Source organism: Colossoma macropomum, unplaced genomic scaffold (assembly GCF_904425465.1).
Source record: "Colossoma macropomum unplaced genomic scaffold, Colossoma_macropomum, whole genome shotgun sequence".
Classification (NCBI taxonomy): Eukaryota; Metazoa; Chordata; class Actinopteri; order Characiformes; family Serrasalmidae; genus Colossoma; species Colossoma macropomum.
The window spans coordinates 71,147-359,504 of NW_023496051.1; the positions used below are offsets into that span (position 1 = coordinate 71,147).

The 288,358-nt window shown below is 38.9% G+C and overlaps 11 protein-coding genes and 3 long non-coding RNA genes across 17 annotated transcripts in view; 3 read left to right on the top strand and 11 right to left on the bottom strand.

Annotated features, from left to right (window-relative positions):
• The first annotated feature begins 9,014 nt into the window (after window positions 1-9,014).
• Window positions 9,015-101,343, top strand: LOC118804556 (sialic acid-binding Ig-like lectin 12). The gene is made up of 9 exons (XM_036565055.1): window positions 9,015-9,194; window positions 92,109-92,444; window positions 93,909-94,133; window positions 96,089-96,439; window positions 96,532-96,756; window positions 96,899-97,168; window positions 99,284-99,371; window positions 100,233-100,296; window positions 101,107-101,343. Exons 1-9 carry the CDS (start codon window positions 9,140-9,142, stop codon window positions 101,341-101,343), a joined length of 1,851 nt encoding a protein of 616 aa, XP_036420948.1. The 5' UTR covers window positions 9,015-9,139.
• LOC118804638 lies at window positions 16,532-17,487 on the top strand. Its single transcript, XR_005007003.1, has 4 exons — window positions 16,532-16,717; window positions 16,814-16,885; window positions 17,092-17,169; window positions 17,270-17,487. It is a non-coding gene; the product is annotated as an uncharacterized LOC118804638 (long non-coding RNA).
• On the bottom strand, window positions 50,045-57,451 carry LOC118804636 (sialoadhesin-like). Of its 2 annotated transcripts, none has more exons than XM_036565195.1 (9): window positions 57,178-57,451; window positions 53,624-53,959; window positions 53,297-53,533; window positions 51,763-52,101; window positions 51,453-51,671; window positions 51,131-51,227; window positions 50,461-50,497; window positions 50,290-50,364; window positions 50,045-50,181 (listed from the first exon to the last, which is right to left on the bottom strand). In XM_036565195.1, the coding sequence occupies exons 1-9, from the start codon at window positions 57,233-57,235 to the stop codon at window positions 50,068-50,070; spliced, it is 1,512 nt and encodes a 503-aa protein (XP_036421088.1). In that variant the 5' UTR covers window positions 57,236-57,451; the 3' UTR covers window positions 50,045-50,067. The 2 variants fall into 2 exon arrangements, with proteins under 2 accessions (XP_036421088.1, XP_036421087.1); XM_036565194.1 differs by having other exon boundaries at window positions 50,281-50,364.
• A 10,577-nt stretch (window positions 101,344-111,920) lies between the features above and the next one.
• Window positions 111,921-120,641, bottom strand: LOC118804557. The gene is made up of 7 exons (XM_036565056.1): window positions 120,578-120,641; window positions 120,156-120,500; window positions 119,832-120,077; window positions 119,639-119,735; window positions 117,305-117,350; window positions 116,985-117,211; window positions 111,921-111,996 (listed from the first exon to the last, which is right to left on the bottom strand). Exons 1-7 carry the CDS (start codon window positions 120,639-120,641, stop codon window positions 111,921-111,923), a joined length of 1,101 nt encoding a protein of 366 aa, XP_036420949.1.
• Window positions 120,642-123,642: 3,001 nt separating this feature from the next.
• LOC118804580 lies at window positions 123,643-129,750 on the bottom strand. The gene is made up of 3 exons (XR_005006994.1): window positions 129,650-129,750; window positions 123,795-123,840; window positions 123,643-123,673 (listed from the first exon to the last, which is right to left on the bottom strand). It is a non-coding gene; the product is annotated as an uncharacterized LOC118804580 (long non-coding RNA).
• Window positions 129,751-139,593: 9,843 nt separating this feature from the next.
• LOC118804558 lies at window positions 139,594-147,012 on the bottom strand. Its single transcript, XM_036565057.1, has 10 exons — window positions 146,979-147,012; window positions 145,445-145,509; window positions 144,014-144,358; window positions 143,678-143,893; window positions 143,258-143,602; window positions 142,932-143,177; window positions 141,060-141,199; window positions 140,889-140,963; window positions 140,703-140,780; window positions 139,594-139,686 (listed from the first exon to the last, which is right to left on the bottom strand). Exons 1-10 carry the CDS (start codon window positions 146,981-146,983, stop codon window positions 139,594-139,596), a joined length of 1,608 nt encoding a protein of 535 aa, XP_036420950.1. The 5' UTR covers window positions 146,984-147,012.
• Window positions 147,013-173,478: 26,466 nt separating this feature from the next.
• Window positions 173,479-180,298, bottom strand: LOC118804559. The gene is made up of 8 exons (XM_036565058.1): window positions 180,202-180,298; window positions 179,877-180,119; window positions 178,592-178,933; window positions 178,188-178,436; window positions 174,382-174,496; window positions 174,235-174,289; window positions 173,661-173,878; window positions 173,479-173,554 (listed from the first exon to the last, which is right to left on the bottom strand). The coding sequence occupies exons 1-8, from the start codon at window positions 180,263-180,265 to the stop codon at window positions 173,479-173,481; spliced, it is 1,362 nt and encodes a 453-aa protein (XP_036420951.1). The 5' UTR covers window positions 180,266-180,298.
• A 112-nt stretch (window positions 180,299-180,410) lies between these two features.
• Window positions 180,411-185,156, bottom strand: LOC118804616. The gene is made up of 3 exons (XR_005007002.1): window positions 185,118-185,156; window positions 180,727-180,792; window positions 180,411-180,546 (listed from the first exon to the last, which is right to left on the bottom strand). It is a non-coding gene; the product is annotated as an uncharacterized LOC118804616 (long non-coding RNA).
• An 11,531-nt stretch (window positions 185,157-196,687) lies between these two features.
• LOC118804615 lies at window positions 196,688-205,712 on the bottom strand. Its single transcript, XM_036565169.1, has 9 exons — window positions 205,633-205,712; window positions 202,898-202,955; window positions 201,307-201,651; window positions 201,009-201,227; window positions 199,621-199,965; window positions 199,273-199,521; window positions 198,087-198,195; window positions 197,939-197,993; window positions 196,688-197,854 (listed from the first exon to the last, which is right to left on the bottom strand). The coding sequence occupies exons 1-9, from the start codon at window positions 205,654-205,656 to the stop codon at window positions 197,732-197,734; spliced, it is 1,527 nt and encodes a 508-aa protein (XP_036421062.1). The 5' UTR covers window positions 205,657-205,712; the 3' UTR covers window positions 196,688-197,731.
• A 4,360-nt stretch (window positions 205,713-210,072) lies between these two features.
• fam20cl (family with sequence similarity 20 member C, like) lies at window positions 210,073-226,359 on the bottom strand. The gene is made up of 10 exons (XM_036565059.1): window positions 226,016-226,359; window positions 223,477-223,652; window positions 222,444-222,522; window positions 218,876-218,968; window positions 216,345-216,460; window positions 212,836-213,016; window positions 211,157-211,266; window positions 210,965-211,046; window positions 210,807-210,866; window positions 210,073-210,319 (listed from the first exon to the last, which is right to left on the bottom strand). The coding sequence occupies exons 1-10, from the start codon at window positions 226,357-226,359 to the stop codon at window positions 210,073-210,075; spliced, it is 1,488 nt and encodes a 495-aa protein (XP_036420952.1).
• Window positions 226,360-233,273: 6,914 nt separating this feature from the next.
• dnal4b (dynein, axonemal, light chain 4b) lies at window positions 233,274-242,674 on the bottom strand. 3 transcript variants are annotated; one of them, XM_036565231.1, is made up of 5 exons: window positions 242,620-242,674; window positions 240,583-240,664; window positions 236,371-236,454; window positions 235,053-235,151; window positions 233,274-233,535 (listed from the first exon to the last, which is right to left on the bottom strand). In XM_036565231.1, exons 2-5 carry the CDS (start codon window positions 240,652-240,654, stop codon window positions 233,455-233,457), a joined length of 336 nt encoding a protein of 111 aa, XP_036421124.1. In that variant the 5' UTR covers window positions 240,655-240,664; window positions 242,620-242,674; the 3' UTR covers window positions 233,274-233,454. The 3 variants fall into 3 exon arrangements, with proteins under 3 accessions (XP_036421124.1, XP_036421125.1, XP_036421126.1); XM_036565232.1 differs by lacking the exon at window positions 242,620-242,674 and adding an exon at window positions 241,043-241,182; XM_036565233.1 differs by having other exon boundaries at window positions 233,274-235,151.
• Window positions 242,675-260,876: 18,202 nt separating this feature from the next.
• nptxrb (neuronal pentraxin receptor b) lies at window positions 260,877-272,177 on the bottom strand. Its single transcript, XM_036565165.1, has 5 exons — window positions 271,168-272,177; window positions 264,352-264,571; window positions 263,626-263,867; window positions 262,192-262,371; window positions 260,877-261,110 (listed from the first exon to the last, which is right to left on the bottom strand). The coding sequence occupies exons 1-5, from the start codon at window positions 271,936-271,938 to the stop codon at window positions 260,877-260,879; spliced, it is 1,647 nt and encodes a 548-aa protein (XP_036421058.1). The 5' UTR covers window positions 271,939-272,177.
• A 5,598-nt stretch (window positions 272,178-277,775) lies between these two features.
• polr3f (polymerase (RNA) III (DNA directed) polypeptide F) lies at window positions 277,776-286,191 on the bottom strand. Its single transcript, XM_036565221.1, has 9 exons — window positions 286,027-286,191; window positions 284,349-284,466; window positions 282,778-282,845; window positions 282,605-282,672; window positions 281,861-281,973; window positions 281,601-281,744; window positions 281,294-281,401; window positions 280,535-280,726; window positions 277,776-278,828 (listed from the first exon to the last, which is right to left on the bottom strand). The coding sequence occupies exons 1-9, from the start codon at window positions 286,080-286,082 to the stop codon at window positions 278,751-278,753; spliced, it is 945 nt and encodes a 314-aa protein (XP_036421114.1). The 5' UTR covers window positions 286,083-286,191; the 3' UTR covers window positions 277,776-278,750.
• Window positions 286,192-286,387: 196 nt separating this feature from the next.
• Window positions 286,388-288,358, top strand: part of dzank1 (double zinc ribbon and ankyrin repeat domains 1) — a 20,632-nt gene continuing 18,661 nt past the window's right edge. Inside the window, exons 1-3 of the mRNA XM_036565060.1 lie at window positions 286,388-286,989; window positions 287,295-287,519; window positions 288,355-288,358. The exon at window positions 288,355-288,358 is cut by the window's right edge and continues 147 nt beyond it. Coding sequence (XP_036420953.1) covers window positions 287,411-287,519; window positions 288,355-288,358 — 113 coding nt within the window. The 5' untranslated portion in view covers window positions 286,388-286,989; window positions 287,295-287,410. The remainder of the gene's footprint in view (window positions 286,990-287,294; window positions 287,520-288,354) is intronic.

Consider the following 288,358-nt stretch of genomic DNA (forward strand, 5'->3'; position numbering starts at 1 on the left):
TGAGTGAGAAGATCATCATAACACAATTTATATCTCTCAGTTCCTCAACCTGTAGATGGAAATTAAGAGGCAGCAGCTCCGTCAAAGGCGAGTCAGATGAGAAGATTTTTACCAGTGAAAACAAAAAAATGTAATTGATTGTTCTTTATTTCTTTGAGTTCTTCTAACTATGAATTTAATAAAATTAATGTATTATTAAACACAGGAAGAGAGAGAGAGAGAAAGTAGCTGAAGGAGACTGACCGGCCTGAAGGAGCAGATCTGATCGAGGTTAGTGATCCAGAAGAAGTTTAATTTTTGGGGTAAAATTAATACTTAATTTATTTAAATTTAACTGAAAAAAATATAATCTTTGTCATCATGACTGTGAAATTCTGTCACCTAGCTTATTAAACATTCCAACAGAGAAAAATCACTCTTTCTGATTGTACCAACTGAGACTGAACTGATAATCTGGGTGTTTAAATAATATATTTAGATCCTTGCAGTTTATCTAAGTGAGAAAGAGCACTGCTGGACCTCAGTACCTTTGCTTGATCTGTGTCTGTTAAGAGTAGATGGACATAGTGTTTGTTATACTGGCTCTGCGCTTAATACAAACAGATCAAATTTGCTGTGTGCAAATTTGACCAAATGACCAAATAACCATTCTTTGATATACTTAATACAGTTGATGTACTTGAGGTTTTCTGGCTGTTGCTTCTCTAAATATGCATTAAAATATTTTAGGACCATTAAAAAATGATCTTTGGGGCCATGCCCCCAGACCCTGCTAGTACAGACTTAGCCCACCGATCCATGAACCTCTATTGATGCCCCTGCGGATATTTATTCCCTTTAAATGTGGCTTATTTTTAAAGCAGCTAATATTATTAAGCAGCTGCATCTGTGTTAAATATAATCTAACTGCACTTTTATAATATAAAAGTGCAGTTTGTGAAGGTTGTGGTTGTAGTTTATTGTCTTCCTTCATTTCACCACCAAACTGCAGCTGCACTGATGAATCTATGGCCGTTTGCTGATTCAGAAGCTCCGCTGTGAAGAGAAGCTACAGTTTCCTCATAACACCCTCAAATCAGAATCAGACCTAATGAGCATCTCTGTCCATAATCACACCAATGTAACACATCAGAACCCATCAGACAGTTTCAGGGAGCTGTTAGCTACTTGTGCACAGGACCAATAAAATGACCTGTATCTGCTACATTTACTTTGTTTGCGCAATAAAAAAGATAATGTGCGCACAATTAAAAGAAAATGAGAAAACAAACTGTTAATCATAGGGAACGAATTAAGACCAATCACCAAATGTACCAACAAATTAAAGTGCACACGATTAAATTCATTGTTAATTGTGGAAACAAATTAAGAAATCATGGCCAGAATAAAAGAAAACATGCGAAAAAACTGCGAATCGTTCCCTCAAAATAATTTTTTATCTTTACCACCGTATAAATCATCTTTAATATGGGTAGAGACTCAAACTAACAAAGTAAAAAACGTCAGTTTTGATTCAAGGTTGACTTTAAGCTCAGAGCTCAGACACTTCAGATTAACAGCTTTTACAGTTTGACAGTGTTGATAACTTTGAGTGTTGATTTAGTTTCTCAGTCTGAAGTGAAGTTCATGTCTTGTTCTGCAGTAAAACTGTTCTAACAGACCCTCAGTGGAAGTTCTCTGTAGTTTTTTTTTACTGAGTGGCTCATTTTGACACTTTAACTAACTTTAGCAAACTTCAGTCAATTTTTAGCATTTAGTGTTTATTGATGTAAACCTGACTTCATCAGAGTAGTAAATTACTAGTAAGCTTTTATGCAATTTTGTCAGAAAACACAGAGTAAAGTATTATAAATGTAACAATTGTGATAACCAACAGATAATACAGTTTTGTACTCCTTCCAATAGATTTTCATTTTCAGATTTTAAATTATAACCATATTAATTAAATAAAAGAGCAAACATTTAATTAACCCTTATCAGCTGACACAAGAAAAGCCCAGTTGGATCATGCTCTGTATGTAATACATCCCCAGAAAATGTATTTCTCAAATTAGTAACACAAGCAGAGCTCTCTACTCTCTACTCTACTCTCTACACCATGTAAGAACCAGATATCATAACGCCACTGTGCCTTTCAGAAATTGACGTCATTGCAGCTGAATGTATCTCTTAAAAAAATAAAAAAATAAAAAATTCGCTCTTTTGCTGATTAGCAGGTAAAAATAAAGCTTTGTGTTTCAGAGTTAACATTAAGTGTAACTACAGACAAAGACAAAACAAATAGCCTAGCAGGTTTCAAAGATGGACTGAAAAAATCCGCTGTACAAACCAGCTAATCCAGATGGTCAATGATAAAGAACTGCAGGTGTTTTATCCGATCCAGTTCCCTCTCAAATTCACGTTCCCTTTGACAAATCAGGTCCTCGGGCGTGTGCATTCAATGAACAATGCCAAGCAACACTCAAACTGTGGAAAGAGAAAAAGTTCAAAAACAGATTGAATAGCTGCGTTTTCACCCAATCACCAATATAAATTACCCAAGATAACACGGCATAATTAAAATTTCGTGATAAATATTATTTTCAATTTGAGTAATCAGTAAACAGTCGTAAATACTTTTTGTACTGTTCGTCACCGATTGGGTGAATACAGCTGCCGTACAAACTTGCTTGCCGTTGTTATCTGTTCAGTGAATGCGTGCGTCGAGGACCTGATTAGTCAAAGTGAACCTGAATTTGAGGAGGAACTGAATCGGATACAACACTGGCTAACATGAAAATCTCACGTGAATTAACATTTGGGTAAAAAAAGTTTACTAACGTGATTTTAGACCTAAACAAACACGGCGGATGACAGCGAGGCTATTGCTGTGCTTTCTGCACAGGGAAAGCCAAGCGGAAGGAAAAATGTGGATGAAGCCATGGCTAAAAATAAGGGGTCAACAGGGCTCATACACACTGCAACGCGAACTTGACGTGAATACAGACATACATACATATATACATGCACACATAAGGTGAATACATACGTATATGTACACACAAGGTGAATACATACTTACATACATATACACTTACACACTTTGCCTTGAGGTGATTAGTTCTCATTTAGCTGATACGCTTACAACTTCTTCCGTACACACTGACAGGTTAATCTCTGCTCTCATTGGTTGATGGTCTTTCAAGCATGACGCTAACACCGCGTTTCACACCATAGAATCAATGTCCACCCACACTACAGGATACTGAGTCGTAAATATTGTATGTTTAATATTTACGATTTACAATCAGGGCGGCCCAGACTGCACTGGGAGTAGATTGGAGGAGTGAAGATTGGACTACGGACACCCCACACCACAGGATAGTCTGGAAATATCTTCATTTAAGATCACCCTGATAACGTTAGACCTTTTGCAAATGTCAGGAGGAGCAAATCACATCGGCCTTATTTTCCTGTAATGTGGGCCAGGCATAACACAAACATGTAAACAAACTGAAATTAAAGTGATTATTTTACAGCCGGTACAAAAACTGAAAGTGAGAGGGCTGGGAGTGAAGGTGATGACTGATTGGTCAATGTGGTGGGAGGGGGAGAGAAAACATGCTAAAATATTACAGGTAAGTATAATTTTTCCTGTCTGCTGGAACATGATGATGTAAACAAACATCAGATGGTGTTTAGAAGCGTCAAAAATCACTACACTTCAAAGATCACAGAGAAACAAGTGTTTTATCTTTTGAATCAACAGTAAGAAACAATCAGTTTCCTATTAGGACTGAAATATCATGCTGAGTCAAAGTGTCTCCTCAGCTTCTCCTGCTTGATCTGGATGCTGTGTTGACTGTTGCTCCACAGATGTAGAACAGAACGTCCATCTCCCTCAGCTTTTCTCCAGGATCCAGAGCTCCTGCATCTTCAGCTCTGAAAGTCCAGTCCACTGAGCTCATGGTGAGTGTTGTGTTGTTTATGTTGGGGGTTTATGGTTGTGGATCTGGCTGTAGGTCTGAGATGATCATCAGCTGCTTAAGCTGTCAGAGGTCTGTGGATCATGAAGAGAGGATCTAGTGACTATAGTTTTCAATTAGGCAAATGTAAAACAATAAAGTTTTTAAAATGATTGTAGGTGTAATAACATCATTTACTCACTGGATGGCAGCAGTGTTTGTGCTGAAGCTCACAGAAGCTCACTGAACACACACTGAGCTCTCATAGTTCAGTGATTTTATTACCTGTTGACATATTTCTCTCCTTTTATTTTTTCTTTCAAATTAGCTATCAAATATCACAATATCTAGGGGCTTTTAGTGATTTCCAACCCTCATATTTATAGACCTAATTTGTCTTGACCAAAATAAAGAAAAACATATGCTAAATTATGGATGATTACTGACAGACCTAAGTTTGTGGTAATAAAACAATTTTTTTCGTGTTAAAATTTTTTTAAGAGTGTGAACACTGAAGAAGGAGGTAAAAAGATGTTGCAAGGCACATCAAAATAAAAAAGCATTTTATTGCAACCTTATTAAAGTGACAGAAATTATAATTTCCACTGAAAAAATGATCTATTCAGCAACTACTGAATGGATTGTGCTGTGTGATAAACATTGTTTGTAACAGTTCAATGTAGATTACAGTTAGCTTAATCATTTATGTGAAGAAGTAAGTACACCCTGTGAAAAGTTATTTGGACAAACAGATATCTGGTCTTCATTTAAACAGTGTTAATAGGCAGTGATATAATTTAACAAGTGACATTTAAAATGAATGGTTTTGTCATCCTTTATATAACTGAAATTAACAGAAATGCAATTTCTTTATGTGTAAGAAGTAAGTGCACCCAAGAAACCCAAGGATATCTGGTCTGGTTCGATCTTTGTTACTGGAGTGTGTCATATCAAAAGAGCTCTTTGAGGCCTTCAGAAGGAAGGCTGTAGATACCTATGAGTCTAGAAGGGGTTTGAGAAGTGTTTCCAAAATATTAGAAGTCAATCTTCCACCGTCCGGAAGATCATCTACATGTTGAGAAAATTTAAAATGACTGCCTACATGTCCCGGCCAGGCTGGACCTGAGAGCAGACCGTAAGATGTGAAACCCTAAAATTTCATCACAGGATCTGCAAGCAGCTCTTGCCACTGTGGATGTAAAAGTGCATGGATTTACCATTAGAAAAAAACTGCACAGATTAGATCTACATGGAAGGTACGCAAGGAGAAAACCTTTGCTGTTTAAAAAGAACAAAAGGGCAAGACTAAAGATTGCTAATCAATATCTAGGCAAGGACCAGGACTTCTGGAACAATGTGCTTTGGACAGGCAAGTCAAAGAGAGTGTTGTTTGGCCACAGTACCAGACGCCATGTTTGAGAACCTCATACCAACTATAAAATTACAGTTATAGGATACCTACATACCTACATAACCTACATAAAGTTGTTTCTGCCAAAGGGGGGACACCAGTTACTGAAGCCAGGAGTGTATTTGCATTTTCAACAGAAAAATGACATCGCAGTTAATTTATGTTTAAAGAAATTGTTGCAATTTCCTTTTTTATTATGTAACGCTTATGTATACATACTGTTCAGCTGATGATCAAACACTGATATGCCCACATATGTTAAAAGAAAAAAGAAACATTTCATGGGGTGTACTTACTTTTTTAATGTCATATAGATACTGACACAAATGTACACCCATGACTCGGAGAAAGGTCTCCTAAATCAGAGCTAAAATCATGGCTAAAAGGTCTTAATCTTTTTAAGTGTGTGAGATGTTTGTGGCAGCTTTCTAATGAAAGTATGAAGCCAGCTTTGTTGAAAAGACATTTGGAAACTAAGTACGGAAATCTGACCACAAAACCATTTTATTTATGAATTGCTATGTTTAACTTTAGCTTTCTTAATTTCTCAAACGTTACTCAATGCAGAAACTTATTTGTTTTAGATTTACCACTATTTTACTATTTTCAGCATTAGGGCTGCAACAAACGACTAATTTGATAGTCGAATAATTGATCGATTACTGAAACGAATAATCAGTTATTCGGATTATGAATTACTACACTACCAAATAACTTTTAAAGTTTAAAGCTTTTAAATTTAGCTTGAGGTTGTTTTATGGATTTGCTAACGATAAAGACCATATAGATCAAGACCATTTAAGAATTCACTGTTTTAATGAACTTTCCTGCTAATACAAAAGATTAAAAAATTAAATTCCAATATATATTTCCGGTCAAAATTTATAACCAAGGATGTGCAAAGTAGCAGCAATAAAATATAACAAAACTAAATCAGTTTTCCTTTAATCGAATAAATAAAAAAATCAATGTGAACTTAAATGTTAAATTTAACCAGTGCGGTCTGTGCTCTGTGTATTCTGCTGTCTGTCTACACTTTGCTGCAACTTAACTCTACAATCACAGGTCTTTATTGAAACGGAGGAAAGTCAGCGTCTCTCTGTCCTCCTGCGAGAGTCTCGCTCTCCTCTGAGAGCAGACATTCACCGCTGCAGAGGAGACGCGCTCTGATGGAGCGGATGGGAAAGTGGCGAATGTTTGCGGCAAACTTCTCTATGAACAGTTAAATTTGAACAGTTTTGTGTAAAGTTTCATTTCAGTGGTAACCCTTTGTCCAGCTACCCTGTCTGTTTACAGAGAACTACCTCCTTAAACTGTTAGCAAGTGGAGCCAAACATTTGCGGAAAACAGAGAACTTTGCAATCGCTCTCCTGTGTTCGCCGAATCTGAGCTCACCGGCGGCCTCGGCATTAAGACGACAATGCAGTGTTTAAAAGTGTAAACGTTATCTGAAAAGTGAACAGGGTCGCTGTGAATAATTTGCTCCTCTGTTCCAACTCCGTTAACAATTCCAGAGAACCTACATTTCGAAATAGAAAAATGTTCCAGCTCAGCTCAGAACATGAAGTGGGACGGGATTTAACATTAACATCAGCTAACTAGCTCGCTAGCACAACTATCGCCACGTCCCAAACCACACACTTCTGCACTTCACACACTACACTAATGAGTGCACTTCTAATTGTATATGCGCTATTTTTACACAGTATTTAGTGAGCTAGTATGCGGTTTGGGACGCGGCGTATCTTACTGAGATGAATCTTTATTTGGTGAGTGGATGTGTTTCCTCTTCAGATGCTCCTGTATGGAGGATGTGCTCCCACGCCAGCTAAGGTCGGCTTTACAAACAGCACAACTGACCACCTTTTTTTGAGTTTAGCTCCTGCACTTTTTAGGATTTTGCTCTTGAGGCTGCCATCGCGCTGTTGTTAACTCTTCAGTCAGCGGTAATGTCAAAACGTTCCTAGCGAGTGCGTAATGACGTCACCAACTAATCGACTACTAGTTAGTCGCCAACTAATTTGGTCGTCGATTTTAGTCGACTAAGTCGAATAATCATTGCACCCCTGATCAGCATTATGTATAACAACTCGAAAACATGTAGGTGTTCACATCACAAAAACTGAATTAAATGTAAAAAAATAAGAAATTTTTTTTTTACATAAATTATACCACACTTACTCATCAAAGGTCAGTGAGGTCACATCAAGGTTTTCTATGAAAAAAAAAAATAAGCAAAAACTTCTAATGAATTCATGCAAATTGCTGCTGCAGTACCACTAAAATGACCATTTACAGAAATGTGCAGTGGGGTGATATTGTAATACATACAAATGAACAGAATCCTGTAGAATCCTATATCATGAGAGAATTTTAATTGCATGAATACAGTATTTTATTAGGAACACAATATTGAGTTTTTGCATTTATAATTGTCCTTGGATTTATAATTGTATTGTAATTGTACTGATCTACTGAAACACTGGCTATGAAATAGGAAGTGCTTCACTGGGGAACATGGCGCCAGGGGCCCAATCTTTACTCATCATATAGATACTGACACAAATGTGGACCTGTGACTCAGAGAAAGGATTTCTTAACAACATACCTCAGCATTTAGCTTCCATCAACACTACACAGACAGCCCTAACATCTGTTTATCTCCCTCTCATTCATAATGATAACCTTTTCCCACATGATATATTCATTATATCTCATCTTAAATAGGTAATGTAAACATTTAGATTAATGCTAGTGGGCAAAGTGGTGTGCCTTGAGAACATTAGCTTGTTTGAGACGATAGTATGTAAACAAATTGCCATTTTTTATTAATTAAAAGGCAGCTGGGATGGGCTCCAGCACCCCACCGCGACCCAGAGGGATGGGCGGTTTAGATGATGTATGTAGATGACGTATTAATTAAAAGTCATTTTTTATGTGGGGCCCATTACATTTTTACATTAAGGCCCATAAGGTTGTAGTTGCACCACTGCTATCAGTAGCAGACATCAACGCATAGTTTCCCACAGCAGAATATGAAGCCTTTGCTTAAGACCCCCATGTATGTGACTAAGGGATAATGTTACCCATGAAGCAATGAAACAGCAGAGTGTCTACAATGAAGATGCTGCTAAAAAGAACCCCAGTGATATTATACAGAGCCACCCCTTTACTCACAGCTTCACACTCTGAGGGAGAAAACTGAAAGATAATGTTCATGACTAAAGTTTACTTTCACAGTTTCTAATTCAGATTCTCAAGCAACTAAAACACTACAAGTTCATTAGTCTAGTCAGTCTGACCAACAGCATCTGGTATAATAGATGACGCATGACACTAGAGAGGCCAGGCCTGACCCACAGAATCTCAAACTTCTAAGTCTAAGTTAAACTATATATGTTAAAAGAGGATAAAAGAAACAAGAGTGGTGCTACAGTCATCTGTGGCAAGACAGCATGTTTGGCCTCGCTGTCTCTTTGTGGACAGGATGGCCCTCCATCTTGTGGTCTTGAATAAAGACCCAGGAAGGAAGTGGCTGAAAGATAAAAGGGAGAAATAAAGACAGAGTGCGAATGCACAAACACACCTGCCCTGTCTCTGTTTGCTCAATCATAGTAAAGTGTAGGGCAAGTAGAGAGCAGAGGAGTGATCAACTCACTTATTATTTATAAGACTGACTCTTTATTTTAGTCAGAATTCATTCATTGAGACAATCTTAATCTCGCCTGAATCTGTTATTTTCTAGTCCTTTAAGAATCAGCGGTGTTTGAAGGGTGAAACTGTCATGTCTACCAGATCAGGAAATATCACAGCAGCAGTGATCCTCATATTACTGACAGGTAAACTTTTACAATTTTATATTCATTTGTGCAAACTTAAAAGTGTGTAAGCTAGAAATGGCTTTCAACATGTCCTGTAGTTTTAATTATGGTCTTTTTGTTTCAGAGCTATCGAAGCCCTAAAGGGCCTGGATTTGAATGTTTTTTTGTGCTCCATTTTTCCATGATAATGAGTTATTTTCATTTGTTTTCTTGAGATCTCAAATTCATATCCTCACAACATAACAAATGTTCTTTTCTCAAGATCTCGATATATTTATGCCATTATCATGACATAACGAATGTCATGTTGGTACAGCCATGTTTGTTATGTATTGTAATGATATAAATATTTTGAGATCTTGAGAAAACAAAAATCACTGTTATCACAGAAAAAAATAGCACAAAAAAGGACATGTCCTTTTAAGGCTTCCATACAGAACATTTTACAAACTTCAAATGAATCAGGCTCCAGCTATATCAGCAATGTTCCACTCCAGACATTTTTGTGCTCAAACACATTTTTGTGCTCAAACACACCTGGTTCAGCTCAGTAGTTACCTGTTAACGCCCAGGTTTATTAGGTGTGGAGCAGGGAAGCTGGACACTGTGAAAGCTTTTAATATTTGACTTGGAAATCTTCTCTATCATTTTAAACTGTACAAATCTCCATTTACAGTAATTTAAACTAGGGATGCATTGATATTTTTTTTTTCAGAAAGTATAAGTAAATTTTTTAGTACTTGCTGATACCGATACTATAACGAGTAACCTACTTGGAATGAAACAGTTATAAGTGTAAATGTGTTCAATGTACCTTAAGAGTTAAATTTTCAAAGTCTAGCTGATTTTAAATGAAGTGCTGGTAGCTATGTAACGTTACTTACCATGAATCGAGTAATGTGGGTTTTGTTTCACGTCAGAGAGTGGGTTTTGTTCCATGTCAGAGAGTGGGTTTTGTTTCATGTCCGTGAGGGGGTTTTGTTCCACATCAGAGAGTGGGTTTTGTTCCATGTAAAAGCATTTCTGCCTCTTTCAACAACAGTCTCTGTAGCCCAGTTACAGCTGAAATCACATTCCAGGCTAATGCCTCTGAAGAGCTCACTTCACTGGGGTTTTACAGCTTGTTACGAGTATTTTTGGCTGGTTGATCTGTAGTTTAATGTCCTCTAATATCAAATATTTTACAGTTTTAAATCAGTTCCTCTGTGGTTTTTAAAACCACCAGCCAAATTCACACTTCTTGAGTAGCTCACAGCAACAGCAGCAATAGTTCACACTGTGGTCACACTGTCAGTGGGAGTGTGACAGTTGCCCCTTCACACCTGAACATGTGCTCCTGTTGTGTGTGTGTGTGTGTGTGTTCCAGAATTTCAGGCTCAGCACAGTGTAACTCTCTCCTCTCAGAGTCTCTGTGTTGTTACTGGATCTGCAGTAAAAATCTCCTGTAAATATACAACAGCTGATTCCTCCAGAGTCAGAGAGAGAGAGTGGTATCAGCTCCAGAGCTCTGATGGAGAAGAACGAGTCCTGAGTAAAGATCCTCAATACTCAGCACGAGTTTCTGTAAGAACAGAGCAGAAAGACTGTGAGTTAATACTGTGGGATGTGAGAGTGAGAGACTCTGGAGTTTATAACTTCAGATTTAGAACATCAAGCAGTGACTGGATATCAGCTTCATCTGGAGTTAATCTGACTGTTACAGGTAAATAAACACACAAAAAGTTTCAGTCTTTTTCAGCCTTTTTAAATAAGATGTATGTCATATATGATGTGATGTGTGTCTAGAGTTGCAGGTGAAGGTGGATCGTATGTCTCCAGGACACAGAGAGATTAAACTGACCTGTAGCTCCACCTGCAGACCCAGTGCAAAACATTCCTACTATTGGTACAGGAATGGACAATACAAGATGGATACAGCTGATTCCACCATTCTCCTAGACACCACTCGTTCATCTGATGAGGGCAGCTACTCCTGTGAGGTGTCCGACAGCTGGCAGTTATCTCCTCCAGTGTGTAAGTGGCACTCAGCCTAAACCTCAACTACCCCAACTTTATTCCAGCATTCTTTATTCCAGGAAAACTGCAAGTCTGTAAGTTTCATAGAAAATTATTTGTAATTGCCTGAGGAATGAGAGCAATCCTCAGTAATGCTCAAAAATGCATATGTCTCTCCCATTGGCTTTTAAAAGGGGTAAGTACAACCCCAATTCCAAAAAGGTTGGGACACTGTGTAAAATGTAAATAAACCCATTTTTTGTAAATAGACCCATATTTTTTTCATAATAGAACATAGAACACATATCAGATGTTGGAAGTGAGACATTCTACCATTTAATGAAAAACATTAACTCATTTAGAACTTAATGGCAGCAACACATCTCAAAAAAGTTGGGACAGGAGCAACAAAAGGCTGGAAAAGTAAGTGGTAATAATATAAAACAGCTGGAGGAGCAATTTGCAACTAACTCACATAACTGGATATAAAAAAAGCATTTTAGAGAGGCAGAGTCTCTCAGAAGCAAAGATGGGCAGAGGTTCACCAGTCTGCAAAAAACTGCATCTAAAAATTGTGAAACAATTTCAGAAAAATGTTCCTCAACGTAAAATAGCCAATACTTTGGATATCCCATCATCTGCAGTACATAATATCATCAAAAGATTCAGAGAATCCCTGTGCACAAGGGACAAGGCCGACGGTCAGTATTGGATGCTTGTGATCTTCAGGCCCTCAGGCGGCACTGCCTTGAAAACACGCATGATGCTGTACTGGAAATCACTGCATGGGCTCAGGAGCACTTGCAGAAATAACTGTCTGTGAATACAGTTCATCATGCAGTCCACAAATGCAAGTTAAAGCTGTATCATGCGAAGAAGAAGCAATATGTCAACACAATCCACAAACGCCGTTGTCTTCTCTGGGCCAAAGCTCATTTCAAATGGACAGAGGCAAAATGGAAAACTGTTCTGTGGTCAGATAAATCAAAATTTGAATTTTTTTTTGGAAATCACAGATTCCGTGTCCTTGTTATCAGCACACAGTTCAAAAGCCTGCACGTCTGATGGTATGGGGTTGCATTAGTGCCTATAGTGTGGGCAGCTCCCATGCTGACAATGTTGCTCTCAGGGAAGGACTTGTGTATTTCAGCAAGACAATGCTAAATTATATACTGCATCCATGATTGACTTTGCCTTTACTTAGTCTAAATTTTTGTTGGATATCACACCTTTGGTTGTGTAAGTTTGATTGTTGGTTACACTTAAACTCAGTTTTTGGTGATCTTTTTGTATATTTGCAGTTTTTCAATTGTATGTTGTCATGCACATGATTAAATGCACTGTCTTGTTCACACTATCGGTTGGGCTTGTTTGGTGTGTCAGGTGGAGATTCACAAACATTCTGACAATCGCGCTTTGAAAGTTGCTAAAAAGTAGTGCGCTACTTTTCAAAAAGTAGCCAAAATATAGCCACTACTTTTTCTGGAAAAGTAGCTAAATTATAGCTAGCTACAAATTTTGGGAAAGTAGCTACAAAGTAGCTAACTACTAATTTTACAGTAGCTATTCCAACCCTGACTATTGTCAAGTATGGATGTGGATGAATCCTAAATGACAATTTTTTCCGGTATATTTTGCATTGTTGGGGTGCAAGATCCAGTATTTAAACTTCTATGTAGTGCACTATGTAGGGAGCAGGGAGCCATTTGAGTTTCAGCTCCAGCGTGAGAAAAGGGGCGCTGCTGGATTGGTGCTAAATTCAACTTTGTGGTAATTCGGTGACAAAAAAGAACTTATAAAGTGAAGGTTTTTGCATTAAACAGTCCTGTGTTATCATATGTTCATTGTTATATGACAAAAAGTTAAAAAGTTCATGAAATGACCGCAATATAAAGCAATGGCCGACCGAATATTCTTCTCATAATTCAGCGGTCCATGGTTGCTTGGAAACGATACCATACTCTAAAAGAACTACACTTCTTGGTGGAATACTTCTTTATGTCGATTATTATAAATAAGTAAAATAATAATAGAATGATCTAAAAAATAATACCTTTATTTCTTTTCTGGAAAAAAAATTACTGAAGTAGTTTATTAAAGGAATAAGCCACTTGAGGCCATGTAAAAAAATTGCAGTAACATGTGGCCTCTGGTGGCTTAATGCTTTAATAAACTACAGAAATAATCATGACTACTCGGCTCTGATTGGTCAGCCTACTGATTAATGCATCCACGAATCACAAATCTAACAAGCTTCATTTAAAACTTTCCAGCGTCTCAGACAGCCAGCTTCTGATTTCTTGTAAAAGACAGTGTTAATATGCATGTGAATGTTCTCAAATGCTGACCTGTGTTTTTTCCGTCTGTAAAAATCAGACTGCGTGAAAAGGCCTTAACTCACCACAAATTTTTTACACTCATGCAAACGTACCTATACATATTCATCATGTGGCACAAACATGCAGAACATTCTGTCACAAAGCATAATATAAGAGTCACTGCACTAAATTTTTTTACATGAAACTTATGAACACAAAGTCTTCTGTTTTTGTCTGTACTCACTCCCCTCCAGCAGCAGCTTTGCGCTCCCTGTGTCTGAGCAGAAAAACAGATCACACACGGTGTGTCTTGTGATTTCACTCAACTGATAAGACTTGCGTAAAGGAATAATAGATTTTTTTTCTCAATATACTTGTCCTTGTCAATTAGTCCAAAGTATCCGATGCTTTTTTTAAAACTGCTTTTCATCTTAAACTGGTGTTTTTCAGTCAGCGGTTTGTGATCGCCTGTCACTAGTTCAATTCAGGAAATGTGCAATATACTAATATCTGTTGTTCCTACTTGCACACTGCGTTCCACTTATTGGATTGATTGCCGTCTCCCCTAACTTACAATGCCCTTTTTGTGTTTCAGGTGTTTCTACTGATTCAAATCAGAACATCTGCTGGAGTTTGACTTACTCCCCCACAACTATCTGTGCTCTGATTGGCTCATCAGTGGTCATCCACAGTTACTACACCTTCCCTGATAATCAGAAGGTCACTAAATCAGTGTGGTTCATTAAAGAGCAGGCTGATGCTGAGCCTGTAGATGTGAGAGAGGATGAGGAGTATCAGGGACGAGTGTGGTATACACAGAGCTCCCTGAATAACTGTGTTATGATCTTCACTCAGCTGAGAGAGAGTGACGCTCAAACATACAGATTCAGATTCTACACTGATGGGGGTGAATATACTGGAGAACCTGGAGTCACTCTGTCTGTCACAGGTAGAGCTGCATAACATGAAATAACTTAGGTAACTATAGGAAAATTGTATTAATGAAAATAACCAAACTTTGTTTAAAATCTCCTGCAGATCTGAAGGTTACAGTGTCAGACACACACAGTGGAGGAAAGAAACTAAACTGTAGCAGCACCTGCACTCTGCCCAACTCCCACACTTACATCTGGTACAAGAATGGACAGCCTGTATCTGTACAGTACAGAAACAGTACAGGACAGTATCTGTATGTCAGTACTGTGAATGCAGGCAGCTACTCCTGTGCTGTAAAAGGACATGAGCTCCGCTCTCTTGCTGTCTGTAAGAACTTCACTTTAAACTTCACTCACTCTGTGATCAGTTGGCATTTTGTTGCTTTAGATTTTTCAAACTTGTTGGCCAAAAAGAGATGCCAACTGTCTGTGTATAAAAATGTGTTTTTCTTTATAGACTCTCCTAGAAATACCAGTGCAGTGATCATTCCCTCTGGAGAGAGAGTGGAGGGACTTTTAGTGACTCTGAGCTGCAGCAGTGATGCAAACCCTCCTGTTCTCATCTACTCCTGGTTTAAGCAGAGAGCAGCTGCAGACGCACCACTGACAACAGGCCAGAATTACACCATCACCAACATCAGCTCCCAGCACAGTGGACTCTACTACTGCACCGCTCACAACCAACTAGGACAGCAGAGCTCAACACCCACCCATCTGGATGTGTTACGTAAGAACATCACAGTTTCAGTTTTACATGTTGTTGTCCTACATACAGTAATCAGTAATATTTTTGAACTCACTGTGCAGCATAGAACGTGTTTTTTTCACTGGGTTCAACTACCGTCACAAAGGGTTCTGTTTAGTGTAGCAAATTAAATTGCTAGCTGAGTCTCTGTTTTGTTCAGACCCTCCCAGACCCCCGTCTGTATCTGAGCATGTGTTTGGCAGCTCGGTTACGCTGGTGTGTGTCAGTGACTCCAACCCTGCCAGCTCTTATACTTGGTATAATAAAACAGGAAGTGATGTCATATTGATTGGAAATGGCACCAGTTTAACTTTACCAGCTGGAGAATTTGGACTTTTCTTCTGCAAAGCAGAGAATCGATTTGGATCATCCAACTCATCAGAATGGTCTTTTACAGCAGGTGTGTTCTGCTTTGAATTAATTACCTGATTGCGACGGCTTACTTGCTTGCTTACTTACTAACTTACTTACTTACCCAGTAGTTAACTTCAGTTTTAGTTCAGTTTAATGAGCAGCGTCTCTTGTTGCTTCCACCCTCCTCTTTTCCTTTAGCAGTTCTTCTTATTCTGTTATTTTTCACTCATTTTGTTTAACATGTTGATGTCTCCACACTGATACAGATAACACAGCAGTGAAATATGCAGCTTCTTCAGTCACTGTGATTCTGTTTCTATTGTTTGCTGCTTTTCTGTGGATGAGGTGAGAACCTGAAACCACTTGTACAATATTACAAATTCTCTCAATTCTGTATGTGTAAGGAAAATTGCCAACCACACCACCTCTCATATCCTCCAGATTCCCAGATTCACACACATTCCTCAGTCTTCCAAAAGGGGTCTTATATTTTAGCATAATGTAGAAGCTGCTCAGAACTCAGCCAGATACACAGCCAATTCTTTCCTTTTTTACAGTCATACAGATGTATGCAATGTATTCACCTACCCACTCTGAGGCTGCTATCTATAACAGTTTACACCTGGTTGTTTAATGAAACTGGTAACTGGATTGTAACATGATTTTATCCACCACACCTACATCTGGTACACTTGGTAATCAAATGTGTCTCTGGTTTGTTAGAGTGAAATCTGACTGCTGTATGGCTAGTAATATGCCAATCAGCTCACATACAACAACCAATAGCCTGCATTGTTTCCTGTTTACTCTTGTATTCAGAAGATGATTGCACACTGAACACACAAGGTGGCAATCATATAACACAGTATTAAATTGGCTTTATACCAAAGTTTACAAATAGACTTAAAAATATTAATATCAATTTAAAATATTTTTTTTGTGTATTTGTCATAGTGTAAGTATCAGGTATAAATGGGGTCTAAACATTCTGACCTTTGCAGGGTTGAGTATGACTGTGTATGTGTACTATGTGCTAAATCGTGTTATGTATAGGTTAATTATAATCTCAACTTCAGCCTCAAATAAGAACTCAATTCTGTAAACGTTAAGAACCTAAAATAGAGTTAACAATCATTTACTGGATTTTGTGTGATCAGGAGGAAGAGAAGAGCAGAGAGATGCACAGATATTCAGGTACTGAGAGAGGATTTCACTCTTTCTCTGTCTACATACTCCTAAAAAGCTGCTACTGAATAAAGACTGAAGTTGTTTTCCTCGTCTCTCTAAAAGACTCCAGATCCTGCAGACCACACACACACAGCACTGAAGCCCACCACCATGACCTCAGATTATGACACGCAAGTAAGTCTACAGTCTTTATTTCTGTGTGTGTGTGTGTGTGTGTGTGTGTGTGTGTCTGTGTGTGTGTGTGTGTCTGTGTGTGTGTGTGTGTGTGTGTGTATGTGTGTGTGTGTGTGTGTGTGTCTGTGTGTGTGTGTGTGTGTGTGTGTGTGTGTGTTGCCCTGCAGAGTGTGTTTGGTTGTGTAAGTTTTCATTTTTGTCTTCAGCATCTTACAGACTCTCCCAGTGACACGTACTCAACCTTAAACCCTGAAACCATGAGCTCTGATTACAACACTCTGACAGTAAGTCTGCAGTGGGAGAGTTTCTTTCTCATGTGTGTGAGTTTGTGTGTTTATTCACTAGTTCAATATATAATAGTTTCTGTGATGTGATTTTTTTCAGGCTGTACATCCTCACAGAGAGATGAGAAGAGCTCCAGAAATGAAGAATGAGAGGAGTTTTGTGATTAAATAGCTTTATGGGGGTCATAACAAACCACATACTGTCTTACAGTAGAATTTTTCAACTGAGTTATTTTTATTTCTGAAATATCTTTTTCAGGTGTTGTGCATATTTACATAAAAATAAGCCAGAATCAAGCAGTTCTACCAATTCCGTCAATAGACGTTAGAGGTTTTGAACCATGTATGTACAACCCCATTTCCAAAAAAGTTGGGATGCTGTGCAAAATGTAAATAAAAACAAAGTGCGATGATAGAAAGATTAAGACAGCTGGAACGAGGCCAGTAAAAAAGCTCAGAAAAGCATCAGAGGAAGGGTCACAAAGGCAACCCAGCTGAGTGACTAACCACAAGTGTGAACCAGCAGCACATCTGAGATTAAAGCTGTTTTCTTAGACAGACAGTATATCTGAGCTATATAGACAGACAGGGAATCTGAGCTGTATAGACAGACAGGGTATCTGAGCTGTACAGACAGACAGGGAATCTGAGCTGTATAGACAAACAGGGTATCTGAGCTGTACAGACAGACAGGGTCACTGATCAGATGAAGTTTCTCAGGAAAATTGTTAAAATGTCTGTAGCGTCACTTCATCAATAAAAGATTAAAACAGTGTCTGTAAGTGACCACACTTCAGTAACAATGTGAAAATGACCTGCAATGACCTCACTTTCTCATTAGAAATGCTGAAATGTTTGTAGCTCTAAGAAGTTTGTAAACATTAGGAAAAAAATAAAAACAAAGTGGGCTGTTTAACATTCAATCAGGGCATCTCTACTCACCTGCCAACCAATCAGGACAAGCAGGCGTATCTACATGTCTGTCAGTCATGTTGTGCATCCACAGCAGACAGCGGGGAGCTGTACCTTAGTTATCTATCTACAAACTTGAGTTCTGATAAGATATGAGTTTTTCAAAGTAACAGCGAAGAAAATAAACCCAAAAATTGCTCATTTCCTCTACCACCACAGCCACTACCTACGGTAAATACCTTTTTTAATTTTATATATGTTCAGTTTTCACAGCTAATATTTCTATATGCTTCTCGATTTTTCCCAATAATGCATCATAGACACACTGTCTTAGCTCAACACCTTTGAGGTAAAATGAAAGCTTTTTACTCCGTTGTTTACACATTTGTAAAAAAAGTATATACTTGCCATTAACATAGTAATTCATCAGAAGCAGAATAATCCTACCTGAAACACACAGCAGGATGATGAGTTATAACATCCCACATTCAGAGCTCATGATTCCACTTTTACTGTAAAATAGAGAATAATATGTTTGTGTAGTTCAACACATGAATGTAACAATCTAACAATCAAATGCTTCATAGTTATTTTACAGAGAAAACTATAGTCCTTTTTTTGAAAAAGAAAAAAAAAAAACTTGTATATATTTATTGACAGAAAATTATGTAGAAAACAGTGAAGATGAAAATCTTTACTACTTACATTCTTCTGTAAAGTCTCTCACAGCTGTGGAACTGAGTGGACAGAGCAGAGTGTGAGCAGAGTGAATGAACAGTGTGTGGGTGAGGGGGGTGTTTGTGGTGGTGGAGTAAGTGTTCAGTGTTTCAGGCAGTGGTTTTTAGTGACTCTTTCCTTCCCTTTTATAAGAGCTCATAGTTAAAAACAGAAGGCACTTTAAGTGGACTGTCATTTATTTACTGTTGTCTGTTGACTGTTAAACACTTCAGGCTGATTAATAAGAATAAAACTACACAGATTGAACATGCAGACAGATATACAGACTAAACACACTAATGAAGAAGTGATACAGAACCTCTGTGTAGATTCATTTCTGGCCAAAACTACATGATCCACAATGCTTTGCTGAAACAGGAAGATGAGGTTCACAGTAGAGGGAGGATCTCCAGCAAGATGGCTAAACGTAATTCCAGCTAATCATTGCTGTAGCTAGAATGTAACAGTAATGCTGGCTAGTCAGTGAAACTCTAGTGGACATCTTTGTGTTTTTATAATGAAAATTTAACTAAACGATGTATGTGTGTTAACATGCTGAAGGGGGGCCTTTTGCCCCATGTCTGCTGGGACCCCCTGGTCTAGCTTTACACTTACATTTCAAAAGAAATAAATTCTCTAACCCAAATGCATCGCTCTCTCCTCAACTCCTGCCTCACAATCACTGACTTTTAACAAATTTACTTGTACCATTTTGTATAAATGCACAGAGCACTATTATACAATGTCACAAAAGTTCTGGGGTAATAAATATCAGGAATGCAGTGACCCAGAATAAATGCAGAATAAATTTAAAATAAACTATAAGCAATCAGTAAATGTGTCAAAATTAGATTTGACCCCATAATTTCATCAGGAAAAAAGGTGGAGTAGAATATTATTTTGGGTTCTTCTACCCCAAGTTACACTATTTCTATGTCATGGTATCAAAAAGGTATGTATTAAGATGCAAAATTCTATTGATACATTGATGTGGATATTTTCACACATACTGGCCCTGCTGGATTTCAATAGAGAGAGACCACAGTTTCTGTTTCAGCAGGTTTACAGGAAAAACAAAGAACAATAAAGAAAAACATTTAGAGCTGTAATGTCTTTGATTAAGAGTGTAATGATGAGACTAAAACTGATGTAAGCTACTTCTGTTTCTGACAAATTCACATCTTCCTGTTTCACAACCACTGCTGTGTTACGCAACACACTCTCTCTCTCTCTCTCTCTCTCTCTCTCTCTCTCTCTCTCTCTCTCTCTCTCTCTCTCTCTCTCTCTCTCTCTCTCTCTCTCTCTTTGTGGAAAGGGCAGTGTGGTGTTTATCGGCATGGTTCATCCTACACTGTTAGCCCCCAAAACCCCCTCTGACTCTGAGTGTGCCTCACTTTCACATCAGCTCTGTGCACACACACTGCTGCCCTCCAGTGACTAAATGATGTTATTACACCTACAACCATTTTTAAGACTTTAATGTTCTACATTTAGATAGATAGATTGATAGATTTGGCTGACTGGAAAAACAATCACTAGATCTTCTCTTCATGATCCACAGACCTCTGACAGCTTAAGCAGCTGATGATCATCTCAGACCAGATAAACAACACAACACTCACCATGAAACTTATTTAAACCTGCATGTAGAAAAGGTGGTAATTTTTGGCTAGATAACTCTATTTAGGGAAATCTTTCCACAATTATTTGGTCTTTTGTTCTTCTAAATGTGCTTTATGTGAATAATAAATAGCTTTACAACTTAAATAAAGAGCTCAGTGTAGATTTAGTATCTGATAAAGTCTGTTAAGCTCTGCTTACAACATCAACAAACGAAAAACGACTAATAGTGACTGAACCTGGTACCGTTAGCTGGCAGCTATAGCTAAGTATCAAAATAAGCCATTTACTGAAAAACTACAGAGAACTTCCACTGAGGGTCTGTTAGAACAGTTTTACTGCAGAACAAGACATGAACTTCACTTCAGACTGAGAAACTAAATCAACACTCAAAGTTATCAACGCTGTCAAACTGTAAAAGCTGTTAATCTGAAGTGTCTGAGCTCTGAGCTTAAAGTCAACCTCAAATCAAAACTGATGTTTTTACCTTGTTAGTTTGAGTCTCTGATCATATTAATGATGATTCATAATTAGAAACACAGTTTTTATTTTCTGTCATCTTCCATCAAAATGTAATAACTTGCCTTTAAAAGGTCTTCTGAGTTTTGATGATGTCATCAGTGGGCAGAAAAAATAATATTAACCAATAATATCATGTTTCACCTCCCCCTCCCACCACGCCCACCTATCATCCAGTGAGTCTCAGCTGGTTCAGAGACCCTCCCTGATACCGAGTTTCACTCAGAAATATGTTACAGTACTGAAGGAAATGCGTTATGATTTCTGATTGACTTTAAAGTAACAGGGACTGTCTGTGTTCACACTGTCAATCACCTCAACAGCCCTTTAAAATCATTACTTCATTCATTTATAGAACAGAATAATGTAACTGATCAATACATAATAAACAACATTCACATTCAAACGTTTCTTCTTCTCTGTGATTCGTGTTCAGTTCTAGTTTATTATAATGAAGTGAATCATCAGATTAAACTGATCATAGTTTTCATGAACTGACAGATTCTCACTGTAGTCTTTAGAATCAGTGCATCAGTGAGAGCTGATCTGTTGTTCCTCTTCTAATATTTCACATTTATTTAAGCTCTTTAACACATTTTACTGTTTTTCAGCTTTAATTATTCAGCATCATAACTGCACTCAGTAGAAGTAGATCTGACTAAAAGTGATAATTAAAAATGACTACTTCACTGTTCACAAGACCTTTTTAAAACTAATCAAGGGTTTTTGTGAGACACATAGTTTAAACAACAAAACATTAATGTTGGTCTTTCAATGTATCATTAGCTCATGTTAATTTATGATTTGTTAAAATGCTCATCAAATATCAAACGAAAGATTTACTGAAACCAGCAAGAACACAAAAGATTTTACCAGCGGCCAATGTGGACTTTATCCTAATAACAGCTCTGGAATTTTTGTGGATAGTCCCTTTTGGTTCCATGCCAACCTAACTATGACCTGCCCAGTCTCAAAGGACTTCCATAAATCTACCTAGAGTGCATTATCTAAAATATAAAGAATTAGATCCTCTACTATTATTTACAGAAACAGGTATCCTCAGAGAAGGCGGGAGGCAGCACAGCACACTGTGTTTGTTTTGATCAGCAGCGTTAAAGGGGAATTCCACTGATTTTTAAAAATATCTGTATAATTAAATCGTTAAGACAAGTCCTTTAGTAGAACAGTAGAGTCGAAATGCTCCTGTCAAGAGAAACTTGCCAACTCAGAATTAAACATTTTCATTACAGTGTTGGATTTGGATAGTAAAAATAGCTATATTTGTGTTTTGGACCCCTGATTCCTATTACTGCCATTATAAAGACGTTTTTTCTACATTGAACCATTTCACATCTAAATGTTTGAGTTCTACTGAATTTTTGAAAATTTGGTGAAATTCCCCTTTAATTGGAAGAGACTCCTGCTGCATCACTAATGTATGCCTCATAGCAAGCCATAGAGAGACAGAAGTAAAGGCAAGAGCTGTAAATTTCAGTGTCTCAGTAATTTGAGCGTTTGACTGGGATTCTGTTGTATTTTTCTAAATATGCAACATTGAGGTTCATCTTTTCTGTTAAACCAGTGTTTCCCAGCTCCAGTTCTCTGGTCCGTCTGCACTGCACAGTTTCTTGTTTTCTCATCCTCAGTCACATCATCAGCTAATCATGACTTCCTTCTGGAGCTGAATCAGGAGGGTAAGAGCAGGAAAACACCACACTGTGCGGTGCAGCTGGGCTACAGGACTGGAGGAGGGAAACACTGTTACAGAGCATCCTTTCCTGTTCCCTCCTTAAATAAGTAGAAAGTCTCCCTCTGTGCACCTCCAAGATCAGCGACTTGGAAATAAATGATTAAGGTTCAGGTCTTTGACTGTGCTTTCATACCTTGTTTGCTCCAGACCTATCAGAACTTCTTCTTTAGTTCAATTTGTTTTGACAGGTGTGAACACTCCACCTGTACTCCCAAATAAACTCTGGTTCAGTTTGCTGCTTGTGGGAATGCATTTTTGTGATGGTCCTCATCAACTGAGGGGAACGTCAGAGCACTCTTTTCTGCTCCTTCTAGCAGAGAGCTGTCCACAGTCCAGCCCAAAGACCAAATACAGTCTGTGGACACATTTTAATCGGCCCTTGGCCTCTGTTTTAGAGCGTGTTATGAATGGCCTGTCTGTCAGTACGCTGCAGTTTTTCCTCTCACCTGATGGTGGCAGCAGTGCTGTAAAATTACAGTGTAATGCACCACACTGTAGTAACAAAGTTAGCTAAAGTTTAAGGGCTTTTGTTCTCTGAGAGCTGCAACATAATTTACTAAATGACACTTTAGTCAAGACTTCAGCCATAAGACACAAAGTAACACTGAGAACCAGCAATTTTGGCAAGACTGAAATTTGAATACTTTTTCATTGAGAGCCACAGCAAATGTGTGTCCCTCATATTTCATAAGACTAATGAATTTAATATCAGCAGACATGAAACACAGCATAGACGTTACAATAAATATTCAGGAGAGGACAGAGAAACTGAAGCAGCTGTATATATTAACCCTTTAAGTTTAAACAAAAGCTTATGCTGTTAAATCTCATTTAATAAAGTCATTTCTGAATGTTCTCGCTGCATTTATTTGGTATGTAAAGAACATTAACAAAATGAAAAATTATAGATTTTAGTTTATCTTCTAAATTACATATTTTCAACTAGTAAACACTTGAATACGAATATAATTAAACATGTTTTATTGTTACTCTTAAACAGTTGAATTATTTGTTGTAAGCGCTTACTGATCTAAATTGCTCCGAACAATCCACCAATAAAAGAAGCCTTGTGCATCTTTAACACAGTGATAGGAAACACAGTAACACACACAAAGCTCTGATTCTGTGCTGACATATTGAAACTTTAATTCATTTGTAAATAACATTTTGGCTCTCAGGTTTTATGATACAGTCCAACTTACACCTCTTTGAAAACATTTTAGACCTCCCTGTTCTAGTAGCACATCAACACTGAGCTGTCTGCACAATCTGTGGTTTAACATCTGACTCTGCACTGATGCTCATATCATTCCTGCAGCACGAGCTGCTGATAATAACAGCACAGCAATAAAATAACAGAAGCAAAGCATTTAATTTTGGCACATCGTATAAACTCCTACTGCAGATATATTTTTCTTAACTACACTTTCCATTCTAAGCCTGTACAGCTGTATGCAAAAGTCTGGGTGCCTCCAGTCAAATTACATGTTGTGTTAATTTTCTAAGTGAAAAGAAAGAACACTACAGAGACACACTTCTGCACACTTCACAGCTGCTACTTATTTGTTAAATCTAAAATATTGGCAAAAATGTTGCATATACCAAGCTTACAGCACATTTAATGTGTTTTTTGAATTTTCCAATAAGTTAAATTCAACAAATAAATAGAAAGTGTGCTCTAAAATGTATTTAAGTATTTAAGTTTGTTAGCTGTCAAGCAGGGGTTTTGTCCTCAACCTTTTTTGTCAGCTGAACCTTTCTGCCCTGAACTATTTGCCTTAGAGCCCCTTAAGTTTTTGCGCAGGCTGATGTTAAATGTAACCATACTGTAAATGAAACACTTAAAAAAGTGCCACAAAAAGGTTCTTCTAGCAGAGTCACAGAAATATTGTAGTTTCCTAAAGAAAAATGTTTGTAAATGTGTGATAATTATAGCTAATCATAGGTAGATCATTTATTCTCTTCATTTACCTGCATTTTATTTTACTATTTCTTCATATTGTTTGAGTTAAGTGAAGAACCCCATGTTCAAAAAAATGATAAAATCATGAAACCATCACAGCACATGTGTTTGTTTTTATATGTTAAAGAGACATAACTGGAAATAAGCTTAGTCACTTATATATAATAAAAAGGCTTTTAAACTTCTAACTGTGTAGCTTCAGCTTAGCTACTGCAGACAAAATGTAAAACCTGGTGTCACAGAAATGTAGGAATATTACATATAATCTAAAATGTGTAAAATGATTTTAAAAACTAAATGATTACATTTAAAAGAGAAAAGATTATTTAACCCATTTACAAAAAGTACATTAGCATGAAATATTTTTATTTATCTATTGGTGTTTTAATACCTGGTTAATATTTCAGCTCAGTTAAATCTTTATTTAAATATTTAAGAAGTGATTTAGAACCTAATGGTGCAAACTAAAGCTAAACCAACTAAACAAACTTTAAATAAACTTACTAAATTGAAACTGAGTTAAATAAAGGTTTGATTTTTTCAGGCTCCAGATAAGTTGGCATTAAATGAACCTAAAATGCAACACTGCTTTGATTTATAAAATGAAATAATAATAAATGTCATTTTCATTAAATACTGTAATTCATTAAATATTTATTAAATGATTATTTTCAATATTTTATTAGTTTATCTGAAGAATTTCTACCTTTATTAAACAGTTGTTTGCAAAAAATTTAAACACTTATTTTGTTGATTTCCTAAGTAAAAATAACACATTCTTCACAGAACAAACTTAAATACAGCATTTTTCTGCAAATTTTTAGAGCACGATTTCTATTTATTTTGACTAGAATAACACTACATGGCTGTAATAATCAACCAGGGGTGGCCAAACTTTTACATACTGTAGAACTGACATACTGAACAACTGTAGAAAGAACATTTATTCTTAAGATTATTTATTTTATGTCATGTTTATATGTTTAATGTTAGCATTGAATGTTTTTTATGAAATATTGTGTTTACAACAAATGGTCAGATTAGCACTGGACTTAATACAGCTCCTCACAAGAGTGAAGTACCACACAAGAAAAAAGTGCTTAAGTTCAAAGTTTTAATGGAGGAGAACTGAGACGCCTCTGTTTCGCACAAAACGTAACTTGGTAAATAAGTCTGAAGTCTGAATGATGATGTGGTCAATTTCAGTATAAACTCTTCATTCAGCTTAACTCAACTCTGAATATGACAGGGTGATATAGGTGGATTCCAAATGTTCACAGGTTCAGTGTCTCCGTCTGTGAAACAGTAAGAAAAAGTAAGTAACATTTCTTGATTAGGGAACAGACGCCTGCCTTCACATATCAAACATACACACACTGTTCAAGTAAAAGTCTTTCATAGAAACAGCTTACCTCGTCTCTAATGTTGACCGTAGAAAAAGACCCTCTATTTACTGATCATGGGAAGATTCCTTTACTTCGGAGGCTGAGAAAAGAGTGATGTGAAGAAACTGAATTCAGAACTGGCCATCAAAGTGTGCAGAGTTGCTTATGACCATATAAACAACCAACATGCAGAGGTTCAGGCAATTACAGCAAATCAGAAAGAGACATACTGTTCTGTTGTTACCTCATCACTCGAGGCTGCTGTCAAGGTTTCCTGTTGCCTGGCTCAACATGAACAGCGAGGTTGAGGCTCCACCATGCGGACATAAACAGAGAGAGGAAAGAGAAACTGAGGGATCAGACAGGCTCTGTGTGTCATTCTACACATCCACATCTACACATGGAATAGTAAAAAGTAGCCGAACATGAGAAGTCTGACTGACTGGATCATTTACTTACAGTAGGTTGTGGTGGAGGCCAGTCAGTCCAGCAGAGTCGATGCACTACTGGACTGACTGGCATTTGCTAAAAAAGTAGTGCGATACAGATGGAAATGGTTTCCTAATATGAGAAAGAGAAAAGTCATCAAACTAGATGTATAGATATTTATTGTTTATAAAGTCTTGAGGGAGATGGCTTTAGGTGAGAGTTCTGTTAAAGATGAGTTTTACTGATGTTTCAAAATTTCTTCTTAATTCGATCACTGAGATGTACAGATATGAAGTCATTCAGAGTGGTTTGATGTGAAACGGCACACTGTACAGAAACTTACTCAGACTTCATGTCATGATGTGTACTAATCAAACATAGCCACTTCAGTTACAACTCAAAATGACCAGTGAATGTGAAAGTGAATGTTAATAATGGTAAAATAGTTGTAAATCATTGGGTACTATTTTGCTCACGACACCCTCAATGTAACTTTCTTCCATGAATGGATTTTAAAAAAACATTTCATGCAACTATCACACAATGTCTCAGGCTTCAGACAGTGTATTTGTAAGCATTCAATGTAAGAACTTTCTTAAAGGAGCTTTAAGAGGCATTAAATGCTTCAGACGTCAGTTTCCTATCACCACCATGTTGATCTTGGTGAGCTTCCCTAGAACAGTACATTTCACATCAAACCACTGTCAATGAGTTTATTCAAATCTTGACAATTAAATTTTAAATGGATCAAATCTAGAGAATTCTTATTTAACCTGGGCAAATAAAAAATATCATTGTCCATATTGAGAGCACAGTGTAAACAGATCCATGATTCAAAAACCAGGTAAACAGGCAGGCTAAAGACGAAAACACAAAGAAAACACAATCACTGAAAAAGACATGAAACATGATTAAGAATGACAAAGTTCAGAACACAGTCAAAAAAAAACAAACCAAAAGGCCGATGTAAACAGATGATACAGGTGAAAGTAATGACTAAGCAGGGCTACACAGATGTAGACAGTAACAAATAAATTGAGGAGGGGGCATTTATACATCTTCATCAAAGAACCTTTTATCCTGCCAATCTTCAGAATATCATCCTGCCTGACTGTCTGAGGCAGCAGCTGTGTTGGAGTTCAGAAATGTATAAGAGCGAAACAGAATCTGATGGTTAAATAAGAACTAATACTAATTTTAAAAAAAGGTTTTTAAATTGCAGTACAGCACTTACAGCATGTCTACCATCATGCAGGGAGACGAGAGGAACTGGCAGGAACCCTGCAAAAAACAGCAAAAAGAGAGGAGAGACACTGCATACAGAGATATATTTAAAATATACACAGTATAATATCCGGTATCAGCATCGTCCCACAATTCCCATATCAGTGCATCCCTAATTACAACTGCACAAAGAACATTAAAGCAATACTAACTGTACCATTAGTAACACATAACTTACCACTGATGACATTTCTTAAAACAATATTACATATGTCACATTTAAAAAATACATTATATACATCTACATATAAAGGATATGAAAAAGTCCTGGCTTGTTAGATGCCCTCAAGACTGTCCATTAGCTGCTTAATGTGGTGATGGATTTCCACACAGCTGTGTCCAGTGACCCAGGATCCACATACACACTCTCCTCCAAACTGAAGATGTCTTGCAGGAGGAGCATCATCCCTATCTGAGAGAAAGAGGTGGAGACAGTTTTTAAATGATGCAAAGGCATCATTTCTGCTACGAATGACTGGATGTTTATTTGATGGAAACTGATTGTTACCTTGAGAGTGAGTAGGTATTTTTCAGCCTGATGACAGATAATAATACACTATTTTCAAAAGTGTCATTTAATGTGAGTTGCTGAATAACTACCTCAGCCTGGTCTACGTCGAGGTGTCCGATGTAGATTCTCAAGGTGTCTGATGTAGATTCCGGCAGCATGCAGAGCTCTGGGCTCAACCAGATGAGGCGCAGCCTGGAGTCCAAGAACCGGGTCTGAAAAACCGGCCAAGACATCCCAGAAAGTAACAGTTTAAATTCTGTAATGTTGAGTACAGACTAACATGAGTTACAGTCTACTGAATGCCTAATTTTCTGTGGCACGACCTTAAAAAGTATGAAGATAACTGCTCTAATAGGTATGATGACAGCTACTTCAACAGGAATGATAACTATTCTAATTGCAGCTGTAGCTGCAGATGTGCATAGTAACTCAGGCTGAATCACAAATGGCTCCCTTCAAACTATATAGTGCACTGTAAAAGTCAAGAAATTATGGCTTTTACACCCAAATAGTGCACTAAATGTTAAATAGGGAGTCGTGCGGCTTATGGCTGAATATAAATAGCTTTCTACTAGACATACAATGAAACGTGTGGGCATAGATTTGTTATTCTACGGCCCACATAGTGAACTTCATGGGGAACATAGAGCCGTTTGGGGTTCAGCCTAAATTACTTCTACTCCATTTCATGGACTTAAGTGAACTTTTGATGGATTTGTATTTTCATTAGTGTTTTCAAATAATATTTTTACACATACTTTATTGGTGAGAAATGTAATCTGCCCTTTTTTCATTTCTATTTCAGATTTGTTCATTAATGTCTTTTTAGGTTTAATTTCGTACTTTCTTAATAGTGACAGCACCTGCTGTTGCTCCTTTATCTCACATTTGAACTGTATCATTTGATTTTATTACAAAATTATTCCAAAAAGAGAAAAGAACAGCACTTAACAAACTTCATGTCCTGTGCTGGTTGATGCTGGATGTATAGGAACTTTCACTGCAGGTATTTAGAGAATTCAGTATTTAATGTTGTTATTATTTAAATTGTACTATTAGCTCAAGCTAGTTTTAGGCGGTTCTTGCTCTCCTACCTAAGTCATTATTTTACTGAAGTAACAAGACTTTTACTGGAGGACGGTTTTTAAGCTAGCTAGCTAACTAACTGCTACTCCAACCTCCTCTTGGTAACTTTAGCTGTAGTTTAACCAACTTTATCTAAATTCCTTCATAGTTTGTGCTCGTTAGCCGAGCTAGGTTAGCTAACGCTAACTATCGTAGCTAGCTAGCTACATCTTCATCTTCATCCACATAGACAACATCCAGACAGGCTAACTCAGCTGGCGGCTAATGTATTCAGATAACCTAAATGCTAACGAGCATTTTTAAACTGTTCAGCCTCTCAGCTTGTTGTATCTTTTGTTACCTTCTGCTGCGATCCGGACATCAGCGTCGACCGTCCTCCTCCTCCGCTGGCGATCTCCGAACCTGGAAGAAAACAAATAATAGGCTCCGGTGGCCGCAACTGCGGCCCCGGCCACGAACAGCAGGGGTCGCAGGGACCTGAACTCCGCCACCCGAGATAGGAGAGTGGGTACGCCGGAGACGGGGGTCTGCATATCCAAAGAAAGGTGAGTTTTCAGAGCACAGAAAAGCACAGCTTGTCGCCAGAGGTGTCAGTAAATGACTGAAGCTCAACGTTCCTTTCTCAGCGCTTTAGACCGCATTGGGCTCCATTTCGATGGAGTCATAATGAGGTTTAAATTAGAAACGTAAACTTGTTTACAGATGCTGGGTTACCGCGCCGTCTGTGGCAGCATTAAAGGGGAATTTCACGATTTTCTGCCTGTATAGTTAAATGTCAAGATGTAAACAAAGTTTTTAGAGTGGTTTGATATGAAAAACTCCTTTCTAGTGAAACTTGCCCACTCAGAGTTTTTGAGCTAAGTTAAGTACCTTTTTTAACCGAGACTAAAATAAAACAGGACTAAAATAAAATGAATAAAATCAATTCAGACACCATTCTTTATATTGTTTCTTTAAAGCAGGGGCGTCAAACTCAACCACTAAAAGGGCCATTTTAAAAAATCTCAACAAACCTGTGGGCCAGAGAACGGCTTTGTTTTTATTTCATTTTTAATTAATGTTGTGCTGTAAACCGAACTGACCAGTGTTTATTCAGAATACGCAAAAAATAGCAGTAAAATAGGCACTTGTAGCAGACCTTGAAATATTACATGAATACTTGAAATATTCTAAATGTAAACGTCCCCAGCAGCTCAGTCTTTTAAACCTACACATTTGCTTGAACTACATCTGACATCTTTGCTGCAAGTTCATTTAGACTTGGGCTCAGTTTCTGAGCCGCTGAGCTGATGTTAGATGTTTATACTGGTTGAAATGCAGCTGGTGTGTTTGGTGATATGACTGGTGTGGAACTGTGTAGAACTGAGGTGGAACCAGAGAACTTGTAGAGAGGAGAATTTCCACTCTGCAATGTCTTCTGGGTTTCTCAAACGCTAGAGGGCGCTCCCGAGTGAGTCCAAAATGAATGGGTTAAGATGGAGTATTTGAGCAAAATCATAGTTTATAAATGCTAACAAATACATTTTTAATGTAAAATAATGAAATCACTTCCTGAACACATTTTAACACTGCTGTTATATTTTTAAGAGCTTTTAAACTCGAGCTATAGGAGTTGAAAAGGGCACCTCATGTATGTCCATAACATCTGTGAGTGCGAACAGCCAATCAGCTGCTCCGCTCGCCAACCAAACAGCACTCAATACCCGCTGCTGCCCAAAAACCTGTTTTCTTTGTTTTTTAGTGAAATACATGCTTCTACTTTCTAAAATTAAAGAAACGTTCTGGGCGAGTGATTAGAAACTATTTTAACTTTTCATTTTTATCCGTTGAGCGCCATTTACTCCCATTCATTGAGGACTTCCTCGTGGGCCCTCCGTCTGCTGTTTGGCATTCCTGTTTTTAATATAACGGGGGGAATAGGAATTTGCCAGGTTCCTCATTAACCGGCTCTGGTGTAACCGCTGTCCCATAGACTGCTGTTGGGTGTGGAGAGTTGGAGCACACATTACATTGCAATGCATGCTGGGGACTGTAGTGCAGCGCATTGTGAAACAGGCTAATATTAATAGAAAATTAAAATACTTTTGCAGGCTGGATAAGATTGTAATCTGGCCTAATCTGTGTTCAATCTTGTGTTTGACACATGAGCTTTAAAATGTGCTGCAATATTGCTCATGTTACTGAAAACCCGCTTTAACGTTATGTGACTAAACTATTAATATAAACATGATTTCCAGAATACAAATTTTGTTCAATTTATTTCATTAAAACTGAAGGCTTCTGACAAAACATGGCACGGATGAACACTGAAACATTTTTAGTTACCTAAGTGGCTAATTTAGATACTTCAGTCATTATTTGGTATTTGTCCTCTGGTAATGTTACATAACAGAACTTAACCTGACTTTGTCAGATTACTTAATTACCCATAAGCTTTTTGGTCTGTTAAAAAAAGCTCTATATATTTTAAATTTAAAACACATTTAGGAAAAATAAATAAACGATTCAGTAGAAAAGACATTGAAACATCAAGCTGTATCAAAGTGTCTCCTCAGCTTCTCCTGTTTGATTTGGATGCTGTGTTGTTGCTCCACAGATGTAGAACAGAACGTCCATCTCTCTCAGCTTTTCTCCAGGATCCAGAGCTCCTGCATCTTCAGCTCTGAAAGTCCAGTCCACTGAGCTCATGGTGAGTGTTGTGTTGTTTATGTTGGGGGTTTATGGTTTTGGATCTGGCTGTAGGTCTGATATGCCATTGTAGGTGTAATAGCATCATTTAGTCACTGGATGGCAGCAGTGAGCAAATGCTGTTATTCCAGAACATCAGTATGTTGTCAGAACTGTGAGAGACACGAGGAGCTCAACTCAAACACTCGAACACTCAGTGCGAGTGATAAAGAGCATAAATGAATCACACTTTTCTGTAATTTATAATGCAGTTTATTTGTGAAGGAGCTGAAGTTTAATTTTTACGTCACGTTTTCTGTTGTATTGGCTGGTTGCAAAGCAGAAATCCAATTACTATCTGACTCATGTAGACCAGGAGTTTCCCATTATCTGATTACTCAAGTGTATGTAAACGTGTTGATCTGATTTTCTGCATTTATTGGAATATTATGTGCACTCAATTTGTGAATCTCTTCTAATCTTACAGTAAGAAGGATGAAGCTAAATTTGGCTTCCTATTCGCCAGCTTGTTGTTTGGGTTTTCCTGTTTCACCTTAAATGGTGCAGCGGTCACTTTCTGGTGCCTGAAGTTGCACCATTTAAGGTGGAATGGGAAAATTCAAACAAGAAGCTGGCAAATAAGAAGCTAACTTCAGGTCCGAAGGTGCTAACGTTAATGTATTATGAATATCTACACGGTTTAAAGAATTCTATTATGTTAATTCCTATTGACAAGAGAGACACTGACTTATTCAGTTATTGTCTTTATTTTTTTTTATTTTGCTGTTTTGTTGGAATACGCCACCTTTCGTCCAGTGTGAGGTCATTTCTGGAGTCTCTGGAGATTTTTATCTGTACAGTTAAAAGGAGACACAATCTCATTAATAACAGTTTAACTTCATATAAACATCATAGACAGTTCTGCTCATTTATTTATGGGTCACTTCCTTGTTCTTGTTCTTACCTGCTCTTTGTGATGATGTCTTTAATAGATGTTTTGTCTCTTGGTGGCACAAATTTCTCCACCATCTTCATAAAGTCTTTATGGCTGCCCAGAAATCTCAGAGCATTACGTGCATGGAGTCTGTGGAGGAAGAATGATAAAAATGGTTTTCAGTGCTGGTGGATAATGAAACATGTTCATGGGGGACAGTACTGACCCAGGGGGCCGTAAAAAGCAGGAGAGCTGACATACCTCACTTCCTGTGCAGAGTCCAGGGCCAGTTTGCTGATGGCGGTCAGGAACCTGCAGGTGAAGTCCTTTTTGCCGTTCAGCAGGCGTGAAGCCCCCAGCAAACACGCAAGCTTCTCCAGATGCTGCGCAGTGCATCTTCTCACAGCGGCGTTTCGGTGGCTGGAGAGTGAAGAGTGAACACACAGTGAGAGACACAGCCAGAGTTTACATACAGGAGAAATCTAGACTCACATTTTATGAAGATGTTGCCCAACAATTAATGAAAATCAGAGTATGAATAGTCTCAGTGATGCATCAGTGCAGCTGAGAAACCAGTTTTAGTGGTGCTTTGGAAAAACTTTAGGTAACACAAATTTAATCTACTATATAATAATAAACAAACTAATGAAAATAGTAGTTTAGTTCCCATTTGTACTGAAAACTGTCTGCTGTAATATTTACACTGACTGCATGTCATTTTTACTAAAGTTGTCTTTGACAGTTCTGTTTATTTTTGTTTACAGTTTAATCCTAATAATAAATGTGTAATGTGATGTTTACCTGAATCCACCAGTCAGCAGAGCGTGCAGGACCCGGCCAGGTGAGCAGTTCTGCACCATCATGCTGAGGGCCACCTCCACATCCTCTCTGATGAACTGGCTGGACTCCCCGGCCTTGTGCAGCAGGACACAGGCAGTGCTCTCCACCTCCTGGTCCATTTTCCTCTGCAGGTGGGCATACAGGTGGGCCAGAGTGGTCATGGCAGCACGAGACACCATGGAGCGCAGGTTCTTCACCTGAGACAGTGAACACAAAAGAAGCACAGTGAGTCTCTGTCTGTAGTTCAGTCACTGACTTTGGTCTTAGAACATGAGTGACTATGACTGTGTGTAATGAAATGAAAACTCTATGAAGAAAGAAATCTTTCTCAGGATTTTAGTTACAAACTGAATCTTTTCAGTACAGATGGAAAATGTAAAGCTGCTGTTTGGAGTCTTTTTACAGAGCACTCAGTTATCACTACAGAAGCTTTTGTACAGAGTGTGTATGAAGTGTGTGTCTCACCTCCTGGATGACGGTCAGGCAGATATCGTGGAGCTCAGGTAGCAGGACTTCAGCGTGGTGCTCTGCCAGAGCACGCACCAGTTTCAGCCCCTCTATCTTCCTCTCCCTGTTTCAAAAGAGACATTAGAATGAGATGAACATCACAGTAAACATGATAAAGACTGATTCAGCCAGTATGTTAAACATTTAACACAGGAGCAGCACTAGCTGTGGATAATGGACATTTTCAGTGGAAACATTTGAAGATTCTGATTATTAGGAGAATCAGTCAATAATTGTTGTGTGTATATTCCACAGTATTTAAACTGTATAATCTCTGGTATCCTCAGCTATTATAACTCTAGTCTGAACACTGTCCTAAAACACATCACTGCTCCATTAGAATCTGATCTTCATTCTGTCTGCACACTGTAAGTTTGGTGTTTCTACTCTGGTTCACTAAAGTCATACCATTCCTCATCCTGCAGCAGTTTAAATGCCTGTCTGACAGCAAGTTCAGCAGCCTTTGGAGCAGCTCTTTTGACTTCAGGCTCCACCTGGGCTTCAGTTTCCCTCCTCTGATGAAACAGAGCCACTTTTGGCGCAGTGCTGTTGTCTGCAGGCTCCACTTCAGCTTCCTCTGATCTCCTCCTCTGTCTAACTAGGCCTCTCCATCTGGGTATCTTGCTCCCTACAATTATTTGTACATCATTTATTAACATTTGTATATCATCTGTTTGTTAACAGGCACAGTACTTAAAGTCAGTCCTGTTCATAAAAATCATGAAAACAGGATTTTTAGTTTAGTTTAGTTACGTTTCTTATTAAATATTTTATTTTTGCTTCAGGTAGAAATGTTAGCTGAGGTAGCACTAGCTGTTGGGTGAACGATTTAATCTTTCCTTTCTACATATATAATCCATTCTATATATATGAGGTTAACAGGACTTTGCTGGATGCTGCATATGAGCCATGTGTTCCCTCCTGCTCTAAATACTAACTACTTCTAAGTACTTTCTACTAAACTAAGACAAATTCTTTAAATATTTGAACTTACCAGGTGCAAAGTAGGCCTTGTTCCCTTTCTTGGCCAGCATGTGCAGATTCCTCGGTCTGGGCAACCTGCTGGGTTTCGCAACAGCTGGAGGTTCAGGTGTGCAGAGCTCTGGGGAGGGGTCTTCTGGCCTGAAGGGGGAGCAATCCTGCTCAACAGCCATCTTCAAGCCCCGAACCCTGCGGTGGGGCCTTTCCCTTTTCCGGGGCTCATCCGAAGGTGGAAAAGGCTCCATATACGGTGGGTCCACATCAGAGCCAGACAGGCTCTCCACGCTGCTGCACGCTTTTTTCTCTCTTAAGGGTTTCAGCAGAATGTGGCCCAAACCACCTCTTTTCATCTGGGGCTCCAGACAGATGTCATTTGACCTGTGGAACCTCCTGGTGGACTGGTGGTGCAGTGCATTATGGGTTGAGGGGTGATCACGATCCTGGATTGAGCTGCGGATCCGTCTGAGGATGACCTCCTGGGTCTGCTCATATTTGCTGTTCATTTCCCTCAACATACGACCACGACCCTCCAGATACTCCTGCCTCTCTCGCTCCATTCTATCCAGACAGGCGAGATCAGGGATAATGGGGCTCTTCCGAATGGAATCCTGGACAAAAGAACAGGGAACACATGTTCCACTGGTTAGTCTACACACCAGGGTAAGTTAGGATATGTGATGTGATGTGTTATCATGATACTTTAAGACAGTTTCTCGATACACAATATGCACAAAAATTAATACGTTTGAGCAAGTAAACAAGAATCAGTAGAGCCACATTTAATACATATTACTATCACATATAGCAATATACACACTATTCTTGTTCTCTGTTTCTCTGCAGTGCACTGAATCCAGTTAAACTGGACTGATTTTGCTCTCTTTGTAATGAAATATGTAGTTGTTCAGTGTCTATAAGCACTGATGATCCACAATATTCAATAATATAGAGAACCATATTGTAATTTGTCATAATAAAGATATATACTGCCAACCTCTACTGTATAGATTTCATTTTAATTTTATTAAATAATAAGAATAAATGCTTTTATATTTGTTTATAAATGTTTTCTTTATACTTTAATCTCTATGTGGAACCCAGTTTACAGCATTTACTGTAACTTATTTAGAGATGAACAGTTTTTAATTGTACCACATTCATTTGTCACAGATCTGTAGGGCATATAGACCTGAGATCTGATCAGAATATCAATAAAGAACATGCTTTAGATTTAAGAGTAGATTAATAAGTGTGAGTTCTTTTAAATACCGCTGTCGTCCAGCTGTTCTTCTTCTGTGAATCTTCTCTCCTCATCTCTGCAGTCAGTTCTTACAGTTCATAATAATCATCTGAGATAATCGTTCCTCCACAGTCTCATCACATCGAATGATTAGAATGTTAAAAGACGGTCTTTATGTCGGGCAATGTGACGTCATCAATGGGCGTGTCTCTATTATGACATCATTGCCCGGAGAGAGGTCTCTACCAAAACTACTGTCTCTACACTACAACCATGATGACGTCATACATGTATGTGAAGGACTGAGAATCTATTAAAGAGTAAAATGTGTTAAAGAGCTTAAATTAATGTGAAATATTAGAAGAGGAACAACAGGTCAGCTCTCACTGATGCACTGATTCTAAAGACTACAGTGAGAATCTGTCAGTTCATGAAAACTATGATCAGTTTAATCTGATGATTCACTTCATTATAATAAACTAGAACCGAACACGAATCACAGAGAAGAAGAAACATTTGAATGTGAATGTTGTTTATTATGTATTGATCAGTTACATTATTCTGTTCTATAAATGAATGAAGTAATGATTTTAAAGGGCTGTTGAGGTGATTGACAGTGTGAACACAGACAGTTCCTGTTACTTTAAAGTCAATCAGAAATCATAACGCATTTCCTTCAGTACTGTAACATATTTCTGAGTGAAACTCGGGATCAGGGAGGGTCTCTGAACCAGCTGAGACTCACTGGACGATAGGTGGGCGTGGTGGAAGGGGGAGGTGTAACAAGATATGATTGGTTAATATTATTTTCTCCGCCCACTGATGACATCATCAAAACTTGGAAGACGTTACATTTTGATGGAAGATGACAGAAAATAAGAAGTGTGTGTTTCTAATTATGAATCATCATTAATATGATCAGAGACTCAAACTAACAAGGTAAAAACATCAGTTTTGATTTGAGGTTGACTTTAAGCTCAGAGCTCAGACACTTCAGATTAACAGCTTTTACAGTTTGACAGTGTTGATAACTTTGAGTGTTGATTTAGTTTCTCAGTCTGAAGTGAAGTTCATGTCTTGTTCTGCAGTAAAACTGTTCTAACAGACCCTCAGTGGAAGTTCTCTGTAGTTTTTCAGTAAATGGCTTATTTTGATACTTAGCTATAGCTGCCAGCTAACGGTACCAGGTTCAGTCACTATTTGTCGTTTTTCGTTTGTTGATATTGTAAACAGAGCTTAACAGACTTTATCAGATACTAAATCTACACTGAGCTCTTTATTTAAGCTGTGTGAAGTTGAATGGGGTGAGATCTGATCTGATTCCTTCGTTTCTATCAATATTGTTGTTCTAGTTATTTGTATGGGATCATCCTGTCATATACAACACATTTAAACTAACAGCGTTAACAGACTGAAAACATTGATGGGTTTATTTTACTGAAATGAGCTGTAGTTTCTTTGTTCAGGCGTTTTTCTGATCATGTTTGAGACTCTAAATCACAGAAAAGCATTTGGTTCTTTGTTTCAGCAGCAATAAACACCAAAGAGTGACAGCGCCATCTAGCGACCAATGAAATACTGATCTATTTACAAAATCATCCCTTATTGGGATGCCCCAAGAGGGCAGCACAGCTCAGCATAAAACACCCCAGTTTAACAGAAAATACGGTCATAAACAACTTAATACACGTTCTGATATAGGAATACGATGCAGGTCAAAGTATCAGACTTTCACTGCGCTGTTCTTTTAGTCACGATCTGCAGCAACGTATTACTTGAAGTCTTGAACTTCACATGCTCATTTGCGGTCTCCAGAGTATGTTCTGCTGTGGATTAGTAGCTCAGAGATTTCAGAATTGATCTGTGTTTCCGTTTCTACTTCTGTCAATATCAGACGTGACGGCGTGAGATAAATGTAAGAACGTATCCGATACACATTTTAAAATGTAAGGAAAATGTAAAAGAAGTCAAAGGTATAAGGCTGTGTACATGAACGCCTTATTAGGACTACACAGTTTGGTCAAGGACTACAAAGTCCACAGTGCACCATGTTTGGCTCAGACAGGAACCTACAGAGCCAATTTTACTTTTTTTTACACATTTTAGAAGTATATGTTTTTGTAACAGTAGAATCTCTCCTCTTCGTTAAAGGCAGTAAGGGGTCTCAGCCCCGGGGGAGACTGGGTCCAGTTTAGTCCACTATCAACGGTCTCGATGCCGCTCTGTTCCCCAGGTAAGATAACGTTAGACACTTTTAAAAGAACACGGAGTTTAGCTGTAATAATTTGCAAAATGTGCTTAAATTGACACGCAATGGTGGATATTTTGTTTATTTGTATCTCAATATTTCTGTTCAGTGGTTAATTGGTTAGCTAACCTAATAAAGCTAAGCTGAAACTTCAGTAGACCGATTTGCGTTAAGACAGTTTCCGCGTCCCAAACTACACACTTCTGCACTTCACCTACTACACTAATGAGTGCACTTCTAATGAGATATGCGCTATTTTTAAACCCCTATTATTTTTACTCTAAAATACTGCGTACACTGGTGCATTTTGCCCTAACAACGACTTTGGTTTCAGACAAACATACCTAAGCTAACTCCTATGAATAACTATCACACTCTCATTACTACAGGACTGTTACACTACGTAACCTATTAAACCGAACTGAATCATCAAATTGGGAATTAAAGCTCCAGCGCTGCTCTAAAAACAACCACATCACAGACTGTCGGTTTAATCAGGTTTAATCTCGTCATGCTCAGTAAATAAAAATGAGGACATGCTCCGTGAACAACTCAGAAAATATGTAGAAAAAATGTAGAAATCCAGTTTACCTCAATAAATGTAGCTTTAATCAGGAAATACCTTAAACTTTCGCTTGGAAATGTTTAATGAGCAGCACAGCAAAGATATAATCAGACAGTGGAGCTGCTGGACTGTTGAATCTCTCACTGTCTGATCTAACGCTGTTCTATCAGACCCTCAGTGGAAGTTCTCTATAGTTTTTTACTAAGTGGCTCATTTTGATACTTTAGCTGCTCGCTAACGTTAACAGACTAGATTCAGTCATTATTTGGTGTTTGTCGTTCATTTATGTTAAGTAAACAGAACTTAACCTGACTTTATTAGCTAGAATACTTATACTTACTGATATATCAGACTACAGAACAGTTACTAATAAAGTCTTCATTCAGTTAGTAAAGCTATTTATTATTTACATGAAGCACATTTAGAAGAACAAATGAACAAATGATTGTGTGGAAGAGATTTTGCTAAATAAATAGTTAACAATGCTGCTTTTTCTTCATGCAGGTTTAAATAAGTTCAGAGTGTTATTTATCTATAATAAATCTACATTGAGAAACAGTCAGTTCTCTATAAGGACTGAAATAACGTGCTGTATCAAAGTGTCTCCTCAGCTTCTCATGCTTGATTTGGATGCTGTGTTGTTGCTCCACAGATGTAGAACAGAACGTCCATCTCTCTCAGCTTTTCTCCAGGATCCAGAGCTCCTGCATCTTCAGCTCTGAAAGTCCAGTCCACTGAGCTCATGGTGAGTGTTGTGTTGTTTATGTTGGGGGTTTATGGTTTTGGATCTGGCTGTAGGTCTGAGATGATCATCAGCTGCTTAAGCTGTCAGAGGTCTGTGGATCATGAAGAGACAATCTAATGACTGTTTTTTTCCAGTTAGACAATTATAAAATATTGTCATTAAAATGTTTGTAGGTGTAATAACATGATTTAGTCACTGGATGGCAGCAGTGAGTGTGCTTAAGCTCACAGAAGCTCATTGAAAACACTGAGCTCTCATAGTTCAGTTATTTTATAACAGAGATTTCTCTCCTTTTTCTTTTTTCTTTCTCCTCCATTTTTAATTCTTTATTAGCTGGTAAATAAAACACTACACTATATTGCATCCTCACAAAAGTGACAGAAAATTAATTCATTTAATAACTACTGAGTGAATTATGTGATAAACGTTGTAACCATGTGAGTTTAATGTAGATTACAGTTGATAATTAGCTGGCTAAATTATTCTTCATGACTAAAAGGTCTTAATTGTCTTAAACATGTAATATGTAGCTTTATAATCAGCGTATTAAGCCAGCTTTCTTGAGAGACATTTGAAAACTAAATATGCAAATCTGGTGGTACAGTGATGCCAGAACAGCCCCCCTGTAGATCAGTGTTGAACACTAACTTCCATCATTCTCTTTTATCATGAGAGAATTAGAATTGCTTGAATATTGTAGTTTATTAGAAATTAAGTATTTTGTGTTTCTTTGGATTTATAGTAATGTACTGAAACTCAAAGATCCACAATGCATTGCTGAAATGAATCAGGAGCATTAGATACACAGTAGTGGGAGGAGCTTATCTTCCTTCATCGTGTTAATGATTAACTTTTATCTGTTTACAGAAATGTCTTGAAAAGCCTGTTCACTTTTAAGGGTCTCAGTGAAGCTGCTTTAAACTCCCCACACTTATACTAGAGTGAGTAAAGCTGAATCACAGACGAGGTTGATTTCAGTACCATGTGTAGAAGAAGAGACAGATTAAGTTTCTGGACGGTGTGAATCTGTTTCATGTCATGTCGGCTCTACAGGAGAAGAAAAAACAGCAACTGTGCTATAAAAATCTCTGGATGTTCATGATCGCCTGCAGCTAAATGGTCACTGCAGGCACTCCGTGTTTGGACCTGAGGTTGAGAGTGTGAAGTGGGGTAAATGCCATGATTCTAAATCTGTACTGACTGAAGGTGCCTTTATAGTTCTTGTTTCATGACCAGTTACACACAGATACAGTTCTACATCACTCCTGCATTAGTGTATAGCTAATCTTTCAGAGGTCACAGAGTACTGGACAAAATCTTTATTTTTATTTTCCTGTGGCTAAATATTTACATTTTATGGGTAGATTTGTTTCACCCACTGGACATGATGGCTGGTCAACTAACAGAATCTATATAAAATCAGCTTAGTCTGAGTGTTGTTGTCAAGAGAAACAGTACAAATGAAAACTTCACACAGCATGAGTGCTGCACTCTGAGTGAGCATGGCTGTAAATCTTAGCAATTATTCTAATTTAGACTGATAGCTAAATCTGCCTTTGTCGATTCATTCTTGAGATATTCCATATTTCAGTGTGTTACCAATCAAAGGGAGAGATGCCCTGGAAGTGTAAGTATTGTCCTTTTAACTGTGAAAAGGGAGCACAACTATTTAAGCATTATAGATTAAAGCATGCAAGAACAGAACCATTTCCTTGTTTATATGAGGAATGTGTTTGTACTTTCAAATCAATTAATGCGCTAAAAGTACACCTATCCCGCCTTCACTCCAAAACTTTGGATAACCAGCCACGTGTAGATGAATCAGTCACGTTTTGCTGTCTGTCATGTGGGTTCACTGAGTCCTGTTCTGAAACTGATTACTTTACTCACCTGCATACTGTAAAGTAAACCATAAAGTCAGGTTCCCTTTTAAAGACTGTGACTTTGAGACCAGTGCGTACTCTACTTTTAAAGCGCACAAAAATAAAGTACACAAAGGGCATAGCTGGAAGAAGTTTAAGTCAGAAATTATTGGCTGTGTAAGCCATGACAGTGATGCGGTTCAGGTGGAAATGTCACATCTTGAAGATACAGAGAATTTAGAAAAGGTGAGCGAAGAAGCCAGTGAGCAGGATCTTTGTGACTTAGGAAGACAGCTTGAGCACAACATAGCATCTCTTCTGTTAAAGATGCAAGCAGTTTTGCACATGCCAGAGTTCTGTGCAGGAAGTAGTACAACAGCTTTATCAAATACATACAATGTCACAACCACTTCTGCATAACAGAGTGAGAGAAGTAGTGCAGAAATATTATACTGATGTGAATGAAACCGTAGTGAAAGACGTTACCAGCGCTGTGTCAGAAACTAACATGTCATTTTGTGACAAACATGGACCCTTAGGAACTTCTAAAAGGAGAGCAGCCTATGTACGGAGAGAGTTTCCTCTGGTTAGCCCCATAGAATATACTGTGGAAAAGCGTCAGAAACCACTTGCGTATGTCCCCATTCTTCACATGCTCCAGAAGTTGCTTAACAAAACTGATATACTGGACAAAGCCATGTCAGAAAAAAATCATTTCCCACAGGAATACAGGTCGTATGTAGATGGACTGTACTTTAATGAAAACACTTTTTTTTGCTAAGGATGAGTTCTCAATTGCTCTTGGCCTCTACATAGACGACTTTGAAGTTGCTAATCCTCTCGGAACGTCAAAGCTGAAACATAAAATGTGTGCAGTATATTGGGTCATTGCCATCATGCCTGCAAAATACAGGTCAACCCTCAACTCAGTCCAGCTTGCTCTGCTGTGTAATACCTCCACTGTCAAAGAGTGTGGTTATGAAAAAGTGCTTCAGCCACTTATCTATGACCTAAACTTGTTGGAACAAAATGGTGTTTATCTGGAGCAACTAGGTGCATGTGTAAAAGGCACAGTCCTGTATGTTGCTGCTGATAATCTTGGTGCCCACTCTCTTGTAGGATTCTTGGAGAGCTTCACAGTTGACAAATTCTGCAGATTCTGCTTGGTAAGCAAGAGTGACATTCAACAGCACGAGGTACGTTCTGGTTTCTTTAAACTCCGAGACAGAGACTCTCATGAGCAGCAAGTGCAGGAGGTGATAAAGGACCCAGAACTGAGTCAGTCAAAATGGTTTTCCAATAAAAGGACAATTGGAGGAAATGCTAATGAGAATTGGTGCCTCATAAGGCTCCTTCTATTTCTTATTGGCCACTGTGTCCTCGAAGGTGACTGCACATGGGAAATTCTCATGCTTCTTAAAGACGTTATTGAACTGGCTGTGGCACCAAGGCATACTGAAGAGACACTGCATTTCCTGGACTGTAAGATAGCAGAACACAGAGAGCTGCTGCAGTCAACATTTCCAGATTTTAATTTGAAGCCAAAGCATCACTATTTAGAACATTACCCTCAGCTTGTAAGGAGGTTTGGTCCCCTGTCTGAGGTATGGACAATGCGCTTTGAAGGAAAGCATACGTTTTTTAAGAAGGCAATTCGTGATGCTCAAAATTTCAAAAATGTTGCCATGACACTTGCTACCAAACACCAGAAAGCACTCAGTTAATATCTTGACTGTAGCTCATTTTTTAGGCCATCAGTTGAGATTACAAAGGCTACCCCAGCTTTGCTCACTGCTTTCCCTTTGAATGTTCAGCAGGTAATCGCTCAAAACTTTCCAAAGCAAGGGTCAGTTCTTGTTGCATCCTCTGTCTGTGTAGATGGAATCAAGTATCATCCAGGTATGATACTTTCTACTGGCTCATCCTCAGGTCTCAGGATTTGCCCAGATTGAAAAGATTCTTGCGGCAAACTCAGAAATTCAGTTTGTCTGCCACAGAATGACAACATGGTACTGTGAGCACTTGAGATCTTACCAACGTCTCTATAGTGACACCCCCTCCATGTATGTGGTCAAACTGTCAGAGTTGAATGATGTCTTTCCATTATCAGCATACAGGGTACAAGGAGAACTTACGACTTGATGTCTCCATCAATGCTGGTCAGCGTGGAAAGCACACTACAAATGGAGACCCTCCTAACAAAAAAACATCAAGGAGCCAAGGAAGGGGCACGGTACAGATCACCTAGGGTTAGCACACCATAACTTATTACTTAAACAGTGTCTGCTTCAGTATTAGTATAGTCTGTTTTATGGCCAAAGATTAACATTTTTACATACTAAATCTTCTTATTGATCTGTCATTTGTTCATAGACAGATCATAAACGGAAGTTCTGTTACATTTTTAAATGAGCAAAAAAAAAAATTAACAAAATAGTAATAATATTGTATTCTCACTTTACCTCTGTGTGAGATGAGGGTGTAAAAAAGTGTGGCTTTTTGCTGTGGCAGTACAAATGAAAAGAAACAGAATTACTCACTTTTTAAAGAAATAGTCAACTTAAAAATCAAATTTACGTGTTTTTTCTACTTCCTTTTGTACACTATTATTTGACACAGTTACATAGTTTTCAGATAGTACAAAGCAATTCTGAGACTGGGGCTGTTGAGAAAAGTTTGTAAAGTAAAAAAAAAAAAGTAGTGATGTAAGGCAGGTTTGTCCGTAAGTAAAGTAAGTTTCTTTCTTTCCTTCTTTCTTTGTTAGGATGTAACTGACGAGGACTCCTACGGTCAGATTCCTGTGGGACTCCTCTGTGTTGATCAGGAGCATCTTCAGCACAACCCATCCAAAGTGGGGAACATCTTGGAAGGGAGTGTGGTGATGGATGACCTAACCAGCCTGCCTCAGGCCTTCTGCCTGCTTTTCGGCCTGATCTATGCCCTCCCCTTAGACTACCCAAAGGGCATGAAAAACACATTTTACTTTATTCAGCAGGTAATGCTCAACCTGGGTAGTCGTGAGCTGGCACCCAAAATTCAAACCTTAAAAAATCAGCTTGCTGTGTGAAACTGGGTTCAGGACAGTTGCTGTAACATGGACCGAGTGCTTTGTTTATGCTGTTACTCTGTTGCACTGTTTGGCAATGTATGCCTTAAATTTAAAAGTGTAAAAGCTTTTTACTGTTACACTGTTCAAATTAACATTAGAAAAAATACTGAATTCGCTTCAGTCTTTGAGATGGGGGAGTAGAGAAATGTGGCTTTTATTTGTTAACATTGTTACTAATACCTGTTTGTGTTTAATATAATACTCTGAGTTTGTGATTGGTCACACCTCTTATTTAATTGTTTGTTTATTTATTTATTTTTTGGAATGTAGTTTGATTTACTCAGGCGTTGTGATTGGTCATACTTCTGACATTTGAGGTTTAGTTTAGTGTTTTGAGTAAATCAGGACAATGATGTTCCCTTGACCATTATTCTATGTTGTACTCTCATGTTAATACATCTGAACTGCAATAAAACACAAAAACAATTTTATTCTTGTTAATTAATATGTCTAATTTGATATTTTAGTTAAATGAACTTAAACAAAGAAATCATGATAAATCGAAATGGTATTACCTTGGACTTAAGATACTAAGTGGAATTATTGGGCAGTGTAATTGGTTTAACAAAAAGAAAATTACTAAATCAACTTGCCATTTAGGCATTACAGCTTGAAGTTAAGTTGAATTAACTCAAGTTTTCGTAAGACATTACTTAACTTTTTTAAGGCAACCGGTTTCCTCAAATTGTTTAAGTAAATTCAACTTATCTGGGCTTACAGTGCAGGTAGTTTGTTTACAGTTTGAACATCTGTAGATAATCTATTGGGGGCTTTTCAAATAAACTGGAACCTGCTAAGTTAAGTTGTACGCTTTATTTAAATAGCCCACTGTAGATGTTTTGTAGATGCTTGCTTTGCACTTACATTCAACTAAATTGTTTAAAATTACTAACTCTAAACCTAACTGACACTAATTCACTAACTAAACCTGGTCTTAATCCTAACTCTAACTTTATAAACTCAAAACCTTAACCAAACTCTGATCTTGGTCTTAAACCTAACCATGGTCCAACCCTCAGACACTGTTGAGAAGTTTCAGGTAGTTTGTTAACTGTTTGAACATCTGTAGATAATCTATTGGGGCTGTTCACATAAAGTGGAACAGGTTTAGTGTATTTGTGCATTTATTTGTCATGAGGTGAGGAAAGTTAAGGTTAATTTTAATTTGCTTTCTATTTCTGGGTTGTATTTTTTGTAAAAGGAGATCTGGATATTTGTAAAGTGTATTTTGTAGATATTTCCATTTGCAGTGTCTCATCACTCTTTCTGTGTTTTTGCAGGTCTTCCACTGGATCTGTAGTCTCCTTGCTGCTCTTCATAAGAGTGCTGTTAATGCTTATACTATTTATTTAGCTGTAAAAATAGATTTTAGACTCTAAAATGGTGAGAAAGCTGTAGACAACCAAGAATTATTTTAAAAATGAGCCCTTAAAATCTGTGACGCAGTAATCAAATCTTGAGATCCGGTATCGACCAGAGGAGGATGGGTTCCCCTTTTGAGTCTTGGTTCCTCTCAAGGTTTGTTCCTCTTGCTCTGAGGGACTTTTTCTTGCTCATCTGGCGCTCAGACATGGATTTTCTGTGAAGTTGCTTTGTGACAGCACCTGGAATAAATAAATCTTGAATTCAATTAAATTGAAGATTTAAACAAATTCATTCAGGTTGATTTAATGTGAAATGTTCAGTAAAACAGAACAGTGATTAAATTTACAGACTCACTAGATACACGATCCAAAGTTCCTTCTACAGAAATTTCTAAAGCTTCATAAAAATAAACAAATAAGTGAAAACATCAACAAAACAAATGTGATTAGAAGAATCTTGGACGCCTAAAAATACAGTAATTAGTCGACTAGTCCAGGAAACAGGCTGAGCTGGAATACAGAAAATGCTGTAAAAATGTACAGGGTGTCCCAAAAAAATTGACATTATTTGCGATGTGAATATCTGAGTGACATGACCTGGCAAATGAAGTTAAATAAGCTTCATGTTGAACAATACAAGATTTATTTATCAAAATTTGAACAAGAAATTCAGAGGGATGTAGATTTTATAACCGATTTCACAAAGTATGTGCACCGCCTGTGACACGACACGTCAAGTCAGTAGTCCAGCTCCTGCCAAACACGCTGCATGTCTTGCGTGACCGTCTCCAGTTGGTGCATTTTTATTGTATATTTTATTGTATGTATTATTTCTCGAAAATGCACGCTGCATACTCTTGTTTGACTGTGTTTGAGCATATTCTAACACACAACATGCCTTTTCATTTCTAGTGAAATTAAACTTGGTTCGTTTTTACACATTTTGTTAAAATTTGAGATCATTTGAGGGAGAATTGGCTACGTAATTAGACTACAAAATTATGTCAGTTTTTTTGGGACACAAAGCTGTATTTTTATCCCTGTTCACATGTTTATTTACTTCTTAAAAGAGTGTTTCTGGTGTTCATAAGCTTATTAATTATAAAAATGATTTGTTTTCAATAATGGTCATTTGTACACTTAGAGCTGTTTGTCTTTTTTACACAAATTATTATTGTACACAGTTTGTTTACTTGTGTTGTTTATTAGTGGTGTTGTTCTTCACAGTGTGGACTAAAGAGTAAAGAGGGAGATAAACAACTGAACAGCTAATGTAGTTTATCTGTATAGAAATGAAACAGAACATGATAAAGTAACAACATGTCAAATCACTTTAACAGCACAATATTCTCTCATAGTCACTGCACTAAAACTGATGCAGTGAGATCAGCTTTAGCTAATAATGCTAATAAAGCTAACCAGTCCGTGTGGACGGTCATCAAAGTGCCCGTCCGCAGGTCTCACTGTTAACTGCAGTGCTGCTCCATCACACAGACGAATGCAGGTAGAAAGAGAAGGATAAAGAGAGAAATCTGTGCTGAGAGGGTCTGTTAGTGCTTTTTAGACATACAGACAGATTGATTTACCCATCATACTGTTTTATTAGCAGATAGTCATTAGATATTAGTTTAATTAGCAGATAATTAGCTAAATTCCAGTCTCTAAGTTAGCTCTGTCAGTCATCTAACATTCTTTAACAGATATTTTTCTTTATTTTGGTCAATTATGTCTATAATTATTAGGGGTTGGAATAACCAGAAGCCCCTGATTATGATACTGTCATGACATTTATAAGCTAATAAGGAATAAAAATAGAGGAGAAAGAAAAGAGAAAGTTAAAAATCTCTCAACAAGTAACAATATAACTGAACTCTGAGAGCTCAGTGTGTTCAGTGAGATTTTGTGAGCTTCAGCACACTCACTGCTGCCCTCCAGTGACTAAATGATGTTATTAAATTTAATTAAAGGCTAAATTTCCTTCAGGATCAATTAAGTATCTATCTATCTATCTATCTATCTATTACACCTACAATCATTTTAATTACAGCTTAAGACAAAACTCTGTATTAATAAATCATAATTAAACACAAGTGTAATGATCTGTTTTTGGAATAATCTAATGTTTCTGAAACCAACATTCTGTTCTTGAAACATTAATTTTAAATATATTTTCACCTCTGAATATTGTTTAATCACTCCACCTATAAAGTCCCTTAAAGGAGCGTCTGCTGATTTGTTGGGGATCAATGTTAAAGTCAGTGAGTCTCAACTCTGGATCATTATGAGTGTTGATTTATTGGTTATTGATCAGAGCTGTTCACTGAGCTTAAGGATGATGAAATTATCTCAGACTCCAACAGAGTCGCCTTCCTGGAGCTGCTGAACTCCATAACTGACCATAACTGGTCATTTTATTCTTTTGTTCTTTATTTATTTATACATTCTGAAAAATGTGACTTTTTGGAAATGTGAGCTATTTTAATGCAGCACAAACAGTAATAATGAACTAAACAGCTAAACAGAGGATCATCCAGGATCTTCTGAGACAGTGAAACTCATCTCTGCAGGTGTTGGTCAGATGTCAGTCATGGTCTCCAGCAGGTCCAGAATCTCTTCAGAGCAGAAAAGATCCTCTTCAGATGAAACTATGGCATCATAGTGGAGTCAGTTCAAGGTCGATTATGTGGAGGTTCTACTGTGGCCTCTTTATCAGAGGTGGAGTGACCTTCATCAGAAAAGCCCCTCTTCATCTTCCTCTTCCTCTTCTCTCGCTTCTGCAGCTGCTATAGCAGAAACATTTCAACGCGGCTGTTACAACTTCATTTAACTCTAGTTTTAGAACGCTGGACGTCTTATGTACGTTCATGACGTCAGTGAGTGCGAACCGCTTCACTCCTCAATAAGGTAATCGGCTCAGCAACCAGTCATCACTTACTACCAGTAACGCCAACCAATCAGTACTCACTACCAGTAACGTCAACCAATCAGCACTCAGTAGCACTCAGTAACGCTAGCCCTACTGCCCAAAACCTGTTCGCAGCAAAAAAACAAAAATATATGGATGAGTTTTATTTACATTTTTTTTTATTGATACATTCTTCTACTTTGCAACATTAAAGGAATAAATGTTTTCTACATTTAGGACATCAAGTCTGAAAACAGAAAGTGAAAAACAAACCTGAGCCTGACAGAATTATTGTCCAGAGTTTATGGGGAACCTGTATAAACTAGATTTTCTGTAGGTCTGAAATGGTCATTGAAGGTGTATTAACATTATTTGGTCACTGGATGGCAGCAGCGAGATGATGTCAGGTTTTGAGAAGGACTGATAATGTCTTAAGAGAAACTGCAGCTCTGAGGAGAGTGGACATTTATTCTCATGCAGTTATTTATCTCTCTCAGTGTTCAGTACACTGCTGTGAACACACACTGCTGCCCCCCAGTGAGCAAATGAAGACAAATCATCTGTACTGATTCTAAAGTGTGCTAGTTTATATTCTGGTTGATTATTGTTTAAATTAATTTTACATAACATATAAATCATTATTGTAGGTTCAGCTTATCTATTCATGTTTTATGCCACTTGCTAGAATGACCGTCTCAGTATACACACACATGGGAAAATATACTTCAGAAATAAAAGAAATCAGTTGATAAATATTACTGTAAGACAGTATCTGGTTTATTATGACATTCATAAAACTGTTTAATCACAAAACTCCTCTCATTCTTCATTTCTGGAGCTCTTCTCTTCTCTCTGTGAGGATGAACAGCCTGAAAAAATTACATCACAGAATCTATCATACACAAACTCAAGTGTACGTGTCACTGGGACAAAAATGAAAACTTACACAAGTAAACACACTTACTTACAAGACTTACTTGTAGAGTGTCATAATCTGAGGTCATGGTGGCGGGATTCAGAGCTGCGTATGTGTGGTCTGCAGGATCTGGAGTCTTTTAGAGAGATGAGGAGAACAACTTAAGTCTTTATTCAGTAGCAGCTTTATAGGAGTATGTAGACAGAGAAAGAGTGAAATCCTCTCTCAGTACCTGAATATCTGTGTCTCTCTCTGCTCTTCTCTTCCTCCTGATCACACAAATTACATTTAAAACATGGTTGTTAATCCTTATTTTGATTTATACAAAATGAGGACATCCAGGGTAGGCTTGGGCAATGTAATCAGATACTGACAATGATGGATAAGTAACCTGATGGCAGTGTGTAAAAGGTGATAATTGTCGTTTTGGGAAAAGAACTGAGAGAGAATTTATTGTTAACAGCTCAGCTTGTAAATATGTTGGGAAATTGGGGTCCACTTTTAAGACGTGTGTCGGCAATAGTTTTTTTTGTTTATGAGAGAGAGAGAGAGAGAGAGAAGTTTCTTAACGAGCGGCCTGTTAGCTCTCTGGTATGCGCTAATGCTAGCTTTATCGCACGGCTCTTCCCTTCTACTTGCTTTGGAACTTCGGCTTGTGTGACTCGCTGCAGTAAAAAAAAGCTAAAGAAACCAAAGAGATATAATTGATAATCACATTTTTTAAACAGAAAGTATTGTGCATCTTTTTAAGTATTTTTAAATATTATTTTTTTTTAGATATCGCCCAGGCTTAATCCAGCATAAGAGCTTCCATTTGAATGTAAATTTGATGATGTTTTAATATGATGTTTAATAAAAGGTTCAGATATTCAGAGTAAAATCTAAAGAATACAGTCACTCACTTAATGCACAGAATGGCAGTAAGAAGAAAGAGAGCCAGAACAGGAACGACTCCAACAGCTCCCCAAACAGCATGCAGCTTCCACAACTCAGCTGAGCCTTTAAAACACCACACACACACACACACACACACACACACACACACAGTGCAGCACTTAACAATGACTGAAATGTTAAGTGGGTGTGGAGCTGCGCTGTCCAAGCTGGTTATGAGCAGTTAATTAAAAATGCCCAGCAATTTACCCTGTAATTTGAAAATCACCCTATATGATAAAGTACTACAGATAACTGTGTAGATTGGTGCACAGAAAGCTGCCTACTTACACAATGGAGGAGAGATGAGGCTCACATGACCTTCAACGGCACAGCTGTAGCTGACTGTACCACTGACCACAGCCACAGAGCAGAAGGCAGACTTGCAGTGAATCACAGGTTGTCCGTTCTTGTACCAGATGTAAGTGAGGTTGTTAGGCAGAGTGCAGGTGCTGCTACAGTTCAGTTTCTTTCCTCCACTGTCTGTGTCTGACACTGAAACCTTCAGATCTGCAGGAGATTTCAAACATGTTTGCTGTTAATTTCATCAATAGAATATTCTTGCAGTTAATGAAACCTGTTTTACTTTAAGCAGCTCTACCTGTGACAGACAGAGTGACTCCAGGTTGTCCAGTGTATTCACCTCCATCAGTGTAGAATCTGAATCTGTATGTTTGAGCATCACTCTCTCTCAGGTGAGTGATTCTCATACTACAGTCATTCTGGAAGCTCTGTCTGTACTGCACTCGTCCCTGATAATCCTCATCCTCTCTCACATCCACAGGCTCAGCACCAGCCTGCTCTTTAATGAACCACACTGATTTGGTCACTGTGTGTCCTCCAGGGTTATAAGAGCAGGAGAGATCAACTGATGATCCTTTCAGAGCACACACACGTTCAGGAGTGTAAGTCACACCCCAACACTCTTTACCCAAAACACCTGAAACACACACACACACACACACACACACATAAACACATACACACACACACACACACACTTACAGTCAGCAAAAAATTAAAGATAAAGCAGATAAATGCAGGGTACAGGTAGATTCTTTTCATCAAATCCTATGCAAATTTTTAAAGGAAACTATATTCAGAAGTACAGGTTTTTGTTTTCCTATTAGTTTGTTTTAGTTTTAGTTGTATTTAATAGGACGTTGCTCAAGGTAGTCCCACAGATTTTTTATTTTAATCTGGGGATTTTGCGGGCCAGTCCAGATACATGAATGCTCCAGAATGTTCATCATGCCAATCAGTCACATTTGCAGCCCTGTGAACATGAGAATTGTCATCTTGGAATACAGGGATAGGAATGTTATCTTCTTTGGTAAGATGATAAGCAAAACCTGGTTGTCCAGCAGCTCAATGTAGGCACTGTATTTAAATTTACTGTGACTTCAACCAAAGGACCCATTTCCAGGTAATTAAAACACCTCCAGAACATCACAGAACTCCTCCAGCCAGAACCACACCTTGGAGGCTTCCTGAGTTCTACAATAAGCATGATGCCTGGCATCATTTACATTCAGGCAGAAACGAAACTCATCTGACCAGGTAACACATTTCCATTCATGAACAATCCAATTTTTGTGTCTCTTCATCCACTGTAACCAGGCAACTTTGTGAGCAAAAGTGAACAAAGGCCTTTTGCGTGCCACTCTGCTCCAGATGTTCATGGTATGCTGTTCTGTGTGGAGTGTTCTTTCAGAAGTTGGTTGTGAAGAACTTGCTATGACTTCTAGAAGCAATTCTTGCACCTACAATACACCTGCAAAATCAGCTACTTCCTTCACACTATGGCCTTTGGTACACCCAAATGCAACCACTCCTTTTTGACAATCAGTAACATCTGCTTTGCGACCCATGAATCCCGTCGCACACCCCACAGGTATTTATCAGCCGAATATCCCAGTGCATCCGCCATCTGCAGGAACCTGAAGTTACTGCCACCTTAAACATACAAGGTGACAAATTTTTTTCTGTAGCAGGTTTCAACTTTGCACTTGTTACATTAGTAACTATAAAACATCAACTACTGATAGTGCGAGTGGACATTTGCAGACACAGTAGCTAAAGGCACACCAGCATATGGAGTCTGAGTGATCTGAGGTTTAGTGACTGACACTTACACACTGAAGGAGAGCGGTGCCGTTTACCGCTGCTGTCTTCTACCTGACAGGAGTAGCTGCCCTCATCAGATGACCTGGTGGAGTCCAGCACAATAAATGTATCATCTGTATATGCCTTGTATACTTCATTTCTGTACCAGTCATAGTGAGGATTTGCACCAAGGCTGCAGGTGGAGCTACAGATCACTTTCACCTTTCTCTGTCCTGCAGTCTTATGATCCACCTTCACCTGCAACTCTACACACACATCACATCATATACATGAATTCAGTAAATCACATTTTATATGACAGCACAGAGACTGTGTGAGAGAGCATGCTTGATTACCTGTAACAGTCAGATTAACTCCAGATGAAGCTGATATCCAGTCACTGCTTGATGGTCTAAATCTGAAGTTATAAACTCCAGAGTCTCTCAGTCTCACATCCCTCACTGTCAGATCACAGTCGTTCTGCTCTGTTCTTACAGAAACTCGTGCTGAGAATTGAGGATCTTTACTCAGGACTCGTTCTTCTCCATCAGAGCTCTGGAGCTGATACCACTCTGTCTCTCTGACTCTGGAGGAATCAGCTGTTGTATATTTACAGGAGATTTTTACTGAAGATCCAGTAAGAGCACAGAGACTCTGAGAGGAGAGAGTTACACTGTGTTGAGCCTGAACTCCTGAAACACACACACACGCACACACACACACACAAACACACACACCCCAGAAGCATAAGTAAGTTGAGAGAGAGAAACTCTTGTGCTCTACCTGACAGAGTGACCACAGTGTGAACTACTGCTGCTGTTGCCATGAGCAACGCAAAGACGTGTGAAGTTGGCTGGTGGTGTGAAAAACGCAGACAAAGTGGCCTCCGGTTGTTTTTTGGCAACAAAAGGATTTGATGTAGTATGAAAACACTGTTCAAGTTTCAAAACGTAACATTTGCTTAGATGCAAAAATATTTATAATGTTTTTGTCACTATTCAGCCAACAACAGTTTAACCCCCCGCCCTATTTACACTGCAGTTATAAGGAGTGTTTTAGCCCAGACTGCTTTTTAAATCATGAACAATACAGGCCAATCAGAACAGAGGTCATTTACATAAGCAGTTTTAAAAGCACAGTAGCAAAAACATCCTGTTTAATACTAAGAGAAAGAAAGCTTAGATCATGGTCATTTAAAAATTAACTACCATTGTTTAGGTACATAAAATCACACAAACACCATAAATGGACCCCAGGGGAGGAAATAAAATACAAGTAAATGTAACATATGTGTCCTTTAAAACAGTGAAGAATTGTTCAGTTTAAAATACATGGACTCTGATAATGAGTATCTCTACTTTATATATCGTCGCTGTCCAAAGAAAACCATGTATCTTCATTGTTCTACATCATGTCGACACACAAGCTGTCCTTTACATTGTGCTAAAATTTCATGATAAAAGGACCGATAGGAAAGGTCTAAAATCACTTGGAATAAAATCTCTCTACATTAACTTATTCAAAGGTATGAGTGTTTTTGCCTTTTCCTGTAAAGTTACTATTTAAGAGATACTTGTTTTTCTTTGGACAGCGACAAACCGTTAAAGAAACCAACCTCAACCTCAGATTTACACAGTTTAGAAAGCTGATAGAGCAGATCTCTAAACACATAAAATGGTGCAATTATTACCTGCTACTGTAACTGTTGTACATTTTATTCTAACACTTATTTGCAATTAGTCTCATCCAGATGTGTTCAGTTCTGGAAGCTTCCTGGTTAAAACACACCTTAAACCAGGCAGTTAACAGTAAACTGTAGAGCTGAACCAGGTGTGCTTGAGCAGGAAAAACCTCTAGAAAATTCAATATCGCTGATTTAACTGGTGCCTGATTTATTAGGAGTTTATAAAATGTACTAACACCATTGCGATGGGTGGGATGTGTCCTACCTAATTTCGGAAACAGCTGCATTTGTCCCACATAAAAATTATATTGTGGGGAAGAAAAATAAATTCTGAAAGTGCGACACTGAGGGCAGCACGTTTTGGAGGAAATCACACAACCCTCCTATTTCAAGCTATGTTTTGTGTTGGTTGGCGCTGGACGTTCTTTTAGCCTTTGTTAAGGTTTGTGTTCAAAAACAGCTTTTGTTTAAAATAACATGCTATGTTTGAATATCCACCAATCACCAGCTTCACTGACTTTCGCCTCGTCGGAGCGTCGGGCTGATAGTGAGGTTAGCTTTCACCAGCTTTGAGCTTGAGGTCAGAAATGATGGCACAACAAAAAGCAACGACGGCTAACTGTAGCTATGAAAACAGCTTGTTACAAGGTGGGTTTGGGTAGCTAACAATGTCAGAACACATTGTGAAACGCCACGTAACCTTAGTTTCTGGCCGCGTCCCAAACTGCATACTGCTTGTTTAGGACGCAGCCTCACTTGCAGCCTCACTTGCAGCCTCACTTACATGCACTTAATAATTCAATAACTGCAGAAATTCAGATTTTATCAGTAATCTGATGAAGGCATTTACATGTTACTTGAGTAATCAGATAATGGGAAAACTCCTGGTCTACATGAGTTAGGCAGTAATCGGATTTCTGCTTTGCAACCAGCCAATAAACTCAGAAAAGGCCATGGCATAGACGCATTCGTTATGCTGCTTTTAAAACATTGAGTGACTTTACCTCAAAATATGAACATACATGTAAAAGATAAAGAATATTTAAATCCTTCATTTTGTCAAGCATGTAGATGACTTCAGCTTCGCTCCAAAAGTGTTTTGCTGCCATCTCACGGGTGCTGTGTCAAACGCTGCTTACTTATTTCTGGTAAGAAAGTGCCGAGAAATCTGATACCTGAGCTAATATCCAGCTCTCTGTATCAGATTTCTTAATCAGATTTCAAGAACCTACTTCAACCTAAGAAATTGGACTATGCTGTTTACATGACCATTTAAATAATTATATAACTGCAGAAATCTCATTATGATCAGAACGTGAAATGCATGAAGTGCTTTCTCAGTGCTTACCTTAATGTAAATTGTTTTGTCAGTTCATTTCAGTATAATGCCACCAAAAAAGGTCAATAAAACCATCATAGGACACAGTACCGAGTTTTTTTTTTTAAAAAGTAGCCTTAAGCTCTATTCAGATGGGATTAATTGGTCATGGTTAGGTGGGGTAATGCCAGTTTACCTCAGGACATCTGTAATGTTTAAAATGTTTAATTTATTAATTTATTTATTTCCTTTACCATAGCCATTTACCTTTCTGTCTTAAGTGAATGCAGTGTGTCATTAGCCTAACTATAGCTTGGAAATTCACAGCAAACAGTCAACTTCACTGCATAAAATCAAACTGTAATTTTTACATGTTCTGAGTTGTACATGTGAGACACCACAGTAATATTACATATTGGCCTGATTTCAGCCTCAGAGAACAATGAGGCTTCCTATTCGCCATCTTCTTCCATTCCACCTTAAATAGTGCAGCAGTTCCATTCTGGTGCTTATAACTGCCACACCATTTAAGGTAGAACAGGAAAATTCAATCAATCTGGTGAATAAGAAGCTGAATTCAGCTTAATCAGAGAACACTTCTTAGAGTGTCTCCATACTGCTCAATGCTATTTTCTCATATCAATAAACCGAAATTATATTATATGCTTAGTGTCTCATGAGCCTCTTGAGTCCCTTCAGAATTGTTTTCTAGCAGCTATTCAGCTCTCTGACTTCAGTGGCAGATTCATAATAGCAAATAATGTGTCCCCCTCAAAGTCAAACTCACCTCTACGCCCTTGACTAAAACTAAAAAGACTCTCATTAAAACTGCAGGAAATGCTGAAGGGCTTTTCTAACTTGTACACTTTCCAGTTTACACAGATGCATATAAATATGTAAAAGTTTACCTGTCAGTAATATGAGGATCACTGCTGCTGTGATGTTTCCTGATGTTCTGGAAAACATGACAGCTTCACCCTTCAAACACTGCTGATTCTTGAAGGTCTAGAAAATAACAAATAACATCATTTGACTGATGAAGTATCAAAGAATTTAATCTGATCAGGTCACTCGTATAGGTGGTGAGTGAACTGATCACTCTGCTCACTCATACTTGCCCTACACTTTATTACGATTGAGCAAGCAGAGAAAAGGAAAGAGCATTCGTGAATTTTGCACTCTTTCATCTCTCCTCCCCCCTTTAGCTACAGCCACTTCCTTCCTGGGTCTTTATTCACGACCACAAGAAGGGGGCTGTCCTGTCCACCCATAGAGAGTGATGCCAAATATACTGTCTCACCACAGCTGGCTGTAGCATCACTGATCTTCCTTTTATCTTCTTTCTAACAGTTTAACTAGTTTATCTTAGAGTTAGAAGTTTAAGATGCCCTGGGTCAGGCTTGACCTCTCCTGCGTGCTGCATGATCTTTTACACCATTATCATATTATATTATATTATATTATATTATACAGTGTGTTTGTATTTCGGGTCTCTGTCCATCAAGTTAAAGGCCTTGAGCTCTGGTCAGTCGGGTATGAGGTTGGTCAAACTGACTGGTAATGGACTTCTAGTGTTTTACTTCCCTAAGAGTCTGAGCTGGAAATTTAAGGTAATCTTTGCTCATAATGGTTTCCCAGAGCCTTTAGTCATAAACATCACCCCACAGTTTTCTCCCTCAGTGTGAAGCTGTGATTAAGGGTAAAGACTCTGTGTGCAACCAGTGGGATCAGGATCTTCACTGCTCTCACTGTGCACTCTGCTCCTATGGGTTTATGTCTGCTACTGATGGCCTTGATGTAACTATGACCTTATGGGCCAAAAATGTAATAGGCTCCACATTCACAGGTTACCTTTAATTAATCAAAGCGACAAAATTATGAGTTGTTTACTTGCTGTTGTAATGTCTCAAACATGTTGACGCTTTACAGGCACAGAACTCCACCCGCTAGCATCTAACATAAAAATATGATACTTAATATTTTAAAATGATAAATAGGATTTAATTGAAAAGAGTTATAATGGATGAGCTGCAATATGAATAAGAAGGAGATCACATCAAGCATCAGGGCTGTCTGTGCAGTGCTGATGGAGTAACTGGTGCAGTATGGTTTTTATATGGGTGTATAATTGTATCTGTATTTATATGATGAGTTTGGGCCTCCAGCACTAAGGACTCTAGCGAAGCTGTTCCTGCCTCATAACCAGTGATTCAGCGGATCAGTGTAATATTATAAATACAAAGACACACATACATAATAAACAACTCTATTGATGCAATTTAATTCTTTCATAATGAGAACATAATGGGAGTTAGTATTTTACATAGATCTTCAAGGGTCTGTTTGTGTTCATCACAGTACAACCTCACTTCACATCCTCTTGATTCTGTAAATGGTTGACTTAGTGGCTGTAGCAGCATGAACTAGATTGTTTTTGCTTGATTTTTTTCATGGAAATCCCTGATGTGACCTGATAGGCTGTAGATGAGTTAGTGTGGTATGACCTAAAAATAAACTTAAAGGGTAATTCTACAATATTGTTAATATTTTTGTGATGTAAACAAAGTCATTTAGAGCGCTTTGATGTAAAATGGCATGCTGAAGAAAAACCTACCTCTTTACAGTGGTGGTGATGGGAACCAGGAGTTCTTATGTCTACAACTACTGAAAAAAACTAAAAAATTAAGTAACCCCTTTTTAGTAGGTCAACTTTAAATGAAGCAATTTGTAAATGAAATGGTTTTGTGGACAGTTTTGCATGTTTAGTTTACAAATGCCTTTGATTAGAAAGCTGCTACAAACATCTCACATCCTTAAGACTTGTGATGCATCATCAATCTTGTTTAGTTTACTTATCAAAATTTCAATGTCAGTAATTTTTCATTCTTTACCAGACACTTTTCTTCATTTTGATCAAGATTAATTATGTCTATACACTGACTGTCTACTTCAATCAGTGTATAGACATAATTAGTACACATCATTTTCCATTTTATCAGCTCCACCAGCTAGTTCCTCTCTGTAGTTCTACAATTACAGTCTGTAGTCCATCTGTTGCTCTACATACTTTGTTAGCCGACTTTTACCCTGTTCTTCAATGGTTAGGACCACCACAGGACCCACAATAGAGCAGGTTTTATTTGGGGGGGGATCATTCTCAGCACTGCAGTGAACCTGACATGGTGGTGGTGTGTTTGTGTGTGTTGTGATGGTTCGAGTGGATCAGAGACAGCAGTGCTGTGTTTTTAGACACTTTGCCACTCACAGTCCACTCTATTACACCTACCTAGTTGATCCACCTCGTCATCTGTAACTGCACAGTTTGTGTTGGTCATCCTCTGGTCCTGCATCAGCGGTCACAGGACACTGTTGGTGGACTATTCTCAGTTTACACACTGTGTAGATAAAAGGAGGTGTACTTAATAAGGTCAGTGTATATAAAGAAAGGAAAGAAAAGAAAAGAAAATCTCACTGCAGAAAAAGGAGAGTAACATCCCAACAAGTAATAAAGTAACTAAACTATGAGAGCTCAGTGTGTTCAGTTTCTGTGAGCTTAAGCACACACACTGCTGCCATCCAGTGTCCAAATGATGTCATTACACCTACAATCATTCTAATGACATTGATGTTTTATATTTGTCTAACTGGAAAAAACAGTCATTAGATTCTCTCTTCATGATCCACAGACCTCTGACATCTTAAGCAGCTGATGATTATCTCAGACCTACAGCCACATCCAAAACCATAAACCCCCAACATAAACAACACAACACTCACCATGAGTTCAGTGGACTGGACTTTCAGAGCTGAAGATGCAGGAGCTCTGGATCCTGGAGAAAAGCTGAGAGAGATGGACGTTCTGTTCTACATCTGTGGAGCAACAACAGAGCATTTAAATCAAGCAGGAGAAGCTGAGGAGACACTTTAATACAGCATGTTATTTCAGTCCTGATAGAGAACTGACTGTTTCTCAATGTTGATTTATTATAGATAAATAACACTCTGAACTTATTTAAACCTGCATGAAGAAAAAGCAGCTTTGTTAACTATTTATTTAGCAAAATCTCTTCCACACAATCATTTGTTCATTTGTTCTTCTAAATGTGCTTCATGTAAATAATAAATAGCTTTACTAACTGAATGAAGACTTTATTAGTAACTGTTCTGTATTCTGATATATCAGTAAGTATAAGTATTCTAATAAAGTCAGGTTAAGTTCTGTTTACTTAACATAAATGAACGACAAACACAGAATAATGACTGAATCTAGTTTGCTAACGTTAGCGAACAGCTAAAGTATCAAAATATTAATGAAACACTCCAGAGAACTTCCACTGAGGGTCTGATAGAACCGTTTACTGCAGAACAAGACATGAACTCCACTTCAGAACTGCTAATCAACATTTAGAGTTATTAACAGTGTCAGTCTTTGGAGAAGCTCACTGTGGAGTAATAAAACCTTCCTGCACAAACAGGCTGTCAATCACCTCATCAGCAATGCCTTATAATAATAACAATAATAATAACAATAAAACGGATCTGCATAATATTAATAACATTCTAACTCAACATATAATAAATAAACAACATTTATATTTAAAATATATCTTTTTTACTGTAAGGTCTGCTGTCAGTGTCTAATTTGATTTCAGTGTTAATTAACAGGATATGTAGACGTTGTGATTCAGAGTAAAAACATAATTTGTGATCAATGGTTGAATTATGAATTATACATTCTGTATGTTTTGGCTACATAAAGCCAAATAAAAACATTCTGTAACCCACGTTTACATTAATCTTTAAAGCAGCAGGTTTTCATGCCTAATTAGGAGGTTTTAGCGACTGAAGCTCCAGCTGAGCTAATGCTAAAGCTAATGCTGGAGCTAGTCAGAGCACTGTTGGATGCTGAGGAGAACTCGGCGTCTTTTACACATTACATTAATATTGATGTTTATACAGAATATTTTAATCACAAATGTGAGGCTGTACAGTCCTGTTTAATCTGACTGACCTGTCAAACTGTCAGCAGCCAAATTAAGAAAAGCTAACTAGCTTAGCTAACTGATCTCAACCTTTGTACATCTGTAATGTTCTTTATCATTGGTCAATATATCAAATGATTTTTATCAAGTACAGTTACTTGATAAACTAGTCTGTTACTAGTTCTGACACTGAGCTGTGAGTTTGCTCTTCCACAGAGTTTAATCCAGAACTTTTTCAGTTTTAGGAATGAAATAAAAACAGCAGCAGCTCCAGATGATCAGGACAACGTGTGTCAGACATTATAGGTGTCGTGTACTAAGAACAAAACTAATAAAAGAAAAAGGGGTTTGTTGTGAAGAAAATATAACCAGTAGACTCTGTAAAAGCTCTTAACCTTTATTTCCAGATCAGAAATCTGATTTGTTCAGCTCTCTCATTCTCTCTCTCAGCCTCTTTATCTTTCTACCGCCAGAAAGAACAAATAGACCCTCCTTTACCGACACAATAGCGCCCCCTTCTGATTTTTCTTACAACGACTCCTTCAGGTCAAATTCACTTCTTCTTAATATTTAACTATAATACACCACTGAACGATTCTCAGTCACTCATTTACACCATTTCTTAGGTTAATAATTCAGATTTTTTCCTGAGGAGTTCTTCCTTCACCTGAGGAAGGAAAGTTTAGAGATGACTGTGATTGGCTGAAAGGCGTCAATCATGACTTGGTAAAGTCAACTGGGAAAAGACGCTGCACTGTATATGCAGCTCATGTTCCACAGACAATGTAGATAAAACATTTAATTTTTGTTAAAGTAGTATAACATTTTTTTCTCATTTAAATTCTCAGTCACTTCTTTACATCCATGTATGACATCATCATGGTTATTTTCATAGTGTTAAGGTGACGTCACGCAGTCGTGCTGCCACCATTTTGTAAAAGCATGTGTTCTGTCCCCTGACTCCCCTGTCACACTGTTTTATATTTATGCAGTATATATACTGACATTACTGTAAATAAATAAAGGCAACTTCAAGCTCATTCGTCAGCATAGTGGCAGTTTGTTATGAGATAATAAAGCCATAACTGACCCTATTAGGCAGCTGGGATTACTGAGTTTAAAGCTTTTAAAGCTTCTGCTGCGTCCCAAACTGCACACAAGCTCACTAAATAGTGTGTAAAAACAGTGCAGCCCCTTTAAAAGTGCACTCATTAGTGTAGTAGGTGAAGTTCAGCAGTGTGTTTGAGATGCAGCGTTAGATCAGATAATGAGAGATTCAACAGTCCAGCAGCTCCAGTGTCTGATTATATCTTTGCTGCTCATTAAACATTTCCAAGCTAAAGTTTAAGGTATTTCCTGATTAAAGCTACATTTATTAAGGTAAACTGGATTTTTACATTTTTTCTGAGTTGTTCACGGAGCATGTCCTCATTTTTTACTGAGTATTACAAGATTAAACCCGATTAAACTGACAGTCTGTGATAATGTGGTTGTTTTTAGAGCAGCGCTGGAGCTTTAATTCCCAATTTGATGATTTGGTTTGGTTTTAACAGCCTATGTAGTATAACAGCCCAAAATGCACCAGTGTACACAGTATTTAAAGGTAAAAAATAAAGAATATTTATTTTATAAAGGCTGGAAAACAAGTGGCTAACCGTTCAGTTACGACTGGGGGAGTCCAAAGGCTGGTCGACATTAACGCTAGCTAGCCGGCTAACTTTGAATCGGCTATGCTGGCTAAATAATCAGTTGCCCGTCCCAAACCTATTTATTTATTTAGCTAGCGCACTAAATAGTGTGCAAAATTGGCACATATATCATTTGAAGTGCACTCATTAGTGTAGTAGGTGAAGTGTAGAAGTGTTCTTTCATTCATCTCACGCCGTCAGGTCTGATATTGATAGAAGTGGAAACGGAAGCACACAGATCAATTCTGGCATCTCTGAGCTGCTAATCCACAGCAAAACATGCTCCTCAGACATTGGGAGGCGCTAATGTGTTCAAGTACTGCGTTTCTGCAGCGCAGTCAAAGTCTGATACTTTGACATGCGTCTTATTCCTATAACAGAACGCTGATCTGCAACGTTTATCAGGTGCTGCAGCTGCGCTGTTTTATGCTGAGCTGTGCTGCCCTCTTGTGGCCGTTCTGAGCTAAATGTCTGAGGTGGACAGAGCTGGTGTGGTCAATTCTCCAGCTCTTCTGCAGCGGATCAATCATGATCTTTTGTCATTTTAATCAATAATTTAACCAGAATTTCCTTCATTACCTCACAGCAGTTTTCATTAGCAGTGCGCTATCGTTTCTGTGGACATATTTTAAACTCCATCCATATTCAGCTCGTCAATCTTCAGATCTTCATCATCCTAAATTTCTCACTTGTAGAGATTTAGGGGCACTAAAATATGGAATAGACTTTTCCATTTGGCAAAGAAAAATCGTTTTTCTATTGTATTATTAGCTTCATTTATTGTGGTGTTTATTAGTACTACTGCTCAGGAGTTAATATGGTATAAAAATCTTTATCATTTCATAAACCTATATATTTATATCTCATATATGCATGGATGCTCTTGTGCACATACACAACACACATATATGCTTACACATTTAAATGTTTTATTTAATGCGTTATGTCAAAGGTAATATTTAACTTAACCGAGGTTTGTTTTATGTCATTATTATGTTGTATATTATTTTGTATTTTTATTATATTGTGTAATTATATTGTTATTTAGGTAGAGGCTTCATTTAAGCCTATTAGGTTCTTAAGCCTCTCCCTGCACTGCATGTTATCTTAGTCTATTTGTGTGTATTTTAACATTTTAAAAATATACTAAACTAAACTAAACTTGAAGCTCAGGATACAGAAAAGATGTCGCTGTAAAAGTGAAACAAACACACATTTAAGAAATATCAGTTAATAAAAGTTGCATTTTTTACTAAAAACCTCAACAGACTGTCAAAATTATAAAGCAAACGTCCACATAAAGGTGTCCATCAAAGGTATTTACAGACAAAAAGACGTAATAAAAAATCTGCTTGGAAAAAATTCATAATTAAAATAAATGCAAACAATTATTAATAAATGCAGTAAAAAATAACAAGAGGTTCATATCTGGAATATAATTATTATAGTAGTAAAAAGTCTGGACTGCAGTTTTTACCCTGTGTTCTGTGGGGGGAGAGGCAGTGAACCCGCCTGTGAAGAAGGAATCTGTCCTGAATAAACACTTTATTTTAAGCCGGTTTGGGTTCCTGTGGTTTTATTAAATAAACACTGTTTTACTGACCTTCATTTTGCAGACAGAAATGGACTAATCAGTCTTACCTGCTTCATTATCTCGCGTTCAGCCAATAAGGGATGGTTTTGTAAATAGATCAGTATTTCATTGGTCGCTAGATGGCGCTGTCACTCTTTTGTGTTTATTGCTGCTGGAACAAAGAACCAAATGCTTTTCTGTGATTTAGAGTCTCAAACATGATCAGAAAAACAAATAGTGACTGAACCTGGTACCGTTAGCTGGCAGCTATAGCTAAGTATCAAAATAAGCCATTTACTGAAAAACTACAGAGAACTTCCACTGAGGGTCTGTTAGAACAGTTTTACTGCCGAACAAGACATGAACTTCACTTCAGACTGAGAAACTAAATCAACACTCAAAGTTATCAACACTGTCAAACTGTAAAAGCTGTTAATCTGAAGTGTCTGAGCTCTGAACTTAAAGTCAACCTCAAATCAAAACTGATGTTTTTACCTTGTTAGTTTGAGTCTCTGATCTTATTAATGATGATTCATAATTAGAAACACACAGTTCTTATTTTCTGTCATCTTCCACCAAAATATAATAACTTGCCTCTGAAATGTCTTCTGAGTTTTGATGATGTCATCAGTGGGCGGGGAAAATAATATTAACCAATCATATCGTGTTTCAGCTCCCCCTCCCACCACGCCCACCTATCATCCAGTGAGTCTCAGCTGGTTCAGAGACCCTCCCTGATCCCGAGTTTCACTCAGAAATATGTTACAGTACTGAAGGAAATGCGTTATGATTTCTGATTGACTTTAAAGTAACAGGAACTGTCTGTGTTCACACTGTCAATCACCTCAACAGCCCTTTAAAATCATTACTTCATTCATTTATAGAACAGAATAATGTAACTGATCAATAAATAATAAACAACATTCACATTCAAATGTTTCTTCTTCTCTGTGATTCGTGTTCAGTTCTAGTTTATTATAATGAAGTGAATCATCAGATTAAACTGATCATAGTTTTCATGAACTGACAGATTCTCACTGTAGTCTTTAGAATCAGTGCATCAGTGAGAGCTGATCTGTTGTTCCTCTTCTAATATTTCACATTAATTTAAGCTCTTTAACACATTTTACTCTTTAATAGATTCTCAGTCTTCACATCCATGTATGACGTCATCATGGTTGTAGTGTAGAGACAGTAGTTTTGGTAGAGGACCTCTCTCCGGGCGATGATGCAATAATAGAGACACGCCCACTGGTGACGTCACATTGCCCAACATAAAGACCGTCTTTTAACATTCTAATCATTCGATGTGATGAGATTGTGGAGGAACGATTATCTCAGATGATTATTATGAACTGTAAGAACTGACTGCAGAGATGAGGAGAGAAGATTCACAGAAGAAGAACAGCTGGACGACAGCGGTATTTAAAAGAACTTACACTTATTAATCTACTCTTAAATCTAAAGCATGTTCTTTATTGATATTCTGATCAGATCTCAGGTCTATATGACTACAGATCTGTGACGAATGAATCTCTAGATAAGTTACAGTAAGTGCTGTAAACTAGGTTCTACACAGAGAGCAAAACATTGAGAAACAAATTTAAAAAACATTTATTCTGATTATTTAATAACATTAAAATGAAGTCTATACAGTAGAGGTTGGCAGTATATATATATATATGGTTATTATGATAAATTACAATATGGGTCTCTGAGAACATTGTGGATCATCAATGCTTATAGACACTAAACAACTGCATATTTCATTACAAAGAGAGCAAAATCAGTCCATCTTAACTGGATTTAGTGCAGTGCAGTGAAACAGAGTACAAAAATAATTGTGTTTATAGTTTTTATACACTGTTAGAAATAAAGATACTATGCAGGTACATGATTCATTCATACCAAGAATGTAAGGAGACCCTCAAAGGTACAACAGCGGTTGTAAGTCCAATTGTGTGCCTTAAATAAGTTTTTCCCCGGGGAAAATTAGATATTAGTATCTTTTTATAAACAAATGTTTTAAAACAGAGCCATTAAATAAAAAGCCTGGAGACGAGACGGGGTGTGTGGAGTCAATACAAGTTAGAAAATATAATTTCAATGGATTATGGTACAATTATCTTCCCTGACTAAAGGTACTGAGATGTACCCCTGAGGTTACCACCACAGTGACAAGAGGGGAACTGCCCCAGTGACAGTGTCATACCTTTTTTCTGAGAGTGTAGTATGTTTTAAATGTGGCTCTACTGGTTCTTGTCTGCCTTTTCAGACATATTAAACCAAACAATTTTATCATATTGTGTATCGAGAGAATGTTTTAAAGTATCATATCATATTTTTGCCATATTGTCCACCCTTACTTTGTAGATCCTAATTTACCCTGGTGTGTAGCCTAATCAGTAGAACATGTACTCTCGGTTCTGTTTTCCAGGATTCCATGAGGAAAAGCCCCATTATCCCTGACCTCACCCATTTGGAGAGAATGGAGCGAGAGAGGCAGGAGTATCTGGAGGGTCGTGGTCGTATGTTGAGGGAAATGAACAGCAAATATGAGCAGACCCAGGAGGTCATCCTCAGACGGATCCGCAGCTCAATCCAGGATCATGATCACCCCAAAACCCATAATGCACTGCACCACCAGTCCACCAGGAGGCTCCACAGACCAAATGACAATAACTGCATGGAGCCCCGAAGGAAAATGGATGGTTTGAGCAACAGTCTTTTGAAACCCTCGAGAGTCAAAAAGGCGTGCAGCAGCATGAACAGCCTGTCTGGCTCTGATGTGAACCCACTCTACATGGAGCCTTTTCCACCATCGGATGAACCCTGGAAAAGGCAGAGGCCACGCCACAGGACTGTGGGCTTGAAGATGGCTGTTGAGCAGGAGTGCTCCCCCTTCAGGCCAGAAGACCCCTCTTCAGAGCTCTACGCAGACGCAGAAGACATGCAGGACCACCTGCGTAACCAGGCTGAGCTTACAGCTGGGATTGCAAGGTCAATGGGCCGCATTGTGCGCTCCACTGAGGTGGAGAACCACACACCCATGGAAGTGTATCCACCTGTTGACTCCTGCACACCTGAAGAGCTCCGTGCACTTCCCTTTCTCCACACACCTGTCCCTCCACCTGCTGCTGCCAAACCCAGCAGACTGTCCAGACTGAAGAGCCTGCTCATGGGGGCCAAGGATGGGAACAAGGCCAACTACACACCAGGTGAGTTCCAGTATTGAAAGAATTAGTTTTGGAGTATTTAGAGCAGAACTGAACACCACAGAGTTCATATGCAGCATCAAAACAAACAAACTTTCTCTTATAGAATAACTTTCTATTTGCAAATTCATGTATTAATTAAGCTTAATCACTGTTAAGGATCCTTATTCCTTTTTAAGGAAAACTAAACTTAGGCCTAATCCTAAATCCGCCGTCAACTATCACCAGATAGTTTGTTAACAATTAAAGCATCTTTAAATCATCTATAGGGGACTTTCAGAGTGACCAAATTCTGTTTTTACACTTTTTGTGAAGAGGAAAGAGAATATTTTAGTTACTGTAACCACAAATATAAACTGTGTACTTGTAGGCAGCAAAATACTCAGATTGAGAGGCCTAGTTAGGCAGAGGAGGAGTCCAGGAGAAGGTCATGTGGAGCCTGTAGAGAGCAGGAATGTCCCAGAAGTGGCTGGATTTAACCAGGAGAGGAGAACAGAAGCCCAGTTGGGTCCTACTGGCAAAAAACCTGCTGCAATTCGACAGAATGGGAGAGGAGATTCACACCTCAAGCCTGTAGAAAGCAGAGCTGCTCCAAAGGCTGTTGAAGTTAGTCAGGAAAGAGCAGAGACACTGGAGACTCCAGCCCTGAACAGTGAACAGCCTCTGAAAAGTCCTGAACTGGCTCTCAGACAGACGTTTAAACTGCTGCAGGATGAGGAATGGTATGACTTTAGTGAACAAGAGTAGAAACACCAAACTTACAGTGTGCAGACAGAATGAAGATCAGATTCTAATGGAGCAGTGATGTGTTTTAGGATAGTGTTCAGACTAGAGTTATAATAACTGATGATACCAGAGATTATACAGTTTAAATACTGTAGATTATACACACAAAATTAACCATCTCTACTGAAAATGTCCATTATCCACAGCTAGTGCTGCTCCTGTGTTAAATGTTTAACATACTGGCTGAATCAGTCTTTATCATGTTTACTGTGATGTTCATCTCATTCTAATATCTCTCTTTTGAAACAGGGAGAGGAAGATAGAGGGGCTGAAACTGGTGCGTGCTCTGGCAGAGCACCACGCTGAAGTCCTGCTGCCTGAGCTCCACGATATCTGCCTGACCGTCATCCAGGAGGTGAGACACACACTTCATACACACTCTGTACAAAACCTTCTGTAGTGATAACTGAGTGCTCTGTAAAAAGACTCCAAACAGCAGCTTTACATTTTCCATCTGTACTGAAAAGATTCAGTTTGTAAACAAAATCCTGAGAAAGATTTCTTTCTTCATAGAGTTTTCATTTCATTACACACAGTCATAGTCACTCATGTTCTAAGACAAAAGTCAGTGACTGAACTACAGACAGAGACTCACTGTGCTTCTTTTGTGTTCACTGTCTCAGGTGAAGAACCTGCGCTCCATGGTGTCTCGCGCTGCCATGACCACTCTGGCCCACCTGTATGTCCACCTGCAGAGGAAAATGGACCAGGAGGTGGAAGGCACTGCCTGTGTCCTGCTGCACAAGGCCGGGGAGTCCAGCCAGTTCATCAGAGAGGATGTGGAGGTGGCCCTCAGCATGATGGTGCAGAACTGCTCACCTGGCCGGGTCCTGCACGCTCTACTGACTGGTGGATTCAGGTAAACATCACATTACACATTTATTATTAGGATTAAACTGTAAACAAAAATAAACAGAACTGTCAAAGACAACTTTAGTAAAAGACATGCAGTCAGTGTAAATATTACAGCAGACAGTTGTCAGGTAGCTGTACAAATGGGAACCAAACTACTAGCGTTGCATTTACTATTATATAGTACATTAAATTTGTGTTACCTAAAGTTTTTCCAAAGCACCACTAAAACTGTTTTCTCAGCTGCACTGATGCATCACTGAGACTATTCATACTCTGATTTTCATTAATTGTTGGTCAACATCTTCATAAAATGTGAGTCTAGATTTCTCCTGTATGTAAACTCTGGCTGTGTCTCTCACTGTGTGTTCACTCTTCACTCTCCAGCCACCGAAACGCCGCTGTGAGAAGATGCACTGCGCAGCATCTGGAGAAGCTTGCGTGTTTGCTGGGAGCTTCACGTCTGCTGAACGGCAAAAAGGACTTCACCTGCAAGTTCCTGACCGCCATCAGCAAACTGGCCCTGGACTCTGCACAGGAAGTGAGGTATGCAGCTCTCCTGCTTTTTACGGCCCCCGGGTCAGTACTGTCCCCCATGAACATGTTTCATTATCCACCAGCACTGAAAACCATTTTTATCATTCTTCCTCCACAGACTCCATGCACGTAATGCTCTGAGATTTCTGGGCAGCCATAAAGACTGTATGAAGATGGTGGAGAAATTTGTGGCACCAAGAGACAAAACATCTATTAAAGACATCATCACAAAGAGCAGGTAAGAACAAGAACAAGGAAGTGACCCATAAATAAATGAGCAGAACAGTCTATGATATTAATATGAAGTTATATTGTTATTAATGAGATTGTGTCTCCTTTTAACTGTACAGATAAAAATCTCCAGAGACTCCAGAAATGACCTCACACTGGAAGAAAGGCGGCGTATTCCAGCAAAACAGCAAAATAAAAATAATAAAGAAAATAACTGAATAAGTCAGTGTCTCTCTTGTAAGTAGAAATTAGTAGAAAGTAGTGCTGGCTGAGCAATGATAGCTTTACAGTTCACTCCTCATAAACAGAAACTGTTCTCTGTCTGGTTTGGAAATCAGGTCTAAGAAGTTCCAACCTACATATTAAACAGTTCAGTGAAAAATGTACACAGTTTTTCTTCAGAGGTGTTGAAGTAAAGCAGTTCTCTCTCCTCTCTCTTAGAAAAGCTGCAGGTCTCAAATACACAGACTGTAGGTTTGCTCAGTCTCGAGCAGAGAGAGTGTGATTTTGCTCTGTAGCTGCTTCTTTCTCTCTCTCTTCTTGTCTGTGTTTAGCAACATTTAGCAACTCAGATTTACAGGAAATTGAGGCTCAATGAGAAACAGTTAAGTTTTTATTTGAACTGCCAAAATCTTCTCACCTGAATGACCATCAGTTGTGACCCCTTCTCGTCCCGAACTCTTCATATGTTGAAGCTGGAGCAGAACCCCTCAGCATTAGAATACAGACAACTGATTTCTTTTAAAGTGAAGCTGAAAGGTTTTAACTTTTTAAGGAGTTTAATTTTTCAATAAAGAACTTTATTTATTGATTTCCTTCATTTTCATGTCAGAGTTTTAGTCTATAGTTCATAGGCGGAGACTTATTTTAGCCACACCCCTGCATTTTAGAGCAGGAAGTGAGACTGCATCCCTGTCCCTTCATGGCCACATGAGCAATTAGATCCCATTGTTTTGAATTAAATGTTTCACAAATCTGAAAATCTGTTTGTAACCATAAGAACTGCCATTACTGAAACACAGTTCTGCAATTAAGAAAACGTTTTTGTGTTTCAGTGAAAAATATTGTGATTTTATGTGCATAACTGTTCAAAGCTATGTTTGCTGGTCATGTAATGGCTGGTGTTTTTGAGTTTTGCTCAGAATCAGCTAAAACTGTCACCACCAAAACAGTTCGTGCAGAAACGTTTGGTCTGAATTCCAGGTCAGTTAAAAGTCAGAAATATGTTTTCAATTCTGACATTGAACCAGTTCAGTAGAATAAACCATATAGACTCCAATTTAAAGATGGTTGAACCCAAATAAACAAACAGAAAACATTTCATTTAGTGTTCAAAGCTTCAGCACTTAAAACACAATTTAATACATTTATACACTCTGAATAAATTTCACAGAGTCTGAATAAATGAATCTGTTTCTGGGTCTCACTGTGGAGACTCTAATGGAGACTCTAGTGGCAGAGAAGTTTACATCACTACCAAAGAAGAAACCTAAATCAGTGTTTTTAAACATAGATATGTTGTTAATAATACTTACAAATGAATATTATTTTATTTAAATGTTTTGAGTTTTATATTAAAGTTCATTAACTCAGTTGTCTAATCAGAATGGTCTAACTGACCACATTGAGCTCTATTACAATTAGTCTCCTTTAGTTATTTATATTGAAAGACGCTTTTTTGTTTATTTATGTGTTTGTTTGTTTTATAAGTTTTAGATGTTGAAGCAGTGCCTGTGGCAGACACGCCACTGTCCCACTCTGAGAGAGGAGGAGCAGCCTGATGGACAGCTCGGCGTCACTGAGGGCTTCAGCTCACCGACGCTGAGAAGCTTCGCTCCTCTCATTGAAGTGGACATCAGTGAAGAGTCCGTCCATAAACATCCTCAGAGGTCACGACAGTGAAGAGCGTGGAATATTTTACTATTTATCATCATTGCTCTTATTGTTATGATCAGGGATGGCGGAGTAACTAAGTAGCGCTACTTTTTGTACAAATTTTTGTAGCTAGTAGCTGTAGCCGCTACAGTCTTATGAAATGTAGCTAATAGCTGTAGCACCTACAATTTTTTCTGTAGCGAAATTTGAGTAAACGGTCACGCACTGATCACCCCTTACTAGTAGGCTCAGCTCAGGGGTCACAACTGAAATGTTAAGAAGAGCCATTTTGCCCTTTCAACAAAAATGAAACCACCTTGGGAGCCACAACATTTTATATCCGTTTTCCTGTCTTGTCTGTAAATGTATCTCAGTATGTGCTGATAGTTCAGGCTAAAAATTAAATAAACACAAACTCAGATTTACTCTGCTCTGCTTTAAGCTTTAGCTCAGCTGTAGCTGCTTTTCTCGCATCTCAGGAAACTTCTCCTCGAGTTTCTTGTAAAATCTCTCTCAATTTTCAACTTTTTTACGAGGCTGAAGTCGCTTCTCATTCTCCTGCTTCTTGTTCAAATTGTCCCGTCCCACTTGTACTGCTGCCTCATTTAAGGTGGAACTGGAGAATTCGAATGAGAAGCAGGAGAATGAGAAGCGACTTCAGCTTCACTAGTTGTTGCAGATTAAACGTATCAGGAAACCAGCTGGAGTGATTAGAACTGCAAATAAGTCCATTCATCTCCAAATTATCGATGTTCATCTTAAATCTTACTCTTTGCCTTTTCGTTGTCTGCGTTGCTGTGGTGTCCAGCAGTCTGTGCGTCAGTCTTCAGCGTTAAAGGGTGAATTAGCAGTTATGCGTTAACTCCAGCGTTTAAGACCATTTATTGTGAAAACTGTTAGAACTGTGTGTTATAATGATTTTACAGTAAAGGAGGATCATGTTATGTTATTTTAGCTAAATATCTAGTTCTGCTGTGGAGCCACAGTAGCTCTGCAGCAGTGGAGAGATAATTCAGGCCTGATTCTCACCCCAAACAGAGTCAGTCACTGATGATTTTGAGGCTGAAGTGTTGCTGAAGTTTAATAAAGGACTCTGAATGTCGTGTCTGTACAGATCCTGCTGAAATGTTTAAATTAGAGCAGTTTTATTTCAACAGTTGACAATGTTTTGCACAAACTTAGGATGAATATTATACAATATGGGAACAGAGACCGAGAGAGCCTCCAGTATATAAACTGCAAGATGTCGATGGTGAAAATATAGAGGGGACGTTTTATGAACCAGAGCTGTAAAAATTATAGTCAGAAAAGACAAAACCTTTAAAATAGAGAAAATCTTGGATGAAAAGATACAAAACACTGCCAAAGACATCATTGTCATTGTGAAAGTTTAAAAAGGATTGATAGGAACAAAATGAAAATTATAAACACCACAACATGGAAGAGAGTGGATTCTTTGTGACTCTCCCGAAGAGCTCCTCCAAAAGCATTTATTCCCATAATAAGATTGTTACACTACAAAATTAGCGAAACCCATTGAGTTGATGGGTGACTGGGAGGTTAACTCAGAAGTGCAATATCCCCATACTTGGTACTCGTTGACGGAGTGGGAAAGCCTGTTTTTCGCTCATTACAGCAATGGAAAAAAAAGAATTTTACACCTGTCAAATCAGTCAAGGGTATTACGACAGTGCAGAACAACTCGTTCAGGAAATGAATAAAGTTGTAACAAATTTAGCTACTCAAATAAAAATTGGTTATAATATTAAGATCAACAAAATCTGTATGGAAACCGACAAACCTTATTCACTGGGTCCTCAGGGAAATTTATCATGTATGCTCTGTCTGGAACAAAACAAAGAACTCACACGTCATGAACCTGAGGCTCCCTATCCAACTGACATTCATGCAGGATTTTACACCATGTTTGTGTACACGGATATCATTCATTATCAAAGCATTGGGGACAGTTTTGTGCCTTTGTTGAGATGCGTACATATAACTGGTGAGAATAACAAAATCGTCACATTAACCTACGGCAAGCTGCACTACGTACCTGTGAGTAAGAGTCTTATTAGCGATACAGTCATCGAAGTCTAATCCGACCAGGATAAGCATATTCCTTTTCTCTATGGAACATTTGTCATCAAACTTCACTTTAGACCCGCAAAACATTCTTTTCATGTTTAAAAAATGATTGGGGCAAGGTACACTGACCCTCAGCTCTATGTAGACTACTATAAAGGCCGGCAATGGACCATGTATGGAGCGGGATTCGGTAGATTCTTCAAATCACTTTTTAGGATGGCGGTTCCTATTATTAAAAGAGGTATATCTATCATAAAACCTCATTTAAAAACAGCGGCAAAAGGTCTCGTAAGTGATGTGGTGAGTAACACCAAGACTCAAATGCGGAGCAGCATGGGTCGGCACTCGCGGCGATTGCCTACAAGAACACTAGGTGGCCTCCTGGGAGGCGGATTGTATTTTCAAATAAAAATGTAAGATCACCAAAGGTCAGAGTAAAAAAGAACAAACGAAGAGACAAACATTCTTCTTCTTCCACCCCCTCTAACAAACAAAGAAGGCTGAACATTTTATAACGCCATGGCCTGTCTGCACAGTCTGACAGTGGTCCATTGGAGTTTTATGTGGCCAGCAACGGTGAAGATTACCTAGACTTGAACAACACCTTTTTACATGCAAGGTGTAAAATCACAAACCCTGACAGACCCAACAAAGCTAATGATGCTAATGACGCTAAGGTCGCTAAACTATCCTATAGCATCTCTGTTTTCACAAGTAGATGTTACACTCGGAAAACATCTCAGTCAGAAATCTTTAGAAACGCAATTTTCAGCCTGATTGCTTTACAAAGACCCGGCTGGTCACATGGATACGACAGATCCTCAAGGCCGTAACAGCGGATTCAAGTCCAGGGCCCTTTTCAGCACAGACAGCAAAACCCTTGACTTGATGGGGCACATTCACGCAGATATTTTTTTTAGGATAAACTTTTACTGAAGGGAGTTGATTTGAAAATTAAAATGGTTTGAAGTAAAGATGAGTTTTGTCTAATAAAAGAAGGAGCCAGGGATTACATTCCTTAATTACTCACAGCATCTCTGTTCATGAAAAAAGTAACCGTGTCTCCGGCTGTAAAGTTGGGTCATGCCCAGGCGCTACTCAATGCCACCGCTAAATACAAGATCTAAAGAGTACGTATGAAGACCTTCAGTCTACTGGCGGGCAACCATATATACACCCAAGAGAACCCGTTCCTCGGCCCACTTCCTAAAACACTAATTTTTGGAATGGTCGATGACGCTTTCAGCAGAGTGTACAATAAAAACCCTTTTCATTTTAAACATCGTCAGTCACCCCGGTCACCGTCTTATTTTCAGATTCAACAGACAGGGATAGGTTGGAGCTGTTTTCTCATCTCCTTGTTTGACTATGTTTAAAAATCTTTGCAGGGCTGATGCATAAAGTTTGCCTTTTCATAAGGAATCAAGACAGATCTGGTCAAAATATGGCACATCATTTCATCTAAATCATTTTCCACCATCTTTCTAAAGTTTTCTTTACCACTCATCATGGTTTAAGCTTATCGAGTTGGTGCTGCTGAAGGGAACCGCTACACTCAGTAAAGGCAGAAGAAATCCTCCAGTCTGATTAATGGTTTTTCTTTTAGACTCTACAGTCGTTCTTTTATTGACAAAAGGTTGAATTATTTTCCCTCTTTTCAATTGACAATATTGTTGCGCCGTTAAGGGAATGTTTCCTCTCAGTAGATTTAGGGCTATTTCACAGATGGCTAGTATGAGATCGGTGGGAGCTTTACATAACCATTTTGTCTCCCGGTGAAGCCTGACAGAGCTCAAAGCCTGAAGCCTGTAGTTGAACAGACATTGTCTTTTTCAGTATTTTAAAGCTTTTTTCTTTGGCACATACTCCGCAGGATTCTCCCAGGAAAACAGTCCTGACCCGAGATTAAATTCTTCTGGCGTCGTTGCTTTCAAGTCTACAAATAAATATCCAAACAGTCTAGCGGTAGCTTGTTGCCTGGGTACATTTGATGTGTCAGTATGCTGATCTGTAATTTTTCTCTCGGATTTTTAAACAGTACCATGTAGTTGGTGTTTAAATTGATGGTTCTGCTACTTCTCCCTTGGAAAAACAGATGTTGAACCAAATAGATGACTCAGGTTTCGATGTTGAGTATATTTTGTAAAGACTTTTTCCACTTCCTCATTCTTGCTGGCGGTTTCCATCAAATCATCAATCACCAATAAGTTTGTTTTGTGGGGAGGAAAAAGTTCATCACAGAGTCGGGTATTCCTTGAACAAAGGGGATGTTTCTTTTGTTCAACAGCTCATCGTAGAGAGGCTGCCAGCACCTATAACACCATACAATTTGTTCTGGGATTTTTGACATGGAACACACACAATTTTCCAATAACAATCTGATAAGATTTCCACTATTGCTAGGTCCACAGACAATACAAGAAAATGGCATTTGAAGCCTCATATCAAACCCTTTAGGCACAACCATTTTAAAAATGAATCACTAACCGTAAGGTAAGTTTGTAAAATCTGGTAATAGAACACGTTTATTGTACACAACTCTGAATCTTCATCTGTGCTTTGTTTTTCAAGTGAAAGCCTCTTATCTCTGACAATTTGATTGTGGGCGGTCATTATTTCTCTAGTCTGATTAGGGTTTCACACATTCGTCAACCAGGTCTGTCAAGGATTTCAAGTTCAAAATTTCAGCGTTAGTGTAGTTTAAAGTAATACCCTTGACTTTCATCGCAGTCTTACCTTCAAGAGTGTGATAACCGTAGGTTTTTGGACCTCCGCTGACAAATTCTACTATTTGATCATCCGTGTCCAGTTCGCTTGTAAGGCCGCCTAAATAATCACCCAGTGGCATCGTCACCTTTCACTTTTGAAAACGACGCTGTCAGTATCTGTGTACAAGCACTGCTGTTACAGTCCAGCTATCAGGTTGTACAGTTCAAGTCTAGCATAGGCTGTAGTGAAGATGCTGATAAAAACCATTAGCTTTACCTGGTTTGAGACACCTATCGTCCGTGTACCGCCACTGCACCATCACCACCTCATCTTTCAGAAAAGAGAAATGATTTACATCATACATATCTGAGAACATGGACTGTAAAAACTCGCTAGGGTCGGACCTGTCAGGTCTGACACATCTTACCCCACAAAGAATTCAAAGCTAGTTTAGCCACAGATCTCTTGGCAGGTTTAACAACTATGCGAGATTCATCCAGCTTGATCCCCTCATTCTCCTCATACTTTTGAACATACTATTTTTTACTAGACTCAAAAGCTACCCAGGAGGGGAACCCTGCGCTCTCCTGTTTTGTCTTCAGAAACATTTTGATGTAATCTGCAAACAACTCATCTGACTGGTTAGGAAGGTGCCAGATTTCAAACACCATCACTCTGCAGCCCTTCAAGGGCTTTCATCATCCCCACGCTACAACAGCTACCCGTCAGAGCCCTCTCCTCATCCCTGTGGTTACAACTTTGCAGTTGCAGTTCAGCACATGTTCAGTTGCCTTGCAATTTGTTCTACTTGAAAAATGTTTATCAAATGTTTCATCTTTTTCTGAACAAATTCAGAGTTGAAGATGTGTCATAGCTTTAGCTGTCCTCCCCCTTGCAGGGCGCACAATTCAAATCCCTAGTTGCAAAGTTTCATCTGAAAGTACTTGAAAATTTCAAATAACATTTTTAAGCAACGACAAAAGAACTAAACCTGATTATCCCACTGTCTACCTAAACACGCGATGAAATATTAAGTGAATCACCTTGAATTTCAACATGTACATCACTCGGTCCTACTTCATCATCAGCCACATCCAACATTTGGTCTGAAGAACATAATTGTAAAATTCAGCAAAACTATCAACATTACCTAGTGAGGAAAAGTTTACCCGCCTTCTAACTTCTGTGGTGTTGAACCTGTCCAGACTATGATATTTGGATCTATACTATTTCCCATTTGCTCATTTCCACTGTCACAAAGGAGGAGAAAGTCATTCCGTTCAGCCTTTTTCAACGTTAGATAATTGAGGAGAAAAGTCATTCAGTTTAGCCTCTTTCAGCATTAGGTGCTGGGGGATTACTGGTTTCATTATCAGCCTTAACAGAGTTATGCTCATCATGAACAGGACTGGTTGATGAGTCCTGACTTAAATTTACCAGATTATCGTTTAATCTCAAAAGACTTTGGTTTAGTTCAAAGAAAAAATCCTGAGATGGCACATTTTCTAGGCTGTGAGGCGTTGGTACAGACTCAAAATTAGAGTTGTGTTCGTCGTTTATCAAGTTGGTTCACCGCATCTATTAGAAAAGGGTTCAACTGAATAGATGGTCCTTGTTCACCTTGGTAACCTTGACAGACTTTGGTTTAGCTGATAGAGCATCATGCAGAGTTTCTGGTGTGATTTCTAAGGTATTATTAGGAGATGCTACAGATTCAAAGTCTGAGCTGTGTTCATGAGTTAGACAAACTTTCATTAAGTTGATTCACTGCATCTAATGAAACTGGATTCACAGTTGTGTACGTATTGTGTTTGATGAGTATTTTGTAATCTTGACGATTTATGATCCAGTACAGACACTAACTGATTTGGGGTGCTTGAAAAAGGAGTGATGTTAGGCTTCTTAGTATCATCGTTAAAAAGATCACTGCCAGGGCGTTTCTGACTATTACAATGATTAATAAACAGATTTACGCGCTCTTTAAACATGAACAAAGCAGAACAAGCGTCTTGCCTTGATCTGTGTGCCGTCACGTGTTTCAATTTTCGTAGTGACACATCGACGCCCGTGACAGATACAGGAAATCATAGACATTGACTTCTTCCTGCCAAAATGGTTCCTGGTGGGAGGCGTGACTGAAATCTGAAGATGAACAAAACAGAATTAGGATGGTGGGGGGGGGGAATAAAAGTACAATATAAAAACACTTAATTTACTTACTCAAAGGTCTTTTTCTTGGATCAGTGTAGAAATTTGCACCATCGTCTTGATCCATTTCAGTCCTAATAAATTAATAAATATAAATAAACTAAAAATAAAGTAACAATAATTATCTTGAATTAAAGACACTTACGTGGAGAAGTTGGTTGATAAAGCTGAAACATACAATTAGGACTTTGTAGACAGATGTAGAAAAGTATAAAAAACATTTAAATTTTACTTACTCAAAGGACTTGTTACAGGATTGAAGTTAACCTGAAGTTGATTCTCATCTTCACTGTCCAGTACTAAAATCTCTTCCACATGTTTTTCCACAACAATTGTGTCGCCATCGATCGGTTCATGTCCTAACAAAAAAAAAAAATTAATAAATAAAAATTCACGTCAGTTGTGGGATTTCCGGCAAATACAAGTTTGATTGGTCGAAGGTGCAGGACTTACGGCAAATGCATGCTTCTGACTTGTTCTGGGGCAGTGTTTATTGCGCGCATGGGGCGTGGTTTGAGGACTTGGCATGTTCTGAAGCCACAGCCTTCGACCTGTTCAACCCTGTTTCCAAAGAAGTTGGGTCGCTGTGCAAGATGTAAATAAAAACAGAACTGAATGATGTGCATATTATTTAAACCCTATATTTAATTGAAAATAGACAACAGTGTTGATATTCAGAAATTGTTTTTGAAGTTTTGAATTTGATGCCAGCAACATATTTCACAAAAGTTTGGACAGGGGCATGTTTACCACTGGGTTGCATCACCTCTTAACACTCAGAGTTTGGTAATTGAGGAGACCAATTCATGTAGTTTTTAAAGTGGAATGTTTTCCCATTCTTACTAAGTATAAGAATTCAGCTCCAACATTTTGGGGTGTCTGTTGTTATATATTTCATAATGCACCACATGTTTAACAGGTGACAGTCCAGGACTGCAGACAGGCCTGGACTGTCACCTGTTAGCACTGGGACCTTTACTATAAGGCCATGCTGTTATAACATGAGAAGCAGGTGGTTTGGCACCGTCTTGCTGAAATAAGGAAGGTCTTCTCTGAAAGAGATGTCATCTGGATGGCAGCATATGTTGCTCCAAAAACCAGTACATATTGTTCAGCATTAAAGGTGCCTTCACGGATGTGAACAGACAAGGGTTTTTTGGAAGATTTCCTGAGCCTTTTTTGAAACATGTTTCTGAAACATGTTGCCAGCAGCAAATTCAAAATAGGCTTTCAATTTTCAAACAAAAGTTCTCAATCTAAACACTTCAATTCTTACTTCAATTTTGCAGTGTCACAAATTTTACTGAAAACAGGGTTGTATATAGAGTTCGGTGTAGAGAGGACAAAACTGAACTACCTTGTAAACTCCAACCTCATATCGTTCAGGTTCTTCTGAAGCCAATCCATGATGCAGACAGAAAGAGAAATTGTAACCACATTGTAAAAATTGTGGTCCATGTCAAACTCAAGTGGAACAACAGACCGCTGCACTGAAACCGTGAGGACATCAAGGCATTGATCTTCAATGAGACATGACTCAAAAGGACTACAGAGAGCCAAATTTGCCATATAAGAGGAAACCACCGTCCTGATACGATCCAAGGAGAGGTTTGGCATGTGCATACTGAATAGACTTAAGAAAGGATTTAAAGTTTATAGTTCAGGTAAACACTCCATATATTCTAGCAAATAATATGCAGCTAAACCAACTACAAGGTGTAAATAGGTATAGTGTAGTGGGATAATTGTCAGGTATTACATTTGGCACCCATTTGTATACTAGGAGGACACAAACTAGAAACATAACTGCAGTTAAATTTACAGGAAAAACAAAAAAGAAAAACCTCAGAACAGACAGAGACAGACAATCTCAAAGACAGCAGAAGCCAGAGGAAAATATGGGATCCTACCAAGCTAGTTCACCTCTCTGAACACTGACTTGCACTTCATCCTCTGGTCAGCCCAGCCAGGCACAGATGTCAGCAAGACCAGGCCAGGAAGAACCTAGCTCTCACCCACTTTCACACCCCAGGGTTTGAGGTTTTTTTTGGGACATACTGCTGGATGGACAGGTGGCCCTCGAAGATTTTAAAGAAATCCCTGAGGCAGATGGAGTTTCACCTTCTGTCAGCAATTTTGAGTTACCACATGGCTTGTTGCACTTGCAATTATTGGCCAATACAGAGTTTGTTGGTAACAACCCATTAAATGGCTTTCATGCATCAATACCAGTAAAATCTACTCACAGAAGATAATGACTTGAATAGCCTAAATAGTTTAATATCCAGAACTCAAAGCAACCAACAATTAACACCCCCCTGCCCCAAACCCATTTCCAAAAAGGTTGGGATGCTTTGCAAGATGCAAATCAAAACAGAATTTAATGATGTGCAGATTATTTAAACCCTATATTTAACTGAAAACAGCACAGAGACATACTGAATGTTAAAAGTGAAAAATTGTATTGTTTTCATAAAAAATACATGCCCATGTTGATTTTATGCCAGCAACACATTTAAGTTGGGACAGGGGCATGTTTACCACTGCGTTGCATCACCTCTTTCAAGAACATTAAGCAATCAGGAACAAATTCCTGTAGGTTTGAAAGTTAAATGTTCTCATTCTTGATATAGGAATTCAACAGTTTTAAACAGTAATCAAACTCAAACCTATGCACAAGTTAATGGCAACGATTTCATGTCAATAATTTTCCTACCAACATCTGTCCATTCACACAAACTGTAGTACATTAAGACCCATGAAATCAGTGGAATTTACTACTCAAGAACGTTATTTCAGAGAGAACACCTCATTGAAATGAGGACAAAGAGGGAGTTTTATTCTAGATTAAAGAGAGTATTAAACACCATTTACAATAACAGCCTTGTAGAATGTAAGACTGATGATGACTACGACCGAGTCACCATCACCAGACAAGTTCTGCAAGGCTACACCTCCTCATAGGAAAAGAGAACTGACAACTGACTTGAGATGACGATGTATGACGAGAGGACGTGATTATTCGTTAAATGTCTCCGTGAAGAGTGTACATATCGGAGCGGGCGGCATAAACTTACACTTTTAAAACGCGTGAAATGACAAAACTCAAACATCTAACTTGGTACACAAAGAAACCTAAGAAGGAAAACAAAAGAGGACGATAAAAAAAAAAAACAAAAACGTATACTTACCTTCAGACCCCGGGGGAAGAAATTCAAAAGGACACGCGCGCGCTGAGCACCGTCCTATGAGGGGGGAGTAGAAACCACCCGTTTTCCGCCAGGGGGGAGCGGTTTGGTTTTCCGCAGCTCTCAATACGAACTGGCAAACGAGTAAGGAGATTATCACCGCTGGGTGGAACAGTCCGATCACGTTTGGCGGGAAGAAGAATGCATAAAAGCGACAGAGCTTAACTTAGCAGGGGGAGGGCTTGCTCGAAGCTGAAAAGAGGTGGACTGAGCGAACCAAGTCCTCCTTAAGTGTCCTACAGACAGACAAACAACAACAACAGCAGCTGTTGTGAGAGGACAAAATCTATAGACTAAAGCCAGAAGTTATTGCCGTCAAGCCCTAAGTCGTGGGGATAAATAACTTGTATTAAGGCTGCATTGAGCCTCATTTATTGTGTAAATATATTTCAGTTTTTTGTTTGCTTTTTTTTCTCTTTCGTTTTACTCTCATCACTTGTAAATAGTGCACGTATTTGGTGGGTTCAGAGAACTAATAAAAGGCGTGGCCGTTAAACTGGAACTCCTAGTGTCCTGGCTTCCCTAGCACCTCCCCTTGGGCGCTATGACCACACGCTAAAAGTACCACAAAGACATGTATCTGCCTGTCAGACAGTGAATTACCATGAAAGCAGATTTTCTGATCTCCGTTAATAGTCAGTATTACTTGCCTGTTTACAACAACAAGTGTAACATAACATTTAAAAAGATAAAGTGAGCTCAATGTGTAAAGGAAATGTACCCATGTGTTAAACTGGGTTTGAAGGAAGAGATCAGAAATCAATAGATTTAAACTTTTAAACAAATAACTTAAATTTTAAATAAAACTAGTTTTTAAAAGTGTTTTTCGTATAAAGGATTTATATCCAAGTCTGCGCTGGTTTAACTTCATTAGGACAATCAATGGGTTTGATAGATTTTTGCTGATTAAAGTGAACAAAAACATTTAAAATATTAGTAAAATAAGTATTATACACAAAATCACTATATTCAAAAATAAAGCCTGTAAAATATCAGCAACTTGTATTAATTTGTTTCAAAGTTTGGTAAAATGAAGTCATGGTGAGATTCACTATTAACATTTATTGTAAGAATATGAAATTATTTACAAAAAAGTCCTTTTACAGAAGCATTTATCTTATTTCTAAACTGACTTGATGTGAGAACAGTTCAGGAAGTTTAACAGCTTCGTTTGGCAATGAATTCAATCTAAAATGAATTAATCTTTGAAATAAACGTGAAAATACATTGAAAAGCATCAATAAAGGTGTTAAATATTAGTTTCTGTTCAGTTTATTAATTATTACGCCCACCAGCTGTATTAAATCAATAAATCTAAATCTAAGATTTCTAAATCTAAAATAAATAACTTTATAAAGTGTAAATCTGTCATTATTTTACAGGAACTGATCAGTAGTAAACTGTTACTCTCAAACACAGATATAAAACTGTGGGGAAAAAATAGAACATTACAGAAATTATAATAAAATTCAGGGTCATTTTTCAGGGAATGTGGTTCTCCAGAGCTGCTCTGATGGGTAAAGTAAACATCTGTATTCCCGCCAAAACACTTCACTCTTCTTACGAGGCTTTAATTCGTATTTGAATTTTATGTTCCGCCTTAAATGACCTGCAGTTACAGCCTGGCTTCCGTTCCACCTTAAATGGCGCCTGAGGCACCAGAATGTGACTGCTGCAGCATTTAAGGTGGAACGGAAAACTGGAATAAGAGGCTGGAGAATCAGAAGCAGCTTCAGCTCGGCGCTTTTTCTTCTCGTCATTTTGGGGCGGTTTGTAAAGCTGAAGAGAAACGCGGGAAAATTAGGGTGACGGCGCGCGCTCTAAAGGGCTTAATCTGTGCGCGCGCTCTCCTGAGTGTGATTCAGTGACGGTTTAATTTCCCACAGAATCAGAGATGAAGCTCCGTTTGGAGAAGCGCTGAGGAGGAGCGGAGAATAAGGAGACTCACAGCAGTTTAACTCTCTCCTTCACTGAGCTGAGAAACGGACCTCTCAGAGAACCATCCTCACTGTTCTGCTGAAGAACACAGCTCGGTTCTGCACTCACACTGTTCAGAGAACCGTCCTTACTGTTCTGCTGAAGAACACAGCTCGGTTCTGCACTCACACTGTTCAGAGAACCGTCCTCACTGTTCTGCTGAAGAACACAGCTCGGTTCTGCACCCACACTGTTCAGAGAACCATCCTCACTGTTCTGCTGAAGAACACAGCTCGGTTCTGCACTCATACTGTTCAGAGAACCATCCTCACTGTTCTGCTGAAGAACACAGCTCGGTTCTGCACTCATACTGTTCAGAGAACCCACACAGACCTAAAGTGAAGGTCAGTTAGTCACAGAGAGCAGCAGCGCAGATCTTACCTGACGAAATATCAGCCTAAATAAGTGAATCTCCGTATATATACACCTGTATATATACTGTTACAGCCTCCCATGATGCACTGCTGCTGCACCACGTGTTCAGAATGCACTTTTAGAAACGTAATTTTTCTTATGTATTTATTTTACTGTGGATTATTTTTATAGCGAACAGTTTTGCTGCTCAAAAAACAGAACAGAAATCACATAATAATTTTTTTCAGACACTAAATTTATTTATGTAAATTATAAATAAATAAATAAATAAATAAAAAATCCAATAGTTTAGGTTAGTTTAGTTTTTTACGGAGCCCCTAAAATGCCTTTGCAAACGAAATTAGAGTCATACATATGTATCAAATACTGGTGTCATTCTTTCCAAATACTGAAGACAGATCTAAAAACAAAGACTATAAAGGCTGTTAATAACATTATTTCTCTCTCTTGTTCGTTCACTCTGTATGAAGTGAGGTTAAACTAGTCGGCTTGTCAGCTGGTTAGCTAACGTAGCTACCCCTAACATCGGCCGTCTCCCAATATCGGCCACTTGCGCGCATTGCGCAATTCCTCTCTCTCTCTCCGGCAATTGCTCAGGCGAAATTCAAAACACATAAGCTTGCACCTTACAAGAGCATCTAAACTTTATTCTAGCAAAAAATCATATCTGAAAACAATATTTAAGTATCACTAATGACGTTGTAATTCTGCGTATACAAAACCGCATGGAACACACAACTCATTTCCATTCCGCGATGGATATTGGTCTGTGTAGAAAGTTAGCTTATCGGTTAGCTTTCTCTTCTCTGAGGTAAAAAAAAAATCCATCGTGGTGTTATGTATATGTATTATATTTTACAAGAAACTGATCTACGTTTGAGGAAGTTTCTTGCCGGAGATGTGAGGAAAGCAGCTATAGCTGACCTAAAGCTTAAAGCAGAGCGAAGTAAGTCTGCATTTTCGCTTATATTTTTTACCCTGTACTAGGACATTAGCACATACTGAGACATATATACAGCCAAGGTGGTTAAAAAGACATAAAATGTTGTGGCACAACAAAATGGCTCTTCATAACATTTGGGTTGTCGACTGACCTAACCTAGCTTTTAATGTAGAGGGTGCCAGTCGGATTTCTTGCTCATCCAGTTGTGTTTTTGTTATGTGCATGTCACAGAGTGTCCGGACGCTACACTTCCACACCTCCAAGTTCTGCCTTTTGTGTTCCGCCAACATTACATTATCAATTAAAATTTAGAAAATCGATTTTTGACATTTGTGAATCGATTCAGAATCATCCACGTCCGCATCACGATCCATCTAAGAATTGATCCCCCCCACCCCTATTATACATACTGCAATGCTAAATTGACATGAATTCATACATAAATACATAAATACGGACATGCATATATACATATACACATGAGTTGAATACATGCTTGCATATGTACATACACACATATATACTTACACACATGAGGTGAATAGTTTTCATTTAGCTACTATGCTTATAACTTCTTCCGTACACACTGACAAATTCAGTTCAGCTCATCTCTCATTGGTTGATGGTCTTTCAGGCATGACGTTAACACGGCGTTTCACACCAGAGAATCAGTGTCCACCCCACACTACAGGATACTGAGTCGTCAATATTGAACGTTTAATATTTACGATTCACAATCAGGGCAGCCCAGACTGCACTGGGAGCAAACCGGAAGAATAAAGATGGGATTATAGACACACCATACCACAGGATAATCTGGGAAGATTATCGTTTAAAATCACCCTGATATCAGGAGACCCTTTGCAGTTGTCGGGTAGACCAAATCAAATCGTACCTATTATCCTGTATTGTGTAGTGAATCTTTTACAAAGGGTCTAAAAACTGAAAGTGAGAGAGCTGGGAGTGGAGCTGATGACTGATTGGTCAGTGTGGTGGGAGGGGAAAACATGCTAAGATGTAATTGGTAAGTATAATTAGTACTGCCTCCAGAACACGATGATGCAGCCAAGCAACAGACAGCATGTAGAGGTGAGAAGAGATCACTACACTTAGATCAAAGATTACGGAGATACAGAAATTTTGTCTTTTGATGTGACACAATGGGTTGTGTTTAAAATGACCAAGGACACGAATTACCTAGATTAAAAATGTATTTCCATTTCTGGTTGACTTTAATAAATCAACAGTGAGAAACAGTCAGCTTTCTATCAGGACTGAAATAACATGCTGTATCAAAGTGTCTCCTCAGCTTTTCCTGCTTGATGTGGATGCTGTGTTGACTGCTGCTCCACAGATGTAGAACAGAACGTCCATCTCTCTCAGCTTTTCTCCAGGATCCAGAGCTCCTGCATCTTCTTCTCTGCAAGTCCAGTCCACTGAGCTCATGGTGAGTGTTGAGTTGTTTATATTGGGGGTTTATGGTTTTGGATCTGGCTGTAGGTCTGAGATGATCATCAGCTGCTTAAGCTGTCAGAGGTCTGTGGAACATGAAGAGAGAATCTAGTAACTGTAGAACCTTAAAGTCTTTAAAATGATTGTAGGTGTAATAACATCATCAGCAGTGTGTGTGCTGAAGCTCACAGAAGCTCCCTGAACACACTTTTGGTGATTCTCACCCCCGATATTATAGCATTTTTAGTGTGCAGAGACTATGAGAGAATATTGAGTTATAAGTGATGTGACATTGTTAGTTTGTGCTCTTTTTCATTTAAATGGAGATGTGAGAGTGTTTGTTAGTTGGATAAATTCCCTGTATTATCGGTTATACATATTTTTGCTTTAGAGTCATTGTCTCATCCAGTTGTGAATCCATTTGTATATCTGAATATCACTAACAGTTCCATTTCCCTCCCTCTTTTTCTGAATCCACACTCTGAAGGATGACTGCACTGAAAAAGTCAAGTAAACAAATAGTGTGAAATAATGATGTAATGTGTTAAAAATGGTGTGTGTGTGTGTGTATATATATATATATATATATATATATATATATATATATATATATATATATATATATATATATATATATATATAATTTTTCAGAGTGTGGTTTTGGGTAAAGAGGGTGGTAAAAGTGTTGTAAAGCAAATCATAATATAACACTTATCACAACCTCACCAAAGTGACAGAAGGTAAAATTTATATTCAGTAATGATTCATTCAGTAATTACTGAATTTATGATGTCATTTGTCATTCAAGCATTCAGCTACTCAGAACAAGTGTGTGTTCACTGGTCTTTATGATGTTAAATAGAATAGCTGCGTTTGTGTTGTAGACATTGTAACACTTGCTTCCTGTCAACACAACTGTGAAGAAATCCGAGTTGGTAAGTTCCTGTACAAGAAACCATTTCACATCAATCCACACTGACTCTGTTTATATCTCAATGTCTGAACTAAGCTGAAAATCTGAAAAATTTCCCTATAAGTATACATTTGGGTCATACCACATTAACTCATCTAGGGCCTATCAGGTCACATCATGGATTTTCATGAAAAAAATTCAAGAAGAACAATTTAATTTATGCGAATCACAGCTGCAGCACTGCTAAAGAAATGTGAAGTGAGGTTGTATTGTGATAAACACAAATGAACAGAGTCCTGTAGACCAGAGTAAAACACCAACTTCAATCATGGTCTTATATCACAAGAGAATTTTAATTGCATGATTGCAGTAATTTGTTAGGAATGAAGCATTTATGTGAATAACCCGCACTCATCTGTGGGTCTTTTTTTTCCATCCATACACCATGGCAACTGCCTAGCACCAATTTAGCAGCCGCATGGGATATCATAGCAACCGCCTAGCAACACCTTAGCAACTGCCTGGGATACCATAACAACCACCTAGCAGTCCCCTAGCAACCACCTGGGATACCATAGCAACCGCCTAGCAACACCATAGCAACCACTTAGATACCACGGCAAACACCTAGTAACACCTTAGCGACTACCTGTGATACCATAGCAATCACCTAGCAAACACCTGCGAAACAATACTAAACCCCTAGCAACCAGGGGTGTAAAGGGTACTGAAAATCCCTACTCAAGTACAAGTACTGTTACTGTAGTGATAATTTACTCAAGCACAAGTAAAAGTATTAGTAAATAAAATTTGTCAAGTAAGAGTAAACGAGTAGTTAATTAAAATACTACTTAAGTACCGAGTTACTCGCCGAGTCGCTTCACAACCTGAACATATTTCTGAGCTGACTCGGCTACGTCACTGGAAATAATCTGTACAGAAAAACACTGAAGCTAAAGTTCTGAGAGCTGAGACTGATCACAGTTCGCTCTGCTAGAGCACATCTACACACCTTTCTGTGAGCTGTAGAAGGAACAAGGTTTACATTATAACTGCATGCATTTCATGAATAGATGATTATATAAGACTTCCTAGTTTGTCTGTTCCCAATAATGTATTTTAGAATTCCTGAAAGGCTGTGCAGAGAATATTACTGTTTAATTAACTTTATTTAAGAAAAAAACTGAGTGAGAAAATTATGGGTAGATTGCTTAATTAATAATGGAATTTTAGTGAGAGTCCAGCTGCCCATAAGCCCCCTGGACTCTAGCCTGGGTTAATAGGTGTGAACCTCTACAGACAGTAAACACATTCACAGCCTTCAAACTGTATATTTTCACTGATATCTGTTCAGAACATTTCTACCATTAAAATCAGCAGCAACGTCAGCAACTTTCCCAGCTTTGATTTTTCTGTAATATATTTCACTAATCATGCTGTTCACTTCATATAGAATCAGACATTATTACTGCATTAATCAGTTAAAGACAAACACCAAGGTGTGAGAGAGGGAGAGAGGAAGAAAGACAGAGAGAGAAGAGAGAGAGAGAGAGAGAGAGAGAGAGAGGAAGAAAGAGACAGAGAGAGAGACAGAGAGAGAAAGAAAGACAGAGACAGAGGAAGAACGAGACAGCGAGAAGAGAGAGAGAGGGAAAAGAAGAAGAGGAAGAGAGAGAGAGAGAGAGACACAGACGGAGAGAAAGAGGAAGAGAGAGAGAGAGAGAGAGAGAGAGGAACAGAAAGAGGAAGAGAGAGGGAGGGGAGGTGGGGAGGGATCAGATCAGACCAGAATCACTGTGCAGAGTTGATGAAGATCCTGTATTTTACTAGATTTCTTGTCTCACAGCCGTTCATGACCGTTTATCTCCAAAACAGCAGCTAAACTAGGCTGTATAAACGGGTGAACTGTAGTCTGTGGGCGACACCTGTTAACTAAAGCAGCTGACAGACACTGTAATAAAATATATGCAACAGATTTCAAGTTTAATAAACAGAATCATTATAAAAGACAGAAGAAACTCGTAAACACGATACCTATTTAGCTCAGATCAGCTAGCTCAGCTAATGCTGCCTCAGACTGGAGTCGAGTTGTGAGAGCGGATCTCAGCAGGTTTTGTGTTTGGTCACTGATAATAACACTGTTTTCTTTTGTTCATATTAAATGAATACAGATGACCGTTTGGACGAGGTCTGTTCCTCGTGTGTGCTGGTTTAGTTCTCCTCTGTCCTTCTCCACTAAACTGGACATCTCTGTAGTGTTTTTCCTGCCGGAGCTGCTGTTTTTTGATTGGTGAATATTTGAAATTTAACCACGCTTTGTTTGTATTGGTTTCCTAGCAGATATGATCATCATTTATTTTTACTCTGTAACGTTATGAAAATTGCAAATTGAAAGTAGCAAAGTAGAACCATTTCATTAAAAGTTAACTCAAGTAAGAGTAAAAGTACTATGATTTAATTCTACTCAAAAAAGTACCGTTACAGGGAAAACTGTACTCAATTACAGTAACGAGAGTAAATGTAATTTGTTACTTACAGCTCTGCTAGCAACACCATAGCATCCACCTGTGCTACCTTAGCAACCAACTAGCAACGCCTTGTATACCATATCAACAACCTAGCAGGAAGTGGGAACTATTTAAGCTGCGCAGCCATTCACGTTTCTAGTTCATAATGCAGCTCATCCATGATAATCATGATAACATATAGCAAGTTATATTGTTCTGTTGACTATTTACTGTGAACACAATAAATGCAAATTTTGCATTCCCTGTGGGCGTCTGTTAAGTAACATGAGGTAAAGTTCTCCTCCAAATACACTGAGCAGTGACATTGGTTATCGTAGTGGCAGTTTCAAAAAAGCTTCACATAACTTAGAGGAAACAAGTTCTAAACTTTGCTCTCTCAGCTTGGCATGATGGGGGAGACTTAAATAGTGGGTGGAACTGGTCATGACCAACTTGGGCAGAAACTTGGGTAAAAATAATAAAAGTAATAAAAGAAATTTTAATCACACTTGAAAGTGTTTTGTGGTCTTGAATAAGAAAATAAAAAGGAAGAGACTGTGAACTGAAAGGGGAAGTGTGATGCCGCAAAGTGCACAAACACGTCTTCCGGCTCTCTGCTGGCTTGATCACAACTGAGGCTCTAAGTGTGGGGCGAGTAAGAGTGAGCAGAGTCACGATCAACTTCTCATAGATGAAAGAGTGACTCTGTCTGGTCGTTTATTTTAGTTAGGATTAATTCTTTGATACTTCATCAGTTAAATTTTGCCTAAATCTGTTATTTTCTAGACCTTCAAGAACCAGCAGTGTTTGAAGGGTGATGCTGTCATGACTCCCAGAACATCAGGGAATATCACAGCAGCAGTGATCCTCATATTACTGATAGGTAAACTTTTACATTTTATATTCATTTTGTAAACTTGAAAGTGTCTAAGATAGAAAAGCCCTTTAGTGTATCCTGTCATTTTAATTACAGTCTTTTTTTATTTAGAACATTTTAGAAACTTCAAATAGATCAAATGAATCAGTTTCCTGCTCCAGCACACCTGGTTCAGCTCGGTAGTTAACTGATAACTGCCAGGTTTATTAGGTGTGTTTGAGCAAGAAGGCTGGACACTGACCCTCCAGGACCAGAACTGAATACATCTGGACTGGACTGCTTGCAAACTAGCTTTAGAAAAAGAAAAAAACATGTCTTTAGTAGGAAGCTCTAGAACCAAGTAATAACTGCACCATTTTATCATTTGTTTAAGCGTTTTATATGTAAATTAGATCTTCTCTCTTATCAGCTTCTAAACTGTACAAAATTCCAACTAAATGACCTAAAACTGTAAAACTGTTTTTAACTGAGATGTTTTTTCTTTAAAATTTTGTAAATTTAAACTAGAAATGCTCATTGTCAGTGTCTAGCTATTGTACAAACTGTGCAGTTTTTAAGTTTTTTAAGATTAGGTCACTTCCTTTGTTGTTTTTAACACCACCAGCCAACTTCACACGTTGTGTTGATCATAGCGACAGCAGCAGTTCTCACTGTGGTCACTCTGTCAGTTGGAGCACAAGAGTTTCCCCCTCACTTCTGAACTTGTGTACGTGTGTGTGTGTGTGTATATGTGTGTGTGTGTGTGTGTGTGTGTGTGTGTGTGTACGTGTACGTGTACATGTACGTGTGTGTGTGTGTTTCAGGAGTTCAGGCTCAGCACAGTGTAACTCTCTCCTCTCAGAGTCTCTGTGCTGTTACTGGATCTGCAGTAAAAATCTCCTGTAAATATACAACAGCTAATTCCTCCAGAGTCAGAGAGAGAGAGTGGTATCAGCTCCAGAGCTCTGATGGAGAAGAACGAGTCCTGAGTAAAGATCCTCAATACTCAGCACGAGTTTCTGTAAGAACAGAGCAGAATGACTGTGATCTGACAGTGTGGGATGTGAGACTGAGAGACTCTGGAGTTTATAACTTCAGATTCAGAACATCAAGCAGTGACTGGATATCAGCTTCATCTGGAGTTAATCTGACTGTTACAGGTAAATAAACACACACTGATGCAGAGTTTCTGTCTTTTCAAATGAAGCCGGGTTTATACTACATGACTTTTACCCGGATTTTACCCCTGGTTCTCAGTCTGGCTCTGTCTTTGGCTGTAGTTTGCGTATTTTTGGATTTGTCAGTTCAGAGAAAAAAATCGAGCAGTGTGTGAGCAGTACAGACTCAGATCAGTACAGATTTTTTGCCTCCCAATTGAGTTTCAGACCAGTCACAGTATATCAGTTTTTTGACCTGACTCTGGATATAATCTAATAATGTACACTGGTCAGCAACTCAATCTGAAAGGATTCCTCCAACAGCCAATAAAAACTGAGGGAGTGAAAGAAGTAAACACAGCAAATAAATAAAGGAAAATGGTGAACAGACACTCACATGTGCAGTGAAGCTTTTTAAACAGGAATTCCACAAATTGTCCAAAATTTCTGAATAGTTCAGTTATTTGCCTGTAAAGAAAGTTATTCAGAGTGGTTTAATGTTGAATGTAGCATTGTGTAGCATGCATGGCTTTAAAAAATATGTTTTAGGACAAAACCTTATCTCGAAACTATCGTAAAACAGTGTTTCAGGCATCAGGCCATGTATGCGTAACCATTTTATGTAGTAGCTTTCTGAGAGGGAGCTTTTAGTTCCTTTTGTTCCTGGGCTCCCGAGTGGCGCAACCGTCTAAGCGTTAGCCCTATCATCAGGAGATCGTGAGTTCGATCCCTGGTGATGCTACAGCCATCCGTAGCTGGGAGTCCAAGAGAGCATAATTGGCCTTGCTCTCTCTGGGTGATGCTCAGCGCGATGCTAGTCTGTTAGCTGACGTAACAGATCTGGCGGTTGAGCAGCAGTTCGAAAAGATGTGGTGGCTGGTTTCACAGGTCTGGGAGGAAGCCTGTGTTAGCCTTCACCCTCCTAGCGTTGGTAGCATTGTGTGTGACTTGGGGAGTCCTAACTAGCGGGTGGAATTGGAAACGACTAAATTGGGGAGAAAATTGGGTTCAAAAAAAATTTTGTTCCTGTCACCACCAATGTGAACAATTGTGACTTGGTAAGTTTCTTCACAGCATTTCACATCAAACCACTCTGATGGACTTTATTTACATCTTAATGATTTACTGTGTGGAATCATGAAAAATTGGTGGAGTTTAAGATGCAAGCACGAGTGCATGTATATCAAAAACTACCACACTGGTCACATCTTTACATCCAGGACCCTCACCTAAAAATGTATTACCTGTTGCTTCTTTACTGTATCAGTGCAAACAGCAGTGAAAAACAGGAGAACACGTGTATTCAGTTCTGTTCAGCAAATGTTCAGCTGTGTAGTGCATGATCCCAGGTTGTTTAGTGTGTAATCTCCTATATTTCAGTTATCCACACTGTTAGGACTTTAAAAGTCATTTAGTGTATCCAAAACTTAAGATAATTTACAGAATTCTGGTATGTGTGATGTGTAGAGTTGCAGGTGGATGTGGATCGTGAAACTGCAGGACAGAGAAAGGTGAAACTGACCTGTAGTTCCACCTGCAGCTTCGGCAACAATCTGTTCTACTACTGGTTCAGAAATGGACAATACACAGCATCACATGAAGCCTCTGTTGTGCTAGACTCCACTCATTCATCTGATGAGGGCAGCTACTCCTGTAGGGTGTCTGACAGCTGGCACCGCTCTCCTGCAGTGTGTAAGTGAAGCCCAGCATCCTTAAAGAATTGCAAATCAGCAAGTTAATTTCAGGGTTTGTACGGGTCCTGGAAAACCTGGAAAGTCATGCAAAATAAATGAGCCAAAATCCAGTATCTAATTATTAGATCAATAAATGTACTTGAAAGTCATGGAAAATATTATCAAGAGTTTCTGTAATTATTTTTATTTCATGAAATACATTAATGCACATTAGTAAGTGATGTTAAATATTACCATTCTCTGACAGGATGGTAACCTTATGTTACCTTATGGTGTAGTCTAAATGCTTTTACACCCTGAACACAATGTATTTGTGTAATTTATTTGTGTGATTTATTCAAATGACTATAAATTCATTTGAGCACATGTATAACGGTGATATCTTGCACAACAAATGCGATTTTTGGACGGTGAAATTTTATTTGCCATCTGTTTGATGCGAACTGCCGATGATGTGACCAACCATGGTCGTTTCTGCTGTTGGCATGACGACAACCAAGATGATGAATTGTCTGCATACCAGCAACTGGTACATTTTCACAAATGAAAATTATGATCCAAGAATCTCCAACGTCAGAAAGACACCAAAAATGTAATTTGACATGACTGCACTGTAATTCAAGTATTAACTAAAGAATTAAATAATAAATAATCATTAAAAAAATAAATAAAACAAAATTACACTCTACAAGCACTCTGTTTCCTAAAGCAGCCTGTTGCTGTTGTTCAGAGAAACTTCTAATAGCCTATACAGAGCAATTGTTTGCTAAATTATTTTGTTACACATGTGGCCAATGAGGTGGTCTCCTTTCACTTTCCAAAATGGAAACCGCATGACAAAGCAACAATATATATATATATATATATATATATATATATATATATATATATATATATATATAAAAAAAACAAAACACGTGACACATCTGGTGTGTATAGTTTTAATGTGGAAAAAAACTGTGTTGTATTTTCATGACACTTTTTCATGCCTTTACATTAATGGCACATACTTCTGTCTTTCTATCTTTGTAAGCCGTTACTAATTTAAAATCATCAACATATTACACTTTAATTCAGGTTCATATCATTTTGCTGTGGATATTCAGTACTGGAGTACTTAACCTTTGGTCCTGGATTTTTGGGTTTTTTTTTTGTACTGGATAAGTCATTAAGAGTCCTTGAATTTGAAAATGGCTAAAGTTTATGAGCACTGTAATTTTGACAGTGGTTGCTCTCATAGAAAATGACTTGAAATTGCTTGAGTAATGCAAGCGATCCTCCATAATGCTCAAAAATCTCACTTAAATCTTTCACATTGGCTTTCAAAGGGGGAAAATATTTTACTTTAATTCAATGAGACCTGAAAGGTGTCAGTGCAGGTTGCTAAAGAATTTGCTAAACATTTACAAGATTGCAAAAGAAAATGAAAATGAGCAGCACCCGTAACCTGCACCAGATGAAGGAGGAGGGATTAAATCTACGTTTAAAAAATGCAGCTTAAAACATATTCTGTACTACAATATATTATTTTTCATGTAGTAAAGAAATTCAAAATATTGAAACATATTACATTTTTTAAATATCTCCTTGTGTCTAGATTAATATATCAATACACTGTATAAATTTACTAATATAACAATTTTTAATGACAAGTAATCCTAATCTTAAACTTTTGATCACTAGTAAATACAGCAGAACTATCTACGTCCACTTAACAGCAGTTGGTTCAGTTGAGATTCTGTTCTCCCTGCACGTTCCATGTTTTAGACCAATGATTCCTGTCTTCCCCTGTGTGAGGTTATCTAACTCATACCAGCTTTGTCCGAGGTGTAAAGGTCTGAATTTAGAAAGTAGCCCACCCAGTTTTCATGTTCTGGTATCACAGACTGTGGTTTTAGTTTAATTTTTTTAGTTTATTACATAGTTTTCAATGATCCAGTTTGTGTGTTTCAGGTATTTCTGCTAATTCAAATCAGAAGAGCTGCTGGAGTGTGACTTACTCCCCTAAAGCTATCTGTGCTCTGATTGGCTCATCAGTGGACATCCGCAGTTACTACACCTTCCCTGATAATCAGGTCACTAAATCAGTGTGGTTCATTAAAGAGCAGGCTGGTGCTGAGCCTGTGGATGTGAGAGAGGATGAGGAGTATCAGGGACGAGTGCAGTACGGACAGAGCTTCCAGAATGACTGTAGCATGAGAATCACTCACCTGAGAGAGAGAGACGCTCAAACATACAGATTCAGATTCTACACTGATGGAGGTGAATACACTGGAGAACCTGGAGTCACTCTGTCTGTCACAGGTAGAGCTGCATATCATCAAAAAAGGTTAATTTAGTGCGACAACATACTATAGATAAAAATAACAGTAAACATGTTTTAAAACTTCCTGCAGATCTGAAGGTTACAGTGTCAGACACAGACAGTGGAGGAAAGAAACTGAGCTGTAACAGCACCTGCACTCTGCCTAACTACCACACTTACATCTGGTACAAGAATGGGCAGCCTGTGTCTGACCAGTCCCTAAACAGTACAGGACTGTATCTGTATGTCAGTGCTGTGGGTGCAGACCGCTACTCCTGTGCTGTAGCATATGAGAAGCTCCGCTCTCCTGCTGTCTGTAAGAACTTCACTTTAAACTTCACTCAATCTGTCATCTATCAGTGTTTTCACTGCTTCAGATTTTTCAGGCTGTGTGGCTCAAACAAGATACCAAACAACTTAAAAAGCACTTGTATGTAAGAATGTGCTTTTCTTTATAGACTCTCCTAGAAACACTAGTGTGGTGATCATTCCCTCTGGAGAGAAAGTGGAGGGAGATTCAGTGACTCTGAGCTGCATCAGTGATGCAAACCCTCCTGTTCTCATCTACTCCTGGTTTAATCAGAGAGCAGCTGCAGACGCACCACTGACAACAGGCCAGAATTACACCATCACCAACATCAGCTCCCAGCACAGTGGACTCTACTACTGCACCGCTCACAACCAGCTAGGACAGCAGAGCTCAACACCCACCCGTCTGAATGTGTTACGTAAGTACCACATAGTTTCAGTCCCACATGTTTTTTTGTTTAACTGAGAACAGTAATATTTCTGTATGCTACATTTTTCTTACATTTTATTTTTTCACTTGTGGTCCACTTATAACATTTGTGTGATTTACTGTACCAAAAACCTGGGCCATTAAGGCAGGATGCACATGCAGAGTAGCTTTATTTGGGGCAAACAAACACAAGCAGGAGCTCAGTGCACAGGCAAGCAGCACACAACAGTCCAAGTAAAGTCTCCCCAGAGTGGGGACACTGTGACATCTCTTTTAAGACCTGCCAACCTTGGGAAAATATTTTGAGTAGCACAAGTGTACTGCTTAGTTCACTTTCCTTTGTACCACTTCACTTAGCACACATTTCCCCACTCATTACCATATAATTTAGTTATTCAGCATGTGAATTCGATATGAAGAAAACAATACAATTATATATTCTTGAGAAGAACTCATTTAATAAAAGTCATATTTACATTTAGGAATAGACAGCTGTTTGTGGGCATGTGTAAAATCTGATGTCAGTTTAGAGGAAGTTGAATCCCTAGTTTTTGACTTGCAGGGAGCATTTTTACATACGTTCACTTCAAATTTTGGAACTTTGACCATGTCTTCTGCTCTCTCTCTCTCTCTCTCTCTCTCTCTCTCTCTCTCTCTCTCTGTCTCTCTCTCTCTCTCTCTCTCAGTGTCCTCCTCATCTGACATGTTTCTAGGTAACTTTCTAGGTAATGTTATTTCTGCAGCATGTGCCCTCGCTTTTTTCATTCTGACATCTGCTCCTCTTATTGCAATTACAGGTTTGGCTGCAATAATAATTGTGAATACAGCACTATGAGTCATGTTTAGCACTCTGTGACACACGGGCAGTGTAATTTTGCCAACTAAAATGCCTGTTAAACAAGCAAAAGCTTGCAAATTACGTAACGTTAGGCTAATCTTATTAACGTTAAATATTTTCCCAAGGTTGGCTGGTCTGTATTAACATTAATTCACAGTTTCAACTTTCTACATCCACCCCCGGCCCATTTACCTTTCTAAAAAAAACTTAAAAGCACCATCCACCCTTGTAAAACCAGCCAGACAGAGCGAGGAGAGGGGAATGAATGGGCTGTAGCCTATTTTCTAATGCATTATTAGATCGTTTATTTAAGGTGGAAAAAGTCAGGAGAATGCTCTGCACTCTTTTATTGGTTTATAACACTGGGTTTGTCTGATACATTAACGAGATGTTCGGCTTCCAACAAAATCAACATTTGGTTTATTCCACCACAGCGGTCGACAGCAGAATTTGGGAAAATTGAACGTATGATGGAGCATTCCGCTCATCACTGTGGTTTGTGGTGGCAGAATATTCCCTTGCAGCTCCGTTGAAAATAATGGAACGTCCTGTTTGCTGTCGTCTGTCTACCACAAACATGTGAACACAGTATTAGATTTACTACCGCACGTGCAATTGAACGCACAGGCATTACCGGCTTTTTGCTGAGCTTAAATGCATACCTGCTATACAACATGCATACAGGTTGGCAGGTCTGAGCAAGGCTTTAATACACACTCAGTTCACTCATTTCCAGACATTAGCATATTACATTTTGCTGAATTTTTTAAAGGGGGTATGAACATTATAATTCTACATGCTTTGTGTTTTTGGACAGTTCAGTGACTTGTTGAGTCTATTTTGTTCAGACCCTCCCAGATCAACAAATGTATCTGGAGACTCGGACACGTTGGTGTGTGTCAGTGACTCAAACCCTGCCAGCTCTTACACCTGGTTCAAGAAGACAGGAAGTGATGTCATACTGATTGGAAACTCCAGCAGATTAACTTTACCAGCTGGAGAAGTGGGACTTTTCTTCTGTAAAGCAGAGAACAGATTTGGATCATACAACTCATCAGAATGGCCAGTTACAGCATGTATGTTATTTGCTGAATTCTTTAGATTTTTGCAGTTTGCAATGAACAAAAACAAATATTACTGATAATAATGCCAGTTTTGGATCAGTTTTATGCAGCATCTCTTCTTGCTTCCACATTCCTCTGTATATCGACTGCAATACTTCAGTGACATTCCCCCCACCTTTGTGACATGTTGATGTTTCTGCAGTTGCAGATTACACAGCCGTGAAATATGCAGCTTTTGGGGTCACTGTGGTTCTGCTTCTGATATTCATCACTATCTGTCTGTGCATGAGGTAAGATGCTGAAACCACATTTAAGATATTACACAGTCTGATTTAGGGCTGGGCGATAAAACGATAATGATAATTATAGCGATATAACTTTTCCTGAATAGAGTGATACAACATGTTCGGTAAATTTTCGATATAATACACCATTCTCACACTTGCACGTTCTAGCGACAGCCCTGGTGGTGAGAGGCATTGGAGAGCGAGAAAACGCTATCTTCCCAGACTAGCTGTTTTTAACAGCTGGCTAACTTGAAGCAGCGCTCCGTCACTCACATAGCACGGCGAACTGATGATACTGTAGATCAAACACAAAAGCACCGCTTTCAGTTTAAACGTACCTGAAAGGAGGACTCCATTTGATTGGTGTTGATATATTGCGGTTCACTCCTCAAACTACTATGATATTATAGAGAAACCCAGTCGTCGCTAGCTGGTGTTTGAATACTGTGATATGCTCTGACATGGATGTGGTAGGAGTGATGGCAGTAAGGCGGTGTGATCCATCACTGACGTGCCGAATCAGCTAATATTTGCTGTTCGTACTAACGTTGACGTTGTTGAGAAACTAAACAGTTTAGCACTGTTTTTGGCCACTTGTTTAGCATTTGTAATGGGAAAGCCGAGTGCTCGTCACAAGACAGCTAAAAATAATCTGTTTTCTTTCTTAAATTATGACTATTAAAAAAACTGCAGCCATGCTTTTCCAGCTGATAAAAACAGCGAATCAGACACTTTCTCCCACTGTCCAATGACAGATTTGTGAAGTGTTCCACTGTTTGGTGAGTGTTTGTCATGTTCTGACATGAATGACTATGAATTTTGCTTATCGTGATAACATTTTTGTATCTGTATATATTCCAACAGGAGACGAGCAGCAGCTTCCAGCAGCAGGAGTGAAGAGGACAGCAGAAATGTGACTTTTACTGAGGTACGTCTAATCAAGCATGTGCACAGACAGACCCCAGAATGTCTGTCTGTCCCAGACTGCACCAGTGCCCTTTTGTATATTGTATTACTTCCACCATTGTTTGAGATGTCTTTTGGTTGGGCCCAATTGACTCAGCCTCGCCATGAGCACAGAGCTTGTAGGTCGGTCAGATTCTATGGGCTTCATCCTCTTGCATGCTGTGCAGTGTTGAGCACCTATGAAAATTTCAAAATTAGTCAGCTCCAACTTGCTACAGATGCCCGCATCCACATCTGTTGAAATTGTAAGCACAGATAATCTCTTAATAAGAAAACAACATATTTCATAATATGGCTATTTTGAACAACAACTAAAAATAATGTGACTGTATGGGGCAGTAATAACTTCCTAAACTTTTTTTTTAAATCAGTAGTGTAGTGGATAACACCACAACCCTGAATCCTGGAAATTAGGGTTCAGTTCCCCACCCAGGCAGAAGTGCAAAAATTAAACATTGCTTTTGGGCTCCCACAGTTGATGGTATACTTCAAACAAAAAAGACAACTTGACACAAAACATGCTTCATGTGACTGGTTGACATGTCACACATTTGGCCATGTCCCCACACGGAGTGGGCCTATAGCAGTGTGGAGTGTCAAACACTTACACCAAGTTCTTTTTAAAAATACTTACAACAGCAGATTTGGCTGTAGTTTGATTTCATGTAGTTCGTTTGTCATTTGAAGTGAACTGCCAGCTTAACCAAATTTTTTTGGTTACAGTATCTCATTATGTGTGTATCTCTCTTTCTCTCTCTCTCTTTTTTCTCAGTATGCCTCTGTTCCTGTGTATGATCAAGTCTCAGACCTGGCCATGACCTCTGACCCCACAAAGACAGCAGCCTCAGATGATCGGGATGAAGTTCAGTACTCCAGCATTCAGTTCACACGCTCTCACGCACAGGAAGTGCCTCTCTACTCTACTGTCCATCGGTCAGGCGCTCTTAAACAAGAAGAGGAAGTAGAGTACAGCACAGTGAAACTCTCCAAACCAAGAGCTGTTCAGTAGGTGAGGAAGCAAATGGATCAGTTATGCATGCCTTGAACACACACACACACACACACACACACACACACACACACACACACACAAAGAATGACACCTCAATTCTAGCAAATCCAGTTATTTCTACCTTCTTTCAAGAAAAGAATTCTTGAGAGTATAAGTCTGTACAAGGTGAGGTCACCCACAGGTCCCACGTAGTCTGCTAAATAATTAGTGGGTGGGATTCATTTTGAGACACCGTGGGTGAGGGTCATAGTCGGTAAACAGCCAACATGTTGCAGGCTTGTGCATATGGGTATGGTGGCAGGCTGAGTGGGGTGGACTGTTGTTGCCTCTTTGTCTAAATGGACATGTAGGCAAGAAATAAATTGCAAATTTGCCACAGAGACAAATACATTATTATGAATATTGAACCTCTAAATCCTCTAAAGAACTTGTACACAAATTCTAATGAGCCTGTTTTGGTTTTCTATTTGGTTAAATTTTAAGATTTCCTTAGCTGTATAGTTTTAAATTTCATATGAAACATGAGAAATATGTTTAATAAAAAAGTTGTTGAAATGTTGAATATGTATTTCCCCAATGTATGTAGGATAGTCACAAAACGATTCTGGGTTTGCGGAGGTTTTCTCTCTTTCCTGCTCATAGAAGCTAATAGCGCACCCTTACTGAGAAACTTTGGCTTGCTAAATATGAGTAGGAAGTGAGGTAGGTGTTTCTGATAAAAATGAGGGGCTCCCGAGTGGCGCAACCGTCTAAGTGTTGGCCCTATCATCAGGAGATTGTAGAGTTCGACCCTGGTGATTCTATAGCCATCCGTAGCCGGGAGTCCAAGAGAGCACAATTGGCCCGATCTCTGGGTGGGAAAGATGGCCCCCCCATCACTCAACACAATGCTAGTCAGCGCAGGCGTCTGTTAGCTGACGTATCAGAACTGACGGTTGGCGCTTTCCTCCGAGCGCGTTCAGCTGTCCAATGACGTTGCGTGAGCGGCAGTTCGAAAAGAAGCGGTAGCTGGCTTCACAGGTCTCGGAGGAAGCCTGTGTTAGCCTTCACCCTCCTAGCGTTGATAGTATCGTGTGATTGGGGGAGTCCTAACTTGTGGAATTGGAGATGACTAAATTGGGGAGAAAATTCAGTAAAAATAAAAAAAAACAAAATGGCCAATTAATGTAGATTCAAACTAAAGAGGTTTTGGGTCTTACTACGTCTTCAGTGCCTTTAGATATGGAACATTATTGTACAGTATTCCATTACAATTTACATTAACTCCCTATTGCTCCATACTAACTTTAGGCTTTTATTTTATTTTTCTATTTTAAAATGTTAAGTAGTTGAAAAATACAGATGTGGCTTTTCCCCAGGGAATGTGAATGTAGTGTACTTTAAAACTCATTTGAGGTACACAGTGGGACCATTTTTGTACTTTTGAGGGTTCATTTGCATTGTTTCTAACTTCATGAACAAAAATGTGCCTCTACAGTAAATTTTTGTTCTGACAGTGTGAAGTGCATAAACCAGTTAAAGCATTTTTATTTCAGCATATCAAAAAAAAAACAAATAAACAAATAAAACAAATACACATTTCTCAACACTTTCTCTAAGAACATTGGTGATATGTTCTCAACATTTATATTTTCGCAGGAATAGTGAGACTTCAATTTATAGCACAGTACAAACATGAGAAGAGGAAACTACACCAACCATCAAGCTCCATCCTCTCCAACACAGCAACCATATTATAATGAGCAAAGTTTGACTGCTCTTCTGTCCTCATCAGTCTTTTATTTGGCATTTTGAAGTATTATGTTGATAAATAAGTGTTAAAACTTAAATGATTCAGATTATCTTGGGGAATCTCTTGTACGTCACCTTATATGTAAATCTTGTTGTGTAACCTTGTGTTATTGATTTAGATTATTTTAGATACCTTTTCTTACCTTCGTTTGTTCTTTATTAAACGCACATTTTTCATTTAGTGTAATGCTTTGGGGGCCACCAGAATAAATGTTAGTGAATGTTTAGTCTATTCTGTACTGTGTGTGAGATTGTGAGTACTCTTTTTTTCATAACTGTAAATATTGTAAACCTACAGTATACATTTCATCTGCTTTCACCTTTTACAGAAAACATATCACCGTAAGTAATTTTATGCTTCATTTGTCAACAGATTGATTCTGTAAGTAGTTTATATAAAAAAAAAAACAATAAAACATCTGTAGCAACTACAAACATTTTCATATCTTTGCGTCTCACCTGCTGTTGATCTGCTGTTTATCTTTCATTCAGTCTTTAATCAATGACTGCTAAAAGCTGACTCCAATAATTTAGCATGATAGAAATTATGAGTTTGCACCAATATATTACTGGACAACAAAGGTATTGTTGTAATCCCGGTCATTTTTAATGTTTTTTTCAGATTGTTTATTAATTTTTTGGAAGGAGGCAGTTGCTGAAAGCAGAAATTGCATTCATTAAGACACATTATAGGTCTTGGAACTTCTAACAATTGCAATAACTTGTTAGAAGTGCAGCACTAGGCAAAGACAGGCAGCCACCTAGTGCTCCCATGAGCCAAGGGCCCTATGAAAATACAAATTAGGGGGCAGATTTACTAACATTTTCATGTTTAAAAATGGCCCCTGCGATTTATTAAAAAATACCCTGTAATAAGTTGAAAGAGGTGGAGCTGCTTTTTTGTACATTTGCTTCACTGCATATGCATTTATAGGGTGTTCCTCTCTTACAGAGATTCTGTAACATACTGGAAAGAGATTATTATAATGATGAAAAGTTTCAAACCTCTATGTTGGCTGGACCCTAATATCTTTTGAAGATTCTAAAGAAAAAATTGGCTTTTGAAAGTAACTTTTTCGGAGATGTTGAAGTTCATAGTTTTAGAAACTATGACCACTATTGAACAAATGGCTATAAATAACCCCTTCACAAAAAAAATCTAATAACTCATCTATATTAAAAATGTGCAAATGTATAAAGAATCCTCAGGTTATAAAAGACTGCCATGGTGCCAAGGATCTCCAGGTCGAAGTTACAGAACAGGAGTACAGTTCTGTTTGCACTCAGGCACAAATCTTACCTGCATAAAATGTCATATGTTCACTATATTGCCAAAAGTATTCAGTCACCCATCCAAATCATTGAATACAGCTGTTCTAATCACTTCTATGGCCACAGGTTTATAAAACCAAGCACCTAGGCATGCAGACTGCTTCTACAAACATTAGTGAAAGAATGAGTTGCTCTCAGGAGCTCAGTGAATTCCAGTGTGGTACAGTGATAGGATGCCACCATTCTAAGTCCAGTCGTGAAATTTCCTTGCTACTAAATATTCCACAGTCAACTGTCAGTGGTATTAGAACAAAGTGGAAGCGATTGGGAACGACAGCAACTCAGCCACGAAGTGTTTGGCCACGTAAAATGACACAGCGGGGTCAGCAGATGCTGAGACGCATAGTGTGCAGAGGTCGCCAACTTTCTGCAGAGACAATCACTACAGACCTCCAAACTTCATGTGGCCTTCAGATTAGCTCAAGAACAGTGTAGAGAGCTTAATGGAATGGGTTTCCATGGCTGAGCAGCTGCATCTAAGCCATTGCGCTTACATCACCAAGCGCAATGCAAAGCGTCGAATACAGTGGTGTAAAGTGCCGCCACTGGACTCTAGAGCAGTGGAGACGTGTTCTCTGGAGTGACGAATCACACTTCTCCATCTGGCAATCCGATGGACGAGTCTGGGTCTGGAGGGGGGATTATGGTGTGGGGTTGTTTTTCAGGAGTTGGGCTCGGCCCCTTAGTTCCAGTGAAAGGATGCTTTTTTAATGCTTCAGTGGACCAAGAGATTTTGGACAATTTCATGCCCCCAACTTTGTGGGAACAGTTTGCGGACGGCCTCTTCCTGTTCCAACATGACTGTGCACCAGTGCACAAAGCAAGGTCCATAAAGACATGGATGAGCGAGTTTGGTGTGGAAGAAATTGACTGGCCTGCACAGAGTCCTGACCTCAACCCAATAGAACACGTTTGGGATGAATTAGAGCGGAGACTGTGAGCCAGGCCTTCTCATCCAACATCAGTGTCTGACCTCACAAATGCGCTTCTGGAGGAATGGTCAAAAATTCCCATAAACACTCCTAAACTTTGTGGAAAGCCTTCCCAGAAGAGTTGAAGCTGTTATAGCTGCAAAGGGTGGGCCGACATCATATTAAACCCTATGGATTAAGAATGGGATGTCACTCAAGTTCATATGCGTGTGAAGGCAGACGAGCGAATACTTTTGGCAATATAATGTATAAGGGGACCCTGTTGCATTGTATTTGGGAGTGTGTTTTTGCAAAATTTTTGAACGAAGTAAGTAGCACAATCTCCAAACTTATTGGTAATGAAATTCGAGTATGCCTTAATATATTTTGGGTCTTATCCCATTAACATTGTCATGAATAAACTACATATCCATAAATACTGACTTATCAAGACTACTGGATTGGATTGTTGGATTTTAGAAGGAACTTCCTTGTAACACCCACATGCGGCCAACTGAAGGGGAGGAATGTGTTCATGTGCATCAACGCACCAGAGCAATATAAATGCAGTGTTACTCAGCCTGATTTTAACACAAAACACAGAAAATAGGGCAGGATTTGATTATATAATTCACGCAGCATCGCAGTTCCGTATGTCTTGATGTGTGTTCTTTTCATCTGTGAAAATCAGAGTGTGAGTAGGCCTTAAGTCCTATAGGCAAAAGTCAGAAGGTCTGTATTTCCATCTAGCATTTGAACGGGGAACTGCAGGGTCCCATGATCAAGGGGCCTCACACAGGGCTGCAGCAGCCCTTAACTCACAAAATATGGCTCATATGTTTTACATCACTGATCAGCTCTCAGGACCGGCTACTGATCACCAATCGCATATTTGGGCTGAACATTGACCCATACCGATACATAGACGATCAATCCTTCCATCTCTTCTCTCTCTCTCTTTTTGTCATTGTGTGTCATAGCTGTTCTGTTTAATTTTAACTGTCAAAAGAAGTGAAAGTACATTTCTAATTGTGTATGAAATAATTAGTATGTTTAGCAAAGGAATACATAACAGTAAAGACAACTGCTGTTATTGCTGACGATTTTATTGATAGAAATGTTGTATACAGGTATCAGTGAATTTGCAGGCTGTGAATGTAATGCTTACTGTTTATAGAAGTTGACACCTAAACTAACTTTCAGGTAGCTAAAGGCAATAGGGCTGTCACCAAAAAAAAATAATAATAATATTAATAAAATAAAAAATTGAGTGATCTGCTCAAAACTTTGACTCTTAATCAAGTATTTTTTTTTTTAAATACAGATATAAACAGTAAGACTTTATTGAAAACAGATAAACTAGGAAGCTTCATATAATCATCTAACCATGAAATGCATGTAATTTAATGTAAACCTTGTTCTTTACACAGCACACAGAAAGATGTTTTATTTTAGTTTTGTTTGTACAGTTTATTTCCAATAATGTAGCCCAATCAATTCCAATTAACTACTTATTTACTCTTACTTGAGTAATTTTCTTAACTAATACTTTTACTTGTATTGAGGCAAATTATCACTAAGTCACATTACTTTTACTTAAGTGGGGATTTTCAGTATTCTTTCCACCCCTAAATCTCAGTGACAAGATAAATTTACAGTCCAGTTCAGTTCAGAGTACTTTATTAATCCCAAAAAAACATTGTGTGTAAATTTCATGTTGAAAAGTAATGATCCCAAAATGACTTGGAAAAAAGTCTGGTTCCATTGGCTTACACTAAAGGTAAACCAGGTATTTTCCTTCTCCTGTAAAGTTACCATTTTGGAGATATGAGCTTTTCTTCTGACAACAGCGATATATATATATATATATATAATTCCTTTTGCTTTCTTAGCTACTTGTTGTTTCAGCCCAGATCTCTCTACTGGACTCCAATTATCTTTGAACAGATTTTTACAATACCATTCATATTCTTGTCCCTCACCGACAGCCCATTAAACCAACAAATAAACGAGAAAGTTAAAACGCTTTCAATAAATAACTGATAAAAATTGCACAACACCATATTACAAACATGAAAAGAGTACAGCTTACGCAGTAAATGAGTTCTTTGTTGACGCTTCTTAACAGCCAGCACTGTGTTTGCATCAAATTTAAGTTGGGAGTCAAATACTGTTCCTAAGTACTTACACAATTTGTACCTCTTTTCCATATATGATACTTGCTTTTAGTTCCTTTTTATTTTGCCTGAAATCAATGATTAATTCCTTAGTTTTTGACACATTAAGGTCAAGAAAGTTCTCATCACACTATGTAACAAAAGCAGGTAGGGCACAACTATTATCTGACTCTGAACCCTTAAGAAGAGACAATAATACGGTATTGTCTGTGTCGATAGATCCCCGACATACAAAACACACAAAGAAAACACATCAAAACACATAAAAAACAGCCTGGAAGGGCTAAACACATTACGTAAATCTAAGGGAGTGAACCGCTTATTCTGACTCTTTAAAGCTTTATTTCAAAACATTGTATCAATGCTAGGTCCACTTTACAATAAACACCTGATCAGTAATGTCTAATTCTTCATTTAGCACACAACTACTTTGGAATCAGACTCAAAAGAAGCACAAACCTCACTCTGTCTTGGTTTGTACATGAGCCTATGCGAGAGACTAGGTATACATTTGTGTGTGTTATACAGCAGGATTTCCATAAACACCAGCATCTGGATAGCGGATCAACCTTAAAATGGATATCCATGTGAGGTTATTGCATAGTGTCATAATATAGCGTACACATGGGGAAACAGATGGGGTAATAACAGACGTTACTTTGAAATTTGAGTTGAGAATGAATTACTTGTACTTTGTGAAGAAATAAGGATGGTCATAGGATGTCCATCATAGGTGAGAGGCAGAACAGGGTGGTCCAGCACGGCTGGGAAGACACTGACACTGACAATAAACAAGAATTTCTGAAATAATGTATTTAAATTCTTTATTTGTTTTGCACAGTTCAAGCCCAGTGGTACAACAAGCCTGAAGTGAAATTACATACGTGGCAAGAAGGTGTGAAATAATGCAAAAATGAAAGCATAAAATATAAAAAAAAAAAAAACTTGACTACCAGAAATCTGTAGACCCCAAAAGGAAACAGTATATAGGCTATTTAAACCAGAAAACCATTTAAATCTAACACCCTACAGCGTTCTTGAAGGTTTCGTCACATGCACTTTTTTTAGCCAATCGTGAGTGTCTGTTAGGTCAGTCTACAGAATTGTACAGTCAACATTCTTCTTCAAGCATGAATGGAAGCTTTGTTTTCAGTTTAAAGCTGTAAAACACAATATACACTTACATATAACAAACTAACATGATTTCAATAATGAGCAATGTTGTTGAAGAGTGACAATATAACGTCTCTATTGAATCAACTCTTTCAGTTCAATACATACAGGTCTCAAACAACACATCCAGCAGAATGAAGCAAATAAATAACTCTATTTACTGATTAAATTGCATGAAATGTAACAAAATTCAATGAGCAATCCCACAATGAGGGCTTCCCTGATAATATTGCCTCCTCTTTGACTCAAAATCGATAGCAGAGAGGAAAAGCACAATTAGTAGCTCCCGGCTAGTGCGTTATCATAAAAAAGCTAAAAGTGAAAATGGAAACATTTATTAACAAAAGGTACATTTTTAGGCACTCTTTATACAACCTCATTTCCAAAAGAGTTGGGTTGCTGTGCAGAATGTAAATAAAAATAGAATGCAATGATATGCAAATCATACAAACCCTATATTTAATTGAAAATGGTACAAAGATGACATATCAAATGTTGAAACTGAGTTTTTTTGAAAAATAAATGCCCATTTTGAATTTGATGGCAGCATCGTGTTCTGTACGCCCACAGTCCTTCACAGAGTGGTGAACCCCTCCCCATCCTTAATTCTGAAAGACTGAGCCCCTCTGAGATACTCTTTTATACCCAGTCATGTTACTGACCTGTTGCCAATTGATATGTTGTTTTTGTACTATTTCCAAATAAGTATAGGGTTTAAATGATTTGCACATCATTGCATTTTGCACAGCACCCAACTGCTATATTACAAATTATTGAATTGAGACACCACAGTATCATATCAAAGTGAATTACAAATTTTGTGAATTGTTACAATCCCTACTATGTTATGTTGTCTGTTTATGCACTTAAACTTTATTCTTTTAGACAGAAAACTGTCAGCAATTCACTATCTGGCCACCAGAGGACTCCCTCTCCCGAGTACTAGCCCTGTTCCAAAAATTAAGCCACCTGTACCTTATCATCTCTCTAATCAGTCACACCTTAAATACTCCTCCCATTCAGCCAGTCTGTGCAAAGTGTTGTTAGTTCTTTTTAGTCTGACTACTGGGTGTTTGTTTTGTCTGTCTTGCTGGTGTTTTGAACCTCTGTCTGATCTTTTGGAATCTGATTTTGCTTTTTGTCCCTTTTGCTGTGTCTGCCTGGCCTTTTGGACTGATTTCTCTGTTACAACCTTTTTTGCTTTGCTTTTTTGACCATGAGTTTTGGACAGCCTTGTTAATAAATCTGCACATGGATTTTTCACAAGATTCTGAGTCTGCTTTGTCACAAAAGCCCTGTCTTTTTACTCAAGATCAGATTGTAGACTCAATGTAGGCTCACAAAACCGCTATGTTTATTGATGCCTGGCAAATACTTATGGCAGACCACTACAAACATACAATATATTACATGAAACTAGTAGGCTATTAAAGACAATACCAAATAACAATAAAAAAAAAACCTTCATCCATCAGACATGGACAGTTTTGAGGTTCTACCTATTGTAAAAATATTTTGTTGACCTATTTTGTTGACCACTTAACTACTGGTTTTGTTTCTAAATTATTGGGTAAGTGGGCAATATAGGGTAACTGGGGACTCAATGCCCTCCACTTGAGACAATTTAACACAGCACTGCGATATCAGAAAAAAAGGGTACTGTACAGGTATGTTGTTGTCCCGCAAGATACAAACTGAATTTTGCGCCTTAAAGGTCCACTATGTTTCTTGCAAATGTACTGGAAAACAATAAAGATGAGTTCACTATTTGTACATTACGAACATATTTTATATCACACTATGTTGCATACAGGTATAGTACAAAACATATTCAGTGCATTTATAATAATACTCACTTCAGTGCATTGCAAACATGACAAAATCAAAACACATCAACGACATTAAAACACCAGCATACTGCTAACCCACTGATAACACACTGTGAGAAATAACCATAGCGATTTGACACTATATGAGCTGTTTTATCTTCTGAAAGGTACAGCATTTTTTATAATACTGTTACCAAATTTAGGGAAATGTAAATATTTAAATTTAAAAATTAAAAGCCTGTCTCAATTGAATTCATTATGAACTTTATGAACTTTTCAAATAAATAATTTATATTTCTTATATTTAAATTACTTCAAAGCCTTTAGGGTTTTAGAGTTTCTCTCTAAACAAAAAAGTAATTTTTCTTGTATTAGCAGTTTTAAGTAATGACTCTCGCTATCAAATTGACACTTTTGGTAACATAAGCGAATAAATTAAACATTTTAAGTGTATTTTCACCAAAATTCATTGAATAACAAGGTTGAAGCAAGAAACAAGGTTGAACACAGAGATCATATTCTCCATTAAGCTGATATTAATGCAGTAAAAAACAAAAAGTGTGCAACACAGAGCAAATAAAATTGTTTTAAGCAAAAGGGTTTCATTAAAATCTTTGTTTCAAGCCATTTTCATTTAAAAATAGTTGAAGGTTAAAAAATTGGGGTACAGGGTTGCAAATATAGCCTAACATAAGTGGCATTCAGGAGTGGCTAACTTGACACGTGTTGCATACTAACTACTGAAAACCATATAGTTTACATAAATAAAAGAAATTAAACATATATTCTTTTTTTCTAACTATAATTTTGGTAACGATGTTAAATGATGCTGCCAAATCGATTATTGTGCGTAAATTCAGAAAACAGAACAAGAATGCAGACTTGTCTGATGGTCATTCTGGGGAAAAAAAAGATGATGCAACTCCTGTATATGAATGAATGTTACATTTTTTATGAAGGGGAGCAGCTTTGGGTAACAGTGAATAAATGAGACGGGTTAAAATGACTATTTTGTTCAATTAAATAAAGTAATAGAGAAAAATATTATTTTAACATTAAATTGCTTGGAAACAAACCAAATAACCAAATGAACCAAATACCCAAATTGCTATTATGGTGTTACTGGAAGATTTTAATGAATGTACTTCATAAAGACATTCAACGTCAGTGAGGTGGGGCAACCCAAAATCACCATATTAAACGGGACATTTTATGTAGTATTGTGATCTTTTAGATGCTGATTTCAGTAGTTTTATTTTAAGTTACAGATCTCTTCACTTTTCACAGAAATAAGTCTGCTGTCCCGGATCCAGGAACAGTCCAGGATCCAGAACTCTTGCACAGAAAAGGTTTTGTGCTGCTCAGGTTGGGGAATTGTGTTTTTGGATCTGGCTGTATATCTGAGATGGGTCATCAGCTGCTCCTGCATCTAGAGGCCTGTGGAACATGAGAAGAGGATGTACACATCTGGCAGCATTATGATCCCAGCTTTATCAATAACCACAAATGTGAGCCATTTGCTGAGCATCACTGAGCATTAGATAAACAGTAACTACAGTTATCCAGCTCTGAACGTGGTACAACCATTAACCAACTCATTAAGACTGAAGGGACAAATGCCGGAAACCATCCGCATCTTAGCATCAGCATCGAAGTTATGTTGGTATTTAAGAACGCTATTCAGGGATGGACATGTAGCTTTTTCTCTCTACTGAACACAAGAATATGTTGATTACTGACTTCTGTAACAAGGTAAATGCAGCTAATGTCAAACAAATAGGCAGTTTAACAGCTATACTCCAGCTATAGTTAATCAACATCTCTCATACATCAACATTATACATATACATTAGTGTAAGTGGAGCACCTGGCATAACCTGGTATTGTAGTCTACGTAACCAAAAACCAAGTACTGTAATTACAGAACACAAGAAGTTGCTGGATGGACCCTCAAAGAACACTTTTTAAGACAGGTACTGTTAACTTTTCAAGCAAATGATCTGTAAATTTGTATTCGCATCTAAAAAACTGTTAATTGCATCCACACCCTAAATACAAATAGTCCAGTTTCCACTGTCTTGCTCCTATTTAAAGGCACCGAACACATGTCTATGTCTGTCTGTAACAGAAAGGAACTGTGGGCATATTTGTTTCACATCAGTGTTGTCCAGTTTGTCCAGGTAGAGATGGCACAGTCTCCTGAGAGCTTTGAAACTTCTTTCAGCCTCAGTCGATGAGACTGGGATGACTAAAAGCAGCCTGACTAGGGTTTCAACTTGGTCAAACAGGCCTCTCACCTCAACTGTCATTTTTCTCATGATATTAACCACTTCAACACTAGATTTGGAAGTGTTCTGGAAACATGATTAGTTTGTCTTTAGATTCTCCCTGTTCAGTTCTGGTCACTGATCAATAACACCATTTACTTCTCCAGTCAGTTTCCTCCAACTTCTGTGAGACATCTAGACCTGGTTCGTTGGACATCTCCTCAAACTGAACACCTACCCTATGTTGCATTTTTGTAGAAGTCTTTCGAGAGGAATCTGAAGGGGCTCAATCCCAAGGGAGTCAGCCATTGTCACTGCTTTGTCCAAACCTTTTCTCATTCATTTTGCCTTGTAAAGTGGATCTGACACATTCTACTGCACTTCTCATTCCTGCGCCAGTTTCTGTCTGTTTTTGCAGGGACTTGTTCAGACACTCTAGCTCCTCAATCACTCCTTATGCCAGTAGAGGTCTCAGCACAGTTTTGCCCTTTTCGAACACTTCATGCAGTCCATTTGCCATGTGGACCATTTCACTGTCCACCTGGTTGGGCTTTTTCGTTGGGATGCTGCTGGTCCTTCTGAACCTGCAGCTGCTGCTGGAAATATGGCCATGAATTTTCCAGACTGTCTGCTCAACGTCCCAAATCTGGTAGAGACTAAATGGATAGTGCAATACATCTGACAATACAATTTCCTAACAATTGCAAAATCTCATTTTGCACTGGAAGAGAGATATATTCATGACCATGATATAGCCAACTACAGAAATGGGCATCATACTTTGCTTTGAATTTCAAAAGCTGAGATAGATTCCCATCTTGTGGCTCATAGTCTCCCATATCTTGCCTAGCGAGGTGCCATATTGAACCTACAGTATTTTGCAGGCAGTGCCAAGCATCTTCTTGTTGTTTTGTCTAGGCACTTGCGAGAATCTACTCGAGTTGCTTCTTGAGCATAAACTGTGACTGCATGGTGGTGGGATTTACCATTCTAGTGGTGTTCAAAGCTAACAAGAGCATTCTCCTTATTGAATCAATATGAGATGCAATTTTTGCCCACACAACTGTTGGAGAGTGTCTTTCTCTTAGCCTACATGCACATCTAGTTGACAGAGCTTTGGCACTTTTTACAACCAGAGGTAACTGCAGCCCCTCACATGTTAGCAAGAAACGGCAAAGACAATCCTGTTAGCGATAGTGGGTTTAGGAGGTTGGACTCATAGTACAGAATGAGATTTGTTAACTTGAATATGTTAAGCTGTTTGTGTCCCTACCATCCCTACCCAATTCCACAACCTTGTCTAAGAGCTCTAAAGGTGTCCTGTGATATCTGGGACTAAAACGTTAGCAGCAAGTTCTCCAAGTCCCATATGTTGCGTGTTGGAGCTGCTGCGATTCGGACTCCAGTAGATCTCACAGATGTTCGATCAGATTGAGACCAGGGGACTTTGGAGGCCACGGCAACACCTTGAACTCTATATCATGTTCCTCAAACCATTCCATGTGTGCAGTGTGGCAGGGCGCATCCAGTGGAAGATTATAACAATGGTTGAAAAAATAGTTGAGAGAGGGCAACCTTGTAGATGTATAGTCAGAGACGATAGCTCATCTGCTGCTGCACAGTTTGTGTTGGTCATCCTCTAGTCCTTCATCAGTGGTCACAGGACGCTGCCCACAGGACGCTGTTGGCTGGGTATTTTTGGTTGGTGGACTATTCTCAGTCCAGCAGTGACACTGAGGTGTTTAAAAACTCCAGCAGCACTGCTGTGTCTGATCCACTCAGACCAGTGCAACACACATACTAACACACCACCACCATATCGGTGTTACTGCAGTGCTGAGAATGATCCACCACCCAAACAGTACCTGCTCTGTGAGGGTCCATGGGGGTCCTGACCACTGAAGAACAGGGTAAAAGGGGGCTAACAAAGTATGCAGAGAAACAGATGGACTACAGTCTGTAACTGTAGAACTACAAAGTGCACCTATATAGTAAGTGGAGCTGATAAAATGGACAATGAGCGTAGAAACAAGGAGGTGGTCATAATGTTATGTTTAGGTATTAGGTATATAAAAGAAGTGAAAATGCAAATTCCACCCTACAAAAGCACACATGGGTCTTTGCTATGCTCAAAATAGTTAAAGTTCTGTTCTTTCGTTATTTAGCAGTTCCAGTAAAACAGCCCTAAAATCTGGGGGTCACCCACCCTCTCACCCCTGCTTTCCACATGTTTGGGTGTACCTGGTCCGCAATAACATTTTTGTAGGTGGCATGTGTCAAATTGGCATCTAAAAGAATGGCTGCACCCAGATTTCCCTAGCAGAACATTGCCCAGAGCATCACACTCCGCTTGTTTTCTTCTCACTGTGCATCCTGGAGCCATCACTTCCCCGGGTGAATGATGCACACATACCCGACCATCCATGTAATGTAAAAGAAAACAGAACATAGGCACTCTTATCAGTCTGTAGCTATGGTGCCCCATATGCATATGTGTTGTGCCAGATTCCTCCCATAACTATTATTAAATATTTCTGTGACATGCCACAGTAGCCCTTCTGTTGGATCAGACCAGACAGGATAGCCCTCACTGCCCTCACACATTGTTGATTCTTGGGCACTCTTCACTTTGTCGCCAGTTTGTCCCTCCTCAGTCCACTATCAGTAGTTTTTTTTTTTTTTTTTTTACAGAGTTGGTCCCCGTCTTATGGCTATAGCAGAGAAAGAGCATTTGTGTGGTTGGACACTGATGTTGGACATTGAACTCTATACAATTCACCCCAAAGGTGTCCAGTGAGGTTGAGGTCAGGGCTCTGTTTAGGCCACTGCAGTTCCTCCACACCAAAATGGTGGTAGGTCGCATTTTCCTGGCATCTGCCAAACCAGATTCATCCATCAGCCTGGCAGATAGTGAAGTGTGTAGTGGGTAGTGTGCAGCTGCTTGGCCATGGAAACCCATTTCATGAAGTTTCTGACATACAGTTCTTGTGCTAATGTTGCTTGTAGAGTCAGTTTGGAACTCTGTAGTGGGTGACGTAACAGAGGATTGGCAATTTTTACTTACCATGTGCTTCAGCACTCGTTGGCCCCTCTGTGAGTTTGCGTGTTCTACTGCTTTATAGCTGAACTGTTGTTGCTCCTATATGCTTCCATTTCATAGTAATTGCATTACAGTTGACTAGGGCAGATCCATCAGGGCAGGAATGTCATGATCTGACTTGTGGCACAGGAGGCATCTTATGACGGTGGCATGTTTAAAGTCACTGAGGTCTTCAGTGTGACCTATTTTACTGTGAATGTCTACAGAGATTGCCTATCTATGTGTTTGACTTAATACACCTGTTATAAAAGGGTGCGGCTGAAACACCTACACACAATCATCAATGGGGTGGCGACATTCGTTTGGCCATACAGTGTATATAAAATGCCTCATATGATTTGTACTTGGTGTAGCTTATATCCCCATCCGCTGGAGTGAAATTGAAATATGGTCTACCCGAATATTTGTCATGTCCATCCAAAATGACAAACGTGGCACCGCTACTTTAAGTTTATACAGTACTGTGCAACAGTTTAGGTAATTGAAAAACACTAAACATATGTGCTCAGACAAACACTAATAATAATGTTATCATAAATATATTTAAATAACATTAATGGAATGAGTAATGATTTTTTTGTACTTCAATGTGTTTGTTTAACCATTTCCAAACCTCTCTTCATGGCAGCCTGGTATTTATTGTGGTTATTATCCAATAACTGGCTAATCAATACATCATTATGTTAAATCAAGTGTGCTGATGATACAATTTAACAAACCCATGCCATAGCTGGGGACATTGCGGAGACATCTGGAACTAAACTTTATTCTTCAAGCTAGCTCCCAAGATATTAACAAATTTTTTCAAAATATGAAATTATTGTTATTTTTTCTTTTTTTTTTTTTGTTTATTTGCATCCACATTAAGGTGTACTGTATTTCTACTGGTAAAAACACATTTGATGGCAAACAGTTTTGAACAATGTCCTGGGGTGCCTAAGATTTTTGCACAGTATTGTACTACACAGCATGTATGAATCACTTAAAGTGTTATGTTTCTAATCAGTCAAATATAATGAGCTAAGCTGAGTGTAAATGTAATAACATGATTTACTCACTTTTTGGCAGCAGTGTGTCTGCTGAAATTCACAGCTGCATACTCAACATCCGGCTCTTTCATGGTTTCTTCAAGGTGTCTGGAGGATGGACGCTTTTCCTGTGAGTGAGAGGGTTTGAACTGAACGCTGGAGTAGTGAACGTCATCTTGATTATCTGACACTCTGCTCGTGGGGTCAGATCTCATGTCCATGGCTGAGGGGTTGTCATAAACATGAGCAGAGTCATGCTGAAAAAGATAGAGGGAAAGAGGAAACACATGAACTGTGTCATATTTGATCGTGTCACATATTCACACAGTCCTCCTCTCTAACATGCTCACCTGTCCACTCTCTCCTGAGCTCCTGCCACCTTTAGACTTTCTCGTCCTGAGAAACCAACGGTAAGAATAAAGTCAAAATAACATATCTGCATTGATTTGAATGATCACTTTCAAAATATAATATACACTACTGTTCGAAGGTTTGGAATTACTTGTTATATTAATAATGTAACAGTGCAGTAGTCATTTTATTTAATTCATTATTAGTGAAATAAACTTTATAATTATGCAGAACCTGATAAAAAGACTTGTTTTAGCTGTGGCATCAGCATAAGTGTATTATGTACCTGAGAAACCCCATTTGGAAAACTGAAGGGCGGAGCAGAGGTGTTTACACTGACCTCCTGTCAGTCATTTTATAAGACCCTCCCCTACACCACATAATATGGCCCCCACCTTTGTCTGCTTGGCTAAGAAAACATGGTGAAATCTGTGCTGTTAGGTTCTGCTAGTGAGGAAAAAGACATGCTGTGCTGCTGAAAAACTTAATGACAAGAAATGTGCTAAAACAGGAATCCACATTGAAAACACTGTTCAGTGGTGAAATTATTACATGCAATAGGTATAAAGTTGGATGCAGCATTAACAATATTTCTCCTGGACTGGTATGTAAACGTGACATACATGTTTTGAACTGCTTGAATGGCCAACTTTACATGATAAAAATATCACTCAGAGAGCTGGGTAAAGTAATACTTTGGGTGAACCACCCTCACAGAGATTTATGTAATACTAGTCAACTACATCAAACTCTTAAGCAGGTAATGAAGCCTGTAGTTAACTTCTTTTCAGACTTTCCATTCCACCTCAAAGACTGCTGTAGAGGCAATATTACAAAGAAAAATAACATAGCAAAGGCATTCTTGACTTTTCTTTAGCAGCAAATCACTATGAACCAAATGCCAAGTGCCTATAGGCTTGTAATGTTGCAATGCCCTCAGACAAAAGAAACACAGGAGTTTGTTCCTCACTCTGACCAAATGCTGCTACCATATAAAGAATTGTTATTTGTACTTGGACAGCATGATCAGGCAAAAATATAATGGTATCTCATCATAATTAATTAAGTAGAATAAATCAATCTCCTAGGGGAAGAGCAGCATTGTAGTCCTTTCACAAAGCTTATATCTTTTAGCTAGGTTCCTAAAAGTACAACCACTCAGAGGTAAATTAGCCGACAGCTGTAGTAGTTGTTGATCTTGTGAAATAGGTTTTAGCTATGAAGGACACTCTGTATCCTCTGTTTTGACTTAACCTATACTGAGCATTTTGATCTTCTGTCAAGCAATGTTAGCATCATACTACATTTTTATGATCAATATCTAAATAACAACAAAAGGCAGCCTACCTCATCACCAAAAAGTGAAGCCCTGACAATGCTTGATAATGCTGGCAAACACTAAATGAACCCCACTGGTCACCATTGATTCTATGGGTGTGCTTAAAAACCAAAGAGTAAAAAAAATGTTCCAGTGTTGTTGCCATTCTCCATTAATCACATAGTTTCTCGATGCTGTTATTGCAATTATTGGATATAAATGTGATCTAACAAAGCCAAAATTTCATTAACCCATTTTTTTTATTTGTTTCACAAACTATGATTTTGAACAAGTAAACATATAAAAAAAAATCTCACACATCAGTGTGTTTTATGTACTCTGAGTAAATAAAACAATGAATTAATTAAGTGCTGATTAATCCAAACTGAGCTCTTATTGTATGCATGCTTACTCTGAAAAAATGTGCATTCAACAATAAAGGCAGGCTTGTGCATGTTTTATACAGTGATGGGAAACAGTGTAGCACACAGAGCAGCTCCAGTTCTACACACTTTCAAAAGAGAATCAACAGTACAGCAAATTATCAAAGGGCTACCCATTTAGGTAATCTGTTTTCCCACAACAATCAGCACATCCTTACAATATAGCCAGTACAAAGTGATACATGCAACCCTTCCTGTGGTAAATCATTGCAGTCTTTTAATTGGGGGTTCACACAGCAAAAAATGCTACAGCTTGCACAAAGTTTAGTTTCACATTGCTCATTTTTTGCTACATGCCACTATGAAAGCATGTACAAAACAGTGGGTTTAGTGGGGCATGATGATTAGTTGGTGGTGCTTTGACAGACTTAAGGCCTGTCGTCATTCTGGAAATTCATTTTATTATAAATTCATTCTCAATGCTATACAACTGTCTCAATTTCCTTATTTTTACAGCTTTATACAAATTGTTTGAATGAGTATTAGTATTATATTAGAATCATCATCAAGTATCTTTAACAAAATTGATGCCAAACGTTGAACAGTAGCACATATGTTTGCACTGTACCTACCACACCCACAGAGCAGCTGCTGTGATGAGTATTATAAGCAGAAAGACCACCACTCCCACTGTGATCAGCACTGAGCTCTCCTTTGGTCCTCCACCACCTTCAGAGATAAGCCATGTTCCATTATTAAATACAGAAAATAAAAACTGAGAAATGTTATTTATGACCGTACAGATGTGTGTTTTACAGGACTCACAGTCACTGAGTGTTTGATCAGGAGAGTGGAGCTCCTCATGTCCTCTCACAGCACAGGAGTAGTTTCCTGCATCTTCACTGCACTTCAGGTACAGCTTGTTGTCTCTGGTGAGTTTGTTAGTTACAGGCTGTCTGTTCTTGTACCAAATGTAAGTAGGGTTGTTAGGCAGAGTGCAGGTACTGCTGCAGACCAGTGTTACTGTCAGTTCATCTGATGCTGTACTGGGAATCACGCTCACCTGCAGAGCTGAACACAGAAAAATATTGATCAAATTAACACATCAAATAGTGATTAAAAAATTAATAACTAATGTTTAATGTTTACCTGTAACATTTAGAATGACTCCGGGTTTCCCAGAGAATTTCCCTCCTTCAGTTTGAGTGATGACTCGAAAGTAATAATCTCCAGAGTCATTCTTTCTCACATCTCTTATTCTCAAAGTGCTTTTTCTCTCTTTATCTCCAATGTACTCCACTCGACCAGCAAACTGCTCTTCCTGACGCAGATCCTTTGGCTTCTCCTTAAACCAGTTGTAATGCCAGAAATTTTCATTAACTGTATAACTTTGGGGAAGTGAGTAAGTACAGGAAAAATCCACTGAAGAACCCTCCAAAACACACACTCTTCTGTCTGTATAGGTCACACTCCAACAGTTTTCATCCAACACACCTGTAAAATTAGAATATTATCATGTATTGGACTGAATCGTTTATGAATCGTTAGCTATAAACAGTTGTCATACTCACACAATGCATTAGAGCGGATTTCTTCATGGCTGCTAACAGAGCAGGAGTAGCTGCCAACATCCATGCTGGATAAAACCAAGACCCTCTGATCTTTCATGCCCACCTTTGCTCCATCCTTGTACCAGGTGTAAGAATTAATTCCGGAGGTCAAATTGCAGGAAGTGATACAGGTCAGTGTCTGTGCGCTCTGCCCAGTGTCAAGGTTCATCCTCACCTGCAGGTCTAAATTGAAATAAATATTTCAGTACATAAATCCTATGAATCTTTCAAAACCACAAAAATTGCTATACATACAGAACAGGTTGTGTTACTTCAGCTGTTTACCTGTTACTGTTAGATTGACTGCAGTTGAGCTGAGATGTTTCTGTCCTTGTTCTGTGATGATCATGAGGTGATATTCTCCTGAGTCTCTCTCTCTCAGCTCTCTTATTGTAAGAGTTGAGCTGAAGTTTGTGGCCTCAGTGCTCACTCGTCCTGTGTAGTCTGAGTCTAAAGCTACATCCTCTGGATGTTCCACATTCCTCCATTTAGCTTTTTGTTTGGGACTGAACCAGAAGACAGTTTTAATGTTGAAATTGACATTTGAGAAAGAGCAGGGCAGGTGAACTACTGTCTCCTGCAGAGCACATATAGTCTGAGGACTGCAGGACACGCTGACTTCCAGTGTACCTGAAACTGAAACAGTGTGCATTACCATTTCTGCAGTAATCCCAGAAATCAAAATATCTGACCATTATGGTGGCAATTTACAGCTCAGTAATAAGGGGTTAACAACATGGTAATATTATAGTAACCAACTGTACTAACAAAAAAATATATATGTTAATTTTTTGGTTGTTAATACATAAGAAGTTAATCGTAGTGGAAATTAGTTGGTAATAAAATGAAAAATTATGATAGGAAATTCTGATTACTCATAAATAAAATACAAATTTTCCAGTTGATACAAAATAATTTATCACATGTATAGAAAAAAAAGTGTCCTTCGTAATATCTGCTTATCACTGGACTAAAACAATATATCACCCAAATTCCTTTCAATCATTGTAGGGTTTTATAATCTTAGATTTATTACCCCAAAACAATGATGTCCTGCTGAAATGATGTAGTTTTAGTACTGTAATATACTTTTACTTGTTTCTATTCTATTAATTCTTCTAATTCTACCTGTTATGTATTTAAATGGTCAGGCACAATGTTACAAGTGGCAATTACAGTATAACTAAAAGGTATTTGAGCTGTAAAATGCAAACATACTTCTGTCCAACTTGTTTCTCAGTTACTGTATCTTTCAGCATATGATTTGAAATAATGTGGCTAACTGCACTGAAATCATTAGTGCAATTATAATATGAACATTACTTTTATTTTCATTATTGTTTTACTATTCTTATCACTCATGGTTAAAAAATTACATTAGATTAAAATGTTACTACTACTTTATTATTACATGTTATTACCAATTTATTAATGCTACAGTTACTTATTCTTAAATAACAACTTGAAAATAAGCATGTTATTTTTTGTAAGTATGACATCTTACCATAATATTGCTGTATTATTACTCACGTATTACTCATCTGTAAAGTGCTACCATATTTTTCATATATGCTTCTGTACTGGCAGATGGCAAAAACAAAGTGAATATAAATAACCCAATATAAAAGGCTATAGATTAACATAGTAGAGTTTACATGCAAATTATACAAGCATAGGCTTATTGTGGTAATGAGAAAGATAGACAGATTCTTTACCAGTAGCCCTATTTAAATTCCTAATGGGAAAAGTTCACAATAACATTCAATTAGGGAGATAAATCACTTGATTTTCAACTTTATGAAACTTTACATATTTCACTTACAGTGGGAGAAATAAAGATTCAACATGTCAACATTTTTTTATTAAACATATTTACAATACAGCTATTCACATGATCTTTATACCAGATACTGGTATTACCTCAATAAAACTACACAGCTAAAAAGAAATCATAGCATTCCAGTCTATTAAAAATGGAATGACACAGGACAAAATGACCACAGTAAGAAAAAGCAAGTCAGCATATAATTTGTGATCAAGCTGTCATGCAAGAAACATGTCATGATGTGTAGAAGCAAAGACCTTCCCAAGACCTTTGCAACAAAATAGTTGGGCAGCATAGCAAAGTCACTGATTACAGATGAATTTCTCAACTACTAACTAAATGTTCCTATAAGTCCCATGGGGCCATTATCCACAAGTGATAGGAACATCACTCAATCAACCAGCCAAGCACAGGAGCTCAATGTAAGATTTCTGATCAGGCAGTCAAACAGTCAAAGAACACTTGAAAAGAGCTCCAGAAGGACCTCAAAAGCAGTGGGTACACTGAGAAAACATAGGCAGCGCACTACACCGCCATGGTTATGCTAAAGCTTGTAAAATTTGTAGTGTAATACAGAACATTTTGAAAAATCCACTGTGGCATGCGTCCGTCCCCTGGGCCCTGAACTCCAAGCTCCCACGTTTGGAGGAGAAATAACGCTGCTTATGACCCCAAAAAAAAAACCTACAGTGAAGCTCAGTGTCACTGCTGTACTGTCAGTGATCCGCCACCCAAACAATATCTGGACAACAGCTCCCTGTGGTCATGAGCTGACCAATTATAAATGAAGTCGAGAGTGGATGATAAATTGTGCAGCCACAGATAGTCTAGTATGTAATTGTACACATATATAGTGGATCTATAGGGTGGAGCTCATACAGTGGCCAATACAAGGTGTTTCTAAGTGTGTAGATGTTGTGGTCATAGGATATTGTGCTGTTTTCTTAATGTTTTGAAGCGCCTTTTTTAGAGAAATGGTTTGTTTATTATGATAGGTGGTGTTGTGCAATCATATTGTAATCATATTTTGCAATTATAACTTTAGGTCTGTCAATGTTAGGAGTAATAGCGACCCCTACTGTTCAAACCAATGAGCTGCGATGAATAGGCAATATGCAGTTACAGTAGATGACATGCAACAATTTAGTAAGAGCAAAATATCTTACCTGCAAAAAACAGCGGGATGATCAATGAGAGAATTCCACATTTAAAGTCCATGATCCTAGTTGAAGCTGAAGACAGAAGAAACAGAAAAGAAACACTTTTTAAGTAGCCCCTTCTGCTGAAATGTTCACGTTCAAAACAATAACAAGTCAGTGCAAAGGGAACAGGTGCCCAGAAAGTGTTGTTTACCTGAAAGTCCTTCAGTTATCCAGGTAAAGACAATTCCAGGATTGGACTATAACAATGGAAAAGATATCACAAATCCACACACACAATACAGCAACAAAAGATACAAATTAGAGTGCTCTGCCTGATGAAACTAAAGATATGAAAACAATGCAGACAGGAAAACTGTGCTGTTTTATGAAACAGTGATTTATTATAGGAGGCTTGCAATTGTTAGTGCTTTATGTGTGCTATGTTTACATCCATTTGAAAATTTGTAACATTTTAGTGGAGTTTCCTAGAGGTTCCTGGCCTCACCAGCCAGCCTTTAAGTAGCATTCTCAGCAGCAGAAAGGGCAGAGGTCATCCACAGCATGGAATCGCAGTGGCGAGCAATACAGTGCCATGGTGCGGGCAAGCTTGAGAAGGAGCATATGTGCTGTGCAGCCTCATAGTGAGCTCTAGGGAAAGGTTGGTGTGCTGGCAATGCAGAAAGAGCTGTCAGCATCCCTAGTAGTGCCCAGGCCGTAGAGCTCACTTGTCTCTCCACTTCGACATGCTAATGGAGAGGACGCCCACAGAGCTGCAGCTCAGCTGGCCGCCAGGGTCAGAGGAGGAGGTGCTGTGCAGCAAAGACACAGCCCTGAGAAAGGAATGGGGGCACCTGCTGATGAGTGGGTAACCCACAGCATTTGTGATGGTTGGGACTCCATGCGCCCTATGGTATAAACCACTGGGATGGCTGACCTTTTGGGAGGGTGGGCTGTGTGACGTCCACCACACTCTCCATGATTCAAGAAGGGGCTTTAGGGGAACAGTATGCAGAGTTTCACCATGCACCCCGTCCAACTCTGTAAAAGTGACTTTGAATGTTAAAAAAAGCCACTCTGATGAACTGCACAACTAGGAAAAATATTACTATCAATGACTGGAAAAACCTTCTTACAGAACATGCAATGCAAAAGCTTTCAGCATCTATCAAAAACAAAACTACTGAATTCAGCGCGGCTTGTACAACACTCAGTACTCTCTTACATCAGTGACTCCACTAATTTTAAAAGAATAACCAAACACAAGGCATAACATTTGATAAATACACCATACACCCATAACCATACCACATATTTGTGGGCCTTTCCACGAATGCCCTCTTCTGTACATGCTAGCGTACATATGCATGTGCGCACATACACACACATACAAATCTACATGACAGAGACATTAATTATAAATAGCTGCAGTTTAATACACTGAAATGACCTGCCTGCTATCCCCGGACGTTTTGTAGGATGTGCCTTTTCTGCAGATGTGTGGTGTCTGGTGAGAACCTCTAGGGGGAGCTAAAGCTATGTGAGAAGATATAGAAGGCTGCTCTATATGAATGCTGGACAAGTAAGAAAGATAGCTGGTTACTGTTTGCAGAGTTACTTAAAAAGTTGTACCATTTCATGCTACAGGGCTGTTCTAGTGTTATAGTGCAAACACAACATATGGCGACGCTCTCATCAGCGACAGTCAGTGTGTAGAATATTCGTTGGCCTTCTGCTCCTAAACAATGGATAAGAAGAGCCCGCTTCCTCGCCTCCAATAGCTCTTCCCCCAAGGCAAGCACATAGTTGTCGACCACTCTAATCCATGACTTGAAAGTGACGGGTGGCTCACCAGTGGACTGTAGAAATGGTGCAGGTTGGCTCAACTTCAGCGCCATTCTCGTATGCAACAGCTTTAACAGCTATTCTGGGCTTTTTCTTGCCAAAAGTTAATGTTGTGGCTGAACGTTATCGGTTTTGCCAGTGCAGCCAGCACACTGGTGAATCTAGTGATCAATACATCTCAGCTCTGAGAGAACTCGTGGCCACTTGTGAAGTCGGTGCTATGGAGGAAGAAATGATTCGAGATCAGCTTGTAGAAAAGACAAACTTAACCCGCATTAGAGAGGGTTTGCTCTTAGAAGTGCCACTCGACATTAAGAAAGCCATGACAATAGCGTGCCAAATTGAAACTGCTGTGGCAGAAGCTAAGGTGATGATGGGAGCTGCAGACGGAGCAGTTCATGCTATACAGCAGGCTAGCAAGCTGCGTGTGGTTCGGTACAACATGCTCCTCCTGGATGTCCTGCGAGAAACGCACTATGCAGGAGTTGCAATAAGAAAGGACATTTTGCCAAAATATGTTGGTGAACCAAGAAAGTTTCTGAGGTTACTTCTCCTGAAGTGACTGTCTTGAACATTGAGTGTAAGGCACACGACGCAGGCAAAATAATGTGTACAGTGCAAATTTGTGTTGGCAATGGTCAGACACAGAAACTTGAGCTAATGCTAGACACAGGCTCAGCTGTCTCCATTTTACCCAAATCACTGTGTAAACAGTTTTTCTCCCATACTGCCCTTTCTGCACCAAAGTTAAACCTGAAAATGGTTGTCTGAAAGCTAACGTAAGGTTCGGTGACCGGAGTGCCACTGCAGAACTATATATCGTGCAGCAGGGATCTGCAGTGCTTAGCAGGGACTTATTCTCAGCGTTACAGTTACAGATACTTAATGGCGTCGTCAGTTCAGCTCCACACAACCATTTAGTCTCCACAGTGGCAGCTAGACAAGACACTGCTCTTGGCTGTGGAAAGGGCTTCTCTCATCATGTAAAAATCTGATCAGATGTCCAGTCTGTGCACCAGAAACTACGGCACCTGCCTTTTTCAGTATTTGACGCAGTTTCAGCAGAGTTAAAGAAACTGGTTGATCAAGATGTAATTGAGCCAACTGATGCAACTGAATGGGTCTCTCCAATAGTGGTCACCAGAAAGAAAGATGGGGGAGTCATGTTGATGTTGAATGTTGATTTAACGGAGCCGAACAAGGGAGTGGTAGTGGACAGTTTTCCTTTGCCACATATGGAGGAATTGTTTGCTGAGTTACGTGGAGCAACACTTCTCTACATTAGACCTTCAGAGCACTTACCATCAAGTCATGCCGCATGAGGACAGCCGTAATATCACTGCTTTCATTACACATGATGGTCTTTGTCGTTTTAAGCACGTTCGTTATTGGTTAGCTTTGGCACCTAGCTGTTTCCAACGTATAATGTCCATCATTCTAAAGGGTCAGCCAGGAGTCCAAAGCTACCTGGATGATATAATCGTCTCAAGGGCAACAGTTGTGGAACATGACAACAATCTGAAGTCTGTTCTGCAGCGCATAGACAAGGCAAGACTCTAGCTGAAACTTAACAAGTGTCATATTAGGCAACCTGAACTGTCTTTCCTTGAGCATACTGTGTCAACAAAAGGGCTGCAGCCTGATGCTTCACATGTGGCTGCAGTGTCGCAAGCTCCACCACCTACAGATGTGGTCAGTCTTCGGTCATTTTTGGGGCTCACATCTTGGTACGCAAAATTCATACCAAATTATGCAGCTGTCATGGAGCCATTACACTGCCTGCTTCGTGGTTCTGCTTCATTTGTATGGACACAAGAGGCCCAACAAAGTTTTGAGAGAGTCAAGGTGCTCATAGTCAGCAGCCCTGCACTCACAGTGTTTAACCCAGAACTGGCCACCACAGTCACCACAGATGCATCAGACTATGGTATTAGGGCTGTGCTTACTCAGCTACTGAAAAGACAAACCAGTACAAACTCCACAAATTACTCACATCCAGATGGCCTAAGTCTGCAAAAGCCCTGGATCCAGCACTACAACCATACTTCAGGCTGCAAAATGAACTTTCCTTCCAAGATGGCTGTGTGGTGCTAGGCACAAGCCGCCTTGTGGTCCCGGAAGCCCAAGCCCAAGCTTATTTCTCTGGCACATGATCCCCATCAAGGCATTGTCCAAACAAAAAAAACGACTGAGAGGAGTTGTACTGGTGGCCAGGGATGGATGCTCAAGTGGAAGCATCCATCAAAGCATGCGTGACATGCCAGTTACATGACAGGTCTGCTTTCACGCATCCAACACCAATGCAACCGGTGCCATACCCTACCAGTGCTTGGGAAAAACTTGCAATTGACATCATGGGGCCATTTGACAATGCACCCCTGAATTGTCGCTTTGTGATCACGCTGATAGATTATTTTAGCTAATGGCCTGAGATTGCTTTTACAGCACATGCTACAAAACAGCCTGTCATCCAGTTTCTGTCTTCAGTGTTCAGTAGAGAGGGCAATCCAAAGGAACTGATTTCCGATAACAGACCACAGTTCACCTCTCATAAGTTTGCATTATTTCTACAGGATAGAGGAACTGTGCACGGAACGTCATCTGTCCGTGTGCTAATGGTGAAGTTGAATGCTTCAACCACAGCTTGAAGGACTGTTTGCAGACCGCTTCACTGGAGCACAAAGAGTGGAAAGAGTTCACCAAAGATTTCTTGCAAGCGTACCGTGCAACCCCACATGCTACAACCCAGTGCTCCCCTGCAGAACTGTTACATGGAAGACTCATGTGCACAAAGCTCTATGTTTCAGGTGTCCAGGTTCCAGTCTCCCACACTACACCACCATTACTGGAGGTCTCTGATAGGGTGGATCACAACAAGCCAAAAGCAAAGCGTACACAGACAAGAGGCGCAGAGCAAGGCGTGTTTCTTTTCAGTGTGGATCATGTGTCCGAGTGAGGAAACCTGCCATTCTTCCAAAGACCCAGTCTAAGTTTGGGGGACCCCCTTAAAGTCATGGAGAAGAAGGGGCCTTTCTCCTACAAACTGTCAGATGGACAGTGCTGGAATGCATCTCACCTAGCACCTGTGCTCCTACAGTAGGAGAGGGAGGATTCAAGTGCTTTGTCATTGATGGACTTTGACACTGCAAAGCCTTCACAAAATACACAGGTCAGAGCCTCATCAAGGTCTAGAAAAGCACCTGTATGGCCTAAAGATTATGTGACGTAAATGATGACAAAACACAGTCCTATGTAGATAGACGTGTATATCTGTAACAACTGATATACAGTAGCTGCTTTGTGGTCTTATGTAATTGTTGTTATTGCATTGATCATTTAATTTATGTTATATTGTAGTCAAGATGGAAGAAATGCTTGGTTGTAAATGGCACACATTGTTAACGATGTGATCAATATTCCTACTAATTCTTTTGAATACTGTAGTGTTCTCACTGTTAAGGGGGGTTATTTTTGGAAGTGCTTATTCCTCCAGACTGTTCATTTTCCTAAGAGAAGGGGATATGTGGTGTCTGGTGAGAACCTCTAGGGGGGAGCTGAAGCTATGTGAGAAGATATAGAATGCTGCCCTACGTAAATGCTGGACAAGTAAGAAAGATAGCTGGTTACTGTTTGCAGAGTTCCGTTAAAAAGTTGAACCATTTCATGCTACAGGGCTGTTCTTCTGGGTGTTATAGTGCAAACACAACAAGGATATAAATAAAGAGTACTTCTTATGGGAGAAATACAGCCTTTCCCACGCCTCCGTCTACACTCATGCCACAGTGTGCTGAATATTTGTTTAATGGTCTTACGCCAGACACATTTTTACACTCTCGTCCTAAGTGTGCTGATGACACTGTAGCAAAAAATCCACTAAACGGTGCTACTAATTACACCAAGACACACAAACAAATGATACCATTGGAGCAAACTTAACAAACAAGCCACAGTCAATTACCAAAAGCAACAAAGATGATAATTCACAAATATAGCATACGGATTATAAAGGTTTTATTCTCTTTCTCTATGAATCTCCCTTATGAGTTGTGTGCAAAAAATGTCACCATTAAACATCCAGCAAATTATGCTAGCGTTGTCTAGTTTTTTATAGTTGTAATTATCCACAATAAAGTGACCATGCTGCACAAATCTTCAATTTAAAATGCCAGTTTCAAAACTACGGATTGCATAGAGAACAGTTCTACTAAAGAGAATTTTACCTACCTTTGGTTACGATCTGTCTGATACATCTGTCACTTACTGGAAGAGAGCGTGCAAGTTGGGGTCTGTGCGTGTTTTCTGTGTCTCCATGAACTATATTTCCTTCCTTTTTCACTATGTTCAGACAAAAGAAGGATGCAAAACTTGCATGCACTAGTAATCATATGCTAAAATTTCATGGCCCATAATGCTTTGCCGAAACAGGAGCATGAACAATAGTGGGAGGAGTCTGCAGCCACTATGAAAAACCAACTGACTATTTTTTTGCACAAAAAGCAGATGAGCTGTGAAACAGATATCAGTTCTCAAGCAGGTAAAAATGGGAAGCTGCACAATTCCGGTAATTGATCCTGAGAACAAGAGGCTAAATGAAGGATAATAAATATGATTAACTGAAGTGTGTGAAGTGCTGGGTGTACTTGTGTCATCTGTGGTCGGGAGCTTTTCTCTGCAGTGTGGTGAGTGGCACTGAGTGAAGCAATAAGACTTATTTAGAAAAAGGAACAGCTTCTACAAAGTGTCAGAATAGTGCAATGATCATGTGGCTATGGGGTGCAGGGCTTTGTGATTATCAGTTCTGAGAAGCTACTGTGCTTTCCAGCAGCCTTTGTGGAGCTCTCCACTAGTAATGTGTAATTTGTGAGCCGCCTCTTTTTTGTTGAACTTTGGGAGCCTCGCTTTGAAAAGCTGTTTTTAGGAGGTTTTTGGGCGTTTTATTTTATTTCTTTTATTTTTTTTAAGATGAAAACGTTAAGACAAAACAAATTGGTAGATCTTACAAAGCTGTAGCTGAAAATCACAGGATTCTTTTCATTGGAACATTATGGGCCTGCTCTCTAATCCCCAAACCTGCTGCTTGTTGTGTTAGTTTAGGAATATGGCATATTACTATACTACATACTGAGTACTGCACTACTATATACTGTGAACTGCATGCTACTCTTCATAGTAGTATACAATACAGTATACGACAAAAAACGTGTGCCATACTATAGAAAAGGGTCGCTATTAGACGGTCAGTATCCAGGACCCATCTCAAGACTCATCTCATTTTTCTTAGCTCCCCATCACTGCTTAGTAACTGTTGCTAGCCACTTTTTAGCTCTGTTCAGTTCAGGTCTTTAGCAATACAGTTATATTTAGGTCAAGTGTAACACAACAGAATGACGCAGATGTTCGCGGGTAAAAAGTGAATGAGAGGCTTTACTAGTGAAAACAGAATCCACAATCGTAGTCAGGTCACAGGCAATGGTCAAATCCAGAAAGGGCAAAATACACAAATACACAAACATAACCAGGTGAACAGTCTAAAAGGGATCAGGCAAAAGGCAGGTCAAAAAACAAGGCGGAACAGGAATAAACAGTCAGAAAAAACGCTCAGTAGCTCTATGGACAGTAGCAATACCTCACAATGAAACTGTCTACAAGCCCGGGCTTTAAACTAAACCAATCAGAGAAGAACAGGTGATATAGATCAATACTCTGGGGAACTGGAGCGCTAGTTGGAGTGCGAGAGTGAGGCTGGAGTCATGTGATTTCCCAGGGGATTCTGGGAGATGGAGTCCAACGAGAGTTCAGAGCCAAAGCGGGGTTGTGACACAAGCAACGTGCCTGCCAAATTTGACATAATGGCAGGATGGAAGTTGTTTTCTATTCATCTCCAAAGCCACAAAATAAACTGTAAAAACATTGGCTTTGTAAGCCGTGTGGTAAACATGAGTGGTTTCCACAGATACCTCACTTTTCCTGTTTGCTAAAAGGTCAGTCATTTGATTTTCATTACATTTGTAGTTGGTAATGTGAACTAGTTCAACTGAATAATAAGCAGCACATGAGCCTGAAAAGCCAATGCTGAGCAGATTGTTCGACTGAGACCAACTTTTATAAGTTACTGTTTTAACCATGTTATCTTTGCTGTAAGTTAACTTCATTCATTAGACAAAGTAAGAAAACTCACCTCAAGACCAGCAGAGAAAACCTGGGGTTCTCAGTGTTGCACTGAGTGCAGCAGCAGGACAAATGATTTCACTTCATGTCATTTCATGTATGTATCTATAAAAGGCTGAATCCCAGACTATTAAACTGCTCAGAGCAAACCAGGCCATTACGTCAGTGGTTACGTCCTCCTGAAATGACCGAATTGCATTTTGGGATGCAGATAATGAAAATAGGTCTGCCCACATACTGAAATATTTGATCAGAGCAGTATGTCATTCTGTTATCTTTGGCATACTGGAGAAATTTGTGTTGGTCATATACTGCATGCTATTTTTGAGTACAATCAGTACATGAGCTACTGCCAACACAGCCTTTGGACCAATCCCATTTCTTTTTTTCAGCCCTACCCTCAAATAAAAAAGAACATTACTTTATTAACAGGCTACTAGCGCTGCTCTGTAGGCGACCCTGCCAGTCTGCAGTGACAGCAGAGGAGGGTGACGTTGACTCTCTGTCGGGCTTTAGTTAAATTTAGAGCATCGTATGTCTTCGGGACAATTATTCATTATTTATTCACCCACTCCTAATTTTTCAGTAATATGAAGATGAAGTCAGATATTCAACCAGCTTCTTGTTCTAATTTTCTTGTTCCACCTCAAATGGTGCAGCAGTGCTGGTGCCTGAGGTGCCAGAATGTAACTGCTGCACCATTTAAGGTGGAACGGGAAATTTAGCTAGCTAGCTACCGAGATATCAGCATACTAGTGATTTTTTATGCTTGATATGAAGAGAAGGACCATAAGACATTGAAACGACGTTAAACTAAGATAAAACAATGGTTATCATATTTTTTTTACAGAGAAAATGCTCACATTTGTGGGTTTCTTTGGTCGCTTGTGCAGCCATCTTGCTGTTTTTTTCTCAACAAAAATCAGGACACCCTATGTCTAGGCATGAACACGCAAAATGGAGGGGCAAGGGCTAAGTGGTAAGGTCAAGAGGTGAAATGGGATTGAGCCTAGGTTTCTAGTTTTGTTCTTCTTTGCTATTCTTGTAATTCTTACATGTGTTTTCAAGTGCGCTTTTTTAATTTGTCTGTTTTTTTGGCTTTCACCTGCCTTTTGGTGATTGCCCTAATGAAAAAATGACCATTAGAACCATTAGAATTAAAACCTGATGGTTTTGCTTTCTAATGGGAATTGGCTTAACAGTTAGAGACTACCACTTTACTGTAGGACACCTTTAGGTCCCTTTAGGAAGCTGTTATGAATCATTTGCCTGCATTTTGCTGTCTCCTTAAATTCTGATCTCTGCCTCTTAAAATTCATCCAGTTATCAACATCTGACTTTTTTTTTTTAACATAATGCAGTTTTTATTCATTCGTTATGTGGGATGTTAGGTTTGATTGAAAATTAAATTACAAATAATGTAATTAATTCGACAAATTATGGGATTAAACACTGATCATGAGCCGTTTGGGAGCCAAAGAGTCAGAACCTATTGGTGAGCTCAGCCAATTGATATCAGTTGAACTCACTGAAAAGAGCTGGACTACCCAGCACTGCTCTCCACAACTCTAGAAGGGCAAACCCCCCCATCTGCCCACCTCTACAGACAAAGCGAATGAAAACAGTGACCTAACATCTAGAAAATGAGCTGTTGTTTACAGAAGAGTAAATGACAGGGTAAAATACATTATGCACAGACTTCATTAAGGTGTTATTTGTTTTATTCACTGGTATCTTTCAAAGAGCACAGAAAACTACACTAAACTGAAAAAAGTATGTAGTAGACCTTTAAAATCAGTGTAGGTGTAATGGCATGATTGGTTCACTGGGTGGCAGCAATGAGATCACTAAAGTTTGAAGCAGTATTCAAAACATACTGCATGCCTCTGTTGTGTCTAGAGGAAGATGGGGACACAGAGGCACTCACCACGTGGAACAGTGGTTTTTATTATCTTTTTTGAAAGGTTGAATTTGTTTTCTACTTTTACTGTAAGTCAAAGGTGCATTTTCATCCCTTTATCGTTGGTCATTCTGAACACTGGGCATCTTTTGACCAGAGATTATTTGGATGGTGAACCATTCTCAGCACAACAGTGGTAGAAGCGTAGCAGTGTGTGTGGTGCTGGTATGAGTATATCAGACACAGTGGTGTTTCTGGGGTTTTTACCCATGTCAGTGTCACTGCTAGGTTAAGAGTGGTTTATCACCCAAAATTATCCAGCTAAGAACAGCCCTGTGGTCATAAATGGATCATTACTAGAGAATACCTAACAAAAATTCATCAAAAGATAGACTACCATCACTATATCAGTGGTCTCCAATCCTGGTCCTGGAGAGCTTCCTACCTGCAACAATAATTTTTTGCACCAGGATTTTTTGAGATGATCTTAATTTTACAGCGAAAAGAAAGAGAAAAACAGTCATTGAGAGACTTTTTGTATATTTGTATTTGAAGAGGCGTCTTCATATCCTCTATCTTTATCCTATTAGCTCTATTAGGCTACAGAGAGATCACAGGGTTATGTATGTAGCCTAAACTTTTTCGTCTACTCTTTTCTGAAATTTTGGATGCATTGATCCAAAGATTACTAAGAAATTCACAGGCTAAACGAATTACTCTAGCTTGAAAATACCATAGTTTAGATGTGAGGCTTGAAAGACTGTCAGATGTTGCATCCATAACCAAGCAGGCGAGGGCTTAGTGAGTTAAGCTCTACCTTGAAGTAAATTTTTGTTCAGACATTATTTCAATGAGCTCTGCCTTTATTTATTCCCCCAGTTTTCCAGGGATTTCACAACATGGCAACCCATCAAAGAAGCCTAGACCAAGCTTTAGACTAAAAAACGTTTATTTATAGAATATTATTCAGAATGGTCAAATGAGAACAATGAATTACAACATAAATAGAAAACCACAGGCATGTAAAGAAGTGAAAACAAACACAAGCTTTGCCAATATATTAAAATGCACTTTGAAAGTCACTCTGAATTAGAGCATCTGCTAAATGACTAAAGGTAAAATGTAAACAAAATCAATGTCAATGACTAAAATTTTAGAGCAACTCAAATATTGTCATAACAGTTTTATCAATGAAACAGTGAACATGAAAAAAATCAATGAAAGAAACTGTGTGTCCTACAGTCTCTGAGAGTTTGTGGCAGCCGAAATCTAAAAGCCATTACTTCTCAAATGTATATATGCTTAACTGAGAAACTCTGACAACTTTAATAAATAATAGGACCATCATGAATATTATAATAGAGATGGCATTAAATCTGAGTATTTTTAAACAATTCCTGCACTCAAAAACACGGCTTTTAAATGGTTAACTCCTCTTAGATGCCTTTTTATATCTATATAGATTGGTACTGTATGTAATTGTGAATGTGAAAGTTGCCTTTTTTGCGCTTCATATGTACATCTGGCCCTCAGGGTCTGTGGTGAGATGGTGAATTTTCAGAAGTGTGCAGAGAGTCTTTATAATCTCAGTCTGTTGTTAAGTGCTGTGCTGCATGGCAGGTAAGCAGATCTCCCACCCTGAACAAATATGTGAATTTATTGAGCACTCCAGAGAACAAAAGACAGAATAATGCATTCAAATACAAAATGCAGTGCAGACTTACTCATCAGTGTCATAATTGTCATGCAGGGTTCAAGGCACGGTGCCAGTACAAGAGCCTCTAACAGGCTGTAGAGTAGAAGAATGTTAGAAAAGAGAACAACACATTAAAGTAGGTAACACTACTGTAGACTTACTGCCAGAGTGTCGTAATCTGAGGACATGGTCGCGGGGTTCAGAGCTGTGTATGTGTCATTGTGAGAGCCTGTTACATTCTGGAATATAAAAGAACATTAACAAGTTTATTCAATTAAGCCCATTAACCAGGGGTCTCATTTAAGAAAGAACATGAACATGTTCTACTGGTATAAGAACCACCAGTACACACTAGAAAACAGCCATTTATCAAATGTGTACGCTGCTGTATCCAGTGAACGATGATAAATGCTACATACATTTATTTAAGGAATAACTCTTCTTTAACTTTCCCTATAGCCCATTCTGCATATGAAATTGTTTTGCATGTAAAATCTTACCAGAGTTCTACAGTGCAATCAAAATAATTGTATTTGTTCCCTCTTTTTTAAAAATTTGCAAATAAAATTTTGATTTAGGAGCACTCAATCGGGAACAGATTATGACCCAAATAGTCGCCCATTTTATTATGTGTGAATACAAATATGCAGATTTCTTTCAACAATGTGTACAACTGGCCTTGAATCTACTATATTTACAGGGCATGATCAGAAAATTAGCTTACTGGCTCATTGTGCATTTCACAAGCAGTCTACCCAAGCACTGAAGGGAGCCATGAGAGGCAGCATGAGACGAGCATGCGACCAGTACTCAAGCCCCAAGCACAGAAGCCAGGAGAGGCTACATGAGGAGGCTGGCACCCGAAACCCAAGCACCACTGAGGGCCTGTGGGAGAAGAAATGTAAGCATTGCAAATAGCCAAAAGACAGCTTGTGAGGCCAGAGCCTGAGCCTAAGTGCCAGAGGCAGCATGAGTCCAGTGCCCAAAACCCAAAGCCCCATCGAGAGCCGAAACCCAAGCTGAGTCCCAAGTGCTGATGACAGCCACGGAAATTATGTTGCAGACAATTCACGACATGCAACTAGTTGCACAAACATTTCACCATTTAAAGCCAGCCTTAGATGTTGTTCTAAATGTACAACATTCACAAGCATGAGGGAAAAAATATAAATTACGTTGTATGTGTTGGAGTGTGTGCATGGGTGTGACAATTATTCATTATTTATTCACCCACTCCTAATTTTTCAGTAATATGAAGATGAAGTCAGATATTCAACCAGCTTCTTGTTCTAATTTTCTTGTTCCACCTCAAATGGTGCAGCAGTGCTGGTGCCTGAGGTGCCAGAATGTAACTGCTGCACCATTTAAGGTGGAACGGGAAATTTAGCTAGCTAGCTACCGAGATATCAGCATACTAGTGATTTTTTATGCTTGATATGAAGAGAAGGACCATAAGACATTGAAACGACGTTAAACTAAGATAAAACAATGGTTATCATATTTTTTTTACAGAGAAAATGCTCACATTTGTGGGTTTCTTTGGTCGCTTGTGCAGCCATCTTGCTGTTTTTTTCTCAACAAAAATCAGGACACCCTATGTCTAGGCATGAACACGCAAAATGGAGGGGCAAGGGCTAAGTGGTAAGGTCAAGAGGTGAAATGGGATTGAGCCTAGGTTTCTAGTTTTGTTCTTCTTTGCTATTCTTGTAATTCTTACATGTGTTTTCAAGTGCGCTTTTTTAATTTGTCTGTTTTTTTGGCTTTCACCTGCCTTTTGGTGATTGCCCTAATGAAAAAATGACCATTAGAACCATTAGAATTAAAACCTGATGGTTTTGCTTTCTAATGGGAATTGGCTTAACAGTTAGAGACTACCACTTTACTGTAGGACACCTTTAGGTCCCTTTAGGAAGCTGTTATGAATCATTTGCCTGCATTTTGCTGTCTCCTTAAATTCTGATCTCTGCCTCTTAAAATTCATCCAGTTATCAACATCTGACTTTTTTTTTTTAACATAATGCAGTTTTTATTCATTCGTTATGTGGGATGTTAGGTTTGATTGAAAATTAAATTACAAATAATGTAATTAATTCGACAAATTATGGGATTAAACACTGATCATGAGCCGTTTGGGAGCCAAAGAGTCAGAACCTATTGGTGAGCTCAGCCAGTTGATATCAGTTGAACTCACTGAAAAGAGCTGGACTACCCAGCACTGCTCTCCACAACTCTAGAAGGGCAAACCCCCCCATCTGCCCACCTCTACAGACAAAGCGAATGAAAACAGTGACCTAACATCTAGAAAATGAGCTGTTGTTTACAGAAGAGTAAATGACAGGGTAAAATACATTATGCACAGACTTCATTAAGGTGTTATTTGTTTTATTCACTGGTATCTTTCAAAGAGCACAGAAAACTACACTAAACTGAAAAAAGTATGTAGTAGACCTTTAAAATCAGTGTAGGTGTAATGGCATGATTGGTTCACTGGGTGGCAGCAATGAGATCACTAAAGTTTGAAGCAGTATTCAAAACATACTGCATGCCTCTGTTGTGTCTAGAGGAAGATGGGGACACAGAGGCACTCACCACGTGGAACAGTGGTTTTTATTATCTTTTCTGAAAGGTTGAATTTGTTTTCTACTTTTACTGTAAGTCAAAGGTGCATTTTCATCCCTTTATCATTGGTCATTCTGAACACTGGGCATCTTTTGACCAGAGATTATTTGGATGGTGAACCATTCTCAGCACAACAGTGGTAGAAGCGTAGCAGTGTGTGTGGTGCTGGTATGAGTATATCAGACACAGTGGTGTTTCTGGGGTTTTTACCCATGTCAGTGTCACTGCTAGGTTAAGAGTGGTTTATCACCCAAAATTATCCAGCTAAGAATAGCCCTGTGGTCAGAAATGGACCATTACTAGAGAATACCTAACAAAAATTCATCAAAAGATAGACTACCATCACTATATCAGTGGTCTCCAATCCTGGTCCTGGAGAGCTTCCTACCTGCAACAATAATTTTTTGCACCAGGATTTTTTGAGATGATCTTAATTTTACAGCGAAAAGAAAGAGAAAAACAGTCATTGAGAGACTTTTTGTATATTTGTATTTGAAGAGGCGTCTTCATATCCTCTATCTTTATCCTATTAGCTCTATTAGGCTACAGAGAGATCACAGGGTTATGTATGTAGCCTAAACTTTTTCGTCTACTCTTTTCTGAAATTTTGGATGCATTGATCCAAAGATTACTAAGAAATTCACAGGCTAAACGAATTACTCTAGCTTGAAAATACCATAGTTTAGATGTGAGGCTTGAAAGACTGTCAGATGTTGCATCCATAACCAAGCAGGCGAGGGCTTAGTGAGTTAAGCTCTACCTTGAAGTAAATTTTTGTTCAGACATTATTTCAATGAGCTCTGCCTTTATTTATTCCCCCAGTTTTCCAGGGATTTCACAACATGGCAACCCATCAAAGAAGCCTAGACCAAGCTTTAGACTAAAAAACGTTTATTTATAGAATATTATTCAGAATGGTCAAATGAGAACAATGAATTACAACATAAATAGAAAACCACAGGCATGTAAAGAAGTGAAAACAAACACAAGCTTTGCCAATATATTAAAATGCACTTTGAAAGTCACTCTGAATTAGAGCATCTGCTAAATGACTAAAGGTAAAATGTAAACAAAATCAATGTCAATGACTAAAATTTTAGAGCAACTCAAATATTGTCATAACAGTTTTATCAATGAAACAGTGAACATGAAAAAAATCAATGAAAGAAACTGTGTGTCCTACAGTCTCTGAGAGTTTGTGGCAGCCGAAATCTAAAAGCCATTACTTCTCAAATGTATATATGCTTAACTGAGAAACTCTGACAACTTTAATAAATAATAGGACCATCATGAATATTATAATAGAGATGGCATTAAATCTGAGTATTTTTAAACAATTCCTGCACTCAAAAACACGGCTTTTAAATGGTTAACTCCTCTTAGATGCCTTTTTATATCTATATAGATTGGTACTGTATGTAATTGTGAATGTGAAAGTTGCCTTTTTTGCGCTTCATATGTACATCTGGCCCTCAGGGTCTGTGGTGAGATGGTGAATTTTCAGAAGTGTGCAGAGAGTCTTTATAATCTCAGTCTGTTGTTAAGTGCTGTGCTGCATGGCAGGTAAGCAGATCTCCCACCCTGAACAAATATGTGAATTTATTGAGCACTCCAGAGAACAAAAGACAGAATAATGCATTCAAATACAAAATGCAGTGCAGACTTACTCATCAGTGTCATAATTGTCATGCAGGGTTCAAGGCACGGTGCCACTAGAAGAGCCTCTAACAGGCTGTAGAGTAGAAGAATGTTAGAAAAGAGAACAACACATTAAAGTAGGTAACACTACTGTAGACTTACTGCCAGAGTGTCGTAATCTGAGGACATGGTCGCGGGGTTCAGAGCTGTGTATGTGTCATTGTGAGAGCCTGTTACATTCTGGAATATAAAAGAACATTAACAAGTTTATTCAATTAAGCCCATTAACCAGGGGTCTCATTTAAGAAAGAACATGAACATGTTCTACTGGTATAAGAACCACCAGTACACACTAGAAAACAGCCATTTATCAAATGTGTACGCTGCTGTATCCAGTGAACGATGATAAATGCTACATACATTTATTTAAGGAATAACTCTTCTTTAACTTTCCCTGTAGCCCATTCAGCATATGAAATTGTTTTGCATGTAAAATCTTACCAGAGTTCTACAGTGCAATCAAAATAATTGTATTTGTTCCCTCTTTTTTAAAAATTTGCAAACAAAATTTTGATTTAGGAGCACTCAATCGGGAACAGATTATGACCCAAATAGTCGCCCATTTTATTATGTGTGAATACAAATATGCAGATTTCTTTCAACAATGTGTACAACTGGCCTTGAATCTACTATATTTACAGGGCATGATCAGAAAATTAGCTTACTGGCTCATTGTGCATTTCACAAGCAGTCTACCCAAGCACTGAAGGGAGCCATGAGAGGCAGCATGAGACGAGCATGCGACCAGTACTCAAGCCCCAAGCACAGAAGCCAGGAGAGGCTACATGAGGAGGCTGGCACCCGAAACCCAAGCACCACTGAGGGCCTGTGGGAGAAGAAATGTAAGCATTGCAAATAGCCAAAAGACAGCTTGTGAGGCCAGAGCCTGAGCCTAAGTGCCAGAGGCAGCATGAGTCCAGTGCCCAAAACCCAAAGCCCCATCGAGAGCCGAAACCCAAGCTGAGTCCCAAGTGCTGATGACAGCCACGGAAATTATGTTGCAGACAATTCACGACATGCAACTAGTTGCACAAACATTTCACCATTTAAAGCCAGCCTTAGATGTTGTTCTAAATGTACAACATTCACAAGCATGAGGGAAAAAATATAAATTACGTTGTATGTGTTGGAGTGTGTGCATGTTTGCACAAAGCTGTTTATATATGAGACCCCACACCCACACATGCTAGACTTACTGTGAGAGTGCCATAATCAGAGCTCATGGTTTCAGGGTTTAAGGCTGTGTATGTGTCACTGGGAGAGTCTGTAAGATGCTGGAAAATAAAAGAACATTAAAAAAGCTTCTAGAATTAAATGCACTAACCAGGAGAACAATCACACACACACACACACACACACACACACACACACAATAGACTTACTGTCAGAGTCTCATAATCTGAGGTCCTGTAGGTGAGATCCAGAGCTGTGTATGTGTGGTCTGCAGGATCTGGAGTCTTTTAGACAGATGAGGAGAACAACTTCAGTCTTTATTCAGTAGCAGCTTTATAGGAGTATGTAGATAGAGAAAGAGTGAAATCCTCTCTCAGTACCTGAATATCTAAGTCTCTCTCTGCTCCTCTCTTCCTCCTGATCACCCAGTACATCCACAGAGCTGCTATGCTGAGTATTAGTGCCAGAAAGACCACCACTGCCGCTGTGACCAGCTTTGACCCTGGGCTCTCCTCTCGACCTTCACAAATAAACCGTGATTCACATCATCACCTAAACATAATTAAACAAGCTTTTGTTTGTTACTGTGTCTTTAAGATTGATGTATATTAATGGCCTCTGTTGTGATTGGCTGCCTGGTATCGTGCCTTGATCAGAAACACTCCATATAACTTCAATATTAATTGGAGGGGCTAAACTGTTGTTGGCTGAAAAGGCGGATACATGTAAACATGTTGGTACCACATATGGACTGTGTGGACTAAAGCATGAACAGTATGTTTTGAAACTTTAACAGTGTTTACATACTGCACCAAACTTATTTTATGTTTTAAAAAAGTGAAGGAAATTCAGTTTTTAGTAATAAGGGCAATTTAAAGCAGCAGTATGTAAGTTTGATGACCTCTCTGGTTGAAAGGTGTATTTGCAAGCAGCCTGCAGTTTACCAGCACTAATTACTATTTATCCAGCTCATCCAGTTGGACAAGCCTAAGATTGTGATGTCAATCAGTAAAGAAATGACAAAGAAATTATGTAGTTCTCAATATCCCAATATCCCAATATCCCTGACAAACTCAGCCTGACAGCTCAAAATTTTGAATGAATATTTAAGTACATTATGTTTTAGTGTATTTTCTTCTACTTTCTGAGGACAATCTACAATAAGTATATTGTAGCATCTTGGCAAAGAAGGAGACACGGGAGTGGCCATGATACAAGAACTGCAGAAAAGGCACATGTAGTACAGCTGAACAAAGGGGAGGGTTATTTCTAGCCATGTAATTCCAGTCCATACTGAAATTATGATTCTATGTCCCTTTGGTGGAGGGGGCTGGGGCACATGGTGCAGCTCTGCATACCATGCTTCTCTGTTAACATTTTTTTTATTTTCAATACTAAACAGAAACAAAATGTACAATGACAACACAGATTCAAATAAATGCTTTCCCCCCTGAACTCCCCCCCTCCACCCCCACCCTCCCACGCATACCATGCTTCTATAGTCCCTTCTGCAAAGTGAAGCAAGTGGCAGCTGCCACAGTGCCACCCTCCCCCCTGCCACCAAAGGTCAGCTGTTCTGGTGACCTCACAGCCCAAGCCAAGTGCTCACTGCTCTGGGCCATGTCTTTGCTGCCACGGCTGGCAAGACTCAGCACAGCTCACTGCGTCAAGTTCAACACTGTTCAGTGTTCCCCACTGAGGCTGAGTTCTGCCGCACCCTACCCGAATGCCACCAGATGCTCGCTCAAAAATTTGTTTACTTGGTTTTCTTTAATGTGAAAAACTAAGTGACCTGGCTGCCTTAAATTTGTAATTTTATTGAACTTCAAATAATGTGTTAATAGTATAATAAATAAAATAAAATAGTAACGTAGTAAAAAAAGTGTTAATAGTAATGTAAAACAGCTAATTGGAAAGAGTGCAGTTTTCAAATCGCATGAGCTGCTGTTTTAATTACAGCCTATATTATCAACTCTGTTGTCATTCATTTTAAGTGGAGAACTTAACCTAATAACGAGGCTAATTTCCTGCCTGTAGATGAGTCAATCAAGAGCAACCAGACACTGTATACATGACAACACAACAACTAACTGTGAGTCTCACACACTGTGATCAGTGTTCAAGCCTCAAGCAGCAAATATAGAGCTACACAAAAACAACCTTCTATGGTGCGTTCGATTTATTAGTCCTGGTACAGCTTGTTGGGCTCTAGTTTAGGATCATTAGTGAGATGTGTGTTTCACAGGACTTACAGTCACTGAGTGTTTGATCAGGTGAGCGGAACTCCTCATGTCCTCTCACAGCACAGGAGTAGTTTGCTGCAACTTCACTGCACTTTAGGTACAGCTTGTTGTCTCTGGTGAGTTTGTTAGTTACAGGCTGTCTGTTCTTGTACCAGATGTAAGTGGGGTTGTTAGGCAGAGTGCAAGTGCTGCTACAGATCAGTGTTATTGTGGTCCCATCTGATGCTGTGCTGGAAATCACTCTCACCTGCAGATCTGAACATGCAGAAAATAAATATCAGATTAATCAGATAAACACACCAAACATAGATCAAAATGGCAAACAACTCATTTACCTGTAACATTCAGAATGACTCCAGGTCTACCAGAGAATTTCCCTCCTTTAGTTTTTGTGATGAATCGAAAGTAATAATCTCCAGAGTCATTCTTTTTCACACCTTTCATTCTCAGAGTGCAGTTTCTCTCTTTATCTCCAATGTACTCCACTTGACCAGCAAAGTTCTTTTCCTGATGCAGATCCATTGGCTCCTCCTCAAACCATCTGGAATGCCAGAATGCTTCATTAATGTTATAACCACTGGGATGTGAGTAAGTGCAGGGAAAATCCACTGAAGAACCCTCCAAAACACACACTCTTCTGTCTCTGTAGGTCACAATCCAACAGTCCTGATCAAGCACACCTGTAAAAGTAGAATCTTAGCTTGTATTGAATTGATTGGTTAATGAACAATTAGCTAAACAGTTGTCATACTCACACACTGCATTAGAGTGGATTTCTTCATAGCTGCTAACTACGGAGCAGGAGTAGCTGCCAACATCCTTGCTGGATAAAACCAAAGATATCTGATTTGCACCTTTCACTTTTTGTCCATCCTTGTACCAAGTGTAAGAATTAATTCCAGAGGTCAAATTGCAGGAAGTGATACAGGTCAGTGTCCGTTTGGGCTGTGAGTTCGTCCTTAACTGCAGGTCTAAATTGAAATAAAGTTACAAATATTTCAGTACATCAATTCAATGAATCTTTCAAAACCAAAACAAAAAACATATAAAACTATATTTACTAAACAGATTGTGTTACTTTAGCTGTTTACCTGCAACTGTTAGATTGATAGCTGTTGAGCTGAGATGTTCCTCTCCTTTTTCTGTAATGATCATGAGGTGATATCCTCCTGAGTCTCTCTCTCTCAGCTCCCTGATTGTAAGAGTTGAGCTGGAGTTTGTGATCTCAGTGTTCACTCGTCCTGCATAGTCTGGGTCTAAAGCTAAATCCTCTGGATGTTCCTCATTCCTCCATTTAGCTTTCTCTTTAAAGCTGAACCAGAAGACAGTTTTGATGGTGATGTTTGAGTAAGAGCAATTCAGGTCCACCTCTGATTCCCTCAGAGCACAGATAGTCTGAAGACTGCAGGACACATTGACATCCAGTGTACCTGAAACTGAAATGGTGTACATTACCATTTCTGCAGTAATCCCAGAAATCAAAATATCTGACCATTTTGTCTTCACTTTACCTTCACCTCAGTAATAAGGGTGTAATGACATGGTAATATTATGGTAATCAGCTGTAATAACCTAAAAATTATGTGCTAATTTTCTAGTCGCTAGTAAATAGAACATTTATAATTGTAGTGGAAACAAGTTGGTAATAAAATGACAATGGTATCAAACTCTAATTACTCATAAATGAAATGTTAATTTGAAAGATGATATAGAATAATTTTTCACCTTTATGGGAATTAGGTTTCCATCAAGGCCCATCTACAGACAAGTGTTGTTACTCAACATTTTCTTAACTTCTAATGTAGTAACAACTACAAAATTTGCATTATCTTAGTTCATTTTTAGATTAGTACAACTTGTTACCACCAAATTAATAATGAATAGCCACATTGAAAATATGTTTACATAAAAAAGTAACATGTTGAATACATATTTCCCCCACTGTATATATCAGTGTTTAACATTCATAGCCCAAACTAAAGGCCTATCTCTGACATAGTTAGCCGGTAAATGTAACATAATATGAAATACAACTGCTGTTGCCTTAACTGGCCACTTTATTAGGTTCACCTTGCTGATGTACATTTCGTGGGCAATTCAAGTCCATCTGTTACACAATTTGTCTTAGCATTCTCTAGCCCTTCATTAGTGGACAGTTCCTGACTACAGTGCTGCTCTTAGCTGGATAAGCCTAGAGGTGAGAAAAAACAGTGACTTCTCTGTCTGATACAATAATACCAGCACCACACGCACTACCATGTCATCATCACTGCTGTGCTAAAAATGATTCACCACTCAAATAATACCTGGACAACAGCGGTCCTGTGGTCATAAACTGACCAATGATGAATGAAGTAGACAGTAGATGGGCTAATCAGTAATTTTATGCCTGTATAGTGGACCTATTAGGTGGAGCTCATACAGTGGCCAGTACAAGTTAGGTGTTTCTAATAAAGTGGATAGTGAGTGCACATGACGTAGATGTAGATGGCAGTAATTCAGTAAAAGCAGAATAATCTTACCTGATATAAACAGCAGGATGATCAATGATGGAATTCCACAATTAAGGCCCATGGTTCCACTTGAGCTGACCACAGAAGAACAGAAACAAACACTTTAATTAGCCCGCTGATTCAATCTAGCACCAACCATTTGAAAATGCCTGCTTTGTATAATGAATTAACATCATATCCTGTGTGGTTCTGTGCTTTATATGTGTTCCTTGTGCTTAGTTTGCTGTAGTTCTCCTTAGTGTTTTTCTCTGTAGGCTTGTTTTTAGTTATCATAGTTTTGCATTTCTTTGTTCCCTGGTTATCACAATTTGTAATTTTCTGGTTGTTGCTTGTGTTGTTGGCTAAATTTCTGTTCTGAGTTTGATCATTACTTGCTTTTTGTGTTTGAATGCTTGTATTTTGTGTAAATACACCACTAAAGTGTCCATACCTGTCAGTCTGCCTTCCCAGTGCTACAACCTCAGTCAGGAAAATCACAGTGCTACAATATAAGAGTGGTTTTAAGGTAATCCTGCTAGTAATCACACTATTATATGAATACTGTTTTTTTAGTAGTTGTAGTTATCGATTGATGAAAAATAACACATAGATATTTAAAGTGTTAGATGCAAAAAGAGAACTGCAAATATCAGACCAATCAAACAGCACTTGCATAATATGCTGAATAATTGTTTAATGGTCTTACAACACACACATTTTATTTTGACACTCTCATCCTCAGCATGCTGATGAAACTGTAGCAACAAAACCACTAAACTGGGTTATTAATTATGCCAAAACACACATACAAGCTCTACCCTTAAAGCAAGGTTACAAACAAGCCACAATCAATTACCAACAGAAAAGCACTGAAAATCCACAACACAAATGTGTTTTCTTTCTCTTTGAATCTCCCTTATAAGCTCTATGCTTTGTTTGTATTGTGTGTGCAAAAGAAATCTTTACTATCATGAGACATTCAAAAAAATGTCCAGCAAATTATGCTAATATTGTCTGTTTTTTCTGTACATGTAATTATCAGTGACCATGCTGCCCAAATCTCTGGACAGAAATGTATTTAAAATGTCCAGTTTTAAAATAATAGACTGCATAGAGAACAGTTCTTCTAAAGAGAATTTTACTTACATTTTGTTATGATCTGTCTCACTCTTCTGTCACTTACTGGAAGAGACCGAGCAAGTGGGGTTTGTGTTCGTGTTTTCAATGTCTTCATGAATTTGTTCTACTATATTTCCTTCCCCTTTAACTGTATTCAAACACAAGAATGACGCAAAACTTGCATGATTTTGTAATATTATGCTACAACTACATGTTCCATAATGCTTTGCTGAAACAGGAACATGAGCAAAAGTAGGAGAAACACAACTAATTTCTTGAAAAGCAGCTGAGCTGTAAAATAGATGTCAGTTCTCAAGCGAGTAAAAATGGGAGGTGCTGGTACAGCATAGCTGCACAATCCAAGTATTGATCCTGAGAACAAGAAGCTAAATGAAGGAAAATAAATTGGATTAACTGAAGCGTGTGAAGTGCTGGGTGTACTTACGTCATCTGTGGCCTGGAGCTTTTTTCTGCAGTGTGGTGTGTGGCACTGAGTGAAGCAATAGACGTTCAGGATGGTGCAATGACTGTGCGGTTATGGGATGTAGGACTTCGTGAAAGTTGTCAGTTCTGAGAAGATACTGATCTCTGTGAAAGCCATTGTGGAGCTCTCCACTAATAACGTGTAATTTGTGAGCCAGATTTTTTACATTGAGACATTGGAAACATTGGGAGGTGACTCTCATTGAAAAGCTGAATTTTTGTGGGGGCAGGAGGGCAGGGGTTTTGGCTGAGGTTTTGAGTTTTTTAAGTATTAAAAAAAGGAGATCTTATAATGCCGTAGCTATTCTGAGTCTGCTCCCTACTCATCAAACCTACTGCACGTTGCGTTAGTTTGAATGCATTTGAAAAGGCATACCACTATCAGGGGTGTTTAACTGTGGGTAATGATGAACCTGACTAACCAAGGCCCTTCCTGGAAGTAAATTAATTTATTATGGTTTCTATTGTTGACTTTCTCTGTTATTTTAGAAATAAACAATACACAACTGCATCTTCCATCATAAGGAGATGGCAAGTTCGATCCCCAGTGATGCTACAGCCATTCATGACCGGGAGTCCAAGAGAGCACAATTGGCCTCACTCTCTCTGGGTGGGTTTGTGGACCCTCTGTCTTCCCCATCACTTAGCACAATCCTAGCCAGTGCAAGTGTCTGTTAGCTGATGTAACAGATCTGGTGGTTGCATGTTTAGCTGTCCAATGATGTTGCATTAGCCGCAGTTCGAAAAGATGTAGAGGCGCTTCACAGGTGTTGGAGGAAGCCTGTGTTAGTTTTCGCCCTCGTAGTGCTGGTGGTATTGTGTGACTAGTGGGTGGAATTTGATATGATTAAACTGGGGAGAAAATTGGGGAAAAAAGAGCATCTTCCATGACACGTTCTGCCTATCTTCTGTTGCTTCCTTGATCTCCCCCACCTGCCACCTCAAAAGCAAAACTGGTTTGATCCTCTGGTTTCTTAGGAGAGGGATAGAACAGCCTAGGCACATTACTGTGCCTGGGGCCCAAATTTTGGTGGTACACCCCTGACTACTATACTACAGATACTCAATACTGTACTACTATATACTACTATGCTACTTTTCATAGTAATACACAGTATAGTATTCAGTATACAACACGTGCTATACTACAGAAAAGGGCTGTGACTAGAGAGTCAACATCAGGGAGTCAATCACACCTATCTAGCTGCTTTTTAGCTCTTTTCAGGTCAGGTCTTTAGCACCACATGTGGATGTGTTTAGGTCAAGAGACGTCACTGCTGAGTATTTAAAGATACCATGACAGAGTGGAGGATTTTGTTTTCCATTCATCTCCAAAGCCACAAATAAACTTAAAAAATGTCAGCTTTGTAATCTTTGTGGTAAATGATGTGGTCTCCCAGAGATATCTCTGTTTTCCTATGTTTACTAAAAAGTCAGTTGTTTATTTTTCATTACATTCATAGTTAGTAATGTGAGTTAGTTTAACTGAATAATAAGCAGCATGATTCCACACACAAGCCACAATTGTCATTTCATTGCTTTATCCATAAAAGGATTAATCCCAGACTATTAATTAGTTCAGAACAAACAAGACGGTTACGTCAGTGATTAGATCCTGAAATGACTGAAATGCATTTCTTCAATTTTCAGGTAGTTCACCAGGTGGCAGCAGTGAGATTACTGAAGTTCAATGCAGGATTCAGAACAAATGCTAAATGCCGCTGTTGTGTCTAGAGGAAAAGTGGAACAAATTTTGATCCATTTATAATTGGTCATTCTGAATACTGGGTGTCTTTTGACCAGGTATTATTGGGTGGCGGCCCATTCTCAGCACAGCAGTGACAGTGACATGGTAGTAGCATGGTAGTGTGTGTGGTGCTGGTATGTCAGCCCTAGTGGTACATGATACAGCACAGAATTCATTTACTTAAAATAACGAATTCTACAGACGTGACCTAAATATCAATTTTACAATAATAGTTTAGCAGCCATTAAAAAGGCCTCAGCACACTCTGATATGCTACAGCATTGGGTGAGTTTAATGCTGGAGGGAAGGTGGTCTAATTCCTGTCAAAAACTATAGTCTGCCACTGTTGTGGTGTTTGCCACACGCTCAGTGTTTCAAGTGTTTCCAAAGATTTGGAGGCGTGGCAGTGAAGCCCAGCTGAAGCCCAGCAAGAAGGAGCCAGCATGCAGAGAATGAAAAACTTTCATATAGTTATTTTCAGTTTCGTTCACAGTTATAAGTGGCTATCACAGAACTTTAAGAATGATAAAAAAAAATGCTGTTTGCACATTTTGTAAATGGCTCTGGATTAAAACATATTATATGGATTCACTAATATATTAGAGTAAATCTAACAGTCATAAAAGCATTTCACTAATATAACAGCTAATATGGAAAAAGGTGAATAAAAAGAGCTGCACGTTTGTTCAAAAATCTCTGAGAGTTTATGATACGGTATGGCAGCCAAAATCTAGAGCCAATACTTCTCAAAGCAACATATGCTTAACTGGCAAACATCGAAAACTATTAACTAATTAGCTATAACTAAATTATAGTGACATGATGAATACCATAATATTTATGGTATGAAATTTCAACTTTTATTAAATAGACTAAATAATAAAACTGTGGAACAAAAAAAATGTTGCTTGAAAAAGGTTAACTCTGGGGTCTGTGGTTAGATGGCGAATTCGCAGAAGTGTGCAGAGAGTCTTTATAATCTCTGTTGCTGAGTTCTGTGCTGGACAGCAGGTGGGTCAAAAATAAAAGCAGATTTTCCTCCCTGAAAAAAAATTTATGAATTTATTGAGTAACAAAAGAGAGAATAATGCATTCAAATGCAAAATGCTGTGCAGACTTACTTATAAGTGTCCTAATAGTCATACAGGATTCAAGGCACTGTGCCTCTAGGAGAGCCTCTGACATGCTGTAGAGTAAAAGAATATTACAGAAGAAAAAAATGCATCAAACTATATTAAAAAAAAACCTGTAGACTTACTGCCATAGTGTCGTAATCCGAGGACATGGTCGCAGGGTTCAGAGCTGCATATGTGTCACTGGGGGAGCCTGCAACGTACTGGAAAATAAAGGAACGTTAAAACTTCTCTACAAGTAAGTGCATTAACCAGGGGTCTCATTTATCAAGGCATATAATACATATTCTACTGGCATAAAAACCACCAGTATGCACCAGAAAGTAGGCAACTAGGCTTTCATCAAATGCGTAAACAGCTGTACATAATGAACAATGATAAATCCTGCTCTGCTCATGCATGGCCAGATACATTCATATAATGTAACACCAACAAATAGCTTTATGGTAAACATCTTTCCTTTAAAAGTCCGCTGTAGCCCACAAAACATGTGAAATGTTGTTTTGCATGTAAAAATCTACCAGAGTTCACAAGAAGAGTTTTGATTTCACAGGCAAGCATTTCATGTTTAAGCAGACCAAGATGTATTCTAAGCAAAACAGCAAACAGCTCAATGATCTTCTTATACAACTCAAAACAAACTTTGTCTTGATTTGGTAAAAGACAGGGGTGAAATCAAAGAAAATAAAAGAAAAAAAATATAAATTTAGAATAACTGAAAATGATATTTCCTATTGCTGCTCAGGTAATCCTTAAGGGTTTGGACAATGAGAGAAAATTTGACTGCTGAATTAAATATCCTGTCTGACTATAGAGGGGAAAAAAAAGAAAAAGAAAGAAATAAGAAAAGTTCATATGAAGTTTGTGCTCATAGACTTTGTGTTCTTGTTCATTTCAGGGGATCAAACAGGCGACTTTCTGGTCACAAGGCTGGTTTCATGGGCTGGAGGTTAGGGAACCAGCCCTGTGACCAGAAGGTCGCCGGTTTGAACCCCTGAGCTGACAGTATGTGACTGAAGTGCCCTTGAACAAGGCACCTAACCCCCGACTGCTCCCTGGGTGCCGTGGATACGGCTGCCCACCGCCCTGGGCAAGGGTACTCACTGTCCCCTAGTGTGTGTGCATTCACTAGTGTGAATGTGGGGTTTCACTGCACGGATGGGTTAAAATGCGGAGGTGAAATTTCCCCGTTGTGGGACTAATAAGTGTCACTTAACTAACTTACTTAATTTCAAAGCAGGATCAACAGCTTTCCAGAGGAAAAACCTTACCACAGAACCTTGCTTACATAGTCATAAACTGGAACCGGAAAAGTCAGCATTATGTCACAGCAGGATTTTGTACTAATCCTGAGAATTATTTAACCAAGATACTGAATGCTTTTCTAAACTTCTCAGCTTTTCACAGCTTTGTGTAGTTACTTTTTGTCATATAATCATGAACATACACCAGTCACACCAGTTTTTTTGTGGGGCTTAAAAAAGAACCATTCCCTTTCTAAAGCTGTTTTTCCCACTTAACACTCGTTTTGGTGTTTCTATGTCACTCTAAAGCATCTAATTTGGCTAATTAGCTATCTTGCTTACTTTACCTTATTGGCTGATATGAAACCACTGTTCTGTGCACACACTCACACAAATGCGTATACATTTATCCACAATCATGTGTAGAATAGAAACAAAGCAAGCTTCATTTTTGATCTGTTGAGTGTGAAAATATGAGGAAAACACTCATTCTGTCTGCTGCCATAAGTGCTGAGTGTTAGCTTCTTAACTAGCTTGTGTCAGCTTGTGTTGAATTCTTTACCAATTCTAAAAATTGCAAATGACACAACTACATACCATCCTACTTTACATTATGGTGCTCTTATTAATAATTAATAGTGCTTGGCAACTTCATCTTCATCAGGAAGATTGAACAATGTTCTAAATTGTTCTTGGCTTCACTACAAACGTTACCTAACACAAAGAATCTCTCAATGGGATGAATACTACTTATTGCAGCTTCACCTGCATTACAGCCTCAAAGACAGCAAGGTTTTGCTGTTATTGCCAATCTTTTGTTCTGTATTTATAGTTAATTGTGTCATAAATTGAGCTGCTTCCATGTTCTTGTTCTTCAAAATCAACTGTATAGGGCTGAACCACACCGGGTTGTTTACATTGCCTGGGAGACACCATTCTCAATCATTATGTGTTCTGATAGGCCCGCACAGTTCAGAGCAAACATCAGCTCAGAATTTTTAAATTGTATTTATATATATATATATATATATATATATATATATATATATGTGTATGTATATATATATATATATATATATATATATATATATATATATATATATATATATATATATATATTTCTTGAATGTAACACTGGTAAACACTTATTCTGCAGAACATCTTTCTGTTAAAACAAAATCAAATCAAATCATGGTAAAAAAAAAACCATGTTGACATGGGTTTTAAAGTAGGCTGTTAGGATTGAAAAAAAAGTAATTATACCAAATATTAAATAAGTCAAAGTCAATCAAGTCCAATAAAAAAGAATGAATTGTGTTTTTGTAAGTCTAGTGGAATTTCCACCATCACGGGTTGCGCAGCCAAATAAATTAAGCCTGTTGTACTTAAAATAAGATAGATCCCACATTTAAATTCAAATTGGATCTTTGAGTTGAACCAATGTATTGAAATTTAGTTTAGTCTGTTGTCATTAACAGCTGGCACAAGTGTGGTTCTAAGCCAGGCTTGTCAAAGTGCTGTGGTGATTAGCGTTTACCCTCATATAACACTCTGAATTCAGCTCATAAAGGCCTTGCTAATTAGCTGATGAGCTAAATCAGGTGTGTTTAACTAGGCAGTGTGCTGAAGCCTGCAGTGTTTCGGCCCGCAAAGATTGGAGCCTGACACACGTTCTAAACTAACAGGGCACTACACAGACTTTTAAATCAACCCTAGTAATAAAAGTGAGACAACTCTAGTAAAACAAGTTCAACTAGCTTTAATAAGTTGAGTGAAATCCTCTCTCAGTACCTGAATATCTGTGTCTCTCTCTGCTCCTCTCTTCCTGCTGATCACACAGCACATAAACAGAGCTGCTGTGATGAGTATTAGAGCCAGAAAGACCACCACTCCCACTGTGACCAGCTTTAACACTGAGCGCTCCTCTGGACCTTCAGCATCATCTTTGCCACCACCTGAAAGAAAAGGACTGTTATTGTTGCCGTTGCTGTTGTTGTTGTTGGTTGCTGGGTAAGATGTGTTTATGTGTTTGTGCTATTTTGTGCTGGGCTGGGGTTAGAGTGGGTTTATGTTTTTGTAACCATCAAGAGAAAGAGTAGGGCTCGGAGTGATCTACCTGTGTTGCTTTTTTAGTGGCCTTTCTGCTTTGTTCACTTAATATAGAGAAGTTTCCGAGCAGAATTTATGGCCTCACCTGATTCATCTTCTGAGTTAAGATTTAAAAGATAAAGTTAAAAAATGCTGCCCCACATTTTCAAGTAACTGTTGAAACACAAAGAGTTTTAGTTTGTGGGTGGAGCCTTATTTTAGCCCTGCATTATACAGCAGTAAGTGAGGCTGTATCCCTGTCCCTCATGGCCACATGGTGAGCAGCTGGATTCCACTGTTTTGAAGTAAATGTGTCTCAAATGTCCGAAAATCAGCGCGCAACATTAAGAACTGTCAACATTGAAACACATATTTTCTGCACATAAGTAAACTTTTTTGTGCTCAAAGCTGTGTTTGCTAGTCACGTACTGGCTGGCGTTCTGCCCAAAATTAGCTAAAATTGTTACCACTGGTGTTTGGGTAGTGTTATGATTGCTTTATTAGTGACAAAATGGAATATTAAATCTGTTATTTTAATAAAATAAACATAACTAAGGCATAGGATCACTTAAAGCAAAAATATTTTAAGTCTAAAATCTAAAGTCAGTGACAACTCAGTAGAATAAAACTCAGACTCCTTGAATTAAAGCTGAAAGTCTACACTTCAATCACATTTTGATTGCTTCATTTCAAATCCATTGTGATGATGTACAAATGCCAAGAAAAAATACACCAACTGTGTCACTATTCAAGTACTTATGGATCTGTATATACATTCACATGCCTGTATGGAAGCTAGCGTGTAACTGCTGCGCTATTTAAGATGGAATGGAAATTTGAATAAGAAGCGAACATCAGCCTCAAGAGATTAGAGTATCAAATTCAGCGCAACGACATGAATCTCTTACTGGCTGACACAACAGGCAGTGCTCTTCAAAGTTTTTTTTTGCTTTGTTTTGTTGCCTTACTGATGTAGCTGTTTTCATACATGAATCATGGGAAGATGGACAGCACAGGCAAGAACTGCCAAAAAATGATGGCGGCACAGAAAAGTTTAGAGTGAAAAAGCTACTTAAGGAGGATGAGGACATATTCGAGCAGGTGGGCAGCGAGAAATGCTGACAGACTTAATTTGCTTAGCTAGCATTAGTTTGTAACATATTGACTGTCATGATTGTATTACATTTAAGATAAAAGCTTTCACCAGGTATCATTAGCTAACTACCATGGTGTTCAGAGTTGCATGTAAGTAATAAAGAAGAATAAAGTAATGAAGAAGATGAAAATGCACAGATTTTAGAAAAAGTTATTTTGCACAAAGGCAATGCTGTGTGTGAGTAGCAGGAGAAATACAGTTTGAGTTAGAGGGTGGGCTGGTCTGCATCATGCAACCCCCAGTCCGAAAATAAGTCCTACTCTGGCCCTGGCTTCTACTTACATAGCTATAGTGAGTTAGCGACTTTTGTTACATAAAACAGTGCAATTTTCCTGTATGCTTTGTTTAAAGACATCTTACTGAAATTAGTCTTAACTCGTTTTTATTTAATATGACTTTAAAAGGACACATAATCAGAGTGTTGTATTTTTCATATTTTCAAAATCTGCAGAAGCCCTGCTTTAAGTGTATGCCATATTTTCATTAAAGTGTTGCATTACATATTTTCATCACAGTTAAAAATAACTGCTGGCTTCTTTGGTGGCATGTCCTAAAACATACAAAGGTTGAAGTTCAAAGAGAGAAAGTCTATGCAGAGTTATAGGCTAGTTTTGAGCCCCAAAACAGCCTAATATTGTTCTTAAAATTAAAAAAAAAATTATATTAACATTTTATCAAGCACCGTATCCCCCACTATGTGTGCGTTTCCGTGTTAAATCTCAGTGTGTGACTGTGGACATGACGCAATAAGTTATTGTGCCACATATCAACAATCTGATTAGTGGCTGCTCAGCTCATTTGCACACACCCCGTCTCGTCTCCAGACTTTTATTTTACTGTTCTGTTTTAAAACATTAGGTTATGAAAAGGTACAAATTTATGGAGGACCAGATTTGCCAAATTGAAAAATAAATACAATTAAAAATAAATGACTTAGTAAATCAATATATGAAGTTGAATTGCAAAGAATAATGATGATAAATCAAAAAATAAATAAATATACATAACTATTAATATATTAATAAATAAAATGTCACATAAATTAATATGTCTGCATTTATTTATATGTCTATTTAGTAATTTCCCCTTCTCACTAATTTTTGTATTTTTTTTGTTATTTGTTTCTTTATTAACATTTTTTTTCTGTTTTTCTATTAATTTATTATTTATTTTATATTTATTAATTTATTTCCATAACTATTAATTTCTATATTTATTTATTTCTCTATTTATTTCTGTATTTCCTAATTGCTAATAAAGGGGCTGTCAGTCAATGATGTCACAGCGTCTTAATATTCCTATTGGTTGATCGATGTCAGATTCTGTAGATCGATTGTACATGTCTTGTTCTCTCCGCGGTAACTAGGGACAAGACAGTAGAGTAACGGCTTCTTACAGCAGCACACAGTCAGAGATCTGAGAGTCTCGGCTGATCTGGCTGAAAATGCAGGTCCGGATTATTTACTCTTTCGTGTGGAGGCTGCGGGGACAGTTTGCTCCATTTATCTGATCTGCTGATACAGAGCTCGATCTGTAGTGTTCACAACTTTGGAGGAGATGGTTCATCGTCTTTTTCTGCAAAATTCAGATCACACCCAGACATTTGGACGCCCTTCTCACATACGGCCTGTGGAAGCCATCGAGAGTTATTTATCAGCATATTTGTCTGTTTGTGGCATTGCAGTTCTTTATGGAGTGAAAGAACAGTTTAATCAGCGTTTCTCCTCGTCTTGATTGCTAAGCCTGAACATGAAAACACGCCCCCTCATTATCATATGAACGACAAAATACAGAAATAAATAAATGAATTAATGAATAAATAATTAAATAAATAAATAAATAAATGAATGAATAAATAAATAAATAAATAAATGAATGAATGAATAAAGCAAACAATTGTTAAAAATATAGATATGGAAAAAATGTAAAAATGGCATTAATAAAACAATAAATAATACAGAAATAAATAAATTGAGAAATATATAACTGCAGAAAAAGAAAATGTGTGAATCATTACAATCACAATAAGCAATATATACTTTATTTAGTTTTTTTTATTTATTGATAAATTTACTGAGCCATTTATTTTTTATTTTATTTATTTTTCAATTTGGCAAATCTGGTCCTTCATACAAATACGTACTTTTACAAGGAAAAACTTATTTAAGGTTCACAATGGGACCTTAAAACCACTGTTGTACCTTTGAGGGAACATTTACACTGTTTGTACCTTGATGAACAAAAAAATGTACCTGCACAGAACCTTTATTTGTGTATCAGTGAGAGGGGTGAACCTGTTTAGTTGAGCAACGCCATACAATGTTAGAGAAGAGAGAAATGAGCTTCAAATGCAGATCTGGTTCTGCATCTATTTTGTTATGGCATTCATTTTATTGCAGTGAGAGCTGAGAAGGCTTTCTCACAAAGGTAGGTAGCAGCAAAGGACACAGACTGCATGGCCTTTAATGAGAGGGCTGAGTATTCACTTTGGATGCAGAAGTGACTTCCACTTAAATTCTCAAGCAACTAGACAATTTGCCATGTTTTTTTTGAGACATTCATTTTTAATCTGGTGAATGCAATAAGCCTACTAAGATGTCTCTTACTTGAGACTGAGTAACAGCATGTGTGACATATGGATGTAGTGAAGTACAGTGTCTATGGTATTTTTTAATTAAACAATGGTATTCATGCTAGAAAGTTGCATGCAAGATCTTGTAAAGCAATGTAGCCCTCAAATATTTTTTCCAGATTTAACACCATTTTACTATTATACATTATTACATATAAAATTATTACACATAAAAATTCAGCAAACGTGGTTTTGTATGGCTATATTTGTGTTTTCTTTACAATGAACCATTTTATATCAAACCACTCTGAATGACATTGTTTACATCTCAACGACTGTTTTATGGAAAATTTTTGACAAATCTGTGGAATTCCCCTGTAAAAAACAACTGAGAGCACAGCAAACATACAGCCCTCAACAAATATTGGCACCCTGGTAAACATGGGCAAAACAGGCTGTAAAAACATTCTTTTGCTTATCCTTTTGATCTTTAATTTAAAACGTGATAACACTTTATTTGGAGTTGAATTTAGTTTATTTAATTTCAACAGAGTATCAGTAAAACATCAACAGCATATCAGTGAAGGAGCAGTAGTGAAGCATCTGAATACATTGAGGTAAACATCTTGAAAATGTACTATGTATATATTATTTACATTAAGTAGATGCACTGTTGATGTGTTGCATACAGTAGATCTCTCAGTATTAATCTCACACACAGTGCTGGTGCGATGCATCCATGTAAGCTAGCTTTGCTCTGTACATTTCATCAGAGACGAAGGACAGCACTGCACCTATATCTAGCTCCATATTTTTCACCAGTCCTTCAACCTCTGGCCCTATTAAAATCACTGTTGACAAAGAACTAGCCTCCTTCACTACGCTCACCTTTGAAGTGTCATCCCAGATAGCTATTACATGGTGCAGTCACAGTTCTGAATCTGTGTCAGTAGTTGAACCCTTGTCCTTTGCTGTTGTATTAGCTTCAACCTTGTATACACATTGTTGCTCCTCGTAAAAGCATTCACTTTCATTATGGTTTACATTTACGGCATTTGGCAGACGCTCTTATCCAGAGCGACTTGACGATTTGACCTTTTTTGCACAGGTAGGCGAAGGTAGTGTTAGGAGTCTTGCAGCATGTGTGACATATGGAGGTAGTGAAGGACTCTTATTGGGAAAGCATAGGGTGTTTGCCCAGGCAGGGATTGAACCCCAGCCTACAGCGTGGAGGGCAGAGATGTTACCCACTACACTATACCAACCACTTTGTGTGGTTTGTCTTACACATTTCCAGATATGAAGATTACATTGACTTTAAGTGAATGACATTTTCTCACTACTGTTTACATTGAAATGTCCACCACTTTTTGGTGTCATCTGTTAATAACTTGTTCTGTATTGCTTCATAAATTAGGTTGCACACCAATCTACCACAAAGCGCATCTTGCCAGCTTCTTTAAAACAGCCACATATTGAGCAATATTTTCCCCCTCTTGCTGGTTGCATTTATGGAAATGAATTAAATGAAACTAAATGAAAACTGGATTTTCTTGTCTACAAACACATCAAGCACACAAAAGTTAGACACTATATCGTTTACCAAAGTATACTGATACTATTTTGCCAACTATATTGTAAACAATATTTTGCCAGTGTTTCAGAAGTTGTTTGGGTCGAGGCTCCCACATCTTGCTAAACTAGTCTGGCAGCAGAGACATAGCATGAAGCCGAGCACCACCGCTGGATGTTCAATGCTTACATTCAGCCATTAAGATAGGTTACTGTCCTATGTGTTTTTTCAGTAATGTGAATTTTTTCTTATAAAATTCCTGAAATCTGTGATTTCTGAGAAAATACATCCATGAAATTAAGAAAAAAAATCCATGAATTTAGTAGGGCCCAACTAATAATAGTAATGATGTACTGTACATTTAGAAACTTGGAATAACATTCCTCATGCAATGTGTTGCTATCATGCAGGTAATTTTTTTTTTTAGAAAAGAGAACATGAAGATCTACATAGAACATAGAGATCTACATACATGTTACCTCAGGAATACTGAAGTACATTCTCACTGCTTTCTGAGTCCAGGTACAGCTTGCTGAGCTCTATATTAGGATCATTAGTGAAATGTGTATTTTTCAGGACTCACAGTCACTGAGTGCTTGATCAGGTGAGCAGAGCTCCTCATGTCCTCTCACAACACAAGAATAGTTGCCTGAATCTTCACTGCACTGTAGGTACAGCTTGTTGTCTCTGGTGAGTCTGTTAGTTATAGGCTTTCTGTTCTTATACCAGATGTAAGTGGGGTTGTTAGGCAAAGTGCAGGTGTGGCTACACATCAGTGTTACTGTCTGTCCATCTGATGCTGTGCTGGAAATTACTCTCACCTGCAGACCTGAACATGCAGAAAAATATCAGATAAACAAATTACACAATCAAACAGAATCAAAATGGAAAACAACTTATATTCAGCATATACCAGTAACATTGAGAACAACTCCAGGTATAGCAAAGAATGTCCCTCTCGGAATATAAGTAATGACTCGAAAGTAATAACCTCCAGAGTCATTCTTATCCACATCTCTTATCCTCAGAGTGCAATTTCTCTCTTTATCTCCAATATACTCCACTCGATCAGCAAACTGCCATCCCACTCTCCGCTCCTTCAGTACCTCCTCAAACCAATAGTAATGCCAGAATGGTTTACCAGTTGTGTAATGACTGCGATATGTGTAGGTGCAGTGAAAATCCACTGATGAACCCTCCAAAACACACAGTCTTCTGTCTTTGTAGGTCACACTCCAACAGTCCTCATGAGACACACCTATAAAATTGAAATATTAGCACCTTTTAATTTAAATTCATGAACAATTAGCTATATTCAGCTCTCATACTCACAGAGTGTATTAGAGCGGATTTCTTTATGGCTGCTAATAGAGCAAGAGTAATTGTCTCCTGTGCTGGATGAAACCAAAAACCCCTCTCCTGCATCTTTACCCGCCTCTTTTCCATTTCTGTACCAGGTGTAAGAATGAGGTGCAAAGTTCAAACTGCAAGACGTGCTACAGGTCAGTGTCGGTATGGTCTGCTCATTAGTGCTAGGGTTCATCCTCACCTGCAAGCCTGAATTGAAATAGTTATGAATATTTCAAATTGTTTTTTCACTTACTGAACAAGCGATATTATTTTAGATGTTTACCTGTAACTGTTAGATTGACTGCAGTTGCGCTGAGATGTTCCTCTCCTTGTTCTGTAATAATCATGAGGTGATACTCTCCTGAATCTCTCTCTCTCAGCTCTCTGATTGTGAGAGTTGAGTTTGAGGTCTCAGTGCTCACTCTTCCTACATAGTCTGAGTCTAAAGCAACGTCCTCTGGATGTTCCTCATTTCTCCATTTAGTTTTCTGTTTAAAGCTGAACCAGAAGACAGTTTTGATGCTGAAACTGGTGTTTGGATAAGAGCAGATTAGGTTCACCTCTGACTCCCGGAGAGCACAGATAGTCTGTGAATCACAGAATACGATGATGCTCTCACCCAAAGAACCTGAAACTGAAACAGTGAGCATTATAATTTGAGCTGTAGTCCCAGAAACCCAAATATCTGACAATCTTACAAGACCTACAGCAGTGGTCACAAACCATCTTCCTGGTGATCTGCCTTCTGTCAGGTTTCACCTCCAAACCAAATGTAACACAACTCATTCAATTAATTATAAGCATTAGGCATATAGATCATATGGGGTCAATTTGGGTAGATCTTCAGGAGCAGGATTGCTGACCACTGACCTACGGTATGCAGCAAAGTGCAAGGTGGCTGGTCAGTATAGGAAACAGAGGACCATTCTGCTTCAGGAAAAAGATGTATTCATAAGCATAATTAAATACAGGTTTAAAATACAAAAATGATAGATACTCAGTGTATTCAGACCCCATAATAAAATCTTCAGACCAATGACAACATCTTTTATAATGACATTTTTGCAGTATTCATATGTAGAACTTGATGTATTTTTTATTTTCAGTCTTTACATATACATATGTTCGGTGGCATGCAAAGGTTTGGGTACCCCTGGTCAAAATATCTGCTACTGTGAATAATTGAGTGAGTAGAAGATAAACTGATCTCCAAAAAGCATTTTAACCATATGAAAAAGTTTTGTAAAAATCTCATGATTCTTGTTTGTTTTACCTCAATCGTGTAACATTAATACAACCCCAATTCCAAAAAATTGACAACATATCAAATGTTGAAACTGAGAAATTTTTTTGTTTTTTGAAAAATATGTCCATTTTGAATTTGATGCCAGCAACACATTCCAAAAAAGTTGGGATGGGGGCAACAAAAGGCTGGTGAAGTTGTGTAACGCTTAAAAAAACACTTAGTGATTAATTGGTAACAGGTCAATAACATGATTGGGTATATAAAGAGCATCTCAGAGAGGCTGAGCCTTTCAGAAGTAATAATGAGGAGGGGTTCACCACTCTGTGAAAGAGTGCATGCATTAAAAACGGACACAATTCTGTAGTGGAAATCACTGCATGCACTCAGAAAAACTTCTGAAAAACACTGTGTATGAAAACAGTTCAGCGTTGCATCCACAAATGCTAATTAAAACTCTTAAACACAAAGAAGAAATATATAACCAGGATCCAGGAACTCTGCCACCTTTTCTGGGCCCGAGCTCATTTAAAATGGACTGTGGTCTGACAAATCAACTTTTGAAATTCTTTTTGGAAATCATGGACACTGTGTCCTCTGGGCTAAAGACCACTCAGCTTGTGATCAGCGCACAGTTTAAAAGCCAGTATTCATGACGGTATAGGGGTGCATTAGTGCACATGGTATGGGTGACTGGCACATCTGAGAAGGCACTATTAATGCTGAATGATATAAACATGTTTTGGCAACATATGCTGCCATCCAGACAACATCTTCTTCATGGAAAGCCTTGATTATTTCAGTAAGATAATGTCAAACCACATCCTGCATGTATTACAACAGCAATGAGTCCGGGTGCTAAACTGGCCTGCCTGCAGTCCAGACCTGTCACCGCTAAAAACATGTGACACATTATAAAATGAAAAATATGACAAAGGAAATGCTGAACTGTTGAACAGCTGAAATCCTATGTTAAGCAAAAATGGGAAAACATTTGACTTTCAAAACTACAGCAATTGATCTCCTCAGTTCCCAAACGCTTACAGAGTGTTGTTAAAAGAAGAGGTGATGGAAAACAGTGGTAAACATGCCCCCGTCCCAACTTTTTTGGAACATGTTGTTGGCATCAAATTCAAAATGGGCAAATATTTTTCAAAAAACAATAAAATTTCTCAGTTTCAACATCTGATTCGTTGTCTTTGTACTATTATCAATTAAATATAAGGTTTAAATGATTTGCACATCATTGCATTTTGTTTTTATTTACATTTTGCACAGCACCCCAACTTTTTTGGAAAAGGGGTTGTATATGACACTCAGTATATGGCACCAAAACACATACAATGCATATTGATTGAATGTACTGTCAGACATACATGTCCGACATACATGTGAGACTTTATAGATAATATAAAGTTACAGAAAGGAGCAATATAAGAAAACAAACCCACAAGTTTAGATGCTGCTCGCCAGCCCTCTGGACCAGCTTGACCGCCATCAAGCTCCATGCTGTACTATGCCGTGCAAACCTCACCCTCACAACCTGTCCCCACTGATGCTGATGCTTCTGCCACTGCTACTGCATGAACTAAACTAATCAATTAATCATTGCTCCACCTGTTTTCCCTGTTTTTGTACTAACAATGTTTACTATCCGGTGTCGACCAGAGGAGGATGGGTTCCCCTTCTGAGTCTTGGTTCCTCTCAAGGTTTCTTCCTGTTTCTTAGGGAGTTTTTCCTTGCCACTGTCGCCACTGGCGACGCTCATGGGGGATCCGGATTTCTTTCTGTAATGCTGATTTCCTTGTAAAGCTGCTTTGTGACAACACCTTTTGTAAAAAGCGCTATATAAATAAACTTTACTTACTTACTTACTTACTTACAAGAAGACTGAAACCAAAGTTATAAAATCACTAAAGAAAACGGGTACTATAGCTGTAACATGCTGCATGGACCGCAATTAATAGCTTCTTTACAAACACTAAAATTTCTACTAAAGCCTGAGTAGACTGATGAATCAATGTGATGAGCCAGGTATTTATCTGAGAAGGGTCTAGCTGCAGACCTGCAGTACCACATTTTTAGCCCTGCACTCTCAGCTCTGCAGTCTCAGCTCTGGATATGATGTCACGCAATGTGTAAAGGCTTGCCATTTATAACACAGAGCGCAGGAGACGTGCAAACAGATGCTTATTACTGCATTATGTCAAAAAACCCTCAGATACTATGTGATTACGAAATATTTTGGTGATGTTTATTACAGTGATTCCATCCTATATAGGAGATTTGCTTCAGCTCTACTGTGCTTCCAGGTCTTTGAGGTCTTCAAATCAGCTGTTACTCACTGTGCCACGGTCTTGGCTGAAACTCAAAGGTGACCAGGCCTTGCTGTTGCTGCACCGAGACTGTGGAACAGTCTCCCCCTGGACATTAGGTCTGCACCCTCTGTTGACGCTTTTAAGTCTAGATTAAAAACCTATTTTTATCGAGTAGCTTTTGTCTCTGTAAACTGATCGTTGCTGTATTTTTGTTTTGTTATACATTAGATGTTGTCCTTTATTGTTCTTTTAACTGTGTTCTCCTTGTACGGCACTGTGGGTTAAAATGTGCTTTATAAATAAAAATACTTACTTACAAATACAGTCACTTACATAGTAATTTTGTCATAGACAGTTTAAATTTAAAAAGGCTAACAGAAGATTGCTATAACCCTAAGTAATCAAACACAAAAGAATGTTTAATCCTTATCTGCGTAGTAGATTTTCCTTAGCTATTCTTATTCCTTATTATAGTACTTGGCCCAAAAATATAGAGAGATTCACTTGAAAGAGGCCCGAATATTCTGTAATAACTCTCTATAGGAAGAAGCAATCTGAAAGAAACATTGTGCAATGTGCTCCTCAGTATATGGAGCTTCGAACAAGCTGGGATGCCCCTGCGCCGGAGCGAGGAGGTAGGCGCCGGACAGCCGTCACAACGCTTAACCTCCGTTTTCAACTTCCGGGTGCATGCCCCTGTAACTCTTCATGTGTCTGGCAGAAAACGGAGATCACTTCCAGCTTCGCATATAATGCGATCAATTACACATACGTCAAAGTATGTAGCAGATTTTTTGGTTCAGATTGCTTCATCCTAACGGGAGTTACAAGAGAATATTCGGGGCCTCTTTCCAGTGAATCTCCCTGTACTTTTTCACAATTTGTAAATATTTTAATGAGAAAATAATTTTCTGTTCATACCATCATATTTGAAAAAATCCACATGACCATTTTCATCATCACCTTAAACAAACACACAAGGTTGTTTTTTTTTTTGGTTTGTTTTTAAAGATTCAATCTGAAGAACCATTTTGCCATTTAAGCATGAAATAGTTCTATGAACAGAACCATTTTCTTTACTAAAGAACCCTTGAAGAACCTTCATCCATCCTTTTTAAGAATGTATGGTTTCGAACACCGGTGAACTACACTAACTGATATATACCAGCAAGCTAATAAACACCTATTTCACAACCTCTGTGTTCTCTTTATCTGTCACAAAAACACTTGAATGCACATGATACACTTTGTTGCTAAAACCCAAAAATGCCACGGTTAAATTCTCTCGTAAGGGCAAGAAAGTGTAACTGCGATTCTAAAATGAACCACTAGAGGCTTACTTATTAGGAGCTGATAGTGCGGGTCTGAAAGTGCAGAACTGCGGGTCTGCAGCTGGATACTACTGATTTATCTAAGCATTACTGAGCTACTCGGGGGGATTGTGGGAGCAGCAGATTGCAGAAGCTGGTGAATAGAGAGAAAAAAAGTTGAGAATAATATTGGTTGGATATTTTTGGGTTGACCACTCTCCACCTAGCAGTGACACTGATGTGTGCAAAAACCCAAGAAACACTTCTGTCTGATACAGTCATACTAGCATCTCCACACTACCACATCACCACTCTTAGCACTGCTGTGCTAAGAGTAATCCACCACCCAAACTATATCTGCTCAACAGTGCTCCTGTGGTCAGAAACTGACCAATGATGAGTGGGGTAGGGGTGGGCTGATAAACTGAGCAGCAACAAATGGACTACATCAGGGCCAGATTCCTGCACTGTTGGTAATTTTCCTACTCAAGCACACCTGATCCATCTGATCAGCTAATTGGAAGGTTTGGTTGTTGTGAAAATCACCAAACTGTGCCCTCATTTCTTCACCCCTAGACTAAAGTCTCTACTTGTACATAGTGGACCTAAAGTGGAAAATCAGTGTAAATAACATTTAGATGTTTCTAACAAAGTGGACAGTGTGTGTACATGATATGTAGCAATTCAGTAAAATCAGAATAATCCTACCTGGAATAAACAGCAGGATGATCAATGACACAATTCCACATTTATAGCCCATGATTCCACTTGATCTGACCACAGCAAAAACACAAAAACAAACATTTTTAATTAGCTTCATCTACTAAAAGTTTAATGTTCAAAACAATGACAGTAAATTCAAACGTGGCCCAGCTGCCCAGAAAGTTTTTTTTAAACTAATAGTCTTTCAATTAGACTATCAGTTAAAAAATGGTCTTTATGCCCCGGGACTGGAGTATAAAGGCCATGTTATACTTGGAGAAAAACAAAACTTGCAAAGAAAGCCACCTTCGTGGGCTTACAAGCTTGCCTACTCTCTGCGGTTTTGTTTTGCTTCTCACAGTCAAACCAACCAATCATATAGGCTACCATGTTCATCCAGCTGCCATGTTTGCGACACGCCAAGTAAAGTCTCTGTGTAACGTCTGTGGTCTGTGTTTGTTTTCTCCGCAATTAGGTCATATTGTTTGTCAAAGCCTTAAAACTAGGCAAAGAACAAAAACTGCACTGTTTATGAAACAGTGTATCAGAAAATACTATAATAAAGGTATCATATAATAGCGTGTGCTTTGTGTATGCTATGTGTACATCTATCTAAAAATCTTGTGTCATTTAAAAAAATTAAATAATCATGTATTATAAAGTGTGTGATGTAGAACTGCACAGAAGTAGCTGATATTATGTCTCACACAAACAGTAAGTGATCTCACATTTAGCTAAATCTAGCCAGATTTAAGTGCAGCATTATATGGACATATTTTAGAAAGCTGACAAATCTGTGTGGTGTTAATTCTGTTGGCCAGCTGGTAGCATGTAAAATCACATAAACGTCTATTCCTAAAGCTCTCCACAAGTGAAGCTATTAGTACTCAAGCAGGTTTTGTCACTGAAAGAGAGGAAACTGGCTTCTTTAATAAAGGTAGGCTTTAAGTTGCAATATTTACTGAAGTATTCACAATAAAGCTGCAACTTACAAGGTAAATAATATGCAACGTAAATGTCTTACAAGCTTCACAACTGCAATAAGTGGTACCATCCCCATTGTAGGAAAGTGAATGTACACCGTCATTGGCTTGGTGCTAACACAAATTTCAAAGAGATGCTAGAAGAACTTAGCATAGCATCATCATAAAGGTAATAGTAGGATAAGCAAAGGCAAAAGCCCCAGGCCTCTTATAAGAGCAAAACAATCAGCCTATAAGAAAGACACTTCTTTAATAAAATTAGAATTTAATTAGCAAATGTTCATTGTTCATTGTGTTCACAAATAGATTCCCTTCCCTCTGGAAAAACTGTGAACATGCCCAGCCTGAATTCCTAACAATCACACAATCTAGTATCAGCTGCGCAACTCCACTTAAACAATGAAGAGGTTCAGTTTTTTAGTTAACATGATATCTAGCTTGCTTGAAACTTCTATTTGGCAACCTGTTTGCTACACGTTATTTGTATTTTGTTGCACATACTAAATTTACACCTGTTATAGGCCTTTGTCAGAACCTCAACTTAAAGACCCCCACATAACCTCTGCCACAGGTCAAACCCTGGCCAAAACACATCTGTGCTACCATGAGCCCACTGAACAGGCATTCAACAAATTATGCTAATACTGTCTTTTTTTTCTAGCGTTGTATTTATGCACAAATATCAATGGTGCTCAAAACTTTGTACACAACTGTATATTGAACATTGTATTCCTCACAGTTTCAAAGTAATAGATTGCATAAAAAACAGAACAACATAGATAAAGAAAGTTTTACTTACAATTTGTTATCTCACTTACCGGAAGAGAGCTGCGAAGTCGATGCAAGTAGTGTGTGTGTGTGTGTGTGCGTGTGCGTGTGTGTTTTCGTTTGATGAATTTGTACTACTGTAAACCAATTCTTTCCTTCCCTTTTCTCATCAAGCTTTCCATCGGTTATTGCTCATTTACTGTTATTTTATGCTGAACCACACTCATATTCATTTGTACTTCTAACAAATTTTATAATTTATTTGAAATCACTTCAAAACAAAACAGTGCATGAAAGAAGCAAAGTTGCATGCTCTTGTAATCATATGCTAAAACTACACAATCCATAATGCTTTGCTGAAACATAAATAGGAGGTAGTGGGAGGGGTCTATGTGACATCACATACATGTCTGTAATTTTTATTTCATTATTATTTAAACTATTCATTATGTGTGTTGTATATAAACTGCAAGTTTAAATAGAGCAATGCAGCAATGCTCACATTTCATTGGTAAGGTTTGGCTGGAAAGGGTTAAATTACTGAAATCAGTGGAAAATTTACCAATCAGGATTTTTTCCTCCCTGATATCTAGGTATATACAGCTAAACCAGTTTTCACATTGACCTCCAGGAGCTAAACTGAAGGATTAACCACCAACATAATTAGGAACTGGCTGAGGAATCAACAAAACAGATTTTTAATTTACATTAGGTTGGACCAATGTTGTGAGAAAAAATATCACGCTAGACCTTTTCGTCCTAGATACATCACTGACCAGCTTAAAATGTGCGTTTAATCTAGAACAGCCAAAAAATGCTCATGTGAATCCCTGTTAGCTTTAACTAACATACTACTACAAACAAATTGATTTTGGCCAAGCTTTGAAATTTATTGGCCGAACTGAAGGCCTAACTAATGTATGGTAATTCTGAAGTGTGATTGACATTATCTGAAAAGCTACATTAAATACAGCACTTATAAAAGCACATTAACTGATTAATTGCTTAAAAGAATTAAGACAGTAACTAAAAAATTCACAACCCAAGAGGCTAAACAATCAGACACAAATATGATAAACTAAAGTGTGTGGAGTACTCGTGTTTTTCATATGTGTCAACTGTGGTTTGGAGCTCTTCTCTGTGGTGCAACGTGTGTCACAATTGCTCTTCTTTAGAAAAAGGAACAACCCCAGCCAAGAATACAAAACACACTCAAGTGTATACACACACTGAGTGTCTGTATGGTGTAATGACAGTGTTGTTATGGGCTGTAAGGCTTTGCAAGAACCAGACATCTGAAGTGTTTAATGCCTCTAAAAGCTAAAAGGGCAAAATGTTATTACATGAAATTGTCAAGCATTATTTTGCAATAGTTTTGAGAAGGTTTTGGCCCAAAATGTGTTTTTAAAATCCACTCATGGCAGGGCGATAAAAGCACAGCATTGTAAGGCAATACAGTACCCAAAGAAAACCTGTTATTCTACCATAATCAGCATTACCTATAAAAAAAAATTAGCAGACACAAGTTTGCTGGTCTTTTTGAATAGTCAATAAAATGGCAATATTTGCAGTATAGACATCACAACCCCTTGTTTGTCTCACCATTGTGAAGAAATCAGAGTCTGAAGATTTCTCTACAGTGCGTTTCACACCAAACCACTCTGAATGGCTTTGGCCCTGGTCATTCTTGGTGTTAACATCCGTCTTAAGTGATCTGATCACAAGTGGACAGCAAGAAGTGTAGCCATTCACACCTGCCATTTCCATGTGTCTCGAATGTGTCTCCAGATTTCATAATTTCAGGAAAGGTACTACTTACATTTAATACGTCAGTCTCTCGCTGTGTTTGCATTATATTAACCTCTTGAATGGCCATGGCCCGCCGGAGGGCCCAAAGTTGTATTACACACTTCCATAATCTAAGAATAGCTCAGTTTGCGTTCCTGCAGTTCCTGAATAATAAGCCTTAGTAAGTAATAAGCCTTGGATTTTAAGGGCTTAAGCAAACATATCAACCCAAGTTTAGTTTACCTTAGAGTCAGTATAAGTCTGCCTGTTAATAGTTTTAATACAGAGCTGTGAGTGTGGTTTTCCACATAGATTAACAAAAAAATTCCATTTCGGGTTAGTATTCATGATCAGAATAGCACGTCAGGCATTATACGTTCATACACTTCATACAGTATACAGTTAGTTAAATTAATTTTATCATATAACTGATCTGATTGGCTGAGCCACATTCAAAGCCATGGTAAAATACTCCAGTAGTACCAGATTAAATAATCTTTGCTCAAAAAAAAACTTCTGATTGAACATTGTAGTTTATTACAACCCTGTTCCCAAAAAAGTTGGAATGCTGTGTAAACTGCTGTGTAAAAAAAAACAGTATGCAATGGTTTACAAAACACTAAAACTCTATAGTTAATTTAACATAGTACAAAGACAACATATCAAATGTTGAAACTGAGAGTTTTAGTTGGTTTTTGAAAAATATATGCCCATTTTGAATTTTATGGCAACAACACATTTCAAAAAAAGCTGGGACAGGGGCATGTTGACCACTGTGTTGCATCATTTCTCCTTTTAACAACACTCATGTTTGGGAACTGAGGAGACCTGTTGCTGTTTTGAAAGATCATTGAAAAATCTTTTCCTATTCTTGCTTGATATAAGATTTTAGCTGCTCAACAGTTCAGGGTCTCACTTGCCGTATTTTTTATTTCATAATGCACCAAATGTTTTCAGTAGGTGACAGGGCTGTACTGCAGGCAGGCCAGTTTAGCATCCAGGCTGTTTTACTACAGAGTCATTTGTAATTGATTGTGATTTGACATTGTCTTGCTGAAATAAGCAAGGTCTTCCCTGAAAAAGATGTTGTCTGGATGGCAGCATATGTTGCTCCAAAACCTGTGTATATCGTCCAGCATTAATGATGCCTTCTCAGATGTGCAAGTCATCCATGCAGTGTGCAGTAATGCACCTCCATAACATCACAGATTCTGGCTTTTGAACTGTGTGCTGATGAGCCAGATTGCCCCTCTCCTCTTCACCCTGGAGGACGCAGCATCCATGATTTCCAAACAGAATTTTTTTTAAAAGGTCTGCCGGACCACAGGAAACTAACACTTCACATTAGTCCATCTTAAATGAGCTTGGGCCCAGAGAAGGTGGCAGTGTTTCTGCATTCTGTTTGTATGTCATTTCTTCTTTGCACAGTAGAATTTTAACTTGCATTTGTGGATGCAGCAACAAACTGTGCTCACAGACAGTGGTTTATGGAAGTGCTTCTGAGCCCATGCAGTGATCACGACCAGCCAATATTGGTTTTCAGCCTTGTCCCTTGCATACAGAGATTTCTTCAGATTCTCTGAATCTTTGAATGATATTATGTACCATATTACGCTGAGAAACATTATTCTTGAATTGTTGTAGTATTTGCCTATGGAGTCTTTCACAGAGTGGTGAACTCCTCCCTATTTTTACTTCTGAAAGACACTCATGTTACTGACCCATTGCCAATTAACTTAACTAGTTAAAAGATGTTCCACCAGGTGTTTTTTTAGCATTACGCAAATTCACCAGTCTTGTGTTGCCCTGTCCAAATTTACTTGAAACTTGTCGCTGGCATCAAATTCCAATAGCATCAAACTCACCTTTTGAAGAGCCATAAAACTGCTGCAATATCAAGTTTAGCTCAGTTTTGTCAATTTTTGGTAGATCAATATAAATGTTGTTTTTTCCAGCCAGTCTGTAAAGCATCTTACATCCCATTTTGTTTGGTGAATGGTATTCAATTAATTTCTGGCTAATTCCAGGTTGTTTAGGTGTTCTTCTGTCACAGCTGCCGACTGAAAAGCTGCTCAGTGGTGAAGATAGTTTGGGAATTTAGTGTAGTCTCATCTTCAGAGTCTGACCAAATCAGCTGTAGGTCAAATGTGATCCGTTTTCTGTTTGTGCGCAAAGTAAGAAGTAAAAACGTTCAAAAGTCTTGAGCGTCTCCTACAGCTGTCAACGTTGTTGCTTACAAACGGCATCTCAGCAGACTGATACAATGTTTGTGAAAAAAAATGTGATGTTATGTTAAACATGATATAAAAGCACAGTTAGAATGCTTCTTAACCAATCAGCTTGCATGACCGGAAATGTTGTATAATTCCTTGTAACATATGTTTACCACATGTTACAATTTGTAAATGCAGCAACGAACTGTGTCCACAGAAAGTGGCTTAAGGAAGTTTTCAGAAGTTTCTCCTGTTTAGCAGAGCTGTGCTAGTTCCTAGCATAAGCTACTGTTTAGCAGGCTAGCTGCCGTAGCAGTTGACCATTGTATGGCACGTAACTGATACTTCAGTACTGTATTTTTAAAGAAAAAACAATGAGACGATTGTAGTGTTCAACCATTTGTCTTGACATCTATGTCTAGTGCTGTAAAAGGTAGGATTGTGGTTAATTAGACTTTATCCGCCATAGTATGCTGTTGGTTGTTATAGTAACTATGCAACTTGTTGTACAGTTATAGTAACTAGGTGGTCATTGCATGCTTTGCTTTCTCAGTGCTTCATGTTGTTTCCACTGAAACAACTAGCTAACATAATTAGCTAGGTATGTTAACTACAGCAATATGGCGTTATTTGAGCAATGTCCAAAACTAAAAAACAAGGTGACTGAAGTTATTTTGGAGTAGCAGAGATAAAGTGTATGTGTTGGCAAGTAAATATTGTAAACCAGTGGTTCTCAAAACATTGCCCCCCCACAATCCCCTCCCCCAAACAGAGCACATTTTCACTCAGTCCCAACTCCCAACACGTAGGGATTGAGCAAAAAATGTGGACCATCTAGGGGACCTGAGGACTGGTTTATAAACCATTGCATGTGAACCACTGAAACAAAAGTGGTATATCTAGCATATGTGTAGCATATATATAAACACACAATTCATTGTTTTTATTTTGTTAGTTATATGCAGGCATTGGAACACTTATGGAGCACTATTTTTGCATGAGAATGCAATAAACATAATATAAATGATGACATTTTTAAATACGATATAAACAAAAAGCTCTACAGTGAAAGGGAGTGTTGAATTTAATACACAAAATAAAGAAGTGCCATATTTATTTGTTAAGAAGCACTGAAACAGTCCAACATCTGAAATAACATTAACAACTGTCTAATAGCATAAAAGCACAACAATAGCATAAGTACACTGAGCACATTGGTGTAGAGATATGGAAAAACACCTAATGTAAACTTCTTATCCAGATAAGCCATTAGTCTGTTATCAGTCTTAACATAAAGAATGGAACTGCAGATCTGTACAGTCAACACACAAACATTATTTAAAACACTACCAGTAAAAAATAACTGAAAAACATACCTATATGTATGGTATTTTGCAGATAGTCTTACATAATAATCATGTTCCAAGAGAAGGCAAAGTCTTGATCAGGTCTTGCCCAAATAGGGAATTTTAAGGTGAGAGAGCCCTATTATTTCTAAGGGTGTCAACAATGTAGGAACAATATTTTTCAATTTTTGTGGTATTACATGGCGTTGTCAGCACGGATATAATGAAAATGTGATTAAAACTAAATGCCTATTTATTTGTGTCTTTATGGCTTGTTTCAGCATCAACATTATGCCAAATTATCTTCTGATTTTTTTCTGGGAAAGATGAACGCCATACTAATGCCTTTAATTAACTATCGAACATGATTGCCAATCATCTGACCTCAAGAACCCATCCTATCCTATTCAACTGTATGCTTAGAAGAGCTTCTCCAGTTTTTAAGAAACTGATGGTAGAGACAAGTTTATCTAACACTTTACTGCCAAGTGTTCATTGCCATCCAATCAGATTAGGAAACCTGCTTCTCAAGCTACTGAAAACCCCAGGTTTCCTACCTAGTATAACTAGCGAGTGTAACTCTTGTTTTTTTTTAAACTTGAAGTCACTTTACCAGCAAATTTGAATATAAATCATTTCAAAACAATATAAAAAAGCATAAAATAATAAAACAAATAACAGTAAGTTGACTTTCTAAAGAATGAAAACAACTGACATTCCCATCAAATTACAGAACCATAGTTCAGCAAGTTTGCTATTCACACAAGCCAGAGATGTCTGGAGGGTTTAGAGCCAGTTTAACCCCCGAGTGTTAACCACTATGCTTTTCTCAAGACATTTGTGTTTCATGCTGCAGACATGGCCTCTCAGATGTTGTCCAGCTCTGGAAGCCCAATACACTGAGCTCATGGTAACTGTGTTCTTTTGCTCATTTTAGGGGTTTGCGTTTTTGCACCTGGCTGTAAATCTGAGATGGATCATCAGCTCCTTCAGCTGCCAGAGACCTGTGGAACATAAAGATTCATTTAATTCAATCCATTATTGTTCATTTAAACAATACAGTCAAATGGTTTAAACTTTGCATAGATGTAGTAGCATTTGTTTCCTCACTGGGTGGCAGCAGGTCTATGGAAGTCCACAACAGCATAGTGAACACTCTCTGGGCAATTTGCAAATTTAGCATAGTACACAGGCTTTGCTTGGGTGTGCATGTACTTAAAATGTAAGTTGTAGTACAGAACATCATCCTGATTATCTGAGGCTGTACATGTTTGGTCAGAGGTCAAGGGCAGGGATGAGATGTTATTATACACAGGATCAGAATCACTCTGAGAAACAGAAAGAAAGAGCTATACATGAGACCACATTGTATGTAAACTTATCACACGATCGTGCAGTCCTTTATCTCTAAGGCTTGCTTTACGTGGTGAAACTATCATGCAACTAAATGTAAAGCATCCTGCAACTCACTTAACACTCAGCCCCTACAATTGCAAGTGCTCCAAATTTGTTGAACAAGTTTTATGAAACAGCCAAAAATATTTGGCTAACCAGTAGAATGACTGAATGTGTTGCATGCAGCTTTGTTTTTCAATTGTCCTGTGTAACTGTCAAGTTGCATGCAACTTAAATACAACTAGTTGCATGAAAGTTTCACTATGTAAAGCCAGCCTAACATGCTTACCTGACCACTCTCCCTAGAGCTCTTCTGGGCTTTAGCTGAACTGGATTTTCTTCTCCTATGAAACAAATAACACAGCCTTTAAGCTAAATTAAACATGAACTTAAAACTATTTTTAAATTATTTTAAATGTGTTCACTATTCACATACCACATAGACAGAGCTGCTGTGATGAGTATTAGAGCCAGAAAGACCACCACTCCCACTGTGAGCAGTGGTAATACTAAGCTCTTTTCTTGACCTTCAAGACCTTTGAAACTGCATGCTAAAAACAGTTGGAGAAAACTGAGACATATTACTGAACTTGAACCTGATACAGCTTCTAATAATACACTGTACACATTAAATTCTTAAAAAATAATATTCGATCTTTTTAAACTCACAGGTTACTGTCGTGACTCAGACAGTAGCATTATTCATTTTTCCTTAGAATCAGCATTTTGCTTGAAGTTAAATTTTCAATGTCAACACTGTGTTGGATCAGCATTAAACTATCAATGAAAGTGTGCAGTTCCTAACATTGGCCACAATAGCATGGATATATTGTTGCTGTGCAAAGAAAAACAAATATCCCCAAACAGTAACTTTACAGGAGAAGGAAAAAAAAGTACTTACTTTTAATGTAAGTTAATCTAAAGACATTTCCTTCCAAGCAGTTTTGAAGCATTTACATTGGTCTATTTGATCATGAAAATGGAGATATATTGCCAAAAGTATTCACTCACCTATCCAAATCATTAAATTCAAGTGTTCCAATCACTTCCATGGCCACAAGTGTATAAAACCAAGCACCCAGGCATGCAGACTGCTTCTACAAACATTCGTGAAAGAATGGGTCACTCTCAGGAGCTCAGTGAATTCCAGCATGGTACCGTGATAGGATGCCACCTGTGCAACAAGTCCAGTCATGAAATTTCCTGGCTACTAAATATTCCACAGTCAACTGTCAGTGGTATTATAACAAAGTGGAAGCGGTTGGGAACGACAGTAGGCCACGTAAAAAGACAGAGCGGGGTCAGGCGATGCTGAGGCGCATAGTACGCAAAGGTCACCAACTTTCTGCAGAGTCAATCGATACAGACCTCCAAACTTCATGTGGCCTTCAGATTAGCTCAAGAACAGTGCATAGAGAGCTTAATGGAATGGGTTTCCATGGCCCAACAGCTGCATCCAAGCCTTACATCACCAAACGCAATGCAAAGTGTCGAATGCAGTGGTGTAAAGCGCCACCACTGGACTCTAGAGCAGTGGAGACGTATTCTCTAGAGTGACAAATCACACTTCTCCATCTGGCAATCTGATGGATGAGTCTGGGTTTGGTGGTTGCCAGGAGAACGGTACTTGTCTGACTGCATAGTTCCAAGTGTAAAGTTTGGTGGAGGGGGATTATGGTGTGGGGTTGTTTTTCAGGAGTTTTGCTCGGCCCCTTAGTTCCAGTGAAAGGAACTCTTAATGCTTCAGCAGACCAAGAGATTTTGGACAATTTCATGCTCCCAACTTTGTAAGAACAGTTTGGAGATGGCCCCTTCCTGTTCCAACATGACTGTGCACCAGTGCACAAAGCAAGGTCCATAAAGACATGGATGAGTGAGTTTGGTGTGGAAGAACTTGACTGGCCTGCACAGAGTCCTGATCTCAACCTGACAGAACACCTTTGGGATGAATTAGAGCAGAGACTGCGAGCTAGGCCTTCTCGTCCAACATCAGTGTCTGACCTCACAAATGGGCTTCTGGAAGAATGGTCAAAAATTCCCATAAACACACTCCTAAACCTTGTGGAAAGCCTTCCCAGAACATCATATTAAACACTATGGATTAGGAATGGGATGTCACTCAAGTTCATATGCATGTGAAGGCAGACGAGCGAATGCTTTTGGCAATATAGTGTACTTATTTTGTTTTTTTGACAGCAACAATATAATCATTTATAGTTGACTGCTAGATTAAATATGTCAACTTGTGCCGTTGACAGTACAGATGTTGAATAAATATTAATACACTATATGGACGAAAGTATTGGGACAACTACACATTACACCTACAGGAGATGACATCCATTCTAAATCCATAGGCATTAATATGGAGTAGATCCCCCATTGCAGCTATAACAGCTTCCACTCTTCTGGGAAGCTTTCTACAAGATTTGTGTGGGTGTGGGAATTTTTTCCCCATTCATCCAGAAGAGCATGTGTGAGATCAGACACAGATGTTGGACAAGAAGGCCTGGTTCACAATCTCCATTCTAGTTCATCCCAAAGGTGTTTGATGGGGTTGAGGTCAGGGTTCTGTGTGGGTCAGTCAAGGGCTTCCACACCAAACTCACCCGACCATGCCTTTATGGACCTTGCTTTGTGCACTGGGGCTCAGTCACGCTGGAACAGAAAAGGGCCTTCCCCAAACTGTTCCCACAAAGTTGGAAACATTCAATAGTCCAAAATGATTTCCATTCACTGGAACTAAGGGGTCTAGGCCAACCCCTGAAAAACAAACCCATAGCATTATCCCTCCTCTACCAAACCTTGCAGTCAGGCAGGTAACATTCTCCTGGCATTTGTCAAACCCAGACTTGTCCATCAGACTGCCAGATAGAGAAGCGTGATTTATCACTCCACAGAAAATGTCTTCACTGCTCCAGAATCCAGTGTCGGCGTGCTTTACATCACACTGTTCAATGCTTGGCATTGTGCTTGCTGATGTAAGGCTTGCATGCAGCTGCTTGGCCATGGAAACCCATGCCATGAAGCTCCCAGTGCCAGAGGAAGCCAGAGGAGGTTTGGAACGCAGTTATTGAGTCAGCAGAGCATTGGTTACTTTTATGCATTATGTGTCTGTAACTTTATGTGGTTTGACACTTGCAACTGGCTGAGTTGCTGTGGTTCCTAAAGGCTTCCACTTTTCAATAATATTAGTCACAGTTGATAGTGGAATATCTAGGAGGGAAGAAATTTCGCAAACTGCATCCTATTATAGTGCCACACTCGAATTCAGTGAGCTCTTTAGAATGACCCATTCTTTCACAAATGTTTGTAAAGGCAGACTGCATGACTAGGTGCTTGATTTTATACACCTGTGGCAATGGGACTGAATGAAACACCTGAATGTGTCTCAATATCTTTATCCATATTGTGTATATGTACATGATATGATATGATATATATGATATAAGATAAAAGTTAAGGAAATGTTAACGGTACACAGCCATTTGATTGTGTCAAACTTTTGGCACAATTATAATTGTACTAGACTGGGAAACCAAAGTGTTCCCAAACAGAAGATAAGTGTGAATTCACGTTGCTTCTTCCAGCTAAAACTTGTTTTCTCCACTCGTCATTTCAGACATTGTGGCTAATCAACCATCCAAGGTAGAAAGCTGAAGCTAGCTTCTTATTCAAATTTTCCCCTGGTGTTTCTTCAAGCGAAATTGCTGGACCATTTAAGGTGGAATGGAAAATTCGGGTAAGCTGGCATATAAGCTTATAAACTGCTAATAAGCTGCTAACTTGAGCTTCGTCCAAGGTAGGCTAACCAATTTTTTTTTTAGTTCATAGTTTCTAGGAATATCATAAGTTAAGTGGAACTATAGAAACCATTGCCATTGTCATGCATTTTATAGCAAGTCCAACTGTAAAGCACATATTGTCTCATGACCCCCATACTGGAAAAAAAACAAGAGCATCATTGTGAAGTGGAATGCAGCACAATAATATTTTTCTTCAGGACCAGGATTGAGCACCACTGAGCTAAACCATTAGGACGAAAGGTTTCTTAATCCCAGTCCTAGGGACCCCATTCTTTTTTTGTTTTTTTCCTACACTACGAACCTAATCAAACTCATAAGAAGCCTGTTAATTAGCAAATGAGTTAAATGGGGTGTGCTAGATGTGCTTAGTGAGGGGTCGCCCAGACTGAGATTGGAAGTGGGTTTTTTAGTATTTAGAGTGTTTTACAGGACTCACAGTCTTCACTGAATGTTTGCTCAGGAGAGCGGAGCTCCTCGTGTCCTCTCACAGCACAAGAGTAGTTGCCTGCATCTTCACTGCACTTCAGGTACAGCTTGTTGTCTCTGATGATTTTGTTAGTTACAGGCTGTCTGTTCTTGTACCAGATGTACGTGGGGTTGTTAGGCAGAGTGCAGGTGCTGCTACACATCAGTATTACTGTCTGTCTATCTGATTCTGTGCTGGAACTCACTCTCACCTGCAAAGCTGAACATGCAGAGAATAAATCAGATTAATCGGATAAACGCATCAAACATAGATCGAAATGGTAAACATCTTGTTCACCTGCAACATTCAGAATGACTGTTACCAGTACTACTAAAAAAATTAAAAATTAGATACAGGCTACTATGGTGACATACCTGTAACATTCAAAAAGGCTCCAGGTTTACCAGAGAACTTCCCTTCTTGAGTGTCTGTGCTGAACTGAATGTAATATTCTCCAGAGTCTCTCCTTCTCACATCTCTCATTCTCAGAGTGCAGTTTCTTTCTTTATCTCCAATATACTCCACGCGACCAGCAAACTGCTTTTCCTTACTCAGCTCCTTTGGCTTTTCCTCCAGCCAATTGTAATACCAGAACACATCAGTAATAGTCTGATTACTGGGATATGAGAAAGTGCAGGGAAGGTTCACTGATGAACCCTCTAAAACACAGAGTCTTCTCTCTGTGTATGTCACATTCCAACAGCTCTCAAAAACACCTGTAGAAGTTAAAGACCAGTACTGTACTATGTTGATAGCATACTTCATAAGTAATTAAGAATTAATAGAGTTAATTAACACAATTTATACAATAACCCCACTTACCCCAGATGTTGTTGACCAGCCAAGACATGTTTAGGTGTCCAAATGTTGCTTCTTTTGTTTAGCGCTGGAGCTCTGAGCCTAACATTGCTTACAATCACTAGAAGTCGATAGACACCAAAATCTTTTCTGTAAACACATGCTCAAAAACTTCTTTCAACCCTCTCAAACTACAACCTCATTTCCCAAAAAATTGGGATTCTGTGCAACAGACTGCAATGATATGCAATCATTGAAACCTTATATTTATATAAGTGAAAATAGTACAAATACAACAAATCAATTATTAAAACTGAGAATTTTTATTTTTTTATTTTTTTTTTGCAAAATATATGTCTATTTTGTATTTGAGATACCCAACTGTTTTGGAAATGGGGTCGTACATCTAAGTCTTTATAAAGGTGTTGCAAACATGTTGATGTTTAAAACATGGTGTGATTTACTGGGAACTAAAACATGAACAACACTGCATCATATAGTTAAACACAGCACTCGACCATTTTAGATGACCGTGTTGTGATGAATTCTGACACAGCTGAATTCTGACTCCTTCGCCTTCATATTCTTGTGTATCATGTCACACACGTCTTTTCAACCATACTGAAGGGCTAGATGTGGTTGGAGCAGGATGAGAGAAGTTTTGGGTATTTATGGAAAGGTTTAGGTGTCTATTGACTTCTTACGTTTGCTAACAATGTTAGCCTTGTCGCTCCAGCAATAAACTAAAAAGCACAATTTGGACACCAAACATGTAACGGTTGTGTGGAAAATTGTTCAAATTTGAGTTTTCACCAAACTATTCCTTTAACTGCTTAGTACTGAACTTGAATTCACACTCACGCAATTCAGAAGACTGGATTTCATCAGTGTGGCTAACAGAGCAGGAGTAACTGCCAGCATCTAAACAAGAGGCTTTGCTAGATAAAACAAGAGGCTGAAAATTCTTTGAAGTTTTCTTCTGTGTTTTTACTCCATTCTTATACCAGTAGTAATTTTTAGGTTTAGAGGTCAGACTGCAGGAAGTGCTACAGGTGAGAGTCACTGTCTGCTGTTTGTGGTCAGTGGCCATCTTCACCCACAGATCTGAATGAGAATACAGGTCAAAACATAACAATAGAAGCTGAGGAGATTGAAAAGACTAGTTTCGTTTAGCTGTTATCTTTACCTGTAACTGTTAGATTAACTGCAGCTGAGCTGAGATGTTCCTCTCCTTGTTCTGTAATGATCATGAGGTGATATTCTCCTGAGTCTCTCTCTCTCAGCTCTCTGATTGTAAGAGTTGAGCTGGACCTTGTATACTTAGTGTTTGTTCGTTGTGTGTAGTCTGAGTCTAAAGCTAAATCCTCTGGATGTTCCTTATACCTCCATTTAGCTTTCTGTTTAAAGCTGAACCAGAAGACAGATTTGATTCTGATGTCTGGGTAAGAGCATCTCACGGTCACCTCTGAATCCCGCAGAGCACAGATAGTGTGAGGACTGCAGGACAAACTGATACTCTCACCCAGACAACCTGAAACAAATACAAAGTGAAATCTACAGAAAACCACAAAACAATCAAAAAATATGAAATCATAATAATTTGCAATAATATGAAAGTGAAAATAAAATGCAACAAAATAAAAATGACAGAAACAGATGAAAAGCATATAATATATATTATATAACATATAATGCATTATGATAATCACACCTGATATATTGAGTAGCAGGATTAGTTGGAGGACAATCAGTTTAAAACCCATGGTTCCATTTGTATCTTGAAAAAAAAATTAATAAATATATTGAGTTGTATGAGAAACACATTTATCATTTATTTATACCATACAGACAATTTTTTTAGGTTTATAATTAGTGACTGGAGATAAGTAGTAATCATGGCATGTGCAAAAATTTGGACACCTTTCCGGTTGTTAAGTATAATTTAACTCGGTAGGTCTTAGGTGATTCATTAGGACTGGTTAAGCAGGTGAAATTTGCCATTAGGAATTGTCAGCTGAAGACCAGAATGTAATAAATTCTCTGACCCGTCAAACCTTGTGATAACACTCAACAGCCATGGGTACTTCTAAGCAGCTGGTTGATGATCTGAAATTGATTCCCACAAAGCAGGGGAAGACTATAAAAAAGATGTCAGAGCTCTTCCAGCTCGCAATTACCACTGTCCAGAATATCATTGAGAAGTGGCTGTTAAGGGTAACTGTGTAGTTAAGGCAAGATTTGGAAGACCAAGAAAACTCTCAAATACATTTTTACTGTACAGCATTTTTTACACAAACATGATCTGCATGGAAGAGTCATCAGAGGCAAACTTTACTTACAACCTCATCACAAAAGTCAAGTATACAAAACATCTGGATAGGCCAGAGGCATTTTGGAAACAAGTCCTGAAGACTGTTGAAGTAAATATGAAACTCTTTGGTTACAATCACCAAACTTTATATTTTAGTATATTGTGAGGGAAAAAAGTAGCATTTGACATAAAGAACATCTTACCAACTGTTAAAAATGGGGCTGTGGGGCTGTGTGGCTAGTGGCACAGGAAAGATTGCACAGATAAATCAATTACACTACATATCATCACATTCTGGAAGCAAATGTGACACAGCCAGTCAAGACGCTGAAGGTCAAAAGAGGCTTAATTCTACAAAACGTACTTCGAAATTCACTATGGACTACTAAAAGCAATGCAAGCTGAGGCTTTTGAAATGACCCTCATAGTTCCCTGTCTTGAACAATATTCTCTGAGGAATAATTTTCTAGTAATTAGCTATCTATGGTGACTTATACTGGGTTACAGAAACATAAAAGAGGTAACACAAATACAAAAGAGAGAACGTAAACACAAAAGAGAGAATGTAAATACAAAAGTAAGAACACAAAACAGAGGAGTGTTCCTAATTGCTCAGGGGAACCTAAAAACATAAATGGGAATATATTTCAGTTAAATTTCACTCTTAAGGGGATGCCTACAATCATGGCACACATACATTTAAGAAAAATATTTATTTCCTCACAAGATTTAGTTTTTTCTTTCAATCATTATACCTTAAATAAAGGTTTATGTTAAGGTTTTTGTTAATATTTGGAATGGAAGAAAGATATGTAAAGAATAAGTAATTAAGAATATTTTAAGAATATCCAATCTCTTTGAAAAGGGAAAGACCAGTAAATCCAAAACTAATATTCAGACTGACAGCCCAAATCTGAGTTTTGGCATATCCAGGTTGATTTTTTTTAACTAAAAACCACTTGAAATCTATTTTATGCAAATCAGATCCAAACCACATTTAGAAGTGGTTTGAAATGCGATTCCAATCAGATTTTACTGTGTCTTTTGTGTCACTCACAATGTCACAAACAACAACAATGTCAAATCCAGAGTGATGGAAGTCCTCGGATTCAAAAAGAATGCTAAAGATTCATGCTTATGCCAGGGAATATTAAAGAGTTTAGAGGGTGAGATGATGCACCTGCGTAGCTACTGACTCCTACGCAGGGTTGGGATAGCTACTGAAAAACTAGTAGCTACTTTGCAGCTACTTTCCCAAAATTTGTAGCTTGCTACAATTTAGCTACTTTTCCAGAAAAAGTAGTGGCTACTTTTTAGCCACTTTTTGAAAAGTAGTGCACTACTTTTTAACTAATTTCAAAGCGTGATTGTCAAAATGTTTGTGAATCTCCACCTGACACAACAAACAAGCCCAACTGATAGTGTGAACAAGACACTGCATTTAATCATTAGCCAGAAAGAAACACACAATTGAAAAGCTGCAAATATACAGTTTAAGTTTAAGTGTAACCAACAATCAAACTTACACAACCAAAGGCGTGATATCCAACAAAATTTGGACTAAGTAAAGGCAAAGTCAATCATTCCAGATTTTTCCTAACAAAAATCAACAAACATAACTGAATACAGACCGAACAGTTTTATGCAAAGCACTGTCAACTGTTGAAATAAATCTGCTCCAATTTAGACATTTCAGCAGGATCTGTACAGACATGACATTCAGAGTCCTTTATTAAACTTCAGCAACACTTCAGCCTCAAAATCTTCATCAGTTACTCTGACTCTGTTTGGGGTGAGAATCAGGCCTGAATAATCTCTCCACTGCTGCAGAGCTGCTGTGGCTCCACAGCAGAACTAGATATTTAGCTAAAATAACATAACATGATCCTCCTTTACTGTAAAATCATTATAACACACAGTTCTAACAGTTTTCACAATAAATGGTCTTAAACGCTGTAGTTAACCCATAACTGCTAATTCACCCTTTCACGCTGAAGACTGACGCACAGACTGCTGGACACCACAGCAACGCAGACAACGAAAAGGCAAAGAGACAGATTTAAGATGAACATCGATAATTTGGAGATGAGTGGACTTATTTGCAGTTATAATCACTCCAGCTGGTTTCCTGATACGTTTAATCTGAAACAACTCGCAAAGCTAAAGTCAGCTTTCTTTCTCCTTCTTCGGGTTCGAATTCTCCCGTTCCACCTTAAAAGGTGCCTGAGGCGCTAGATCGTGCTGCGCCATTTAAGGTGGAACGAGAGAATTCGAACGAGAAGCTGGAGAATGAGAGGCTGAACTTAACCTCGTAAAACTTTGAGAGACATTTTACAAGAAACCCGCGGACAAGTTTCGTGATTGTGGTGCGAGAAAAGCGGCTATAGCTGACCTAAAGCTTAATGCAGAGCAAAGTAAGTCTGCGTTTTCATTATTGTTAGCCTGTATTAGTACGTTAGCACACACATAAACAGACACATAAAGCCAAGACAGTAAAACGGACATAAAATGTTGTGGTTTCATTTGTGTTGAAAGGACAAAATGGCTCTTCTTAACATTTCAGTTGTGACCCCTGAGTTAAGCCTATTAGTAAGCGGTGATCAGCACATGACCGTTTGCTCGAACTGTCCACGGCTCAGTCATTACTGCACAGTCGCCACCAGCCAAGTGAACGACCGCGTTCTATGGTTCAGATTTTGTGTGGATTGCCTGAAGCCTGTAGTGAAATTGTAGCAAGAATTATTGCTATAGCTACACAAAAAATTGTAGTCGCTACAGCTATTAGCTACATTTCATAAAACTGTAGCAGCTACAGCTACTAGCTACAAACATTTGTAGTTAACTACAAAAAGTAGTGTGCTACTTAGCGACTGCCCCATCCCTGCTCCTACATCATTACCACTGCAGCCTATGTAGATAAGCTGGTGATGTCTGGACACACAAATCCAATCCTATCACTTGCAAACAACAGTGCGGACAGTCGTCTCAAAAGATCTGATTTGAGAAACAAATCTGACCTGCCTGCATTCTGAACACAGCCTAAAAGCAACATTGCTGCTTCAAAAGCAATCGTTTGAAACCACTGTTAAAATCTAACCAAACACGTAGAAATAGTTTGTAGTGTTTGGCTCAAATAACGCACTAAAACATGCTTGTTTTGGCCACTGCGCACACACAGATCTCCACAAAAAGGGGGAGCTTTTCCCTCTTGCGGCTTTACCAACAAGTCCATTGGCTCATTTTGTTAAGGATGGGACTTTATCTGTAAACAGACACCATGCTGAGGATTACAAGCTTTCCATTCAATTTCCAACCAGTGACCTGTCTCCTGTTTTATAATATCTCTGACCACAGTCCTGGTCAAATTACATGTTTGGTTGATTTTCTAAGTGAAATCAAGTTAGCATATCCTCTACAGGGAACCTAAATGTGGAATTTTTCTGCAAATTTTAAGGCACAACTTCTATTTGTTCACTGAGTTTAACATATTGTAAAAAATAAAAACATACAATATGTCATAACCATTGCACAGGCCACATTGTGTTTTACTCTTTTCCCAAATATGGTACAGTTAATAAACAGTAACTGTGCATTAAAATACGCATACATGTGTTCTCTGCCAAAACATGTCAACTGAGGTGCCCAAACTTTTCCATACAACCGTGCAATGTGTTTCTATTAAAATGATCAGCACTGAACGGCATCAATTTGCAACTATGTACCATGATCCATACATTCTTATGAACATAAAAAAAATGTACTTTAAATATGAATATATGTTATTTACTTACATTTGGACACGAAGAAGAGATCACATTTACAGTAAAGAGAGATATCGAGTGTGTGGATGGAAGGGGGGGCTGTGACTTCAAGCAAGAGGAAACTGTTAGAGATTGTTATCTGATAAAAAACAACTTCCTGCTAACATTTATATACTGCCAAGACTTTGCACATTATCAGAGATCATTCAGTTTGATTATCAGAAACCTCATTAACTGCATATTACTGTACTTATTCAGAGGGAACATAAGTTTAAAAGTGAGCGCACTAATAATAAATGAGTGACGCAGAACTGAATTTTTGCTATTGAGGAAAAACAGCTGTGGGGGAAGGAGTGAATGTGAGAAGAGCTTATCTTCTATCAGATCATGACGTTTTCAGAGCATTCCTCAACCACACATCGAGCACACATCAGAGATGTGCACAACTCTGTGTTTTTAAGCTTAGCTTTTTAGTTTGTTTTTCACTTTATGCTCCACTATCCACCTTATTCCTGCACCTCATGATGCTTAGAATGACTTCCAGGAAGCCTAAACAGACAATACATAAAAGGGGGATTACACCAAACTTTCAAAATTTCTGTGTAATTAAATCTTTGAGATTGAAACAATGTCATTCAGATTGGTTTCATGTGAAATGCACTGTTCTAGAGAAACTTACAGAGTCAGAATTTTTCACAGTTGTGATGATAGGAACCCGACGGCCTTAGAGTTTAACCCCTTTAATAGGCCAGGGCCTGCCGGTGGGCCCAAAGTTTTATTATACACTTCTATAATTGAAGAATAGCTCAACCAGTTTGTACTGATGGTCCTGTAGTTACTGAATAATAAGTCGTAGTATGTAATAAGCCTGGGATTTTAAGGGGTTAATGCCTCTAAAAGCTCCCTCACATATAATTCTCAGGTGTAATACCTGCCCTCGACACCAGAGGTCAGCCTTACCTAAGTATTGATTTGTTTCCTAGTGACACCTTGGACCTGTACAAATACACGCTCTTTGTGAAGTATTTGCAGTTTGTTGTGTACTGAGCTTTTTATCACTACTGTTGCTGGATTCATGGTTTGCTTGGACTTTCTTCTGAACTCTTGGACTCCTTTTGGATTCTTTTTGGTACTTGTTTTTCTAAGCTATCTTGGGTTTTGACTATTTTGGACTGTCTCTGATTGTGTTTTTTGTGATTTTGATACTGTGGTTTTGAATAAATGGGAAAATTATGGATTCAAACACCTCTGGAGAGCCTTCATCGCAATACTTATTACATGAAATGGCAATAAATACACTGCCTGAGGCCTGAGACACTGTTTTACGGTACTGTTGAGATAAAAGTTTGACCTAAAAATGTATATTCTAAAACTTTATTCATGGAGAGGTTCAGGCAAGATGCTGTAAGGAAAAAATAGTCTGCAAAAACATGTTTTATCAGATTTACCACTATTTTACCCTCATAAAAAAATGCCATATAAAAACTCAGAAAAACAACACCTGAAGGAAAAATAAGAGCTAATAAACAGAAATCAACTCACCTGCTCAGAATTCTGGGTAACTTCACCCCATACTGGATTAAGTGATAGCAACTAATTGTAAGGAATTGAGTAATTTTAACTCGATTACTTACGTACAAAATGCCAGAGCTTTAAATGTAAAGTAAATACAAATTTAATTGTCTCAGTCCACTGAAACTTGAATGTTTGGTTATTCCACCAATATTTTCTGGTTTTGGGTAATGATTTTGAATACGCCATCTTGCTAATTGAACCCTTGAGGTCTTTATGACAACTGAGCAATAAAATCAGTGTTGTTGTTCTTTAAAACTTAATTTTAACTCCAGTTGTAGGACTTTGTAACAGTGGGTGTGCTGGGATGCTGCTTTTTATTTATTTAAATAATATTTTTCCATGCACCCCCATTCACTGTCCATTCAGGCATTTGTTTAAGAGCCATAAAGAAAGTCAAAATAATTCTATTTTTTAAAAAATGATGAAAATGGCTAAAAACAAAATGTTGCACCCAGGTTTTGGTTTGGTGCAAATATCTCAACCACATTAAAGTGACAAATGAGCAACACTAGTTGGTGTAGAATTTTTTTTATTGAACAGCAGATCGATGCCCATTCTTTGAGAACACAGATAGGAAACATTGAAATATGAACACTGGAATAGGGAAAATGTGAATTATTGTGAACACACAATTAAAAAAAAATCACCTAGAGATGAAACGCTAATTTAATTATTTCAAACTAGTCTGAATCTACACTTATCAATTGTATATTTTTTTGTTTATCTCTCTATCCCTAAGATTAGTGCCCACCAAAGCTGAATTATAATCTTACTCTTCATCAAGCAACCATTTCATTGATTCTCACAAAGTCAAAATCTGACCCAAAGTCCTTGCGAAGGTTATCTTTTTTAATTTTAGATGAATCATATATGATTTGTACTTGACAGAGACTGAAAAGCATCAAATGGAAATATCATTTTTAAGCATTGTATAAGTTTAGATTTGGTCCACTATTTATTTATTGGATTAAGCACCTATGCTGTTTCCATGGCCTTGGTATTACTTTCAATTATCATGTGGCATGTGTCAAGGCTGCCCATTATCACCACTCAATCTCTCCTCATACTGCAAGGTGTTAAAGGTGTGGTCCAAAATATCAGTTCAGTTACTGTTACTTCAGTAACAGTAGTTTAATAGATAATACCTATGACATGATCGTAATAGATTTAGGTATAATTGCAGATTCGTTTGCTGAAAGCTGTAATGCTTATGATTTCTAATTCACAATATTTAAACTTAAACTTGAACTGTTACCGTCCAGTGTGAGATTGAAAAGACTAGTTTACTTTAGTTGTTATCTTTACCTGTAACTGTTAGATTGACTGCAGTTGAGCTGAGATGTTTCTCTCCTTGTTCTGTAATAATCATGAGGTGATATTCTCCTGAGTCTCTCTCTCTCAGCTCTCTGATTGTAAGAGTTGAGCTGGACCTTATATTTGTAGTGCTCACTCGTCCTGTGTAGTCTAGGTCTAATGCTAAATCCTCTGGATGTTCCTCATTCCTCCATTTAGCTTTCTGTTTAAAGCTGAACCAGAAGATGATGTCTGGGTAAGAGCATTTCACGGTCACCTCTGAATCCCGCAGAGCACAGATAGTGTGAGGACTGCAGGACACACTGACACTCTCACCCAGACAATCTGAAACAGAAACAAAGTCAATTCTACAGAAAACTACACTACAAATCAATCAAAAATATTAAATAATATTAATTTTCAAGAGTAAGAAAGTGAAAATAAAATGCAATAAAATGAAAATGGTAGAAACAAATGAAAAGCTGATGATTTTAAGATAATCATACCTGATATATTGTGTAGCAAGATTAGTTTTAGCACAATCAATGTGAAGCCCATGGTTCCATTTATTTCTTGAAAATAAAAAGAAAACGGCAAATAAATACATTGCATTGAAAGAGGAATACATATATATTCCTACCATATAGACACATTTTTTAGGTTTACAATTAGTGACTCGAACCTCATATTTGATTAACTTAAAAAGAGAAGAAAGTAGCAATCATGGCATGTGCAGAAGTTTGGACACCCTTCCAGTTGTAAAGTCTTACCAGCTCGGTAGGTCTTAATTGACTTATTAGGACTGGTTAGGCAGGTGTTGTCAGCTGATGACCAGTGTGTAGTAAATTCTCTGACTCTGATAACACTAAACAGCCATGAGTTCCTCTAAGCAGCTGGCTGATCTAAAAATGAAGCTAATTAATTCCCAAAAAGCAGAGGAAGTCAGTAATAAAGATGGCACAGCTCTTCCAGCTTGCAATTTCCACTGTCAAAAATGTCAATGAGAAATGACAGTTAAGGGGAACTGTGGAAGTCCGGGCAAGATTTAGAAAACCAAGAAAACTCTCAAATAGAGTATACTAGCCAGAAAGGCAAAACAAAACCCCCCGTATGACAGCAGAGGATCTGCAGGAAGATTAAGCTAACATGTGAGTCCACAGTTGATACATCACTCTACACTGTAGTAAAAGGTCCTAATTTTACAGGAAATAACCCTTAAATTGTTATGGTAATTTTCATTTTTTTTTAATTGTATGCAAAACCCTGTAAAATTATGGACAACGACTGTAAATCAACAGCCTAACTGTTATTTTAAGGATTCTGCCAAATTACATTTTTTTTAAGAAAAATTACTGTATTATTTATACAGTATTTTTCTGTTTTTGTAAATTACATGCAAATTTCTGGAAAAAGACAATAATTATCTGTAATTAAATAAGAAGCACATTATATAAAGGTTTATGTCCATACTAACAATTTAATGTTTTTTCTTTAAACTTTTAAGGTATATCTTATCAGTTTTATATTTTTGTGTACTTTTACATTTAAACTCAATGGACAGAAATTTAGCAGACATGTTTCATTACATCAAACATAATGCATAGTCTTTTTTAAAGAGTACAGAGCTACACTGCTCTCAAGGCTGCAACTTTCAGGCACGTTGTGGCTCTGGCCACACCCAGCCAGTGATGACACAGTAAGTTATATAAGTGCTTAACTTGTAAAAATATTACAGATACGTTACTAAATAAGCTGCCTACATAGGCAGCTGCCACCCAAATGAACTACACCAATAGCCTCTAACAGTACATATACCAGGTTAACCAACAAGGTAGATGTGTTTAGTAGAGTTGTCAGTACACAGTGTTTGAAAACTGCACCAGGTCTTCTCTACCTGTTACACTAATACCAGCAAACGCTACCAGAATGATCCACCATCCAAATGATGTCTGGTCAGTGGTGGTTCTATGATGGACACTTTGCCCCGATGAATGGAGTAGAGGGTGATACATCATGGCTCAACAGATCGGCTACAGCTAGTAATTGTAAACCTACAAAGCGCACTTATATGGTAAGTGTATCTACTAAGAGTAGGCTGTATGCAAAAGTTTAACCACACCTCCAGTCAAAGTACACATTTTTTTGTTGATTTTCTAAGTGAAAGGAGGTTAACACATCCTCTACAGGGAACTTAAATATGGCATTTTGTTTCTGCAGACTTTATTGCACAATTTCTATTTATTTGCCGGGTTATTAGATAAAATGTAAAACAAAAATGCCATAACATTCTAACAGGCCAAAGAAAAAAAATTTCCCCAATATGTTAAATTCAGCAAATAAACAATAATGTGCATTACAGTGAAGTGTATTCTATATAGAGGATGTGCTAACTTATGTTCACTTAGAAAATCAACAAAACATGTTTGAGCAGAGTTGCCCAAATATTTGCAGACTGTGCAAAATAGGTGTCCCTAATAAACTGGCAACAAAGTGTGCAGTTTCTCTTAATGTTTCTATGTTTCTATAAAATGATCGGCCCTGGAAGGCATCAGTTTGCAACTTTGTACCATGATTCATACATTCTTATGGCTATGCTCTGTATTACATCCATACAAAGTAAATTATAAAGTTGCTGGATTGAACATACAAAAATAATTGTACATTAAAGATAAATATAAATGAAAAATGAATGATAAACATGTTATTTACTTACATTTGAACATGGAGAAGAGATCACATTTACAGTAAAGAGAGATAGCGAGTGTGTGGATGGAAGGGGGGCTACAACTTCAAGCAAGAGGAAACTGTTAGAGATCGTTATCTGATTTGAAAAAAAAAAAGCAACTAACATTCATATACTGCAAAATCTTTGCACATAATCAGAGATCATTCAGTTTGATCACTAGAAACCTCACTAACTACATATTACTGTATTTATTAAGAAGGGGCACAACTATAAAAAAGGGGGACTAATAATAAATGAGTGACGCAGAAGTGGGGGAAGGAGTGAATGTGAGAAGAGCTTATCTTCCATCAGATCATGACGTTTTTAGAGCATTTCTCAACCACACATTGAGAACACATGAAAGTTACGCACAACTCTGTGTTTTTAAGTGCTGCGCTTCAAACCTTAGTATTTTAGTCTGTTTTTCAAATCATGCTCCACTATCCACCTTACTTCTGCGCCCCATGATGCTTAGAGCGACTTCCGGCGAAGCATAAACAGACAATGCATTAAAGGGGGATTTCACAGATTTTTCAAAAATTCTGCATAATTAAATCTTTGAGACATAAACAATGTCTTTCAGACTGTTTTCCTCTCTTCTAGAGGCATTTACTAAGCCAGAATTGTTCACAATGGTGATGATAGGAACCACACAGCTGAAGAGTTTAACGCCTCTTAAAGCTCCCTCACATATAGTTTTTACATGAAATAGTTACAGATACACTGCCTTTATGGTATTTTTGAGAAGATTTTGCCTTAAATAATGTATATTTTAAACATCTATTCATGGTGGAGGGGTATGTGCAGGATGCTATGAGGCAAAATAGGCCCCCAAAAACATATTTTTCCAGACTTAACACTATTTTACCATCATCAACGTTACATATAAAAACTCAGAGAACACATATACACTGGTGGTTTTGGATAGTAAATGAAATGGCTATATTTGTCTTGTAGACATTGCAACGTCTGGATCCTATCACCACTGCCAATAACGTTCTTTCATTTTAAGATGGAACAAGCATGTAAAGAAATCTGAATTGGTAAGATTCTCTACAATGAACCTTTCACATACAATCACTCGGAATGACTTTGTTTACATCTCATGATCAAATTGTGAAGAAATGTTGAAAAATAAGTGGAATTTTTAATGCTTATAGCATCCTAAAGTGATAGAAATATGGGAATAAATAAAAAATTGAACAATCTTTATTGTTGGGATGCTCGAATTCTTATGTGCTGATGTTTGTAATCGATCTGTCAGCAGAAACCTGAGCCTGTGTAAGAGAAACGCTTTAGTCGGAATATCCTGTCACTACCTGATCTGCATCCCCTGTCCGATTCACGCTGCGCATGTGCGCTGTTGTCACGCATGCGTAGAGAATATTACTTTTGCCGAACTACCTGATGTGTAGCGCATATGGGTAAGCACTGGCCATAGTTGAGCTGTAACAAAACAGCTGTAATCTTCAGTAGTAGTTACATCTCTTCTGTAAAAGGACCATTAGAAGCCACTCGGATTAAAACCTTTGCTTTCTAATGGGAACTGGCTGAATGGTTTCCAGTAAAGAGCACTATTTTTCTGTAGAACATCTTTAGATCCCATTAGGAAACCATCAAATGCATTTAGCATGAATCAGCCTTCGGTCACCTGTTAAACCATTAGGATCTGTTACACTGTAGTATCAGATCCTAAAATATAGGCTCAATCTCAAATGGCTTCCTACTCCCTATGTAGTGCGCACTAAGTAGATCATTATATTACAGCTTCTACACACAAACAGTGCATTATATGTCCAAATAAAAGCCATTTATATTCAGTCAAAGTTGCACAACATCCTGTCTAACATTTAGTGCACTGTTTGATGTAGAATCTCTGATTTTATGACCTGTGTAGTGGACTATATAGGGAGTAAGGAGCCATTTGAGATTCAGCCACAGATATGCTGTCATGCTAAACCAATAATGATAATAATTGAGCAGGTTGTTGCCTGTACCCTCGTGTCATTGTGCTCTGACCTGAATGTTTTTACCCATTGAAAGAAACCTAATAAGTAGTATTAAACAAGAAAAGTGAGACTGCTTATGTTATTAGGAGAATATAAAATGTATACCAGTTAAAGAAAGTCTGTTAGGAGCAACCAGTGATAACCAAATGGCAGTTTGTCATCTGGTTGCATTTTATGGGCACAGATTTCAATGCTAACAGGTGGGCTTTTTCAAGGAGTCGTTATGAAGCCACATTCACATCTTTTGAAATTTAGCTTTTTATGCTCATAATATGCTTTAAGTTAATATGGTGATCACCGGCAAAACCAGCAAATGTTGTGTTTTAGATGCTGGTATACTTGTCAGCCACCATGACCATGCTGGGTGACCAGCTAAACCAGCACCAGACCAGTTTAAAACCAGCACAGACCAGCTTAAACCAGCATGGGATGCATGCATGCATTTTGAAATAATTTAAATTATGGTGGAGAGCATATGCAGGGCATATTTTTTCACTGGTGGTTTTGGATAGTAAATAAAATGGCTATATATTCATATTACACCCCTGGTGTAACACATGAAACACATTCATAGTTAGGATAACTATAACACGTAAAGTGCATCTAAACCTTCTGTGTTCAACTTTCTGTTCACACTCAACTGAGACTGGTATGTTTGGTTATTCCACCATATTTTGTGTTTTTGGGCCACTATTCTGAGTATTCCCTGATAAGATAGCTTCCTAATATCCTGTAGTTCCTCTTAGGCAACAATAAGATTAATAAGAAAGACAATGGAGGCTTTTTTGTTAAGTCTCATGCTGTTTAGTTATTTCTCCTTTGCAAAAGACCCCAGTAATCTCATGTCTCCTCTTGAGTTTTAACAGACTCTTTTTTGTCTAATGCTATTTCTCTGAAGAATTTTATTAGAATCGCCATTAGGTTTTCTGTGCCTTCAGAGAACAATATTTGCACAATAAAATCACTGTTGTCTTTTTTAAAAACACCAAGTTAACACCAGTTATAGGACTTTGTAATGATGGGTGTGCTGATATACTGCTTTATATTTTCAATGAATATTTTTTGCCATGTAGCTCCCCATTCCCCCATTCATTAAGATGACTCCATTTGTTCAAAAATAAGTCATTTTAATTATATATATACATATCTCAACCACATTCAGGTGAAAAATAAAAAATGTTAGTTAGTGTAGTATTTTTATTGGCCAGCAGATGGTGGCATTGAACTGTATTTCAACACGGCGGTAGCAGAGGTAAATCAATTTTTCAAAGTTTCAGCATAATACAGTCGCTGAGATGGAAACAAAGTCATTCAGAGTGGTTTGTTGTGAAATGCTCCATTCTAGAGAAACTTAGACAGTCAGAATTGGCCACGGCACTAGAGATAGGAACCAGAGTTTAATGCCTCTAAAAACTAGTTGTAGACATTGGGCCTCAGTCACCAACTATTCTTAAGATTGGATTTCACTCAGCCACTGACAGATTTAACTCAGTTACTATTGTATTTCACTCAGACACTGCACATTTAACTCAGATACTGCTGTATTTCACTCAGACACTGACAGATTTACCTCAGTTACTGTAGCATTTCACTCAGACACTGACAGATTTACCTCAGTTACTGTAGCATTTCACTCAGACACTGACAGATTTACCTCAGTTACTGTAGCATTTCACTCAGACACTGACAGATTTACCTCAGTTACTGCTGTATTTCACTCAGACACTGACAGATTTAACTCAGATACTGCAGCATTTCACGCAGACAATACACATTTAAATCAGTTACTGCTGTATTTCACTCAGTCACTGACAGATTTAACTCAGTTACCATATGCAGTGTCATTTCACTCAGACACTGCACATTTAACTCAGTTACTGCTGTATTTCACTCAGACACTGACAGATTTAACTCAGATACTGCAGCATTTCACGCAGACAATACACATTTAAATCAGTTACTGCTGTATTTCACTCAGACACTGGACATTTAACTTAGTTACCAAGGTATTTCACTCAGACACTGCACATTTAACTCAGATACCGCTGTATTTCACTCAGACACTGCACATTTAAATCAGATACTGCTGTATTTCATTCAGACCCTGACAGATTTAACACAGTTACTGCAGCATTTCACTCAGACACTGCATATTTAACTCAGATACTGCTGTATTTCCCTCAGACACTGACAGATTTACCTCAGTTACTGCGGTCTTTCACTCAGACACTGCACATTTAACTCAGTTACTGCTGTATTTCACTCAGACATTCACAGATTTAACTCAGATACTGCAGCATTTCACGCAGACAATACACATTTAAATCAGTTACTGCTGTATTTCACTCAGTCACTGACAGATTTAACTCAGTTACCATATGCAGTGTCATTTCACTCAGACACTGCACATTTAACTCAGTTACTGCTGTATTTCACTCAGACATTCAGTTTGCACATGTGAATATGACATTTTCCTGGTGAAAATTAATTTCTTACAAATAAATACTAGTACTAGTCAATTGCACTTTTCACATATATAAATTAAATTCTTGAGACCAAGAATAATAGGAAATATAACCTAAAACTCCTTGTCAAAATAATTAAAATTTTAGCATGTCAATTCTATTTTTAACTGTGTGAAAAAAAATCACCTGTTAATGTTAATTAATGTTCAACTTCAATTTCTGTTAGACAGAAATGTTACTGCAATTATAATGAGCTGAACAAAGGCTTGAATAATTAGCAGTAAAATAAATGAATTTACATGCCTAAATACAATTTCTACAATTAAAAGTTTAATTTTAAGATTTTTATACATGCCATTATTTTTAGTAACAACATTTTCTGATAAAGAAACTTTGCTTCTTGAATAAAAGTTAGAAGCATCTTTACCAAACATTATTTGCAGCACTTCTTCCCTCTTTAAAGCTCTGTTTCGGAGAACTTAGTTTTTCTTTTTTTCTTTATTTTTGTTTCCTTCCTGCAGCCAACTGGAGCTTCACTTTTTGTGGGTCTTTTATATGTATGAAGTCATTTACATGTGGATTTTGATTGGCCCTTGCCTAGGACACCAATGAAAATACAGCAGCATCAAAAGACACTGCCACACTGTTACCACTGAAAATACTGCCTATTATGTCAATTTTTATAACTTTGTCATTTTTACCATCACTCATAAAAAAATATTATGCACTTAATACTGTACCTTTTAAGTTGCCTGATCTACTTTATCATGTTTTCATTTTTGGAATCAAGAATCAAGAAAACTCTTGGTATCGATTCCATTGATTCATTTGATTGATCACAATTAAGAATGTATATACACAAACACTGCCCTGCGATGGACTGGCGACCTGTCCAGGGTGTATCCTGCCTTCCGCCCAATGACAGCTGGGATAGGCTCCAGCACCCCAACGCGACCCAGATGGATAAGCGGTTTAGATGATGTATGTATTTATGTATGTATACACAAACAGCCCTATTTGGCAATAAGATCATGCATTTCCTATTATACTGCTACTACTACTACTACTACTACTAATAATAATAATAATAATAATAATAAACAGACAAAAAGTTTAGTATGCATTTTTTTATTTTCAATTATATATTCAAGTACATACAATACATGCAACAATACAGTCATCCAGCAAAAACTCTAAAGCAAAATGACCAGTCCTCTTAAAAATCCGTCTACTTCCTTAGACTGTGTTCAGATGACGGAGCGTGTTCCACCCAAAGCGGCATTATATCCTACGGTAGCTCAGCAGAGAGCTAACAGGTTAACAGGCTACTCCAAAAATATTCTGCTTGAAATTGAAATATTTACTAAATGAGTCACTGAAAACTGTAACATACAGAGTAAGATACATTTTAATTTAATGTCTTACATGCTAAACTGCCACAAATAGCATTAAACCCAGTGTGGGTAATTGAATTAAGCTGCTGTTAGCTGGGTACTAACATAACATTGCACATCTCACAGATTTAGTGTAAATTAGCACTGCTGTAATGATGAAATATGGTCTACTTAGTATAGTAAAAAACTAGATAGCTACAAATTGCACCCATATGGTACCCATATTGAAAGGCTGGCATCAGCTATTTCTTAAATCTGCATTTAAAACATAATAAATATTCACCTTGTATAACCTTCATATAATAATTGTTTCCAAAAGTCTTTCTATTTACCTGTTTTTTGAATCATTGTTTGCATATGCTTCATATATGAATATTTACAAACTTTGATACTTGTCGTGCTATGTATCCTTGATCTATCCATTTGATTAGCTCCGCTTATTATATAGTTGCACTCTGTAGTTCTTCATCTACATACTGTAGTCCATCTGTTTCTCTGCATCTCCGGTAGCCACCTTTCACCCTATTTTTCAATGGTTAGGACCCCCACAGGACCACCACAGAGCAGATATTATTTGGGTGGTGATCATTCTCAGCACACTGACATGGTAGCAACACAGCGGTGTTGCTGGAGTTCTTAAACAACTCAAGTGACTGCTGCAGAACAGTACATCTACAAAAAATATCCAGCCAGCAGCATCCTGTGTCAGAAACTGATCACCGATGAGGAACGGATGTTAAGATGACTATCACAACTTTATATGTACAAGTTAGACCAACAAGGTAGGAGTGTCTAATAGAGTGGACAGTGAGTGGTGTTTAAAAACACCAGCAGCACTGCTGTGTCTGATCCACTTGTACCAGTGCAACATGCACTAACACGCCACCACCTTGTCAGAATCACTGCAGTGCTGAGAATGACCCACCACCTAAATAGTACCTGTTCTGTGGAGGTCCTGAGCATTGATGAGAAGGGTGAAGAATGGCTAAAAGATTAGCCTAAACTACAATCTGTAATTGTAGAACTACAAAGTGCACATGGACCTGATAAACTGGACAAGGTGGATACGAGGTGTGTACTTAATAAAGTGATTGGATTTCAAATTTGAAGATCTCCAGAAGTCCAGCAGTTTGGCCTCAGCATTGCAGTCATGGCACAGATTTTCTCACAGTGTGGCAGCGGTTTATCTCTTGAATTTCACAGCGGCGTACTGGACACGCTCTGTGTTGTCTTGAGGACATCTGGAGGACGCAGACTCCTCAGTGCAGGAATGTGAGAAATGAATGCTAGAGTAGTGAAGAACATCCTGAGCCAAGAAAGACAGACAGATGAGTTATGTACCCCATACTTAAAGATGTCATATGAAATCCCTCCTTCCTAAAGCACTCACCTGCCTACTTTGCCCAGTGCTTCCATGGTCTTTAGCTGGCCTGGACTTTCTCCTCCTGAAAGATAAACAACCATTGCAGTGTTTGTTGAAATTGATAACATGCATTCAGTTGAAAATCATGTTTATATCACATTAATCATTTACATACCACAGCCATACAGCTGCTATGATGAGTATTAGAACCAGAAAGACTGACGCTCCCACTATTGCTCCCACTGTCGCATTCTTTGACATCGAACTCTCTGGAGCTCCGAGACCTCCAGAAATAAACAATGGTAAGAGAAAGACGGGAAGAATTAATATGATACATTTTAGGGCTGACCTGAATACCATTTTCTGGGCTTCGGCGCTTCGGCAGTAATCTACAGCAAATATTCAAAGCTTCGCCCCATGTGGGAGGGACCCACGTCTGACACCCATGTTGAAAGCACATCCAGGGCTTCATCCACTGTAAAATCCTAATCTTCAGGCTAGCTGATTTCCTTGCTGTGGTACTCACCATGCAGCTTTGCTACATTTACCAGCACTGCAGGTTTCTCTTAGCAGTGGACTAGTAGGTGATAGCACAGTGCATGTACGGTTTAACACTTCATAGTGGTGGTCTAATTTGAGGTACATGGCAGCACTAGTAAGGATCCAATGCAGCGGGGCACTGATAAAAATAAAGCTGCATTATGGACTGTAACCTGAACTCATTTAGGTTTCTCCTGAGAATCCTGAACAGTTTGCATTCACCTTTATTAATAGCCTACATTTATATGTATATATATATATATATATATATATATATATATATATATATATATATATATATATATATATAATAATTAAAAAATGAACACATACTCAATGAATGCATATCCGAATAGGCAAATATTTGGGGCCAGCCCTAATATATTCATGATCTAATGGGGTTGACCATGCTAGTCGACTAGTCAGCTAATAAATCCACTAGACAGCACTGTGGACAGCAGTCAAATAGTTGAGGATAATGCCTGAAATGCAGTTGTGGTAAAAACTGCAGTGACAAGGCAGTTGAAAAGAACATAAATATCTTTTCTGCTAAACACAAAGCCCAAAGTACCTTACTAGAAATACCACATGAAACAGCAACAATTACACTGCAAGCTTGCAAAGACTGTGTTGAAATATCAGCCTTGTGAGTCTGACCTGGTAAATTTTGAGAAATGTGCCATTTGATGATGATGATGGCATTCAAAACACCCAATTACAGACTGACATGTGCAACAGAAACAAACTTGGAATAGCAGCAATTTGTTGTTGTCTTAACAGCAAATTATAAAAAAATAGATAAAGTAAGGCTGTTTCCTTACATGGATTACTGAATGTTTGATCAGGAGAGCGGAACTCCTCGTGTCCTTTCAATGCACAGGAGTAGTTGCCTACATCTTCACTGCATTTCAGGTACAGCTTGTTGTCTCTGGTGAGTTTGTTAGTTACAGGCTGTCGGTTCTTGTACCAGATGTATGTGGGGTTGTTAGGCAGAGTGCAGGCGCTGCTACACATCAGTGTTACTGTCTGGTCATCTGATGCAGTGCTGAAAATCACTCTCACCTGCAGAGCTGAACATGCAGAAAAAATAAAGAATTCTTGTTTTTAATCCATTAGCAAATCCACAAAAAGAGCCAACAAATAGAAAGAAGTTCAGAGTAGTATGTCACCTGTAACACTCAGAATGATTCCAGGTTTACCAGAGAATTTTCCTTTCTCAGAGTCAGTGATAATTCGAAAGTAATATTCTCCAGAGTCGCTCTCTTTCAAATCTCTCATTCTCAGAGTGCAGTTTCTCTCTTCATCTTCAATAAACTCCACTCGACCAGTAAACTGCTTTTCCTTGCGTAGGTCTTTTTGCTCCTGCTTAGACCAGTTGTAGTGCCAGAATGCATCCCTGAATTCTTTACCACTGGGATAAGTGTAAGTGCAGTGAAAGTCCACTGATGAACCCTGCAAACCACACACTCTTCTATTTGTGTAGTTCACACTCCAGCAATTCTTACCAGAAACACCTGAAAAGATAAAGGTTATTAGAAGATGTTATTTAAAACCACACTGGCATGTTTAAAGAGTCCTTTTTAAAAGCCTCAGCAGGTCTATTAGCTTTAGTTTTTTTCATTGTTAACAACGTTAAATCATGTTTCCTCGACATACTGACTACTGACTTATATTTAGGACTATAAAATTGAATAGAGCACCACTTTTTGGGTAAGATAAAAAAAAAGAAAGTGCATCCCTGAGTTCCACTTTATTTACGTTTTCTGCCTGCATGGTATACCAAAACAGAAAAAACAGAAAAAAATATTTCTAGCATCACTTGTACAATTTCAGCAATCAAAAACTTTTTAGCCCCCACAATGTTTCTCCACTGCTAATGTGCGAGAGATGGATAATGTAGGAATAAAAATGATTAACTAACACATAGCTTGTTACACCTGCTTTGACCAGCAGCAGGCCTCTGTTTTTCTTTTCCTTACCCTTTGGTGACTGCGGAGCTAACTGGCTAGCAATTAGCAATACAAGTTTGGACCATTCAATAGACAATTCAACTAGAGAACTGGCCATACAGTTACAGGTGTGCAGAGCACTGTGTTTTTAGCTGTTAGCCCTGCAGAGGCTGTGCTTCTGCCATGTTTGATGCTGTTTTCAGCAAATTAAAAATAAAGCTGCATTATGGCCCATAACCTGGAGTTGTTTAAGCTTCTCCCGAGAATCCCATATGTTATTGGTATTTTACAGTTCGCCTTTACTGATAGCCTACATTTAGCCAAAAAAATAAAAAATAAAAAAAACAATATCTAAATCCCAAAATTTAAAACCAAAGACCTACTCAATTAACGCATATCTGAATAGGTGAATATATATATATTTTTTTTGGTAATAAATGTTGACTATATGAGCTCTGGCCGAAATCATTAATCGCAATTAAAATGCGATCACCTGGTCACTGAAGGGTAAGGGGGAGGAAGTCCCCTGGCTGAAATTGGTATAACATGCTAATTGTTTGCATTAGCTCCAGGGTTTTTTTTTTTCAGCTGGTCACCCTTATACTTACACAATGGAGAGGAGAGTATGTCGTTATAACCATAAACAGAGCAGGAGTAGCTTCCTTTATCATCATCATCATTGGATAAAGAAAAGGGATCACTGTAGTTTGTGTCTTTCCCTGTAAATTGTCCATTTTTGTACCAGAAGTAACGCTGCCGGGCAAAGGTCAGAGGGCAGGAAGTGTTGCAGGTCAGAGTGTTTGGCCTGTTTTTCTTCACCTGCAGGTCTGAATGGAGTTAATAATGTATCATTACATAACAGATGAGTATAACTGAACATGTTCTACAGACTGGCTGCTTTATTACCTGTAACTGTTAGATTGACTGCAGTTGAGCTGAGATGTTTCTCTCCTTGTTCTGTGATGATCATGAGGTGATATTCTCCTGAGTCTCTCTCTCTCAGCTCTCCGATTGTAAGAGTTGAGCTGGAGTTTGTGCTCTCAATGTTCACTCGTCCTGTGTAGTCTGAGTCTGAAGCTAAATCCTCTGGATGTTCCTCATTCCTCCATTTAGTTTTCTGTTTAAAGCTGAACCAGAGTGCAGTTTTGATCATGATGTTTGAGTAAGAGCATTTCAGCTTCACCTCTGAATCCCGCAGGGCACAGATAGTCTTAGGACTGCAGGACACACTGACACTCTCACCCAGACAACCTGAAACAGAAAGTTAAATTACAGATTGAGAAAAATATGAACAAAAAAGCAAAATGCATGTTCAAAACACTTGTAATGACAGCAAAACACTCTTGCAACTTGATATATATCTGGAAAACGTAACATAAACTACTATAAATAGCATAAAACAATAACAACAATGAGAACTTGAACCTTGAAGAATTTTTATTTTCCATGTCTGATCAATGAACTATTCAAAAAACGCAAGTACAATTTATCCTGCTAAAGACCTGCTAGACAAGTGGTTTAAAAAGCACAGTTTTTATCGTTACAATCTTTCTTTACAATCATTCTAAACAAAAAGATTTTGGTGAATGAAGGCCCAGCGTTCTGTGGGTGAGGTTGTACTGCGGCCAGTCACTAGAGGGCATCAGAGACATTTCAGCTTCACTTAGAGTGGTGGTTATAGGAACCAGGGGTCACCATATCTACAACACAAACATAGCCTTTTTATTTACTTTCCAAAACCAATAGTGAACCTACTCATGTCTTCTGAGTTTTTAAATGTCATATTAATGATCCTAAAATTGTGTTTAGTCTGAAAAAAAAAGTTTTCTTTGGTGGGTATGTACCCCTCCGCCATCAGTGGATTTTAAATAATGTTTTAGGCCAAAATCTTTTTTCAAAAATATCATTAAACAAGCATCAGACAGTGTATTCATGGCCATTTCATGTCAATAACGTTTTATCAGGGAGCCTTTAAAAGCATTAAACACATCAGACATTTGGTTACTTTCACCACCACTGTGGACAATCATGACTCTGCAAGTTTCTCCAGAAAGGAGCGTTTTACGTCAGTAAGTCATGCCATGCCAGCAACCGAATTACTGAGTGTGTCTGAAATTACTTGTGATGATTCAGATAAGCTTGCATAAGGCTAAACTGGTGGACATAAACTTTTTTAGCCTTAAAGCTCCAGTACAAAAATAAAGAGCCTCCGACACTAAAGATTAGCTGATCAACTAAACTAACGGTGTTTTTTTGGCTAAACTGCTTTAACATTACAAGAGAAACTACAAAACTGGTCTTAGATCAGCCAAGAACTGCAACATTTATCATTGTAGCATTCGTGACATGAATAAAAACACTGTAGATGAGCTAAAGACTTTATATTCTCCATATAGCAGGAGAGAAAGCAAATTTTCATTCACTATCGTAAATCACAGTTTATTGACTCAGTAATATAGTATTCTCTGTAGAATGAGGACAAAAATAGTAGGCCTACCTCTAGCATTCAACAGTATGACCAGCAAAAGGATTCTGAAGTCCATCCTTCCACTTAGCTAAAGAAAACAGAACAATGTGACTGTTTTCCCAAGTAAATTCTATTAACACACGGAACAATAATGTACATGGATGTACTGAACACCATATTCCATTAACACATGATACCCTAATGTGCATGGATGTACTGACCGCCTATTTACAGATTTGTTATGGAATTCATTGTAACAATTTACAATAGCGTTCCTTAAATCAGTGCTTACCTTAGCACTATGTAATTAGTTAAGTATTAAGTATTACTATAGTAGTTTTTCATTAATCACTCCTTCTTACAATAAACTACTCTTACCTAAGTGCAATCCAAGCTTAAACAGCTGTGGTAAATACATGTTTAATGGCTCTTAACTAATGCTTTAGTTACTAAGTTAGTAATAAGCTGAGGGGAACTCAGAAAATTTTGGGGGAGTAAAAAATGCCTGTAATTTTAGTTAATTTTTAGAATCATGCTTGTATTTAAACTCTGTAAGGTCTACAAGTATTACAGTACCACTCTTATTGCAATGTTAAGTTTTGAATGGAAACAAAGGGGTTAAATTTTCGAAACACAGAGCAGAAAATCCGAAATTGTTTTTCTCTGTGGTATCTAGGTAGATATAGTTAAGTAAGTTCTCCTATTGTTTAGGGCTTCAGGAGCTGAAGAGAAGTCCTAAAGCATTAGATTAGCCATCAGCATAATGACAAACAGAGGAATCAACCAATCATGTTTTGATTTCCAGTGGGGGGGACCAGTTTCGTGGGAAAAAAGATGCCTCTAGGTCTTCTGGAAGAAATAAAAAACAGCAGCAGCAGCAGAAGCAGCAGCTCTATTCCAGCCTTTGTACTGAGAAAGTCAGATTTTCCATCCCACTTTAACCTTTTAAATTTATTACCCGCTTCTATATCCTAAGAATAGCTCAGCCAGTTTGCTTTGAAGTCCCTTTAGTTACTGAATAATAAGCCTTAGTATGAAATAAGCCTGAGATTTTAAGGGATTGAACAGTGCAGCAGATACATTCTGCTGTCCAAATGCACCAGAATATCACTGCTGCACCGTTTAAGGTGGAGCAGAAAATTGGAATAAGAAGCTAAATTCAGCCTCGTCAGAAAGCATTCATGCAAATCACCATTAGCTTAGCACTAACAAACTACTAGAATCCTATAGAGATACTAGCGGAGGTTAGCATTATCGTAGAGGTGGGATTTTTTCTCATGTTTTGACTGAGTTGTGACATTTGTGTCATTTTTGACATTTGTGACACTAGCTTTAATAGTCACAGTTTGCCACAGTAATAAGTAATCAAATGCTGCTGTATCAGTTGTCCTCAGTGTAATAAACCGCATGTCTAATGAAAGTATAATCATTGTAGTAACTGTATATACATTTAAAGTGTCATTAATTAATGCTTATGTAGTTGGTTGAAATCAATGCTACACTTACTAATCTATCAATACAACTTTATATGGCACATATTGGGGTTTTTATTAAGGTCTTAGTCTTTTTTCCAATAAAAAACAAACTAGACATGTCCAAATGGTTTATTCACCATGCACTAATCTTTATTCATTATAATAGGAACATAATTGGAGGTCTGTTATGGGAAAATCAGAAATAAAACTTTTTTAAGCAAATTATTGAACATGAAGCCCTCGTCTTATCAATTAACATCTTATTAGTCTATAATTGGCAACATTTTAGTCCTATATGTTCTAGGTTCTGTGTTCTCACTGTGTTCTCACTGTGTTCTTACTGAAAGACTTTGCTTACATCTTAACCATTTAATTATACAGACATATTGAAAAATCTGAAGAATTCCTCTTCAAAATAAAGTGTCCCCCTTATTATTCTTATTATTCGTGGTTTCACAAGTGATGTGGAAAATCAATGCAATAAAACCACCAGTAACAACTAAAAGCTTTAATCAATGCAATAAATGATTAAAATGAGTAGCAGTTGCAGAAGAGCTACTGTTGTAATACTTTATTACATACTGCTTGGCAATTTTCACCAATTTTTCAAAATGACTGAATATATAAAAGGTTAATATGTAAGTATTAGCATCAGAGTGGTTTGGTGTGAAATGCTCCATTCTTGAGAAACTTACATAATCAGAATTATTCACAGTGGTGGTGGTAGGAACCAGACGTCCAAAGTGTTTAATGTCCCTAAAAGCTATTAACATGAACTAGGTATGAATACATTGTCTGATGCCTGAGAAATTGTTTTATGACAGTTTTGGGGAAAAAAAAAAACATTTTGGCCTAAAACATGTTTTGTTTAAACCATTCATGGTGGAGTGGTACATGCAGAGTGTTGCTCGGCAAAATAGTTCCCAAAAAAAACTTTTTTTTCAGATTGTACCATCATCAGCACCACAGGTAAAAGACACATGAAGGTCCACTGGTGGTTTTGGATAGTAAATAAAATGGCTATATTTGTGTGGTAGACATCACAACTCCTGGTTCCTATCACCACCACTGTAAAGTTTCTCTACACTGGTCCATTTCACATCAAACCTCTCTAAATGACTTTGTTTACATCTCAGCGACTGAATTATGCAGAAATTCTGAAAAATCAGCGTCATTCTTTAAGCATTAATAAAGGAACTGTATTGTAAAGTATTATACCAGGTTCATTACTATCTACTAGACAGATATCAAAGCACAGTAAATGAGTAAACATAAAGCAAGTGTACTTACTTGCATCCTCTTGGCACTCCTCATAAGTTAGCTGCAGTACGGAGTGTGTCAGTGGTGTGTGTGCGGGCGCAGGTTATGAGCAAAGGAAGGAGTGTACAGACTTGATTTACTTCCCTTTTTTTCCTCTACATGTTCACTTGAAGTAATATAAACAGTCACGAAACGGTTAACATCAGCTGTTACCTTGTTACTTCATTCATTATTGTTCTTTATGAAAAATGACCAAAGATATCAATCCTTTTCTAGTTTCTAGTGATCTGTTGGCACTACTTGAGCCACAGTGTGCTGCGAAAAGTTGGTTGTGAAAAAGGAAAATATGAATCAATCACAAGTGCTTTATTTTGCATCACTGCCCATGAACCAGGCGGGTGGTTATATGTCATACTGGATGTTTTTTCCATTGTCCTGCATTAACATTCTCAGGCACAGTTGCTCTTGTTTTTCCTTACATATTTCACTAACACACACGGATCACGGCCATTATTTGCATTCAACCCCAATTTCCAGCCCTATTTACTGATGTCTTTTACATACACTGTATGGTCAAAAGTATGTGGACACTTGACCGTCACACCTATATGAGCTGTTGGACATCGCATTCCAAAACCACCGGCATTAATATGGAGTTGCCCTCATTTTGTGGCTATAACAGCCTCTGCTCTTCTGTGAAGGCTTGGAGTGTGTCTATGGGAATCTGTGACCATTCAGTCAAAAGAGCATTTATGAGGTCAGGCACTGACATTGGATGAGAGGGCCTGGCTCATAATAAACATTCCAGTTCAACTCAAAGGTGTTCAATGGGGTTGAGGTCAGGGCTCTGTGTAGGCCACTGGAGTTCCTCCACACCAAACTTGTCAAAACATGTCTTTATGGACCTTGCTTGGTGCACTGGGGCATAGTCATGCTGGAACAGGAAAGGGTCTTCCCAAAACTGTTGCCATAAAGTTGGAGGTGTATAATTGTATAAAGTGTGTTTGTCTGCTGTATCATTAACATTCCCATTCAACTAAGGGGCCCAAACCAGCCCCAGACCATTATCCGTCCTCCACCAAATCTGCCAAAACCAGATTCATCCATCAGACTTCCAGATTGTGAAGTGTGATTCATCACTCCAGAACACGTTTCCACTGCTCCAGAGTCCAGTGCCGGTGTGCGTTACACCACTCCAGCTGATGTTTGCCATTGTGCTTAGTGATCTTAGGTTTGTGTGCAGCTGCTCGGCCATGGAAACCCATTTAATGAAGCTCCTGACACATTTTTCTTGCCGTGGTCTATGGCTTTGTGGTTGTTCTTGCTCTTAGACTTTTTTATTTCACAATAGCAGCACTTACAGTAGGCTGGAGCAGATCTAGCAGGCCAGAAATTTCATAAACTACACTTGTGGTTAAAGTGGCATCCTATGACCATCACTGAGCCCTTCAGTAAAACCTGTTGCACTGCCAGTGTTTGTCTATGGAGACTGCATGGTTGTGTGCTTGATTTATCCAACTGTTCGCAATGGATTTGGCTGAAACACTTGAACTCAGTAATTTTGAGGGGTGCAACAATTCTTTTGGCTCTACAGTGTAGATCCAAATGCAGATGTTACTTCGATGTTAGTCATTGAAACACAAGCGAGCACTTGTGACTGAAGCTCTTTCCATCCATGCACCCGTAATGAACCCTCTTCCAAAGGGTGTCTCAAAGAGCTCCCTAGTTCAGTAGTTAGGGTGCTGCTCAGGGAGTCAGCAGTTTTCCAGGGTTTCCATTGTCACAATTATTCTAGAGCACAGGGACATTCACTCCCTGAAAGTACCCACAACACAGCATGAACACCAGTGAGAGAAGAAAGACATTCAATGATCAACAAAGAGAAAGAGAAGCTCCTTTGACCCAATAAGATTATTGTTGGTTAGCTTTTATGATTTTATGAACTTTATATAAACTCATATACCCTTAAATTCAGTCTTTTTCCCATAAAGTAACCTCAGATTAAACTGAGGTTTACAATTTATAAATAACTCCTAATGTCTATTAGTTTGCATCTTATACAGTATTACAATGATGAGGTGAAGTAGCAGGTAATAGTGAAATGAAAATGAAAAAAGCAGTAGTGAAAACATCTACTGTGCTTTATTATACAAAAGTGTATAATGGAACTCAATCAGTAGTGTCTATAGACAAAACGTGAAACAGGTCTGTCAAACTGCTTTCAAACTACCGTCACATAGTTCATTATCCAGACAATAAGATGTCCACTTAGACATTTCTGCAGTGTCACGTCAAAAGTTGTGTGTGAGTGATCGTCATTACAGTGAGTCAGTAAGTAAATGGTCAGTAAAGGGAACAGTTTGGCAAAAAAATACACCATTACACCATTTCCCTCAACGCCTGTCAGTCAACTAATATATGTTTGTTGTCTGAGGTTTGCTTCTTTAGAGGTTGCACTGGAGCCGTGAGGCTAAAGCAGCTAATAAGTAAGGAAAGGTCATAGCCCACCAAACAGAACTGTGTAATGGAACTACTATGGACAAAATCTAAATAATGAAGTTTTCAGCTAAACAATATACATCTGTCCAAGTTTATAGATAACAGTAAGTCATACAGCTTCAGAAACTACCTCAGATGGGGACACAAGTCAGCGACTTGGACTTGAGTCATCCTCAAGTCACATGTTTATGTGACTTGTAACTCAACTGGCACTTAACTGACTTGTTAACTCACTGTTAACTCATTCATGACTCAATTCTGACCCACACTGACTCGCAGTGACTCGCAACTCTGACTCACGTACAACTGATTCGTGACTCGACTCAGACTCACACTTACCTGACACGCAACTCGACTCTGACTCACACTTAACTGACTCACAACTTAACTCAGCCGTGCACTTAACTGACTTAACTCTGACTCACACTTAACTCACTCAACTCATTATCGACTTGGACACCTGCTTACCTGGTTTGCAGTCAGACTCGTAATTAAATGACTCAACTCAAACTCATTTAACTGACTTGTGACTCGACTTAGGCTTAACTGACTCACGACTAAACTTGGACTCATGCTTAACTGACTCATGACTTGACTCAGATTCACGCTTAACTGATTTGAGACTCGACTCTGAGTTAAGACTTAAGACTTTCAACCAGAGAAAAAAGCACAACACAACTGACTGAATTAGGAGCACCAATCTTAGTGCGATGAAGGAATAAAACCTTTTGTTTCCAACCTTACATGTGAGATTTAGCATTTTCCATGCACAGTGTTGAGGTTTAAGGGCATTGCATTATGGGTATTGTCAGGAAATTATGTTATTATCTTGGCAAGCTGTTTAGACAATCATTTTTGCACAGTGTCAAGTCAAATGGTATCTGTCTGTCATGATTACAGTGAGCAAGCAAAGAGTAAATAGTCCATTTGGGAGAAGTTAACCATTTAAAAACTCATTTTAGAGCGCAGAGATTCTTTAAAACTTGCTAAAACTTCAGCTAGACTGCTATTACGCTAGTTAGCAAGCATACTTACAAACTACAGACTAACCAATCGTTTAAAGTTACGCACCATGTTCACTGTATGTGGTGCGTTAGTTCTGTCCTTCACACTGAAGAATCTTCTGTAATGAAAGGCTCATTATTTAAAGCTGTGTCAATCTTGACAGGTTCAGCTAATAATGACACAGAAATTCTACACTAAAATTTGAGACTCGACTCACACTTACTTGAAGCGGCTAGTGGACATCTCTGGAAACCACATAAGCAAGTCTATTTGATATTACCTAACAACAAAGAAGTTTTGGGGCAGGTCTGTGATGATTTAAGGCCCAGTCACACTAGTGTATTGCCAGAGAAAGTGCGCCAATTTCAATTAAATTAGTAAAAATGAGCTGTTTTGAGCTGCTGATTTTAAGAGTGAATAAATTTCAAGTGCGAAACTTTGCGTCAAGTTCAACTTTGGTGAATTTCACCAAAGACGCTAACTCACATCCTCGACCAACAGAGCTGCTTGTTTGCTACAACTCGGTGTGCAGCACTATGTTCTTATGTGTATATAATTATCTGGTACAGTTGTGTCCCCTTTGTGTTTTACTTTTTATGGTTAGCATGTTAGCTAGCTTGCTAACAACACCAAAATTGTCTTATTGCTAATCCAGACCAGCCTCAGTCATGCCCATTTCACAAAGCAATGCAAACTGCAAAGGTCTAGTGTGACTGCAGCTTTAGGCATGCTAAGTAGTGTACATAAGGTTTCATTACATCTTAGCTATATTAGCCTCATAACTCTATTTTAAAACCATAAAAGCTGTGTTCAGACACCAAACACAATCTTGACTGGCTGACCACATTCGGACTGTGGAGGAAATTGTATAACAGTGATTTTGCGCCAAAGTATTCCTTTAATCAGTCAGACGGTCACCAAGACCTTCATGTGTGATCATGCTGTTACAGTGTTACCAACACATTCCTAGCCTGGATAGTCAGGGATGTCATCATATATGACCTCACTGTGCTGTGGGTGCTGCAAGAGACAGCGTTGGACAGTTTGAAGGACTGTTGCTAGCCGACGGTCTAATGCAGAGAGGTGTGGCTCAGCAAGCACAGGGGCCACAGCGGCCAGAGGGTCCTGGGACAGGGAAGCCCGCATCATGTCACTTAAATGGTACTGTGAGAGAGTCAGCAGACGCAGGCGCAACAGCGTAGAGCGGCGGATTCTGGAAGATAGAGTGGGTGAGAGAAATCAAGAGGCGCTCCAAGAATAGTAACATCAAAGGTGTCAAATTGGTGTGATGCCATAGAGTCACTTTTGGTAGAACCTTTTTAAAGGTTAAAGAACCTCAATGTCTTTTTAAAGGGCCTTTCCGGCCTAAAACTAGAGTTTAGTATGTCAGTTATCATGTTATGCAGTATTCTGTGGTGGAGCATTATATCCTATATATTATATTTGATAGAACTCATGATTTTGTATAACTTTCATGTTTTCCATTCATCAATGTTCTATCGCTACATCATACAAATCCCTGTGATGTCATCCAGCCCTGACTGCTAATCTAGCCACTGATCTACAAGCTGACAAATGCAACCAAGCTAGCATTAGTGTAACTCTCACCTCAGTCGTTGAATAAAAATCGTAAAGAAGTTTGAGGTTTGAATTGAAGGACAAAGCTTGCAGCTTTAGCTCTAGAGTGACGTCAGATTTACCTGCAGCACTGAACAAGAGGGGCGAGTATGGAGGGCTCATCCTTAGAGTAACGACCAAATCTACAGCATAAAACACACAGAATACAATCAGCACAAACACCCTGTGACAACTGTATCCCCAACAGTGTGTAAAGCTGCTACTGTGTCTAAACACTTACGATCTCCCATTGTCCAAGTGTATGAGGAATGTATTGTTGCCAAAAAACTCAAATGTTTCATAGTGGTGTCTGTCCATATTACCTGTAGTTAGAACAGAGTAGGGAATATGAACTACAGTCAACAGGAATAATATGACATTAAATTGAATGGAGTCTCTATCTCATTCAACTGATCTACCAATCAGGTCTTACTTTGCAGAAAGTCCAGGATAGTCATGTCTATGAGATCCACCAATCGGGTGCCTCGATCATAGGGTGGAGTCTTTTTCACAGCGTTGCAGTACGTTGGGGTTTTCTCCCATCTGAAACATGACAGCATCCAACATAAGCAAGATTGAACCGATCGCTGCACTGTAAACAATCATATAATCATCAAATTGTCCAGTCACTGCACTGTACTCATATAATCATCACACTGTTCAATCACTGCACCACAAACAATCATATAATTATCACATTGTACTGCAATCACTGCACTGCAATCATATAATCATCATGCTGTCAGTCACTGCACATTATCACATTGTTCTTTCACTGCACTGCAAACAGTCATATGATTATCAACTTGTTAAAACATTACTTTTCAAACAATCATATGATGAACACACTGTCCATTCAAAACACAGCATAGAATCATAAAATCTTTACACTGACCAATCACATAATCCAATTGCCCAATTCACTGCACTGCAATAATAAAATCATCACACTATGCATTCACTGCACTGCAATCCTAAAATCACACAGTCCATTCACTGCACTGCAATTATAAAATCATCACACTGTCCATTCACTGCACTGCACATCTGTAATCACACTGCCTAATCACTGAACTGCAAACAATAATTAGCACAATGTCCAATCTCTGCACTGCAAATAGTTATATAATCATCACATTGTCCAATCCCTGCACTGCAAACATATAATCATCACATTGTCCAAACACTGCACTGCACATTTATAATCACACTGCCTAATCACTGCACTGCAAACAATAATTAGCACAATGTCCAATCTGTGCACTGCAAATAGTAAATAGTAATAGTAATAAGTAGTCATATAGAGATCACATTATCCAATCACTGTGCTATAAAAAATCTTATAATCATCATTTGTCCAATCATTACTGAATTATTTAATAACTTCTTTTTAAACTAATATATACACAGATCAGGCATAACTTTATGACCACCTCCTTGTTTCTACACTCATTGTCCATTTTATCAGCTCCACTTACTATATAGGTGCACTTTGTAGCTCTACAATTACAGACTGTAGTCCATCTGTTTCTCTGATACTTTGTCAGCCCCCTTTCACCCTGTTCTTCAGTGGTCAGGACCCCCATGGACCCTCACAGAGCAGGTATTATTTGGGTGGTGGATCATTCTCAGCACTGCAGTGACACTGATGTGGTGGTGGTGTGTTAGTGTGTGTTGCACTGGTACGAGTGTATCAGACACAGCAGTGCTGCTGGAATTTTTAAACACCTCAGTGTCACTGCTGGACTGAGAATAGTCCACCAACCAAAAATATCCAGTCAACAGTGTCCTGTGGGCAGCATCCTGTGGCCACTGATGAAGGACAAGAGAATGACCAACACAAACTGTGCAGCAGCAGAAAGAAAAAATACTACACCTACACCTGAACCTAACCCTAACCTTAACCTCAATATCTGTACCTTTTAGTTTTTCCAAAGAAATGCAATTTGTGAAAACAACACATGCTGTTGGGTCACACTTGAGCAAAAATGTGATGTCCTATCATTGTGAAGATGTGGCCCTCACAAGTATAGCAAGACAAGAACACACATACACACACACATATACACACATACACACGTATATACACACACACGCAAACTCTCCACCCACAGTGCAAGCTTGCTGCGGCTGTAGGAGCGCCTCCAGGGGTTTTTCCAGGAGCGGCGAGGGGCCAGGGACAGGTCAGGCAGCATGGCGGCCAGGGAGCCCTCCAGAGCATGGGGTCGGCCGCACACAGCATGCTCCGTGGAGCAGTAGTACGAACACTGGCCATAAAAACACGAGTTTCCAACTGACGCACACAGAGGACACAGAGGAAGCAAAAGAGTTGTGACACAACAGCACTTAAAACCACAGTCGGTCACTTATTTCACAACAGTAGGTGGCAGGCCCAATTTCCAGTAAAACTGAGGGAAGGGGGATGGTGACGTGGTAATCTCCTAAAAACAGAGTCTGCTGAAAAAGGCTTACCATTGAAATATATGTGAACAGATAGTCAGTGACATAAGTAACCAAAACCACAAAACTCTTTAGCTGCAGGACTTAATCAAAGACATTTAGCTCACATAAAAAAATACATGAAAACTATTCTCTTCATGGTAGGAACTGTGGGCTGACAGTTTCCATTAATATTTAAAAATGTCTACATAATTCAAAGATTAAACAAAGTCATTTACAGTGCTTCATTCTAAGGAAGCAGAATTGTTCATAGTGGTGGTGATAGGAACCAGACATCTAAATTGTTCAAGGCCTCTAAAAGCTCCCTTACTCAAAATTGTTGCTTGAAATAGGTTATGTGATAATGGTTTGGCCTAAAAGCATTCTTTAATCCATTCAGTGCCAGAAGAGAAACATGCAGGGCGTTGTAAGGCCAAAGAGTCCCAGAAAACTTTTTTTTTCTTTTTTTAGATTTACCACTATTTTATAAACATTACATATTCAACCACCAGTAGTTTCACTGGTGGTTTTGGCTGGTAAATAGAATGGCTATATTTGCCATATCTATATGGCTATATTAGATATCAAAACCTCTATCACCACCACTGTGAAGAAATCAGAGTCAGTAAGTTTCTGTGCAATGACGTACAGAAATGTAAAAACCTCAGTGGAATTCCCCTTTGAGAAGGGTTTGCTTATACTTGCTTTATATTGCAACTGTAACACTTAAAAGTATAACACTGTTGTGTTACTTTATTACTTAAATAAAATTACATCAGTTTAATTTTAATTTACATATTTTTGTTATTAATTACACCTATGATTGCCTATATATATATATTTTTTTTAATTTTATTATTAGCATTGTTTTTTTATTTCTTTTTATTATTATTATGAATAACTTTTACGATTTATATTCTGCATCAATGAATGTTTGTTTAATTCGCAACGATGTATTCTCTTTCCGCCAAACAAGACTTCCTATTAATTTTACATTCTAATTATAATAAAAATACCTCCTCAAAAATTATTTCCACACAAATGTGGTATCATTAGAATCCGCACTTTTGTCAGGGTTTTGACAGTGAAGCTCCAGTTGCACGAGGATGATGAGGCTATAAATACCTGCGGGGTGTGACAGGATTCATAGATTGAGAAGAGGTGGTGTGTGCAAAATGGGCCGCTAAGCAGATGTTAATGATTGACAAAAAGGAGTGATTGCATTTGGGCAGCCAAAGGCCACAGTGTGAAGGAAGTAGCTGAATTTGCAGGTGTATCAAAGCGTGCGGTTATATGGGTCAGCAGTGGAAAGACAAAACTGACAGACAGGGAACACGAGTGTGTTTCACGGCTTGTGAATAAAAAACGCTTCACTTCCAGGCAAGAACTGCTTCTAGAAGTCAACACAGGTTCTTCACAACCAATTTCTGAAAGAACTCTTCACAGGGAACTGCATACCATGAACATATGGAGCAGAGTGGCACAAAGAGGCCTTTGCTCACTTCTGCTCACAGAGTTGCCTGGTTACAGTGGGCAAAGAGACACAAGAATTGGACTGTTCATGGCTGGAAATGTGTTATCTGGTCAGATGAATCTGGTTTCTGACTGTATGTGAAAGATGCTTGATCTGGCCAAACTGCAATGTAATTCTTTGATGCAAGTGTGGCTGAACATTGATGTTGCCTACATCCAGAAACTTGTCCAGTCCGTGACAAATCAAATCACAGCTGTTATTTGTGCTTGTGGATGTATTACACCCTATTAGGTACGTTTCAGTCACATGTGACTAATTTTGGTCCGGTGAACTTATTTATACTATAAAAAATGGATGTTTATAAAAATCCAATTATAACATCTTAAAATACAACTTTTAATTGTTGGAATTATATTGAAGCATGTAAAAGTTCATTTCTTATTGATAATAATTCAAGCCTTTTTCTAATTTATTACAATTGCAGAGACAATTTTTACTAACCAGAATTAAAGCTTAACATATGGTAAATTTTCACCACACAATTAAAAATTAACTTGTACATGCGGAGGTTTTAATTATTATGGCAGGCCATTTTAGCTTTTACTTCCTATTTTTGATCTCAGCAATTCACAAACGTTAAAAACACATTTCAACTAGTATATATGGAAATATTAGTATGAGAAGTTAAATTTGGATGTAAACAATTATAGTATAGTAAATATTACATTTTGACTAGTAAACATTCAGTTTTTATTGGTGAAAAATAAGTTTTCACCAGTAAAGCGTCACTTTTACACGTAAATTAAATTGTTTTGTAAAATTTATTGTTAAATGAAAACTAGGATTAAAAGCTGAAACTATTTGCAATAAAACCAATTTGAACATGTAATTAGAAGATCAGCAATCCAACTTACTTTACACTTATTTGGACTCCATGCTAAACCTACTTTCCACACACAGGAGGGGGATTTCAAATACTGAATATGGCACAGGAAGAAGAGGCTGTTTTAAAAACAGTGCAAGTTAAATCTGACAGTCTGAGATCCTGTTTAAGCAAGTCTTCTACTTCCACAACAGCAGTTAGAAGGTTTATGGGGAAAGTACCTTTAAAGTGCTTCAGACATTTCTTTTTTTGGCAGGGCTGTGTTGTGTTATGAAACACGCAGCAACGCCTGACATTGCACAAGGTGAAATAGGCCGGTTGTCGTCATTTATGAATGTGCTAATTAGTTACCACCACACTATTTGCTCTTAACGTCACGGTAAACATGTCATTGTGTTTCATGAATGTGGTCCATAGAATTTATGGGTACATGCAATAATTAACACCTCATTGTGGCCAGTACAGATTTCAGTAACCGATCATTTTAAATCATTCTTTAACTTATTTAAGCAATTTAATCTTTAACAGGTGACCATGTGAACCTGAATGTGGAATCAAACCTCAGGCTTCTGGGTGTAGGGTTGTGGTGTTATCCACTATGCTAGCCCCCCCATTTCAGTGTGTGCATGAGCTAAAACCAGTGGGCTAAAATATTGATTGTAATTATCTGCTATAATTCCAGTAACAGACAATTTCCATTTGAGAGCGGGCAGAGTGAGGAATGGAAATCTGGACCTGCCAAAAAGTCAAAAATACCAAAGAATTAGCTGATAATTCTGGCTGTTTTGGAGGCGAAATAACAGCTTCACCGCTGCCAGAGCCAACCTGGGGAGTTGAAGAAAGTCCGCACCAGTTTATGATCTGTGGTGACATCTTTAATCTCCTTGATGACGTCAATCAGCCTTCCCACTACTGGAGGAACTCGCCTAAAACCCAAAATCCTTACAGACACAGAGTAGACAGAGGTGAGAGGCAGAGAGACAGAGGGAGGCAGAAAGAGGAAGAGAGGGAGTGGGGTTGGTTTAGTGGTGACTTACAAAACATTGGGTGTAGCAACAAATATATTAGGCAAAAAGGGGCTACTTCTCTCAAAGTGCTTGTTGCATTTACTTTGATACACTATATGGCCAAAAGTATGTGGACACCTGACTATCACATTTGTATGAGCTTGTTGGACATTCCATTCCAAAACCATGGACATTAATATGGAGTCCCTTACCCCACCTCCCACCATTGCTTTGTGCACAGGGGTGCAGTCATGCTGGAACAAGAAAGGCCATTCCCTAAACTTCTGCCACAAAGTTATAAGTGTATAATTTGTCTTTGTGTGCAGTAGCATTAGCATCACTCATTACCGGAACTAACGGGCTGAGCCCTGAAACCCTGAAAAACAGAGGCATGCTTTACACCACTCCAGCCGACACTTGGTATTGTGTATTATGATCTAAGGCTTCTGTGCAGCTGCTTGTCTATGGAAACCCATTTCATGAAGCTCCCAACGCACAGTTCTTGTGCTGATGTTGCCTCCAGAGGCAGTTTAAAAGTCTATAGTGAGTCTGTAGTGAGTGGTGCAACAGAGAATATGTGATTTGTTACTCCTAGATGCTTCTATTTCACAATAATAGCACTTACAGTTGACTGGGGCAGATCTAGCGAGGCAGAAATTTTACTAACTGATGGTCCTATCTATGACAGTGCCACGTATAAGTCACTGAGCTCTTCAGTACGACATATTCTACTGCCAGTGTTTGTGTAAGGAGATTACACGACTATGTGCTTGATTTGTCTTTTGGCATACAAGACGAGCCTTTGTGCTCTTTTTGATCAGCACTGGTTTGCGCCTTGCAGCTCTCCCATAGATGCCATTTGTGCTCAGAGTCTTTCTTATTGTGGAATCATGTACATTGACCTTAGCTGAGGCAAGTGAGGTTCTTTAGATGTTCATACGAGTTCTTTTGTGACCTCTTGGATGGGACATCATTGCGCTTATGGTGAAATTTTAGTAGGCCGTCCTCTCCTGGGAAGGTTCACCACCGTTCCAATTTTTTTCCATTTGTGGATAATGACTCACACTGTGGTTCACTCATGTCCCTGAGCCCTAGAAATGGCTTTGTAGCCCTTTCCAGACTGGTAGATTTCAGTGACTTTGTTTCACATCTGTATTTGAATCTCTTTTGAACATGGCATCATGTGCTCCTTTTTGCGACCTTCTAGCTGCTTCACATAATCCGACACGTTATATTTAAGTGATGTTTGGAATCAACAGGTCTGGCAGTAATCATGCCTGGGTGTGGCTGGTGAAATTGAACCCAATAGTCAATTGAATTTGGTTAACTGGTTGATTTAGTAGCTAAGGAGGCAATTACCTGTTTAGGGGGCTGAACAGCATTTTTCTTTCAATAAATGAAATCATCATTTAAAAACAGCATTTGTATTTACTTAGGTTATCTTTCTCTAATATTAAAAGTAGTTTGAAGATCTGAAACGTTCAAGTGTGACAAATTTGCTAAAATAGAAGAAATTCGGAAGGGCGCAAATACTTTTTCACAGCACTGTATGGATAGGGGTACGTTTCATACTTCAGTCACTCTTAACTGTTACCCCGATGAAACATTGTTTAATACATTTTAATATGTCACGCTTCCTGGTTCTCAGTCGGACACTCGTACCATCAAGGACTCCACTTCCCAGAATCCTTCTGTCAGTCACGAGACTCTTCCAGCCAATCACAAACCACCCAGCAGATCACAGTCACCTGAATACTAATCATCACCACCTGTTTTGCTCTGTATATATACCTGTCTGTTTGAACCTTGTCTTTGCAAAGTATTGCCATTGTTCAGTCAGTGCATACCAAGCCGTTTATTTTCCTGATTGCTGTTCTGTGTTTCAACCTCGCTTTGTTTTCTCCGGTTTCCAACTCTCGCTCCTGTTTTTGGCTTTGTTGTTTTGTGTATGATTCTTCTACGGTTACAACCCTCGCCTGTTTTTTCGACTCCGTTTTCGCCTACTCCTTTGTGTTGTATCTGGCTCTTCGGGTTATTGACCTGGTCTGGTGTTAACCCTGTCCATCTCCTTTTAAATAAATCTTCCGGGTTCGTTTTTCTCCGCACGTGTCTGATTTGCAAATGTACCTATGAAAACTATTGCAGTTCATCCAATAAAAGTAGCATGGAGCTTCTTTTATACAGTGATAGAAAACATGGCAGCACACAAAAAGCTCCAGTTCCACATGCTGATCCACTTTACAATGACCAGCAAGGAGAATGTGACCCAAATACTCCATGGGCTGATTTTAATGAGTTAAGAGGGACAAATACAAGATGTTGGAACGTAAGGTTAAACACATGCCGTACCTGTCGAGGTGAAAAGCTGCGATCTCAGCATTGTGTCTCTCAAAGTCAGAGAAATAGTACAGGTTGACATTGGTCTCCTCAAGCCTCTCCTGTCTGCAGTAAAAATATAATGAGGCAGATGAAGTAATACACACAAGATTAATATAGATCACAACCTGATTTAACAACCAACAGCATCAGTTCCTGTTATTTACAGCTTCTGCAAAGTGTATTTTAATACTTCCCATAGAATCTTAATGCAGTCATGATGATGAAAGGAGAAATGTAGGCCGTCAGGCCCTGACGTGACACTTCACTTGACCCCTGCTGCATAACTTTGACAGCCCCCTTTTACCCTGTTCTTCTGTGGTCAGGACCCCCACGGATCCTCACAAAGCAGGTACTATTTGGGTGGTGGATCATTCTCAGCACTGCAATAATACTGATGTGGTGGTGGTGTGTTAGTGTGTGTTGCGCTGGTCTGAGTGGATCAGACATAGCAGTGCTGCTGGAGTTTTTAAACACCTCAGTGTCACTGCTGGACTGAGAATAGTCCACCAAACGAAAGTATCCAGCCAGCAGCGTCCTGTGGGCAGCATCCTGTGACCACTGATGAAGGACTAGAGGATGACCATCACAAACTGTGCAGCAGCAGATGAGCTATCGTCTCTGACTTTACATCTCTACAGTGAGTGGAGTGTTTAAAAACTCCAGCAGCACTGCTGTGTCGAAGCCACTCAGACCAGCGCAACACACACTAACACACCACCACCACGTCAGTGTTACTGCAGTGCTGAGAATGATCCACCACCCAAATAGTACCTGCTCTGTGAGGGTCCATGGGGGTCCTGACCACTGAAGAACAGGGTAAAAGGGGGCTAACAAAGTATGCAGAGAAACAGATGGACTACAGTCTGTAACTGTAGAACTACAAAGTGCACCTATATAGTAAGTGGAGCTGATAAAATGGACAATGAGCGTAGAAACAAGGAGGTGCTCATAATGTTATGCCTGATCGGTGTACATGAGTGTATGTGTGAGTGTGTATAATGAACATATAAAATAGCCCTGCAAAAACCTTTGCATTGTAAATGGTTTTTGCTCAACAAATTACCACCACACTGACAATACCACGTTCCATTAGCACCTCTATGTAATTAGCACCAAGCTAATGGAGTTGTACATCCTTTTCCCACAATGGAGCTCCCTACTGCCTACATAGTGCACTACATAGGATTTACTAGCTCCTGCACCCAAATAGCGCATAATATGGCTAACAAATAGCAATTTAGGATTGAGCCGTGTGTACACAACTCCATATTGGACAAAAATGCACTGTTAGGGTGCAGAAGCCAGAATTTCATTACTTACATAGTGCACTATATAGGAAGGAGGTAGCTGTTTAAGATGCAGCCTGAGTTTGATGCTGCTTGAGACAGATCTAAAATACGGGCTTTTGATGCTTCAAGTGACATTCTTTACTTTTTTATGTTAAAGCTGTACAATGAATCATGTAGTAAGTGCTTCAGTTCAACTGCTATTATGTTAAAGGAGCTGTTAGCTATCTTTTAGCCTGTTTGCTAGCTAATCAGCCAGGTTCCTGTTAAAGGTAAATGGTCAGCCCCCAGTTTAAACAAAACCGGATGATTACTTCATCTGTACACTCAGTGGTCCATATGAGCAGCATTACAAAGATAATTCCATTCAGCACAAGGGTTTTTCATGATTTTGCTCAGTAATACATAATCCAGCTGTTTTAAGGCGGTTATAGGTGTGTGTAAATCTAGCATTTTACAATGGCTTTGAACGCAGCTCAGCTAATCAGATTTTAGGAGCAGAAATATTCCTTTTATTATCAGTAATATATCACTATTATGTTACCATTACCATTATCATTATTGTTATTATTGTCATGACAGATGTTATAATGTTAGATGTCTTAGCAATTAACAATAATAGCAACATGACAGTGTTATAATATTGAACAAACTCTGCCGCATGACGCCGTATGACATCTGCCCTAAGTTTATGCCATAGTTATGTCAGTGTTACGTAGCAATGTCCAAATAAAATGTTACCAGCACTGACCAGACAATGACCCTTATTCATCAAAGTTGCATTTGGTCAAATTGAACACATATTTCACTTTTTTTTAATCAACTTCATCTCTGGCAAATCTGTACGATCAAACTAACCAAAACTAGTATCAATACTAATACCAGTATAATCTATAATACCAGGAAGAGAATAACACAGAAAATAACTATAATACTAATAATTTGCGCACATTGCAATCTAGTACAAAAAGTGGATGCACTTATTTTACATGCACATTGCTGTAAACAAATGCTATTCCATGTTCTATTTGAAACCATATTACACTGCTTTTACTTGCTTGCTGCACGTTTAATTTAAATTTTAGTAAAATAATCACATTACACAAACATCATTCTACCATCTTAAAAAAATGAAGAATTTTTGTTTATTTCTCTCTCTCAACACTTTCTCAAACTCAGTCATTGGCTCATGTGCTGCTGAATGTTCTCATTTTATTGGCTTTCTACTGAAACATCTGCATGAATTAGGGCGAGCTACATATAAATGATATGTAAATGAGATACTGGTAGGTTGATTTCATGCACTGAAGCTGATTCAGCAGAGCAAATCTCTGCTCTTTTCCATGTCATATGAAAGTTTCATGATTCAAACACAGAACAGTAGAACTGAGAGAGAATTAGAAGGCTATATATGACCATGAAGTGTTGTCTGTATGAAAGGTTATACAGATTCTACCAAAACAGATACTGTGACCAGCAGAAACTCTAAGGCCCAATCCCATTTCACCACTTGCCAGTTAGCCCTTAGCCATCTGTTTTGCAAGTTCACGTCTAGAGGTAGGGTGTCCTGATTTTAGTTGAGATAGAGGGCTAGGGTGAAGTGTTGGGCAAATGGCTGAACAAGAGACCAAAGAAACCCACAAATGTGAGAATTTTCTCTATTAAAAATTACGATAACCACTGTATTATCTTAGTTTAATGTCGTTTCAGTGTATCATGGTTGTTTTCTTCACAACAAGCATGAAAATCGCTAATAGCATGCTAATGTCGCGGTAGCTAGCTAGTTACCTTTCCCGTTCCACCTTAAATAGTCCAGCAGTTCTGACGTCTGAAGCGCCAGAATGTAATTGCTGCACCATTTAAAGTGGAACGGAAAATTCAAACAAGAAGCTGGTGAATGGCTGACTTCAGCTTTGTATCACCAAAGAATCAGCGGTGGGCGATAATAAATAACCCCATCTTTGAAAGCATATGATTCCCTAAATGTGAACTTTTCCCTTCTCTGCCAGCACTGAAGACAGGCCAGGTCACCTACAGAGCACCGCAAGTATTATTTTTTTTTAATTTGAGCGTCCCATTTTGTAGGGCAAAATGGTAACTCAGTTCCAAGGGGTTAAGGTGACACTCGAAAACAAGGGGTAGGGGTAAAAAGAAGAAATGGAATTGGGCCTAAGAGTTTAAAAAAAGATTGGAGAAGCTGAGACTGCTGAGATAACAATGTTGTAATGCCACAGCTGTGTGAGACATCTTACTTCATAGGCTTGAAGAGAGCCTGACCATAGTTAGGGAACGTCATCAGCAGCTTCAGCTGAGTTCCTCCTGTCTTCTGAACTGGAACATGTGACCACAGAAGACAGCATATATGACATATATCATCAATGAATACACAGCATGTTAAGGCTGTTAATTATGGCTCAATTACACAACTCAAGAAAGAGAAACACTGTTTATAAAGTGTTCTATATGAATTCACTGGAAACAGCTGTTCAAAGGGGAGTTTTCAAAATTTGCATAGCTCATCACTGAGATGTAAACATAGCCGTTTAGAGTGGTTTGACGTCAAGTGGTTCATTGAAGAGGCCCAGATTACTTTATGACAGTGATGATAGGAACCAGGAGTCACAATGTCTACAATTCAAATGTAGCTATTTTATTTACTATCCAAAATCACCAGTGAACCTACATGTACCTTCTGAGTTTTATACGCAGTGTTGATAATGGTAAAATAGTGGTGTATCTGAAAAAAATTAAGCTGACTATTTTGCCGTATAACACCTTGCATGTATCATTCTGCCATGAATGGATAAAAAAAAAGGTTTTAGGCTGAATCCTGATCTCATTATAAACCAATGCCTCATGAATTACACAATATTTTTATAACCATTTTTATGTAATAGTTTTCAGTGAGGGAGCTTCTAGAGGCATTAACCTTTCAGACGTCTGGTTCCATTCATCACCACTGTGAACAGTTCTGACTTAGCAGGTTTCTCTAGCATATCATATTTCACATTAAACTACTCTGAATGACTTTTCTTGCATCTTAGATTTAATAAAAAAAAAGACAAATCAGTGGAAAATAAAAATAAAAAACACCCATTAATGTGAGTGTATTCTGCAGTAGCCAATTTTCTCCAGTAGAGGTCTCCTTGCGCTGTCTTTGCTCAGTGGTCTGATCACCCCTCCTCCCTCTCTCTGGGACACTGTGACCTCTGTTTCTAAATGCAAGCTTGCACTTCTGGTGTAAATATGTCTTTAGGGTCAGAGGTCAGGGTTAGCGTTAGCTACCTGTGCTGACGATGCGGCTGGTGGCCATCTCCTCTAGAAGCGCAGGCAGGTTGGAGTCCCTGTGCTGGTACAGCTGCCTGCGGGAGATGCCCAGGTGAAACCTGAGCCAGGGTGGGTGAGTGTCAGTGCTGGTGTTCCAGTGGATTGGATCAAAGCCCTCCTTGCTGTCACTCAACCTGAAAGAGAGGGTGGTTTAAAGTGGAGGAGTGGAAGTTGAACCAGCAAGGTGAAATACAGCTATTAGGTGTGGAGACATTTGGCTTGTTTCTCCAGAGGATGTTGCTATTTTGCCTGCAATAATAATGCATAATAACGTAATGGTTTCAATACAGTGCTGAAAAACCAAGAAGCACTTAGCCTCTCATTTGCTGTCCTTTGTGGAAACCATTATCAATGATCAAAACTAGGCTTCTGGATGCATTCTCTCAGAGTAAAGTGGGCAGGGAGGGGGCGGGGCTTATGCTTTGTATGCACCAACACTCAAATTAATCTGCCTTTTTCTGAAGTTGTTCATAAATTCTAGGGGTTGTGATTTTTGGGGCTTATTTTGTTAGAAGGTTGTTGAGTTCAAACCACTCTGAGTCATAGAAATCTGTGTAGTACGTCATTTGAGCTCTATAGATTTAAGACCAACCAAAAACCACTGGGATAGGCTACAGCACCCCCTGCGACCCAGGCATAACATTATGACCACCTCCTTGTTTCTACGCTCATTGTCCAGTTTATCAGCTCCACTTAATATATAGGTGTACTTTGTAGTTCTACAATCACAGACTGTAGTCCATCTGTTTCTCTGCATACTTTGTCAGCCCCCTTTTACCCTGTTCTTCAGTGGTCAGGACCCCCATGGACCCTCAAAGAGCAGGTACTATTTGGGTGGTGGATCATTCTCAGCACTGCAGTAACACTGATGTGGTGGTGGTGTGTTAGTGTGTGTTGTGCTGGTCTGCGTGGATCAGACACAGCAGTGCTGCTGGAGTTTTTAAACACCTCAGTGTCACTGCTGGACGGAGAATAGTCCACCAACCAAAAATATCCTCCATCAGCGTCCTGTGGGCAGCATCCTGTGACCACTGATGAAGGACAAAAGGATGACCAACACAAACTGTGCAGCAGCAGATGAGCTATCGTCTCTGACTATACATCTACAAGGTGGACTGACAAGGTAGGAGTGTCTAATAGAGTGGACAGTGAGTGGACACAGTGTTTAAAAACTCCAGCAGCACTGCTGTGTCTGATCCACTCAGACCAGCGCAACACACACTAACACACCACCACCACGTTAGTGTTATAGCAGTGCTGAGAATGATCCACCACCCAAATAGTACCTGCTCTGTGAGGGTCCATGGGGGTCCTGACCACTGAAGAATAGGGTAAAAGGGGGCTAACAAAGTATGCAGAGAAACAGATGGACTACAGTCTGTAACTGTAGAACTACAAAGTGCACCTATATAGTAAGTGGAGCTGATAAAATGGACAATGAGCGTAGAAACAAGGAGGTGGTCATAATGTTGTGCCTGATCGGTGTGTGTGTATCCAGGGCTTAATTTGTGCAGGAACACCTCCGGAATTGGGTCCGGCATAGTAATAACTGATGCTTTATATCACTCAAAAATGCATCACTATTGCTGTAATTAATCATTCTTTAACATATTTTAAAATCAGAACCCAAAAAAGTCAAAACTCACTTTGAAATTTTTTTTTCTGGTATTCTAGCATTTAGATTTGTGCCACTTTCAGAGTTGGATAACTGTTTGTAGGTATTGTATTTCTGTAATTTATAGATTGTGCTTAATTTCATGCTTTAATCAGGCCCTGTTTATGCTTCCAGTCTATATGCACCAATTTTTTCTTTGACCAATTTTTGTTTCGTTCAGAGGTAGAAACACTTAGCAAAAGGCTAATGGTTACTGGTTAAAGTGGAATTTTGATTGGACAGTATTAAAATTTGAACAGTGAATGTGTCACATTTTGTGAGCTCATTCTTATTTGTGGTTGGCTTAATTACACCACCCAATCATACCAACTGATCACACATTATTTGTTGAGAGCATTCGTTCAATGTGTTAGTGTCATGTTGACACATACCCGTTAGTTATAAGATCCAATGTTTTGTGGAAACTTCACGTTATGAGGACCTCCCCCAGCCCCACTGACCTACCAGGTCCATTACTGCTTCCTGTTCCAGGACCTCATAATTTACAAATTAAGCCCTGTGTTTATCATTATGCAATTAAGTTTTATGCACTATAAGTCATTTTGTGCTATTTCTATTGGTCTGTTAGCAAAGAAATGTACACAATGTAAAGGACAGCTGGTGTTTTCAAATGGCATAACAAAAACAAACAAAAAAGAAAGGAAAAAGAATGAGAAGGTTTTGGTATGACCTTGACAATGCATCACCTATACTTATATAGCTTGTATGTTGCTAGGACAGGCTACACAGGCTACACAGTGATTCCACCACTTTTCAACCAAATGAATTGGTTTGAGAGACAAACAGAATATAATGCCTGTTGTGCACATGTATGTGTCTCACCACTGCTCTGCATTCTGCTCTGCTGCCCCTTTGGATCGGACTCTCAGCAACCAGTCCTCATCAGGAGAGGGGGGGGCATGCAGGTTGTACAGCGGATGGGAGAACAGAGCCTCCAGCTTGGACAGGTCGGCCCCTCCCTCACGCACCTCCTGCTTCCCTCGTCTGCGTGTGCCGTCGGCTGAGGTGAGGTTGGGGTGCGGCTGAGATGAAGAGGACTGAAGGGGCTCACAGGGTGGAGGGTACAGAGACAAAACCAGCAGAGCCACCAGCAGGTGCAGGACCACTGACACACACAGCAACAAGGCCCAGACACCCTGCAAGCGGCGATACCGACACACTCTCATACTGACAGAGAGACAAACAGAAGCCTGTTACTTCTCTAATAGGTAGAATAGGGTAAAGTAACATACTGCATTTCATCTACATCAGAGGTCTCCAATCCAGACCCTGGAGATCAACCTTCCTGCAGATGTTAGATCCAACCTTAATCAACCCCACCTGATCCTTGTAATTATTGCTTTCAGAAGTCCTTGATTGGCTGAAGGAAGTGCGTTCGGGTTAGACATGCAGGAAGGTTGATCTTCAGAAAGAAAGTTGGTGACCGCTGATCTACATGATCACCTGATCGTCAAATCTGCTCCCAGAACTGCCACAAAACCAACGCAGACACAATCTGACAGAAGCAGTGGAGCACGATGAAGACATCCAGTGTTCTTGAACGTACCTGCCTCTGCGGCTCCGCTCTTCTCCACCGAGAGGTCCTCAATAAAGAGAGAGGGTTCTGCTATCACGCACTGCTATATTTGCCTGTTTGTTCACCTTCTTTCCCTCTTTCTCTTCCTCAAACAGAGAGAAGGACTGCCAGGTTAGGCCGATCTGAACTGATGTGTGTTTGCTTGTCCCCGTTATCATATTGCCTGTGTGTGTGTGTGCCAGAGGCAGTGTTTCACACACTCAGAGTACATTGCAGAATACCTTCAGGCGCTGAAGTCAATACAAAGAAAGATATGGAGGCCCCATGCTGGCTCTTTTCTCCGAAAATATAATACAGTCAGTCCTCCCATAACTCAGGCCACAGTGAGATTACGAGACCCGACAGTCTGAAGAAGTGCCCACAGGCAAAAGAGAAACGTGCTGTCCTTCTTGTGTACATAGAAAATAGCAGCACTTTATCTGTTTATCCTAGTTTATGTATGAAATTTATAGCATCTACATTAATCCCTACGTCAGGGGTGTCCAATCATATCTGCAAAGGGCTGGTGTGGCTGCAGGTTTTCATTCCAACAAAGCAGAGGCACACGTGGTCAGTTGTTTGAAGACCAACTGATCAAAGTGGAATCAGGTGTGCCCCAGCTTATTTAGAATGAAAACTGGCAACCCCACCAGCCCTTTGCAAATAAGACTGGACACTCCTTCCCAATGTTGACGAGTAGACCTTATGGTCTACAGCAGGGGTGGGGAACTCCAGTCCTGGACAGCCAAATTCCCGCATAGTTTGGTGATTCATTTACTGCTCAGGCAACACCTGATTCAACTCATCAGTTTTAGTTGGTATGCTGGACTCCAGCCCTCAGTCCATAGAAAGCACCTGAAGTATACAGAAAGACAAGCGCCCATATTTATCAACTCATCTGGGGTCAGTTTATACTTTTTGCATAGCACCAAAGAGGACTACATGGACGAGATCTGATCTTAGATCAGTATTCTTACTCTAACATGCTTGATAAATGTAACCCAGCTATCCCTCTTATCTGCAGGGAAACCAGCAAGCCCCCTAGTCTGAAGAGAGACTAACAGTCCCTTTAGTCTAAAGAGAGACAAGTAGTCCTTCTACTCAAAGGAGAGACCGTTGGGATCCACTCGTCAAAAAAAGACCAGCAGTTCCTTTAGCCTCTTGGTTGTTGAAGTCTCCAGAAAGATTAGTAGTCTACAGTCTACAGTGAGACCAGCCACCAACATTCTCTTTAAGTCTACAGAGAGATCAGTAGTCTCTATAGTCTACAGAGAGACCATATAGAGAGACTTTAGTGTACAGAGTTATTTTGTACTGGAAGATCTAACATCCTCTACTTTGCAGAAAGACAAACAACTCCCTATTGCCAGCAAAAAGACTAGCAGACCTGCTGTATATCTTCTCTTGGTTGTTGAAATGTACGGGGAGACCAGTAGTCTCTATAGTCTACAGAGAGACCAGCAGAGTTATTGTGTACTATAAGACCTAACATTCTCTCTACTTTTCAAACAGACCAACAACTCCCTCTTAGACAATAGACATAGACTAGCAGTTCCTGTGGTCTACAGCAGGACTAGCATCTCCTCTCTTGGTTGTTAAAGTCTCCAGAGAGACCAGCAGTCCCTCTAGTCTACAGAAAGACCAACAGCCCACAAAATGTCTGGCTCTCCTTCTAGATGAGCAGAAAGTGAGACAGGCAAACAGGAAGTGACAGGGACAGGCTTGCATACCACTAGGTGTCTGCATCTATAGGTCTGATGACTGCATCACCATGACAACCCCATGGAGGTTGAGAGGAGTGTAATGCTGCTGGGTTCAGAGAGTCGTTCTGCACATAAATTCCCACAACCAGCCCTCAAGGATGAAACATTTAAAGGCAAAATTACTGCTCAATTACATAATTTATTTCATTACTATTTCAAATGAATGTCATTGTGCCTCTTCCTCTTCCTCTTCGCATTTTGGCAGTAACGAAGTGCACATCATGGCTTCAATAGCCACCTCCTCCGCCTTAAAAGAAGAAAATCTCCTGCACAGAATCCATTAAATATGTATCTGCCTCTCTATTCTTCCCTCTGTGTGTGTCTGTTTCTACCAGCATCTCTCTCTTCCTCTTTGTGTGTGTGTGTGTGTGTGTGTGTGTGTGTTAGGAACCTGATGTTTGCACAGTGGATCTTAGAGTTGGCCCCATGCCATCAGGCAAAGAGTGCTGCTTTGTAACATCTCAAACGCCAAAGAACACTCAAACGGAGAAGAAAGGAGAATGATGTCAAAGTCAGCTGGATTTCTGATGGTACACTGTGTAGTTTGTTCGAGGGGGAGAGACTGTGTAGAGCAGAGAAGAGGGTTAGGATGGTGTGCATGAATTTTTCAGAAAGGAGAGATTAAACACCCAGAAAGAATCTATCTATAATAGAACAAATCAACCTGCACAGGGTTCACTGCACCAGAAAGGAAGAGGAAGAATCCTTGTGCTGAAGACAGATAATATGAAAGATGCAGCAAAAATCTAGAGAAAGAGGTACATGCTGGTCTGACAGGGTGGGCAATATGACTTTATGTTACTGCAATTGCAATACTTGCACCACAATATGCTGTCCTAACCTGAATGCATTTGTGGGTGGAGCATGGATATGACAAATGCAAGCTTAAACAGAGATTTAGACCTGTCGTTGAGAGCCTGTAAACAACGACAATGTTTGAAGGTGAAGTTAGATCAAATTTAAACTGCATAGTAACATAGAGCTAATTGGATGTTAGCCCACTATGTTAAATCATAACATTATGACCACCTCCTTGTTTCTACACTCATTGTCCATTTTATCAGCGCCACTTACTATATAGGTGCACTTTGTAGTTCTACAATTACAGACTGTAGTCCATCTGTTTCTCTGCATACTTTGTTAGTCCCCTTTTACCCTGTTCTTCAGTGGTCAGGACCGCCATGGACCCTCACAGAGCAGGTACTATTTGGGCGGTGGATCATTCTCAGCACTGCAGTAACACTGATGTGGTGGTGGTGTGTTAGTGTGTGTTGCGCTGGTCTGAGTGGATCAGACACAGCAGTGCTGCTGGTGTTTTTAAACACCTCAGTGTCACTGCTGGACTGAGAATAGTCCACCAACCAAAAATATCCAGCCAACAGCGTCCTGTGGGCAGCGTCCTGTGACCACTGATGAAGGACTAGAGGATGACCAACACAAACTGTGCAGCAGCAGATGAGCTATGGTCTCTGAGTTTACATCTACAAGGGGGAATGACAAGGTAGGAGTGTCTAATAGAGTGGACAGTGAGTGGACACAGTGTTTAAAAATTCCAGCAGCACCGCTGTGTCTGATCCACTCGTACCAGCACAACACATACTAACACACCACCACCACATCAGTGTTACTGCAGTGCTGAGAATGATCCACCACCCAAATAGTACCTGCTCTGTGAGGGTCCATGGGGGTCCTGACCACTGAAGAACAGGGTAAAAGGGGGCTAACAAAGTATGCAGAGAAACAGATGGACTACAGTCTGTAACTGTAGAACTACAAAGTGCACCTATATAGTAAGTGGAGCTGATAAAATGGACAATGAGCGTAGAAACAAGGAGGTGGTCATAATGTTTTGCCTGATTGGTGTATTTTTACCATATTGCCCACTCCCTTGTCTGTATGTGTGTGAAGGGAGAGTGGGCGCGCAGGCCAAAAGGGTGCCATGACCTGTATCTCTCTAAATACACAGATGATCAGAGTCAGATTGCTACATTCAGCTGCGCAACACTCTGTAAACAAAATCTGTCTCCAAACTCCACCCAACACACTCACACAGTGTCCAGGGGGACCGCGGGAAGGGCTGAGAGTTGATGGCTTATACTATTGGCAGGGTAGTGAGAGTGAGACATGTCCATCTTATTTTGTTGTGTTGGATCACAGCCTGGGGTTCCTAACCTTTTTTGTCAGCTGAACTCAAGTACAATAAAGTTAAATGAGATCTTTCATTGAAAGCTATAACTGTTTTAAGCTTTGCAACCTATTCAACTTGTTTTGTGGCCTGGATTGCATATTTTCTTTCCACATGTCTTTTAAAGAAAGCTGCTCCAAACACATCACACATTAACGCCTGGCCATCTCACTGTCTGTGCACGTAAATTTCAATTTTCCGACTCATCTTCAGTGACCTACGTTATATCTACGTTCCCAGGACCATATCGCATTTTTGACGTTTTTTTAGTTTTTGACATATTTTGAAAATGGCTGTTGTCCTTTACATGTAAATTTCATGATGAATGGACCAAAAGAAATGACCCAAAATTACTTGGAAAAAAAACCCTTTTTCCTTTGTTTTCTGGGTCCTATGTTCCCATGTTCCTTTGTTTTCTGGGTGCATGTTACCAGGACCTTATGTTCCCTGGGTCCTATATTCTCTTATTCTCAGGGTCTTGTGTTGCCAGGGCCCTTTGTTTCCATTTTCTTATGTTCCCAGTGTCATATGTTCCCATTTTGCTATGTTCTCAGAGTCTTATGTTGCCAGGGTCCTATATTCCCAAGGTCTTATGTTACAAGGATTCTATGTTTCCTGGGTCTAATGTTCCTTGGGTCCTATGTTCTCAGGGTCTTATGTTCTTATTTTCCTATGTTCCCAGGGGCCTTTGTTCTCTGGGTCCTATACACCCAGGGGCCCTATGTTTTCAGAGTCTTATGTTGTCATGGTCCTATGTTTCTAGGGTCCTATCTTCCCAGGATTCAATGTTCCCATGGCCCTATGTTCTCAATTTCCTGTGTTTAGTGGACATTATGTTCCCAGGGCCCTACGTCCCTAGTTGTCTATGTTCCCAGGGCCCTACGTCCCTGGGGTTCTATGTTCGCAGAGCCCTATGTCCCTAGGGTTCTATGTTCCCAGGGCCCTATGTCCCTAGGGTTCTATGTTCCCAGGGCCCTATGTCCCTAGGGTTCTATATTCCCAGGGTCCTATGTCCCTAGGGTTCTATATTCCCAGGGTCCTATGCTCCAGGGCCCTATACTTTCTCAGCTCTTCATATGCTGCATTAAACCTCAATATGACACATGAAGGAAACCTATGAAAGGGTTCCTAAGGGCATCGATAGGATCCTAGGGTCACCAAAGGTCATACAGGGGGCCACAAAGAGCCATTTTTAAAATAGAAATGAACATTACCTCAGTTACACAAGACTTTGTAATTATCAGGGTTTTATGTTTCCAGGGTCTTATGTGCCTTGGGTCCTATGTTCTCATGTTCTTATTTTCTTATGTTCCCAGGGGCCTTTGTTCTCTGGGTCCTATATTCCCAGGGCGCTATGTTTTCAGAGTCTTACGTTGCCACAGTCCTATGTGTCCAGGGTCCTATCGTCCCAGGATTCAATATTCCAATGGCCCCATGTTCTCAATTTCCTGTGTTTAGTGGACATTATGTTCCTGTAAAGCAACCTGTTTTTGGGACTGATCAGAGTATAGCATACATATATTTTGTCAGTATTAGCTTTGTCTGGTTAAAGTGTGGTGCGCTTCTTTTTGTTGTTGTTGCTAGTTGTGTAGCCTTTAGCAGAGTCAAGTAGCAAATCTGAATGTCATAGTTTTGAATGGATGTTGCATCAGATAACAATGATTTATGGCCAAGTTTGTGGGCATCATGGATTCGCCAAACGGGAAATGGTGTGGCACGTTAATGAGGGCATGTCAGAAACAGCACTAAAACAGAAGGTAAATGTTGTCATTGACGATGTGCTTCAAGATTTCAATGTTAGCATGATTGCAGGCTTTGGTAATCTTTTGCAATGTTGCTAATATTGTGAGGTTCAAACAAAATCATGATTAAAAACACTTAAGTTTCACATTCTTGTTCAGTGAAACGTACAGAGGTTGTAATAAGAGAATATATTTGGATCTATTTCAGACTTTTTTTTTTTACATATATCGGAATGCATGTTAGTAGAAATATCAGAATTTTGAGCATTAGTCTTATTTTTCATGTTGAGGACACATGATTGAGGCAACATGGGGCTGAAACATGGGCTTATGGGAACAAAGAGTCCCTGTAAATTTATAAAGAGGGAACAAAGTGCCATGGAAGCACAGAGCCCTAGGAAAATAGGGCCCTAGAAACATGAGACCCTGAGAACATAAGACCCTGGAAACATAACGATAAAATGACAAATAATGTAATATCAAGAATGATAAATAATCTAACATCATTATTCATGTGAGTTATGTGAGGCATTCTGCATATTAATGTTATTACAATTACATTCTCAGTGTCTTAGTCTCAGTTGTTATGGAATCATCCACAGCTCTCGTCATCATTTTTCACAGCTTTCTACTAATTAGTTGAAATACAAACATTTAAACGGCAGAATCAATAAACAAAAAATAAAGCAACAATATTAAAAAGTCAAATGATCTTTTAATTACATGAAACAGTGCAAAACAAATTCACAAAATATACAAAACTTACAATAACTTTCTATAAAATATATACATGAATTATTCACATAAGACTGGAAAAATATATTTCTTATGAAAATACATATTTGACAGATAATAAGGAGGGGGGGACAGTTGGAGAGGGGGTGGGGGGCGAGAGAGAGAGAAAAACAAAGTGAGTGAGACAGCTGACCAGAGACGGAGCTGAATATCCAGATGGTCTGGCAGTACAGAGAGTGAGAGTCGTTGGACGGAGAACCAGAAAACGTGAAATGTCATATTCACCAGGAAAAATAATCAAGTGTGTGTGCCAATGATGCATTTCTGTAAACCCAATGCTGACGATGCAGAAGTGCATATACCTGTACACAAACATCCAGAGCACTGCCGTTTCATGCATTCATTCTAAAGTGAACATAATGAACTGAACTTACTAAGGACTTTGAGTTAGACTTGTTAGAACTGGGGCTGCAACAAATATTCAATAAAATTTGATAAATTCAATAATTGAAATGTTGAAAAACAGAAAAGCAACGTGAACTAAAGGGGGATGTTTCGTGAACAAACTTTAAATTGGCTTGTAAAAGCAACTGCTATAAAATCACTGGTGGCTGCTAAGGTGTTTCTATATGATTCCAGGTGGTTCCTAAGATGTTACTAGGCTGTTGCTATGGAATCCCAAGTAGTTGTTAAGGTGTTGTTAGGCTGTTGCTACGGTCTCCCAGGTGGTTGTTAAGATGTTGCTAGGCTGTTGCTATGGAATCCCAAGTGGCTCTTAAGGTGTTGCTAGGCTGTAGCTATGATATCCCAGATGGTCGCTAAGATGTTGCTAGGCTGTTGCTATGGTATCCCAGGTGGCTGTTAAGATGTTGCTAGGCTTTTACTATGGTATCCAATGCAGTTTCTAAGGTGTTGCTAGGACACTGCTATGGTATGCCAGATTGCAAAAATGCTGCTAGGCCATTAATATGGTGTCCCAGGTGGTTGCTAATGTGTGTATATATTTATTGTGCATTCCACCATTCATTTCCTACAGGAAAATACTGTATTTGAATGAAGGGTCCCAAAAGTGCAAGCACACTATTCCTGTATAGGCTCTACGATCCTGCAAAGTTTTGTGGTTCTAGCTCAAAAGACGCAGCCAGTGAAAATGAGAAAAAAACCCTTTTATTTCCTAGAATAAATGGCAGCGTGCTGGTTAGCGAGCTGTCCGTCCGGAGCAGTAAGAAACAAATTAAAACTGCACCAGTAGATAAGACACATGCTCATGTATAAAGCATTTTGAATTGCTTAAAAACCTACGTAAGGTCTAAAACATAGTTACCCTTTTGCTCACTGACAAAAGTTGACCAAAAAGAAATTTTCAGTTTATAAGACAATGTGGTTAAAAAGACACTGTTTCATCTGCTCTCCTGCTCCGCACATCACTGACGCGGTCAAACATTCTCAGCAACCTGAGCTGGGTTTGGGTAGGATCCTGCAGAACTGCATTGTATACTACTTGCTATGATAATAATTGTTTAACTGTGATGTTTTTCCATGAACTTGTAGCATTTCAACTATAATAATAAAATTATACATTTCATGTTAATAATTAAATGAAAAATTATCTTGCGCTTTCCTTATTCCTATAGAACGTTTGAATATTTGAGATAAAATTTGAAAATGAAAACATTCGATAGTTGCAGCCCCAGTTAGAACAGGAAAAACTTGACTGGCGCTTGACTGAGCATGTGCCACAGTTCAGATTGGGAGATTTGTCTTTAGTAGTTGTTTGTGCTTTATGAAGTACGTGGAGGGGGGTGTATGTGTGTTAGGAGCATTTCCACACACACACAGCAAGACTTCCCCCAAAGAACATGTAGAGAAGGTTCTTCACCTCGTGCGTGATCTCGAAGCCGAAGCCCTCTCCGATCACCACGTGCCACGAGCTGCCAAACTTCTTGTCCATCGACTCCTTTATCATCTTAGCCGCGCTCTAAAAACCCAGAAAGAGACAGAGAACGCATTAAAAGGTTTCAAATTCTGCAACTAGGGCTTAATGAATGAATAACTCATTAACCTGATCAACGTATGTGATCAAACAGCTCATCAATCAATCAACGCCTTATTGACTTAGATGACACCAGATCAAAGTTCATAAATATTTTTGCAAGTGAGTCCCAATACAACCTCCTGGCACTTCTGCTGCTTTTTAGTCCAGAACCTGTCTGGTCTTAGAAACAACCAGAGGCACTGGGCAAAAATGTCCACACACTGGACATCGTTGTCCTTTAAAAACACATGTACACGGCAGAAAATGCATCCAACATAACGTGTTAATGGGCCTTTAAACAGCATTTTTTGATTTCTTAGATTGGATTAAGGCCGTTACTGGATTTATAGAAAATGCCATAAGGAGAGCTGTATTTCAGCTCAGTAATGTATACCCTTACACTGATTTCTTTCATTTGTCTCAGTCCGTGTGCAAAAACAGAGCAATGTCTCGTGAGATGACAACAAAGCACTTTTAGAGTGGCGTTGAAACCAACTCCATGCTTGATGAATGTTTTCCAGTTATCTGATTACCCAAGTGCATGTAAATGTGTTGAATGGATTCTGCAGTTATCAGACTATTAAGTGCATGTAAACACACTCATTGAGACACGTCATGGGTCCCATACAAACAACAAATGCTCTGATTTCTGACTTGCTGCTGAGAGCAGTGGTGAGTAACGTTTGTTTATTTGAGCTTGAGGTCAACAACATCCAGAAACGCCGCTGACTTCTCTGGACTCGATGATCTGAAAGGGACTGATGCATTCTGAAAAACGTGTACAGTGGTCTGACAAGTTGACCTTTCAGATTGTTTATGGAAATAATGGACGTCACGTTCTCTGGGTCAAAGAAGAAAAGGACAATTCAGATGGTTACTGGTGTAAAGTTCAAAAGCCAGCGCCTGTCGTGGCATAGGATATTTTGGAGCAATATATGCTGCCTTCAAGATGACGTCTTTTTCAGGGACGTCCATGCTTATTACAACATGACAACACCAAGAAACATTCTGTCATCAAGTAAAATGGCTATATTTGTGCTGCAGATATTGCGCCCCCTGATTTCTATCTCCACCACTGTACAGAAATCTGATCTGTTACATTTCTCTAAGATGAAGCATTTCACATGACGTTGAAATAGACAGATAAAGACAGAAAACACACCTCATTATTGGTGGCAAATTTCTCACACGCTGTAACACACAGCTCCATGGTCTCCACTCTCATTTCCTCTGGCATGTCTGTATGCTGCAAGACAAAAAAAAATAGATGCAGAATGAGGGACTGATAGTGCTGAGACTCTGTAAACTGAGAGACAGGAAAGAGAGGGAGACAACTGAGACACAGACAGAGACAGAGATTCTTTAAATAGCGCAAAACCTGTCATGTCACACCATGCATCACACTTAAAGCAGTGAGATATATCACTCCCACCTTTTTGGTGTTCTAATCAGATGCATCATTTAACTGTGACCACACTACCATGTGTGTCATTCACTGTGAGCGGATGTCCGCTCTGTTCTTCTGTTTGGAACTGTTGGCTACAGTTACACCCACACTACACATTATTTTCTAATCTATTTCAGTAGCCTATAAAAGAATCATTACAAAGATCTGTCTTAAAGCCACCTTTAAGATGACATATCAGAAAGAAGACACTGAAATTTCACAACATTGTGGACAAAAATATACAGTCAGGTCCATAAGTATTTGGACATTTACACAATTTTTGTAATTTTGCCTCTGTACACCACCACATAGGCTTTGAAATGAAGCAGTGAAGATATGACTGAAGTGTAGACTTTAGCTTTAAATCAAGGGCTTTAACAAAAATAATGCATTAACTGTTTAGGAATCACATAGTCCCTTCATTTTCACAGGCTCAAAAGTAATTGGACAGTTGACTGATAAACAAGTTTCATGGCCAGGTGTGGCTTGTTTCGTTGTTCGTCGCCAAATTAAGGGTGTAAAAGGTCTGGACAACAACATCTAGTCAAGTCGAGGATATTCTAGAGGAGGTTGGCGTACCACTGTCAAAATTTGCCCAGCTCTGGAACAAGATTCCTTGGACAGAAGAACCCAAGACTAACCAGTACCAGAGTATGTAGAATGGAGAGTATGGCGAAAGAAAGGAAGCGCTAATAACCGGAAGCATACATCATCATCTGTCAAACATGGTGGGGGTAGTGTTATGGCATGGGCATGTATGGAAGCCAATGAAACTGGGTCATTGATGTTTATTGATGATGTGACTGCTGATAGAAACAGAAGGATGAATTCTGAAGTGTACAGACCTATACTTTCTGCTCAGATTCAGTCAAATGCTGCAAAACTGATTCACAGTACAGATAGATAATGACGCAAAACATACCACTAAAGCAACCCAAGAGCTTCTTATGGCAAAGAAATGGAATGTTGTTAAATAGTCGTCAGTCACCTGACCTCAACCCAACTGAGCATGATTTTCACTTACTGAAGACAAAACTGAAAGCAGAAAGCCCCACGAACAAGCAGCATCTAAAGGCGGCTGCAGTAAAAGCCTTGCAAAGCATCTCAAGCGAGGAATTTGGTGATGTCCATGGCTTCCAGACTTCAGGCAGTCACTGAGTGCAAAGGATTTGCATCCAAGTATTAAAAATAATCCCTGTATTTATAATTATGTTAGTCTGTTATAGTAGTTAGAAATAAAAAGATGAAAAAATAATGTATTCTCTTTGTCATATTTTCAGTTACTCCTCTAGTTAAAAAATGAGCAGCTTGTATTTTTGATACACTGTATTGTTCTTGCTCTAAAATCAATCATCTTTGTATATGTTTTTCCAGCTGTCACCGCCATTTATTTATCTAGGGTTCTTTACTATATATTTGAGCTTTTTAACTGTTGAGTGCATGTTAAGCTTTTCTTAACTGTTACAGTTACATAACCTACTTGATGCCTGGCCCAAATTTTTCAACCACCCAGTAAACCATCTTCTGTTTAATTCTCTTGTCCATTGATCCAGTGAAATCATTCGTTTGAAAGTATGACGTTTGATGTAGTCATGTGATGTGTTAACTCAAGTTATCTCTTGGCTGTTTCGTGAACCTTGTTCCATAAAGTTGAGATGCTTGCAACTGTTGCTGCTGAGTTTCAAGTGAGTTGCAGGATGCTTTACATTATGCTATTCAAGCACAATTTAGTTTCATGTAGGTTGAGTGAAAGTTTCACCCTGTTAAGCCAGCCTAAGAAGGTCTTTGGTTTCTGCAGCAGTCAACCTCTTTAATGAACAGCTTTTCTAGTGAACACAGTGAACACTGAACCACAGAGATGCGGAACCACAAGCAGCTGATATTGTGTCTCACATTTTGTGAAAGGGCTATATCTATATATGGAAATATACAAACACGACGAAATATGACTCACATTTCTAGTATTAAATTGTGCAACTCTGAATGTACTGGTAGTTTGTTAAATCACATGCCTAAACACACACACACACACACACACACACACAAACACACACAGACAAACATTATCTCAGCTGCTTATTCTCTGGGGGGTGCTGGAGCCTATCCCAGCAGTCACTGGGCAGAAGGCAGGAAACACCCTGGACAGGTTGCCAGTGCATCACAAGGCAGACACACACACTCACACCTTGGGGCAATTTAGTGTGTCCAATTGGCCTGACTGCATATCTTTGGTCTGTAGGAGGAAACCCACACAGACACGGGGAGAACATGCAAACTCCACACAGAAAGGACCCCAGTCGCCTGAACCCAGGCTCTTCTGAACCTGAACCATCAGATATGAACTGCCTCTTATGCTCAGTGCGTGGAAAAAATATTTTCTTGTTTGGATTACACTTTGGTTAAAAATGTGCATTCAGATAGCAAAACGTGGTAAAACATAACACAACAGAGGCCCTGGAGAAATAGGACTATTTGCCCACACATATTATAACATAGCACTAGGGATGCATGATCAGAATCAGCCAAATTTGGAAATGGTCAAGATCAGAATTAGCACATTTATGCTCAAAAATGCCATCAGCAACCAGACAATTTATTATTTTTAATTTGGCTGATCTATGTTGCAACTTGTGCTGTATTTGAATGCTACTGCTCTTCTTACTTTTAATGTAGCTCTTTATCTGTTGAATGTCTTTATCTGTTTTTTTTCCATTTCCATCCAGATTTTCCAGCAAATAATGGTTATTTATACTGCAGCTTTTGCTAATTAAGTCATGGAAATGTGCTAGTGTGTTTCATGTGTTCACTGAGCCCACACATTGTGAGCTTTGGTTTTGAAAAAAAAGCAGGCTAGTATATAACTCTGCCAATTTGGCTGTAAAGAAATTGAGAGATGGGTGCCTCCCTACATGGAACTGTATATGTTTTACCTTATACTTTATTAGCAAACTAATAGTCTGTTCTAGGGCCTGCTTTATTCTATTAACACACCTTTAACAAGGTGACACATCACCTCCACTTTGGTAGAATAGCCTAAAACTACACTCCTGCTAAAGTACTGCTACTTCACATTGTTACTTACATTAAACAGAAGAATAGATGTAGCTACAAAAAACAACTTTGGTAAAAAATGTAGCAGATCAAAAAAACTGAAGTACTCTGATCCCTATAGATCTACAGAACATCTTGGTACATCCAGCATCTATCAGGAACTGAAGTTTGTTAGGCTCTACTGCTCTCTAATTTGGATTATTTTGGTCTAAAATCAAATGCTTACGCTTGAAAGTGAGAGGTGTCAGCTGCTGAACCAACAGAACAGAATGAAATTAAAGCCCAAAATAGGAATTCGGGACTAAATGTGAGGGAGCAAAATTGAACTGAAGTGCATGAAAGTTAAGGTAGTGAGGTAAAGATAGCTAATCACTAATGCACCATTGTATGACCATGTAGACAACGTTATTGTGCTTTCATTGCATGTAACTTGATAGAAAATGTTAAATGACGTGAGTCTTAAGGAAGGTTGAACAATTTGGGCAACGTTTTTAAAAATTTAATTGCAACTTTTCTGACCAATATTGTAACTGTGATTTAAATCGTGATCATTTTATATAAATTGAGCTCCATGCCTTTTTTAGGCCAAGAAGACTAGTGTATCCACTTTTTCTGGCTTTAACATAGCCAGTTACCACCGCAGACTGCCAGTTAATTGTGCCTGTGTTCATGTACACAGCACCTGGGTTGTTTCTGATTGGTCTAACTCATCTACAGGTGGTTCACAAGCTCCATGTTATTACATTAAATTTTCCCACTTAAAATTTGCTTGTGCAAAGTAGTAGTTAACATAGGCAAATTGCAATTCCGATAGAAAACTGATCCACCTTTCAGGCCTAGTCTTAAGAGCTGAATAAGGAAGGTGTGGATTCTCACCCTAATCAGAGGGAAACTGTGCAGTCTCTTGTAGTCTGCTTCGTCCTTCTTGCTCTCAGCTGTTTCTGCCATGTTTTTAGTTCTGTAGAAAGAAATACACAAAAACAGTTACAAGACAACTTGTAAACAGTTTCTAAAGATAAAAACAGATATTCTATAAGACAATTAGCACCAGAGACTTGATCCTACTATTGTATAACAGTGGCATTTCAGCCTAAAACTATAGTTATGTCGTTGGTCATGTTACACAATATTCTCTAGTGCGGTATTATATCCCTCAGCCTCATTAAAAATCACAATTTTATCTCATTTTATCTCATTATCTCATTCATCAATTGTTCTCACTACAATACCCAGCATGCAATATGCAAATACATCATACAAACTTTGGAAATCTATCTTTATTCAGCACACGGTGGGACCAGAGATGGGCAGAGAAAAGAAACCAAACTTCAGCTACCTTCCTAACTTCAGCTTTCATCTTGTTGCCCTCCACATCTGATAAGTCATCTCTGCCATTTGAGTAGTTCATTCTTTCTATTGTAGTGATGATTTGAGGACAGTTACTACAAGTTCATGGCTCAACAAGATGTTCGGCCCTCTAGAAGTAATGTCGGATACCTGCCTTACTTCTGCATTCACTAGCTAATGAAAAAATGTCCCTTTAAAATCTAAAGTTTTAAATGTATTCACTGTTTTTTCACCAAATCCTTTTTTAAAATAGAGCCCTGTAATTGAAACCCAAGTTCCCATTCATCATTGTCCAGAGCCCCGAAGGTGACATTCTGATTATTTTTTAATAAGTTGAGGGCATAAATCAATTTACTGAGGCCACAAATTAATATATTGCAGCCATGAGTTACTATACTGAGGCAATGAGTTCCTATATTGATGCCAAAATTAATATATGGAGGCCACGAGTTACTATACTGAGGCCACAAATTACTAACGGAGTACACAAATTACTATATTGAGGCTATGAATTATTATATTGAGGCCAAAAATTACAATATTGAGGTCATAAATTAATATACTGAGGCCATTGAGGCCATGAGTTACTGTATTGAGGCCAAGAGTTACTATACTGAGGCCACAAATTACTATATTGAGGCTACTTACTGTACTGAGGCTATGAATTATTATATTGAGGCAGCAATATTGATATATATTAATTTGTGGTCCCGTGTTATTAAAAAAATAATCACAATTTAACGTTAAGGGCCCTGTATCATTATCTTATCGTAGAAAGAGCACTGTTTGGGTTCTGTTTACTGAAGAACATGGGTTTGGTTCCTATGGTCATCCACAGGGATAGAGAGAAGCAGGACACAGCAGTTTACTCAACTACATGCTGGCATACCTGATGCTACATGGTTTTGCTGACTGACCACAACTTGTCAATGCGATTTTTGAAACGTCGTTTGTAAGGACACAGTGGAATTTCGGTATTACTGCATTACTAAAGCATGACAGTACTAAGAGATATGTCTTAACCTTACTACACAGCACCAGCCTATTTTTGTGACTATGGTGACCAAACCTGTTAGAAAACGAAGACAGAGATTTTACAGAAACTGGAGCAGCTAGAGACGTTAGAAAATTACGTTATATTCAACAAAACGAAGATACTCTATGAATGTCAGCCAAGCTAGCAAGCTAAGCTAAACCACAATGAATGCTGAAAATGACCTGTTGAGTTGCTAAATGAACCGATATCTATAGTTAAAGTTAAGCTGTATCCACCTGTCGAGGTCGAGGGATGTTATGACCCACCCAGCACATCTAATTAAAAGAACAGGCAGGGATACGTTAGCATGCATGCTAGCTGGCTATCTGGCCAGCAAGTAAGCTGGAGCTGCAGTGAACGGCTCTGACTGACTGCACTCTCTCGCGGCTGAGTGTACAGCTGAGCTTCGAGCTCTGCTCAGATCTGTGTCACGCCATAAACGACTTGTTCAACACTGCGACGTTCAGAAACAGAAAACGAGACAGAAGTTATCTAGAACCTTACGTACTAACAAAGACAACAGAACTCACAGGCCCCTGGCAACCCGCTGCGTCGTTAAGGAGACATTTTGACCATAGCAACCAGCTAGCGACTGCAAAGACCCCGCCCACCGGCGGCGCGCTGTCAATCTCAGCCAATCGTGACTTAAAAGACGATGACGTCGACGACCATAACAATTAAAAAAAGTTTTTTTTTTTTACAATATTGCTAGGTTTCTATTGAATCTACAAATTCATTATTTCTAAAAGTAACTTGGAAAAAATCTTTAAAAAAATAATATAACTATATTTAGGTAAACTATAAGTTTACCAGTAAATCCTGGCATAAGTTTATTCAATATATTTGTTGATTGCTCTTAAATGATCAAATAAATAAATAATCCACTCTATTAGACACTCCTACCTTGTTTGTCCACCTTGTAGATGTAATGTCAGAGACAGTAGCTCATCTGTTGTTGCACAGTTTGTGTTGGTCATCCTCTAGTCCTTAGCAGTGGTCACAGGACGGTGTTGGCTGGATATTTTTGGTTGGTGGACTATTCTGAGTGCAGCAGTGACACTGAGGTGTTTAAAAACTCCAGCAGCACTGCTGTGTTTTGAGATACAAGGTTTTAAACATGTACACTAACCAAGCAATTTATTAGGAACACCTGTAAACCTCATTCATGTAATTATCTAATCAGCCAATTGTGTAGTAGCAGTGCAGTGCATAAAATCATCATGATCTCGGTGATTTTGCCCATAGCATGATTGATGGAGCCAGATGGGCTGGCTTGAGTATTTATTTAGTTATTCCATAACTGCTGATCTTCTGGGATTTTCACACACAACAGTTTCTAGATTTTACTCATAATGGTGCAATAACTGGATTAAAACATCCAGTGAGTGGCTGTTCTGCAGACAGAAATGCCTTATTGATGAGAGAGGTCAGCGGAGAATGGCCAGACCGGTTTGAGCTGACAGAAAGGCTATGGTAACCCGGATAACCAGTCTGTACAATTGTGATGAACAGAAAAACATCTCAAAATGCACAACACGTCAAACCTTAAGGTGGATGGGCTACAACAGCAGAAGACGGCAGGTTCCACTTCTGTCAGCCAGAACAGAAAGCTTAGGCTGCAGTGGCCCCTGGCTCACCAAAACTGGACAGTTGAAGACTGTAAAAATGTAGCCTAGTCTGATGAATCTTGATTTCTGCTGAGGCACACAGTCCGTAGGGTCAGAATATGGCACCAACAGCATGAATCCATGGACTCAGTCTGCGTTGTTTCAACAGTCCAGGCTGGTGGAGGTGGTGTAATGGTGTGGGGAATGTTTTCTTGGAATATTTTTCACCCATTAATACTAATGAATCATGGTTTAAATGCCACAGACTATTTGAGTATTGTTGCTGACCATGTGCATCTGTTCATGGCCACAATTTACCATCTTCAAATGGCTACTTCCAACATGATAATGCACCATCTCACAAAGCAAAAGTCATCTCAAGCTGGTTTCATGAACATGACAATGAGTTTAGTGCTCTTCAGCGGCTGTCCCAGTCGCCGGATCTGAATCCAATAGAACATCTTTGGGATGTGGTAGAACAGGACATTCACAGCACCTGAAAAATCTGCAGGAATTGAACGATGAAATCATGTCAACATAGACCAGAATCTCAAAGGAATGTTTCCAACATCTTGCGGAATCCATGCTATGGCAAATTGAGGATGTTTTGAGAGCCCTACCCAATATCAGCATAGTGTTCCTAAAAAAGTGCTCTTTAAATATACAGTGAGTGTATATTTTCCTATATTTTTTATTTGAATTTATGTTGATAGCAGCAAAAAGAGATATTTTGTTGTACTGTTGCAAATAAAGGTTGTGATTCTGATTCTGTGTTGACTATCGATGAGAACATCAGTGAAGCTCAGCATAAACCTCTTGCTCTCTCTCTCTCTCTCTCTCTCTCTCTCTCAGGCTTGCCTGACCTAAATTTTTGACGCTGCCACATCTGGCTGCTGCAGGTGATTCTGCTGCTGCCCCAGATATCTCTGACTGCAGTTCTGACCGGACAGCACGAGAGAGCTTAGACACGCATCTGGCATGTATCCCGATGTATCCAAGGCCAGAGTTGGGCTTGTTTTCATACCGAGAGTTACATGATGCAGACCAACCCACCCCAAACTCTACACACACACACACAGCATTGCCTTTGTGCAAAATAATATCATCTATTATTTATATGCTACACTGCAAGTGTACCGAAGTGTCTCGCTAGTGATAAAATGAAAACTGGCGAAAGCTTTTATCTTTAACGTCCCATAAACAGACATGACAGGCAATATGATTCAAACTAATGCTAGCTAAGTTACTTAAGGTCAGCATTTCTGACTGGCCACCTGCTCAGATGTCCTCCTTAAGTAGTTTTTCTTGTCTTTTTGGTTGTTTCTTGATTTTTTTTTGCAGTTCTTGCCAAAAAAAAATGCTATAAAAACAGTAATGAACTCTGTGGAGCACGGCCTGTTGTATCAGCCAGTGCCAGATTCACACCATGATGCTGAATTAATCTGTTCCACCTTAACTAATGAAGCAGTTACACAGTAGTATGTATTAGTATGAATGTAACTGCTATGTCATTTAAGGTGGAACAGGAAATGAGAATAAGAAGCTAACTTCAGTTTCATCTAATCTCTATCCGCTATGCGAGACTCAGTTACAATCAGCAAACTGAGGCTCTAGCACTTGAGGTGGGCCGCTGGTTTAACCCCTAAATTACTACAGATATACACCGACTGGACACTTCATTAAAACCACCTTGTTTCTACACTCATTGTCCATCTGATCAGCTCCATTTACCATATAGGTTCCTTTTTGATTTCTACAATTACAGACTGTAGTCCATCTGTTTCTCTGCATACTTTGTTAGCCCCCTTTTACCCTGTTCTTCAGTGGTCAAGACCCTCACAGAGCAGGTACTATTTGGGTGGTGGATCATTCTCAGCACTGCAGTAACACTGATGTGGTGGTGGTGTGTTAGTGTGTGTTGCGCTCGTCTGAGTGGATCAGACACAGCAGTGCTGGAGTTTTTAAACATCTCAGTGTCACTGCTGGACTGAGAATAGTCCACCAACCAAAAATATCCAGCCAACAGCGTCCTGTGGGCAGCATCCTGTGACCACTGATGAAGGACTAGAGGATGACCAACACAAACTGTGCAGCAACAGATGAGCTACAGTCTCTGACTTTACATCTACAAGGTGGACTGACAAGGTAGGAGTGTCTAACAGAGTGGACAGTGAGTGGACACAGTGTTTAAAAACTCCAGCAGCGCTGCTGTGTCTGATCCACTCGTACCAGCACAACACACACTAACACACCACCACCACATTAATAATAATTAATAATCCACCCAAATATTACCTACTCTGTGGTGGTCCTGTGGGGGTCCTGACCACTGAAGAACAGGGTAAAAGGGGGCTAACAAAGTATGCAGAGAAACAGATGGACTACAGTCTGTAACTGTAGAACTACAAAGTGCTCATATATGGTAAGTAGAGCTGATAAAATGGACATTGTGTGTAGAAACAAGTAGGTAGTTTTATTGAAGTGGCTGGTCAGTGTACACTTGGATGTAAGATTTATAGTTCATGTGCTTCTAAGAGTGAGTTTATAGCTCACAGCCAGCCCAAAACACTATCAGCCCAGCATGAATTCTCCCAGCTCTCCTAATTACCCACTCCAGCATTGAATGCATCCAAGTAGATTGTGAAATATCACTGCAGGACTTCAGTTGCTTTAGGTTGCTTCAGTTTTTTTCCTATATTGATTGCACTATATTGATCTGTGTGCTCTAAAGTCTGGACACTGTCTTTGTCGTATGCACAGTCTGCATTAGCCATCCACTAGCTCAGGGGTGTCAAACACACGGCCCACAGCTCGATTATGGTTCTTATCTGCCTGACAGATTAATTTAGAATCCATGGTCTAAATTGAAATCATCTTGTGGAGCATAATTGAGTGTTTGCAAAATATTGACAGACCCGACTCTAAACCAATCACTATTTAGCACCCATCTCTATGCACTTAAACACTGTGAATGAAAAACCCCAGCAAAACTGTTCAGAACAAACCCAGAGTGACGCTGGTGGTAGATAATAGTTTTTGACCTGAGAGGTGACAGGTGTTGCTTACTTATGATGACATCCTCAGCATTATTGCACAGACTAATATTAGTCTGATCAGGTAATTTGTTTTGTATGTGATGTTCATTCAGTATCTTTTAGATAAATTACGATTAAATAAACACATTTATGAGGAGTTGTTAATGTGTTATTGGCCTACTAAAGCATGTCTGATATGCTTGCACCAGCACCACACACTACCATGTGAGTGTCACTACTACGCTTAGAGTGGTCCACCACGCAAATAATATCTGGACAAGAGTGGTCATGTGGTCAGACAACAACAGGCTACAGCCTACACTCTCAGAAAAAAAGTGTGAAACTGTCCCTGGGGCAGGACCCCTCTTGTCACTGGGGTGGTCCCCTCAAGGGAACATCTCAGTACATAACTGTACCATAATCCATTAAAATTATATTTTCTAAGGTGTACTGACTCCACACACCCCGTCTCATCTCCAGGCTTTTTATTTTATTGTTCTGTTTTAAAACTTTACAATATGAAAAGGTACAAATATGTACTTTTCACCTGGAAAAACTTATTTAAGGTTCATGCTTGGACCTTAAAAGCACTGTTGTACCTTTGAGGGAATATTTACATTGTTTGTACCTTGATAAATGAAAAATGTACCTTGCCAGAATCTTTATTTCTAACAGTGTGTAATTACACACCTAGCAGACCTATAAGGTCTAATTTTATGTTTATAATCTAAATAATACAAAAAGATATATTTAAGATTACTAAGATTATTTAGTTTATTTCAAGAAGAATCACATTTATCAGTCTTACTTAGAAATTCTACCTTTTTTAAGCCTTTTATAGCACAAAACAGGCACAAAGAGTTATAATTTTGTAATGCTGCCCTGTGCTGTTTTTTCTAGCAGGAAATGTAGTAAGCAAAATTTACTTCAAGTCTTACAATTTTAAAATTTAATTTAACCCATAAATAAGCAATAATATCTAGTTCTTAATGTGTCCTTAATAATCTAAAAACTAATAAGAAAATATGTCTACTATTCTACCAAAATAGAACAAACTGCAGTCTCACATTGAAAAACTATAAAAAAAAAAGTTACACATTCAGATCTCAGATATTTAAAAGGATTATGTTGTGATCTATTTCAACCCAACGCATTACCATGAGATAGTAATAAGCTAAATACATACAAATTCATCATTTACAGAGAACTTTCTATTGGGAGGTTGCTGTTCAAAACTCCCCTGATTTTCAACTTGTGGCAATAATACTAAAAGTTTTTTGATTTCTTTTAAAGTAAAGTTGAAAATTTTAGATTTATTTATAAGATTTAAATTTGGAGTTCATTTTTTTTTTAAATAAGAAACTTTTTAAATCATTTTTCACAATTCCAAAAATTCGGTCCCATGTTTTGTGTCACTACCGAAACACCTTATTTTAGCCACACCCCTGCATTTTAGTGCAGGAAGTGAGACTCCATCCCTTTCCCTCATGGCCACATGGTGAGCAGTTAGATTCCATTATTATTATTATTAAGTAAATGTGATCCAAAAGTCTGAAAATCAGTGTGTAACACTAGGAATTGTCACTACCATAACACATTTTCTGCGATTGATTAGCTTTTTTTGTATTTACCATCTATAATGTGTTTTGTAATAACCATACTATGATTTTATGTGTCTACAGCTGTTCAAAGCTATGTTTGCTGGCCATAGCGTTTTTGAGTTCTGCTCAAAATGAGCTAAAATTGTCACTTCCGAAACACTTTTGGTAACGTTTCGGTAGTGTTATGATTGTTTTGCTAGTGACAAAATGGAATGTTCAGTCATTTATTTTGGTAAAATCAACATAATCAAGGTATAGGGTCACTAAAAGCCAGAAGAATTTTAGTGTAAAGTCCAAATCAGTTAAAAGCCTGAAATGTGTTTTCAACTCCGACTTTGAACCAATTCAGTACAATGATCTATACAGCATTTCAAACATGAAATAGGTGTAGTGTATCCACTGCACCTCATGGTATCGTAAGATGCTGATGGTTTGTGCTCCACTGCATGTGAACTTGGTGACCTGTGAATCTTTATATTCCGGGTAGACCACCAGAAGTCTCCCTGATGGCCTCCTGTAAGGTATACAATATGTTATATGTGGTGATAGACTATCTAGTGGGCTCAAAAACAATGGTGAGAAAGGAAATAGATAGAATAAGAGGAAAATGGGGACCCAGGATTGATAATCTCTTTATGAAAATAAAAGGATTAAAGCAGTAAAAGAAACAGTTTTATTTGACTTAAATTTAAGTACTTTGCCACCACATAAGCATCTAAGATTCAGTTTTCAAGCACAATAAGAAGATGCAAGGATTCAATATAAGTCTCCCACCTAGGTCTCTTGGTAAGGATGTATTGGTAGTAATCTGAGATTCAGTATGAGTAGTGTGATTCAGTATGAAGTGTAACATTTTGAGTATTTCTTACTATTTTTGAGATATTTAGGGAGATGTGAGGAACTAGATGTCATTGCCTACTTTAACAAGAACATGACGCTTGCCCCATTGGCGGATTACTGCTTAATATGAGTGTTTACATCTCATTTTCAATACATTTCCTCTAATTTTCGTTAATGGCTTTTTGTGGTGCTGTTCTAACTCAGTGTATGTGCATCTAAGTGGTTAGACTGCTGGTGTCTTTTGAGCGCATACAGCGGACATTCAGTCAGCTTAAAATGGAGATGTAAAACACCAGCCTGGGTCACGGGAGGACTCTGTGTGTGCTTCTCTCTGAGACCAAGCTTTGATTTCAGTTTTGAGGATTAGTGAGGATTTTCTGTTCCTGGATAGATTTACAGCGGAGGCCAGCAGAATGTGGGTCACGTGTTTGGGTATGTGTGTTGGGTTTGGGGACTTAATCAAGCAGTAAGTTAAACAATAAGCTGATATTATTCATGAGTTATAACAGGTCTGACTGAATTCCTACACATTCACTGGCCTGTTTATCAGAAACACCCGCTCATAGGGCCGAAAGATGAATCGATTTTGTATCATAATTTGCAACTTTGCAACTATTTGCAACTAAAAAAAGCAGTTTTTCTGTTTAGAGCCATGAGTTCTATATAGAACAATTCCATGCTCGATTGGTTCTTTGCATGGTGATATTTCAGATTGATGGAGCATGTGATGTATGGTTCTATATAACACCAAAAAGAGTTCAAGCTTGACATTGTAACAGTGGAGGAACACTTTTTGGTGCTACATAGAAGCTCTTTCAAGTAGGTTCCATATAGAACAATATAAAACACATTGCATTTTGCAGCTTACTATAAATGACACAAGTTACATTTTGAGTTTTTATTAATGTTACTTAGTTTAATCCACATGCAGGACAGAAAAATTGAGAAAAAACAAGCATTCAAAAAGCAAACAAGACCTAGAGATTATGGTGGAAGAAACAGCCAACAAGAAAAACATCCTACTTAGACAATAAGATAATTGTGGGATGACGGCGGAGAGCAAGAGGCGAGGATGGGCAGGAGTAGAGGCAGTGTCTGTGATAAAATAAGGCGCATATCTTGTCAACCCTTACAGCTTAAGACAAGTGTGAGGCCGTCATAAGGTTGACCCCTTTAATGGCCAGGGACCACAAGTGGGCCCAAAGTTTTATTAAACACTTCTATATCCAAATAGCTCAGCCAGTTAGCACTGAAGTTCCTGTAGTTACTGAACAATAAGCCTTAGTATATAATAAGCAGGGATTTCAAGGGGTTAAGAAAACATTTAAGAACATTATGGTTCTCATTCACCAACCGTTCTTAAGAAGAAATTTCTTTTTAAAACCCACTCAAGCGTTTTTCACACAGATTCTGACATTCACCAGTGTTTTCTTGTTTGGAATTTGTTCTTAGGTGAGAACAGAATCTACAAACACTCAAGAGCACAAAGGCACAAACAATTCTGCGGTTTAAGAACACGAATCTGACGTAGACTTTTTTGTAGGAGAGCAGAGTTTTTGTACCAACGATCAGAATTTCTGTTTTTTTTTTTTCGTGATTTAATTGGTAGCATGTACAAAGAGAAAAGCAAAGGCTGTAAGACTGAACCTTTAGGGACTCCACAAGAAATGCCAAATCTTTTCGATGAATGATTTCCCATTGAAACCATGAACCGCCTATTAGCTAAATATGATTTAAAGCATTCTAAAACTGTACCTGAGAGGCCGACCCTGCATTCAAGTTTCAGCATTCATTAAAGTCTTGTTGTCAGTGGTATCAAAAGCTGCACTTAGATCTAATAAAACCAGAAAACCATTATTGATATTGATGAATGAGGCACACTGTTTTCAAGAATACCACTTGTTCTTGGAAATATACTTATGAAAAGAGTTCTAAAGAAGTTATTTGAACAATAACTTTTTTGTTAAGAATTAAGTTAAGAAAAAAACACACAAGACACTTTTGTGAATCCGAGCCCAGGTTCCTAATCAGCCCATGTGAACATTGGTGACATTAGCAAGTGTCTAGCAAAGAGACACAACCTCATATTACTACTACTCACCGTGGTGAAGGATACTCGCCTATTTCTCAAGGTTGTTAAGCAAACAATTTCCATGTTGGCACATACGGCAGTGAAATTATATATATCTTCCAGCTGAATGTTTTTAATCACAAATGTGAACAAAACTGGTGCAGTTTTACCCTCTTTTTTGATTGGTTACCACGTGAAGTATGGCACATGACAAGTGAAGCTCTTACGATAAAGTTGAACACTGTTCAGCTTGATCAAGTGGAAACTCAGGTAAGCCTGTTTGGTTGAGTTACTGGTGCATTTAATTATGCAGTATTTATTCCAGGCAGTAGTCTCAGCCATTGTTTACAATGCATTAATGAATGCATAATTGATAATACTCTGTTGATTAGCTTTGATGTGAGCTCCTGCTTGGTGGGAATGAAAACGTTCAGCTACACTGGCCCCTTTAACGGGTGAGACCGGTGACCCCTGGTCTATGTGCTTTCACTCTTCTTGCCGGTCTAATGCATTATCTTTTGATAAAAAATGAATATGATGATGTAAACATGTGCAGTTCTGTGCTTAATGAGTGCTGTTTGCTTTCAGTGCTTTTGTGCACTTTGAGTAGCAGAGAAAATAGAGGAAAGGAAGAGATGAGGACAGATTGGAGAGAGTCAGGAGTGTGACTGCACTCTGTGTGTGTGTGTGTGTGTGTGTGTGTGTGTGTGTGTGTGTGTGTTTGTGTGTGTGTTTGTGTGTGCAGCTGAGAGATGCTGGAAAAGACGTCAGCCTCTGTAAATAATACATGATATGACTTTCATTCCCCAATGTGATTATGTGAGAATGTCATCAGAGAGAGTGAGAGAGAGAGAGAGAGAGAGAGAGAGAGAGAGATGGCAAATGAGATAGAGAATGTCGTAAAAGGGGGAGAGAAAGAAACGAGAGATAAATAGAAAGAGAGAAATGAGAGAGAAAGAGAGAGAGACAGGGAGAGAGAGATAGAGAGTGGAAGAAAACATGAGACTCAAAAAGTAAGATAGAGAGAGAGAGTGAGAGAGAGAAAGAGAGGAAGAAAACAGGACTCAAAAAGTGAGAGAGAGAGAACATGAGACTCAAAAAGTAAGATAGATAGAGAGAGAGAGAGAGAAAGAGGAAGAAAACAAGACTCAAAAAGTGAGAGTGAGAGAGAGAGAGAGAGAGAGAGAATATGAGATTCAAAAAGTAAGATAGAGAGAGAGAGAACATGAGACTCAAAAAAGTAAAATAGAGAGAGAGAGAGAGACTGAAAGAGAAAGAGGAAGAAGAAAACGAGACTCAAAAAGAGAGCGAGAGAGAGAGAGAGAGAGAGAGAGAGAAAACATGAGACTCAAAAAGTAAGATAGAGAGAGAGAGAGAGAGAGAGAGAGAGAGAGAGAGAGAGAGAGAACATGAGACTCAAAAAAAAGTAAGATAGAGAGAGAGAGAGAGAGAACATGAGACTCAAAAAAAAGTAAGATAGAGAGAGAGGGAGAGAGAGAGGGAGAGAAAGAGGAAGAAAACGAGACTCAAAAAGTGAGAGAGAGGGATAGAGAGAGAGAGAGAGAACATGAGACTTAAAAAGTAAGATAGATAGAGAGAGAGAGAGAGAGAGAGAGAGAGAGAGAGAAAGAGAACATGAGACTTAAAAAGTAAGATAGATAGAGAGAGAGAGAGAGAGAGAGAGAGAGAGAGAGAGATAACATGAGACTCAAAAAGAAAGATATAGAGAGAGAGAGAGAAAGAGAGGAAGAAAACGAGACTCAAAAAGTGTGAGAGAGAGAGAGAGAAAACATAAGACTCAAAAAGTAAGAGAGAGAGAGAGAGAGACTGAAAGAGAGAGAGGAAGAAAACAAGACTGAAAAAGTGTGTGTGTGTGTGTGTGTGTGAGAGAGAGAGAGAGAGAGAGAGAGAGAGAGAGAACAGCGGTGGTCTGCACAGGGGTCCTGAATGAGGTGATTAACACATATCCATAATTCAGTAGGAGCAGAGAGAGGAGTAGTGAGGAAGAGGAGGAGGATGAAGACTGGAGAGCAGCTCTGTATTAAAGCAGTGAGCTGCTAAAGAAGGTTCTGTGCCTTAGTGCTGAATTTTCAGTGAAATGGTTCATTGTGAATAACTGAATGTTTGTGCCGAATAACAGAAACACTGCACTAAATTGTATTTATTCTAATATCAGTGTTTTTCTGAGCAAGTAAATGACTGGTTCAAAGAGTTAAAAACACATTTTAGACTTTTAACTGACTTGGACTTCAGAATAAAATCCTTTTTAGTCTAAAAAAGGTGCTATATAAATAAACTTGCCTTGCCTTTGCTTTGAGTGAATTATGTTTATTTTATTAAAACAAACGACTGAACTGTCCATTTTGTCACTACCAAAACAATCACAACACTACGGAATGCTGGGACAGCATTTTATGAACAAAGTTTCTTAATTGAAAATTTAAACTCATGATGAATGTAAAATTCAACCTCTTTTTCAAAGAAAAGACATTAAAAGAAAACAACACTTTAAAAATTTTTTTTTTTTTCCTGTGGGACAGAAAATTCGGTAAAATGGTTCATATATATCTATATATCCATACTTGATTGAGCATGTCGAATGTCACTGCACTCACGGCTCTTTCAATGTGATTTCGGAAATCATCCAGTGTTGTGGAACCAATGACGAACGCTTTGAGCTGTTGGAGGTTCTTTGCCGACGAAAATCACGTTGCACAGTTATGACGGATTCACTCTTATTGACGTGGAGAATGCAGAACGCTTTCTGCTCAGGGTTCACATCTCCTTGCAGACTGAAGGGAGCCATCCTCCGGTGACAGTTTGATTGGTTCCTAGATGCCTCATGGTTGTAAAAATATGCTGCTTTGAAATCGGTTGAATCTTTTTGAATCACCCTGTATATTCTTTCCTGAGCTGAGGTGCCAATCTGGTCCATTTTAATCCACAAAAATCCCAGCGTATGCACCAGAGAGCCTCTCAATCCATGATGAAATGCCAGATTAACAGAGTCTTAGCCGTCTGACCATGTCACTCAAACAGGAGACATAAAGGTTCTTAATTAATGTTAACAGTGTATGATTTACTCTTTTTATTCTCTGTCTGTCTCTCTTTGAGTGTCCCTCTAATTATCACAGTCTGCATTTGTCAGCTGCCCTCTATCCCATTCATCGTTGGTCAGTTTCTGACCACAGGTTTAATGTTGACCACGTATTCATGTGCGTGTGAGACTGATATGAGTGTATCCTGTGGGAAACCCTCAGAGCCTTCTAGGTATTTGGTGAAGGCTTAAGGATTTCTGAGAACTAAAAATGAATGTCTGTAATTTGAAATTCATTTTATTTAATATATTCATCATGTTTATTGTATTTGTAAAAGGCTACATTGATTGAAACGTCGAGTGTAAAATGGGATTTATGTGCCTGAAATGTTGAATTCTAGCCATGTCAAAGTCAAAGGTACAGCTGTGGTGGGCTGAAGGCTGTCCTGTTTTGTCCAACCGCAGTCCTTCATGCACAGCACAAATCTATGTGAAATGGCAGGAACAGCTCAGCGAGATGTTTCGGCACCTGAGTTTGCCATGAAATGTTATGAAATGTAAATGTTACTTCAGCTTGACTTTGAGACACAAATACTGACTGTGAAGATGAGCAGTAAATTAACCATTAAACTTGAGTCAACTGTTAGAAATAGACCAGGAACAACTCATACAAGGCAAAATTTATGAGTTCAGATCATGCTTTCAGCATGGTGGTGGTAGTATGAGGGATGACTGATTGAGAGAGGGGGGGCAAAACTCTGAGAACTTGGGCTGGAGTTCTGGGCAACTTCTACAGCCAGACCCCCTTCATAGCTGTATCAGGACTGATGAAGAACTGAGGAACAGGGAGGAGATGGGGTGTCAGTGGGGATTGCGAACTCTTGTCACAGGAACGGTGAGGATATGAATGTGTAGGGTGTTAGATTGGAACAAGGTGGAATCTCAAGCCTTCCCCCCAAACTTCAGTTATAACATAACTACATTACATGTCAGTTGTAAGCTTCAAATAAAATATACAATGTCTTTTACAAGATTCAAATTCTGTGTTGAACATAGAGCAGCCAAAAAAATGCACTAACATCCCTGCTGAAAAAACAGCCTAAACAGCCTAAGCTGGTTTATGCTGGTTAATATTGGTGTGGTGCTGGTTTAGCATCTATAACACAACATATGCTGGGTTTGCTGATGACTATCTATGCTGTTTTTAGCAGAGATACTAACAGAAGTCCCATAAGGATGGTAAGGCAGGTATTAGCATTATCGTAGTAGTGGGTTTTTTCTTGTTTTTTGACCAACTTTTGACATTTACGGCCTGAATTCAAGCTCTAATAGTCAGGCCCAGTCACACTTGTGTTAGCCAGTGAATTTTCAAGAGCGAAATCACATTCATTTCAGTGGAATTTGTCATATTGAGTGATTTCATGTTGCAGACTTTCAGGGCAAATAGACTTTCAAGTTCAGTAGCACTATTGCTTTGGCTATGTTGACCTTTAAAGTGGGCCTTCATATAGCAGCACTATGTATTCTAAATGTCAGAAATGTAGCCAGTGTCTAAGCATGAACCTTTTACCATTTCTTGCCCATTGGCTATGAATAAATACAAAGAATGCATGATACACAGTCAGCCAGGAAACTGTTGTAGATGATGTTGCAATGTTAGCTCCTTGGCTAACCACAGCTGCACACAAACCACACCATGCCAGTTATCTAGACTTTTTTGGTTGCAGATCAGTGTGCAGCACAGTGCTGTGGCAAGTGTATTGTTTTGTGATATAATTACATTCATCTTTGTGTTTTTTACTGTTTATGGCAGACGAGTTAGCCAGCTTGCTAACTGCTATGTCAGCCCGCTGCCAGCAACCATGCCAGTTATCTACACTGTGCAGCATTATATTCTCGCAAATATATAATTATCTGATATAATTATATTCACTTTTGTGTCATATCTGTTTATGGTCAGTTAGCTAAATGGCTAGATGGCTAACTGCACCAACTTCTAACATCGCCAATCTTCCAGACCAGCTTTGGTCTCACCTATTTTGTCTAGTGTGAGTGCAGCTTTAGTGTTTCTAATAAAGAATTGGTTTCCAATAAAGTGGCCACTTAGTGTAGATCTGTACAATAAAATAAATCAGACGACATTTTTTTAATCACCATTTTATGTTATCATCCACATATGTCACAATATCGTCATAAATCCATTGCGGTGCAAACAATGCATGAACAAGCACTACACTGACATCACAACTGATCGTCGTCGACCAATAGCAAAAGAGGAAAAAGAAAAGTGGGTGTGGCCACCCAGACAGGCACTTCCTCATGCTCTTTCTCTTCGTGTGATACGTGAGAACGACAGATGAAACACGATGACAAAAAAGTCCCCTTCCTGTATCAAATAAGCGTCTAATGCTGCTACGTACTGTACGTACTACTTCCACGTCGATCTAAGAAATTATTTGCAAATGTCCTGAAAACTGCTGCCTTGATTTATAAAAAAAAGTGATAACTTGATAGCTGTTGTCACATTTACCTCCACTTAAGATAAACTGATCATATAAATGAAGAATTATCATAAAAATTTCAAAATCTGATAAAAAAACAAAATGTAAGAAAAAAGAAACTCAAAATCACGTAGCACACATTTAGTGAGTTTTATGTAGAGTAAAGGCCGTTGCTATGGCGAAACTCCAACCAGTGTTTTACAGTCGCAGTTGTATTGACAAAACAGTCAACCAATAAACAAAAGAAAAATCCGGTGGCAGAAAGCAGAGCACTGTTGCGACAGGGAGAAAAGTGTGAGAATGGAACGTTTCATTTTTTGCGGTAGTCTGCTGTGGGCAGGGAGCAGGCCGGCGTGAAGGACACTAAAATACAGCCACAGAACACTGGACGAAACGGACAACGGCGTCAAAAAGCTTAACATTTGTAATGTATGGGTCTGCAGATCCAAACACACACACATAGGCAACTGTTCAAAAGTTTGGAATCACTGTTTTCATTGCTGGCTTTGATAGATCTGTTACAGAAACATGGTTTAAATAGGTAAAAATAGTAAGCAGCGATCAGAATAATGAAACACACTGCAACTGATTTCATAATAATTCAGAAAACTCGAAAACTTTGAGAATGACATTATGATAAAATGAACATACACAGTGCCTTGTATTTGTAAGTGGTGACCAAATCTCAGAGAAGATAACTTGGCAGGTAATTAGTTTAACTTTTAACTTTTTTCTTCCAAAATATTTCATCAAACCAGCTAAAAATACCTTCAGACATCGACAGATAGTTTATAATATTTTAGATTATGTTGTATAAGTTATGGCAGCACAGTGGCGCAGTGGGTAGCGCTGTCACCTCACAGCAAGAAGGGCCTGGGTTCGATTCCCGGCGGGCGGCCAGGGTCGTTTCTGTGTGGAGTTTGCCTGTTCTCCCCGTGTCTGCGTGGGTTTCCTCCGGGTACTCCGGTTTCCTCCCACAGTCCAAAAACACGCAGTCACGCCAATTGGACATGCTGAATTGCCCCTAGGTGTGAATGTGTATGTCTGTCTGTCTGCCCTGCGATGGACTGGCGACCTGTCCAGGGTGTATCCTGCCTTCCGCCCAGTGACAGCTGGGATAGGCTCCAGCACCCCACCGAGACCCAGAAGGATAAGCGGTTTAGATGATGTATGTATGTATGTATGTATGTATAAGTTATCAAATAAAATCAATATTAAAGCAGCACTATGTAAGAATGTGGGATTTGGAGACCTCTCTGGTGGAAATATGTAATTGCAAGCAAAATGATTGTGATCGTATACACATTAAGAAAATATTCAAGGAAAATCCTGATGTTGTGTGTGAAAAATTTGCCCAAACCCAGCCTGAAAATCAATACTTTGACAGGCAATGAGTAGCAGACCTCTTTCTCGCTACTAGCTAAATGTTATGGAAATAAAAAGTTTGTAGAACACATCTAACATCTATGTGACTCTCACAGTTATCAAATGCTCAGTGTAAGAATTAACATTAGCTATCAGTGGCTGGTCAATCCAACAGCAGACAGTGTAATTAGTTAGCTAGCTAGCTAGTTAGCTAACATTAGCTGTCTAAGCAGTTTAGCTATAAGAAGGTACTGTAACTACAACACGTACTTTTACAACAGAAACAGGCCCAGTAAATTATGATGTTAGCAATAATTAACAATTAGCAATGTTTAGCTATGAACCTAGTCTTTCTACCTCACTTAACCTTACTGTAACTGCAACAAGTTGTCACTGAAACTAGAAACAGGCCAATTTTGTATGTCAATATTAGCGATAATAAAGAATTAGAAATATTCAGAGCCCAGCCTGTACCTTTAACGTCTGTAAATGTAGCAAGTTGTACTTTTAAACCTAAAACAGGCCCAGTGGGTTATGATTTTTATGTCAACGTTAGCAATCATTAGCACTTAGCTATGTTTTGCTATGAACCAAGCCTTCCTTCCTTACTCTGCCTTACTGTAACTGTAGTAAGTTGTCACTGAAACCTGAAACATGCCTAGCAGGTTATAACTTGTATGTCAATATTAGAAATAATTATCAATTAGCGAAGTTGAGCAATAAACCTAGCCTTTCTACCTCACTTTACCTTATTGTAACTGCGGTAAGTTGCCATTGAAACTTGAAACAGGCCTAGTAGGTTACAATTTGTATGTTCATGTTAGCGATAATTAAGAAGTAGCGATATTCAGATATGAGCCTAGCTTGTACCTTTACCTTCTGTTACTGTAGCAAGTTGTACTTTTAAACTTAATACGCAATAATTAGCAATTTGCTAAGTTTGGCAATGAACCTAGCTTTTCTACCTCACTTTACCTTATTGTAACTGCAGCAAATTGTCTCTGAAACTTGAAACATGCCTAGTAGGTTACAATTTGTATGCATGCTAATGTTAGCAATAATTAATAATTAGCGATATTTATATATGAACATAGCCTTTCTACCTTATGTTACTTTACTGTAACTGTAGCAAGTTGTCTTTGAAACTTGAAACAGGCCTAGTAGGTTTCAATTTGCATGTTAATGTTAGCAGTAATTTAAAAAACAAACCTAGCCTTCGTAGCTAAATCTACCATTGTTTTGCCGTAGGTTGATATGAGCTATTGGCATTTCTGAGAAGCCAGGTGTCCAGCTGGCTGGGCCTTGTTTGACGAGTAAAATTCTGACATCAGTTCACAGAGAGCTCTGATGAAAAACCCCCGCTGGCTCCAACCTGACAGCACTGACTTTTTACATGAATATTTTAAGCTTTTCAAGGTGACAGGCAGCCAGAATACAGCCAGTGTATGTTTTCACCAATTAAATAGGCCTGTGCCTGTAACGTAATCCTTTTATTCAGATAAAAGTATGAAAATAACTGCAGTAAACACAGACGTAGGGTGGTGATATTATTATTTTGGCTTGAAAAAGCCAACCAATTATGATTCGTTTTCGACTTATTATTATTCTACTGGCAAAAAACACAACACTACCCCCCCTCCAACAGCTCTCAAGCTAGAACCATGAAACTTCACAGGATTTTAGATTCTACACCCAAATTGGTTGCTTGTGCTGTTATAACTGACTTATTGTGTTTGTGCAGCGTTTGTTTAAACATTTTTTTCCATAGGAATGAATGGGGGGATGCTCAAAATCCTGACACTTCATTTTGAGTCATTTTACTTATATAATATATGGTTATGCTACCTTATTTCACCACAGCCAGTATACACTCTGTAGCCAAATGTTTTGGACACACCTCTTATGTCACCATCATACGAGTATGGTAGAAACCACCTTGGATAACATAGTAACAGCCTAGCAACACCTTAGCAACGAGTATGGTAGAAACCACCTTGGATAACATAGCAACAGCCTAGCAACACCTTAGCAAACACCAGGGACACTATAGCAATGGCCTAGTAACACCTTAGCGAACCATCTTGGACAATATAGCAACGCCTTAGCAACCACCTGGGTTATCACAGCAATGCCTAGCAACACTGTAGCAACCACCTGGGATACCATAACAGTGGTCTAACAACACCTTAGCAACCACCTGGAAAACCATAGTAAAGACCCCTCCATGCATGTGGTATTTAATGCTGGGTATCACATTGCTCTGCATATAACGTTACTAAAACAAGTTATATTATCTTCATGTGTGAGAATCAGCATCTTTCTAATGGTTTGAATTAAATAAATGAACAAAAACAGTTTTTTAAAATGATTTTTTCCATCACTGAAGGCTGTTACCATGGTAACATGGTTAACCATCACTGGCACAGGCCTACAGTTTAGAGCAGCTTTAATATGACAAATGATTCCAAACTTTTGAACGGTAGTGCACAAGCAAACACGTATTACCGGACCACCAGCCAGCTTCCCTCCCTGCAGAAACGCACACACACAGATCCCTGCCCTGCACAAACACACTTACACAGCGGCGAGCATGAATATGAATGTAGTTCCACAGTGGACGTTCTTCACAAAGACATTTAGCCGCATCACAGCTGCCCTCTACCGTCCCTTCACTTCTGAATGCCACCCCTCCGATCAGTACCCAACCCCCAACCCCCATACAGCCACCCCTCACTTCTGGGCCCCTGTTCCACCAGAGCAGGGGTCCACAGGCTCCTTTACAGCCCCCCCAAACACATCCACGTCCTGCTCCGTCCAGGGCACTATGTTCCCCTTCTGTGGGGGCTCCCTGCAGGACGCCAGTGCGGCCAATTCCGGCGCCGGCAGCACCCGGTCCCACAGGTTAAACAGTGACAGCTCGCCCACCAGAGCCTGAGAGGCGTCGAAGCGGCCCCCCAGTGTGTCCTACAGCACAGCAGAGAGAGAGAGAGAGAGATACAGTTTACATACAGTTGCACTGCCTAAGATTTTTCCTGCACTCTTGGACGTAAAAGTGCCAAAAATGGTTCTCCAAAGCAGTGCCTTAGATCATTGGATGATTTTTTGAAGAACCATTCTTGTGTGTGTGTAAAGAACCTCACATCGTGTAAAGCTTCGATTGCAATTCATTTCTTAAAACGTATGTCCAAGCCAAGAACCACTAAGAAATCTTCATTATTAGGAGTGTAGAACCATATGTCTAAGCCAAGAACCATTGAGAAATCTTTATTTTTAGGATTGTAGAACCATACGTCTAAGCTAAGAACCACTGAGAAATCTTTATTTTTAGGAGTGTAGAACCATATGTCTAAGCCAAGAACCATTGAGGATCCTTTATTCTTAAGAATTAAGAACTCAAATCAACTATTGTTGAACCTATTTAAAGAGAGAACAGAACCATATGTCTAAGCCAAGAACCATTGAAGAACCTTCATTTTTTAGAGTGTAGAGCCATATGTCCAAGCCAAGAACTGCTGAGGAACCCTTAATTTTTCGAGAGTAGAACCATATGTCTAAGCCAAGAACTATAGAGCAACCTTATTTTTTAAAAGAGTAGAACCCCAAGATTAAGCCAATAACCACTGAGGAACCATTACTGTTAAGAGAGTAGAACCGCAAGTTCAAGTCAAGAACCACTGAGGAACCTATATTTTTCAGAGACTGGAACTATATGTCCAAGCTAAGAACCATTGAGGAAGCTAAGAAAATAGAACCACAAGTCCAAGTTAAGAGGAGCATTTTAGAACCATATGTCCAAGCTAAGAACCACTGAGGAACCTTTATCTGAAAAGATGTATAGCTGTTGAAAAGATGTTACTGATAAAAGGAAATAGATAAAAGAGAAGAAATCAAACAAAGAAGCTGCTGGTGTTCTCAGAACAACAGACTGACCAGCCCAGACATAGTAGTTGTGGTAGACAAGGGCCATCAGAGCGCACCATCAAATAAACCCAGGTAAAATGGTCCTGTCCCTTCCAAAGCCCCACCCACCACCTTGTCAACTCACCTGCTCTTGTCCCAGGACCATAACGCCCCCGGCTCTGAGTGGATGCCACGCTGAAAGCCCCTCACCCCGCCCCTTCAGTTTGCCCCCCTGGTAGGCCTTCCATACTCCATCGCGCAGAGTCCAGCTCACACACACGTGCTGCCAGATGCCCTGTGGGAAGGACAAGGGCAACTGCGCCACCTACAGGGCAGATTACATCGGAGACAGACTTAGGATAATTCAGTATTATAGGAAAAATTAAAAATGCTAATGCTATATGAACTGTGGATTCTACTAATCTTTGGGTGAGATCTGGCAAATTTACAGAAACAAAGTGTATGTTAAAATAAATAGTTTTAGCTTAGATGTTCCCATTTGTATAATGCTAACTGCTCGCCATTTATCTTGTAGTGTTAGCCTGATTAGCATTTTTGGTGGACTGCCCCTTTAACAACTTAACCTCTAAGGATCCAACAGCAGGTCCATACTTCCACTTCTCACTTTTGTAACTAGATAACCTACATATTCATTTTATAGTAGTTAGAGAAGAATGCATAAAAGATACCGTACATCATAAGCCAGGAGTTACTGATACACTAGAAGGCCACAAGAATGTGGACAGCCCTCCTAATTATTGAGTTCAGATGTTTCAGCCACCCTCATTGCTCACAGGAGTATAAAATCCTTTTTCCACAAGTCAGTTCATTATATTTCTGCCCTGCTAGATCTGCCCTAGACAACTGTAAGTGCTATTATTGTGCAATGGAAGTGTCTAGGGGCAACAATGGCTCAGCCACAAAGCTCTTGTGGCAAGATTGTGGGGAAAGCCCTTTCCTTTTCCAGCATGACTGTGCCTTTGTACACAAAGCATGGGCCGTAAAAACATGGTTTGAAGAGTTTAGTATGGTGAAACTCAGTGGCCGGCAAAGAGTCATGACCTCAACCCCACTGGGATGAATTGGAATGTCAATTACAAGCCAGGCCTTCTTGTCCAACATCAGTGCCTGTCCTTTTGACTGAAGGGAAACAAATCCCCACACTCCCAGAAGAGTGGACGCTACTATAGCTGCAAAGGGGGGTGGGGGGGGATTAACACCATATTAATGCCCATGGTTTTGGAATGAGATGTCCAACAAGCTCATATAGGTGTGATGGTCAGGTGTCCACATATTTTTGGCCATTTAGTGTACATGACAGAACTAAAAACTAACTAAGTAGTACCAGCCATCTTGAAGACTGAATTATAGGCCTACATAAGCTTTAATTACTTGTTAGCTACATTAGCTTCGTATCTCCAGATCAGACACCAAACATATCTTGGCTGATTTGCTACATTCTGGGCAAAAATAACTTTAGTTAACTTGAATTTTGGCCAAACTATGACTTTGAAGGGTAAATCATTGTCTCTGCAGTTTATATTTTCCTCGCTTAAAGTGAAGCAGGTCTGTATCTCGCCTTGTCATTAACCAGCAGCTCAGCTGGGCTGTGGACCCCCTGCAGAAGGACGAGCTCGTTGGGCTGTTCGGCCACGGCGTAGGAGAAAGGTGTTCCGATCCCACTCTCTGCTGCCTTCAGCCACATGCAGGCAGTGAAGGCGTACATCTCTGGAATATTCCGCCTCACCAGCCCGTACATGTAGTTGGTGCGCACAGGGAAAGAAAGCTTGAAGCCCTGCGGGAAAGAGGGTCCTGTGAGACCTACCAGAAGAGAGAAAGAGAGAGAGAGCGAAAGCGTATAAAGGAAAACAGCAGATAAACATGAGTGACGTTACTGTAACTGGCCTAGAATTGCTGTCTTGAGTTAAAGAGCCCATATCATAGAAAACTACATTTTCTGTGTGTTCTTTAAACAAAAGTGTTTAATTAACTATGCAAACATTGCTAAAGTTTCAAAACGGTCCATATTATCCATATATACACATTTGCTACAGACTGTCTGCATTAACAACACTCCTTATAACTTCATTATGGCTGGGTGGAGATAAATTGCTGCCGGCTGAATGAATGGTCTAGATGTCTACAGTTTCCATGGTTGTGACATCACAGCTGTGGTCAGTTTAAAATGAGCCTGTTTTTGCAGCTTAGTCTCATGTCCCTCCCCCCTCCCTCCCATGGTGTACCCCTATTTCCCCTTCCCCATGAGTCAGCCCCCCAGTGTTTAGCCCTGCAGCCCTCTGCTCACTCTGCTCCAGCTCGGCGACGCGCTCCTGCAGGGTGTTGATGCCTTGGTCGATATGCTGGTGGTGGTTTTGCGTTTCTTTGCGCAAGTTCTTCCTCTCCTCCTCCAGCAGCTTCACCTTCCTCTCCAGATCACCACCCACGTCCTCCACACGCCCACCAGCCTGCCCCGGAGCCCCCACCACCGCCTCCGAGTGATTCAGCACCACAGGAACCATCTCCAACTGAGAGAAAGAGATAGAGAGATGCTAGTAAGTTTATTAACCCTTTAGTGTCAAGGCAAAAATGAGCAGTTCTGCTGATTAATCTATTCTTCTATGTTGATGATATGATTTCGTAATGCTCCAGCATTTATTTTCACATATGACATAAGAGAGTCAAACCGTTTTGAGCCAGCAAACATTTGAATAGAAATATACAAACTAGGAAGAAACAACCTTTTCATTTATTTAGTTTCCAGCCATTAAGTATAAGCTATTCATTTTATAGATTCAACAGAAATTTACAACTAAGTTTGCCTTTGTTACTGATCTTAACTAAATTTTGTGTTTATTACAGCTTCCATTCTTTTGGGGAGACTTGCTTTCAGTTTTTCAAAGAAAGAGAGGGACTGAACTGCAGGGGAATTTTTCCACATCTCCAAAGTTGTATTTGTGGTTGTATTTTCTGCCTCTTGCAATCCAAATAATCCCAATTAGACTCCTCAGTCCATAAAGCCGTACTTCACATCTCAGACGTCCAGATTAAGCGTTCTAGTGTTCTCAGTAAGGGCTTGTTAACAGCTACACATCCTTTCAGACCTATAGTGTTGAGCTGTCTTCTCACAGTGGAAGGATGGACAGAAACACCTGTGGTTTGTACTGTTTGTATAATGGGGACAGTTTTGGTGGTCTACACGGTTGTAAGGAGAAAGGGAGGACATAGGGGTGGGACCACTGGGCCACTGGGCCCAGACGAAATCTGATTTGCCCCTTAGGTGGCCCCCTGAAGTCTCTCGCCACCTCCAAGCATGTCATTGATTGATATACAAATTTTTAGTGAAATTCATGGTTTTGAGTGATGAATATGCCACTCGTGTGAATAGTGCAGACTGAACAAGTTTCAGTTAATGGAAATTTGCTGCTTTAATGGTACTGACAAATGGAACCTTATTGTAACAGAACTTTCTTGAGCAGTTGGACTCATTTTCACATACATGATATCTTTCTTCAATAGCTTTAGAACAGTAGCTGCAGAAAGGTTACAATGTGTGAATTATCATTGTTTGCAATCAAGAAAATAAAGCAGTGTTTTTGTTTGAAAATTATTTAGAAAATGTAGATTTCTGTGGACTGTAACCACTATAAGAGCCACGTGATCTGCAAGTCATATCTCAAGTGGCGATCATAGGGGTCCAAGCACCTCACGCCTTATGGTGGGTTGCCCAATCTTGGTCCTAGAAAGTTACCACCCTGAAGAGTTCTGATCCAACATTTCGCCATGTCTGCTGCTGAATGTAAATCATACTAAACATATGTGTATAGTGTCAGTAATGTATATAAGAGTTATCATACGATAACTTTGGAGTTCTTTGAAATTAAAGGCATTTATTTACCCAACAGGAATTGTGGCCCCATTATCGCCCCACCTAATAATCCATGAACTGTGACTGGTTATGTTTTTTTAAACTCAGGTTTTGGAAAATCCTGTTTTTTCACTTATTCTCCTTTGACTGTCATCAAATATCTCTTGAAATATTAATAACTTACTTAATGGCTGTTTTGACTGGAAACACACTGATTCATTTTACTATGAACAATGTGGACACTGACACAAGCGACTGTGTGGGGGGGCAGATTTTAATGAATTAAGGGGGGCAAAGACAAAGGCTCTAAAAGAGACATTGCGTAATCATCTTTTGCATTAGGCCTCATGGACACAGACTCCATAATTAGAGCAATTCTTTGTGCTCAAAAACACACAAAAGTAACACAAAACATGACAAACTCTTTTACAATCCCATAAGTTCTAGGTATTAACCAGTGAAGAGTGAGGTGCTACCCCAAAGTACTAGATAATTATTTTGAATAACTTGACGAGTTCCAAGACAGTCCAAAATGTTCTAGGTACTAACTGCATAAGTGTTGCATACAGTCTCCAAAAAGTGAATGTGGTGTACCATTAAAAGTTTTTAAAGTGCACAATTTGATATTAAGAACTTTGTTGTACTGTGATGAACAAAAATGTACCTGTACACACTTGAAAAAATGGTTCTTCAAGGGTTCTTTAGCAAGGAAAATTGTTCTATATAGAACTATGAGCACTTCAAGAACCCATTGCATAATTAAAGGGTTCTTTGTATCATAAAAGGGTTTTTCAGGTTGATGGAGAATGTGTTGTGCTTGATGGTTCTTTTGAAAAGGGTTCAATATAGCAATTAAAAGGGTTGTTCTACTGTGACAAACTTGACATCATAACAATAGAAGAGCCCTTTTTAGTGTTATATAGAAAAGGTTCTATATAGCATCATCTACAGCACAATCTCCATCAGACTGAGGAACGTTTTCTCCATGCAAAGAAACATTTAATCTTGCAAAAGGTGCTTGGAGTGTTCATGGTTCTATATAGCACCATTTTCTGTACTAAAGAACCCTTGAAGATCTCTCTTTCTAAGAGTGTACAGTACACTTTCTTTCTGGACATGTAGTGAGTACGATGCATTGCACCAGTGAGTCCTTTGCTATGCTACATTTGTCATTAAAGTTGAACTGAATTCGAATTGAACTGATGGAGAGGTTCAATAACCAAACTGTAATTATAATAATATTATTATAACATATTATTATAACATATTATAACATATATCATACAATATACAATACAATATATTTAAAAGCCCTTGATATCAGCTTACTCTGTCACTTTCAATTCAAATGGCAGAGCAATCATTAACAAGTTTTTTTGTATAACAATAATAATTTAAATGTCCTATAATGTATTTAGTGAGAGAAAGTTGTGCAGATGATGTGCTGGTATAATGACAGTAAAGCTGAGTTTAACTGAATTGAATTGAATTGAATTGAATTGAATTGAATTGAAAAGCACAGTGGCGCTGCCGCCTCACAGCAAGAATGGCCTGGGTTTGATTCCCTGGCCGGGCAGCCGGGGTCCTTTCTGTGTGGAGTTTGCATGTTCTCCCCACGTCTGCATGGGTTTCCACGCACAGTCCAAAGACATGCAGTCAGGCAAGTTGGAGATTCCAACTTCCACCCAATGACTGCTGGGATATATGCAACCCAGGAGGATAAGTGGCTTAGAAAATGTGTGTGTGAATTGAATGTAATTGATGCAGAGTTAAAGAGTCATGCAGATGTTGTGCTGTATAATATCAATAAAGCTGAATTGAATCGATTTGAAATGAACTGAGAGAGAGTGAGGTGGAGGATTATGTACAACCCCATTTCCAAAAACGTTGGGACGCTGTGCAAAATGTAAATAAAAACAAAATGCAATGATGTACAAATCATTTAAACCTTATATTTAATTGAAAATGTTTCAAAGACAACATATCAAATGTTGTAACTGAGAAATTTTATTAGTTAGGATGGGGGATACAAAAGGCTGGTAAAGTGGTTGACTGGCAACAGACAATAACATGATTGATTTTAAAATGAGCATCTCAGAGAAGCTGAATCTTTCAGAAGTAAAGATGGGGAGAGGTTCACCACTCTGTGAAAGACTGCATGATCAAATAGTGCAACAATTCGAGAAAAACACTTCTCAACATAAAGCAAAGAATTTTTGATTTTCATCATCTACGGTACATAATATCATTAAAACATTCAGAGAATCTGAAGAAATTTCTGTATGCAAGGGACAAAGCCAAAAAACAGTACTTGCTGGCCGTGATCTTTGGGCCCTCAGGTGGCACTGCCTTAAAAACAGGTGTGATTCTGTAGTGGTAATCATTGCATGGGCTCAGAAACACTTCTGAAAACCACTGTCTGTGAAAACAGTTCGGCGCTACATCCATAAATGCTATTTAAAACTCTTAAATGCAAAGAAGAAACTGTATATAAACAGGATCCAGAAATGCTCCCTCCTTCTCTGGGCCCGAGCTCATTTAAAATTGACTGAGGGGAAGTGGAAAAGTGTCCTGTGGTCCGACGAATCAACATTTGAAATTCTTTTTGGAAATCATGGACACTGTGTCCTCCGGTCTAAAGACCACTCAGCTTGTTATCAGTGCACAGTTCAAAAGCCAGTATTCATGATGGTATAAGGGGGCATTAGTGCACATGTCATGGGTGATGAGCTCGTCTGTGAAGGCACCATTAATGCTGAACGATATATACATGTTTTCGCAACATATGCTGCCATCCAGACAACGTCTTTTTCAGGGAAGGCCTTGATTATTTCAGCAAGACAATGTCAAACCACGTTCTGCACATATTACAACAGCATTGCTCTGTATTAAAAGAGTCTGGGTGCTAAACTGGCCTGCCTGCAATCCAGACCTGTCACCCACTGATAACATTTGGCACATTATAAAATGAAAAATAAGACAAAGGAGACCCCAAACTGTTGAGCAGCTGAAATCCTATATCAAACAAGAATAGAAAAACATTTCACTTTCAAAACTACAGCTGTGTCTCCTCAGTTCCCAAACACTTACAGAGTGTTGTTAAAAGAACATGCCCCTGTTGTTGGCACCAAATTCAAAATGGGCACATATTTTTCAAAAAACATTAAAATTTCTCAGTTTCAACATTTGATATGTTGTCTTTGTAGTATTTTCAATGGAATATCACATTTAAATGATTTGCACATCATTGAATTTTGTTTTATTTACATTTTGCACAGCATCCCAACTTTTTTGGAAATGGGGTTGTAGTTGCTGTACTGGTATGTCAATAAAACTGTATTGAATTGAACTGAACTAAATTGAGTTGAATGGAGAGAGAACTGGAGAATTATTCAGATATAATGATATATGTACAATAAGGTTCAACCGAATTCAATTTATAGACTTGAATAAAGAGAATTATACAGATGCTGTACTGATATAATGACAAAGATGAATAGAACTGGGTTAAAATCAACTTGAGCTGAGAGAGAGTTAGAAGGTTATGCAGATGCTGTACTGGTGTAATGACAGCAACGTTAAACTGAACTGAATTAAGTTGATTTATGTAGATTAAGCGTTTAAGAGCGAGAAAAAAAGAGTTACATCATATAATTAATGATCATAATACAGCGTCACTGAAAAGCCTTACCACCAGTCTGCCCATCCATATCCATATCCAGTTCAAATGCAGCATCCATCATTTACATTTGTATCAGTGTAATGATCTAGAATAGCACTCCAATGTTCTCCTATAACTGTGTCCATTAAGATACAACATCTGGAACATTTCATATCAGTATATGTTGGCCTGAGCACTCCTCATACATGTGTGAAGAACCTTTTTAAAGTTTAAAGAACCTCCACTTAAAGGTTCCATATCAATTGTAGCTTTTTTTAGAACTATATATCTGAGCCATTGAGCCATTGAAGAACCTTTATTTACAAGTGCGAACACTCATCCTCAGCAAGTACCCTGTGGCATCTAACCCAGGGCTGTTTCTCTCACTCACTCATATTTTATGCATGTGTTTTCCCCCCAGCAAGAGCTTTATGGAACACAGGGAGCCAAGAGAGTGAGAGAGAGAGAGAGAGAGAGAGAGAGGGAGAGATAGAGGGAGAGAGAGAGAGAGAGAGAGGAAAATGTTGTTTCCCTTTTTCAAATCTATACAGCTTTCCAGGAACAGTTCAGTCAGAAAATGCTAATCTTGCTACCAGTCAATTAAAACGAACCACCACCAATTAGCATTATGCAAATGACATCATGTGAATGACCTCTAAAGCTTCCAGTCACTGTTGGTCGAGCCTTTCCTCGAAATGAAATGCACAGTCCCAGAATGATATTGGACACGTACCAGTAATCACTGTTTGAGCACTGGACAGATGAGGTACCACAGGCTTTATGCATACACTACACTCATAAAAATAGGTTCCCTATGGTTCCTTAAAGCACCTTTAAATGGATGAATCTTTAAACAGTCTTGTAAATGAGATATGTGAGGTTGAAGAACCCTTATGAAGTTGAAAGGACCTCCAGATAGGGTAAATGTTCTTTACCAATTAAAGGTTTTTCCTGCACTCTTGGAAGTAAAACTGCCAAAAATCGTTCTCTAAAGCAGTGCCTGGAATGACTGGATGTTTTGTTGAAGAACCATTTTTGCTAATAAGATGTGTGTGTGAAAAACCTTGCATCGTGTAAATCTTCTATAGCAATTCATTTCCTTGTACATCCAAGCCTAGAACCATTGAAGAACCTTTTTTCAAGTAAGTAGAACCATGTCCAAGCCAAAAACCACTGAGGAACCTTTACTTTTAAGAGTGTGGAACCGTATGTCCAAGCCAAGAACCACTGAGAAACATTATTTTTTGATACAGTAGAACCATATATCCAAGCCAAGAACCACTGAGGAACCTTTATTTTTAAGACAGTAGAACCATATGTCCAAGCCAAGAACCACTGGGGAACCTTTATTTTTAAAATAGTAGAACCCTATATCCAAGCCAAAAACCACTGAGGAACCTGTATGTTTAAGAGAGTAGAACCATATGTCTAAGTCAAGAACCACTGAGGAACCTTTATTTTTAAGACAGTAGAACCATATGTCTAAGCCAAAAACCACTGAGGAACCTTTTTTTTAAGACAGTCGAACCACATATCCATACCTAGAACCGTTGAGGAACCTATAGTTTTAAAAGGGGACCCGTTTACCCGCTCACCTCTAACTTCTCTATGCGGTCCTTCAGCTGAAGAATGGCTTTCTCCAGCTCCTCCACGGCCCGGGCCGTCTGCAGCTGCGCCGCCGAGGTGCTCACGTCGTCCCCGGCCATGAGTCGGCGCCGGCCGCCTGCCCACGCTCCGACGCTGCGCTCGGGTAGGCTCCTCTCCTCCAGGCCGCTCTCGCACTCGGACAGCTTCCCTGTGAGCTCCTGGATGGTCCTCTGGTCCATGAGGATCTGGTCGTTCTGTCTCAGGACGGTCTGCCGGAGCTCCTCGGCTGCGGCGCTGAGCTGGCTCCAGTCCTCGTCGTCGTCGTCCGCGTACGGCTCGTCGGCTTGCACCTTCAGACTCCGGGTCTTGCACTCTCCCGGGGGCACGGGCGTGCAGATGAGTCGGCTGAAGAAGAACTGTTTGGGGCCGGAGCCGGTGAGCTCGTTGTGGAAAGGCACCTCCAGGCCCAGGCCAAGTCCACCACCGCCAAAAGAATCGGGACCGTGGAGAGCGCCCAGAGAGTCCGGCCCGTGGAGAGGGCTAGGGGATTCAGGACCGTGGAGAGCTCCGGGAGATTCAGCACCATGGAGAGCGCCCAGCGGTCCGGCCTGCGCCACTGCGCCCGAGGACAGCAGTGCGTCCGCGGACACCGAGTGGTTGTCGGCCAGGGCCTGGGGTGCGGCGGCGCGCGAGCGCGGATAAACGCTCGCGATGATGCAGATCACCGCGCCGAGGAAGGCCAGCATGCCGGCGGCCACCAGGATCACGACGAATTTCATCTTCGAGATCCGAGTTTAGACGCGAAAACGGGACAGAAAGCGCCCGATTAATCTCGAACCGGACTAATCTGATACCCAGCGAGCCTTTTAAAGCATCAGGCCGGGTCTCCGTTACAGGATCGCCCGTGTCCGTTATTTATTTATTTATTTGTTTTCTTTTTTTTCATCTGCAGACGTGATGAGGCTGTCCTCCTCCTCTCTATGTGTTGCTAAGCTCCTCGTGCGCTGGTTACTATGGTCACTGACAGAGTGGATGGATGGATAGAAAGGGAGAGCGAGAGATGCTGACGTAGGCGGAGTGGTATTTCCCACCCGTATTCCGTTAAGCCCCGCCTACTGCGCTGGGATTGGCGAATAGTTCACACACCCCAGAGCCGTATAGAGATCTCTCTCTCTCTCTCTCTCTCTCTCTCCCTATCTCTCTCTCTCTCTCTCTCTCTCTCTCCCTATATATATATATATATATATAGAGAGAGAGAGAGAGAGAGAGATCTCTATACGGCTCTGACACACCCAAGCCGTTCATGAATCCTCTGCCTGTGAGACAAGCCCCGCCTACTGCACTAGGACTGGTTCACAAGTAGTTCTTGAACGCTTTGTATTTGTGACAAGCCCCGCCTCCTGCGCTAGTAGTGGCAAAGCGAAGCGACGGAGTACGAACAACCAGCCAATCCTAGCGCAGAGAATTAAACAACACCAGCCAATCGTAGCGCAGGAGGCGGGGCTTGTCCTGAATACAGGTGGTGACGAAGTCAGGCTAAAAGGCGGGACGCGCCCCCTAGCGGCGAGACCCAGAAACTCCTTTCAGCAGGTGGACGAGAGGGAGAAACAGGGGGGCTTGTATATTTTATCATTCACAGTGACTTCTGAGTATTGCGGAAGCATGAAATGATTCGTGGAAATATCTCAAAGACTTACACTACACAGCAGAAACGTACATTTGCAGATTATAGTGACGAGAAGTTAAAGGGGGATTTCACCGGTTTTTCAAATTTGGCCTAATTCCGTCGTTGCGACGTACACAAAGTCATTCAGAGGGGTTTGATGCAAAATGGTTAGTTGTAGAGAACGTTACAGGCTCAGAGTTCTTCACAGTGGTGGTGATAGGAACCAGGAGTCGCCGTGACTACATATACAGCCATTTTATTTACTGTCCAAAACCACTAGTGAACGTGTCTTAAATGTTTTTAGATGTAATGTTGATGATGGTAAAATGGTGGAAAACCTGAAAAAAAAAAGTTTTTTCTGGGGACTATTTTGCCTTACAACACTTGCATGTACCCCTCCACCATGACTGGATTAAAATAGGTTAACAAGACATTTTGGGGCAAAACTTAATCACCAAACTACCGTAAAAGAATGTCTCAGACATCAGACAGTGAGTTCATAACCATTTCGGGTAAAGACTGTCTGTGAGGGAGCTTTTAGAGGTGGACGTCTGGCTCCTATCACCACCACTGTTAACAATTTAGACTCAGCAAGTTTCTCTAGAACAGAGAATTTCATATCAAACTACTCTGAAAGACTTTTGATAATTTGTTTACACCTTAAATGTAGAAATTTTGAAAAATTGGTGGAGTCCCCCTATAGTCTAGCTAGCATCAGTAACCACTCGAGGTGCCATTATGCTAATGTACAAATCATCTTTTGGTTCCATTTGTAAAGCTAACTGCATCATATTCTCCTCGTACATCTTGTGAAAAGTGCTTAAAGTTTAAAATATTTTATAAATGTAAACAAATCAATCTTAGCTGGTCAGCTACATTGATTAGCAATGGTTAGCATTAGTGCTAAGAAACCTGGCCACTCAGGAAATTGAGTGCGAAATTTCTGAGGAGAAAAATTTCTAAATTCACTCTGAACAGTTTTGGTCACTCAGCAGCAACACTTTGTAGCATCAGCTATTTAAATATCATAACTGTAATTTAATATTCTCATTATTACTGTGGAATATTTAGCATGGGGAATTAATACTACCACGTAGGTGGGTCATTGTCCATTTGGAGTGGGAAACCATGTCACAAACGTTGCAGGGCTTAAAAAAATGCTTCAAATATTAGGCACAGCTCCAAAAGCCGGTAAGTACATTTACACAGTTGACCTAAGATTAAATAATACTTTTCCCTTATGATTTCTCTGATTTTTCTCTTTTTGTCCTGTTTCATAGTCACTGTACATACGTAAAACAGCTTGTCACATATTTTGTTTTCAATGTATGAGAAAATATAATACAATATTTTTAAAAGGTTTAACTTAAGGTAACTGTATGCAAAATGTAAATAAAAATTAGATGCAATGATATGCAAATCATATAAACCGTATTTTTAAAGGAAAATACTACAAAGACAACATATCAAATGTTGAAACTGAGAAATTTGTTTTTTTTTAAAATATATGCCAATTTTGAATTTAATGCCAACAACATGTTTCAAAAAAGTTGGGACGGGGGCCTGTTTACTACTGTGTTTCATCACCTCTTCTTTTAACAACACTCTGTAAGTGTTTGGGAACTGAGGAGACACTGCTGTAGTCTTGAAAGTGAAATGTTTTCCCATTCTTGTTTGATATAGGATTTCAGCTGCTCAACAGTTCGGGGTCTATTTTGTTTTATTTTTCATTTCATAATGTGCCAAATGAAGAGAATGAAAAAGAATTTCAAATGTTGATTCTTCGGACAACAGGACACTTTTCCACTTCCCCTCAGTCCATTTTAAATGAGCTCAGGCCCAGAGAAGGTGGCAGCATTTCTGGATCCTGTTTGTATATGCTTTCTTCTTTGTATTTTAGAGTTTTAACTTGCATTTGTGGATGCAGCGATGAACTTGTTTTCACAGACAGTGGTTTTTAGAAGTGTTCCTGAGCCCATGCAGTGATTTCCACTACAGAATCATGTCTGTTTTTACTGCAGTGCTGCCTGAGGGCCCAAAGATCATGGCCAGCAAATACTGGTTTTTGGTCTTGTCCCTTGCATACAGAGATTTCTCCAGATTCTCTGAATCTTTTAATGTTATTATGTATTGTAGATGATGAAAAGCAAAGGTCCTTTGCAATTTTATGTTGAGAAACGTTATTCTTGAATTGTTGCCCTATTTGATGGTGCAGTCTTTCACAGAGTGGTGAACCCCTTTACATCTTTACTTCTGAGAGACTCAGCCTCTCTGAGATGACCTTTTATACCCAATCATGTTACTGACCTGTTGCCAGTCAACCATCAGGTGTTTCTTTTAGCATTACACAACCTTACCAGCCTTTTGTTGCTCCCATCCCGAATTTTTGGGAATGCGTTGTTGGCATCAAATTCAAAATGGGCATATATTTTTTAAAAAACAATACAGTTTCTCAGTTTCAACATTTGATATGTTGTCTTTGTACTATTTTTCAATAAAATACAGGGTTTAAATGATTTGCATTTTATTTTAATTTTCATTTTGCACAGCGTCCCAACTTTTTTGGAAATGGGGTTGTACTTTGTTAACATTATACTTCCTTAAACAAATATATAGTTTATTTAAAAAAAAAAAGAATTACAGAGATGTCACTGGTGCTATCAGGACTCATATTAGATTTTAACACAGTATTTTCAGCTCTATTAATCTGCTTCTTTGGGTCAAGACCCATCAGAGAGGAAGCATCTCAAGGCCTGAGAAGGCGAGTCTATATTTGCTCATTATATTTCATGAATTTATGAATAATTTTGTTTATCAGGCTGCACGTGACTTCAATATGTCACTGGTGTTATGTGCTTTTATGACTGGGTAATTGAAATTGTCAAAATAATGCCAAATATCATTTATATCACTGAATTTAAACAGTTGTTCAAGGTCACCTGGCTGATAATAGACCAGCCAATTTACAAAATCCTCAGTTTTAACCAGAATGTCACTGGTGTTACACCATATTCATATAATACCAGTGGCATGTTGTGACACCAGTGACTAATGTTAATGTTGTGAATGATCAGAACACAAAAAACTAGTAAATATGGAAATATTATCTTCATCAATATTTCAGTCTGTTAGTTATTTTGTCATTTTGCTGTGTTGGCTAGGTATGACCAATCAGAGTGCAGGAGAGAGGCAGAGGCTGTATAGGCAGCATATAGATTCAGGCAGGGCTGTTTACTTGACAAAAAACAAGAGACCTGAGACTGAGCAGTTTAAAAACAAGTAAGGTTGTATTCTGAAACATGTCCTCTGCTGCCTGCTAAATACATAAAACACTGTTTTACTGGGAAACATATAATATGCAGTGTCCAGTATGCGACACATTTGGACTTAGGCACACAAAATGTAAGAGATTTAAAAAAATTAACATGTTTATAATCACCAAAATAACAAGACACAAAGCAAGCACTGAACATTTTGTTTACTGTATTTACAGTTGCATAAGAAAGTTACTGAACTCTGGTGAACAGCACCTGAAACATTAAATCATCACATTAAACTGTCACTGGTGTTACAGATTTGTTGATAAGGTGTTCTTTTGTCTGTATTAAGAGTATCTTATTTGAAATGTTAGAATAATTTCTGCACTGTTTTTTTATCTCAGTAGTTCAATTTCAGCGTTTATTGTACAACAATTTAATCTTTTTTTTTATAAAACAGTAAATCTGTGTTTTGGTACTTTTAGTGCACGTGTAGAAAAGCAAATTGCACTTCTTTAAAAAATATAGGTACATTAAATTTAAATGGAAAAATAAATATTTATGACGAAAAGAATGCCTCGTTAAGGGGTAACGCCAGTGACAAAGTGACTAAAACTGTGACTATTAAAAGTGACTATTAAAATGTTTGGAATTAAGCTCTCCATTTTGCATATTTGAAATGTTAATGGACATAATAGGGTTGATAGTTTTGAGAGGAAAGAAAGAGATGTTTTAAAAATGTATCCACCTGAATTCTCACTCCAAATGGAGAATGACCCAGGTGTATAAACTGCTGCTAGGCACAATCTCAGAGTGGCTCCACTACATTAAGCTTAAACTTGGGTTAAAACAAGATTTTTCTACTAATTCAGCTGTAACACACTTTAAACCTAGTTTAAAAGTAATCAGGGTTACATTTAAAGGGCCCATATTCAATTTTTTGTTTTTGTATTTTTTGTATTGTTTCTCCTGAGGTTCACTTATAGCATTTGTGTGGGTTTAAGTACCAAAAACAGTCATAATTCATTTTACATGACTATTTTTTCAACCTCTCTTTACCCCTTAAAATTGTACACACTGTTTTAGTTACTGCATCTTTAAGACATACATGTAAATGATCTCTGTTCTGATTGGCTGCTCTATACTGTGCCTCATTGAAGCATCGCTTTTTTTATGATTCACAATATGCATCACAATATTTTATTTTTGCGGGGTTTGATCAGTTGGAACGAACAAGAACCATTAGCAACACATTTAAAATACACCATCAAAAACTGTCAATTCAATGGTTTTTATTTAATGTTTCGATAATAAACACAATGTTCTCTAATTATATGGCATTAAAGAGGTCAAATATGCAATAATGCAACGTCATTGGTTGGCTCAACACACTCGGAGGAGAACACTAATTGCTTATTCTATCAGCTAAGCAACACCTGCACTGGCTAGCACTGCACATTTTCACGATTTAGGATATGTATCACGATATTTTGAGGTTTGATTAGTTAAAACAAACGAAGCAGTTCTCTCACGTTTAAAAAAAATTCTACACTAAATCTATGAATGCCATGAATTTTTATTTAGCGTTTTACATATTGAGTGATGGGTGAGAAAGAGAGGACCATCGAGCTACCCAGTGTGAGAGTGAGGCCAATTGTGCTGTCTTGACCCAAAAAAATCAGGAATAACTTCACACTGTTTCAGTTCCATTCTTTATTCAGACCACCAGGAATTCCAAAACTCTATTTTACTGTTTAAATGATATCAGTTTTTTTTCCCCAAAACAAAACACAGAAAATTTTTCAAGTAACAACTTGTAGATCACTGTTCTCTAAAAAGGCACCCAAAGCGTTTGCACAGAGAATTAAACAATCCTTACAAACCTGACAGGTGGGATGTAGCATTATGTCTGCTGTATGGCACAGTACAGGGGGGCTGGTGGTAATGGAGGCACTGCCAGCTCTTGCTAAACACAATCCATCAACCAAATATGTGAAAGTAATCTTTTAAAGCAGCACTATGTAACATTTGGGGATTTGGAGACCTCTCTGGTGGAAATGTGTAATTGCATGCAATGTGCAAACCTTACACAGTGCTGCTTTCATTTGTAATGCTCTTGCCATGCCTCTCCTTAAACGTAGTTCTGGTAGAAAAAAAAAGTGGTATGCAGAATTTAGGCAAGTGAATGTTTTGTTTATTTTCTAAGTGTAATTAATGTTCTACATCCTTTACGGGGAAAAAAAAACTTATATATGACATTGTTCTGCAAATTTTTGTGCACAATTTCTATTTATTTGTTTAGCTTTACATATGGTAAAAAAAAGAAAACAAAATATGAAATGTGCTGTTAGTGCGTTCTCTGTAGAGGATGTGTTTACTAATTCTCACTCCAAAAATCAACAAAATTTGCAAGTTTAGGGTGCCCAAACTTTTGCATACGACTGTAAATAAGATATATCCACATGTGAAAAGAGGTTGGAATCATCCTGAGCTCCAGAGCGCTGCTGCTGTTCCTTCTTCCTTTGCTCTTTTATATCAGTTCCATATGACGGCCATTGCTGTTCAGTATAAATAAAAACATCTTATGTTGCATCGAATCGTTGCAAAACGGACATAGCACTTTCTCCACAGAGAAAAAACAAACAGAAAAAAGGTCCATCTCTGCAGGTCAGAAGTCCAGCCACTCTGCCATGTATACGCAGGTCGAGGGAGAGATCTCCCCGCCTTCGTGGCAGTCGTCAAACACCTGGGGGAGGGAAAGAGGAAAATGTTCATGTTTCACCTCCTTTCTCTTAATATATTGGTAAGACCAAACAAACCAAACTGAAAATAAACATGCCATTCCCCTGCACAGTCCTATTGCTAGATGTTTGAACTAATTTGGCCATGACTTTTGTACCTTGAGGTTCCTGGGTACTGATGTTATGCTGTTTGGTTTATTTGAATATAGTTTACATATTTATGGATTTTTATTTTTGATATACACATATGAGCCAAAACATTATGACCTAATATGCTGATGATCCTGTGGGCCACCAATACAGGTCCAACCCACTGAGGCACAAGACCTCTGAAGGTGTCCTGTGGTATCTGGCACCAAGACGATAGCAGCAAGTCCTGTATGTTGCAAGGTGGAGCCACCGTGGATTGGACTTGCTGTTCCAGCACATCCCACAGATGCTTGATCAGATTGAGACCTGGGGAATTCGGAGGCCAGGGGAACACCTTGAACACTGTCATGTTCCGCAAACCATGGCCAAACAATGCATGCAGAGTGGCAGGGAGCATGGTCCTGCTGAAAGAGGCCACTGCCACTGAGGACAATCTTCGTCATGAAGGGGTCTACCTGTTCCACAGCAATGTTTAAGAAGGCGGCACGTCAAATTGATGCCCACATGAATGCCTGGACCCAGGGTTTCCCAGCAGAACGTTACCCATTATCACGCTCTGTCCACACTTTGGCTTGTCTTCTTCCTACAGTGCATCCTAGTGCCGTCACTTCCCCAGGTAAACGGTGAACACGTACCCGGCCGTCCACATGATGTAAAAGAAAACAGGACTCATTGGACCAGGCAATCCTTCCGTTGTTCCCATGTGCACTTTTGAAACTTGCAGGCCTATTGTTAGGCGCTGTCGATGGTGGACTGGGGCACCCTGGCCAGTCTGCAACCCCATACACAGCAGGGCTTGATGTGTTGTGACACATTCCTCCTGTAAACTGAAAATTAATGTGACTTGTGCCACAGCAGTTCTTCTGTCGGTTTGGACCAGATGGGATAGCCTTTGTTACCCTTGTGCATCGATGAGCCTTGGGTGCCCAACACTCTGTTGCTGGTTTGCCCCTCCTCGGACCACTGTGGGTAGGTACTCACCGCTGTTCACCTGCTGCTCATTGCAAACCTTGGGCTTTCCGAAATGCTCTGACCCAGTCGTCCAGCTATAATGATTTGCCCCTTGTCGCTCAGGTCTTCATATCTGCCCATTTCTCTCACATCCAACGTATTGTCTATGTGAACTGTCTTAATATATATGTCCTTAATATATATGTCCCAGAGGCTATTTGCCAGATCTTGACATACACCATTGTCACCAGATAGTCAACATTATTTGCTTAATCTTTGAGTGGTCATAATATTTAGGCTCATCAGTTTATGGAGCTTTTATGTCTGGTCATGTCAGGTGACCTTTAAAGCAATAGTTAGTAAAAACATGCACAATTTTCCTCTTACCCCAAATGTTGTTAATCAGTCAAGATATGTTTGGTGTCCTGTGCTTGACTGTTTTGGAGCTGCAAGGCTAATATTAACTAACAAGTAATGGAAGGTTTACAGATATACAGATGTACGGTCCAGTGCAACAAACACCTCTTCTGTTTCTGGTTGTTGGACACTACAGTCCTGGAGTAACTGTGCTGAGGTAAATAGTAGCTTCTAGAGTAATTATAGCATTTACCGGACAGAGTCCACAGGGTGTTTTGACCAGGCCTGTGGGCTGAATGATGGGGTTCACTCCCCTGTAGAGCTTCATCTGACCATCCACACACCCCACTGTGCCCTCTTTAGCTGCGATGATTGTCATCTCCACCTTCCCATCATATATCAGTGTGTTCAGAATGGTCTCAATGTCCTCCATGGACAGATCCACCTGCACATAGGAGCATATTTAACCCCTCATACACCTTCACAACAGACCACAAGCTAGTTTATAATGAAATCACGATACATGATATGTCACGTTATTAATTTTTCCAGACCTTTGATCAGTTGGAACTAAGAACTAAAAAAGAACCAATAGTGCTACATGTTAAAATACAATCAAAAACTGTGAACAATGGTTTTTATTCGATATTTGGCATACTGTGTTACACTAAATCCAGTTAAACGAGACAGTGTTCTACTGATGATATACACAATATATTCACAAAGGCATATTATATTGTATTGTGACACAATTTATCATGTTAACCATATATATTGACATACTGCCCAGCCCTACTGGACACCGCAAAAATGAGCTCTTAACAAGCCAATTTGTATCAGAAATTGGCTCAAATCTCGGCTCGTTTCCAAGTCTTAGGAAAGTTCCATAAATCAGACGCAGAGTATATCATGTTTTTAAATGCGGTCAAATCTGCGCTCTTTTTTTACACAATTTTGATAAATATGGGCCGCTGTGCTTGAAGTGTAAAGTGTAAAGCAGATAAAGACTAGCCTTGCTAATGCCAAGCTCGCAGATGTACTTCCACACTTCGTGTGAGGTGGCGAAGGAGCTGTTCCTCTGGACCATGGGACTCTGCTTACTGTCCCTCGCCGCCTCCGCCTGTGAAATGCATACAGACATATTCTGGCGTTGTCCAATATGCCGAAATATCTTCACACAGTCTTCCTTCAATGGGTGCGACTTGCACTCCAAAATAACTTTAAAAAGTTATTTTGAAGTTTCATCAGCTTCTTGGTTTTGTACAAGCCGATCACAAAGCCACTGAAGTTGAATGTGCAGACTGTGTGACTTTCCTCACCTTACTTTGTAGAAATTTAAAGCACTGCTGGTTGAGAACCTCCACAAACTCAGACTCAAAGTCCTGATCGCTGTACCACGCTCCCCCCGTGACCGAGCGGTCTGGCTGCAGGTTATACAGCATGTACACCTTCTTCTTAGAGGCCTGGACACAAGAGCCAAAGCATTTACTTAACAGCGTACAAAATGCTTCAAACCTGAGATTCAGTAAAACTCACTACATGCATTTCAAAACAGCCTTATTTCATGTCAATAACTCACCGCAACAGACTTCACAGCTTTGATGAGCTTTTTGCTCTCGAGGTTCTTCAGGATTTTGTTGATTTCAGTCAGAGGGAGGTTGCTCTTATACCGGATATCCCTGCTCCAGATTCCTATAAACGGCACATCCACAAATCAAAGATAAGACCACTCTCTTTAAGGTCTTTCCCCACCTACTTCTCTGTGCAATTCATTTATGACTCATAATATCTAGCACACAAAACACAATTTTTTTTTGGATGGTGAAAAGGTGACATTATTTCATATGTCTGATTTCTGCACACTGTTTGCGAGCGACTGTCTCAGCTGTTGGCATGGCGACAACCAAGATGACGACTGCGTCCCAGCAACTAGAACGTTCTGACAAGCGTCAAAAGAATCTGTGTCCTTTGCCTGATATGCAAAAACATCGCTACAGACATCTGACCTATCTGTGAAAAGTGCTAACAACGTTTCAGCTCCTAAATGAGGAGGTGAAATGTTTTGTTCTCCTTTTGCTTTTCCAAACTGCCCAATGTCAGCACTTGCCCATTTTGTGAGGAGCAGGTTTTTGCACTTAAAGAAATTCTGCCTGTTTGCTCAATTTTTCCTACGTGTGCAATTTTACTTGCTTAAACCCCACATAAAGCTAAACTACACTTTAGCTGCATAATGTAAAGCTTCCTACAACTCACTTGAGTCAGCTTCTGACCTGCTAACCACCACAAAAAAACAAAGGACAAAGAAAAAGAAGCTTTAATTTACCTTTATTCCCAGCATCCTCTATGATTTGGTAAACTAGCTTCTCTTGGTTGTCAGAGCCCTTCATTTTACTGAAAACAAAGCATTCGAATAAAAGATTTATACATGAAAAAGTATGAGCTATTAAGGCTGGACATGGATGACTAGTATTTCATACATAACTGAATGGCCCTTACCTTGCTGATTGGGCATCCTTTAGCCTGTACAACAAACCATTGCTGTTTCTGAGAAGATCCAGTTGGCCCTGCAGACATAAGAGTATGACATGAGTAAGTATGAACTTATTGATTAGGATTAAGTCTGCAGCATCAGTCTGTGCTTATGTTTGATAAACATTGCTTTATCTTGCACTTTGTAGAATTACAGGGTTCAGCTTGTTTGTAACAGTTAAATAGAGATTGTAGTCTTGCTTTTTTACCTAGTAAGAACAGTCTATTATCAAATGCATACTGACTATGCAAAATATCACTGTATTATCTACAATTAAATTTCTTTGAAAATTTAAATAGGAAACAAAATGCTTGGAACATTCATTAGATATCAAATATATGACAGTGTCAGCCTCATATGCTCCACCCACATATCTACTGCAACTGGTGGAAAGCTACCAAATTTGTGTTTTCCTAACATGTATATTTATCTCATACACAGCCCCTCTCCCTATTCTGGAGAAGCATTTAAAAGCACAGAAGCCCACCAGCTCTTCACGTCAGGGTGGGTAAAGGATCCTGTGGTGTTGCATGAAGAGGAGAAAAACTCTGACAATAGGAGAGTAACGACATCAGCTAATTAACACAGATGTGAACAATGCTAGCCTTTAGATAACTTTAGCTAATGTTAACAGCCGAGAGATAAACAGTCGTCCCCCTAACGGAGCTGCAGACAGCTGGTATAACTTTACTTCTTTGTTTCCGGAGATTTAAATGACATTTGAATGGAGAAACATTAACGTTAAATATCAGACTGAATGTCGTGGGTCAGAAAACGACGTCGTGTTTCGACAGACGTGATTCTGTAAGTTTGTTAGTTCAGTTAGTTTAGAGTTCAGCTCCAGTCCTGAAACCCCTGCACTGCATAACTGTGGTTTCCCTGGTAAAATGCCTGATATTATTAGCTAATTAATCCCTTCTTGAGCTGAACGAGGTGTGAACAGCAGAGAAACACTAAACTATACAGTGCAGCGGCTCCAAACCTGGAGTGAAAACACTGAATTAAAGGTCTGAGTGTCTCTCGTCTCTCGGCTTCTGTTGCGTCTCACAGGTGAATCATTCACAAAGCACAGCAAATTAAAATGGCAGTGACTATACAGTGTGAGGAAGAGGCAGAAGTCTGGCTTGTGAGACCAGATTTATCATGGCTATTATCACATGATACAACAATACACATTGCATTTGTACTCCATATTGTGTAGCTGACACACAGATCCTGACAGGGCATGTCCAAAGCATTTTAGATGCTGGCCAATGCTCCAGGATGAACTCTAATGTCTATATAACTCTATGGACCATCACTTCATTTCACTATTGCTCACTTCACTACTGACCATTCATTTTCATACATATACACGGCAAACAATGTTTCTTGTCAGGGGGAAATGATCTTAAATCTAGTCAATATGTCTAATATATCCCCATTTTGAGATGGTTATGCACTTCTAAGATTATCTACCTTATTTCTAGACATTTTTTACTTGTTTTAAGTAATTCTACAGAGTACAGAGGTGGCTTCTTAGAGGTAGAGCCCTTACCACAGACAGCAGCCGGTTGATGGCCATGGCCCGCTGCTGGGCCTCCACATGGGGCATGTCATTCTGGATGACCTGATCAGTGATGCCATGCGGAAACTGCTGACAGAGCTCCTTTATCCTTTAACACAAAAAAGTCCAAAGTAGTTTTAATGACATGATCATAATGAAGTCCAACAGGTTTTCTTCTCAAAAACATTTTAGAGTTTCTTAAAGCAATTCGTTTGGTGAAATGTGTGCGTCTAATGCAAAATATGGCACAACAATTCACTGCTATACACTCCTGCAGGGCATGGAACTGCGGTGTTGTACAATCATTAGCGAATGAAATCAACAGTTATGCAACATCACCTCCTCAGGTCGCATTATAACTGAGAAATCTGACGTATTCACTAAATGTAGCAATAACAATATCAGTGTTTACCTATTAGCTTCTTTACTATAGCAGCTATTAGCTTCAGTTCCCTGTGTCCCTCCGCCTAACACGAACAGAAACGCACCACTGCCCACAACATTGGAGTGTAGTAGTAAAATAGTCCCAGGCCAGTTACAACTACAAGGATTTTTTGCTCTTTATTAGGTCTTAAGATGGAAATAACAGCACAAGATTTGGGAAATACTGCAGCTCTGTAGTGGAATATTTGAGAGGTTGTAAAGCATTTTTGTTGTCCCATTTTATGCCTCATAGAAGCATATGGGAGGTTGTTTTGCACCAAATTTTACTTTAAAAGCACCCAATTATTAAAACACCAACATAATTTAAAAAAAAATAAATGTAAAAAAAAATTGGAAAAAAATGAAACATACCTTTAAATGAAAATTCCATCAAAATGTTTGTATTTAAATGCTGAGATGTCAACAAAGTCATTCAGAGTGGTTTGATGTGAAATAGTTCACTGTAGAGAAACTTACTCGGATTTCTTTACAGTGGTGCTGATAGGAACCAGACGTTGTGATGTCGACAATCCAAATAAGTATTTTATTTAGTATCTAAAACCACCAGTGAACCTACACGTGTCTTCTGAGTTTGCATGTGTAATGTTAATAATGGTAAAACAGCAGTAAATGAATTGCAAAAGTGGTAAAGTAAGTTTTATGTGGGTACTATTTTGCCATACAACGCCCTGCGTTTATCTCTCTGCCATCTAAGTCTTAAAAAATATGTTTAAGTAATAAACTGTCTCTGAAAACTACAGTATATCAATATTTCAGACATCATACCGTGTACTCGTAAATATGTCATGCAATAGCTTTCTGTGAGGTAGCTTATAGAGGCGTTAACCTCTTCAGACTTCTGGTTCCTATCACGACCACCGTCAACAATTCTGATTCTGCGAGTTTCTCTAGATCGGAGCATTTCACACCAAACCGCTCCGAATGACTTTGTTTACAGCATGATGATTGCATAAACTGATATTTATGTTTTTTTATGTCGCACGTCTGGTTCTTTTTTGTCTGTTTCCACTTATCAGGTGTCAGAAAAATAAACCGTGGCATTTCGTGTATTGTGAGCTAACGTTATCGTATTTGAGGTACTTTTAACCGTATTTAATGCTCAGTTTAATGCTCAGTTCACTCAGAGTTCTGATGTAACCCAAGTCTCTCTGAGCTTTAAGCGTCTCCGTCCATAACGCTGCACTCCTGGCCGAACTTTAAGGCAGATTAGAGCCGCAGTTCTCACCTGTTTTCGATGTCGACCGGATCCGTGGACTCTTTCTTCACTTTAACGTCTGCCATGGTTCGTGTCTGACAGAGTTTATGGCTGAATGTTAACGCAATGAGGCGATAATTCACAGTTAAACTGCACCCGCGTTACTGTCAACACAGCACCATGTCGGCTGGGTCCTTCGTCAGAGAGCCCCTTCCTTCTGCAAGCGTTTGGTGGCTCACAGACCGCCTGTTTAAAAGTCATATCAGATGTTCCGCGCCAAACTGCGCTGCTCGTTTTGTTGTTGTTGTTTTGCAGTTCTTATTTATTGAGACTAAATTAATGTCATCCTTAGTTCAATCTTTATGGTAGCATGACCCGGTACGTACTAAATTAGCCAAAATGGGCCAAGCCAGGCCTAGTTGCTATAGCAACGCGTGGCGGCGCCTTTTTTATTTATTTTATTTTATTTTATTTTATTTTATTTTATTTTATTTTTGGTGTGTAATACAGCGTCCAAATGTGGTAACTTTACCTGCTTTTTAAAAAATATGTTTTTTCCCCCATGCATAGTTCTTGTATAGCGATTAATTATATCATTGTAAATGAAAAAAAAAGTGCTTTAAATTTTATTTTAAAAATCATATACAGAATTGATTCAATCTAGTAACATACAAATTTCTATCGAACATATTTAAATTAAAAGACAATACATACATCCCAATGATATTTTAACTTTTTATTGTAATTTATTTTAGATAAATAAAACACAATAAAAATGTTTTTTTAAGAAAATGATCAATTATTATTGTGATAATTATGAATAATTTAAACTAGCCTCGTTCTGTTTTTACAAAACGTATGAGCTAAGACCGTTTGCCATTGGCTCAGACGGTTGCTAAGGGCTACGTGGTTGGCCAATAGCAGCGTGCTTTGCTCTGCGGTCGAGTTTATCATTGCGGCGTCGCTGGATACGCTGTAGCGCAACATGTAGAGGTAAACATGCATCTAAAACGGAGACTAACGCTAAATACTTGCTGATCTAATCAGGTTTATCGTGCAGACTGTCCGTTGTGTATCGTTCTCCAGTGTGCAGCAGCCTTAAAACCGTTTCTATGCGTTTAAACCCAGATGGCTGCTCTCTGTGCCTCGTACGTCTGCCTGTAACATCTGCTTTAGGCTTGGTTCAGCTGCGTCTGATCTGTGGGGTTCATTAATGTTCTTATCCCTTCTGATATCCTGCTCTGGGGTCGAGGCATTCAGATGACCGGCTACTTAATTTTTTCACTCTCTTTTCCCAGCTTTTATGACCAAGTGGCCAATTTCATTTGACTGTTGCACTAATCACCAGTGGTCACAAAAGAAAGGACTGTATTTGGAGCCCAGGTCCAGATTTGGATACCTCTGACCTCTGACGATGACCGCAGGCTCCATTGTGGCCCCATTCATCATTCCCATTCGTGTGCCTCCTCCTGGTAAAGCCAAGCATGAGATAGACACCAACACGCCTGTTGAGATCAAATCAGGTGGGTGTAGGTTCACTGTTGTTTTCAGTTCAAATGTGCAAAATGTGCTAGTTCTACATTTACAGACTGTAGTCCATCTGTTTCTCTGCATATTTTGTTAGCCCCCTTTTACCCTGTTCTTCAGTGGTCAGGACCCCCATGGACCCTCACAGAGCAGTTACTATTTGGGTGGTGGATCATTCTCAGCACTGCAGTGACACTGACGTGGTGGTGGCGTGTTAGTGTGTGTTGGGCTGGTATAAGCAGATCAGACACAGCAGTGCTACTAGTGTTTTCAAACATTGTCCACTCACTGTCCACTCTATTAGACACTCCTACCTTGTCAGTCCAACTTGTAGATGTAAAGTCAGAGACGATAGCTCATCTGCTGCTGCACAGTTTGTGTTGGTCATCCTCATCCTCATCAGTGGTCACAGGACGCTGCCCACAGGACACTGTTGGCTAGATATTTATGGTTGGTGGACTATTCTCAGTCCAGCAGTGACACTGAGGTGTTTAAAAACTCCAGCAGCACTGCTGTGTCTGATCCACTCAAACCAGCACAACACCCACTAACATGCACCACCCAAATAATACTTGCTCTGTGGTGGTCTCATGGGGGTCCTGACCACTAATCTGTAAAGCAGCTGGTCAGGGTGTTCTCCACTGTGGAAACAAAGGCGGTGTTGAGCCTTTTTGATGAGGCGTGACATGTTGAGTGACCAGGTGAGATCCATGGTCACTCAACATGTCCTGATGGTGTTGCAGTTGTTGATGCAGTCATAGGTGTACAGGGTGGAGCTTTCTGGACTGCTCCATTGTTGTGTGTCTTAACAAAGGACTCGTCTCATTTCAGACAC

What these genes read in the sequence shown, in the direction of transcription:
- LOC118804556 (XM_036565055.1), top strand. Translation starts at nt 9,140, where the DNA reads ATGTCTACCAGATCAGGAAATATCACAGCAGCAGTGATCCTCATATTA. An exon ending in GCTCCGCTCTCCTGCTGTCT is followed by an intron (nt 96,757 to 96,898) that starts GTAAGAACTTCA and finishes TTTTCTTTATAG; the next exon opens with ACTCTCCTAGAAACACTAGT. An exon ending in CACCCGTCTGAATGTGTTAC is followed by an intron (nt 97,169 to 99,283) that starts GTAAGTACCACA and finishes ATGTTTCTGCAG; the next exon opens with TTGCAGATTACACAGCCGTG.
- LOC118804636 (XM_036565194.1), bottom strand. Translation starts at nt 57,235, where the DNA reads ATGTTTTCCAGAACATCAGGAAACATCACAGCAGCAGTGATCCTCATA. An exon ending in GCACCGCTCTCCTTCAGTGT is followed by an intron (nt 52,102 to 53,296) that starts GTAAGTGTCAGT and finishes TGTGTGTTTCAG; the next exon opens with GTGTTTTGGGTAAAGAGTGT. An exon ending in CCTCATCTCTCCTCCATTGT is followed by an intron (nt 51,228 to 51,452) that starts GTAAGTAGGCAG and finishes GGTGTTTTAAAG; the next exon opens with GCTCAGCTGAGTTGTGGAAG.
- LOC118804557 (XM_036565056.1), bottom strand. Translation starts at nt 120,641, where the DNA reads ATGGATGTTGGCAGCTACTCCTGCTCTGTTAGCAGCCATGAAGAAATC. An exon ending in AATCCGCTCTAATGCATTGT is followed by an intron (nt 120,501 to 120,577) that starts GTGAGTATGACA and finishes CTAATTTTACAG; the next exon opens with GTGTGTTGGATGAAAACTGT. An exon ending in TGATCAAACACTCAGTGACT is followed by an intron (nt 119,736 to 119,831) that starts GTGAGTCCTGTA and finishes TTATCTCTGAAG; the next exon opens with GTGGTGGAGGACCAAAGGAG.
- LOC118804558 (XM_036565057.1), bottom strand. An exon ending in AATCCACTCTAATGCAGTGT is followed by an intron (nt 143,603 to 143,677) that starts GTGAGTATGACA and finishes CTACTTTTACAG; the next exon opens with GTGTGCTTGATCAGGACTGT. An exon ending in AGAGAGACTTAGATATTCAG is followed by an intron (nt 140,964 to 141,059) that starts GTACTGAGAGAG and finishes TCTGTCTAAAAG; the next exon opens with ACTCCAGATCCTGCAGACCA.
- LOC118804559 (XM_036565058.1), bottom strand. Translation starts at nt 180,265, where the DNA reads ATGATCATTACAGAACAAGGAGAGGAACATCTCAGCTCAGCTGCAGTT. An exon ending in AATCCAGTCTTCTGAATTGC is followed by an intron (nt 178,934 to 179,876) that starts GTGAGTGTGAAT and finishes TAACTTCTACAG; the next exon opens with GTGTTTTTGAGAGCTGTTGG. An exon ending in AGCCTTTTTGAATGTTACAG is followed by an intron (nt 178,437 to 178,591) that starts GTATGTCACCAT and finishes CTGCATGTTCAG; the next exon opens with CTTTGCAGGTGAGAGTGAGT.
- LOC118804615 (XM_036565169.1), bottom strand. Translation starts at nt 205,656, where the DNA reads ATGAGGAGTGCCAAGAGGATGCAA. An exon ending in CATACTCTCCTCTCCATTGT is followed by an intron (nt 199,966 to 201,008) that starts GTAAGTATAAGG and finishes TTATCTTTTCAG; the next exon opens with GTGTTTCTGGTAAGAATTGC. An exon ending in AATCATTCTGAGTGTTACAG is followed by an intron (nt 199,522 to 199,620) that starts GTGACATACTAC and finishes CTGCATGTTCAG; the next exon opens with CTCTGCAGGTGAGAGTGATT.
- fam20cl (XM_036565059.1), bottom strand. Translation starts at nt 226,359, where the DNA reads ATGAGAGTGTGTCGGTATCGCCGCTTGCAGGGTGTCTGGGCCTTGTTG. An exon ending in GCTCTCTTCAAGCCTATGAA is followed by an intron (nt 218,969 to 222,443) that starts GTAAGATGTCTC and finishes TTTTTACTGCAG; the next exon opens with ACAGGAGAGGCTTGAGGAGA. An exon ending in AGCCGCAGCAAGCTTGCACT is followed by an intron (nt 211,267 to 212,835) that starts GTGGGTGGAGAG and finishes GTCATGTTTCAG; the next exon opens with ATGGGAGAAAACCCCAACGT.
- dnal4b (XM_036565231.1), bottom strand. Translation starts at nt 240,654, where the DNA reads ATGGCAGAAACAGCTGAGAGCAAGAAGGACGAAGCAGACTACAAGAGA. An exon ending in AATTTGCCACCAATAATGAG is followed by an intron (nt 235,152 to 236,370) that starts GTGTGTTTTCTG and finishes CTGGGTTTTTAG; the next exon opens with AGCGCGGCTAAGATGATAAA. An exon ending in GCTTCGAGATCACGCACGAG is followed by an intron (nt 233,536 to 235,052) that starts GTGAAGAACCTT and finishes GTTTGTGTACAG; the next exon opens with GTATATGCACTTCTGCATCG.
- nptxrb (XM_036565165.1), bottom strand. Translation starts at nt 271,938, where the DNA reads ATGAAATTCGTCGTGATCCTGGTGGCCGCCGGCATGCTGGCCTTCCTC. An exon ending in ACCGCATAGAGAAGTTAGAG is followed by an intron (nt 264,572 to 271,167) that starts GTGAGCGGGTAA and finishes TCTTTCTCTCAG; the next exon opens with TTGGAGATGGTTCCTGTGGT. An exon ending in CGTCGCCGAGCTGGAGCAGA is followed by an intron (nt 263,868 to 264,351) that starts GTGAGCAGAGGG and finishes CTCTTCTGGTAG; the next exon opens with GTCTCACAGGACCCTCTTTC.
- polr3f (XM_036565221.1), bottom strand. Translation starts at nt 286,082, where the DNA reads ATGGCAGACGTTAAAGTGAAGAAAGAGTCCACGGATCCGGTCGACATC. An exon ending in CCGGTCGACATCGAAAACAG is followed by an intron (nt 284,467 to 286,026) that starts GTGAGAACTGCG and finishes TTTGTGTTAAAG; the next exon opens with GATAAAGGAGCTCTGTCAGC. An exon ending in GCGAGCTTGGCATTAGCAAG is followed by an intron (nt 280,727 to 281,293) that starts GCTAGTCTTTAT and finishes TCCTATGTGCAG; the next exon opens with GTGGATCTGTCCATGGAGGA.